Consider the following 277,716-nt stretch of genomic DNA (forward strand, 5'->3'; position numbering starts at 1 on the left):
AAAAGCTGGTCACGCACGCCGTCTCGCTCGCGCAGTTGCATGCGCTTGCACTCGCTGCTATTGGACGCTGTGCGCCTGGTTGGTTCGGCGCTGTCATTTCACAATGACCCACCTTCACGACGAAGTGTTGACGACTGACGGCAGTTTTGTGTGTTGGTTGTTTGTACAACAAACGTATTGCAGCAACAAAAAACAAGAACAGCAACATTTTCATTAGGCGGCCAGAAAACGCCGCCCAGAACAAGAATAATATGCTTATTTGTTTGTGCTTGGCATGTATTGGCATGTGTTGTTTTGTGTATCCGTAACCGAGTGAAACCTTGGGCCCTACTGCTCGGCAACAAGATATAACGATACATGTACATATATATGTATGTGTGTACACACTCACCTACATGGGTTCTCGCGGCATTTGAGACCGTCAACTGACTCGTATTTTTCACTGTATAACTTGACACTTAAATCAGTCTGAGAGTTATTCATTATTATTTTGTATAGACTCTTTAATATATTCTAATATAACAATTCGCATGCTCGCGCTATAAATATGCCGCACCTCAGTTTTGTGTACCGCATTCGCCAGAGCACAAGGCTAACGACTTGTTCTCGTTCTCGTTTGGCTTACTTGATATTGCCTTGACCGTAATCTGAGGCCGTTCTCATTGCCAAGTGAAGGACGCACCTTGAAATCCAAGGATTTTGTGCGATTCGCGAAATTTCGCAAACATTTGCCGCTGTCAGTGGGTCACAGCCATATTTCGCAAACGCTTCGCCAGGCCAGACGAGCACAGAGTTAATGACATAAGCAGCTGATATCATTTCGACGGGCTGGCATTGAAATTCACGGAACAAGTTTTGGTTGTGTGTTCGCGGGGTTAGCTCGTACGATTCACTCGATGCGTGGCAGCCAATTTAAATGAACTCTCCGCTGGTTGTTGTTGTTGATTTTTTTTTTTTGGAAGGGGGGGGGGGCAGACAACGCAGCCACTTGCTCTGCTGTTTGGGCGCCTCATAGCACAGGTTGTGATTTGAGCTTTTTTGGAAGCTAAGGTTAAGGTTACTCGCTGCTGATGGTGCCCCGCCAACGCCACGCCCAGCACGTGCCGCTGAGGTTGTTGCCGTTTCGCAGCAAAAAAAAAAAAAAGTGTCAACGCCCGCAGTTACATATACAATATGCATGCACAGCATGCGTGTCCGTCCCGTTTTAATTGTGCGGTCAGTCAGGCCCCAAAATCCAGTTTGGGGAACAGGCGCACACAACTGAGCAACAAGTAGCACCATGGCCCCCCGCCCCCAACGGCAGCAGCGTAAATCGACTGAGCGAGCAGCTCCCTTGGACACGAACGTGGACGGCACTTGGGCGTGCTGATTATCGAACATGATTACAAGTTCGAGTCGAAGGGTATGCTTGCGTATAAACAAGTACTTGTGTACAAATTCTTGAGACTTTAGCTGCATGTACCCTACTATTTTAGCTAATTTCAGATTTTTAATCAATTTATCAATTATAGAATATCTTTAAAGATTAAAGATTTTGATAAAAGATTCATATTAAACAAGAAAAACTGTGAAACTGCTAATTGTTAAGTTTGGTGAAAGTTTCATAAGTATCTTACTCGTTTTCACCTAAAGAACTGCACGACTTAGTAATTATATCTTTATAAGATTTGATTCAATATGTTGATTGTTACATGACAAAATAATAATGCCCTATCCAAGGGAATAGCTAGAACGTTTCATCTACGCATGTTAATTCATCTATATAGTATGTAAATTAAAAGATAATTGTCTCTATGCTCATATGTTTATGCTAAGCGCCTGGTAGGCGATTTCATGGTTACAGTAGGGTGTATGTTTTTTTTTCTACAAAAAATAAAAGTCAAGTCAACCATCAAGTGCTGACCACACGCTGACCACATAGAGAAGAGTGTTGGACCAGCTCCAACAGCACACGCACACAAACTGGTTCTGGCTGGTTGGCAGCTTCTTCACAATCACGCATATGCATACATGCATACGTACGTATACTAAAATAAATATGTATGCATGTACATGTACTTATGCAAGGCATACATACTCATGCATATATGTATGTATGTATGTATGTAATCGCATGTGTGTGCGTTGGCTGACTTTTATCTTTTTGTTGGGGCACGCAGCTGTGACAACGATGTCCAACTGGGCGTGCTGTTTGCCTGTTAGAATGCATGTGGGAAAACGTTGAACGCCCACAATAATAGATGTTTTTTGTTTTGTTTGTTTGTTATTAGCTGTTGTTGTGTGTTGCGGCTGCTAGTTGAACGCTATTTGGTTGGGTAGTTGTAGTTGCCGCGTGCGGCCAGCGGCATTTTAGTCGCTAGCCCCACTGCTCAGGTTTGCTGCGAGCCTAGCTAAGTTTTGTGAAATAAGCAAAATGACGGGCACAAAACAAAATGTCCGGGGCACCCGATGTGTCGCTTCCGCTGCCGGGGGCCATGATTATAAGGCGCCATTGCAATCAATTTCAATTCGACTAGTCAGAGGCCAGTCCCCCATAGACATTGTGCATAGATAGAGCAGGCACAGGCATGGGCATAGCAACAGCGTCAGCCACAGCCACAACCACAGCCGCAGCCACTGCCACAGCCATCTAACCGTTCTGTCATGCATAGTTGTAGTTGTGTAGTCGCAATCGCAATTGTTGGCGTCATTTCTGTTGGCCTGTGATGTGAACAAACAAAATGACTACTCAAATTTGCGCAAAATGTTCGTGCGACTGCTGCAACGTGTGTGTCTGTGTGCCGAGGGGGGGTGAAGAGCTCTGTTGTTTGCGTTAGAATTTCAAACAAACATGTCGCTGTTGCTTTCCTAACAAGTGTGTACACATGCATGTATGTATGAATGTATGTGCCTATATATGTATGCATGTGTGAATGTATGTATTTGTTATTGCTATTGCCTGCAGAGGTGTTTTTTTTTCTGTGACGCTTGGCGAGTCGCTGGGGGCATGTCCGGGCGCATTTGGGGGCGTATTCAGCCTGTTTGTTGAATGTAATTGCCGAGCTTGGCCAGGGAAATTTGCAATTTGCCACAGCGCCATCTGTGGTACGTTGGCGAGAACTGCAAATGATATTGCCGTGTCGCTAGTCAAGCCCCCAATTAATAACAAACATGACAACATGCAAATATGTACATACATACATGTATATACATGCAAAATACATGTGTATATACAAACACTAAGGGGCAACAACCTGTTTGAGTTGCCTTGCAACAACAGTGACAGCATAGCTGCAACTCAACAATTTGCCTAACTGCCAGTAATAATCGCTTAAGACTACTGTTACTTATCATTGCAGTCGGCAAAAGAGCAAACGGCAACCAACACTCACTCAGCAGGCAAACATTCAATCACACATACATGCACATACACATACACTGACGACCAGTCGCATGGCAATTGAACCAAACCCCTGCCACTGTAACAGCTGCCATCTCGTTCGCACACACAACTTGGCCGCACCTTCTCCACCAGTGTTAAAAGTGATGAGATATCGTTTAGCTATTTTTGCTGGTCGCTTGGTAAAAAAGAGGGAATTCACTTTTGGCGGGGTCTCGTTTTTCCTGCTTTGTCCAATCGGCCTTTTTGTGGGCGCTGTCTAAACTAGTCCAATTGAATCGCCCGTCACCACGTCGCAACCCTCGGTCGACCAGTCGACGCCAGTTGTTGATAAGGCAGCTGATGATAATAGCGCTGGGCCTGGAGAACTGTTCTTGCAAATTAATTTGACGGTAGGCGTGGTTGTTAGGCCTCCGCCCACACAGCACGTGTTGATTACAAAACTGCCATTGCGCACAAAGCTCGGCATGTAGAGCCAATTACGTACATACATATGTACATATTTGCACATACCTACACTTAAACATAAATGCTAAAGTTTTTTTAGTCGATTCATATCTGAATTGAAACTATAAATTAGCAAGCACCTTTGCTCAGCCACAACTTATGGGATATTTTGCTGCAAGACCCCGTGATCATACAAGTTAGAAGCTTTAAGACCGGCAGCACAGCGACAATTGAACAAAAAAGCAAAAGGGGAAAGAATTGCCCCACATGTGCTAGCAGGTGTATGTCCGACCCATGTGCACAGACCGTGCCAGACTTTTCAGACACGTTCGGTTTTCGGTTCGGTTTTCAGCAGGCGAACAGCAATGCCTAGCAACAACACATGACAAGCAGCTGTTAACAACTCGCTAATTTAACATTTGCTGAAATCTTATTACGAGCGCGCACTAATTTCATTCTGGTTAAAAGTCAATAAATAATTCTTCTATGCTACTATTAAGGGAAAAAATATTTTTGAAATTTGGAGTGAAACACAATATGTTTTACCATATTGCGCTTAGTTTAAGATAAAAACATAAGCAATGAAAACGACGTTTGAAATAAAATTTAACAGCTGTTAACCAATGCTGGCTCTACAGCCAAAATTGTACAATAACAGAACAGATGTTTGTTAACATTGTCTATCGATTATCAATTCGTTATTTTCAATCTGAATCGCTGGTAGCATAAGCAATACAGCAATACAAAATGCGTGTGTGTGTATGCGTGTGCGCTTATCGATAAGAAAAATATCGATAGTCGTTTGGTAAAAAATACACAAAACAACTTCTATCGAGCCGTCAGGTGAAAGTGGGGCTATCAGTTGTAGCGGACGAATATCGCGCTGTTGCGTTATAGCGATTAGTCAATTTAAAGCATATGTAATACGCTGCTGGCAGGGTGAAAGTTCACAGACAGTTGAAAATGTCCGGAAAGGTAGCAGGCAAACCGAGCAAAGCGGCTTCGAAAGAGCCGTCGTCTTTGACAAAACTTTACCTGTTTGCATACAATGCGGTGCAAGTGGGCGGCTGGAGCTACATCCTGTATCAGCTGGTCAATTACTATGTGCTGCAGGGTCCCCAGTTTCGTGCACAGATAACGCTGTGGGATTACACGCGTGTTGCCGTCATCATTTTCCAGAATGCCGCATTTGTGGAGATCCTGAATGCGGTATTTGGGTTGGTTAAATCAAATCCTGTGGTCACCACCTTCCAAGTGTTTAGCCGCATGATGGTTGTCGTTGGCGTTGTGATGGCGACACCAACGGGCAAGGTGTCGCCCGGCCTGCCCATTGCGCTCTTCGCCTGGGCCATCACAGAGATCATTCGCTATGGTTTCTATGCCCTCAACATCATTAAGGTGGTGCCGAAGTTTGTGGTCTTCTTGAGATACACCACATTTATTGGGCTCTATCCGATCGGCGTGACTGGCGAACTGCTGTGCTTCTGGTGGGCACAGCGCTATGCCAAGGAGCACAGCGTCTGGAGCTTGGAGATGCCCAATAAATTGAATGCCACTTTCTCCTACTACGCTCTGCTCTGGATCGTCATGCTGGGCTACATTCCCATCTTCCCACAGCTGTACCTGCATATGTTTGCGCTGCGTCGCAAGATCTTGGGCGGCGACACCAAAAAGAAAGCCAACTGAACTTTGACCCGCCGTTGGATATTGGAAGTAGCCGCAGTACTTTGTCCATTCGTACAGCCATGTAAATTGCTATTTAGCATTTTGCACTTTGAGTTCACCTTCACCTGACACGTAGTTGAGCTTAAGCTTATTTTAAGTGGTTTTTGTGTACAAAATAAAATTAAACACACACTTTTCAATTGCGTCGAATGTGCAATATATTCAAATTATTTGCTTAAGCTGCAACTGCGCCAATAAACATTTGTGGGTAGCTAGTGCTGTGACCATTGTATGGTCTTTATATCAATGCCCTCCTGCACCATTTCCCACAGTGGCGACATTTCGCGGAGTCGCTCCACATGCTTGATGCACTTGTTGGCCGTATAGTCGACCTCCTCAACGGTGGTGAAGCGACCTATGCCGAAGCGAATGGAGCTGTGCGCCAGATCCTCATCTGCGCCAATGGCGCGCAGCACATACGACGGCTCTAGCGATGCTGATGTGCAGGCAGAGCCGCTGCTGAGCGCAACATCCTTCAGTGCCATCAGCAGCGATTCGCCCTCGACGTACGCAAAGGACAAGTTGAGGCAACCGCTGTATGTGTGTACCGAATCGCCATTGCGTATCACATGTGGCAGAGCTGTCGTTAATGTGTCCATCAGGCGCTTGGACAGAAAATCTACCCACTTCTTATCGTAGTCCATCTCTTGCAGTGCCAGTTCGGCCGCTGCACCCAGACCCACAACTAAAGGGGCGGGTACGGTGCCGCTGCGCAAACCGCGCTCCTGACCACCTCCACTCTGTATCGGCTCGAGGCGGACGCGCGGTCGGCGTCTTACGTACAAGGCGCCTACGCCTTTGGGACCATAAATTTTGTGCCCCGATATGGACATTAGATCAATATTCATTGCATTCACATCTAAGGGTATTTTTCCCACGGCCTGCGCTGCGTCCGTATGAAAGAAAATTTTGCGTGAGCGGCACATCTTGCCAATCTCAAAAATTGGCTGCTGCACGCCAATTTCGTTATTGACTGTCATGATGGATACGAGGGATGTGTCAGGTGTCATCGCCTCCTCCAGTTGCTGCAGGTCAATGATTCCATTGGTCTTGACCGGCAAATATGTAACCCGAAAGCCCTCGTTCTCCAGTGCACGGCACGAGTCCAGCACACACTTGTGTTCGGTCTGTGTTGTGATCACATGCTTCTTGTTGGTGCTATAGAAACGAGCTACGCCTTTGACTGCAATATTGTTGGATTCTGTGGCGCCGGATGTGAAGATGATCTCCTTGGGATCGGCACCAATTAGTTTGGCGACCTGGTCGCGTGCTTTCTCCATAGCCAGCTCTGATTCCCAGCCATAGGCATGTGTGCGCGAGTGCGGATTACCAAACTGATTGGTCAAATAAGGTAGCATTGCGTCCAAGACGCGCGGATCCATTGGCGTTGTGGCCTGTGCATCCAAATATAGGGGTCGCCCATCTGTTTGATCGTTCTTGATGTTGAAACGCACCTGACGCTCACGAAATTCTGGAAAAAAAACAATCAATAAATCACCATATAAAAGCATATATTACTTTGGCTGTTACCTTTTGATGTGGTCGCCAGATTTGTTGCTGCTGCTGGCTTGGCAGCTGCTGCGGTTGTTGATGCCTGTCGTCGTATAACAAATGCCAGTGCTGTGCCATTTGGCCGTAACACGTTAGCCTGCAATCTGCCCAGCATTTTCTGCATGTTTGTACTGCACGTGTGTTAGTATTTGCGCTTATATCAATTTATTTACTTCTCGTATTATTTCACAATCTAATCAGAAGAAGCCAATGACTGTCTTTTACAACACTGGCTTATATATCGACATTATGTAGGCGCAAACAGTGTTACCGGACTTAACAAATTTTATTGGCGCGCAAAACTCAAAATTTAAAATTAAATGTTATGCACAGAAACATTTATGTGGCAAGAATTAAACTCTTTACAGTTGAATTATTAGAATTATTGGACCAGTTTAATACTTTTATGTTATTTAAAAAGTTTATAAGTTCATGTCGTATATACATAAAAGCATAAAATATATATTGCAAAAATAGACATATGTATACATATTTAAATGGTATGTTGTGGTGTATAATTCTCTCTGGGTTACTCTTCTCTTCTTTTTTTTTATGTATATATAGGTGTATATATAATATGTATATGCCTATTGCTTGTAATTAGAATAATTTTTTACATTTGAACACTTAAAAATTGTCTGTTTGTCAGCTAGCAACGATTTTTGTTTACAACTTTAACCTTATAGACTAAATAGAGTAACGAGTGTTTTGTTTTGTTTTGTTTTGCGATAAATCTGTTCAAAAGTGCGACTTTGTTCGTACGAATTGGTTAAAATACACATATACACTAACACAATATTGATAATTTAACAGCAAATAATAGGTTTAATTAAAAAATAATTGAACTGGTTAAATAAATAAACGCCAACAAATCAGATAACCATTGTGTATTGCATAACTGCCTGTCCGTTGTCAAAGCAATTGCTCCGTGACCAGCACAACGCTCTGCTCCAGCGCAATTGCGGCCAGCTCCTTTAGCCATTCGTCCAGCAGTACGGCACACAAGGCCAAATCACGTGATCGCTCTGTGCCGCTGGTGTTGGCTATAATACCCATGGAGGCCACCGAATCCAGGGACACTGGCTCCGAGTTAAAGCTGCCCGTTTGTAAGCCACTCTCCACGCCGTGCAATGTGCTCGATGAGTGTGTCGCTGATAATGTTTGTGTAGAGCCACCAATTGAGCTGTTGCTGCTGCTCACTACGGCCGTTTGTGCCTCTTGACGTGGCGCGGTGCTCAGACTCGTCTCACAGGTGTTGCCTCTCGATTGCTCTTGTGCGGCGCCGCGTGCACTCACCTCTCCGTTATTGCCACCCACCAGCGTGGATGCTGCGCCTGCAAAATTTATCTTTGGTTAATTTTATCTCGAATGAAATAGTCATTATATGGGTTAAACTGCAACAACAACAACAACAACAACAACAAAGAGAAATGGTAAAAATTGTTAAATAAGTGGGAACGTTAGAGCAATATATGTACAAAGCTACAGGAGTCGACAACATACTAGACAGCTTAAATAGCTTACAATAATGTATTTATTTTTTGGTTTTTAGTTGGGTTGTATTACGGGTAATATCATTATATATATATATTTATAGAACTTTTACGTAAGCGTGAAATATTTACCGGTGAAGAATGCGTAAATTTGTGATAAGCCAGATGAAGCTAAGATTTTCGTAGTGGAAAATTTTTCATATCGATAAAAAAAACACAATAAAGAAAAAAGAGACAAATTGATTATAAGCAACGACGTCTGCAGACATTGTACAAAATCTACGTGTGTTGTGTCGTGTACATAAGACTGAATTCCACTGGCCAGCATTTTTGTCATTTGTATCATTTATAGAATAGAAATACAACATTTGGATTTTCATATTTGGGTATAACCTAAGCATTGCACACCTATCTCTATATATATATATATATAATACTTATGTGTCGCAATATTGTAAGCAGGAATCTTACTTTTGCAGCAGAAAACAGTCACCGGAGCACGATTCATAGAAACCGGCAGGAGCACGGATAGCCATTCCGTTTATTGACTTGGCTATCGATACTCAAAATCAAGAATAAATGTTTTTGGCGAGCGTCAAAATTTCGTGAAACATGACATTAATTTACCAAACTTCTGGCCATTGGAAACAGTCTATTTAAAAAAAAAAATTCTAAAATGTGGATGAATATGTGAGTGTGTGTGAATTTGATGGTTAAGATCCCAAAACCGGCTTTAGTCCAACATCCGCTGCTGCGTTTTGTTTTCTTGTGAATATGTTTGGTTCGTTTAAAAGAGTAAATAAATGTGCAATTTTTTTTTTGTTTAATCTGAAGGATGCCTTGGCATCACATACCCGTATTCGTATTCGTTGCTGCAGTGGATGATGTGGATCTTCGGCTAAACATGCTGGATATTGACTTGCTGATGCTGCGACGCTTGTTATCGCTGCGTCGAAAGGGATCGTAGGCGCTGGTGGGCGAAGCCTGCACAGGTGTTGCCGCCGATAGCGTCGCATAGGTGGAACGCTGCTGCGCCTGTTGTTGCTGTGTGGGATTTGTTGTGTGTTGCAGCTGCTGTTGCTGATGCTGCTGATGCATTGGTGCGTTATCGGTAATCTTGCGCGCATTGACCAAACGGAACTCGCGATCAATCAGATACGAGCGCGCCACATCGATGATCTCCAGTGAGTTCTCAGCTACCGGCAGCTCTGCATCAATTTGCTGCTTGAGCATGCGCAGCACCTGATGGAACGATGGCGTGTCCGAGGTGATGGCAATGTCAGAGCGCAGCAACAGCGAATGGATGAGCGGCAGTGGATACCAGGCGAGTCGCGTGATCAGCCCGGTTAAATGCAGATTGACATACAACGAGTTGCTCGTAAAGGTTTGCAGTTTGCTCCAAATGGCATTCAGAAAAGGACCTGAAAGAATCGATATAAACATGCCAATCTTGGTACATTCCATGAAAGTGTCCGCCTAAGACTCACCTAAGCTTACGGTCCCCTGCGCAAACAAATCCTCCGAAAAATCCAAATCGGTGAGTAACAGCTCGTTGCGAGTACTGTGCGAGATGCGCCAGGAATCGCGTCGTCCACTGCCGATGCTGCTGCTGTTGTTATGCTCCAGATCCGTGTCACTTGTAGCTGTTGTTGTGGTCACGTCTATGCCCTCAGCATCCTCATCAGCAGGTCGCCATTTGAACGATTCATAGCCGCTGGATTCGCCTATTGATTGCAAGCTATCTAGCTGTTTCTCGCCCAAATCGCTGGTCCCTGCTGCTGCCATCGGAGCTGCTGAGGCAAATTCACTGAAAAACTGCTTGGCCAGCTCAAGGGCATGTGCATTAGCACGTGCCTGGCCCTGTCGGGGCCATTTTTGATAGCGATAGCTATTCGCCCACTTGGCACAGTCGCGCTGGCACTGGGCGATGCGTGAATGAGCCTCAAATAGATAGGCCTGAACATTGGCATACAGACTGTCTCCCGTGTAGTGACCGTAGTAGTTCCAGTTGGCGCCAATTGTCTTGCTCATGACCGGTGAGGGCAGACTGGGCAGCATGACGGCTAATGGGGCCGTTGCCGCTGCAGGATCCACTTGGTCCTGTACGCTCTTGGGCCGTGCCAGGTCACGGGCGCGCTTCATCACGTCTGGTGTGAGATCCAAAAAGAACTCTGTTGTGTTCAAATATGGATCGATCTTGTTGATCTTGTGGCGATGCGATATGGGCACATGCTTCCCAGGCAACAAATACTTCAGCAAGAGCTCCAACATCAGATCCTCGCAGTGTAAGCCCAGCAGCGTATCAAACAGAGCCATGGTCACCATGCACAGGTTGGCATCCGGCGAATGAAGACGCTCTACGAGAGCATCTAAAATCCGTTCACCGTCAAACTTCTCCGTATCCAGCAAAAACTTGACAAAGGCACGCATAAGACCAGGCTCAGTAATGGAGCGCAATATCAGATCCAGATAGGACATCGCCGAAATTTGTGAGTCGATATTCGTCTGAAAATGTTTGCCCTTCAGTGTCTGCAATTTGGAGCGCAAAAAGTTGTTTCGAGATTTCGAGGCGAGGTGTTTTGGTTAGCTTTGGGTGGGCCCAAAAAGAAATAAGGATATCACACATACTATATACTACGTTTATGCCGCAAAGCAATCGCGAAGTGTATTAAAATCTTAAATCAAAAGAAAATTATTAGATCAAACTGTATAATCGATTAACCCATTTGATTATAATTGGCTAAAAATTAAATTGTGGCACAATCATTAAGAAAATAGTCCACAACAGCTCTAATAGTCTTGTCAATGCGTCAAGTTTATAATATGCAGACATTTTGCATTAACGACTTGCGTATAAACGTAGTAATAGAATTTATAAGTAAAAGCAAACACACAGACACAAGAGCACCAGGGACAAGTGACAATTTTGTAACCAACACCACAGAAATGCATCGAAGACAAGTTTTTACGTGAGAGCACAACTCAAAGCGAGACTCACCTGGAGTATGGCCGGTCCCAGCACCGGCACAATAAATCCTTGGTACATAAAGTCCAGCAGCTGCTGTTTAATCATCTCGTGCGCCACTTGGACGACCGCATTGCAGAATTCGAGCGCATTCATGAACAGCGTTAGTTCCGGTATTTCGGTGACATCGTCGGGCGTGATGCGATGCCAGTCAATGGAACTGATCTCGATGCTATTCGGCAGGCGGGAGTAGAGCCCACCCAGGCCGGTGACCAGCAGTGGACAAATGGACGAGTATTGTGCAATATAGTGGCCGATGTTGGAATTCTTCTGCGAGAGCGCCATGCACAGCAGCAGCGCATCGCGCGCCTGATGTCCCAGACTGCCCTCCCGATGCACGTACGGTATAAGCAGCGAGAAGATGATGAAACTAAGCAAATCAAATAAAATAAATGTGAATAATCGTGTAATGCAATGATGCGACATTTACTAAAGCTCACTTGGTTGTGGTGCCACTTTTGGGCGCAGCTAAGCTTCCGTTTTGTATTTGCTCCTGCACCTGAGTTTGTGCCGAGAAGAAGAATAGATCGAGCAGATGGACATTCTGCATGAGCACCACGCACAGCTGATTGAGCAGGATCACCAATCGTTTCTCCAGATCGGGCGGAAAGATCTCACCTTGGCTAGAGGCGAGAATCTTGAGCAGCGGCCGCAGAAACGGCTCGTGACACAGCAGCTGATGCCGCGAGTGGCTCACGAGCAGCTCGTATAGCTTCAGCTGCTCCAGACGCACGGCGTTCGCATAGCGACCGGTTGTGCTGGCCCACTCATACAGCTTGTCCAGCAGATTCTCGCTGAGCAGATACTCCAAGCAGGGCGCTGCCGGTGGCGCTGAGTCAGCAGTGGGCAGCGACACCTTATTGCAATGGTGCAGCTCGACTAACAGTAGCGTTACCATGTAATCCAAATGCGACACCACGCCCAGCACATCATCATGAGTGGGCGGACCCGGATGCTGAATTATTTCATGGGCCTGCTGCCAGTGCTTGCAGAAGCTATCATAGCAAGCGCGCGGATCACAGTCTGTAGCTGCGTCTATGGGCCGTTGACGCAGAGTTGTTGTAGCGCTAGAGTTGCCGCTGCCAGAGCTGCCACTGTTGCGGGTAAGACTCTGACGCAATGGACTTGTACGTAACCAACTCATTTTGTGTTCGTTCTGTTCGGCTGTGAGCTTTGGCGGCGAAGTTGCGTTAGATGTATTAGTTTGGCATGTATTTCTTTAATCTTGCAGTTTGTGCTTTGTCCGAGCTTTGTGTGAGTATTTCCGTTCCCATACATAAATAAAATGGATTTTATAGCTGAAACATACAAAAGCGTCAAACAGATAAGCTTTGACCATTGCATCTACAACAACAGCAGCAACAATAACAACGAGAACCGACATACACTCTCACTATTGCATGTACAAACATTCATATTTGGGCAGGCGAGCGAGCAAGTGGCGTTTGATAGTCACTGAAGCGCAGCAAATTGTTGTTGGCCAATTGCTCACTTATTTTGCTGCTCACCTGCTGTATTTTCATAGTCGCCTTCGTCATCGTTTTGCAGATTTTATTGCTAAATGGTTCTTGAACCAGGTATTGCCTTTTATTTCGCGCGCAACACCACTTGAGGCAGCAGCAGCAGCTCTTTGCGACTTTTTTTTTTTTGGCACTGGGAAATTAAAGCGAAATGACGATGTCGACGACAGCTCGGGACTGTCCTTGTGCGCGCACTTTACATGCAGAAAATACACAAATGTGACTTTATTCGCGTTAACCAACATGCACAGAGCCTTGCTTACACTTTAATGCCTCATTATGGACTATTTTGGATTGGTTTAACGCTAGATTATTGCATTTTTTAAAATAAATATTTACAACAAATAGAAAGTAATGAGTGGATTGGTGGTAGTCGAGCAATAATTTGTGGTGGTCGACCGATGACGATAAGTAAAACAATTCTAATTGTCTTTTCCAACACTAAAAAACATGTATTCGATTGTTTTTCATACCCACCCACGATAAACATTTTACGCGCAAATTATCGATAAAAGTTTTTTTTAATAATTTAAACTAAAAATTCGCTTGTGCTGCATAATTTTATTATTTGATATTAATAGAAATACACATTTAATTAGCATACAAATTACAAAGTTATATTACAAAAAGAACAACAGCACAGAGTGGATATGCAGTATGTTTATATATAAAGTCATGAAATGTTCTCCCTGGAACATCGTTCAATTGCAAATTGTTTTCGTACGTTATTCTGACAATGCAAGACTTCTAAATTTCATAAAACCATTAACCAGGTTAGCGTTGCACATTTTAAAAATTCTTTGTATGATTTTGCTAACAAATAACATAGTTAAATAAATTGTCTCTAAGCATTTATAAGTATAGAATGCAAAAACGAAATGGGTCTAAGAGATTGTATCCAAATGTCAACTCACATCGGCAACAGCGACTGACTGGCACTGCTATTTCGTGAGCTGGGCCTCTCAATGGTCATGGACTGCTGTGGCACTTGGCTATCGGTGCTAATGCCCAAACCAGCATAAATCTCCTTCATCACAAATAGTATGGTATCCTCCGAACCCCTGTTATATGAAGTACACAATTAGAAATAAGCCTGAACAAAATGAAACAAACCACTCACCAATAGCAAACGTGGCTGCTCAGTGCGAAGATATACTCGTTGATGAACTCCAGCGGCGCCTCCTGCAGCACATAGTCCACGCGTTTTGAGTCGTTCAATTTACCTAGTGGAAAGTCGAGCTCAACGAATTCAGGATCTGATGCTGTCGTGGACTCGGAGTCGGTGCGATTACGCCCTTTCGTCGAAGTGGTTGTCGTTGACAATTCATCCTGGCCTTCACTTGGCTCTTGGAATACCTGCGAAGAGCTCTATAAAATTGGTTAGTCCGGTTTGTCACCGACGCCTTTTTGCTTTTATCTTACTGAGTGTATTTCCTTTTCCAGAGACTCTTCGGCCTCCTTTTTGACCTTGGTGACTGTGGCCAAGAAATTGACGCTGTCTAATGTGGTTTTGAAAGTGTCCATGAATCTTTGCTTTATGTCCGCACCAACGCGCGTCATAGTCTCTTTTAGTTCCAGATGCATGCGCTTGCGTCCTTTATGGTGTGGAATCAGTACCGGGCGGATGCCCTTCATGTCTGGATTGACCAGAGCTTCAATGCGATACGCCACTGGATCAAAGGGATGGAATATATTGTAAAACCCTGGACAGGTGGGTAGCCGAAAGTCGAGGCCAAGTTTATCGATGCCGCGTATGGTCACAAACATGCCGATTGGAGAGCCCAAAGCGAAAAACTTCTTCGGATGGAAAATTAACTGCGTGTAGTTAATCACTGGCTGTCCAGTTCCGGCCATTCCCATACCCATGGCATAGCTGACCTGCTTGGGCAGCATTTGATCATTGTTGGGAATTTGTACGTGCTTCAATTCGGTGCCCTGCTTTTGTGGCAGTTGATCCGGATTCTCCTGCCAAAAATTAAGCTTAAATATTACTTTATTTGTGGCTTATTGGTAGCTAAGAATAGGCCAGGCAAGAGCTGCTTTTTCACAATGATTAGAATTCTTTTCGTTTGGTCGGGGTCTTTGGATTTTTTTTGCGCACGCCTTACCTTATTTTCTTCTTCGCTCTCCTTCAGCGGCTCCTGGTGACACAGCAGATCAAAGAGTATAAGCGAGCCGAGACTATGGCCAGCCAACGAAACACCGCCATTGAATTCAGGATGCCGCATGCGATATTTCAGATAAACCTCATTTAATGCATCAGCCACCGTGTTCATGATCTTCTGACAGTACTTGGGACTGGTATAGAAGAGCACATCCAGCAGTGTGTCGTTAGTGAAATTGCGTAATCGTGGTATGGATTCCAGAGTGATGGACTTCAGTTTCTCATCGATGCCCAGCTCCTCGGAGTGCAAATGGCCATGCCATTCAATCGGGAGCACTTCAACGCGACCCACTAGGCCCATGTCCGTGGAGTTTTTGTAGTGGGACTGCACCAGCTGTTGCGCAATGTTGCGAAAATCATCCACTGCAAGGAATTTTGTAAATCAATTCAGTTTTCAATATGTTTGGACTGTTGTTAGATGCACACTTACCGACTTCTTCGACATTGCGCATTTTTAGATCACAAGCAGAGCCGATGCCATGCACCATGAACAACAAATGATCCACACGCTGAGATTCGCCCTGTTGTATTTTAAAATCATTTAAATCTCGCTTGACAACCAGCGGCCGTGTTGAGCTTTGCACGCTGCCGCCCCACGTGTCGGCGTTCGATGGTGGCATGAAGTGCACAATGACGCTCGGGCCATGCATGGTGACCTGCTCCCCATTGGCCAGGGGTATTTTTTTATGCCACTCGTTTGTTTCCGTAGCACGTTTATATTCTTCCTCCAGTGCGGCTGCTGTTTGCTCCGCATATGGAACGTACTTTCCATCCCCGGCCTTGTAGAACCAGGAACAGCGTCGCACCTCAATGGCTTTGCCCTCCCAGAAAACGGGCGTCTTGGTGCGCTCTTTAATGTTAACATCATAGCGACCACCCTCTACGGGTACGATGCTCAACGAATCGGCGTCATCTGCGGGTGGCAGAAATGCATATATAGAATTCGATTACCAGATTTTTCCACCAGTCGGTCAGTCAGTTATTCAGGACAAACAGTTTTATATATAGAGATAGACATAGGCCAAAATTTACCACCCCCATAACTCGGTCAAATTTGATCCGATTTTCACGAGACTTGTTTTTTTCTTAATGGTTTTACCTCTAGAATAATCGGGCATTATTATCTGAACACCGATTTTCTAGTCAAAATTCATGTCCAGATCTTACCCCAAGATTCGTATATAGACATGGGTCAAAATCTACCACCCCCATAACTCGGTCAAATTTCATCCGATTTTCACGAGACTTGTTTTTTTCTTAATGGTTTTACCTCTAAAACAATCGGGCATTAAAATCTGAACACCGATTTTTTAGTCGAAATTCATGTCCAAATCTTACCCGAAGATTCGTATATAGACATGGGTCAAAATTTACCACCCCCATAACTCGGTCAAATTTCATCCGATTTTCACGAGACTTGTATTTTTCTCAATGGTTTTACCTCTAGAATAATCGGGCATTAAACTCTGAACACCGATTTTTTAGTCGAAATTCATGTCCAAATCTTACCCCAAGATTCGTATATAGACATGGGTCAAAATTTACCACCCCATAACTCGGTTAAATTTCATCCGATTTTCACGAGACTTGTATTTTTCTCAATGGTTTTACCTCTAAAATAATCGGGCATTAAAATCTGAACACCGATATTTTAGTCGAAATTCATGTCCAAATCTTACCCCAAGATTCGTATATAGACATGGGTCAAAATCTACCACCCCCATAACTCGGTCAAATTTCATCCGATTTTCACGAGACTTGTTTTTTTCTTAATGGTTTTACCTCTAGAATAATCGGGCATTAAAATCTGAACACCGATTTTTTAGTCGAAATTCATGTCCAAATCTTACCCCAAGATTCGTATATAGACATGGGTCAAAATTTACCACCCCATAACTCGGTTAAATTTCATCCGATTTTCACGAGACTTGTATTTTTCTTAATGGTTTTACCTCTAGAATAATCGGGCATTAATATCTGAACACCGATTTTTTAGTCAAAATTCATGTCCAGATCTTACCCCAAGATTCGTATATAGACATGGGTCAAAATCTACCACCCCCATAACTCGGTCAAATTTCATCCGATTTTCACGAGACTTGTTTTTTTCTTAATGGTTTTACCTCTAGAATAATCGGGCATTAAAATCTGAACACCGATTTTTTAGTCGAAATTCATGTCCAAATCTTACCCCAAGATTCGTATATAGACATGGGTCAAAATTTACCACCCCATAACTCGGTTAAATTTCATCCGATTTTCACGAGACTTGTATTTTTCTCAATGGTTTTACCTCTAAAATAATCGGGCATTAAAATCTGAACACCGATATTTTAGTCGAAATTCATGTCCAAATCTTACCCCAAGATTCGTATATAGACATGGGTCAAAATCTACCACCCCCATAACTCGGTCAAATTTCATCCGATTTTCACGAGACTTGTTTTTTTCTTAATGGTTTTACCTCTAGAATAATCGGGCATTAAAATCTGAACACCGATTTTTTAGTCGAAATTCATGTCCAAATCTTACCCCAAGATTCGTATATAGACATGGGTCAAAATTTACCACCCCATAACTCGGTTAAATTTCATCCGATTTTCACGAGACTTGTATTTTTCTTAATGGTTTTACCTCTAGAATAATCGGGCATTAATATCTGAACACCGATTTTTTAGTCAAAATTCATGTCCAGATCTTACCCCAAGATTCGTATATAGACATGGGTCAAAATCTACCACCCCCATAACTCGGTCAAATTTCATCCGATTTTCACGAGACTTGTTTTTTTCTTAATGGTTTTACCTCTAGAATAATCGGGCATTAAAATCTGAACACCGATTTTTTAGTCGAAATTCATGTCCGAATCTTACCCCAAGATTCGTATATAGACATGGGTCAAAATTTACCACCCCCATAACTCGGTCAAATTTCATCCGATTTTCACGAGACTTGTATTTTTTTCAATGGTTTTACCTCTAGAATAATCGGGCATTAAAATCTGAACACCGATTTTTTAGTCGAAATTCATGTCCAAATCTTACCCCAAGATTCGTATATAGACATGGGTCAAAATTTACCACCCCCATAACTCGGTCAAATTTTATCCGATTTTCACGAGACTTGTATTTTTCTTAATGGTTTTACCTCTAGAATAATCGGGCATTATTATCTGAACACCGATTTTCTAGTCGAAATTCATGTCCAGATCTTACCCCAAGATTCGTATATAGACATGGGTCAAAATTTACCACCCCCATAACTCGGTCAAATTTTATCCGATTTTCACGAGACTTGTATTTTTCTTAATGGTTTTACCTCTAGAATAATCGGGCATTAATATCTGAACACCGATTTTTTAGTCAAAATTCATGTCCAAATCTTACCCTAAAATTCGTATATAGACATGGGTCAAAATTTACCACCCCCATAACTCGGTCAAATTTCATCCGATTTTCACGAGACTTGTTTTTTTCTTAATGGTTTTACCTCTAGAATAATCGGGCATTAAAATCTGAACACCGATTTTTTAGTCGAAATTCATGTCCAAATCTTACCCCAAGATTCGTATATTGACATGGGTCAAAATATACCACCCCCATAACTCGGTCAAATTTCATCCGATTTTCACGAGACTTGTATTTTTCTCAATGGTTTTACCTCTAGAATAATCGGGCATTAAAATCTGAACACCGATTTTGTAGTCGAAATTCATGTCCAAATCTTACCCCAAGATTCGTATATAGACATGGGTCAAAATTTACCACCCCCATAACTCGGTCAAATTTCATCCGATTTTCACGAGACTTGTATTTTTCTTAATGGTTTTTCCTCTAGAATAATCGGGCATTAAAATCTGAACACCGATTTTTTAGTCGAAATTCATTCACCCCAAGATTCGTATATAGACATGGGTCAAAATTTACCACCCCCATAACTCGGTCAAATTTCATCCGATTTTCACGAGACTTGTATTTTTCTAAATGGTTTTACCTCTAGAATAATCGGGCATTAAAATCTGAACACCGATTTTTTAGTCGAAATTCATGTCCAAATCTTACCCCAAGATTCGTATATAGACATGGGTCAAAATTTACCACCCCCATAACTCGGTCAAATTTCATCCGATTTTCACGAGACTTGTATTTTTCTTAATGGTTTTACCTCTAGAATAATCGGGCATTATTATCTGAACACCGATTTTCTAGTCGAAATTCATGTCCAAATCTTACCCCAAGATTCGTATATAGACATGCGTCAAAATTTACCACCCCCATAACTCGGTCAAATTTCATCCGATTTTCACGAGACTTGTATTATTCTTAATGGTTTTACCTCTAGAATAATCGGGCATTATTATCTGAACACCGATTTTCTAGTCAAAATTCATGTCCAGATCTTACCCCAAGATTCGTATATAGACATGGGTCAAAATTTACCACCCCCATAACTCGGTCAAATTTTATCCGATTTTCACGAGACTTGTATTTTTTTCAATGGTTTTACCTCTAGAATAATCGGGCATTATTATCTGAACACCGATTTTCTAGTCGAAATTCATGTCCAAATCTTACCCCAAGATTCGTATATAGTCAAAATTTACCACCCCCATAACTCGGTCAAATTTCATCCGATTTTCACGAGACTTGTTTTTTTCTTAATGGTTTTACCTCTAGAATAATCGGGCATTAAAATCTGAACACCGATTTTTTAGTCGAAATTCATGTCCAAATCTTACCCCAAGATTCGTATATAGACATGGGTCAAAATTTACCACCCCCATAACTCGGTCAAATTTCATCCGATTTTCACGAGACTTGTATTTTTTTTAATGGTTTTACCTCTAGAATAATCGGGCATTAAAATCTGAACACCGATTTTTTAGTCGAAATTCATGTCCAAATCTTACCCCAAGATTCGTATATAGACATGGGTCAAAATTTACCACCCCCATAACTCGGTCAAATTTTATCCGATTTTCACGAGACTTGTATTTTTCTTAATGGTTTTACCTCTAGAATAATCGGGCATTATTATCTGAACACCGATTTTCTAGTCGAAATTCATGTCCAAATCTTACCCCAAGATTCGTATATAGACATGGGTCAAAATTTACCACCCCCATAACTCGGTCAAATTTTATCCGATTTTCACGAGACTTGTATTTTTTTCAATCGTTTTACCTCTAGAATAATCGGGCATTTAAATCTGAACACCGATTTTTTAGTCGAAATTCATGTCCAAATCTTACCCCAAGATTTGTATATAGACATGGTTCAAAATTTACCACCCCCATAACTCGGTCAAATTTCATCCGATTTTCACGAGACTTGTATTTTTCTCAATGGTTTTACCTCTAAAATAATCGGGCATTAAAATCTGAACACCGATATTTTAGTCGAAATTCATGTCCAAATCTTACCCCAAGATTCGTATATAGACATGGGTCAAAATCTACCACCCCCATAACTCGGTCAAATTTCATCCGATTTTCACGAGACTTGTATTTTTCTTAATGGTTTTACCTCTAGAATAATCGGGCATTATTATCTGAACACCGATTTTCTAGTCGAAATTCATGTCCAAATCTTACCCCAAGATTCGTATATAGACATGCGTCAAAATTTACCACCCCCATAACTCGGTCAAATTTCATCCGATTTTCACGAGACTTGTATTTTTCTTAATGGTTTTACCTCTAGAATAATCGGGCATTATTATCTGAACACCGATTTTCTAGTCGAAATTCATGTCCAAATCTTACCCCAAGATTCGTATATAGACATGCGTCAAAATTTACCACCCCCATAACTCGGTCAAATTTCATCCGATTTTCACGAGACTTGTATTATTCTTAATGGTTTTACCTCTAGAATAATCGGGCATTATTATCTGAACACCGATTTTCTAGTCAAAATTCATGTCCAGATCTTACCCCAAGATTCGTATATAGACATGCGTCAAAATTTACCACCCCCATAACTCGGTCAAATTTCATCCGATTTTCACGAGACTTGTATTATTCTTAATGGTTTTACCTCTAGAATAATCGGGCATTATTATCTGAACACCGATTTTCTAGTCAAAATTCATGTCCAGATCTTACCCCAAGATTCGTATATAGACATGGGTCAAAATTTACCACCCCCATAACTCGGTCAAATTTTATCCGATTTTCACGAGACTTGTATTTTTTTCAATGGTTTTACCTCTAGAATAATCGGGCATTAAAATCTGAACACCGATTTTTTAGTCGAAATTCATTCACCCCAAGATTCGTATATAGACATGGGTCAAAATTTACCACCCCCATAACTCGGTCAAATTGCATCCGATTTTCACGAGACTTGTATTTTTCTAAATGGTTTTACCTCTAGAATAATCGGGCATTAAAATCTGAACACCGATTTTTTAGTCGAAATTCATGTCCAAATCTTACCCCAAGATTCGTATATAGACATGGGTCAAAATTTACCACCCCCATAACTCGGTCAAATTTCATCCGATTTTCACGAGACTTGTATTTTTCTTAATGGTTTTACCTCTAGAATAATCGGGCATTATTATCTGAACACCGATTTTCTAGTCGAAATTCATGTCCAAATCTTACCCCAAGATTCGTATATAGACATGCGTCAAAATTTACCACCCCCATAACTCGGTCAAATTTCATCCGATTTTCACGAGACTTGTATTATTCTTAATGGTTTTACCTCTAGAATAATCGGGCATTATTATCTGAACACCGATTTTCTAGTCAAAATTCATGTCCAGATCTTACCCCAAGATTCGTATATAGACATGGGTCAAAATTTACCACCCCCATAACTCGGTCAAATTTTATCCGATTTTCACGAGACTTGTATTTTTTTCAATGGTTTTACCTCTAGAATAATCGGGCATTATTATCTGAACACCGATTTTCTAGTCGAAATTCATGTCCAAATCTTACCCCAAGATTCGTATATAGTCAAAATTTACCACCCCCATAACTCGGTCAAATTTCATCCGATTTTCACGAGACTTGTTTTTTTCTTAATGGTTTTACCTCTAGAATAATCGGGCATTAAAATCTGAACACCGATTTTTTAGTCGAAATTCATGTCCAAATCTTACCCCAAGATTCGTATATAGACATGGGTCAAAATTTACCACCCCCATAACTCGGTCAAATTTCATCCGATTTTCACGAGACTTGTATTTTTTTTAATGGTTTTACCTCTAGAATAATCGGGCATTAAAATCTGAACACCGATTTTTTAGTCGAAATTCATGTCCAAATCTTACCCCAAGATTCGTATATAGACATGGGTCAAAATTTACCACCCCCATAACTCGGTCAAATTTTATCCGATTTTCACGAGACTTGTATTTTTTTCAATCGTTTTACCTCTAGAATAATCGGGCATTTAAATCTGAACACCGATTTTTTAGTCGAAATTCATGTCCAAATCTTACCCCAAGATTTGTATATAGACATGGTTCAAAATTTACCACCCCCATAACTCGGTCAAATTTCATCCGATTTTCACGAGACTTGTATTTTTCTCAATGGTTTTACCTCTAAAATAATCGGGCATTAAAATCTGAACACCGATATTTTAGTCGAAATTCATGTCCAAATCTTACCCCAAGATTCGTATATAGACATGGGTCAAAATCTACCACCCCCATAACTCGGTCAAATTTCATCCGATTTTCACGAGACTTGTATTTTTCTTAATGGTTTTACCTCTAGAATAATCGGGCATTAATATCTGAACACCGATTTTTTAGTCAAAATTCATGTCCAAATCTTACCCCAAAATTCGTATATAGACATGGTTCAAAATTTACCACCCCCATAACTCGGTCAAATTTCATCCGATTTTCACGAGACTTGTATTTTTCTCAATGGTTTTACCTCTAAAATAATCGGTCATTATTATCTGAACACCGATATTTTAGTCGAAATTCATGTCCAAATCTTACCCCAAGATTCGTATATTGACATGGGTCAAAATATACCACCCCCATAACTCGGTCAAATTTCATCCGATTTTCACGAGACTTGTATTTTTCTCAATGGTTTTACCTCTAGAATAATCGGGCATTAAAATCTGAACACCGATTTTGTAGTCGAAATTCATGTCCAAATCTTACCCCAAGATTCGTATATAGACATGGGTCAAAATTTACCACCCCCATAACTCGGTCAAATTTCATCAGATTTTCACGAGACTTGTATTTTTCTTAATGGTTTTTCCTCTAGAATAATCGGGCATTAAAATCTGAACACCGATTTTTTAGTCGAAATTCATGTCCAAATCTTACCCCAAGATTCGTATATAGACATGGGTCAAAATTTACCACCCCCATAACTCGGTCAAATTTCATACGATTTTCACGAGACTTGTATTTTTCTAAATGGTTTTACCTCTAGAATAATCGGGCATTAAAATCTGAACACCGATTTTTTAGTCGAAATTCATGTCCAAATCTTACCCCAAGATTCGTATATAGACATGGGTCAAAATTTACCACCCCCATAACTCGGTCAAATTTCATCCGATTTTCACGAGACTTGTATTTTTCTAAATGGTTTTACCTCTAGAATAATCGGGCATTAAAATCTGAACACCGATTTTTTAGTCGAAATTCATGTCCAAATCTTACCCCAAGATTCGTATATAGACATGGGTCAAAATTTACCACCCCCATAACTCGGTCAAATTTCATCCGATTTTCACGAGACTTGTATTTTTCTTAATGGTTTTTCCTCTAGAATAATCGGGCATTAAAATCTGAACACCGATTTTTTAGTCGAAATTCATGTCCAAATCTTACCCCAAGATTCGTATATAGACATGGGTCAAAATTTACCACCCCCATAGCTCGGTAAAATTTCAACCGAGTTTATAAGATTTGACTTTTTTACAGTTTTCTGCTCTGGTCATGGGAAAATTCCGGCAGAAACTCTTTTACATGTTTTTAATTTTTTAAATTTACACTATTTAATTAGCACATTTTTTTAGAACTTACCGCTGTTCAGGCTAGTCTCCAGTAGGGCCGAGTCGTAGTGACTAAATGGAGTCCACACAAACTTGCCATCCACGATGCGTTTGTAAAACCAATGAGGCAGAACGGGCGTATAAACCTGGTAAGACAAGTCGGAAATAATTATCAGGTAATTGCAAATAGCTATATGATAAGACTAGTCTGTTGCTGATAAGATGATTTGGAGAGAATATCGTGAAATACGAACGAATAGGTTCTATGAAGATAAGTTTGGAATACTTTTGCACAGATACAAACAGAAGCACATTATAATTAATACATATGATTGCTAGGAGTTTCATTTCATGACACAGTGATGGCAAAAAGAAAATAGTTGACTTACGATTGTATCGACTGGTGGCACTATAGCCACACTCTTATCGTTTGCCATGGTCAGCTGTTGCAGGATTTCTTCAGGTAGTTCGCCCTGTGGTAACTGACGTAGATATTCCGCCTGACGCTCGGGTTGATGAACGCTTATTGGATTTGGGTTTGCCGGCGCTGCTGTCGAGAACTCCGAACAGGCGGACGATGGCGGCTCGACTTGATTTGAGACAGATGTTTGCGAGCGTTGCTCGAACTGTTTGGTGGGCAAGCCGCTGTGAACAAGATCGTATTTGAGTTCACCTGGTGCGGCTGGCTGATCCTGCAGCGGTGGATTGTTAAAGAAGTTCTGTATGCGTTGATCCTCCTGTTGTCCCTGCCCGCCAGCGGCAAAATGATCAAAGAAATTGGCCGAGTTACAGCCAGTCAGCGGCTGTGGCTGTGCGGCTGGCACTGCTGCCTCTCCTGTGCCACCAAAATAGCCAGAAAATGAGTTTAAACTAGAATTTTGATAGTTATTGCCGATTGAATTTTGGGTATGCTGTGTGGCTTGCTGCGAATCGCTGATTAGTTGCTCAAAGCCAAGTGCCTGAGTGGTTTGGCTCGTGGCCGCGTCCCCTAGAGGCGGCTCCTCTATCAATGCTGGCGGTGCAACGCCACTCGCCGGCGGCAACTCTGGAAACTGAGCGGCCACCTGCTGGGTTGCCTCTTGCGGTGATCCGAAAAAGTTGCAATCAGCGCTGTTCGCGGCAGGCGTAAAGAAGCTGAGCAAGGGCGAAGGAGCAACTGATGAAGTTGCGGTTGCGGCTGATTCGATGGTTTTGCGGAATGGATTTGCCTGTGAGGAGGCGTCCGGCTGCTTACTGCTTGGTGGGCGTGGCGGCGGTGCTAGAGCTGTGACAGTTTCTGTCTCTGGCAGCACAGGCTCAATGGTCTGTGCCTCGAAGAGACCGTTGGCGTTCGGTTGAGTGTCCGGTGCCACAAATCCTATTGGCGGCGGCAATAGCTCCTGTGGCAGAGGCGTTGTGACTGACTGTGCGAAAGGATTAAAGAACGTTGTGGTTGTCTGAGTGTTAAGTGCGGCGCTGAGTTGCTCCGCCTGTGCTGGCGGACTAAACAAATTGCCTGGATCCGTTGTTCGGAGCGCTGCTGAATCTTTATCTTCTTGTGCTGTTTCACCTATTATCTGTGGCGCAAAAAGACTGGTGACGGTAAGGATTGGCTGTGGAGCGCTTGCTGCTACTGCTGAAGCGAGTTTCTCATTCGTTGTGTCTACGTCTACTGCATCTACTAGTCCTTGTGGGTTAAGGCCCTCACCCTGCTGCGCCTCAGCCTTAGTTGCTGCTGAAGATGCTCGTACTAATCCTTGATCAAAATCAGTGGACACACTGCTGGGCACGATTTGTGCTGGCGGATATACGGCAAGTCCTTGCGACACTTCTTGAACGAATGTAGTCTTAAGGACTTCTTGGCTTGGCTCTGGTTTGGTTGATGTGCCGCTTTGTTCTTCTGGAGTGAAGAGTGCTTGTGTTGCCGGTGTATTTTCGTGTCCTGATTCCGGTGGTGGGTTTGTGTCTAGAGCTCTAGCAGCCACTTGTGGAGTGAAGAGTGGTGCTGTGGGTCCTTGTGGATATATGGGAACTTCCTCAATGGATGCGGCTGAAAGTGACTCTTCTTGTGGTTGAGCTGAAGAGCTGTTGGACTCTGTAACCTGTGTATGCGGCGTCAAGTGGGTGCTGGTTGTATTTGCTTGTGATAAAGAGAGTTCTTGTGAAGCTGCCGATCTGGGAAAGAGATTGACTTTCTGGTCTGAATCGGATGTTCCTGACACAGGTGTAAAATATGAAGCAGCTGGTGCCGATGCTTCCTCAGCTTGCGCTGGCTGAAAGAGTTCCGTTCCTGTGTTTGTTTGTGGAGTAAAGAGCGAAGCTGGTGGCGCCGTTGGGGTTGCTGCTGCAGCCGCAAACAGAGGAGCTTCCCGGCTTACTGGTGCGAAAATTGGAGGTGGAGGTGCATATAGAGCAGCTTCTGCTGACTGTGCTCCAGCAAAAGGAGTAAATATGGCCGCGGGTGCTGCTGGGTTTGCAAATGGCCCGCCCGTAAATGCTGTCTGCTGACCAGCGAATGCTGTCGGTGCCGCAGTTTCCTGTGCTGTCAATGGACTCTTGTAGAGTCGCGTACCCTTCTGCAGGCGATACGAGGACTGTGTAGGCCCGGCAGCTGGTGGAGGTCCTGCTACCGCTGATGCTGATCCAAATGCCGGAGTGCTCTCGACTAAAGCCGGTGGCACAGCGACCGTCGGTGGATGAGCGACTGTCTGGGGCAGGGATACCGGCGTTGGTTGGGCAACGGCTGGTGGCTGGGCAGCTGTGGCTGGCGTAAAGAAACCACCAGCTGTGGGCGGTGTGGCGGACTCTGGGATTGCAGCAACTATGGAAGGATTAAAGAAACCTCCAACTTGGGGTGGGGCTTCAGTAGGTGCAAAATAACCAGTAGCAGAGGTCGGCGCTGCTGAGGCTGGCGTAAAAAAGTTTGTTGATGGCTGCGGGACAGACGCGGGGGCTGTGCTAATGTCAAAGTAGCCACCGGAATTCGCAGGATAGCTGACAGCTGGTGATGGCTCGTTGGTTCTGCCTGTGGCCGATTGCACGAGACCCGAGATATTCTGTAGTACGCCAGTAGGCACCAGACTGGTGAGCGAAAAAAGACCACCAACTGACTTGCGTTCCTCTTGAACGGGTGGTGCAGCCGGATTAAATGCGTCCGCCGGTGGCTGTGGCGAATATGGTGGTGTTTGGAGGGGCGTAGCAGCTGGCACTGGCTGCTGTTGCTGTTCGGAGAGCCCTGGTATGGGCGCGTATAGCTTCTTTCTGGCGCTAATGCGATATGTATTCTGTCCACCTGATGTGGGCGGCACGGGCAAGCTGCTAGCTCCTAAGCTGGACACCTCTGTGGGCGCATAGAATTTTGGCGGTTCTGGTGCAGCTTCACCGAAAAGAGCCGGTGGTGCGGCGTAAAATGGAGCAGGTGCAACAGCTGCCGGTGGCTGCTGATTCGCTTGTTGTATATAAGTTGGTTGTATGTCCAGTTGAGGCTGTGTAGGGGTCGCCTCGTCCGTCTCCCGAGCGCCCGCGTATATGCGTTTCGAGAACGTAGCAAATACGTTAGATGCCACCGAGGGCAGCGCTCCAAATGAAGACGCCGCCTGGCTAAGCAATGAATCTGCAGCAAGTGGCGGCTCTAGCAACGGATTTGCATTCGCGTCCGCGCTGCTCTGATAGGGATTGATGGATGCGTTCGCTGTCGCTGAGTCGTCGCTGCTGCTGGCATTCAAGTTGATCTCGTCAAGCGTTTCGTTATCGTCAATAATTGAGGGCTGTCCAACGGTCACCAGGGTTTTGGGCTCTGCAAGTTATATAAAAAGGTAATCAAATGAATTATGCTCAAACTTTAAGTTTCCGGCTACCCAATATGCTAATCAACATTAACGCGGCCTCAAACAGGTTGTTATCTAGTGCTCAGTCAGAGACTATGCTAAAGCGGAACAGCTACTCAAAGTCAACAATCAATATCATAATTACCTGTCAATAGAATTTTCTAGACTGAATTAAATATTTTTTTTTTATATTTTTATGCCATTCCCAAAACATTATCAATACTTTCTAGCCGTATTTTTATGCCAATAAAAATTAGCCAAAAAAAATTTTTACAGAAAACCAAATGCTTTGTGGAAAATTATGCTAAATAGGGAGCATAATAATATGTGTTTATATTCTTAGATATTTACATTTTTTTTAAATTTTTTATAAGTTAACAAAGTTTACTGGTTCATTGTTAATAAATTATTTAAAATTTCTGGCTCGAACCAGTTTGCAATCTGCTTTGAAACTGTTTTTGTAACTTGAACAGATTTCCGCTCTAAATATTTATTGTTTCGGTTTTATTGAATGGTTTTTTTCAATCTATCTTAGAAACTTTCTTCAAAATCAAATGATTTTTTGTGCACTCATTGCCCAATTATTTATCAATCAAATTGATTGGAATATCAGAAAGAAGATATATATGTACGTGCGCTGGTCTAAGTCTCATAAAAAAGCCAAAAATTGGCATTAGCCGAGCTCAAATGTCATGACATTTGAATGCGCCAAGAAGAAGTTGTTAGTTTTTGCAGGTTTTCGTTTTAATTTTATTTTTGTGTTGTTGCCATCATCTTTGGGTGTGTGTTAGTCGAGTTCGTTGGGCCAGAAAGAAAGTCGTCGCAATTGCAGATGAAGCTGGCTGAGGGCTTGGGGCTGCTGCCAGCCCATTGAAAACGTGCCATTTGGCTGGGCAAGCGGCGGTGTTAAGAATTCACCTCGATCTTAAAACGTGATTCGGACTGTGGACTGTGGCTGTGACGGCCTTTGCGATTTTAACACCTTGTTGAAGCCGCTTTAACCAGTGTTCAGGTATTCCAAGCATTGCAATTTGTACTCGTAAATATTTATGCTCGCATTGCGATCAGTTGCCAGCTGCACATGGCCAGCTAGCTTATCTTACAGTCAGCTTTCAGAGTTCTCTGATGATAGCTCTTAGAATTTATCAAGTCTGATTTTTACTGTTGCATAACTACGATTGTTTAATGCTGACAGCTTGCGATAGAGCAGGTGCCTGATATAACAACGATCCAGTTAATTCAAATGCTCACGAATACTTTAAGTCATCTACAATATTATAAGATACGAGTTTTAGAGTGTTATCGATAGCTTAAGGTGCTAGTAGGGAAGAGGAGGAGACGTATATGCTTCATAAGGAAACGAAGTTATAAGAAAGATATTGTAAAAGGAAAATATATTGTGAAGTGCCATCGATAACTTTAAGCTTGTTGCTACAGGGCACTGACAGTTCAATTATTTATAAGACTTGCCAGAGAAATATTAAAACGGCTTTACACAACGAAATGTAATTAAACAGAGATTTGCATATTTAACAAAAACTATTAGCAAAACTTGATAGAATTAATAGACAACCTGTAATCGAGAGAAATCTACTATTGAATTGTCAAGTGTTCATAAACCTCAAAGAATGATAAGTTCGAGCGTTTCGTTAAAGTTGATTTCAAACAAATCGAGTAGAGTCTATAATAAAATAAGAGCTTTGCTTTATGCGTTTTTCCTGGATTTTTTTTAAGTTTCTATACTATCAGCAAAAAATGACTAAAAAGATGATATGTAGATCATGAACAAAAACGTTGCACATTTTGCAGTAAAAATCGAAATTACACCTGAAAGATTATAAATAGATGTGTTAATTTGTAACTGTTTTTTACCGAGCACTTTTTGCCATATAATAACTGTGAGGTGTTCGCATTATGGCATATTTTCCATATCTACATGGTATTGCAAGGCACTTGACATTGTCGGTTTTTTGGGGTTTGTTTTCTGCGCTGGCGCTGACACTTTAAGCGGCGTCAGCAATTGTTTGACAAATGTAACTCCAAATGGCGACCAAAAACCAAACAAATGACAATAAAAAACATCAACAGCAAATAGCTTAAAACAATGTTTGGTTATGGATTGTATTGGAAAACGATTTGTGGGGGGGAGCGTACGGCTTCAAGTTATTGAATAACAGCGAAAATTTCCAGTTTGGTCTGGGGACGTTTTTATTTGTATTTTATTTATTTCTCGTTTTTTTTATTTTTTACTTTATTTTTTGTTTTGTTTAATATTTACAAAAGGCCGCAACGACAATGACGCATTTTTTGACAAATTGTTAAAGCAAATATACGCTTGTCTAACCGCAAAGTCTAGGCACATAAGAAAAGTAGAACAACGCAGTTCAAATATGGCCCGAGCCCGCACAAAAAGCATAAAAAAGAAATGAAGAAGAATTCGCTTTGGCATGACATCATAACGATCATAAACGAATCGAGGCAGCATAAGCACTTAAGGCAGAAAAAAAAAAAACAAATAACAAAAAAAAACCCGTCGCTGCCGGCTGCTCCAAGTGCCTGCACATAATGGCACTCAAATAAAAACAATTAAGGTCCACATAAGCACGTCAAGAGACGATGAAATCATTTGCAGGATACACACAGCACGCACACACAGCAGCGCACAACCAATAAAGATGCCCCCGAAAAGATTGCCAACAATTTGGTTTTAAGCGCTGGCAAAAGGCTCGTGCAGGTCGCATGCCAAAAATAAAAGGGGACCCAAAAAAAGAACAAGACAAACATAATTGAAAAACAAAAAAAAATAAAAAATAAATAAATAAATGAACACCACCAGAGCTTGGCATTTTTGGCATTGAACCCTGCGGCTACGAAATGCCCAAAAAAATGAAATCAAAATAAAACTCAACAAAAATGCGTGCTTGGAACTGTTTGGAGACGATGCTCGAGACGGTTTGTCTGCCAGATGATATAAATAAAATGCACGATTTTTCTATAGCCCACACAAAAAGTAAAACTAAAAAGCAATAACAAATAAAGAGGTAAAACAAAATAAGCAAAGCTTTATCGTCTTGCCTGAACTCTGCTGCCAAATCATGTACACACTTTGGTTACCAAATCGCATATATGGAGGTCTTATAGAACATTTATTAAGGGCAATACGGACATTTAGATTAATTTAATGCATATTAGGCAGTTTTTAGTGAATTTTGTTATTTTACGCACTTTCTAGCCGAAGCTAAAGAGCTTTATAAAACAAAGATTATAACATAGTCTAATATAGATTGATTTGAAATTTTCGAAAGACCAATGTTGCACATTATTAAAGGGTATTAGGAAGTTCTTAAAAGTCTTTTATTATTAGAGTTTTGAAAAAGTGGTGCTATGACACTGGGAATAAGCAGAGTTTAGATCACATTTCATATGCCTGCTTCTCTCAGCATAAAACAAGTCTTGATGCCCATGGTCGCAGGCGCAAAACAAAAGACTTAGACAACGAACTCAGGTAGCAGCGAATTCAATGCTTTTTGTTTTTGAAGGGCTTAGGGCATAGTTGATGCCTCTGTCATCAGGGTAATTCCAGCAAATTCCAATTATGTGAGGGCTGGCTAGCTACCCCAACCCAAAGCCAAGTACACGCCCAGGTGAAGTCTCATTTAGCGGCATTGTGACGCATTTGAGGCACTGGCTGGTAATTCCAATGTAGATTCTTGTGCCTTACCTGAATAATCTTATCAATAATATGTCAACGGGGTGCGCTGTGTTTGCGACGCGAAAACGCATTGTTTCTATGTCCGTTTGCAACCAATTGTTAAATATTTAAACAATTTATGAGCTAAACACAATTTTAAGCACAACTACAACTTAAGTTCGACTTGATGAACTGCGACTACAAAAGGGCGTGTAATTAGGAAACTTCGTTTTAGTAGCGCGCCGCTCGTTAGCCCGTTAATAAGCATCCGTGTTTCAAGTCTGATCGCCCACGTAAGGATAGCGACAGTTATTAAGTATATTATACTATATGATCGCGACTTGCGCAGACTCTCACCAGTACCAAAAGTGTAAATCGTTTATTGGGTCTCGAACGCAACAAGTTAGTAAATTTTTATCGATTAGCACTTTGATCGGTCAACAACAGCAACAGCAAAATGGGAACTTGTCTTTATAAGTGTGTTTTCAATCAAATCTATCGATCAGCGCAAATTTAGCGTTAATCAAATATATTGATCCATATGCGAGTGTTCGCTAAATTCACGAGCCGATTGCCAAATATTTAATTTCAATCAGTGCAAATTTTACTTGCCACAAAAAAGAAACAAAAAAAAAAAATATTGTGTAAATAAAAATATAACTCAATACAATAACAACAAAATTGATTGCAAAATTATAACGAAATCGCGAAATAAAGAAAATTGCGTGAGCCGCATAAATTCTCAACGCAAAAAATGTGCAATAAATAAATATACTGAAAGTGGCCGCAAAACAAAAATTGTACATTTACATAAAGTAAAAATAATAAATGAATTATAGAGCGTGAAAAAAAAACAGCTAAAAATAAATGCGTTATATAAGTTTGAATCATTTAAATGGCCTGGGTAAGCGGTTCCAGTTGTAGTGGGATTGATTCAAGATTCCATCTTTGGAAATGAACGTCCTTTAAACGATTTTATTTATTTATTTTTATATATATTCCGTTTTAAAAATCTCTTACAGTTAACTAGAAAATTTGTGTAAAAACTATCTAGACCTAATATAATTATCTTGTTCGTCTAGCAAAAAAGACTCATGTGGATTCTTTTAGTTGTCTGTTTAAAAAAAAAAAGCAGCTAATGCTGTAATTAAAAATTCGACGAACCACAAACTCCAAATCCGTGTGAGCCACTTTTTTGGAAACTCAGGCGAACGCACGTAGGTCATAACGCGTACACGAATTTATGTGGAAAACAAACTTAAGACAACAACAACAACAACGGCTAATATTTTGCCCAAAAAGCAGATGAGACGGAGACATATTTTGTTGTTGTCATAAAAGCGACAACATCATTTAAAAACCTAGCAAAAAAAGGCTAAGCAAAAACAACAATGAAATACAAGAAGAGCCGCCAGAATACACTTGCAGAAGACTGAATACCCTTTCACCCTTTCAGGCAGCTAAAATGTTTGGTGAACAGGAGTTCAGATCGCGTAACCATTTTCCACATGTATGAACCCAGGTTTCTGTAACTTTAATCAGAACAATCAAAATGTATTTCAACTAAGAAGTCAAAAATGTTGAAAATGTTACGTTAACAACAAACTAATTCTATCTTCCATCTTCCAGGGGTTAGATCTCTCAATTTTTTGCTCAATGTGTTGCTCAAGCAATTGGGATATCAGAATTGGTTGACAATTTTAATTCTTATGCTGAATTTGAACCGGCGAAACCGACTCCTAGGCTCATAGCATCACACGCAAATTCCACTTGCAAGTGTGGAAAATTGGTGGAAAACAGTTGCGTGCGTTATGTGGTTTACCGATCGATAGGCTTCTTATTCGTTTAAAAGGGTCTTTGAAAAGTTTAAGGAACGCGTGATTATTTCCAGTCTAGGGCTTCAGACACCACACTTAAATGGAAATCAACATCACTTTCAAACAACTATTTTATAAATTTAACTGGTTTCAGTTGGGTTTCATTTTCTAAGTCTGGTGAAGAAAAAACTTCCCACGGGCAAACCCTGGAAATACCAAGTAATATAACTTCTATTCTGTGATTCCCTCTAAATGTTGTGACAAAGTTATAATTTTCATTGCTAGTGCATGCAAGAATAAAAACAATGTACTGCTGCCCTCTTTGCTCGAAACAGCACGACAAAATGTCTCGTGAAATTCAAAAGAATAAAAATACTTTGCGTATAGTATTTCTCGTTGGCTGTTGCTGTTCATTTTGCAAACGCTTTAGTTTTAAGTGCAACATTGAAAGAACCTTGAGACGCCAACACAATTAACAAAGCCTCAAAGCGATTTTAAACTAAAGAAATTTAGCAACAAAGAAAGCCAAATTCCAGTATTATTTTTGTTTTTAGTTTTTTGTTTTTCGGGCGTCAGGTCTAGTAAAACTGTAAGCCATTAGTCATAGGACTTCGATTGTTCGTTGCGTACGTCGAACAGTTCCGCATGTATTTATTAAGTTTAAGTACGTTTTTATTGATAGGCAAATCGATCGCAGCCGGCTTCACAGCGGGCATGTTTATGAGTTTTACGAGGCAGACAGAGCCACGATATTAAATTCGTTACACGCTCCATTTTCGACGCTGTGCCGGGTATTCGAACTTCCTTCTACAAAATGTGACAGACCTCGGTTTGCCTTGCACATTGTAGTTACTATTTTTTTTTTGCCATGTAGTTTAATGGCTTTAGATGAGTATTATTTTTATTGTTTTGTTTAATTTGTTGTTTTCATTTTGAATGCGTTTAATGACAGCAGCCAATAAAAAGGTCAACGTGCATAGAACTCTGTCACAGAAACTATAGACACAAATATTTTAGTTGGAACTTGAGGCATTGAATATTGTTAGCATTCCTCTACAGAACTATTTTGAATAACGAATTGGTATATTACTTCTATAAATATTATACAGATTGTTATTTATTTATAAGAAAAGAAAAACAGTCTCCGGTAGAAGGGTTGAAATTGTGGCAATCCTGTTGAAAAGTCAAATTTTAATTTAAACAAATTGAGTGTCAATTTATGGATGTTTCTTGATCGGCAAAGGTTATTCTTAGTTTCAAAAACAGTTTGATGGGTAACTAGATAGTCAATCAATTTCGAATAGAGGTTTTTTCTTGACTCCAACACCATATTAGCAACATACTACACATACACAGATGGCGCCTAGTCAAGTTTGGGGGCCAGCACGTTGCCACTTTATCAGCATCACGCTCTTCAGATTCCAACTAAACAGAGCGAAAAAGACTGAACGCTGCTGCCGTCAGCATCGGCGACGTCAGCGTCGGCAGCGCTGATCGAGCGAAGTTGAGTTTTAGTTGAGTCGAGCTGAAACTGAACACTGAGCGTGGTGGTGCTGAGTTGGTTTGGTTTGTTCGCTGGTCGCCGTTTCTGTGTTGTCTGCTTTCAGTTTCATTTGAGACGTCGTCGCGGCCGCAAGTGTTGAAAACAACAGCTCGAAAATATCAACAACAACAACAATAACAAAACGAAACGTGTGTGTCTCAACTAAATAGCATAAAACAACAACAGCACAAGAAAAATAACAACAAAATATAAACGGGTTAATCAATATACGAGTACAACAAACGCAACATCACGTTGAATTTTGAGTTTTTTTTCTCCAATTTTTGTTATTTCGTCTGCCTGCACTCAAGACTCCAGACACCTAAAGTGCAAGTGGTTGCTTTTTATTATTATTATTATTATTATTATTGTTGTTGTTGCTTTGCATAAGCAAGGTAATTCATGAACAATGCAAAGAAGTGCGCAAAATGCATAAATAAAGTGCAAACGTTTTACATATTGAACAAATTCAATAATATACAGCAGCTCGCCTGTTAAACAAGTTCGTTGCCTAAGTCATTTGTTTGCCAGACGCCCGCCAGTTCCAACTATCCATACTTTCAAAAAATTTAATTATTTATAATACTCGCAATTTATTGCTAATATATGCAATTTTTACCGTCCAACTCGCCGCCACGTCAACAAGAAGTCGCATAAAAGGCAAGTGGGGTACAAACAAAAAAAAAAAAATCAAGAAACAAAAGCAAAAAAAAAAATCAAAACAGAGACTTTTCAAGAATTTTGTGCTCGAAATGCCAAATGTCACAAAATATAAACAAGTAAACGTACATTAATCACAAACGATCTAACACAGATATTAAACAACATTAAGTAAACAAAACAAAGCATTTACAAAATTACTGCGATTTCAATGTCAAGAAAAATCAACAATAAAAAACAGCAGCTGCTCGGCTCGGCGCGTGGGTTCCTCTAAAGGGTTCGAACGCCGTCTAAGCTCCAACTGACACAAATTGAGTGCATTTTTAATATGGCAATTGCAATTTTTGTTGTTTGCATTTCTAAAATAAACACAGCTTGCTAGCAAACTAACAAGCTGTAACTAGGCGTGTTAAGCTATCACAAATTGATATACCCTCCACTGATGGGAGTCGATATATGCGTTGAAGTTGTGCCATGCTAATTTTAAGATTTGATGTCAAAAGTACTTGAGTAATAAACTAAAGATATGTACAATATATTTCCAGTGAGCAGATTGTTTTTTCTGCTTAACTTGCATGTAAACAAGCATTATTGCTCCTAGGGTTAGGGTATTTAAAATACAAATAAAAAGTGTGCAAAAACTCAATTTGAATTTATAATTTTTGCAATTATTTTCATTAATTTGTCGAGCAGTAAAAAATGCCAGCCAAGTGATATAAAAATCATAGCGCATATCTCAAATCTTTACGCGCTATGTGAATTACATTGCGTCTCTGGCACCAACAACCCCGCGGGCCCCAGCCCCACCGATCCACCCGCAATCGCCCAGCCAGACACAGGGAAATCGAATAATTGCGCGTTTCTAATTTGTTTATAGAATTAAAAAAAAAAATCAGCTGCCGCTGCTGATTTATGAACTGACGCAGCCAGTTTTTTTTTTTTTTAATTTGCTGTTGTCTTTCTTTAATTAAAAAATAAATTGCCTATAAATAATAATAAACAAATTACCGCCTGAGCTCACACCTCAGTATCAAATCGGATCTGTTCAGTTTGTTACGTTCACTCGCAGAAATAAAAAGTCTCACGTCAGCTGCAATCGTAAAGTGAAATATTGGGTTCTCTCTGATTGATGTCAGAGTTAAGATCTTGATGATGTTGCCCATGTTGTTGATTAAAATAAGCACGTCTCATTTGAGCGATGGAAAGAATTGAAGGCTTTGCGCTCTCTTAGTGAAGGCACGTAAATATTTTTTGGCCTCTTAGATCCAACCGATAGTTTTTATATATATATTGATATATATATTTATATTTAACATTGACGGACAACAAATTGATTATCAATAGATAGATATAAAGCAAAAATTAAATACCCCAGAATTTAAATCAAACGAAGACGAACCAGCAAAATTATTAAAACCGGAGCTTTGTTTTAAAATTTTGTGAGCTCTTAACTATTTATAAGATACACAGATAGTTTGCAAATATACCATATGCAGTATAATAATGAAATAATAGAAAAGAGATGTATTGAAATCTGTTCATAGAGCACGATAAAGTCGGAAAGCGTCCTTTTAACAGTTGACAAGTTCTATATAGGCTGATAGTAGTTATAATAATTTGTCTTCGCGTAGTTTTGATTATAAGTGTTAAATTGAATGAGATGCGTGACAGGTGACTTTTACATTAGATATAGATATATATATATATATATATATATATATAGATATATACATATATACCTATATAAAAAGATAAAAGGTCGATTTATCAATTAAAAGCAGAACTGCATTTAATCATGGCTATAAATATCCCTTACATATATAAATAATATTACCAGGCGGTGCTCGGGTCAAATAAATAATTTTTAAAATGCAAGTTATTTGTGTAACGCCAAATTTAGAATTATACAAATATAGCTATGGAATTTATTTATATCTTTTTTATTTAAATTTAAATTCAAATAAAACAAGCAAGTTGTCTTTACGTGGGTTCAGATCCTTGACTCACTGATCCGTTGACAAAACAAACAAATGGATAGCACAATATTGCATACATAAATATTTGAAAATAACTGCGGGATTTGAACCGGCAACTTTCCGACGCTCGGACCCCTGAGTTCAGCAAGCTCGCGACGTTATGTGAACAAAGCTCACATGGCCATAGCTCATTTCTGATAGTTTTAATCATTTTTCCACTTTTCCCCACCAAGTGAAAGCTTCTATAAAAATTATAGCTTACCATTTAAACTGTGCTTTTAGATGCCTATAAACGTTTGAGCAATGCTTTATTTCTTAAACTTTGTATTAAGGTTTGAGTGCGGCATTTTACGCCAATTTAAAGCGTGCTTTAATGACTTAAAAAGCTTCAATAAAAGACTTTTGAAAATGATTTATGAATGAAAGCGCGTATTTGATAAAGTCGATATGTGACTTATTGACAATCGAACGTGTCATTGTTGCATTGTCGCAATTATTGTCATTTGAAAGCGGAACTGCATTCAATCTGAGCTTCGTTTAAAGAAATGTATGGGGGATTTTGTGTCATGGCAAAAGCAGCGCCCAAATTCTGCCACTGGCGACCTCTCTTCTATCAACGAACCGGCTTCACAAAATGCGCATTGACCTTGCAACGCCAGAAAAATTTACAAATCAATTTTCGAATTAAAAAATAAAAACGCGTCGAGAAAAAAAAGAAACAAGAAAACACTCAAAAAAAAATAAAACGAGAAAAACGAACACAGAATATTTTAACTTAATTTGTTTATTTACGGATATATAAAACAAAAAAAAAGAAAAAACGCGCAACGTTTCAGTTTTTAGGAGATTTAATATAGCTTGTATTTCTTTATAATATACACATCTATTGTTTATACTTTTTTTTTGCATATAACTAATGACAACTGTTAGGATGAGTTGTTGCACACATCACGAGACACACAAAGCCAAGAAATCAATCATTCAAATTGATTTGTTGCTAATTTATTATTCAAACAAGACGCTCTTCAACTCGAAACCAATAAACGCAAAATGCATTCATTAGCAAAAAAAAAAAAAAAACGTTAAAGTAAATAAAAAGAAATACATTATGTGGCATATATATACATATATATATATTTATATAAATGTTGTTGTTTCCATGACGCGCAATCCAAGTGCTAATTGCATTTAGTTAATTAAATGTTAAAAGTTGATCAAATTGAGCGCAACAGCATTGAATGGATATTGCGAAGACATATTCACAACATTTCGGAACTGCACGAGTGGAATATACCCCTTAACAAGAGATGAAGTTTACTCAATTATATTTGTTGTCAAGCAGGCAAAATTATATTAAATTCATCCATTGAAATCGCAACATTTGGATACATAGATTCAATGCTCAGAAATTTCTCTTGAAAGTTTGGTTGTGAAGTATTATCATTGATTAGATATAGAACTTGATATTACATTTCTGGGTTCTCGCAGCCTGTCTCATGCATTTCTGCAGCTTTATTACCCTTTCTTTAGCCACCTTAATACGCCAGGTTTCATCGGGCCTAGGCATCAGCTTTAGTTAGTTATTGTTATTAATATTTTTTAGTGAAAAACATGTCTTCATAAAGTAGTTGTCAAATGTTGTTGCTGCATTGTGCGTCTCACGCTTTAATCATTTGCTAATGTCGACTCGAATCAAGCGCCGCCTGCTCTTCGTTTTCCCCAGCTGCAGCAGGTTTCGATTAAAAGCATCAGAAAACGAAATAAAACAAAAAACCTTGACCATATCGTGGATTTGTTAGTTTGTTCGTTTTTTCTTTTCTCACAATCCATTTATACATTTTTCTAATGCGCTACTCAATTTGTTGACGGGGTTTTTGGTTACTTTAGCTGCTCTTTGGTTTTTTATTTTTTTTTTCGCAAAGCGAAACATTTCTCCAGCTTTTAAATTGCGTTTACACAGCATTTAATTTGTATTTTTAGTTGTCGTTTTTTATTTTGCGCTCATATATTTGTAGCATTGCTTATGTATTTAGGCTCGTTCGCTTTTTATGTTTTACATTGACTCATGTTCATGAACATGACTTTTGGAAAATATTTCGCTTGCTGTTTATCATGTTTCAAACTGAAAAGTGCGTGGTAAGCGGATTTTATATATTAGCCCCCACATAACAACCTTTTAATATTAGCTGCAAAGGCAAATAATAAAATGATAGACTGTTAAATACCATACATTAGCTGGCGAGTGGGTAGTGGGCGGAAAAGTATTTCGAGTCCAAAACATTCCATATTTCCATACTAATAACAAGCTTTATCATTGCATTACATTGATAGGATAATTTTATAATGCATTAGTTCATAATGTCTTGTTTAATTTGAGATCTTCATTTTAGATACACTGCTTTTTAATATGAATCCCTTTACCTCCTTTTCTTCTCTCTCTATCACACGTTCTATTGCTCTCTCTCTCTCTCTGTCCCGCTCGCTCTCTTTAATTAGAACCAGCGAAAAATACCTAAAATACCTTCCCGACGAAGTTGAAGTTAAATCAGCTTTTTTTTTGGACTATTATCGATAATTAAATTGAAAATGATTTCAATAATGGGATAATTGTAAGCACATTTCACTTTTTCGCATTGCGAAAGTGTCGAAACTATGAAAACAACGATAATTTAACACAATTATTAGTAATAATTATAATAATGGCGCATAATTGCGTCAATTTAAAGAGCGTCAATCAGTGAAGACCCGCTTTTGGTAGCTTTCAAAAAATGCTTGATTTATGACAGTTGTTGTTGTTGTTAATTGTTGTTTGCAGATATTTGGATGCTGATTGAGCAAAGCGAGGTGCTAAACAGAAGTTTAATCTAAATATTCCAAGCACATTCCGCATCAATGATACTGCGAACGAGTAGCCTGTGCCTGCTGGGGCTGCTGCTGCTAATGCTGCTGCAGGCCCAGGTGGAGGCCAAGGACGAGGACTATGCTGGAGATGGCGTGGACAGTGCTAGCGGCGGCGGCGGCAGTGATGACATTTTTGAGCCAGCGCAGCAGGAGAGCGAGGTCGCGGCGGAATTGCAGCAGCACCGCAACAGCATAGAGGCCGACGAGAGTTCTCTGTCCGACCAAACGGTCAACGTGTTGGTGTCGATGGGGCAGCAATCCACCACAGACAAGTTGCCGGTGGCTGCCACAGAGACGCCAGTGCCCACAGCTGCTGCGGCAGCATCTACGGAGTACGATGAGAATACAGCGGCTGAGGTTATAGAGGATGCGCCCACACAGAAACAGGAGACGAAAGTGGAGAAACCTGCCAAGCACTCGCAGGAATATTACTACGATGAGATGCAGGATGAGGAGCAACAGCACGACGAAATGCCTGAGCAGGAAGAGAAATCGACAGCCACAACCACCACAGTGCCCGATTATGTGCGCAAGGCCAAGGCGGAAAGATTTCCGCAGCCCGAAAACGACTATACCGAAGAGGAGCAGCAAACGCAGCCGGTTAGCGCGCCCAAGGAACAGGAAGAGGAGACCAACTATCCTGATGAGCCTGCACAGCCCCAGGCACACGTACAGCAGCTGCCCAAGCACCACAAAGCCAAGCCCTTCAAGCCCAGCTCCGATGAATACTACTATGATGAACTGTCGGACAGTGTCGAGCATCGCATCACAACCATAATGCCGAGCACGACAACAACTACAACGGACGCACCTCTGCCGGTGTTGCAGGCGCGATTCGGTGGTTTCGCCGGTTTTGGTGGTTGGCCCCTTCCAACGCCCAGCGCCGTGCCAGCCAGCACGCCTCCAGTCGTTACCCCAAGTTCAACCTCAACCTCAACCACAACCACAACAACAACAACAACAACAACGACAACGACAACAGCTGCGCCACGCAAACAATCGAAGCACATACATCTGGCCAAGCCGGAACTGTTGCCCGCCGATCAGCTGCGCAACTACATCAAGGATGTGTACATTCGCATGCCATTGGCGGTTATAGTGGATCCGTCGGCAGCATCGCTGGACCAGGCCAAGCGGCTGTACATTGATGCGCTGCAGGACAAGAATATTAATATTAAAATTGTTCTTGTCACACTGAATGCGTCTGGTGAGTAGCTAGAAAACTATCGATCGTTTCGGGTATCGATAGTCAGATTAACAATATTGAAATAAGCCAATTAGAGCTTATTGAAAATAAGTAGCGAGAAATACGCGAGGTATAAAAACAAGAGTTGGTAAAACTAGCTAGAGCTGTAACTTTCGATAATTGTAGTAAAGTTGTTCAGTTGATTGAAAACTATCGATAGTTTCGGGTATCGATAGTCACATTAACAATATTGAAATAAGCCAATTAGAGCTTATTGGAAATAAGTAGCGAGAAATACGCGAGGTATAAAAACAAGAGTTGGTAAAACTAGCTAGAGCTGTAACTTTCGATAATTATAGTAAAGTTGTTCAGTTGATTGAAAACTATCGATAATTTCGGGTATCGATAGTCACATTAACGGGATTTAAATCGGCAAATTAAAGCATATTGGAAATAAATAGCGGGAAATACGCCAAGTTTAAAAAGATGAGATAGTAAAACTTTAGCTAGAGCTGTTACTGTCGATAATTGTAATTAAGGTGTTCAATTCTTTTAAATTGTAGTTTGTTAGGGTATAGACTGGAAAGTCTAACGACATTATATAAGTACATGACTCTTAGAAAATTGTGTGGACTATAAATACTATCGAAAATGGTATTACTGACTCGGCTACTAAAAGATACAATATTGACAATATCTCCGAGCACAGCAATCATTTTTAATTAACAATGTACTCTACACAGGTGTGCCTTCCGCATTCAGTTTCAACAATACGCGTGAGTTCATTGCCGGCTTGAACAGCACGAAAGAACATGAGGGCGGCAATGCGTTTGTGGGCGTGTTACATGCCGCAGAGCTGGTGCCCTACGACAGCGCCATATTTATCTCAACGGCTGCCATACCGCCGCACACGGAAATGGTCCAGGATGCGGCCATAACACTACTCAAGAAGCGAATACGCGTGAGTAAATAACTAGAGCATAAAGGGCTTACAAAACGTTGACGAATGAGTTAAAACCCACTGGAAGCTCTCAATTCAATTCACTTTATACGAAAGTTGTGTGACCAATTCTTAAAGGCTACGAGTGAGTTAAATTGTATTGAAACCGTGCAATGAAACTCACTGGAAACTCTCAATTCAAATCACCTTACACGAAAGCCGTCAGTGTGACCAATTTGTGATTTGCATCATTTTCTCTTTGCAGCTGTTTATGCTGTGGTACGGTGAGCGGTCCGCCACCGAGAACGAAACCGAAGAGGCTGTGGGCGGCATACTGGGCGAGGTGGCCATACGCTCTGGCGGCGAAATCATTCACATTGTGAGCACAGAGCATGGGCAGCATATAGCGGGTAACACGGTAAGAGCACAACGTTGATAGTATTCGTAATTAGTGTAATTAAAAGCCTGGTGGCCGGCCGGATGCTAAGTATTGAAATTGAAAGTGGCGACAACAACAACAGCAGCAGCAGCAGCAGCAGCAGTAGAAAACAAGTGTTGCCCAAGCAACCAACTGAAACGCAAATCGCAGCTTGGATTACCTTTCAGGCAGGTGGTGCTCAAGAGCACGACGCGGCTTGTTGTGTGTGTGTGTGTGTGTGTGGCGGTTTGTTGTTGATGATGTTGCATCTTTGTGCAAAACTAGGTTATGGAAAGAAAAGTGAAGGGCAAATTTGTTTATAGAAAGGAAACAACACATTCCAAAGCAACTGCTGCTACAATATGGCTAAACCACTTCTCAAATCTCTAATTGCAGCTAACGCTCGTTTCGGACGCTTATCGGGGTTCCCAGGAGATGGAGCTGCCCGTGGATACTACGCTGTCCAGCCTGCATGTGCGCATCGATGCCAACATGCGACGTGCCACACTTGCAACGCCCAATGGTGGTTAGTTCAACCGTTAACCCACACATCCACAAAATTGCTATTTCACTCTTTTAGTACTAACCAAGTAGTTGGAGTTGAAGCAGCAGCAGAAAAGCAGGGTTGTACTTCATACTAAGTGGTAGTGTTGTATAAATTCAGCGTGTACGGGTTCAACAATAAGGGATCTTCAATTTAGTGGCACATGCTCGTAATATGTATGGCCGCGCTTAGGCTAGCTTCGATATAAGTTGTTTTGTAGCTAACTATACTATATATACTATATATGTTAATTTAACTCATTCACATTCTCTTTCTACAGCCAGTGTTGTAAAATGTCTCAAGAGTCAACTGTACTTATTTATATGTGCTTAGCTTTAAGTTCTATATTAACAAACCGCCTGACGTTTCATTTTTATGTATATAGCCAAAAAAAAAAAAAACTAAACCCCAAATATAACTCCTCCACGCTTTCTTCTAACCAAAACGCTAGCCTAATGCTAAATACTTAACATTAACTTGTAGTACAAAAATTTGTCTTTAAATATACCTACAGATGCAGATATATGTTTATGTTTTACACATTAAAGTAAATAAATGTTTAGCTTAAGGGGCCCACAATAAAAACAGCAAAACAAAAACAGCGTTTAGAAGACACACAAATAGTTACGCAAATAACTACAAAAAAAGCTTTGAAACAAATCCCAGCACAACTTTAACTATATCTTGCACTTGTTGTTCTTTGTTTATGTTTTGTCCTACGCGTAAGTATACCAAATATTCGTACCCTTAATTAATGTTGCACTTTTCTCACTTGGTTAACTCAACGTTCAGTTAGCCCGCACAAATTGTAAATGTTTTCTAACAACAAGTTATATTTATACTTATAAGTAATTGCTATCAGACTGGTCTCGACTAAAATAGCCCGACTCTGGCATTAATCACACAGCAATGTCTATGTCCACGTAGTAGGGAGCAAAGTTCACACTCTCCCGACATAGATTACACAATTGCAAGCCAGACAAAAAGCAATTATGACTCAAAAATTGTCGAACGGTCTATCTCAGCACAGATTCCATTGTGAATGACGGCTTATCGCAATAGAATTTTTTCACTTTTATTAAAAAAAAGAAGAATACACGAGTATAAACGAAAAGCTCTCTTTAGCATATTAAAGCTCATATGCCACCTTCTTCAATACACGAGTATAAACGCAAAGCTCTCTTTAGCATATTAAAGCTCATATGCCACCTTCTTCAATACACGAGTATAAACGAAAAGCTCTCTTTAGCATATTAAAGCTCATATGCCACCTACTTCAACTAATGCAATTTTATCAAGCAAACGTCTACGACTGAAATCGATATATATCGATTTGAAGAAAACTGGATTAGTAATCGATAATTTGAAACAAATAATGAGATCGACAGAAAAATTTAAAAATGATATAAAACGCATTTATAGATTATTTCCTTAACTTGAGCTCAGTTAAATTTCAATTTTACCGAAATTCAGATATCGTAACACTTAAATATCCCATTTCAAGAAAGAGCCATCATCCACATTCAACGACTTTTTAAAGATTAAAAAACGTATTCAAATATTGGGAACTAAGAAAATATATTAATTTAAATGAATAATATAGTCGGACCGTGAGCATAAAACGTGAGCAACTGGTAAAAGCATCTTCAAAACGAGCTGCTCTTTCTACACACTTTAAAATTTCTTTTTTTTTTTGTTATTGTTGTCCAATTACTAAATATGCCTCATACTTTATCAAATATTTGCACTGTTTACTTATCATAAATACGCAGTTATCAAAGAGCTTGCGGAAGTTGTTGCGTTCTCTGTTAGAGAGAGGGAGAGAGCGAGAGAGAGCGAGAGAGAGAGAAATAAGCCGATAAAAGCCCGCACTCCCACTCTTAGAGCACACACACAGACACACACACGAGCACACACACACACGCACACACACAGAAAACGCTGCCACCGCTTTTTGTTGTACAAATCAATTGAAGTTGCGCGTGTTTTTTACCAGACGCAACATTGCAAAAGTTGTAGCTCGCACTTTGTATAAATGTGAACAAATTTACGATTTCGAAAAAAAAAACACAACACAAAATGGCAAGTTTTAGTTGATAATGTTGTCAAAATGTCGCAATATTATTTATATATATACAAATACATACACATTAGTTAGTCGGCCAGCATGCATTTGGCCACTGCCATGGCCAAGTTCAAAAGTGGCCTGACCAAAATCGAATCAGGCTGTTTTTGATGATGTACACGAACAGAAATTTATATTACGCCGCCGGTCATGTCAGATGGCAAGTGGGCTTTGTGGCAACATTTAACTCGGCTAGGCCACCACTTTAGCGTTGTACAGTTATTTGACAATTTGTTTAATTTCACAATGAGAAACAATCGTTTTTGTGTTAAATGTTTTGCAGAAGTGTTTTCCTTTCACAATACGACAACAATAACAGCAACAACAACAGAGCAGCTGCTGCATAACATACACAAAACAAGCGCAGAGTTGCCAGCGCGCGAACTGTTGCTTATATGTTTATGGTTTGATAATTGAAGCTAATGATAATAGCTTGCACAATTTCTGCAGATCATACTGCAATTATGTGCAACCGTTATTGAGGTTTTGCACTTGGTTTAATGTTGATTAATCATTTTATTATGTACACAACGCTGTTGCTAACAGTCTGGCAACGCCAAACGCAAACAGCTGTGTACGCTGGCACAGTGAATGGCAAAATACACCTGTTAACTTATTTGTGCATTTTGTATCATTTTTGCATAGACATCAATTTAAAGAAATTGGTCAAATTCAAGTCAACCAACGACACCCGAAATGTCAGCACCGACGAACTGGACGCCTACATACCGCTCAACAAGCTGCGTAAAGCGGCAATCCTCAAGCTGCAGCTGACGCCGGAATCGCCCAACGCCGCATTCAATGTATTTATACGCGCCGAACGCAAAGCTGATGTTTTCCTGAGTAAGTGTTATATATATATTAATGTATGTATGTGCCTTTTGTTGTTTGTCGCAGCAAAACGAATCAATTGAAAGTTGTGAAAAGCAAACTGGCGATCGCGCTTGACGCATACAACTGAACAGAGAATAATTATAATTAAGATGCGTTGTTTGTGGCACACGAAAAACGAAAACAAGACAAGCTAACCGGTGCTCTATGCTGGCTGATAACGCGGCCCGCCTTTCTGATAACCGTGTCAACCTTGAGCGTCATCGCAGCGAAATGATTGTTGACGCCATCCAATCCGGAGCACACACAAAAGAACCGTTGTCATCGGCGGCGACAACAACAAGCACGTGTTCGTTCTGAAGCTAACAATTCCTGTTTTCGTTGTCAATTGTAGGAGATATCATAAAACGAATCGATAGCTACTATTCGCATGGACGAACTGAACGTCCGCTGGCTTCGCTGGCACGCCTGGCCAAGCTCAAGTTTCCCGAGTCGCAAGAGAAGTTAGAGAGCGAATCGCAGTCGCCCAAAAGCGAAGTGGAAACCTTCTCGGAAACAGAGCTGGTGCAGCCAGCGACTAGCCTCAATCAAACCCAATTCGCCGCCGCCACGGGTGAGCCGCAGCGAGCCAATCTGAATGCCATGCTGCTGCAGCGCTGCGGCACCAAAATAGAGCTCAGCACACAATCGAGGCTCTTGGTCAACGCGGGTCAAGTCACCACGCTGCTCTTCGAGGTGACAAATATGCGGGCGGAGCGCGTCTATCAGACCGTCCAGGTGACGGACGAGCGCCGCTATCTCGTGCAGCTCAGCCCAACGGGGTGAGTTCGCCAGCATAAATGCTGCTAGACAAATTTGGCACTGAAACTCTTCACTATTTGCAGCTTCTATTTGCGTGCACGGGAAACAAGCAGCGTGCGTCTGACCGTGCTGGTGCCGGATGGCACAGCGTCGGGCACCACCGATAGAATCACTTTCACCAGCTACGGACGCGAGACGGCCACTTTGGCTGTTAGTCTTAAGGTCGTATCCAGCATTGATGCACAGGTTCGTATTGCAGTCTAAGAATCTCCTGACTATGCGCTAAATAACATGCTGATCCGTTTAGGATACGTCGGGACCAAATCTTTCCTGGGAGTTTGGTAGTCGCTGCGACTATGTGGCCAGCGATGGACTGAGCTGTGGCGATCGTTTCTGGACACTGGACCTAACCGCACAGGACTGGCAGTCGGGCATGCTGCGCCTGCAGACGACGCCAGCGGAGGGTCTGTTCTATCGCAACTACTACACGGCGGGCACAACGGAGCCACTGAAGGCCACCTACATGGCCTCATGCTGCGAGCCAAAGGTGGCCATAACGGCCTACGATGCGGCAGGCAATCAGCGCAGCGTTAACATTGACGTTCGGGACGTGGTGTTGACCGAGGCAGCTATAGCTGCCATTTGTCTCGGCGCCATTCTGCTGCTGCTGCTGATTGTGCTCCTGATTTGGAGTATTGTCTGGTGCTGCAGGCGGCGCAAGGTGTCGCTGGAGCTGCCCACCTATCGCTCGCACTCGACGCGCAGCATGGAATAGATTAGGAATACTCTTTGCCAAATATACAACAACTATAAACACGAACTTTAAGAATTGCCCAATAAAGATACCAGAAAACTGTTAACGCTTATCAGCCCAAAAGCAAAAAAAAAAACAAGCAACAAGTGACAATTGAACTGCGGCCCACACGCCACTCTCTTTCTCTTTCTCTGTCTCTCTGTCGCTCTCTGTGGTTCAATCTGTGCTCTCTTGTGGCTGACACACTTACCGCGATTGAGAATGCCAGCGATGAGGGCGGACGTGGGCTGCGGTGGCGATGCATGCACCACGGGCGGAGCGGCTGGTAGCAGGACCGGCTTATTGGGGAAGTCATCAAAGGTGAGTCCCGTCACGGAGGCGCTGAGCAGCGGATTTTTAACAATTCGATTTGCATTGTTGTTAACGCGCGACACGTCACCTTTGGAGCGTTCGGACATGTTTACAATCGCGTTTTAGCACAGCGCAGCGTTCAGACCAGCCGTGTAGCGTTGGGCAATGCGAGTTGCTGCACAGCAAAAATGATTTTTGGTCGCACAGATGGCACAATATTTAAGAAAACAAGAGAGTCAAAAATTTACTTGCAACGCGCACAGTATCAGTACCAGGGCTGCATTAAATCAGTCTAGTCGTTAAGTAAGTGTAGCCATGGCTGCCGACTTTCGTCAAGTTCGGCGCAACGCTTACATACGAATGACAAGCTTGCTATGGCGCTTTTTTCAAATTGCGTTACTTATTGCTAACTTAAGCTCGCCAAGAATCAAGTTTTTTAAAATAAAATAACGGAGAAAAAATATTATTAAATCAAATCGAAATGAGACATAAATAGAAGTTGTGTTAGCTTTTAATACTGGTATTTCACATTGTTGATGCATATGTATATTCTCACTTCTGTTATGCTACTGTTAAGGCAAACTTTTGACTGTTGTCGATGTGTCGCTCTACAGAACACAGCGGAAAGTTTTTAGTTATAAAAATAGTGCAAACGTTGTTAGTGCTATCAATAAGCTATCAATAAGCAACTATTTTCAGGTATAGCTTTCAATGCATTTACAAATACATATAGCCGGTACAGTAAATTAAAGAATGTAAACACGTAAATATGTAAACATATCTTAATGCACCTTAGCAGAAAATAATCCGAACACGGCTGCACCTGTTGCATTTGTAAACAGAAATATGTAACCATATTGAAAGCTCGCCTGCTGCACACAATATTAAATGTTAATGTACATAGTATATACATATATAATACTAACAGAATAATAATTGTGGACATCTGCACACACACGCACATATACATACATATATAAGGTAAATTAGTAATTATTGTCAAAAGTGAACATTAGCCTATTTATATTGTTGTAAAAAGGTCAATGATATTAATTTAATAACGTTGCGAAATTCCAACATTTCAAACTGGCAGAAACAATGAGAAATAGGTATTTCATTTATTAAACTTTAAAATAGAATCTCTTTTATGTTAGAGCTACGGCCAAAAGGCATAGGTGGAGTTGTCTGTATACCCTCTGCAAAGGGCATCAATGTACTGTAGATATTGAAGTGCATACCATCGCACCTTATCGGAAAGTTTCTGCATCCCCTTCGCGCTGTATGCTTTCTCGCCTTGTCCCACAGCTGATAGCACGACCCAGATGTGTTACCGGCACCGACGTTTTCATATTTAACTAACAACACGTCCCGCCATTAACTCATTCACAGGGCATTACCGAAACGTTGAACATGTCGTCGGGCAAACTCATCCGCTGGGGCATCGCGTCCGCTGGCAAAATTAGCGAGGACTTTGTGATTGCATTAAGCACGCTGCCGGCCACAGATCACAAGGTCGTAGCTGTGGCAGCACGCGCCCAGGAGCGGGCTGCAGAGTTTGCCAAGAAGCACGAGATACCCAATGCCTATGGCAGCTACGAGGAGCTGGCGAAGAGCAAGGATGTGGGTAAGTGTCCTGCCAGTCAAATGGGCCTCATTCCTCATTGACCCCCCTCCGCCTCATTTACAGATGTGGTCTATATCGGCGTGCTGAATCCGCAGCACTATGAGGTTTCCCTGCTGATGCTCAACCATGGCAAGCATGTGCTCTGCGAGAAGCCGCTGGCAATGAACAAGAAACAGGTGGAGGGCATATTGGCTGCCGCCAAGGCAAACAAACGCTTCTTCATGGAGGCCGTCTGGTCACGCTTCTTTCCCTCTTATGAGCATGTGCGCCAGCTCATCCAGACCGGCGCCCTAGGCGAGGTCAAAGAGGTGGAGGTCAATTTTGGTTTTCCCCTGTCCAACGTCGATCGGCTGCAGTAAGTCTTAGCTGGGCAGCTAGCCACAGTATCTAATCTGTTTCCTGCAGGAAACGCGAGTTGGGCGGCGGCGTTGTTTACGATCTGGGCATTTATACTATCCAAGTGTCGCAGTGGGCATTCCAGGAGCCGCCGCTGAAAATCGAATCGACCGGGCAGACCAACGCCGAGGGCGTGGACGATGATGTCAGCGCCACGCTCACCTACAGCGGCGGACGCACTGCACGCATGCGGGTCTCTGGCAAGGTGCAGCTGGATAACAAGGCCGTCATCAAGGGCACCAAAGGACAAGTAACGGTACGTGAATAACACGCCCACCATGATTCGGCACATTCGATGGCAAAAAAAAAAAAACATTGATAAACGTTCACGTTGCCGGCATGTGCTCAAAGTCGAGTGTTTTCGTGACGACACAAAATCTATTTCAAGAACCCGAACTTATCAGCAGAGCAGAGCCTCCGGTCTGGGTATTTACCAAGGGCTGTTAGCCCAAAAGAATTGGTCGGGAATTCGAGCTAACGCTCGGTTTAACAACCTAGTTTCCAATTTGTAATTTGCCATTCTAGTGGAAACATTCCAAGCTTTAAGGTCTGCCTCAATTTTAACCTATCCTTAAATGGTTTTGGTTCAAGGTTTGCTTCCAATGTTCATTCCGGACTTGGAGCGGCTTGCTCCAAAGCTGGTTTCAATTCGCTTCTCCTTAATCCTCAATCTACGTATCATAAATTCCACTCCAATTTAATTCTCAAATATTTTTGCATTACAGTTGATTAATTTTTGGTCGCCCAACAAACTGATTGACATCGATGGCAAGGAGAAGGAGTGGCTGCCGCCCAAGGGCAAGTACGCGACCAACTATGGCAACTCGGAGGGCATGCGCTATGAGGCGGAGGCAGTGCGTCAATCCATACTCGCTGGCGAGTTGGAGAACAAGAGCGTCACCTACGCGGACAGTTTGCTATTTGCCCAGATCGAGGACACGATCAGAAAACAGATCGGTGTGCTCAATAAATATGACGAGGAATAGACCAAATTTGCCACATATAATATACAAGTCTATATAATAACTACCAAAACGATTTTAACTTTTTCATGTTCGCAATTATAATCTGTACTCTATCTAAATGTATTTAATAGTCTTATCTAATCTTCATGGGAAGTTTGCAGCTTGTACAATCAGGTTTGCACAATCGCAATTTATGACTTTGTTCAGGTCAAGCTTTCGTAAATCTATTGTCAGTTTATGTTTTAACAATCTATATTCTATGGAACTTAGAATAACTTTTTAGCAACTATTTTTTTAGTATAACCAGAAGAAAATTGGTTCATGTTAGTTTCTGTTGGGTTCGTGTAAATTGGTTCTTATTGTTAAGAAATTTATTTGTAATTAATTTATTATAATTACCTGTTCTACCGGTATATGCAAGAGTTCGTCTTGGCTGGGTCGAGCTGGGAAATTCGTTGAAGCTTCCTTTTGGAAAATTGACCCACAAATGGGAAGAAACGAAAGATCGGCGGTTCGACCCTCCAATAGCGCTTATCAATTTTTAATATTTTTTGTTTACTTTGTTATTATTCACAAGCCTGTACCCCTTGATAATGGGCAAAGATGGGTATATTTGGTTTGGAACAAATGGATGTAACAGGCAGAAGGAGGCGTGTCAATTTAGCCATGTTCGTCTATATGAACGCTATGTCTTCACCTGATAGCTCCTGCTTCACGCAACTTGGGCTGATATTCACATGACATATTATAGAAAGCTCTGAAAACTAGCTGTCCCTGTTACTTTGTTATCAGTTGGAAACGTAATGAAAAAGTGCAATGAATGCAGATGCCAGGGCCTGATAAGGTGCGTACTTGGCGCATCGAGCGCCGGATGCGTTCCGACAGTTGTGCCAACTATTGCGAGGCGACAGCACAGAGTTGCACAAAACACAAAATGCAGAGCCAGAATCTGAATTGGGGCATCGCAGCAGCTGGACGCATCACCCAAGACTTTGTCACTGCGCTGGGCACCATTGAGAACTGTCGACACGTGGTGCAGGCCGTTGCGGATGTGGAGGGCGCCCGGGCACAGGAATTTGCGCAGCGCAATCAAATACCGCGACATTACGATGGCTTCGAGGAGCTCTCCCTGGACCGGGATGTCGATGTGGTGTATGTGGGCACGCTGAATCCCTTTCACTATGCCGTGGTGCGGCTCATGTTGTCGCGGGGCAAGCATGTGCTCTGCGAGACGCCCCTGTGCCTGGGCCTGCAGCAGGCGCGGGAGCTCTACGCATTGGCCGAGCAGCGTGGCTTGTTTCTCATGGAAGGTGAGTGGGTGGCGACCGGAAATGTGGCAAATTGGTAATGCAATCGGATTGCTTGCAGGCATGTGGAGTCGCTTCTTTCCCAGCTATGATCGCCTGCGTGAGCTGCTGCTCAGCAATTGCATTGGCGAGGTCAAGCTGATCAGGCTGCAGCACGGGTTCCGCTTGGTCAACGTGGAGCGCATTAACAGCCGCTCATTGGGCGGCTCGATCACCCTGGACATTGGCATCTATGCCCTGCAGCTGGGCCAGTTTGTGTTTGGCACGGCGCCCGTAAAGATCATACCCAGCGGCACTCAGCTGAATGCCGAACGCGTGGATGTGAAAACCGAATTTATACTAGACTACGGAGAAAATCGTCGTCTCATGGCGCTCATTACGGGTCTGGAGAATCTGGGCAACGACGCGATAATCGTGGGCACGAAGGGCGAGATTAAGGTGAGCTTATCGCATTGCATTGTCAACCTATTGCACCCGAACACGTAGCTTATCAGTGCCAATTTCCATTGTTAAGCTCTCCAACTATTGGTGTTGCACTCAGCTGACGCAATCCAACAATCCGCCCGAGTCCTGGCCACTGCCTAGCGCCAAGTTTGATTTCCACTATACCAACTCCTGTGGCCTGCGCTATGAGGCCGAGGAGGTCCGCAAATGCATTGAGAAGCGCCTACTGGAGAGCCCCAAGTACACGCATGCTGCCAGCTTGGAGCTGATTGCTCTAACCGATCAGATACGCCGACAAATTGGCGTCAGCTACGACGATGTGCTCGGCCGGGAAGTGTAGAGAGATGAAGCGTGAGATTTTGTTTTATATAGTCATAGAACTTTTTTCCTGTTAACCAACAACAAATTAGACAAATACGCTTAAATATACAAATGTAACTTACTTGTTTCGTTCAACTTTGAATACAAAATAGCGTATATTACCCGGCCTTGCAAGGCCAAAGTTTCCATATGTTTTCCTGTCAAGATAAAAAATGATTATGAGAAAATATAAGTGTTTATATTTTGTATTCAATATTTATTTAAATATTTGCATTTACTTTTTACTTGCATTTAGTTCATTTTACGTTTTTTCTCTTCTTGTTTTATTTATTTATTTTCTTGTTTTTTTTTTTTGTAGCTGTTATTAAATTGCATATACATAAATATTACTAATTCATGTCTAATGTTATATTTGTTGTTGCTGTTGCTGCTTTTATTGGTTCATTAGGGCTAATCTGCTAAGGTCAAATCGCGAACTTAAGAACTAAATGAATACTTAACGCAGACGGCATAAGCCCAACAGGAAAATAATAGGAAAAATAAAAATAAAATAAAGCAAGTTACGATATTTTTAAATAGTGTAAATGCAACGCAATAAATTAGTTGAGAGCTAAATCTGTTAAAAAAAAAAAAATAATAAAATTATATTTGCAATTAATTATGCATATATAGTTAATGATTTTTTTTTCATGAATTGTTCAAGGCTCAGCTGGATTAAATTCGTTGAAACAACGCTAGACGTGAATGGGAAGTAGCAGGTGATTTTCTCAATAGGAATTGCCAAAGTAAATATATATATTAGTTGATATATTGTTGAGAAAAATAAAGGATCCAAACCTAATCAACGAAGTGACTAAATTACAATGTTTGCTTAAGACTAATTAGAATTATAACAATTAAAACTGATTTATACAAGGCGAGCATGCATTTTACATATATGCACATATATGGACGCCTGCCGCCACTGAAGTAGGGTACGTCCGAGGCTGTGCCTGGCCAGAAACAAATGATAAATCCTAGACATGGATTTTGATTCCGTCGCTGCCACTTAAACAATTATTAAGTCTTCTGCTGTGTAAAATTGCTATAAAAACTATGCCGGCGTCTGTCGCTTCAGTTGCTGCTGCTTGACAATGACTCGGCTACGCTGGCGCTGGCATCCAGCGGCTGGCGCGGCAGCGGCGTTGTGGACACGGCCAGCATTTGTTTGTGCTGCTGCTGCTGCTGCTCTACAACGGCCACAATGGGCGTCGGATTGATGAGCGGCGGCGGCAGCTCCTCGAACGTCATGCAGCTACGCTGCGTCTCCTCGACAATGGGCGGCGTGTCAATCGAATCGATGGTGCTGGTGGGGTTTGTGGAGCCGCTGCTGCTAGTATTGCCGCCGCCGCTGCTGCTGCTGCTGTTGCTGTTGCGCACGGTGGTATAGCTCTCGGAGACGGCCACCAAAGCGACGGTGGTATTACGATTGTGCTGCAATAGATCGTTGATCTGCGAGATGCGCGACGAACTGCCAATGGGCGCATTCAGGCTAATAAAATCAACCGGACCACTGCCGCTGCCAAGCCGTGCCAGGCCCGTGGCGCAGCTGCTGGCCGTTATGGATATGCTGCTGCTGCTGCTGGTATTCAGGGATGCGGCGGTTGTTTCTAACGCATTCGTGTGCTGATATTGCGTAGCATTCGAGGCGGTGGTGGTGGCATTGCCAAACGGCGGCACAGACGGCACCGCACACGAGCTGTACGCACCGGCTGACACAATGCCGCCGGATGAAGTGGTCGTCTGTTGATAGGCGGTATAGGGATTTAGCTGCAAAGACAAGCCAAGCACATAAATTTAATAAAGTCTAATCATTCTCTATAGCTGGGGAGCCGATGTCTGATGTCTCCTGAAGGGAGTTCATCGCATTCGAGTCAACAAGTTGTACTAAGGGTCTACAAGTCCACTGTATATCCATTTCGATGAATGCAAGCCAATTTTAAGAGTAAAAAGAATATGCCTTATGCAATTCGAGGCATGCATATGAATCTTGACAAGCTGCAAACGTGGCTACCTGTAGGATTTGGTTAAACTGAGCTTCATCAAAGGCAGCTTGCATATACTAAGTCCTAGGGGTACTAGGTTTGTGAAAGTCGGAAATCGCCTGTACCCAATCGTAGCCCTAAAGGTAACCTTCAGTTAGTCCAAGTCCAGTTCTTTTTCCAAGCTGAGCATTGTTTTCCATTTCTACAGCGCAAGTACAACAAAAGCGCATCAGTTAAGAGCTATTTTTAGAGAAAGTTTCTTTAGCCTAGCGTTAAATTCGAGAAAGATGCTAATAGTAAGCAAGCATTTACAAAGGAAGAGGTCATCCCTGCAGGTATTCTGTTGTGCTTTCTCAGACATTCGTCTTTGAATTAAGTCAAAGCCACATTTCTTCAAAGAGCAAAGATAAGTTTTTTTTTTTAAAGATTTTTAAATCTGTGGCACCTCGATTCCGGTCTACACTCACCTGGGAGCTACCATAGCTGAGAGTCTGATGATAGGTGGGCGTTAGTAGCTCGCCGTACGAGGGCGTGGCATTGCTACCGCTGGCAAAGAGGCCCGAATCGAGGCTGTCCAGCTGCGGATAGCTGGCGGCATAGCTGGACTGCTGCGCCGTGCCACTGTTCGAGCCGGGGGAAGCAGACGACTGTGGAGTCTGTTGCTGCTGGTAGTAGCTGACGCTCGGTTCGGGCGTGTACGCTGGCGAGGCATAGCCGGAGCTGTAATTGGATTGCGGCTGCATGAAGAAACAGTGTGAGGCGGCGGCGGCGACGGCGGCAGCGGCAACAGCAGCGACGCCTGGGCTGCTGCTGACAGAGGCACTGCTGCCATAGACCAAACTGTTGCCGCTATTCGCCGTCGGCGGTCCCTGGCTCTGGCGCTGCTCCATGTCCAGCCGCATGACGGTGTGTATGTAATGGGTGCGCACGCGCGTCGGATTGAACTCGACGCGGCCGACAGTGTTGCCGCAGGCCTCGCGCGTACAGCCGCAGGGGAACATGGCGCGATCTACTTGGCACTTGATGCCCGCCTGGCTGCAGGCGCACGTCTCCGGGTCGCAGAACTCGCGACACGAACAGCCGCACACCTCACGGGAGTTGCGTATGTCCCGGCAGTCGATCTTCTCGCTGGCATCGATCTTACGCACACCGGCGGCTTTCAGCAGGGCACGCCGCTGCTTGGGTGTTACCGGCTGCAGGAAGCCATTGGAGCCATCGTCGGCATCGGAGCCGCTGCCCTCGCTCAGGTAATCCTCTTCAGATTCCTCGCTGTCATCGCTGCTGGAGCCACGCACTTGCAGCTGTTGCTGCTCCTGATTTTGGTTGCGATGCGCTCGCCTCAGTTCCGCCGCATGCTCGGCCAGCGTCATGGTCTTGAAGGCAATATGCCTGGCGCCCATGCCCAGCGTACAGCCGCCAGCGGTAGGCACACAGCTGAAGCCCTGCTGCCTGGGAAAGTAATAGACCTTAACGCTGTCAAAGTTAATGCAACGCTTCGAGCGTTTCTGTGTGCTGGAACAGCAACTGATACCGCTGCTTATGTCGGGCCCCAGAGCCAACTCCATGGCATCATCATCCAGGCGCCGCTTCAGATTCGAGCGCAGCGGCTTCGGCACACTCGTGTTTGTTGCTGTTGTTCCTATTGTGTTGTGTCTATCGTTTTCACTGCCCAATCCTGAATCGGAGCCACCGTCACTACGCAGCTCCTCCTCTTTGGTCTTGGTGGGCGGCTTCACTGCAGCTGCCGCTGAATTTCTGCAGCTTGGAGCGGGCACAATGAGGCTTCTACTGCTGCCAGTGGCCTCCAATGCGGGCGTGTCCAGTTTGAGCCACAGCAAATCGCCGCTAGACTCGGCCGCCTCCTCCTCCTCCTCGTTGTCCTCCTCGCGTAGCAGCGGCTGCGTAAAGTCGTCTATCGCCAGTGGATCCTCGGATACGTTGTCCGAGGCCAGCGATGAATTGAGCTCATTGTCGCTAAGCACAATTATCTCATTGTTAGGAAAATTCTCTAGCTCCAAAAACTGTTCGTCCAGGTCATCGTCATCCTCATCCGCCAGCGTCACCGGCTCGTGCGCAAAGTCCGCCAGCTCATCGTCTAGCTGCAGCTGCAGCGGCAGCACAATTTTCGTCTTGGCCGCATGCACCTTGGATGCATCGATAATCGAGGTTTTTATTTGACGCTCAATGTCATCATCATCCAGCTGCTGGTCCGATGCCTGCTCCAGCGACTGCAGCTGCTGCTCCAGCACCAGCTCCTTCGGCGGGTCCGACCTTGCGCCGCCGCCGCTGGCGCTGACGCCTTCAATGTCGCCGTTTACACTACTCGTGTTGCCAAACATTGTCCCATTGCTGGCATTTTTCTGTATGTACGTGAATATCTTTTTGATCGGACGGAACATGCTTTTCATGGCCGCCCGCAGAGGCTCACCCAGCTGGAGCTCAGTTCTTCAGCCTCCTAGTCAAAAGCGGCTGCAGCGTCTGTTCCATCTGCACAGAAAAAAAAACAAAGTTATTAAATTCTTAAAAACATGCAGAGAAGAAAACCAAAGACCAGCAGCTTCTTCTGTTTCACTAAATTAATTATCGTAAGTTTTTTTTTTTACAAATATTTAGATACATTTTTAAGAGTTCTATGCACAATATTGTTTTTTAAAATAATGATTATAAGCTAAGAAATTTGTTGCAAACGCGATTATTCAATTTAGAGCTCTATTCCTGTTTCTATCTAAACTAATCTCAGGTTTTGCGTAGATGAGAGAACAAACAAATATATCACAGAATATATTAAATTAAGAATATATTGATTAAACTTTGTATAGAAAATACAACTGCAGAGATTGAAATATTCAAAAACTCAGGAGTCATATTACAAATAGGACAAATTCAATTTCAAATATGTAAATATATGTGGGAATGGAATATTCAGTGTCCCGTAAACTGCATACGAAAATAATTTTCCGGAAAATTCAAGAGTTCTGAAATTCGTTTTCTTTTTTATATAAAAAAAAAACCATCAATAGATTTAACGACTGATCAGTCAGTCCGTGGCAACAGTTCTCATCCACGTGAAATGAGAATCCCAGTCTTAATAATTGTTTTATAATCGTGGTCGGATCTCGTTGAGTTTCCTTTTGTTCGACTCTGTATGTCGTAGGTGGAATTTGGTGCGGGAAAATTCCGGTGCAGGTGCGTGTGTATGCGAAGGGCACGCCTAGGCCGCCACGTGCAAGCGTAGCCAGGATTTGTGTGCAGATTAAAAAATGCAATTTTACCTAATGTACGCAAGCCTCCGCATCTGTGTGTATGCAACAGCTTGTGGCAAATGTAATTAAATTGAAATCGAAGGCGAGGAAAAAAACCGAGCAACAGTAATAACAATTTAAGCTTAAGCAAAATCAATAAATTGCGCACCTTTTATCCGATTAATCAGCGCAGTGCGCTTTGATTACGCTTTTCCGGGACACTTAAAGCAAATTTGCAAACTCCTTTTACGAATTTGCGTTGCAGCTGTGAAAACTGCGACGGAACGGAGCGACTGCAGCGTGTGTGTGTGTGTGCGCGAGTGTTCGTGTGTTTGTGTGTACGAGCAAAGGAGGCGCAGCGCATAGATCACAAATGTTAATGGTTGTGTGTGTGTGTGTGTGTGTGTGCTGAGGGGTTCGCAACAGGATGCGGTTAATGTCTGTTAAGTGCAAAATTCACTTTTATTTAGTCTGCACGGTAATTGGCCTAAATATTAGCCGTAAAGCTTTAATTATTTAATCAAATCCTGCGTTTTAAGAATCTCGATTGACGTTTTCACTTCTCCTCGCGCAATGTTATTACCATTTACTGCCATTCACAAAATACTCAATATAATAATGTGACCAAATAAGCCAAAATACCGAAAATACCAATTTAAGCACAAAACTTGCGAGCAATGACGTAGTTGGTCAAAGATGACATAAAACCAAATAGCACTAATTGATTGGACGCCACGTAAAGTCAGAGGATGGTCGGTTAGATTAAAGAAGGCAAAGATAGAATACATATATCACATGATATCCATAGAAAACGTTATTTTATGCTAGTATGTAAGGTTAAGATCAAGGAGTATTGGTGACTACATGTAAAAAAATGATTCTTGTAGAGTTGATTTTTGAGGTATATAATCGTTGGTATATAATGCATTTATTGTGAGTACATTTTCAGCTTAATTCGTAACGCAACACTAAACGATTCTCCGCCGATAGTCGACCCTGATTCAATTAATCGCCGATTATCTAGTGATTTTAAATGTGGATGATCGGTGTACATTACACTTGTTGCAGATGTGATGCAAAACTAAAGCTCGTGAAAAACTATAAATGCAAAAAGAGCAGCAAAAGTCGCAAACACCACAAAGTTTAAATCTTCTGCATCTTGATTATTATGGCGACCCTTTCACCCGAGATCGCTTAAAGCGATTATAATATTGTAATTGTAAATCATAAAACAATAAAATTCTAAAAAATATTACATTTTTTAATAAATATATTCTCTGTGAAAAAGCTATTTCACATAGAAATATAAACCTTCAGTCGGCTTAAATACTCTAACATAAATACTCTCGTTCCACGCACTGTAAAGGTCTGAGGTAAATAAAATGATATATAAGTATACTTTAACAAAAATTGGGTGTATCATGTTCTTTTAGTTTTTAAATTAGAATATATAAATGGCATAACGGAATAGAAGAATATATGTATACATATTTATTTCAAATGTCCAGTACCTAGCTCTTCTAGTTGCTGTGATCGAAAAGTTAACGAAGAAGAACATACATATATGATTTATAATTAAGTCATGAAATTTGTAGTGGACCTATATAATAAAATAAAATTACCCTAACATGCCAGAATCGTTAGATAAACTTGCTAGTTCAATGTTATTTGTTATTTTTGCTTTCTCTTTACAGCCTTACATAAAAATAAAGCTCAAGTCTTTGGAGTTCGTTGACATTCTCTTAAAAATAATTGTTTTAGAAGTCTTCCAGTAATTGGCTTATTGCGTATAGCGCCTAGTGTACCCTGTTTCGTCGAGCGGGAGAGACGAAGGTCTCGGGCCCAACCGAAGATATTTCCGCTATAACAGTTAGCAACGGATTCTTTGTATTATATATGAAAGTACCTCTTCAGAAAACAAAAGTTTTCGCTTGACTAGAGGTAGCACTGATTCGATATCTGTATTTAGCAATAATCGATTCGTATACATCGGAATTTACGGCATTGAAACATCGAGTAAGCATCGGCCAACATCGCTGCAACAAACACCGATTATCCGATGTTTTCTTACATCACTAAAAAAATTGTAAGTGGATTCAAGTTCAGCAATTATCAAGGCAATATTTGCAAAAAAACAGAGTGGTAAAAGCAATAATATTTGTGGACTGCATTCAAAAACCAAGCAGCAACTGAAATACTGCAAGTCACATCTGAGCATTCATGCAACGCCTCAAAATTAACAAAAACAAGACCTGAAATTGCTGAGAGTCGTGGGGACAGAGTCAGTCGCTGTCTATCTCTGTCTGCGTGCGTTTGTTTCCAAGTTCCCGTGGCTGTGCTACGTTCAAAAACGCAAATAAGAAATCGTAAATCACAGACAAATACAAACAAAGAGTGAGTGGCAGCAGCAAAGTGTGCAAAAAATTACAGCTACAATTAAAGTGCGTAACAATAAGAGAGAACAGACAAGTGCATGCAAAGGGCGCTGTTGTTTTTCCATTAATTAAGAAAGTTGTGTAAAATTTTTCATGTCCACCATTACAATCGTCATCGATAGCTGGTGCTGAGCGGAGAAAAAGAGAGCGCGAGCAGCAATCAATTCGCCCCACAAAACACACACAGAAATACTGCTGCTCAGCGAGAATGAGTAAGCGAGCGCGATAGCTGGCCCTGAAATTGGGTGCGTTGCATGCGAAAGCGTGTGTCAAAGCAAGATAGCATGAGTTGTGTTGGTGCTTAACTGCAGCGCACAGTGGCACGAATAGCGCAATAAATGTGCGCACTTGTTTTGCATGATAACCGAAGGGCAATATAGCTGTGAATAATACAATTACAGGTGCGCGACAGTCAAAGGCCCAGACTGGTAATCAGTAATCGGCAAAGCCTTGTTACTCTTAGCCAGTTTACCTTATTCATTGTTCTTTCGCTTTTTGCGTCTTTAAATATGGAGCTCTTTCTGCGATTGTGTATGTGTGTGTGTGTATGTGTTTGCGGATTTATCTACAATCGTCGCTTATCGGTATGCCAGCTTCAACGCCCCTGCTTCATGACGCCTGCCTCGAAAGCCTCAACCATGCCAAGAGAAAATGTCTGAAGCCTGCTTAATGTAAACAAAATCGCTATTTTTTGTTTTCTTTGTTTATGTATCCGCCTTTTTATGCGCTCTTATTAAAGCTGATGCTGTGGAAATTCGACAAAAATCTGTCGACAGTTTGAGACAAACTAGTGCCGAGAGCATTTTGTAATTTGTTGCTCTAAACAAATAATTACGCATAGATGTTTTGTGTTACACTTGTTGACTTTTGCTTAGACTAGGCTTGTTTTTGAAATAGGTGCGTTCTAGGAGTTTGGAGTTGGCAATAATCAGAGGAATATTTGAAAATAGTTGTGGATAACAGCATAAATGCGTTTTTCTCGATACACGAACTGCCTAAAGCCGATCTCAAAATAATAATGATTGTGCTGTTTTTGTGTAAATGTCTCTGGTTTTATTGTGTGCGATAGTATGGCTCTCTCCCACCCTTTGCTATTGGTTCTCTCTTTGCATTGTGTGTGTGTGTGTGTTTGTGTTTGTGTTTGTGTGTGTGTCAGTTGTTCGGTTTTCTGTGTGAATGACGCATCGTCAGCTGTTCGAGTGTTGCCTACGGTAATTTCCTGACTAGTCGCTGTACCGTTGTTTTATATTTTATTGAATTTTCCTCGAAGGGGTCGCGCGCTGCCATTGTTTTCCGCTCATTTGCGGATGTTAATGTATTGGCTTTATTTTGTGTGTGGTACGATCGAAACTAAATCTTAAAGTGTATAATATTCCATGTTATTCAAATGTTTTTGAACAGCATTTGGACTCCAGCTGTTGGGAATTTCCGCTAGTATTTGCTAAAACATTTATCAATATTGTTTATTTAATTTACAATGTTTGCTCTTTGAAGTCATGTGATCTTTTGATTAATTTAAATCTAAAGCGATTTTGCAGCTGTGTGAGACAAAAACGACTCGAATAATGTGCCTGTAATACAATTGTGATAAAATGCAGCGAAGTTATAACAAAGTGAAATTTTTTTACTTTGTGCCAACCGACAGAGAGAGAGAGAGAGAGCAAAAAATAACGACACTCACGTTCATGCAGTTGACATAAGTTTGTGTGTGTAAGTCGTGCTTGACAACTTATTTCTTCTCTCTGTGCATGTGTGTGTGCGTGTGTGTGTGTGTGTTTGTGCACTTTGCTCCAAAGCGCCAAAACCTCAAATGGCGTACAATAGAAAACGCAAAATGTTAATGCAGCAGTTTTTTCTACAGCGATTTCTGTCGACGTCGTTGATGTCGCCTGCATAGTTGTAAAGTTGCTTTGGCACGTTAATTTAATAATGCAACAATAACGATATGCGGTGCGTTTTACTTTCTCTGCACTGCTTCCTGCCAGCTTGCTAGAGGCTCGCGCCTGTCAACTGTATAATTAATTTTGAATTGATTTTCATAGCGCTATGTTGTCGCCTAGTCCACCCGTCACAACCCGCAACCCTCTGGTACATATACGCTAACTCGTCCAGCGCGTTCTCATCACAGCTTGATCCGTTTTTCAAGCTCTCTTCCAAAGCTGTTGCTGTTGCTGTTGTCTGGCAACAGATTTCTCTGTTCAGTTTATCATCGTGCTGTTAATTAAGTGTACAGACGCTGACGCGCAAAATGTGAATGTTAACGTATACTACGTGGGAGTTTACATACATACATATGTATGTAAATGTTTGTCGAAATGTAACGAATTGATTTAACGTAAAACGCAGCATTCCTGAGCCGCAGCACTCTTGATGAGGTGCTTGGCATTTAATGAACTCTATAATCGTGTTGTGAAGGTTTCTCTGATGTTGCTCTCGTTATCACAGTGTGCGGCATATCCCTACCCTCCGTTCAGTTGGCAACGCAGAGTAACGGAATCTATGCTCTACTGAGAGTGAAAATCTGGTGCTCGGTTACTTTAGCAAAACATTTGACAATATGCTCATTACTCATTATTATATATAAATGCCATATTTTATGAGCTCATGGTCCATTAGTTTACGAGAAGCGAGCAAATTTTTTACTATATATACATATATATAATGTGAGTAAGGCAGATAAGATAGACCTTCCACTGATAAGAACTTACATTTGTTTGAGTTTGTGTTTTGTTTCACAAAAACTAAAATTTAACCAGATAAACAAAGCGGTAAAACCCTTCATTTGCTTGCTTTAAAAAAAAAACAGATATTCATACGAGAAAAACAATAATTGCGCCTAAACATTTTTAAGGTTTCCTTGCCTTTTTGTTGCGCGTGTTTGAAGTATTTTTAGTAGTTCCCCTAGTTGCTAGTGGATTGTGTTGTTGTTGTTGTTGTGATAATCACAATTTGCAAATGACTAGGTGTGAGTGTGTGTGTGTGTGTTTGACGCTGACACGCAAGCATTTCTTTACCACACATTCTTGACCTTGAACCTTGATTCGAGCAATTAGCGTAGATTTCAACTATTCATTACGTTATATCTACACATGTTCATTAATTTAGATACATAGATGTATTCCAGCATTTTATGTGCGATAAGATTCCGACCTTCTTCTGGTCTTGATGAGGGAAAACTGGTTTTAAACTTAAATAAAATATACGCACACTTGTGTATATCTATGTGCACTGGTATTAGTGAGCTTTTGCATGAAAAGCTCCCTGCCTAAAGGCTTTTTTGCCTGCACTGATTGTAGCTGAAGCAGACCTCCTCGTCTGTGTGCCGTGTACGTGAGCCTATGGAGAAAGAAACGCTTATGCTAAATTTTTAAAAATTCCATTTGCAAAAAAAAAGAGCTCGTTGGTGTCATGTTTGCATATCTGTACATTAATCAGTTAATGTGGCGTTTTTTTTTTTTTATATTTTTATTTTTGAAGCGTTGGCTTAAAATTCATGTCCTCTGATATAGTCGTATGTCGGCAAATTTTAATGGGGCGTTTCTGCTTGATACTCTCTCAGATGCTCTCACACTCTCTGTAACCGCAACGATAATACGCTATATATACGATATGAGAAGTTATGCGTGTACGACATGTTTAATTAATTTCCATTATCGCTGATGCAAATAAAGGCGCCGCGCGGCCAATGGGCCAATGACGCGTGGAAAGCCGTATTTATCAGCAAGCGCAGAATTCTTACAAATCATTGCATTATACATTCTTCTCTTCTTAGATTATACACAGACACAGGCGCTGACAGAGCTAGAGAGGCAGCGAGATTGAGAAAAGAGAATCGCTTTTGACCGTCCGCAACTCATCAACAAATCTCACATCAAACGTTTTTGTAAGGTAGAACAACAGCAGCAGCAGCAGCAGCAAAAACAACAGCAACAACAACAAAACCAATAAAAACAACAAAAACAACAACAACACAAAAAATGGCAACAACACCACGCAGCGGGGGGTCCGGCTCCGGAGCCGCACAACGTCCCAATGGAACCTCGCAGAATAAAAGCTGCCAATTCAAATTGGTGCTACTCGGCGAATCGGCAGTGGGCAAATCGTCATTGGTGCTGCGCTTTGTCAAGGGCCAGTTCCATGAATATCAAGAGAGCACGATAGGTGCGGCTTTTCTCACACAAACCATATGCATAGAGGATACTGTGGTGAAGTTTGAGATCTGGGATACAGCCGGCCAGGAGCGGTAAGTGCAAGATGAATGCATTCCATAAATTTCATGTTAATGTTAACATTCATGTTGCGACAAATGTCACCAATTATGTTAATGTTAATTGGAATGATGTTAATCCCAAGGGTAATGTGACTTCCATAATTCATGTTATTGTTACTTTTTCAGGTATCACAGCTTAGCTCCTATGTATTATAGAGGTGCGCAGGCCGCCATCGTTGTCTATGACATACAGAATCAGGACAGTTTTCAGCGTGCAAAAACCTGGGTCAAGGAACTGCATAAACAAGTGAGTAAACAATCAATTCAGTCCAGAACTGGGTAGCTTGTTCTCATAAATCTAATTGAAATTGTTTTGTTTATTAATGTTATTTATTTGATGAACTGAAGCATTGCGTCGAGCATTGAACTCATTCAGAATTTCCGGCATTTTTAACGCCTCATTACATTTGTTAAAGGCATGTCCAGTCGAAGGTTTTTCTAAGCCTAAAGTCCATAATGTTAATAATTAATTAAAATATATAATATTTACATATTTTTCTATAACTATTTATATTGTAGGCCTCACCGAACATTGTCATTGCGTTGGCTGGCAATAAGGCGGATTTGTCGAACATTCGCGTTGTGGAGTTCGATGAGGCGAAGCAATATGCAGAGGAGAATGGCTTGTTGTTCATGGAAACCTCTGCGAAGACGGGCATGAATGTCAATGATATTTTCTTGGCAATTGGTAAGTGATGAACTTTGATTATAGTCTACAATCAATATCAATGTTGATTGAATGCCATTTTGTATTGCAGCCAAGAAACTACCGAAGAACGACAACAATCAAGGATCTGTTATAAAGCCAAATGGAAACGAACCAACTCAAACGACGAACAACTGCTGCAAGTGATGTCCCTTTGTAGGTGTGTGTGTGTGTGTGCGCCCTTCAGCGAAATTGATTGGATCGTATATAATTTCCTTTTAAATTGGTTGCTTTTTGTCATTGCAGAAAATAAAATTTCCAACGAGAGATTTGAAAAGTTTATGCTGATAATTATAAATAAAAAATTATTTAAAATTTAAAAACCTAAAGCCGGCTGCTCATAGGGGCAAACAATTTAATTTTCATAATTGATGATAATGATGATGATGATGATGATGATTATGATGATGAAAGAAAAAAAAAACCATAAAGATAATATTAATTATAAATTAAATTAAATGGAAACAAAAACAACAAAACGTAAAAGCAAAAAGTTAGTTTAAATAAATACACATAGCCCCGTTAACACCAACCGCAAATGTATCAGAAACAAAAACAAAAACGGAAAACAAAAATACAAAAAAGCGCTCTTATAATATTTCTATCTCTGGTCCCATAGTTCATAACCGCCATTTTAGAGAGCTCCTTCAACTTTCATCTCAACCGAATGCGAAGACGCATTTTAAATAAATTAAAAGTAAACATTAACGAAGCGAATTAATTAATTCAAGAGTACACGTCGTATTGTAGAAACGTTTCAAATTGAATTGTATAAAACAAAAGCGAGAAACATGCTAAGAAAGTAAATAAAGTTTACACATTTCATGTAAGTTTGAGGAATCATGTATGGGTATCCGAAACCAGAGAAATTCCAGTTGCAGTCGTTTTCAGCAGCGTTCCAATAAAACTTAAATACAATAAAAAAAAAAAAAACAAAAAACAAAAAAATAAAATACAAAATGGAAAAATATGAAAACAAAACCGAAGATCAGTTCAATTTTGGTTCAGTTCGGTTCAGATCAGTAGTTGAAGATTTGCTCGTCCTCGATCTGTGGCAATGTGTGTGCCTATCCGGCTGTCTCGGCTGCGATGGGCACGTGTGATAGTTGCAATTTATATAAATTATATATATATATATATATACACATGAAAAATGAAAATCCAAAAAAAAAAAAAAAAAAAACGATTGAAAATAAGAAAAGGAAAAAGAAAGAAAAAAAAACAAAAAATGAAAGAAATTATTCATAGTTATAAATTTTTGGTTCCATATTTACGTTTAGCTGCTTTTTGTTTGTTTGTTAATTTTCACATTCTAGCAACAATCAAAGATTTAATGCTATCCCTAACTTTAAAACTAATTATCGTAAACACATAAGCTTACATCTTAAATAGTATGCAAAACAAAAGCTGTTGTTTAAGCGGATAAAGTGAAGTTGTCAACGTGAGAGAAATCATTAATTAAATCTTGCAAAATACTTTACCATAAGTTCACATTTGTTTACTTTTGTCCACAAATCGTATTTGAACTTATTTTTTTTTTTATCTACTTACCATAAAACTCAACCAGCGATCAACCAAGCAACAGCAACAAAACAACAAATAAATGAAAAAGAAAACAAAAAAAAAAAACAAAAAGAAGAATGAATGAATCAGCGTGTGTAGAAGAACCGACGCGCCTAAACAGCTGTGTGTATTTTTCCAATTTATAATTTTTATGTTGTATGTATGTATTTAAATAAAACATTTATAATAAAAATCGTATATATATACATATATATATAAAAGTCGAAACAACATTCTATGGAATCAAGTTTCTAATTTCGATAAAGCTCTTCGGTTTTATATATATTTAGAAATTTTAACCCTTTGGTTATATGTATTAAGAGTTCGTTCGAAGAGCGCATGTTTTCCACTTGAAACAATATTTCTTTTTCTAAAACAATATTTCGATTCTGAGAAACTAAAACTCTTTTCTTGCTCTATAAAAAAGAAAACTGTGCCCGCTCAAAGCAAAAGTCTAAAATTGACCTAAAATAGTTCGTTGTATTTAAACTGACTTTGTTAATCGGCATTTTAACTTAGTTTAAATAGAACAGCTTTATTTATTTTTTTTTTTAATTTTAGAAATCTTAAGAACACACTCATTTGGAGCGCGATTAGGCATTCGCACTGTGGAGAGCCGGGAAACGTACTGATTCAGGATTTGTCATCCGGCAATTTGATTGTGATATTTTTAGGAAACAAAGAGCTTTAATGAGGATGCGCTTTCCTAGCTAAGGCAGTGCGCAAGCTGCGTTCAGTTGCTATTGGTTGGTCCGCAAATGAGCTCCACGAATGCCAAGGGCAAAGTACAATGGCGCCGTAATAGGGGCGATACGGCAGCTAGGCGTAGAGAGACCATGCCCTGGCTAATAAAGCGATACAAGCTGGTCATCTTGGGCGCTGCGACGGTGGGCAAGTCATCCCTGGTCTCCCACTTTACCCACGGCAGCTATCTGAGTGTTAAGGAGAACACGCTCGTTGCCGCCTTTTCCAGCATATATCTGAACAAGTGCCTGAAATTTGACACCTGGGAAGTGGCCGGCGAGGAACGGTTGGTAGTACACATCTTTAAAGTCAACTGATTGAGATTATTTATATAATTGATTTACGGCCAGCTGGCATCGTTTGGCGCATTTGTATTATAGGGGCGCCCAGGCGGCGCTTGTGGTCTACGATGTGCAGGATCGGGCTAGTTATGTCTGCGCCAAGGACTGGATCGACGAGGTACGCATAAAGGTTTGTACATGCACAAGTCAGAGCAAAAAACCCCTTTGAATATCAATATCGATGTGTGCCTTAGCTAGCCCCGGATCTGGTTATTGCCATAGCCGCCAATAAGGTGGATTTGTGGGATGATTTGTGCGTGAATTCTGATGAAATGAAATCGTTGGCTCAAAATAATGACTATATATTCATGGAAACGTCGGCCAGAACGGGTCAAAATGTACATGAAATTTTCGCCGCAATCGGTGAGAATATTGGCAATTTTTCAAGTTACAAAATTTACAAAGTTTTCGACTTTTAGCTGAAAAACTGCAAGCAAGAAAAAATCCTGATACATTAAAAGTAAGTTCAGATGAATTTTGCGGCTGTCGAATACTATAAACCGGAATTCCAATTATTATTAATCTTAACCTTCAACTGGATTAGTTGAAAATAAACAAATTTCGATAGATACGATGAATTAATTAATTAATCAATTAATTTAGTTTTTCTATTATATATATATATACAGTTCTTTGATTCCAAGTCCTTGATCTAACATTTGGTTAACCTGCCTATTTTTTCATATCGTTCTTGAGAATTTTGGAATTTTGATTGGTTTGATGCATTGATTTGATAAAAACTTATATATTCAAGATGCAAAATATACTTGTACTTACTTAGTCGAACTCGAAGTGTTTAATCCTGACCCCTATATATGTCATTCTCCTCGTCAAACCTTACTCAATTGTGTCGATAATGAATCACGCAGAGTTTGCGTTGAACCATAACCATGGGCGTAGTCAGGATTTCGTAAATTGTTGGAGTTCTACATGGCCCCCAGAACTGAGTAAGGGCCTCTCTGAAATTCATACCTCAGCTAATTTGGTTTTACTTTTCATTGTGGGGGAAGCTGTTCGATCTGCTCCCCCTCAACCCACGCCCATGGACTTCTGTGAGATTCATACCTCAGCCATATATATATATATATATGTGTGGGGCTGCTAGAATGGTTTTTTCTGCAACGATATTTAGTTGAGTCCATAAGCGCAGCAAGTACAGACATGCAACGTATATCAACCTTCCGAGCGAAAGCCAAGTTTCAGGTCATGATGCTGGGCAATGCGGCCGTGGGAAAATCTTCCCTACTCCAGCGCTTTATAACAGATAGCCAGCCGACAATATCGGAGCCGGTGGCAACCGTTGGCGCGGAATTCAAGGTGAAGAGAGTTTGCCTAGTTAATGGCGTCGTCAGGCTGAAAATCTGGGATACTTCCGGTCAGGAACGGTAAGCTTTTCAGACTTAAATAAATATGATAACTAATTAAAAGACAGATTTAAGAACCTGCTACGCACGTATTATGATCATTGTAATGGAGCTGTCATTGTATACGATATTCAGAATCGCGAGAGCTATGACCAGGCTCAGGAATGGGTGACAGAGCTCAGAGAAAGAGTATGTCCAGAAATAGCGAATTGTGATTGGATTTTTATAGAAATCTTACTAATATATTGCGATAATTCACCGCACTTGTTAAGATATCGCGAGAGCTGGTGATTGTTTTAGCTGGCAATAAATCGGATATGGACACAAGACGCGCGGTCACAAAGTTCGAGGCCGAAGAATATGCTACGCACCATAATTTGATATTCCTGGAAACATCTTCCGTGAACGGCATGAATGTCAACAACTGTTTCACAGAAATGGGTAGGTTATCAAATGTTTATTCAACATTTATATTACGAATTTAATAATGTATATGCACAGCTAAGGCGCTATATGCACAGCATATTCAGGGTCAACAAAAAGAAAAAAGCTCAAATTTAATGGAAATCGAACATGAAGAAATCCAATCCAGTTTTTTCAATTGCTTTAAATCGCATAGCAATGCTTGAAAGTCAAGTGAAACGGAAACAGTCGCGAAATAAGTCGTTTTGCATTTCAATCGAAATTCGAATTTTGGGGTTCCCCCACAGTGTCAAATTACAACATGTTAAGTTGGCTGCGCCTGAGCCAGAAAAACTTACAAATGGAGCATATGGTTTTTATTAACTCATTCTATTTTTTATTTGGAAATTATAACGCGAAATAATTAGTACACACTAAATGTAGTTTTGGTTACATTCTTTTTTTGTTACTCTTGCTTTTAATTGTATAATAAAGTATTGTATATATGTATATATATATATATATAGTTTTTTTTTGCTACTTGATTTCTGTTTATAAGAATAATATTTGTTGTATTGTATAATTGTTCATATTCTTGTATGCAGAGTCAAAGTTTTTGAGTAGGTTTTTGAAAAAAACACCAAATTATAGCGAGAGTTATACACTAACTTACTACAAGGCAACTAAATGGCTTCAATTTGAGTGGCATTCGGCTATTATAAAATAGAGATATAGAACAGAAAAATAATAGTTAGCCTAACTAGAGACGATAAATCAAAATGGCAGAAATTGTTATAAGGGCAGTTTAGAGTTTAGAGTTTAGAGACGATTTGATACAGAACACATAAGGCTTTAGAGATACTACATAACACTTGCATAACAAAGGTTGGCTCAACAAAACAATATACATATTAGTTAGAATGTTTTTAATCAAGGAGTTTGTGTTTGTTTTTGTCATATGCATTGAATGTTTATCATTAATCCACAATAAATATCACTTATGTATGTAAGAGAAGTATGTGGTATTTTGCTAGATTTCGAACCTAAACTACAATTTTGTTCAAGAGTTAATTATTTGTTTTTGTTTCGATTTATTGATAAACCACATTGATACAATCATTTCATTGAATGATTTTCATTTTTAATCTAAACTTGTTCTTGTCTCCTTTTTTTGTTAGTTGTTTTTTTAAAAAATTTACAAAATTATGTTCCATTTCGTTTCCTCCGTGCAGCCATCCCCCATCTGTATATATTTTAAAATTGATTAAGGAGGTTTTTTTTTTCTCGCAAATATAAACTCCCTTAACACTTAGCTTAGTTCTAAATTTTTTGGGGTTGGTTTCTTGTTATCAGTTTTACTTGAAATTTCATCCACAATTATTTAATTGTAATTCACAATAATAATATACGAATATTAGGTTACACAATTTGTTCTCTTCATATTTGTTGTTTGTTATTTATTCTTTTTGTATTTTTGATTCATGTGTCGATTCATAAAATAATCGGCTCATCACCGTGCAAATCACAAGAGCCAATATTTTCGCCTTGGTACGTTGAGAAATCGTTTATTACGGCTTTTGGTTCCGCTCCGAATTGAATATCCTGCAGGCAGCCTTTAAATGGCTCAAAGAAGCGGCCTTGCGTCCGCATGCTCACCGAGTCCTGATTGGGAAAACCACCTGTAGATCACATAAAAAACAAGTTAAGTTTGTGTTCAAACAAACCGGGCGATGCGCAGCGCTGCCAACTCTGTGCGAGTATTGAGCTCAGCTGTGCGTCAACAGAGCTCTGTTAGTTATTCAATACAATTTTTAACAGCATACTGTCCATTAACATAATTATTAAAGCACAGCTTGGCAGATGAACTGAGTACAACAGCGATGTTTTTTCTTATCGATACATGTGCTTAACGATAACACATTGTTTTGAGCCATTGCACATCCCTATTAAGTCAGGCTTAGTAATTGTTTAAAGCGCTCTCTACGCGGTGGTGTATTGTGATTGTGTGTGTTTGGTAATTTACCACAACATGTTCTTGGTAGTGACATGAACTCATCATTTGTAAGCGTTTGCAGTGTCAAGTTATTGCAATGTGCACAATTCTATCGCACATAGTGTAAACCAGCACTCGCGTTCTCCCCCATGCAGTTACGAAAGTTCGCAGCTATCCTGCTCTAGCATACAGTCTTATTGTATCTGCCTTTCTATTGCACATCTGCACTGTCGTCACCGCAGGCCGGCGTTACAGTTCCATACGAGTAATCAACTAAGCTGAGGTTTCTTAAAGCGCGCGTTGCGAGTCAAGTGAGGGAATTCAAAGACAGACGAAAACGTAAAACTAGCAGCAACATGTACTAATTACTGAGACGGTAAGTCTGCACACGCTTAATTAAATTGATGACTCACACACATGCGATAAATGCATTTGTAGTTAAAGCATTGTAAAATATGTTAGCCCTGTGACGTCACAGCGTCGGTTGTCTTCGCTTGGCGCCAATCTAAAGCTGATGTACGCACAGTGTGTCCACACTTACCTAAATAGAAAATATCCTCGTAGCTAATCGTTGGCTCCTTGCTACCACGACGCTGAAACGATGTCGTTGGGGTTGTTGTCATTCGTCGGCTGAGCTCGGGCAGTCGCTCTGTGAATATCACCGCGCCATCCAGCTGCAGCTCGAGGCGTGTGCGATCCAGGAGCACACTAATGCCGTGCCAGGCGCCATCGGCTACGAAGCCGCTGGCGGGTGCCTGAACGGTGTCATTGTTGCTGCCCAGCAGATTGTTGGCCAGCTTCAGGTGCCCATTCTCCAGTCCCAGGCCCAGAAATTTCACCGGATTGTGCTCGCTCCAGAGCAGTAGGCCGTCCGGTTCGATGGTGGAGAAGTTCAGTGAGATTTGTATGGTTTCGCGCGGACGCGCATAGAGCGAAGGGCCGCGGCGCTTGTCTTTCATGGGAATGCGAGGGGGCGGCAAGATCAGGTAGCTGTTGCCGCGGAAGCTTGGTGTTGTTGGCTTGCTCAGCGCTGCAACAGAGACGGGGAGGAAGCGGGGCAAGTTAAGTAAAATGCATTAAACATATTGCATGTACAAGCTTTGCTGGTGTGCGTGTACGCTTGTGTGTGTGTGATGCAAGTGCATAATTAAATTACAGCATCGGCAACAGCGTGCGGCAATGCAATCAACTTCATTATTAAGCGTAGACTGATGATCATAAATATAAACCAGTAGAGGGTATTTTGGTTTTGGCACAAAGTTTGAAACACCATAAAGAAGTCCTTCAAAATCCACTTAAGGTAGCTAGGCTGGAAATTTTAATTAAATCTTGAGAATCTAATTTACTATAACTCCATTCATATGTGACCCATATCTAGACTTCTTGACTGCTACCAAAAAATCACTTTACCAACATTTTTGTCCAAGTAGCTAGCTCCGACGCTCGACTAGAGCATAGACGCATGACAAGAACAGTCTAAGATTAGAATTTCGATAGGTCCAAAAACAAGTAAATACTCTCCTTATATTTTTCGTTTGCGTACATTTGTAAACACTTTTAAAATTTTGTTCTCTGATTTTTGCCGTTAACTTGGTATTTTTCTTAACGAAATGCGAAAAATTAAATGTGTTGGAAATTACGAAAGGAGTGCATTTGCCAACACTGATTTCCCAAGTCTACAATAGAACAGTTCGAATAGAATATTTTTGCCAAAGCTTACTTAATGCAGCTTTTGGTCAACGATGAATACCTCATATATTTTGTGCGCTGCACAGGGTATTTCAACTGTCAGCAGTGCTCTCTTCTTGTTATTATCCCCATCAAAGATCCGCCAGCTCATTATGCCATTTGCTGTTGGAACGACTGCGAGTCCCTGATCTCGTTTGGGGCTTCTTTGGTTGCATCTCTCTAATCTGTCGACAACATCTTGTTTCTCTGTGCTCGTACCACGTTTTCGGTTTGTATTCTTATTTGAGTCTGCGTTTTGTTTTCTTTCGTTTGGCTGCCTCCACTCAACTTGATTGCACTTGTTGTTTCGTGTTTTCACCAGCTTGTTTATGGCTTATTGTTATTAGTGGCATGTTAATTCGCTTTGCTAATAAGTGAAAGGCTGCCAGCCGGCTGATCGTATGCCCCAACTGTCAATTGTATAATACTGGCCTGGTCTCAAATCTAACAAAAACATAAAACGCTTTCAGATCAAAAACTCCTGGACTGAACATAGGACTCAAAGTTGAGCTTGAAACTGATCTCGTTTTAATTTGTGAATGCTTTATTTAATATTGGGAAATGTTTGAGTAAATTCCACCCTTCTTTTTTCAAACTCTTTGGTGGAAATGTTTTTTACGTTTATAATAAACAAATTAAAGAATATAATTTAGGCACTTTGTGTATCGTAAATATTTAAAATGCTGTTATCTAGATATCTAAAATAGATCGTTGAAAATATTTGAAAAATATTCAAAATATTTTCCCCTCTTTCCAGTTTCTGTGGAAATGCAGCAAGCTGTAAAATTTCTAATATTTCTATTCTATTATTTTAGCACATTCAACTCATGCAAATTACGCATATATATATGTATATATATATTTGTATAGTAGCTTAATTTTGGCGGTTTTTTGTTTGGTTTTTGCACTTTTTTTTTTTGCCAGTTCAACTTTCAGAGCTCGATGTGCACCGAACCGTAAGATTCGTTGAGCCATTAACAAATGGCTTTGTTTCCCGCTCGTGTAGATCTCTAATTATATTAAAATATTGTTGTGTTGGATTGTTTTATTTATTTATTTTTTTTTTTTTTTGTCATTTGCTTTTGTCATTCGAGATGAAAACTTGTTTGGACGTTCAGTCGAGAACAGCAGATAAAATAAAATAAAATCAGTTTTCTGACGCTTTAAGATCTTTACTCGGCTACTGTATTTCTGCTATATATAAAAAAAAAACAAAAACAAAACAAACGCAACTTTTACTTCGCTGACACATTGAACTTCAACTTGGCTCCGGAGATTTATGGAACTCGTTTTGCAGATTTTCAAGTGAAATGATTTGTGCCTTTCATTGTTGCCCAGCTACTGTTGTTGCTTTTAATATATATTGTTTTATTTGTATGGCTGTCACGGACATTAAGCACTAACTAAACATCTGGCGCTTGACTAATTTCAATGACGAATTGCCCTCGAAGCCCCCCCCACCAGAAGCCACTAGCTGGCAATTAACAGATACCGCTTTCGCAGCGCATCCAAAACTTTCAATTTGCAGGCCATTGAACTCAAGCGCAGATTCTACTCACCAATTTCACAGTAGAAGCCGCCCCAGCCATTGGGACAGGAGCAGCGACCACTGCGCAAGCAGCGTCCATTGTTCTTGCACGGAATCAGTTTGCAGGTCTCCGAGTATTCGCAGCGATCGCCCTTTGCATAATCCGGACAGATGCAGTGCGGCTGCAGTTTCTCATCCAGCCAGCAATGGCCGCCCGATTCACACGAATCCCCACCGCAGGCGGTGCCGTCGCAGTCGCGAATGTTACGTGATTCTGGGCAAATGAATTGACAAAAAAAAAAAAAAATATTAAATTATTATATCTCAGTATTAAAGACAAACTAAAGGCTGCGGCTAGATTGGGCCACTTTATAGTATAGATCAGTCGATATTAGGGCTCTTGCAAAATCTTTTCTCAAACGATTCTCAGCGATTCCTTGAATATGCCTTCAAATCGTAGGCCACATGTCTATAAGAGTATTTCGACTTTACCCTGTCTTAAGTTAATGTCTTGCCCTAGTCATGTCCTACTTAAAATAAACTTCGTCTTTAATTCTCAACTTGCATAACTTTGTCAAGGCTACGCGTTTTTTCGTGCATAAAGTTTAATTTATTTTGAATTGATTAAAAATATTCATGGCACATCAAATATTTGCTGTCATATTTGGTGCGTTTGTTGCTTACCCACAATATTCGTTTCGTTGAGGACAATGCGAGTGCCGCTCACGACGAGGCCACGGACACAGCCACGGAATGGTATAGGGAAGCCGGAGATGGCATTGTGCGGCAGCTTGGAGACATCTTTGAGGCCGCCAATGAAGAGCAGGGAATCGGGCTCGACAAGCACCTCGGCGGAGGGCGCCAGGGCTGATGAGGCGCTGCCCTCCACCCATAATGTTAGCCAGCGTCCGCGTTGCGCCATTTTGATCTTGTGCCACTCGCCAATGGCCAGCATGCGAACACTTCGGACGACGGTCACATGATTGCTGGGTCCCGAGATGCGGAACTCGACGACACCGCCCTGCAGCGACAGCGAGACGAATCCGATCTTCTTGTCCTGATTGTTGTTTAGCGTGCCGAAGTAGAGAAGCAGTCCACGCTCGGAGAGCGGACGCAGCTGGAATTCAATGAAGAAGAACTGGACACGATGATGCTCCTCGAAGGTCTTGGAGCCCATCAGCGGCACTGGCGAGAAGCTGCGCTGTTTCTCCACCTCGTTGAGCAGCTTCATCACAAAGTGTGTGCTGGGCGTCGAGATGGGCTTGGGCGGCATCAGCTTCTTGGTAAAATTGCGATAGCTGACCATTTGGGAGCGCTTGGCGCCCAGCTTATCGCCGCCATCATAGAGGTAAGGCCAACGCACGGCCAGATACGAGCGCCGACCAGTCAGCGAGACGTCGCTCAGTGAACGTATTTCTACAGCAATAAATCAACAAGATTGGTCAAACATCCACATATACATATACGACAAGTTATGCCCACCTTCCTCACAGTTCTTGCCCGTGCGTCCCACAGGACAGTCGCATTCGTAGCCGTTGACAAGTGGCACGCAAGTCGCCTCCTCGTAGCATTTGTTGTTGAAGGAGTCGCAGGGATTTGTGGCCTGCGCACAGAGCGGACCATACCAGCCCTCCTGGCAGATGCAGCTGTGTGTGGAAGAAGTTTAATGGTCGCACGATTCAATGATTAGGCTGTCATTTGCTCAACTTTTTAAAAGGATTCTTGGACAATGGCAAATCTTAATACTTACGTAAAGGTGGCGCCATGCTGGAGACAGGCACCGTCGTGCTGGCAGGCGTGCCTGTGGCATTCGCGAGTGCCGCATTGTCCAACACCTCGACCGCGAACGCCGCGTGTCTCCTGCAGCGGCACGGTCACTTGGCCGGCCTTCAGCTGCACATCGTAGATGCAGCCTTGGAAGCCCGAGTGCAGCGGCAGATCGTGCGGCAGCGTGTTAAAGTTGGCAATCTCGTGCCCGCCCAAATAGAGAATGGGCAGCACGTCCATGCGGCTGACACTTCCGGGTGAACGGCCCGTGATGTTGAACTTGCCATCGACTGAGAGCCAGGCCTGGCGACCGATGCGACCCACCTTGATCTCGTAGGGCACACGGGGCGCATCCAATCGGAAATCGATGGGCTTCTGTGTGAAAATGCGACGTGGTCCGGCACCCAGATTCCAGGTGAGCATTATGTAGCCCTGTATAAAGCTGACGGCCAGATGATCGCTCTTCTCATCATGATATCCGGACTGGCCCAGAAATGCGAGCAGCGAAATTTGTGACATGGTCTGCGGCAGTATCTTAAAGCTCAGCTCCAGAGAGTACTCCAGCGGCACGGGCACCGTGTACGCCACAAACGAGGAGAGGCCATTAACGCTGCCCGAGAAGGAGGGCAGTGCCACCTCGAGATCTGCACAGACGATGCAAGCACTTAGTAGGAGCAACAGAAATGAAAGCGAATATAATAAATCACTTACTGTGCTCACAATAGTGGCCGTGCTTGCCCAGCGGACACAGGCAAAGGTATCCGCTGCCCGGAAATTGCACACAGGTGCCGCCATATTGACAGGGATTGTCCTCGCAGACGGATATCTCGCAGGTGGGCCCCATATAGCCGGTGGGGCATTTGCATTTCCATTTCTCAGCCTTGTCACCGTTCGCGTCCAGCTCGTTCGATTCGATCTTGATGCACGCAGCGCCATTGCGACATGGACTCGACAGGCAGGCCAGCGAGCCGCATTCCGTAATGCCAAAGCCATCCAGCGCATCGCTAGCATGTGCGAAAGGGAACAGCGAGAGGAAGTTCGGTCAAAAGGCTGCTTAACGTCATCTCTAATTTCATGAGCCTGCTAATTCGCATGCCAATTGCTCGAAGCCAATTCGACCCCGCACCAAATAGCCCGCTCCCATCAGCATTTGCACCATGTTCACCCAACCAGCTTCCGCATTGCCCACCCATCTCCATCTGCCTTCTGTCTTGTTGCCCCTACGAGCAGCTGTTTGTGACAAATGGCTTTCGCAGTTCTTTTTCCTATTTAATACTCGAAGCTTCTCTTTTCAATCGTTTCCAAAGTGCTTAAATTCTTTTAATACGCAATGTCTCTTTATTTTTGAGATTGTGCCTGCCTTCTGTTTGCCGGCTTAAGTTGTCAAAGGGTTAAGTCAGCGATTGGTTATCGATAATATAATGCAAATTAATCTCGATAATCTCGATTTATCATTGCTAATTGAAATTAAGGACCAGAACTCGAATTAGACTTTTATTCAATTTCGATTTGTTGCGAAATATTCCTGACACTTTGTCTATTATATTTATTTTATATTTTGTTTTTCATAATTCTTCTTTTTGGCTGAAGATGTCGGGATCAGGAATACTAAAGGTTTATTCAATGAGTTTTGCATGTTTTTCTTCTGACTTTGTTCAAGTCTTCAAAGGAATTTAATAATTGCACTTCTGAAGCATTTTTTGCTATGCTAGTCTTAAAAATATTTAATTATTTACGCTCATGATTGATGTTTTCTTCTTTGCCGTAAGATTTTCTGTTCATTTCAACGTCGGAATTTCATAAACTTATTTATTCGCATGTGCCATGTTTTTTTTTACCATTTTGTGCCCAGGTTGGACGGGCTTACAGCTACCATTTAAGCCTAGAGGCGTTTTTACTGCATTTTCGCAGAGCTTTTATTCTGCTCCACCTGCAACTTTGTGGCATTTCACGCTGTGCCCCGGGTCAGATGCGTATGTGGCATAAAGATTTAAGAGGCGGCTGTGTCATAACTTCTCTGGCTGTTCATTAGGGTACAGTCAGGCAGACCTGGCAATGGGCACAGTAGCTCCCGGCTATAACTGCTGGCTGTAGAAAGACTTACCCGAATATTTCGCGCGACTGTCCATTGATGCGGAGAGTGTGTAGGCAGCCGGTGAAGCCCGTGCCGCTTTGGGCAGGCGGCAGTTCGATAATGAGGCCAATTGGCGCCTGGGGTGCGCCGCCCAAATGCAGCCAAGTGTTCAGTATGACCTCGGGCGTGTGCAGGCGCGGCGGCAACAGTTTCAGCCATGTCGGCTGATCCCCGGACATGGCCAACGTGTCGTTGACGAGCAGCGAGGCATTGCAGTGCGTGTAATTGCGGCTGAAGTCCAATCTGAAAGCATACAAGCGATTGGGAGGATGAGCAACGATAAAAGTGCCCCCAGGCCTCGTCCTTTTGGCCAGAATGTCCTGTTCGGCTAGTGCACATATAAAATATTTAATATGCCGCACACTGCGGGCAACTTTTTCGTTGCCTTTTGCTGCGTGGCGTATCCAACAAAAAAAAAAAAAATAAAATAAAATAAAATAAAATAAGCGAAGAGAAGAAAAAGTTATTTCCAGCATGCCAAAGCGTGCAAATATTTATGACGCCCGCACAAAGATGCCTCATAAACCCCCGCATCAGGCAGATTTTTTCCTCTGAACTGACCTTTTTTGCCACCCCAACTTAACCCCAAGTCCCAGCACTGTGGCCTGTAGACAGTTGAAAGTGGGCAAAAAAAAAAAAAGAAACATTTTAAATAATCTAGTTATTATGGGCAGATACAAAAATTAAATAATAGTTAAAATTATGTGAAAAGCCATCTTTTAATTTATGCTTGAAAGCATATATTTGCATTTTTCATAATAATTTATCCACTGTGCAGCCCCGAACCGCCAATTGGCCGTAATGTCAATCGACTGTCAAATTTTTGTATCGCCTGTCAGGGACCCGGAATTTTTTTCGACCCTACCATAGATGGCCTTTTTTTTTGTGGTTCTGGAATTTTGTATTGTTTCGTAGCAGGAATGTCACCTGCCGTTATTTGAATGCTTTTTGTTCAACGTGTTTCTGATTTTATTTGTCTGTCAGCTTTTGTGTATTCTGTCCAATATTCGAACTGGGATTCATATCTCAGTGCGTTCATTACGTTTAAATGTTGACATTTAATGGTATAAGCGAGACACCGACAGCACACCAAATTTTATTGTTAAATATATACTTTTTTTTTGTTTTGGGCATTCAATGAATGTTTCTTGACAATAGACGAACACGGAGACAAAAGTTTGTTATGATTGGTATTCGATTTAACGTAATGCAAAATATTCAACAGAAATATTTTAAATTGCAAAATAAACTTACCCTAAGGAAAGTGTATCGCTTGTCAATATTAGATCAAAGTAAATGCTGCAAAAAGGCTCGAGGAAATTCAATTCCTCAAGGAATAGTTATCCTTTAAACATAAACCAAACTATTTGCTAGTTAAACGTTGACGTTGAATCCATAAAATATAATTCTCTTCAAACAATAATTGAGCTGCCCTTGAGGTAAATTACACAATTAGCTTCTGATTTCATAGAAATGAATGAATTCAATTCCATTTGACCTTGTTAAACCCTCACAATTGGCTTTTGGCCTCGACTGCGGCCCAGCAGCTAATTTTGCGTAAAATAAGTAAACTACTTTAAGAAATTCGCACAGCTTGCCATATTTAACAGATTGTTATATTTCGGTTCAATTAGCTGCGGTTGATTGCACATTAAAGTGCATTTGCATTGTTGAAGCAGCCAATCAAATTGCGCGGTTAAACAAACGGTTTTCTTACATCTTAAAGATGGCGGCAAAGTTGCGGCCATTATTGCACTTAATTTGATTTGCATAGCACGAACTGGAACGGAATTAAATGGATTAAGAGCAAAGGGCGCTTCAAGCAAAAGCTGCGTAATCGCGCGCGTCTAGCGGTAATTGTTATTGCTTTCTAATTACACGGAATTCTTGAAAATCCCCAAGTTAAATGTCAATTGCGTGGAGCATTAGGCTCATTAGGCACGACCCAGCCCTGGTTAAAATCTACCCAAAGGCAGCAACTCGACAAATATGGCAAAAGTTGAAGCAGGACTTTCACCGCAGGACACTCATAATTGTATGTGTGTGTGTGTGTGGAACTAGTTCATCGAAGGTCTGCGTTCATTGCCATTGTCGCGACTGGGAGACGCTAAATCGCTTCTGGGCCAATGAGCGAAGAGTGAAAATGGAACCGAAGGAGGGGGGGTATGAAGTGTCCTGGCGGCATGGCCATTAAGCACGCAAGGCAAATAAAAATAGGCAACAAACATAAATTTGTTGCTCGTAAATCCACTGGCGGACCCAGTTTTGTGCCACATGAGCATGCCCCGAGCTGGGACCAAGTGCTAAAAAGTAAATTTGTGGCCGATTCGATAGTCATAAAAACACGAAAGAGATATCAAAATGCCTATTACTATGGCCGTCTCGTTCCAACAGTTTATTATTTATATAGGCCAGTCTGCTGTTTTTTATACCCTGTTGCCATTGAAAATTGACAAAATGGGGTATATCGGTTTTGTGCAAGAGTATGTAACAGACAGAATGATACTTCTCGGATTCCATAAGTATACTCACACTATTTTTCGGACCCAGATCCTAGCATTAATGTCCCTACATTTAAAATCGATAACAACCTACTTCTACATCGTTTAAGAGTTCTAAGAGCCAGAGAAAGTAAGTTAATCTGTATAGCTATGTCAAAGAAGCGTACAGGGTATTTGCTCAGTCTGCCCGTTCCCGCTTACAGCATTTCACTTGCTTCTCTTTCACTTTCTTGGGCCGCTCGCAATTCGAAAAAATATTTACTTTAGGAGCCAGTCAACCTATTTGCCTGATATATTTATTCCTTAATGTGCTGTTTATGCCACTCGTCGTTGCCGCGCTGAGGGAATTCATTTGCTTGTTGATTTTATAAAGTGATTACTTGGTCATTTTCCATATGGCTGAGCCCATCAAATTGATGGCCGAGTCTCAAGTGATTACACTCGACCGAATTGTAAACTTGCGAATTACTTGTTAAATGTAAATGATCACATGTCTTTATGGCTGACACTCAAAATTGCAATTGCATACTTATGTGGTTCAGTTAGTCGGGCCTAAATTTAACTGACTTAAGAGGCGTCTTATGTTCAATTAATTTGAATGTCTTGCAGAATCTTGGCTTTCAAGAAAGTATCTCTTGCTGCAAATTCTCCTGTACAATTGCCCAAACTGACAAGCTTATAAGCATCAAAACTTATTACTATTACTAATAGTTTATATTTTGAGCTTAATATTATGCTGGTATACAGAGAACTTATGCAATCGAAAGCTCTCGAGTGCAAGCACATACTCTTGAAATCTTATCGCGCTTAGTTTTCGTTAACATATTTTTTGTCAGCTTATTTCCTGCTCAACCGCAGCATAAATTATCAAAGAGCTATGAAAAGTTGCCGCCTCTTTTGGCCACGTCTAAGTTCTAAGTTGTCTGCCTTTGTTATCGCAATTGTCTTTTACGCCATTACGTTTCGCATTTGAAAGTGGCGGCAATTCCAGGAACTGTTAGTTAAACGATTAATTACGCAAAGAGCCCCACATTACTTTCGCTTTGGCCTGGCCCTCCACTCTGTCTCTGGGGGCCATCGCAGCCATTCAACTTCCGCTTCCGTTGCGAGCGCAGAAAAAGCGGCAAATTAAATTTCAGCCAAAAACCAACTACGCCAACTAATTACGCATGAATGCGAAGCCAAGGATCGGCGAATGCGCGACGCAAGGAGCCGTCAGATGTGAGATGCCGAGGGGCAGCTGTGGTCGTGGAAATGTTGGAAAAAAATAAAATAAAATGAAGCGGCACTAGCGCAATTTATTCTACACTTCAAGCATTATAATTTGTGGTGGCCAAACGGCATGGAAATCGACATAAGGCAACTTTAATGGCCTATGCCCCAGGCATGCTGCGCTCCCAGCAATGACAGTGACCCGCTAGCTGCTCCGGCTCCAGCTGCACTCTCCACTCTGGACACTCGACACTCGTGTCAGGCGCAATTTAAAAAGTTAATTAACGTGCCTCGACCTCGCCGCTATCAATGTGGGCTGCACGACCCTTGATCCCCGGCTTCTGCCCGGACCCATTGCGCACCACATAATTGCATTCCGTGGCCGGGCGTTTCACTTACTCAGCTCGAATGGTAATTTCGTGGCCAGTATTCACAGGCGTTTCCAGTTCGCTCAGCAGCATCGTTTGCAGTCCGCACGAGAACTGGAACTGCATGAGACCCTTCTGCAGGAATAGCGCCATATAGTGGCCACCCTTGGTGCCCTGGGCGGCGGCCAGCATGATCAGTCCATTGGTGGCCCGGGTGCGCACCTTTAATTGTATATGCATGGGCAGCACCGCATCCAGCGCCTCATGCTGTGGTATGTCCTTGTAGATGCGATGCGACACATACGAATCGCCGGAGAACGCCGCATTCCGTATGATGATCGGCAGCTCGCAAAGCGGCCCCTGGCGGTCGAAGCGGCAAACGCACTACGAGAAGAGAGAGAAACATATTATTTTTTTATATAAGTTATTGAGGTTTTTGAGAAGCATTTTAGAGTAGTCTAAATGATTTAGTTTATGATAGATCTAAGAGATTCCTCAATGGAATTTCTGTATAGCTTTCTTTGGAATAAATAAAAGTGTTATCTACGCTCGATCGAGTATGTTTCGGATGATCGATAAGTTGGCCTATCGATTTATCTATCCTGTTTATTGAGCACATATCGTAGTTCTTAAGAGCTAGAGACAACAAATTTGGATAGCGCTTCCTTCGTGCCACAAAGCCGAATAAAATAAAAACAGAATACACAAATAATAAAATGCAACAACTTTCAGACATTGACCCTTAACCCTTGGGTATTGTATTTGTATTTGTGTTAAATATGTAGTGCAGCTTTGCCAATTTCCTTAGAAATTCATATGCTCTTATGCAGTTGGCGTAGGAGGCGTTGGCATGTAGTTAGTTGGGTTGATTTTGGTGCATAATTATGTCCATTCATGTCCTAAGATTCCACTTGAGTAAGCGAACTGTTGCTGGTTATTGTTAAAGTCGATAGTCTTAATTAACATAACATGCTTTTAGATGAAATCAAACAAAAATGTTGATGCCATCGATGCTTCTTTATTAATTATATCCTGAAACCAGGGACACTTTCAAAGAGAGAACTCGTGGTTTAAGTTTGACATATTTCTTATCAAAAAGAAAATGAATTATTAGTAAGCGTTTCCTCTACAAAAGTTAAGCATTGATGCTGTACAAAGACATTAATGAAAGCACTTTCTGGGGCACATGAAAAGAGATTTCTGGAAATGCTTTTAAGTTCAAACTTGAGACTATTAATTTAAATGTGTGCTTTAAGTGTGAGACAGGCGAAAACTTTTGAAAACTATTATGAACATGAGCTCAAGAACATGACGGACTTTTTTTCATATTTTCTGAAACATATGACCAACTTCCATTAGGCGCGTGGCTGGTGCCATGATAGAATGGAGCCTCTTCCCCGCCCTCTCTCTGGAGGTCAGCAAGCCTGTCGCCAGTTAATAGTTGTGCCCCACAGTACTCCACAGTACACCGTCCACGCAGTCTCCAGTTGCTTTGCACTTCATTTGTTCAATTTGATAGGGTCGTCTGTGGGTCGCTTTCCCGTTTTCTCTCCCTCTGGCCATTTCCCTGGACTGCGGCCTGTTAAAGTAAAAGTTACAGCGAAAGTTTTGGGTGCTGTTGCAGGCTCCTTGTTGCAGATGCGTTGCGCTTAAAGTGTCCCTGGGCGGGGCATGAATTATTAAAACCAGGACAATGACGCAGCAGGACAACGGTGCAGGCGAACCAGCGCGCCAAAAAGTTAATTCATATTGCTTTTCAATTTATTGGCATTTTTGTTGTTGGCCCAGCTCCCGCTTATTGAAAGGAGTCGCTCGCCCGCCTTGAAGGACTCTCTCTCTCTCTCTCTCTCTGCTGCAAAGTCTTTTGGGCCAAAACTTTGTTTGGCACAGGCAAAAATAAATTAAAATTGTTGCAATTTGCTTCAGCTCCAATGCACATACATTTTTCGCATATTTACGCCAGCTTGCCGTAATTGTTTCGCTCTATACTTATTAAATAATAAAAAGCCGTACTACCTTGAGTTAGTGGTAGATATTAGAAATTATTTTGTAAATAACATTTGCCAAATGCGTCTTAGCTAGTTCTATAACAATCAACTGCAACATTCGGCGCAGCACAGAGTTTAACTAGAATTCTCAAATGGTTCTATCGTCTGGGGCTTGAAACGCTTACTCTTGAAATGCTGGTTCTTTTCATTGCTTCGGGTTCTATATATTTAATATTGATACGTTGGTTTTTGACAATTTTACCAGTTTAAAGATACAATAGGGGGAAAACGTTGATGTCATTTCTTGGATTAGCTTTAAAGACATTTTTTTGTTTTATACAAAATAAATACAAGAACAATCTGCCCAATTTGTAATAATGTATCCTCTGCCTATTGAAATAATGAGCATTCAACGCGTTTGATGCGTAGCGCAAATAATCCTGGCCTGTGGGGCAAATCATGCACATGCCTGCATGGCAGGCAGTCAAAGGATTGGGTGTATAATGTATCGAGGCAGCCTTCGTCAACCCGGCAGCATCCCGTCTTGTTGTTTTCATTTTGTAGTTCGTGCTCAGGAAAGGCATTACACAAAAATCAACGCCTGATGTTGCAGCTGTTGGAGCCGTTGGGAGACGCTTGCTTGGCAGGGTCAGGTTGCATGCTGCATGCCCTTCGCCCTCTGGGGGGCAACAAACTGTGTAGCTACATACAACAAGTACTTTTTTGCGCACGCCATTTTCGTATGCGTTCCGTTATGCAAAAACTTTTCATACATCAGCTTTTCCGGGCTTTGGCAGTTGCGGAGTTGCAATGCATAAAAAAAGAGAGCCTAGCACTTGGTGTTGAAGTTGGCTCTCATAACAATTATATGATGTGTATTTTGCAGAGCTAGCTTAATGTAGCTGCATTTTTCGATGACCTTTGCAACTTTCTCAAAGTAGATGTTTGCTATTTAAAAGTGGCGTGCAGCACAGCTCTCCTAAAATACGCTCTTTTCTCGTTTATACTCTTAAATCTTCTACAAGGGCATAATTAAAGCAGGCCATCATTTTTATTATTATTCTAAATTTAAAAACATATATTGCCTTTAATTCTTGATGCAGTCAATTAAATGTGAAGCCCTGGTGTTTCCCGTTAACATTAAAGTGGCAGATTTCTGAAGTGTGCACACACTGTTCTTTGACACATTTGACAGCTGCTTTAATGGCAATGCGGGCAACAATCCAATTGTAACACGTACTTGAGTATCATCAGAAAAATGATTAAAAGCTGCGAAGAGCACACTTTTCGGCTAGGCGACACTCAGGACACATTAGGGCAGAGACGCGCGTAGTGCAGGGTGAACCATTGAGACCATTGAGAGACATGTACCGTGTATCCGTTGCAGGCAGAGACACGCAGACATGTGGTGAGCGTTTAAAAGGGCTCAACAAAGTTTTCATTAGTGGCGTCAGCTTTTGGCGTTGGCGTTGCCAGAACGCGCAATGCAAATGCGACAAATAGCAGATGGAGAGAGAATGCGTTAGAGAGAGGGAGCCAAAAAACCAAGCAAACATTTGCAAAACCCCAAACTCAGCAGCTGCCACTTGAAATGTGCTTAATGCCACTTTACGAGTGACTTTCGCTGAGTGCGAGTGCCACTTTGCGTGCAGCTCCCGCTCTCGCTCTCGCTCTCGCTCTCTTCTCTTCTTTCACACTCTCTGTCTTTTTGACTAGACACGTTAAAAATATGCTTTTTCATAAGTTCGTTCTCCCCGCAGTTCGCCATGGCCCACTGGGGTAAACGAAATGACAGCTGACATATGTAAGTGTCTGCCTAACTGTTTGTCTGTGTGTGCGTGTCTGTGTGTGCTTATGTTTCTTCCTCTCTCCCGCTCTTTCGGCAAACAGACACATGTATGTAGGTATGTTTCGCTTCTCACGTATTTGACGCGATGCTCAGAATTAACGGAAGGACTACAAACACACACGCACAGACTCGACGCTTTTGTGTGTGTGGTTAAATTACTTGGCAACAATAAAGTGGCATATGCTCTATGAAATAATTTCAAATAGCTTTTACGCACAGACCCACACATACACACACGCAAACATACACACTTACATCAACCTGTCATTTGTTTTTGTTAGCTTTTCGTCTACCTTTCTGTCTGCTTTGCTGCCCGTCTCAGTCATTCTGCAGTCTTTCCCAAGTGTTAAATTTGTTATGAAAATTAAATATGTGTGTGTATGCGTGTGTATTCTTTTGCATGTGTAGATGTGTTTAGCTTATAAGAAAATCAACACTATGTCGCTTAACGTTGTCAGTCTAGAGATCTGAATTTATTGCTGGTTAACAGAGCTTTAAATAAGCTCCTTGTCAAAATATTTAACTTTAACTTTCCGAACTATTAAAAGTAGTTGTTCTGTATGTGACCAAAGTGTTGAACGAATCGAATCTAACACAATTTAGTGTTGATAAGTATTGAAACTAAAATGTTTAGGGATATGACATCTTATGACCAACATAATATGCCAGTGTTGTATAGCAGGAATAGCCAATGTGGCTTACAATTACCATACTCAAATATTTCAGAAGACTTTCCCCTAGGAATTGGCCGAAATTTTAACACGTTCGTTTTGTAATTAGTTATTAGTAGCCTAGAATTGTTTGTGTGGGAAAGCAAATGTATGTGCCTGTGCATTGTCCCCAATGCTGCTCAATTTGTCAGACACAAATGTGAAATGCCTGCTCCTGTAGCCCCGAACCCATTGCCAAAAAATTTGTTCTTTTTTTTTGGGGGAAAATTACCGTACCGCAAGTATTTTCATAAATAGTTGATTGAGCATACTTTACAGCTAGCCTACTGCCTACATAGTCCTCCCCCGTCGAATGGGAGGGGGGGGTACGTTTTGTGGCTTTTTGTTTAAAAACAAATTTTGCTGTTGTGCAATTTTGTCTGATTTTACCTGACAAAAGGATTCTTAACTATTCTGTTGCAAGAGCAATTGGCTTTTTATAATGGCAGCAGAGCTTCTACACAAAACAGACAGTTTTAGTTTTGAAAAGTTTTGGCAGGAAATTAAGGTAAGTGTAAGCATAAGGCAATTTAGTAAATTATTCGGACTTAACTTTTGGGAAATTGTAGCTGATATTATTTACCATTAAATATATCGTCTTTCTTCTGCTAATTTAATTTTGATCCATAAGCTCCTTCTTTTCTCTAATTGTACTCTATCACCTAACTTGACTCTTCTAAAAAATTACTTAAAGCTTATAGAAGGGTTTAGGGTTTTGGTCCTGTATATCTGTTTAGGATTGGGAATAATTAACTTTTTGAATACCGTCGTTTACCTGAAAATTGAGAAAATTCTATTTAAAAGACTAGACTCTTTTGTAAATTCTGACATCCCCAATGCATACCCCTTATGGAATATTTTTCGGTTCAGGGCCTTTGTAGAGCATGGCAGGTTTCATGCACATTTGACAATTTCCATTTAATTTATTTAAATTTTCTCGCATACTTAACTGATTTGTTTCAAAGTGCAATCCGAATTTAATGAAAACCCTTGTATTAAATATGCCAATGTGTGTGCATAAATTGTTGTCGAGCATAATTTGGATTGCCTGTGTTGGAACTTGACTTGCCCTAATGTAACTGTGTGCCATCTCAGCTGTTGCCTGTGTGTTTCGGGCAGCAGCCATCTCTGTGGGTTTGAACCAACCTAAGTAAGCAGCTTACAAATGTTGCAGGCAATGTTGTTGTTGGCCCTTGCCACTGTGCCACATTTAGTTGCTCGACAAGCTACATGATTATTTATGCATTGGCCTAGGCACATGAAATCTGCATATGCTACTCTCTGGCATGGGTGTATGTATGTGTGTATGTGTGTGTTTAAGATGGGGCGTAGAGCGGGCGGCGTGTGATATCCTTTAGGTGCGTCTATATCTGTGTTTGCCATTACGACTTGTCATTTTGTGTGCGGTTTTGTCTCGTAGAACGCGTTGTTGCCTATTAAATGCTGTGATTAAAGTTTCTCCCTTCTGCACAAATGACGATTTATTTATCAAATGTAAATTTCATGAATTGTCAAAAGCCATTAAAATTGAAGCTGGACAATACGCTAGCCTCAAATTAATGCATATAATTTCAATCGGAAAGTAATTGTCGTAGATGTTGAGTAGGGATTGCTAAATGCGTAATGTCTTTCCTTTGTACAATCGAAAGTTGTCATAATATTGTGAGCATAGTATTGCATCTAACACTAAATCATTAATTATAATAGTTAAATGCTTTTGGGCGGTATTCTTTTCGGCTAGAACTGTCCAAAACTGGAATCCTTATTCCTTTCTGGTTTTTAAATTTTTACAAATGCGCGTCTACAGGGCAATACTGAGTCGAGCAAAATGTTCTATTTAAATTTGTAAATTTGTAAATTCGTGGCTGCCTATTGCCAAGGTAATTTCACGCTAATTTAATGACTCGCCAATAGGCAAACAGAGTTCTGCAGCGGGAGGTACTGCAACTGGAGTCGCCCATAGCGGCTGCCTCATGGCCAATTAGCCGCTCAATGGGGTTGAAAATTGTGAAGTTAACTTTGGTTTCTATCACTTTTCGAACAAATAACCAAGCTTGGAGTGTCCATCGACGGGCTCAATGCTCATGGAGAAGGCCTGGCTACTTACCCGGGATCCCTCGGATGTGGTCACACAGGTGCCGCCATTGTAGCAGCCGAGCTTAACGCAGTCGACATCGCCGGACTTTTCTTCTGCACCACCACCAGCACTGCCGATGGCCACCGTATTGGCACCTTCCGACTCCTCGCTGCTCTCGGTTACCGGCGGCTTCGTCTGCGCGGGCAACTCCGGCTGACCGGGCGTACTGTAGGCATGTACCGCTGGCGTGGGCGGTGGCATAGTCTGTGCCGACTGTGTAGAGGGTGGCGTTGGTGGCACAGTGGCTGCAGGCAGGCTAGGAAGTGTTGGCGGCTCCGTAGGCATGGGTATTGCTCTGGGAGTGGTTGTCTCCCGGGGTGGTTCGATGGTCATCAGCGGCGGCACCGGCGGGCCAAGCAAGTCCTCTGTTGTGATGGTTTGGGACGTTGTTACCTCCACGGGCATGGGCATGGTTACAGCTGGCGGTAACTGTGTGGTGCTTGGCTCCCACTCCAACGGTAATTCTGTGGTTGCATGGGCTGTTTGTGGCTGCAGGCGCTGGGTTGTCATTGTTGGCATATATGTTGTGGTTGGAATCGTTGTGTTACCCTCCAGAATGGTGACCACAATGTGAGGAGCTTGTGCCGTAGTTAGCTCCACGCTGGCTGGTTCGTAGTCCAGTGGAGCTGTGGTGGTTTCCTGTTGTGTGGGTGGTTGCACTGTGGTGAATCTGCCTGCGCTGGTGCGATGTGTGGTAATAAGCACCTCAGCTGGATAATCCGTGAAAAAAGGTGCCGCCGTAGTGGGCAATTCGGTCCACAAATGACGCGTTGTTTCCTCCAAGGGCGACTTCGTTGCACGTAATGTGGTTTCTGGCGGAAAATAGGGCGTCGGTGTGGGTGCGTAGTCCACAGAGATGCTTGTGCCAAAGGTGGTTACGCGATGGACAAAGATGCTGCCGGGTGTGGTTACAGTCATCGGTTGCTCCACAGATTCGGAGCTGCCAGAGGAAGGATAGTCCACGGCAATGGTTATGCTCGGCCTTTGCGGTGATGTGGGGCGCATTGTGGTGGTGGGCTCCTCACTGGAGCTGCTGCCGCCACTGCCGCTAATATCGAAACGTCGCACCGTTGTGTATTCCTCAGAGGTAACCACTTCCGAAGAACCTTCTGCAGAGGAAGAGGTGACACCGGGTACGGGCACCGGCGGTATGGTCGTGTAGATGGCGTGACTTTCCTCGGAAGAAGAGGCGGAAGAGGAGCCACCTGCTGGTGGTGTGGTGGGTCCTGCTGTTGGCTGCATCTCTGGTGTAAGCTCCACCTCCAGATGGGGCCTGCTCGTTGTCAGATCTTTGTCTATGCTATGACTATCGCTCTCCGGAGGCGCTGCCGTTACTTTTACTCCCACAAAGTGCTCCTCCGATGAAGACGATAGCTCAACAACTGGTGTGGTGGTTACAGGTGCTGCAGGCGGTGTGCTTGGCGCCATGGTCGTCTCTGGAGGCGTGACCGGTCGCACAGTGGGAGGCGCTAGCGTTGATGGGAACATGGAAGGTGTGACGGGCACCACAGGTGGTGCAGATGTCGGAGGTGATGTGTAGTTGCAATCCAGAGATTCCTCGCCCACCATCAGACATTCGCACAACATACCCGTTAAAAGTGGGGGGCAGGAGCACGAGAAGGTATCGACCCCATCAATGCAGACGCCGCCGTTCATACAACGCGGGCCCAGCTGGCATTCGTCATACTGGAACTCGCACTTCTCGCCGTGGTAGTCGGGCACACAGTAGCATGTGGGTATGTTCTCCTCCATGAGGCAGAGCGCGTTGTTCTGGCAGGGATTGTCCGCACAGATGAGTATCTCCTCTTCACAATTGACGCCCGTGTAGCCCATAGGGCAGGCACAGGCATAGGCAGCCAGCTTGTCCACACAAACGCCGCCATTCTGGCATGGCGAGGAGGCGCACTCATTGATCTCCTCCTGACAGATGCGGCCATGCCAGCCGGCTGAGCACTCACAGCTAAACTCCAGTCCGGGGCCCTCAATGCATTCGCCGCCATGCTGGCAACGGGCGCCAGTGCCTGCGTGGCCAAGAATCAGATGAGCGAAGGCGAAACGTTTTCATTATTTTGGTTAACAAGGACCCATAAGCTTGACTTACCCGTGTCACAGACGGCGACATCCACCTCGCAATGATCCCCCAGATAGCCCGGCTGGCAGGTGCAGGTGTAGCCATTGTTACGGTCGCGGCATAGTCCGCCATTCTGACATGGATTTGACATGCATTCGTCCACATTTTCCTCGCAATTTGACCCTGCTCGGCCGCAGCGTTGACATTCGCATGATGGCGCCAAAAACGAGAATGCCAAGAAAGTGGAGAGAGCAGAAAAGAAGATGAGACAATGTGAGATGAGAAAGTGACATTAATTGATATTGATTCCATACCATTCCGTTCTGTTTCGTTTCGTTTCGTTCGTTTTCAGTCATGTCAGCTTTTCAGCCATTTCTCGGCTCTGTCCTTTTAATTAAAAATTTATGTTTGCGGGTTAAAGTTGTCGCTTTCAGCGTGGCGTGCAAATGGCTCATAAATAAACCTTGTTGATTTTATTCGCATTGAAAAGGCCAGCTTTATATCTGTTGTTATGGTTATTAAAGCCGAACACGGAAACTTTGCCCTTTTGCAAATATTATTTATGGTACTGCATTGTTTACGATTCGGTTTATGCATTTCCAATGCATTTTTTATGCTCAGACAGAAAAATGTATTCAATCTAGTTACCGTTAAAAAGTTACCTCGATTTCTTTCATTTCTTTTTCGTATAACAAGTTTGAAAAGTTCTCTTTTTACGTTCATTTTGGCTGGCTTCAGCCAGCAGCTGCTCTAATTGAACTCCAGCTACATAAAAAACAGCATACAAAAAAAAAAAAAAAAACAAACAAAAAAACAAAACTTAAATCCAAATATCTTTTTTTCAATTAGTGCATCAATATATTCCATTCAAAGCGTTTCATTTCCCAGCAGCAACAACTACTTACACAAAAAAAAAAAATATGTATAGAAAACTTTGCAATGCAATATAACCTTTCTGATGTTCTGCAGCTCTTTTTTTCATCCTTCGCTTAACTACATGTAACATACAAGTGTACACAATCGAAGTGCAATTGAATGACTTTTCATTATATTAAGCAATGAAAGAGTTCTCTCTGTCTGTACATATGTGCATACTTATCTGTACATATATCTGTTTGCTTCCATCAGTCTATCTGTCTGTCGGTCTCTTTGTCGGTCTCTTGCAACCAAATACATCTCACTGCAGCTGCCTTTATCTGACATCGCACAGCCAAGTGGAAAGCGAACAAGTTTTTCGATACAAGCGCATCAATGGCAATCAAAACAAACCTTCAAGTGCTGATTTTGGTGCATGCAATATAAAAAATTCAAAAGTACACACACACACCCACAAACCTCCTCCACACACGACTGTCAAACACTAAAATAAGAACAAAGTCTAGAGTTTACGCTACTTGACCAAGTCGAAGTTTTTATGCTCTATATGTATAATTCAATATCAATTGTATTGTTTATATCTTTTCGAGTTTCTTCTCTTGCCTTCAGCTAATATTTCAGATGAATCATCCGAATTCATTCGATATACTTTGTAAAGAATCTAAATAGATGAATCATTGCTTTTTTAAAATGTTTAGTATGCATTGCATACATATATAAACCAAATGTGTTTCGCCGCTTTCGATTCGAGAAATTAAACGACCTTTACGGGACGTATAAGAACAGAAATAACTATCTGGCGGCACGGGTCATATTTAGAACTCCAGGTAAATATTTCAGTCGAAAATAGACGAGCTAGTCAAGGCTGCGAGACAGTTGTCTAAAATGATAGGTCGCGTGTGCTCATCCAATATTTATATAAGTAGGTTTGCATAAGGAATATAGTTGATAGGTTCGATGGTGCTACATAAAACAGTTGTTATACCCTTGAAGTCAGTTATTTGTTGCACCGGAGGACAACAAAAAGCGGAGCGGCAACAAGAAGAACAATGCTTAAAAATACTTTTCAATTTTCTGCTCAACAACTGCAAAGACGATGACGACAAGATGGAAGCAGGTGGTGGGGCAGTCGGGGCAGGCGAAGAGGTCGCAGTCAGTGGTTGCCAGTGGCAGCAACTGACGAGCAAACAAACAGACAGACGGACGGGCAGACGGAAAGACGGGCGTAAGGACAGACTCAACAGGAAGTCGTACGGCGCAGGCTATGGCAGTGTTGAGAAGCGCCCCATTGTGTATGCTATAGTTTTCGTGCGTTTTGTTTGTGGCAGTGGCAACAGTGCGTATGAGTGATTTTTTCTCTCAGTTTCTATGTGTTTGTGTGTGCGTGTATGTTTGTGTTGCAAATTTATTGCCAGCGAAATGTTTTGTCTGAAGTTTTTGAAATTTATTTGGCTGCCTGCCTTGGCCGGCCTGTCTTGCCCGCATATACGTGCTTTTAGTTATAGTCTTAGCTTTTCTTTTCTATTTTGGCAACAAGTTGGCTAACGAAAAGAGAAAAAAAAATAAGACACCCAAAGTTTATCGTGTGCCAAAGTTTCGCTTGCTTCGTATCTCTCAAGTGTCTGTGAATCAGTCTGTCTGTCCGCCCGCCTGTCTGTCAGGCGGCCGAAAACTTGCACAAAAGCACTTCAAAGTGTCGAAACTAAAGTGTCAAAAAGCCTGCACCGCCGCTGCAGCTAGCAAATTCTTTTGCACTTTGTCTAAATTATAACGCCCAACTTTTTAATTTAATGCACGAAAATTGCATTTAACTCGGCTGCAATCGAAAAAGTACATGCTCGCTTAGCTGCTCAGGTGGTACAGGAGCAGGGCGTGTGCGGGGCTCAGCAACAATTTATCACTTGTGCTCATAAATAACACTGAAAATACACTGATGGACACAGAAATGTGACTATGCAGAAGCGCACTCATAAATGCTCAGACCAAAAGATAAATGTCTGTCTTTGCTGTGTGGGCGTACAGATGTACGCAACGGGCATGGAGATTTGTGTGTTTTGTTTATAATGCAACTGTGATGCTAGCTCATGCATATGGGTAAAAGAGGGCCCCGAACAGACGAACGAATATTAAATTTGCATAAGCACTAAATCAACACAATGAACAAACCGAGCCACAGGCAGCTGCAGAAACCGAATGAAAAAACATCAAAGAATGCTCTAGTCGGGAGTGCCAACTAGTGGATACTCTGAATCTGAACCTTAACCTTTACCTACTAGGAATTGTAAATAAATCGAAATAGCACTCAAATAAAAAAAACATGATAATGAATGCTTATGGGCATAAGAATATATATACTGAAACAGTATTTCTATATCAATTTTTATTGACATCTTGGAAACGAGCCAAGTTCTGCCTGTTACAAACATTTGCACACATACCATTATACCGTATTTATTCATTTTCAATGGGTTCAGGGAATTAAATGAATTGCCACAGTTGTTCCAGACCGGCAGATGCTGTTTTTCTAGAACTTATAGAATGTCAAGTACTGCAACAATCGGTTTTCTAAGGACATTCATCTTACTTGTGCAATAACTCAACTTAATGCTGTAAGTTTAGTTGAAGTAGTTTGTAAAGAACATAGACCATAGGACGATCTTATCTTAATTATCTTATTCTTTTAAGCACGTAAGGGCTTTCAACGGCCTTAGGTTTAAAGCTCCAGTGACGCATTTATTCGTTTAGCCTTTAAGGAAAATACTTTAACAATTATTTAGAAGCTTTTATGGCTCATATATTGTAAGTATTTTACTAATGCTAAAGCTAAATGAACTTGATTTGTTGTTTAGGCCCTTCTGTAATTAGCTTGTAAGAAAGTTCAGTAAAACCTCATACGTTTATAATCGATATTTGATCAGAGCTTCAAAAGTAAAACGATATTTGCTTAAAGCTTACTCAAAGCTTCTACTCCTATATGCATCTTTTTTGTTAAATGCAAAGCCTATTAGGTTGAAAATAAAAGAGTATTTCTATTTTTATGACCGTATGCAATTATTCTAATTGAAAGCTCACAGCTCGTTTAACTGACTTCAAGTTTTCTACTGTTTAGTTGTTAAGCTGGCAAAGCTAGAAATACTAAACTTAAGTTGTTCTTCACTTGTCGACGAGGTAAAGCAAATAATCTAATGCAAAAGTTGTAATTAAAGTTAGACCCATAGGAACTTTGTGACTAAACAGTGTTCACCCACCCACACACACTGACACACGCACACACATACAGGCTGTCTCTTTGGTTCGTTTTCCCCCTCTCTCTTTGCCACTCAAACTCTCATCCCATAGTCAACCGCATGAGGTGAGCGCTGCTTCAACTTATCCTCAGTCAACAGCTGCTGCCATTTGTTTGCCTTATGACGTGGCTTCACGGCACATAGTCCTATGCATGTGTGAGTTATCACGAGTTGTGCTCAGCCATAAAACCGCTATTCTCATGGCTTTCGATCTGGCCACATCAAACCGACGCACACACAAGTACAGACAGAGATGCATGTTAAATTTCTATTGCATACCTTTGGGCTGAGCGTTTTCCACTTTACTTATGTACATATATTGGGGTGTTCTCGAAGTGAATTTCACCTTTAACTGTCGTGCATTTATCATCATTTGCCTAAGCTCTTAAATAAATTCGCTTTGAGCTGCGTTAGTTTGAGTTGGCTTCGAAAAGTTTGCTGCATGCAACGGTTCGGTGAAAATAGGTAAGACGATTGCGATTTGCGCAGGGAGCATATTGCAAAATGTAATCGTATTTTTTTAGCTGTCGAGTAATGAATGCTCTTGTCCACTCTCGTATTTCATTGAGGCCATGGGTTCATCTAATAAATTAGAGACGGGCGGAGGTCGGAGCTGTGTTTGCAATTCAATTTGTTTATGTGCCGCCCGTTGGTGCACAACTTGCTTGGGGCAGTACGAGAAATGGTTCAAATACTCGTACATCAATTTTATTAATTGTCGTTGTTTAATTTAGCTGTCGCTGAAATTCTGTATTCATACAGAAGCTAGCATATTTGTGGAGTGCGAATCAAAGCGAAGACAAGTGATAAACTTTGCATAAATATTTAGTTGCTTGAAATTTTAACTTTTCCATTGAATATTTTTCTAGCTTATTGCCTAAGGGTACCATACACCATATTTTTCAATCAGCTGTTAGTCTGACTACAGAGTTTTTCCACTTTTCCATATTTTGATGCACAAATCTCCTGTTAAAGAACACAAATTTTTGTAATAACAAATATTATATGCCAATCTAGCTTCGTTCATAATCACAAAATATGCATTAAACGATAAAAATGTATTTTCTATACGGATATGAACGATATCGATATTATGAAAATGGTCAAAAAAAATATATCTTTTAAATTAAATGTCATTCGCTCTTGTTGTGTTTAAGATCGACGCGTTGACTCAGACGGAGAGACGGGCAGATGCACTCGTTGTCTTGATTAAGAATATAAAGTTTCATATCTACATTTCCCCAGAAATATTATGCCCTTTTACCGATAAAGTCTAAAAAAAACTAAACCCTAATAAATACAAAATATTGATTTTCGATCCTTTGTTTACGTGTCTATTAAGCATTTCCTAGAATTCTTGCAATTACACAATAAATAATGTAGAACCCTTAGATATATTTGTCTTTCTAATAACTATAAACAACAATATTGATTTCTTTAGGAAATACTATAATGTTAAAATTCAACCAAGTTTTCCGTTTCGCCTTTGCGTATTGCTTTCGTTTCATATCATTTTGAGCAAACGTTCTGAAAATAATTCACTTTGTGTTAAGCATACGACACGTTGCACAAGGGGCCAGTCAAAGCCGCAGCGGGTAAATTTACCTTTTCTTGCCAGAGGCAGAACATGAAATGTCACATTACGCTCCAGTTCAGGCAGCAATACAGGAAGTGGTCAAGCAGAAGTGGGATTGAGAGAGAGAAGGAGAATGAGAAAGAGGGAGTGTCAGTGTGAGAGGGAAAGCAAGCCTTCCCTTACACTCCCACTACTGGCTCGCCCACAATTCTTAACCCAGTTTCTCTGCTGGAGAACGACGCGCTTGCGGTTAGCTCTGGCTGCTGGTTGGGTGGTTGTGGCAGGATCGGGTGCTATTGAGCTTGAATTGACCAACTGCAGCTACTGGCTCTGCGGTGGTCATCGCTGACCCGCCATACCCCAACTGCGACTAGGCAATAGTCACCTTTCTCTATGCAACGCCGTAATATTCAACTGTTTTTTTTTTGTGTGTTTTTCATATTGTACCTTTTTTTTTTTTCTTTTCTTTATTTGTGGTTTCAGCGACTGCCACAAGGCCTTTTCGAGCTTTTTCTTTACAGTTTTTCATTTGTTTTTTTTTTTGTTATGTGTGAAGTCGTTAAAGTGAAAATCGATTTTCATTTTATTGCTGCATGTGCGTGAACAGCAGCTAGGGCTGCGGTCGGGGTTGAGTTGGGCTTGGACTTGAGTCTAGGGGCCGCTTGTTCGTTCTGGCGAATGGTCAGCTTGTGTGTTTGGGGGTGGGTGGTGGTGGATGGGCTAGGGGTTGGTGCGGCGCTCAAATCACACTCAGCACTCGCTGCGCCGCAATCGACGGCATGTTTTATGAATGAATTTTTCGAATTGGACGCACATTTTTTTTTTTTTTTTTTGGTGGTTAATGGACGAAACTGGTTGCCATGTCCCCATCCCATTTCAACCGCTCTTTTAGCTCGACTGTTGGCGGGTTTTTCCTTTCTTTTTGGGTATTTTTTCCGACCCACGTTTTGTTTTGAATGTAAAATTCACAACACAATTCTTGGTCGGACATTGCTTTTTGGCATTCGTTTTCCCATTTTATATGCTTTCTTTTTCGTTGGTAAATGTCTAAATATTTAAAATTCTCCATTAATCAAAATAGTATTTGGCTGTAAGAGCACTTTGAATACGGTATGATGAAATGCTTCAGACATTTACAAATATTGATAAATGTGCGTTGGATTTGCAATTTGACAGGCGAGACAACAATTGAGACGAACGAAATTAAGGTATTCTATTATTAAACCGATAAGGGATGACATCGAAAATGATAGAAATAAGCTGAATATAAGAATTAAAGGATTTTATTTCATCAAAAAATATTTATAAAATGCTAAAATTTAGAACTTAGAACTATGATATTCATAGAAACCAACAACCGAATTTTCACACTTCAAGAAGATTATAATTCGGCTTAAGCACTTTTTCAGTTCTTCATTCGCACCCGCCCAAGCAATAGAACTTTATATTGTATGTGAATTGACTTGTGCTGGAACATTTCATCGACATACACTATATAATATTGTATATTATTTACCTAATTTACTATTTTCTCTCTCTCTCTCATTTTATCCCCCTTTCTCTATCTAGCTCTCTCAGTCACTCTCTCTTTCTCTTTCTCTTTCTCTCTCACTCTCACTCTCCCTTTCTGTTTGAGACATATTACCTACATATATCATTTGTATCCTATACTTACCACTTCATATCCTTATTTAACCACCAGAAATGAAGTTTCTTAGTTTACCTCTAGTATTATGAATCCTTGCCTCTCATACCCTTTTCTGACCAGCACTTTTGTTATACCCTAGTCGAGGCTATTATACTTTGTCATGTAATTTGAAACGCATAGAAAAATGTTGATCAGTAGAGGTAATATTTTCTGTTGACCATTTATCATACAGCTGCTACAGGAATGATCGGTTAAAAAATAAGTTATTAAAAATATTTATTTTATGTTTTTTTTTTTCGTCGTGCTTCTTACATATGTGCAATTCGTATGAAAAGTAGCTCAATTGTAAAAAAGGAGGACGAGCAAATGTAAGGAAAGGGACTGGTTGCAGTCAGACTTATTTTTGTTCAACAAGGTGCAAACATTTGTTTTGGCCTCGAGTCCTTGTAAGCATGAGCCTGTTGCCATGCGCCCTCCACGTTGTGCACACCCCCAACTTGCTGGGTTTTAGTCAATGCACAAATTGAAATTTGAATTTTATTTGCACACACTTTGTGTTTCTTACTTGCCAGTTACTTATGCTTTCGATTGGTAGTCCATGGGTATGGGTGGGGGGAAAGGACTTGCTAAAGAGTGCTTCACATATGTGTATAAAATATGGCATCGCATATAATAATAAAAAATAAAATAAATCAAACAAGTAAAAACGTTGCTCTCAGATGCAATCGACTGCTTAATACCCAGCTCAATTTGCAAGACCAGCTTAATTCATGATTATTGGATGTGACTCTTAGACCTTGGACCCAAGGCGGTGACTCTCAAACTGCATCTATCAATAATTGCATGGAAATTGACAAGGGGAAAAAGTAGGCGAAGTCACCGCCTTCAAGAACGGCTTGTTAATTTCGTGTTTTAAATTGTGAGCATTAATTTAATTAAGGCCTTGCTCGGAACCGATATACTTTTTTGTTTGCCGTGTGTACAGAGTATAAAATATACCAAAAGTTGAATATTTTGCACATTTCGTTTGCATTTTAAGTTTCACTCAGCTCTTTGTTCATGAGATGTGCGTGTGTGTGCGTGTGTGTGTGTGTGTGTGTGTGTGTTAAAAGAGCGAACGAATAAATGCATATAAGAGTATAAATAATTGAATGAGTGCACAGCTCTGCATAATTTGAATACGAGTGCAGCAAACAAGTATTCACATTTCGTTATAATTAAGAAATTCCATTTTACCACTGAGCAACAAATTGTTGTACAAAACGAAATTGTATACGATGAATGGCATCATGAAATAAATTAATGCCAAGGGCCATAGCTAAGCCAAAAACTTTAATATATTTATTTAAATGTTGAATATCTTATTAACTTTCTAAATGCATTAACTGTCACTGGGTTTATGAACTGCTTATTGAATTATGAATGCAATTCGAAATAAAAGCGCTTAATTTAACAATTATTATGCTTTTAAAGTGTGTGGCAAATAGACAAATAAGAATTTAAGGAAACGTTTTATGCACAACCAATAATATATTATTATTTAACTAATATGTCACATGTCCCCGGGCAATAATAATAGTTACAGCTTTGTCAGTTAACATTGAAATTGTTTTTGGACTATTTCCACCCAATTTGTATGCATACCTAATCCAAGCAAAGGCAATCTATTTTCGTGGCTTGGATTTGGCCTCAAATACTCGTTGCGACAGTGAGCAATGAATTGCACTTTAGCTCATCTGTGAGTGCTGTGCGCAACTAATCACAGAAACCAAATCCAAATCCGACTCCTGCTCCAACTCCAACTGCAACTGTACTAAAGCAATTCAAGTATGTCACTCAGTCAGCGTTCAGAGGCAAGCATTTCGAATTCGCATATCCTTTGGCTGGTGGCGGGTGGATTTGGTAGGTTGCCCCTTGAATGTCTTGTGGTGCGCATTGTTGCGCTTTCAATTGCATTTTTTTTCGCTGCGCCAACGAAAGGCATTAGCTGGAACTCCCCGAGTGACGCCAGGACAATGTCAAGCCAGGCTAAAGAATCCTGGCAAGCTCATTTTCACGGCAATTGAAGCTGCTGCTCTTGTGTGTGTCTCACGCTTTGTGTGTGAGTGTGTGTGTCTGGTTGTGTGTGCGTGTGTGTGTTCGTACCTTACAGCTTTTAATTAATTGAATTTCGTACCATATTTCTAGCTCGAAATCCGAAATCCCTTCTATTTTTTACACCCAACAAAAAACAGCATCTCATTCCTAAAGTAGAGTAATATTTAAGCTTGCGTATAGAACGGACTATAGAAAATAAAGTTAATAAAGAATACAAAGTATTAGCAGAAGAAAGAAGCAGGACAGTCGCTGACGATTAGTTAAGGGTATCTGCGTGTCGTTCTTATTTGTTGTTCTTTTTTCTTTTGCCTGCCAAGTTCTATTGAACATCTAACAGGCAGGCGCAGCTTTTCCAGCATTTTCATTGAAATGCATGTGGAAAATTTTCTATCGCCTGCCTGCAACGTTGCGTAAAATTAGAAAGCATTGTGCTGAACTTCAATGGGCAAATTTATGAGAACTGCCAGAAGCTCATCAATGAGCCGTACTCTCTCTCTCTTTCCCTCTCTCTCGCTCTCTCTCTCTAAGGGGGGTTCTCAAGTGGGTAGCTTCATTCATGTGTGGTAATTAATTAAAAGGTTTTAGTTATCTCAGCGATTCAGTCTTTTTGAATTACGTTAAAGCAGCATTATTTAATTTTGGTTTTTATTTATCTAGCTACTCATTCGATTTTATTTTGAGTTAAATTGAGTATTAGCTGGTATTGCCCGTGCCACATTTGATTTCACCCATTTTTCACTATTTCAGACAGATAGAATTTTGCATTCAAACGGTTGTAGTTCACAGTTTTCCAGCCATTTGAAATAAGTGTGCCACGACTTCCCTAGGGATTTAGGCGATTTTCCATATATATTACTACCTAGGGAAGGTGACTTTATCCAGGAAATATATGATACCTACTTGTGTGTTTGTAATAAAGTTCTCTATGACAGTTAAGTAAATCTATCTAAAATGCGGAATAAATTTGGTTGGTGTTGCCTAAAAACAATTTAATATTCAAAAGCCAACACTCATCAATCCCATTAACACAACTAAGTATTTATGGTTGTTATTCAGCAAAGCGCACAGCAATTAGCGCATTTTGTTATTATTTATATTTTACAATTAACCTAATTTGATGAAAAAATCTACAAAAATCTGACAATATACATTTATGTGGCTAATCCCAAACCAAAAATAATACCGCACACATTTAAACATGATTGTATGAAGCGTGTCAAAAGCTGCCGCATAAAAGTTCAATAAACTCGAATGTTTCCATTATAAAATCAATATGCAATATTATGAATATTTTATTTTAGGCCACACTCACACGCACTCGCACACACAAGGAACCACAGTAACAACAATGAAAAGCGAATGAAGCACAACTAAAACCCCAAAAGGCAATTGATTAGCTTCAATATGGGGACAATTGGATAGCCGCAAATGTATTTTAATATTGGGACAGAGAGGTCCTCACATTACAGACCGAGAGGTCCTCTCTCTCTCTCTCTCTGTCTCTCCCTCTCTCTCTCTTAGACTCGCTCCCTTTCTAACGCCCATGAGCAAAGGAAATAAAAAATGTATGTAAATCGTTGAGCCACGTGAAATTCAATGAATTTCGATTTGTTGTTTTTTTTAATATTTTTTTTTTTATTTTTTTTTATTACGAATCCCTCGATAAATCACCCACTGCCAACCTTTTAAAGTTGCATAGGAAGCAATACGATTTAAATGTCCCAAATAGTTTTTCCTTCATGGTTATGAATAAATTGTGTTGGCTGCGAGGAGAGGGTTCCAAAGCGAAAATGGAGCAATCGCTTGAAGCTGTCGCCGGTAAGGCAAAAATTGCACAAAGGCAACGCCGATTGGGCGAAAGAGACCGAACAGAAAAAAAATCAAGAAAAAGTGGCTATCTACGCGTTGCCGTATTTGAAATACCCTTTATGAAATATGGTTTTTTATTTGGTCAAATATATACACATAGAAACACGATTTGATACGATTTGCAGATATGTTGGGAGAAAAATAAAGCTCTTAAATGCTGAGTTTGGGCAGGATACTTTGAGAAACAGGCAAATTAAAGATGACATGGTCCTACTTTCGTTCTATACTCATATGGCAGCTATCTGATGCAAAAGACTTAGTTTCCGTACCTTCCTATGGCAGTTTTATGATATAGTGGTCCGGAATGTATATACAAAAAAAAGATGAACTCATGTTTTTAACAATATCTTATAGATTGAGTGGAAGGTTTGCTTAGAAACAGGCAGACGATTAGCCGGACAAGACTATGTCAATTCGGCTGTTGTCAATCATTAACATTATTATTAATACTGTATGAGTTTGTGTCAAAATTTTAATACCCCCCGAAAGGGTATCCAAAGGCATCATAAAAACAAAAAAAAATCTGTCGGTACGCGAAATGAAGGCATGAATGAATGAGCAGCTGAGCCAAATGCATGTTTGATTGAATGCATGTGCATTGAGTACGTGAAAATGCATACGAGAAACAGAAGTGAAGGCAGCGGGTGGCGGAGTGAGTACGCTCACATTCCCAATCATATTTGCATATTCATATTTACCTGATGATAAAGGTGCAAACTCAAAAGGTGGCAAGAAAATTTACGTTAAAAACCTCCAAATAAAACAAAGTTAAAGCAGACGCAGCGAGAAAAAAATGCTTGAATCTGCAATGGCGCAATTTGAATGCATTTTTATTTTAATACTCACTCCGTAAGGGCATGAAGGGGTATATATGGCCTGTAGCAACGCATTCATCTTGAAAACTTAAAACGAGACTAAATCAACAGCGTTGTAGCAAACAGTAAAATATCCGAACTAGAGTGAGACTAAAGCTATTCGGGATTATGCTTTCAATTTAAGAGAACCGTCGAACGAAGTTATTTTTCTATTAGTGAAGCTTTAAGAACATCTGATGTTCATTTAAGTATATATATAAATCGCAGTGGGGTAAAAAAAAATCTATAACGAAAAGCTTCTGACTATACTCATTTCTAAAAACTAAACTGAATTTAAACCTTAAACTCAAGCCATTATCTAGAACCTTAGGTAGCTTTGAAAGCACACTAAAGCGTTAAACGAATATAGAGGGTATGCCAATAAAATGACTTTAAGCTAATATCTTAGATTATCTGCAATTTCATTGAATACCTCGTTCGCTTCTGAGCATTGTCAATAATTATAAATATATAAGTTTAAAATAACATTCAACATGAATACCATAACATTTCTACTGAGCATCTCTTAGCCGAGATAGTTTTGTTGAAAAGCTTTGCTTATTGTGGACTTGCAGCACTTTTTGTTTTGCATAAATATGAAATGCGAATTTCAATGTGAATAGGCCCGGCAATGGCTTCCAACTGCAATTTGCATTGTTTTCGCGCTGAATGCCCCTAAGTTCTATGGTCTATGCAATGCCCTCAAATGCAATGCCTGACTGCAATGATTGCATAAAGCCAGCTAAGGAGATGCCTTTGCTTAGGATAAAAGGCATTGTGTGTGTTAGCTTTTCTGTGTATGTGTGTGTTTGTGTGTGTGTGTGCCAAGGGGAGCAAGGTTATTCCGCTGAGAATTGCAGCATTGTTAGATTGTGTTCCATTAGAGTTGTGCAATGGTCAGAAGATTTTATTGTTGTTTTTTTTTCTTCTGACAATTGTTGTTTATTGACTAACAAGGCGTGAATAATTTTTAAAAAGGGATAATAATTAACAAATAAAAAATAATAAAGTCTTGAGGTAGCACGGGATTTAAATTTCTTACGGATGACAAATAAATGGAATCGCATTGTCTTGTGGAAGAGACTTGGCAAGGGATAGATAATGCCAAATAGAATAAAAGGAAATTTATGTCAATTTTAAGATTTTACAAACTATTAATTTATTTATTATAAGGAATGGTTGAGATCACTTTCTGCCAGGATCCAGATTACCTTCATTATCGCCTTAGATTTAAACGTATGCTCTTAATAGTTTCTTTGTTTTTTTTTTTTGTTGTGAAATGATTCTTTATTTATTTGATTTCAGATATTCAACTACGAGTACAAATTGAAGGACACTCATAATAAAGCTGACTAAAACGAACCAATAAACAAACGAGGTCTGCAAAAGGAACCATAACGAAAAGAAAAAACCGAAACCAAACGCATTAAAGCAAAGCAAAACTAACAATTAACTTGGCTTAGACTGCTACCATTTTTTCGTTCTGATAGAAACCAGAAAACTCGGTAAGTGGGACACAAACAGAAAACAAAGTCGACTTTTCAGGTACTATGGTGCTTGCTTATCTGGTATATGATACCTACAATGACCACCTCAAAGGGCTGAAATGCAGCTAAAAGGCAAATGCACATCAAAAGGTGAACAATACGAGCCGGCCATAATATTAATTAGAATCCTGCCTTAGCTGCATTTCCAGTTTTTCCAACTTGGACCCTTTTAATTATACCCTGAACTCATTATAAGTTGCTAAGCAAAGATATTAAAGGGTTGTGCAATTGTATGCAAACGGGACAAAGATAAATCTGTGACCCCATTTTTTTAATATATATATATATATATATATATATATATATTAAGAAATCAACAATAATTCCAACCAATGCCACGGTTAATGGTTGGATTCGTGAACCGAACTTTGACGACATTATTTTGGTTAGCTAAAAGCTTTCGCAAGTAGTTCGAAAAACTATCAACTGACCAATGTACAGGGTATTCTAGGTCGAGTACTCATTGGCATTTTCGTTGCAAAATTTATTAATAGCAGCAAAAAATTGTATACATTTTTAGTTTAATTTCTTTGGCGTTTCAGAATTCCATGAGCTGCCAAAAGGGGTGCCACAGGCGCTATGCTTTCTCTAGCGACCTCTTCACCCTCCCTTCACCCTCTCTCCCACGCCTTCTGTTTGTTCACTGCTATTTACCCTTTCGTTTTTCTTGGTTTTGCAGGCCTATTCAGTCAAAGGATCTGATTTTATAATACTTGTTTATATATACAATTTTTTTGAATATATTTTTTGTGTGCATATTTTGCATAGTTTATTGCTTCATTTCCTGCTGTTTCACGCTTTTGGCAAAGCACATCTATTTTATATACTATATGTGTGCAGTTTTTATATAGCTCTTTTTTTTGTGGGCTTTGCGAACACAAAACGTATTTTCGTATATATTTTTTCAGAATTTATTTAGCATTTTCCCTTTATTCACATTTATGTTTTATTTTTTATTTATTTTTTTTTCATAGCTGTTGCTTAGTTTCTGCTTTTTTGTATCTTTTCCACTTGATCCACTTAAAATCGTTGGCAAAAGAAACGCCGCGCATAATTTTATTTATTTTGTATGCCCTTACGGCAGGTATTCCAAATTTGTCAAACAATTTGTTAGCCTAGACAAAATTCAATTTTCATATCTATGTTATGTACATTTTATTCAAATTTTAAAGAAAGTTTATTTACAACATGGAAAGCTATCAAATCCAATTGCATTATCTAAAGTAAATTAATGTTGTCAGCATTTATGCCTCATCGATCGAACAAAGATGTTCTTTGAATTAAGAAGATTATTTGACAAAATTTAATGCGATTTATTTTGCTACATTCTAAGTACTTTTTTGTAATAAGATCAAAGTATATATATTTTGTATCATCATTAACAGCAGAGTTTCTATAGCCATGCCCGTCTCCCTTCATATGTCGCTATATAAACATGTCCTTCGGTTTGAAATCAGCTGGAAGAACTATATAATATGGCTGACACCCGACCAAACAACTTTTTTGTTTATTAAGATTTTAAGTAAGCTGTTCTTATATGAGCTAAGTATTATCAAATTCGCAGTTCTATATCTAGGGAAATAATCAGGTTTGATATTTTATTTTCTAAGATATTTCCGCAAAAGACAGCATATACCACTTAGGCTGACCTGGTCTGCTATATGTAATGCCGTAAGCCAAATATCTGGCAGGGTTTTGTTTATTTTTCACAAGAACAATTGAATCTGCAACTATATAGGCATATAAATCTTATGCAGGAAAGTGTATTCACTGTTCTACGAGTGTGCTGTCTGTTGATCTGTGTTAATTTCATTTGCAGTGCTTAATGCTTTCGTGTTTTTGCCACGTTCTTTTGCTAACGTTTTATTTATGCTAATTTAATGCAATTGTTGTGTTTGGCGAAGATGAAAAAAAAAAAAGAAGGCAACCGCAAACAATGGCGGCAACCGTTCGTATGGATAATGCGCAGAAAAAATAGAATACTTTAGGGTACATAATATTAAAGATAATCACTGTAATTTTATTTAAAAGCGCTCTTTAATTGTTGCAATTAAAAAGAATTTCAAAAAGTTTGCTTATATCTTGCTTAAGAAAAAGTTATTTTACGAATGTGTCAATGTGATTCCTAACTCAGCCTTGCCACAATATCATGTTAAATATTTAGCCTAAACGGCACATATGTGCTTTAGTCAACTATTCAATTGTTAAGCTCACACTCTACACAGTTTACGTTAAGCTGCTAATCCTTACTGCGTGTCAATTACTTAATGCTGCGTCCTACGCTTCACTCCCTTTCAATAAACCCTGAGCTATTGGGTTTGCCAACTTTCGTAGACCACAAATTTGTAGCAATTTGTGTTTGGTATTAGTTGGCGTTGATGGGTAATGCATATAACACCTACACGGTGGCTATAAATTTCACTAAATTTTATAAAGTCAACTCTGAGATACTCGCCAAACATACACACACACACACACACACATCTGGCAAAAGACCCCACTAAGTGCTTCTCACACGTAGCAGAAGTAAATGTGTTTATATGTACGCAACGGGCGGAAAGCACACGGAGCCAAAGGGATGAACATGAGATACATTCATGCTGAGACTTCCGCATACACTCACACACACACACACACATACACACGCTTGGGTACCCACATTATAACTCACACGTAGCAAGTGGCAGGTTAAAAACCCAACATTGACTGCCGCAATAGACAACATTAAAGTGGGTTCCTGCAAGACATCTTCGCAGCCATTAGCACGCTGCACTTGCTCAATTTCTCATCGACGATATAGTCCCTTGTTCCAGAAACTTGAGGCTATGCATGTTTTGGTTTGATTCCCAACTTGGGACAACATTATTTCAGTGTTCTTTTGCATGTCACCTAATGACAAAGGTCAAAATCAAAAACATTTTTGTAAAATTTTAAGGACTTATTTATGTTCTTCAGTTCACACCAGTCCAGTATGGCCACAAAAGTAAATATTAAAAATTAATTAAACTTTTTAAGAGTAAACAACTTTCGGTTTAGTTGCATTCTGTGCATTTCTGTGCTTTCTTTTAAGTTTTCTGTTTTGTGTTTCCTTATTTTGCTTTCTTGCTCAGCCGTTCAAAGAATAATAGACACATGTGAGTGAATGCAGGAAATAGGAAAAAAAAAATTATCGTACGTTATTTTCATTATTTTATTTTGCTTTTCCGCAAATTTTACAAATACGTTTGGCGTACGCCGGAACAGTCGGAGTCTGACCGTGTGCTCTACGAGTAGGTGGCCGGACAAGGCTTCCTTTTTTTGTGGTTGCACTTCGTGTTAGAGTGCCTGTTGTGGGCGGCTTTTTTTGTTGTTTTTGTTTGTTTTTTCTTTTTCGTTAGCTTAATAAAAATACATTTTGCACGTGGTGTGCGACGCCCGCATCCAACACAGGCTGCTCAGTGGGCCGTGCAAGGTTCAGTACTTACTCGTATATTTGTTGTACTATCTGCGTATCTGTGTTGGCGTAGCGCAAAAATAAACCGCACACACTTACCAGAAAATCCTTCCGGACACGTACAATTGTAGTAGGCAACACCATCCACACATGTGCCACCGTTTTGACAGGGGCCCGACCAGCATTCGTCCCAATTCGTTTGGCACTGGATCCCTGTGTAGCCGTCAATGCAGTAACACGAATACGAGCTGTACTCATTGTTGTTGTTGTTGTTGTTGTTGTTGTTGTTGTTGTTGTTGTTGTTGTTGTTGTTATCATGGCACATGCGGGAGGAGGCAGTTGGTAGGTGTGGGCGCAACGGTGTGTCAATGATGCATCAAACGTTCAGCAAAAAAAGTTTTGTAGGCAAACCCATAAAACGAAAAGAGTAGAAAAAGTGAAATAACAACAAGAAAACGTTTTAGATAAAAATAGTTTTACAAATAGCACAATATGGTGTAGTATGTGGACAGAGGCAGCGAGTACACTGAGAAAAACCTAATTTTATTTTGCAAAGTCTGCGAAAAATTTAATATATTCCATTAGTGCAATATAGGTTTATTAAAACAATATGGAAATTAAAAGGTAAAACACACAAGTAGTTAATTTTATATTTAATGGTAAGCTTTAAAACTCTTTTCAATGCGCTTCATTATACTTATATATACGTAACAGTTTCAGTATTTAATCTTACTGGGAGCTTTCAAGGGCTTTCAAAGCTCCTAAATGTGTGATATAAAAGCTCATACATACACGTTTCAGCTCTTGATATTGGAGTCCGTGTTACACCCATTTAATCCTACTTAGAGCTTTCAAAGCTTTTCAATGTATAACGTAAAAGCTTATGTGTACGTTGCAGCCCATTCTATTTGGCTCTGTGCATGTGCACATGGTGCTTACACAATTTGCTAGTGATTGGACTGTGGCACACACATACATATGGACGCATATGTACATACAAATGTATCTAAATCTAGTGGGGGAATGTATCTGGATTTTGCTCAGTGTCCTGGCGAGTGCTATAAACTTGGCCAACGTACTTGAAACATTACGCTTGAGTAGTGGAAATAAATATTTGGTAGCCAATTGGGATTAGTTTTTCCTGCTAAGAGTGAATTGAAATTGAAACGGAAACGGAAACGACAGCAGCAACAGGAACGGTAACTGCTACGGCAACGGTAACAGTAGCAGCAACGTTCGGAACTGCAAAAGTGTCAGGGGAATGTCACCGACACGGCTTAACATGGCAGACGTCTCCTGGCTTGCCCTCCTCCAGATCCCTCTCTCTCTCTCTCTCTCTAGAATAAGTTTGCAGCTACACAGCTTAATTAAAGAACTTTTGTAGTCGGCTGGGTTGGGAGGCAGGGAGCTGGCGGTTGCACTCTTTTATTATGGATTACATTTGGATGCATTTGCACAGCTCTGTTCAGGAGACCATTGGATTGGCTAAACAACAACAAGTTATGCTGTTGCCTTTGACATGGACTTGCTTACCCTGGAGGCCTGCTGATTTGTTGGCATGCCAAAAACAATTGCACTGAGTAGATAAATGGCCTTGGGGCATCGCATTAGCTGTTGCAAGTCCATCTGATGGCTTAGCTACAGCAAAAATGCTAAAGAGAACCAGTGAAATGATGCATGCATTTTAATTTGAATTGTTAAACAGAGCTTTGTTGTTTGATAAAATCTCGTTAAAATCTGATATGTGCTTTTGAGATTTATCGGAAAATTCTGCAGCATTTTCTTTAACTCTTAGTTTTTTCAAAACGGGGCTGAAAACGTTTAGATGCTTGGATTCATATTCTAAATACATATTACTTCCGAGTATTACCCGGATTAAGGTTCACAGAATATATTACTCTAACGCTTAGATATAACTATAGCTCATGATAAACCTGTGAAAAATTTTCATTCTGACCAATTTCCCAAAATTCTGTCTTACATCACATGAGGGAACTACCACATTATATTGTACAAACAAATTAAGTTGTTTCAATAAAGATAATAATCTCAACGGAAGACAACATGAGGGCCTTCAAAAAAGTCTTCTAGAGAAAAAGCAAAGCTTAACACATCATCAATTATTTTAATTTCTATTTTATTTTATTTATCTTTGCCATAACATCTATTTTCAACTCGTTTGCTGAAGCTCTGTTGCAGAATGTTTGCCAACAATTTGGCAAGCATTTGACTTTACCCAGTTTAACGACTGTTATAAAACTCACTCATCTCTGATATGAGTCATAAATACTGCCATTGCCACAAACTAGTTGAACATAAACCACGATAAACCAATAAAATATCAATGTACTCGGATAACCGAATTTCCGTTTTCCTTACGCTTTGGCAAACTTTAAGATGGGCAAAACTATTCAGTTATTCCGTTTAAATCTCATGGAATCGTGTTAAATTTAATTGCAACTATAAATTTCGCTTGCCAGCGCATAAACTTCTATCCGGCCAGTTGTGCATTCTCCTTAGAAGCAGCCCTAGTGCGGCACCCCCTGATTCTTCCTCTTTCTCGCTAAATGGTGGTTATGTCAAGAAAAGCGCGCTAGAAAACATTTCAACCTTCTGCCTCGACTCGCATTTGACTTGCAGCTTTGAGTCAAGATATCGTAAAAAATATCGTAAACGCTTTTTATAGAGCAAATTCACGGACTGTAAGATTGGGTGGCCTGTGCCACATGCTTGGCTCTGTTTAGGTTTCGAGTTAGAGCAGCTTCCGGTTTTGGCCGCATTCAGAGGTCGCATATAACGCGGCAAGTAGTAAAATAAAATACCAGCTACTTAGTTGCATAAGTTCTTGGCCAGGACCAAACCAGAGAGAGGGAGAGAGAAAGAGGTGGAAACGCTGTTCGCATCATCTTTGACTTGTTTGTGCAGTAGTTATGTCTGGAATTGCCTAAAGTGCCTGTGTACTGTGTTATTTAGGGCGCCAAATTACCAAATTTACAAAAGTCAAATGCCTTTGCCCAAGCATAAGTACCAAAAAAGGAAATACACAATGTTTAACAATTACATATTTATGCTTGCTATCCCAAAGATCTCGTGTTAAGTAGAAAATCTTTCATGGAACTGCAGAATACGAAAACATAGCTAGAACTTTCTTCAGAAAAGGCCAAATTTAGGACCAGGGTATTAAGAAATTAGAATATCAGATTGATTTTCTTGAGACACATACAAACTGTTTATATATCTTATTATCTCAAAAAGCTCGAAAATAATAAGTCTCAGAAAGCTGATGTTTAGGTATATACTATATTAGCGGGCTTATCTTTCAAAATGAGTTTTGGAACCGATTGGATGGTAAGCCAATCAAAAACTGTTTGATGTGTGAAATTTTGACCTATATCTATATGGGATATTTGAGGATGGGTAGGATGAGTACCATTTCACATGAATTTTGACCAAAAATAATGTATCCAGATTTAAATGCCAAATTAATCTAGAAGCTAAACAATGAACAAAAAGCAAAACCTCGTGAAAATCGGAGGATATTTGACCGAGTTATGGGGATGGAAAATTTTGACCTATGTCTATATAGGATATTTGAGGATGGGGGGGATGAGTACCATTATCACAAAACTTTTGACCAAAAATAATGTATCCAGATTTAAATGCCAAATTGATTAAGAGGCCAAACAATGAATAAAAAGCAAAACCTCGTGAAAATAGGAGGATATTTGACCGAGTTATGGGGGTGGGAAATTCTGACCTATGTCTATATTGGATATTTGAGGATGGGTAGGATGAGTACCATTGTCACATGAATTTTGACCAAAAATAATGTACCGAGATTTAGATGCCAAATTGATCTAAAGGCCAAACAATGAACAAAAAGCAAAACCTCGTGAAAATCGGAGGATATTTGACCGAGTTATGGGGGTGGGAAATTTTGACCTATGTCTATATATGTAGGTATTTTGAGGATGGATAGGATGAGTACCATTGTCACATGAATTTTGACCAAAAATAATGTATCCAGATTTAAATGCCAAATTGATCTAGAGGCCAAACAATGAACAAAACGGCAAACCTCGTGAAAATCGAATGATTTTTGACCGAGTTATGGGGTTGGGAAATTCTGACATATGTCTATATAGATATTTTGAGGATGCGGAGGATGAGTACCATTGTCACATGAATTTTGACCAAAAATAATGTATCCAGATTTAGATGCCAAATTTATCTAGAGGCCAAACAATGGATAAAAAGCAAAACATCGTGAAAATCGGAGGATATTTGACCGAGTTATGGGGGTGGGAAATTCTGACCTATGTCTATATAGGATATTTGAGGATGGGGAGGATGAGTACCATTGTCACATGAATTTTGACCAAAAATAATGTATCCAGATTTAAATGCTAAATTAATCTAGAGGCCAAACAATGGATAAAAAGCAAAACATCGTGAAAATCGGAGGATATTTGACCGAGTTATGGGGGTGGGAAATTCTGACCTATGTCTATATAGGATATTTGAGGATGGGGAGGATGAGTACCATTGTCACATGAATTTTGACCAAAAATAATGTATCCAGATTTAAATGCTAAATTAATCTAGAGGCCAAACAATGGATAAAAAGCAAAACACCGTGAAAATCGGAGGATATTTGACCGAGTTATGGGGGTGGGAAATTCTGACCTATGTCTATATAGGTATTTTGAGGATGGGTAGGATGAGTACCATTGTCACATGAATTTTGACCAAAAATAATGTATCCAGATTTAAATGACAAATTAATCTAGAGGCCAAACAATGAATAAAAAGCCAAACCTCGTGAAAATCGGAGGATATTTGACCGAGTTATGGGGGTGGGAAATTTTGACCTATGTCTATATAGGATATTTGAGGATGGGGAGGATGAGTACCATTGTCACATGAATTTTGACCAAAAATAATGTATCCAGATTTAGATGCCAAATTTATCTAGAGGCCAAACAATGAACAAAAAGCCAAACCTCGTGAAAATCGGTGGATATTTGACCGAGTTATGGGGGTGGGAAATTCTGACCTATGTCTATATAGGATATTTGAGGATGGGGAGGATGAGTACCATTGTCACATGAATTTTGACCAAAAATAATGTGTCCAGATTTAAATGCCAAATTGATCTAGAGGCCAAACAATGAACAAAAAGCCAAACCTCGTGAAAATCGGAGGATATTTGACCGAATTAGGGGGGGGGGGGGGGGGGGGGGTGGGAAATTTTGACCTATGTCTATATAGGATATTTGAGGATGGGGAGGATGAGTACCATTGTCACATGAATTTTGACCAAAAAATAATGTACCGAGATTTAGATGCCAAATTGATCTAAAGGCCAAACAATGAACAAAAAGCAAAACCTCGTGAAAATCGGAGGATATTTGACCGAGTTAGGGGGGTGGGAAATTTTGACCTATGTCTATATATGTAGGTATTTTGAGGATGGATAGGATGAGTACCATTGTCACATGAATTTTGACCAAAAATAATGTATCCAGATTTAGATGCCAAATTGATCTAGAGGCCAAACAATGAACAAAAAGCCAAACCTCGTGAAAATCGGAGGATATTTGACCGAATTAGGGGGGGGGGAAATTTTGACCTATGTCTATATAGGATATTTGAGGATGGGTAGGATGAGTACCATTGTCACATGAATTTTGACCAAAAATAATGTATCCAGATTTAGATGCCAAATTGATCTAGAGGCCAAACAATGAACAAAAAGCCAAACCTCGTGAAAATCGGAGGATATTTGACCGAGTTAGGGGGGGGGAAATTTTGACCTATGTCTATATAGGTATTTTGAGGATGGGTGGGATGAGTACCATTGTCACATGAATTTTGACCAAAAAAAAAGTATCCAGATTTAAATGCTTAATTAATTTAGAGGCCAAACAATGAACAAAACGGCAAACCTCGTGGAAATCGAATGATTTTTGGCCGAGTTATGGGGGTAGGAAATTTCGACCTTTGTCTATATAGGATAATAACCGGGCGTGGGACGTTTGAATTAAGTTCTCTTAAAGATCTTTGAAAGTGAGCTTGGAACCGATTGGATGGTACGCCAACTTACCAGTTATTTTGCGAAAAATGTGAAACACGTCTCAATTGATTTTTCGTATAGATCTTTCGGAATGAATTCGAGCACGGAACGACGCCCACCATGACCTCATTTCCACCAAATGAGGAAACACCCCTTAAATGAATTTGATCAAAGATCTTTGAAAATAAGTTTGTGACCTTGCTTGATATGTTATTTAAATATAAGAATTACTTTAATTGGTTTCATATTGTGACTTATCAACTTATCTCCACAAATGTAAATATATGCAATCTGCAAAGACCTGATGCGGAGCATGTGTAGAGTTTAAAGAATATGCTACATTAGCTACATAATTTACTGCGGCCAAGGCTGTGCATCGGACACGCTCTATGTTAATAATGAGCGGATTATGCAATTGAAAGCGCTCCTCAACCTCCTGGGCGACCCACTGAAGTGGCACCCACTGCAGCCACAGCTTGGCCCCATTTTAAAGAGGGGCATGCATAAAAAGGCAAAGAGCGGCCAGATAAGAGAGAGTATTGCTGAATTTGTGGGTTTGAGGGGTGCGGGGCTAACTGTGTGGCAAATTCATTTGCCTGCAAAGTGGCGGCATCAACATGCTTGCCTTTTGCATGGGGTTAAAGGGGCCAAAGGGTTGGGCCATGCTGCGGTGCTGGGGGCATCGATGCCCAGTGGAGCTACTGCTGCTGGTGCTGCTAGCTCTCAAGTGGTGCAAGTTTATTGCCCACTCGAAATGTGTTGAGCGGAGTTTATTGGCTTGACGATAATAAGCAATGGTTGCAAGGATTCAACTTAGTTGCTCCTGCTGCTGCTGCTGCTGCTGCAGCATATGGAGGACTTGACTCACCTGTTCAGACCATCGATGCAGACGCCAAATACACACGGATTGCTGAGGCAGGCGAAGCCCGCTTGGCTTACGCACACCAGGCTCAGGCTGAGGCAGAGCGTCAAGAGCAGTCCAGTCTGTGGGCAGCTGTGTACCAATGTCCTTAATGTCCTAGCAATGCTTTGTGCTGTTGTTGTTGCTCCTGCTGCAGCTGCTGCTGCTGCTGCTGCTGCTGAGTTTGCACAATTTACTGTTGTTGGTAGTCCTTTTGTTTTGGTTGCTGTCGTTGTCGCTGTTGCTGTTGCTGTTGCTGTTGTTGCTGTTTTAGTTGGCATCTTTAGCAGGTGGTTTCGTTGCATGTCCGTTAATGGCTTTGTGGTTGAGCTGCTAAGCGCCACTTCCAGTATTGGCCCAGTGGTTGTTGTTCCATTTGCCGTTAGCGGCGTTGTTGTTGCTGTTGTTGTTGTAGTTGCTGCAGTTGTTATTGTTGTTGTAGATTGAGCATATTTAATGCATTTATTAGTAATAACATCACGCCTTCGGCACAATTCACGTTTCAAATTCTCACGTTCCATGGCGCTCGGCGCAAATAATGAAAATTCTTTGCCGATTATCAATGTTAATCATACGCCCAGTGGCCCGTTTGATTGTTGCTTTTGCTGTTGCTATTGCTGTCTGCTAGAAGAATCCTCTTAAGTGCTTTATTAGTTTGCATTGTTTGCTTCGCAAATGTTTACCTCCCCCTCAACTAGACTGTTACTAGTTTTTTATTGCCTCACATTATTGCGGATACAGTCTTTGGCGCTGCATTTCACTGGCCAGTGGCCAACTGGGGGAATATTCGTTCTTATTATTATTATTATTATTATGTATTATTTGGTTTTATTCTGTATTCGTTTCGGTTTTATTTTGCTGCTTTGGCTCCTTTCACCACTGGCTGTTCACATTTTTGCAGTTGCAATTTAGTTTTGCATGGTTTCAATTTGTAAGCTGCAGGAAACAAAAACAAAGAAAACATATTTTTAACAACGCCAAAATATAAAGTAGCCAAAGTACATGTAACTGTTGCTTGTTGTTATACCCTGTATTAAGATAATTTGGATGTTGGAATATATTAATATTCATGAGCTCAGAAACTTTTTATTAATTGTGCGGGATTCGAAAAGTTAAGTACAGTGTGCAGTATTCGACATGAGCACAAATTTTCTCCTAAACTTAAAACGATGTCCATTTGATTCTATACAGTTTTTGCATTACAGATGCATCATGACAGCCAATGAGCACTAAATATCGTTTTTATTAACTTTTTAAAACATTTGAAAATAACTTGTACAACTCTAAAAAAGGGCGGATCCTCCAACGCTTCTCGTACGGAATTAAAATAAAACACCATTCAAAATGTACCTTTAACCAAATAGAGGGTATCTCCAAGTAAATATTGCACTCCTATTGGTGCTATTAGTGAATTTAAAATTGTTGCTTTTGTTTGTTATGAACAATAGTTAGAGATTATAACAACTTATTATGATGCTGCAAAATGAAACAATGGAAATTATGAAAAAAGCAAATCGAACAAATGATTAAAAAGAAAATGTTTTGTGATAAAATCAATTGCTTTCGGCGTTGCACTGAACTGAACACGAGCCGCATCTGCCATTGAAGCACTAATATTCCCTGTGTGTTTTTGCGATAACTAAAGTTTATTCTCAGTTTCAACTATTTGGCAAAATATTTCAAAGCATTTCATATTGTTAGGTTAGTCGCACAGTTGGCCGAAGAGCGCTTAAAATTATAGCTAACATTTTGATGAAGAAATTAAATTTTTGACCTTTGAACGTGAACGTTTTGACAATATCTCATTCCTTAAAGATGGTATGATTGAGCCAAAAAAAAATTGACAAACAGCCACACTGTGCGTCGTATCATGTGTCAAAATAAAAGCTCCAACTTGTTCACATTTCATATATTTTCGCACATGTGTGAGAGGTGCTTAGTTTTGGCCATTAAAGCAGAATGGCTCAGACCAGACCAGACCACATCGGGGAGCAGCGGGAAATCCCAGTCACATGTGCTGAAGCAAAAAAAGTTAACAACTTTTTGTTTGCGACAGCCAGCAGAGCATACATATATATTTATATATATATATATAGCAAATACGCGAGAAATAGTGCTAGCGGAACAGGCAGGCAGAGATGGTGCATGACAAGTTCAAAATTGAAACTGGCGACGAGCTGAGCACGTCAATTAAGGCGCTGGTAGCCAAAAAAAAACAAAAAAAGATCAAAAACGTATGTGCCAGCCAATAAAGCCAGGAGAAACCCAAAAGCCAAAGCAAAATCCGCTCTAAAAGAAAGAGCCAGAGACAGTCGCAGAGAAAGAGAGACAGTATAGCATCAACATAAATTCGACTTAACGTTGCGACCGGGCAATAAAAGTTAGCAGCCAACGGGACGTATGTGTAATGTGTAGAATGTTGCATTTGTAAAGCCAACAACGCAGATGTGGGACAACGAGTGGGTAATAATGCTTCGGGATTATGGCAATGAGCACAATTGCACTGATACACACTGGGAGATTGACAGAGTTACAGACTGGAAGAGTGAGAAAGAGAGCTATGCTAACATGCAATCATAAAGCCGGCACAACGATGCGGCGTGCTGCAATAGATCATCAAAATGACAATAAGGTTGTTTTCCTGGTTAGCTGCATTGTTGCCTTGCCCTGCCCAATGGCAACGGCCCAGCTGTACGGACTGGACTTGGATGATTGTGTTTACTTCGCGTTAGCAACACGTTGCAACCAACGATACTAGGCGGTTTCAGTGGAATGGGTAGGCAATAGGGACAGGGCCAGGCTGGCTGCTGATGTCGTTATGTATAGGCTATGCCTTATACCCTGTGTACAATGCGGACAATGGCCTTGTGCAAATGTGTGGACACGGCTAAGGCCGACGACATAAAGCTAAAGATTTTTCATCAGAAACGATCTAGATCTGAAATTTCATGAGCTATGGGCTAAAGTATATATACTCCTAAATAATACGCACAAGTAGCCTTATGTAGATAATACTTTACACAGATTCGCAATATTTTCCTGTTTCTTAAAGCCCCAAGTTGCTAGAAACATTGTAAACAAAACACACTTTTTAAGATATAGCTTTGGGCCAAATAATTGCCCTCTGTGTGTGTTTTTGTGTTCGTATAGTAGAATGTTCAAATGTCTGCAACGTCAGCTTGGCGCTAGGTAGCTGGGCACTCCCTACTAGATTAATTTTACCTCCTGTATGACATTCTCGAGTGTTTTCTGGGCAGGGCTACGAGTGGTTTCGAGTGCCGCAGCTGCTGCTGTTGCAAGCAGCAACACGGCTCTTCAATTTCCAACCGAGGCAACTGGAATGGCATCAAATTGGTTACACCTGCAGCGGCAAATTTTCGGAAAATTTAACTAGCGCAAAAGTGAGACCCTGTGTGTGTGCGTGTGTTCTGTGTGTATGTGTGCGTGTGCTATTCAAATCGCAGCGTCCTTACGCCAAAAAGTCAGAGCAGCACGTCCTGGCACCGGCTCTGCTGCTGCTGCTGCTTCGGTTTCTTTTTGCTGGTCTCCATTTTTTGCTTTTTTGCCTTTTCTTCCTTATGGCATTTGCACAACTGCAATTTTTTGTTGAGTGTGGGAGAGGGTAGTTGTGCTGTGGACGGGGGTTGGGTCATTAACGTGGTCCGTTTGCCGTCCGGTGGGTGTGTCAACAAAATGTTGCAGATTTGCAGACGTTGCTGCTGTTGCTCTTTTGGATGACATTAATGAATGGGCCTTGTTAGGCAAAATGTGTAATCTACAGGGTAATTATGAGCAGGTCTCCGGCTTTATATATATGTTTATACAAATGTGTACGAGTTTGGCTCTTAAGTGAAGGGTATGAGCAGGCTTACAAGTTGGCGAAAGAAAGAAAGAAAAGATGCAGTTCCATCAGATGCTTGAATGATGAAAGGAAAGCCTTCAAAGGACCATACATTTAACATAAAGTAAATGTTATGAGCAAAGAAACATAGTTAGGAATGAAAAGCGTGCATCTTTATGTTAAATTCTTTACAGTAATGCGACTCGAGTTGTTAATGTATAGGTACACTGCTGCAGATCTACTCAGTATCAGATGTCACACAAAAGTACTACACTAAAAGAACTGCGCCTGATAAAAAGGCAACGTTTACTCAGCATATACTCAAGTCTGAAGTTGCAGATTATGCAAGCCTTCAAGTTAGCGAATATATATTATAATATTTTAATTCCATCCTAGAATTAGCTAGACATAGGGGGGCTTACTTTCAATAAATTGAATACCTTCGATGTGTATAGTCTGGCCTTTATTATAAATCGAAATATGTTTTCCAAATGCGTGTATATATAAACAACATTCAATTTAAGGGATGGGGTGAAGAAGTTGCTCAAAAACCAAAAACTTTTTAAGGATCAAAAGTCGGTTTTAGTTTTTATGTTATAAAAAACACAGAAAACTATGTCTCAAAATTGGTATTTATTAAATGCAGGGGAAGATATAGATAAAAAAAAGTTATATACTTTTTCATATTCTATATTTTCATGAAAAATATACCGATAATTGGTTTGGAGAAGCCTTCTCTTGCCTGCTAAACATATATGCAAAAACCTATTACAGGGTATATAACTATGCAATCCCCTTACTGCGAAGCTTGTGAAACACAAATATGTCTGTCTAACTGAAAAATTGAAAAATAAAATACTTTAAAATAAATAAAGTATGGGCTGGAAAAAAAGCTTTCACCCGTTTTTTGATCGATTTCATAGAAATGTTGAGTTATTGATAATTTGAGTTTATAAACTTGGCCAGCGAGCACAACTAAGTTATTCACTTTTATTTTATTTAATTTTATAAATTTTAAACTAAAATCTCTTCAAGCGCTTTGCATGAAAACTTTCATTGCATTGGCAAAGAAAAAAAAATGGCTATTGAAATGTCGTCAGCAGAGATGCTGTCCAAAAAATTGTTGGCTTACAAAAAAGCCTTCAACTAGTTTCTGAAATAGTTGTTGGCCAGTTTTAGTAGTAACTGCATTGTTGTTCATATTATTGTAGCTCTTTTTCTTTTTTTGTTGCTTTGCTTTTCCTGTTGTTGTGACTCTGCAGGCAATTTGTGCACATAAATTTAATTAAAATGTCATTGTTTATTATTCGGAACTAGTTGCTTATACCCTGGCATTGGGTATATTAGCTAACTCACAAAATGCGTACTGCAAAAGAACTAGATACGGATGCTGAACTAAATCAGTTCTAGTTTAGTATGTTTTGAAAAGTGAGTGCCGGCCATATATTAATATTAAATGAATACTGCAGACTTTATAAAAGCTGTATTATTATGTGCTATAGTTGCAAAAAAGGCGTTCTCAAGGATATTTATCTTCGGCACCCAAAAAATCTTCTTTCTAAATATGTACATGGTAAAGGTCTTTGAGTTTATACAAAGCGTTGGCCGACAAACAAGTTAACAGCAAAACGTTGCAACCAAATACTTTGCAAACAGTTTAAAGCAGGTAGTCATGTATTTCTTTTGATGAATCTATTCTCGAACTTAAGACCGTAATCCCAAGGTGTATAAATTTCATATTCACTTGGGACTAGGGTGGGCATAACCGCAATATTTGGTATAATTGGAGTATATCAGGGCTATAGGTAACTCTCTTGCCCTGACTCTAAGTATATTGATTACATTCATAATGGCAGGGAAACATACAACTGAAAGGGCTAAACCTGAGCTCTTGCCTAAAGGCTTAATTCCAATTTTGCAAACACAAATTTAATAAATAATCGAACTAAGCCCATATTTCCATAGTTTAATAAGCATTAAACTAACCTTAGCCTAAACACTACCCTTTTTTAATGCATGGCTTTAAGGTGTTTTTTTTGTATACATAAAAATATGTTGTCGCGCTAAGGTTCGAACCCAGAGGTAGGTAAAGACAGTTTCACGAACTTAACCTTTAGGCAATACCTTGAACCGTGAACTGAACCACCTGAGCTGTTAATTGGGCTTGCAGTCCTTTTTCGATTATACGAGGAGTCATCTCTAAATATGTTGAGGTCAAAGAATGCAAATCAGATAAATTTGCTTTCTCTGGTTTTCTGCTCTATGTCCTGTTTTGATCTTAACGTGCTGACTTTTCGTTGGCATTTTAAAATGTTGTTAATTAATTCAGGTAAACGTTCTGCAAATATTTGAGGAAATGGTAAAGCAAATAAAGTCCTGGCTGGTGCAGGCGAACTGTTTCATTGTTTGCAGGCGCTCAAAAGTAGGCAACACACAGCCAAACAATACGAGCTCAAGGGTAAGGTGAGGTGAGGTGAGGTGAGGTGTGCGAGTGCTGCGTGTGCGCTTGTGTTGCTTGCACATTAGAGCGCGTGAAAATCGATTTGCCAAAAATAAACACGCAGACCACAAAATAATTAACTTGTCTGTGCAAGACATATGAGTAACTACAATTCCCTCCCCATTATCATCTACTCGACTCTACTGCGACTCCTCTTGGCTCATGTTTGCTCTACACAAATACAATTACAACGGCCCTCGGCCTGAACCCCTAAGTAACCAAGGTAGCCCCCCGCCCTCCCTCCCCAAATACGTTATATACGTGTCTGGCAACCACTTCCGATTGCTTATTACGCTCAAACCCCCAAAAAGTGGACTCCATAAAATGGCAGCTCTTACAGCGTGTCGAGCTCGGCGATGGCTAAAGCGAAAACGAGGGCGTGGCCTGTTATTGTTGTGGCTCGTTTAAATTAATTGACTTAAATCAATTTCTGACTTTGACGTATTATGTGCAATTTGCCGACCGCAGCTGCCGCAAATAATTTTCATAATTTACGCATTTCCTTGGTCAGCTGCTCTCTGGCCAGACTTTGAGATGCAGGAAAATTTAATTTACTATATATGTTGATAGCAAATTTGTTTATTTTAGCACTTGGACTATAAGTAAATAAAATTGATGTTTACGCAAGAGGAGGAGAGACAGACTGAGAGACGGAAATTTTCCAAATTGTGTGCTATACTTATGTTTAAATGATATAAAGGCAGCAACTCTCTTCGGGGGAAAGATTTTGGCTTTACTCTTCGCGCTTGTTAAGGATGTCTGTGGAGAATGAAAGTATGTCCGCTCGAGAGGAGTGTCCACCTAATTAGATTCACCTTTTTCTGCATTCTCGTTTGTCGATGTTTTGTTAAAAATTTTTTTTTACTGTTTTTATGTTTTTTTTTTTATTTTCCTCCGAACGGCCTTCAATTCATTTTTTTCAGGCTGTGATACTTTGGAACGAATTGTTTTTAATGCGATTGACTTTAAAGATATTTTTAAATGCCCATTTAATATTTTCTTTGATATCTTGCAGTTCAAGTTTTTGAAATCCCCTGATCCGGGTAGAGCTGGATAATATGCTGTAATCACATAATACCCTTTTGCTCATTTATCTTCCATACATATTATATTCGGCAAGAATTCCTTGGAATTCCAACATTTTCTTCAGGGTGTATAATGGACGCAAGAAATCCAATACCCATAGGTCGGGTACATTCCGCACGGCTTTGTCTCTCGCCTGGCGCAGAGCATTTCTTTGTTTGCCATTTCAAAATTCTTTAAGGATAGCTGCACTAGTGAAGCAGTAGATATATTACTCGCATATCCTGCACTGCAGCTCGAAGATTAAGTGCCAGTTCAGGCCGTGCGACTTTGCGACCCGATACACACACACACACATACGATACGAACATTATACAAGAATATTGCGTATACGTCACGTGATACAAGCAGCTCAGCAGCAGTTTAGCTTTTTTAATGCGGCCATAACTGCGAGAAGCTTTCTGCACCCACAGCTTCTGCATCTTACTACATAACTTCTTGGCGATGGAACACGCCTTCGTAGTTGACCCAACATTTACTTTTCGGCATTTGCGTTGCTTCTTTATATATTTTTTTTGTTCTCTCTCTTCTTATACCCTGACCCACTGAACATGGGCATAAAGGGTATGATGGTCTTGTACAAATGAATGTAAAAGGCAGATGGCATTTTATAAAATTTATAAACTTTTCAACAGTTCGTCCACACGATTTCGCTGGGTTGAGGATATCCCCTAGTCTGCTATACTTTTTTCAGAGTAGAGCGCCTTTACGTGTTTTTCTTCTTTTCGTAGCTGTTTTCTAAATGTGTTTTAAAAGCGTTCCTGGAAATCGCCGTTGATTTTCGGTGTTTTTCTTTACTCTGTTTGTTGTTTCTGTGTTTTATTCCACACTTTTGTGGGAGTTGCGCTTGTCCTCCTGACTGTGTAAACACATTTATTTCCTACGCTTGTCCAATATTTATTAAAGCAATCTGTTCCACTGGATTTATATAAAAATATTTGTTTTGCAATTTATACTGTTGTTTATTTGAGTTGTTTTTTTTCTTTTTTTTTGTTCGCGTTAAGAGGAATTGCTACTTATTCCAGTTAGTTATTCTCCATTGGGATTGTGGAGTCTTTTGCAACTGATTTGCCACTTAGGTGAAGCATTGAAAGCGACAGGTAAAATATTTTTTGTAATAGCGCAGAATGGTTTTGTACAAATCTATCTTACAGGCAAAAGAAGATGCCGTAGGAATGCGTTGACTTAATATCGATTATTAAGCTTAAATAGTTCAAGAGGAAGTTAAAAATTCGCAAAATCGCTTTACATGAGAGTGATTCTTAAAAACGTGAACCTTCTCATCGATTAAGTTACCACGTTACTAAAAATGTTTTTATTGTCAGAAATCTGGAGTATCGATTTTCACAAATACTTTTTATCGTTCAACTATCGTTAATCTTGTTGAGAAAAACTGCTCAGCTACTTACGTAAAAACATTCTTTAAGCATTCTCGATTGTTTCTTGTGCCTTAGTCATATTTCACTGCTATTTCTGATTACATTTTCTGGTTTCATTTCTTTTCCCTTCTTTGTGGTTGAGTGTCGGAAAAAGAACTTTCATGAATTGTGTGGGTTTATTTATCAAAAATCAATAAGTGCGCAAAATACTTGTATGCTAAAGAGAGCCGCCCAAATGTATGCTACATAAATTGTTGTACGTAGCAGCAATTGCCTCTTACGAAGCCCGCAAAATCTCGCCGCCAAACCCAATAAAAACGCCAACACAGCCGCACGATATTTAACATAAACAGTATTAAGAATCTGCCGAAGGCTGAGAGGGGACAGGGGAGTCGGCTTGTAGTCGGCTCGTTGGTAATTTGAGATAGGCATGAGACGATATGGTAACTACATGGATACATCGATTATACATCCGCACAAGAACTGGGCTCCGATACTCAAAGACTTTGCTTAACTTCTCTACAAGAGTGTGTGTGTGCGATGCGTGCGTGTGTGTGTGTGTGTGTATGTGTTGCAGCTGCGTAAAAATGTTGCATGCCGCAGGACGCTTTCGACAACGTTTGCAGACAACATTTGCCAGTTTTTTTTTTTTTTTTGTCGTAGTTCGTGCTGGTAATAAAAGTTTTTAACACTTTAAATACGGTATTTTTCTCTCGTGTTGTTGACTCTTTGCTTATTGTCGCCCACTTTTTGTTGTTTGGTGGGCGTGGCACACACATATATATATGTATATATGGTGTTTTGTGTTGTGTGCTAACGCTTGTAATTAAAATTTGTGCAACTCCAGTTGACGCCTGTGCGCATATTTACGTGAAACACTGTGGTTTGCCTTACGTGTTGGTATAGGTAATTGACAAAGTAAATCAATTTAATTTATATGCAGCTGTATAATTTGCAATTTATTTTCCTCCATTTCGTCAGTGCCTAAAATCGGATTTTATACCCTTCTAGAGGGTATTATAATTTTGTCATAAACACAAACAACTGAAGGGGTTAACAATTTGAAAAGGATATTTCTTGTAATTCGACGAGGAGCATTTCTGTGTGTTTTCAGACTTTTCGCGTGGGCCTCTTTGTTGTTATTATATCATGTATGTAATGTAAATATAATTATAGAAATATTTTTATTTATTTTTACAAAAATATTTACATTTTTAATAAGTTTTATAAAGTCGCTGTTTGCAACTTTTGCATAATTTTACGTTTTTAAGGGTATCTCATTGTCGGCATCTTTATTATCCTTTGTTCAATAAAATAATTTTTATATTTGCATATATATTTGTATAAAATATGTTTTTATACTGTGGAGCTATTTAAATTTTTAACAAAAAACAATGTTATTTACGGCAATGATTACAAGGAGCTCATGATCTCTAATTAAGTTATTATTGTAATAATATATTTTAAGTAAACGCATTTGCAATTTGGTTTCGACACGCAGAAAAAGCTTCATAAATTTCAAAATGGAACCAATTTGACAATAATTAACAGTGAGACGTTGGCCGAGGGGTTTTCAGTTAATTTAATGACATTTTAAATAAGCCGAACACGGGCGCTCTAAACATGTTCAATTACCAGCTATTTCCAATAAGCTGCAAATTAATGTTAATTTACGTTCGCTCCCAGACTGGGGCCACGGGGGCGGCGCTGCCACGCCCTAATTGCAATATTTTCGTCTGATTAAGCGACATCACGTAGCTGCAATTAAATTAGCTTACAAAGTGTGCGGAACGTTGGTGAAAAACCATTTTGGAAAAGTCAAGCGCTTAACATTGTTGCTGTCGTTGTTGTTGCTGTCGTTGTTGTTGTTGTCGTTGTTGTTGTTGTTGGCAGTATAAAATAAAATGCGCTCAAAGGAATTCACTGGCGAAAAACGCGCGCTGAGGCAAGTTAATTAAGAGTTGGCCAAAAGCAAAGACGACAAAAGGGACGTGCATCAGCGCTTGCGACATGAAACAGCCAACTGTGTTGTTGTTGTTGTTGTTGTTGTCGTTGCTGGTTGCTGTTCTTGTTGTTGGGGTTGTTGGTGGTTGTTGGTGGTTCTGTCAGCAGCCACTGACCAACTAAAGAGCTGACCAGGCAAACGCTTATGTGTGTGCGAGTGTGTCTGTGCAGCAGGACAACATTGCCAGGAGTTGGGGGAGGAGGAGCTTTTGAGACTCACATAGGCGCCCTCGACCGCATGTCCTTTGCCGCTGTTGAATGGCGAGAATTGTGGTTTAAATGCGCGACAAATGTTTTTGTTGCTTTTGTCTGTGTTACTGTTGTTGTTGTTGTTGTTGTTGCTGCCACCACTGCCAGCGGCTGCGCTTGACTTTGATGATGTTGGCAATTGGTTCGCGGCTGCATTCCTGCAATTTTTGCTGTTGTCAATCGGCAACTGAGTTGTTCACGTATGTTGTCAATTGCATGTTTCTCCATATGTATTGCATACTTTGAGGAGCTGTCTTTAGACTAGTTTAGTTTACATCCACTTCTGTTTCCCCGAACTTGCCTACGTAACTGAGTCCATAGGGAAATTGCAAAGCCAAAAAATTGTTGCCTCGTAAAGTATTATTATATTGATCAATAATCTATTCTTTCCAATCGCTAACTCAAATGTATTTAGGGGAGCACAAAACTTAGCAATTACAGAATTCTCCTCACTTTTAAGACCGTACGCCAGAAGCCGGAGATACATGCTTTATATTGTTTAATGCAAATTAATTACGCAAGCATATATAAAAATTAAAATTCTTATTGAAAACCTCGTTGGTTTGATTGCATGAAAATTGCAAACGAAGTCCTCAACAAATTCAGTTGAATTCGGAACTTGAGAATCTTCGATGTCAAACTGCGCGCCACAAAACACAAAAAAATTCTTTTATGGTTATTTGATATAGTGTAGATCTCACGCTGCGGTCATAAATAACGATAACTTTATGCGTTTTTATTACGCACACAATTTTATGTGCAAATGCGAGATACAAATACAAAGATACAAATATCTCATGAAGGGGCAACAAAGTAAGTTGGTAACTTGATACACTTTCACTTCTGTGCCCATTTAAGGTCGCTGCAATAAATAAGCGACTTACACACTTGTGTGTAAGTGTGTGTGTGCGTGTGTTGTGTGTGTTTACGTGAGTGGGTGGTCTTTGGCGTGGCACTGCGAGACACCTTCACGTGCTCGCTCTTGTATTGGGTGGGTTTGTGTGTCCATATTTGCCAATACCAAGTATTTGGGTTAGTAATGCCATTTACGATTAGTTGTGCCGAAACGCTGCATAAAAAGAAAGGCATAAAAAACGCGAGCTTTGTTGTCATTTTATTTGTATACCCTAGGCCCATTGCAAATCGGTAAAGGGTATCATTAGTCAATGAGTCAATCGGATATGCAGATTAAGAATGTTGCACTTCCTCGCGGAATAAAACTCACCTATACAGCTATAGCCTTCCGCTTTGGTCTATATCTATAACATATTGCATTTTTTAAATCAACTGACTGTGAAAATTGTTATTAATCAATAATGCATCTTCCTTACAAAGCCAAGGGAAAGGGAAAAGAAAATTGTGCAGCTTGCAGAGGCCTTTCTATATGTAACATATATACGTATGTAACATATATGTACGTATGCTTGAGCCTGGGTTCAAGGTATCTGCTAGTCCGGCACACCCGTCTTGCCTATTTTTCTATTTGCCTTTGCCAGCAAATCCGTTTCCAATGTAAGCCGCAAAAAAAGCCAGAGAAATATGCTGCGTACTACTCGTATCTTATAAAAGAATGGCTCCCTCTGGAACGAACCAGCGAACGACAGAACGTCTATTTAACTAACTGTGCATAATTCATAATTTAATTAAGAATCCAGCGAAATGAAAAAAGTTACACGGCACAAAGACATGCGCTTTGGACTGTATAAGTATGAGTGTGTGGCTCTGTGTGTGTGTGTGTGTGTGTGTGTGTGTGTGTGTGCTGAGAAGCCCCGCACAGCTGTTGGCCACGTTGGGTTTACGCTTTACCCTTGTCACTGAGGAGAGCTTGCACAGCAGTGTGTGGCACGAGGGCAGCTCGGAATCGTGTGGCGAGCACTGAAATGGCCAATGCTGCAGGGCCGTAAGTCAAACGAGGCGTCAAACAAATCTGCTCACCCAAGTGCCAAGATTGCTGTGTGTGTGTGTGTGTGTGTGGGTGTGTGTGTGTATGTGTGGGTGGGTGGGTGTGTGGATGTGTGCTTAATAGTCGACGCAAACTCACAGATTTAATGACAGGTGCCAGAAATCTTGAGGGCATATCACATTCAGCTGAATTAATAGCAGACACACCGGACGTTTGGGGTAGCTTAAGCAATTGCTTGGAGTAAAAGTGCATTTAAAATAAAATAAATGTGAGCGAGATGTGGCCAGCAGCCTTTTACTGCAGACATGAAAAAGTGTGATTCACGGAAACCTTATTTTGCCGAAATGTTCAGTTGTTTCTTTCAAAATAATCTCCTTCCGCAATATGACTACATTTTGAGACATCAATTTATATTTCGAATATGGGTTTTTACGTCGGTAAACCGTGTTCTGAATCCCAATGCCAATGGAAGTCGTAGAAAAAGAAACATGATAGTTGGCCTCGACTCACTCAGACCAAGATTGGTCCAGTGTGACCAGAGAAATGTAGAAACAGTGCACGGATGAAGTCTTCAAGGTGTTTGGGCGTTGGAGAGATCGGACAGATCCAAAATTAAAAGTTTAAGCTTAGTTTTAATTAGAGCTGGAAAGGTACAGAAGAGATCTAACACTGGCTTGGAAATCGTTTAAATCTTTAGTTCCTTGCCAGTTGTTCGTCAGCTCAAAAGTTGCCATACATCGTCCCTGTTGCCCGGGAACCCTATGACATAAACTGTATATTGCCTGGCCATCTCCATTTATTTCTGAAGAGTTGCAGCATTGGTTAACAGATATTTAGCTTACTGAGTTATTGCGATAGCTGATTCGTAGTCTGAAATATATCCTAAAACTCGGCAGAGCCTGCTTTCCAAGCGATTTTCTAGCCTGTGTAGGCCCAATTTGGATGGACTTTGTTGGCTAGTCCTTCCTAGCGGAGTGTGAAAAGCGAAAGCAGCATCTAGGCCTGTAATTAATTTAAATGTTCTTGTTGCGTGTTCTTGGAAGATTCCAATGCTGGAATGCCTAATAAGCAACCCGTTGGTATTTACATAAGGCAATCAAATTCTTAGCATTTAATTAGCATAAGCAAAAACAAGCCTTTAACAAGAATTAAATAATATGAGACAACACTAAACTTAAATTAAATAAATGTTATAAAATTACTTTAAATTTAATTTGTTGCTCTTTTGTACACATTTCCAGTATAAAATTGTTTACGATAAACGCATTAAAATCCACTCGTAACTATAACGAAGGATCTAGCCCTGACACGCACACACAAGTGCTAACTCAATGACAACAAAAACTAAACACAATTATGAAGAGGAAGAGCAGGGTGACAGCAAATTGTGAGCTTTAAATTTTAAATTTTACATGATTTAAACAACAGCAGCGACAAAGAAGAAAATTCTCAAAGTAATCGACGCTTTGTGAGTTGTTGTGTGTGTGTGTGTGTGTGTGTGTGTGTGTGTGTGTGTGTCTGTGAGCGTGTGTGCGACCAACTTGAAATGAGTGTCTCGCAGCAGCAAAAACAAAAACAACAACAACATCGACAACAGCAACAACAAGAACAACAATGGGCTGTGCCGTGCGGAAGCGGAAACTTCAAAGCGCGCACACCTTGGCTTTGTGTGGAGGCTGCCCGGCGTGTGGGCGTATGCCGAGGGCATGGCTGCTGGTTGATATGGTGATGTAAGGTCTGTTGGGCATACATATCATACATATTTTGAGTGCACCTGAGTGCGTTTGTGTCTCTGAATTAATTCGTTTGCGAGACTTCGCTTGAGGAGCCTCTCGGTGACAACAGAGGCCACGGATAACTTTGTTGTCAATTTGGCTTATTTGATTTGAGCCTGGTCATGTTGTTGTTGTCATTTATTTGCAGCACAATGTTGTAAATAAAAGCACACCCCGATGACAATAGCATTTTTTTTTTGCTATTTTATTTGGCTGGCAGTTGTTAGTTGCTCTTGGGACATCTCCAGACATCCTTTCTGGGTCTGTGCCTTGCAAATCGCTTTTGCACTTTACTTTTCACACTTGCAACATTTCAACGAGCTGAGCCTGAATTGGCGATATAGAAATTTGTTAAATCAGTACAACAAAAAATTAAGTATTCCATTAAGCAGTGTGCTTAGTAACACCATTTAACGAACATATTGATTAAATCCTTGAGAGAGTAACTAGTATCTTGATAAATAAATAATAGTCATATGTATCCTTGTTTGGAGGACTAGATATGTCCTTATGCAATGCTTTCTTTCTAACATTTTTACTTAGTTAGAAATATCCACGCAAAAAAGTACCAAGTTTCTAATGTATTAACAATAACTAGCTTTTTCTTTTGCATAATTTTCTTTTCGATAATTTTACTTGGTAATAGGTTTATTCTAATCAGTTTTTCATTGACGGTCCATCGCCCTCTCTCTCTCTCTCTCTCTGCCTCTCTCTTTTTAGCTGATGATATTTTATGTTTTTTTTCCCAGCAAAGTGACAAAAAAGCAGCTGAAAAATGTTTGACAACTGTGAGAGTAAGAAGAATTCGTTTAACTGCGTAGATATGTATCTTAGCATGTGTCAAAAGGGGTTCTTTTTACAACCAGTTCCTCAGTTCCTGTTACTCTTTTTGTATTTTATTTACTTTTTTTTTTTTTGTATGCTTTGCATTTTTTATATGCTTCTGCTGTTTGTTAGAATGTCTCATCAGGTTCTGCTTGACATTGTGCATAAATATTTGATTTCGGAATTTTGCGCGCACTTTACGTTTTACTCGGCCAAATTGTTGTAATTCTGTGTGTGTGTGTGTGTGTGTGTGTGAATACGGAGATCTCATTAAATTCACTAAAATGCGTGAGTTTTTTCCTCTAGCTGCTGCCCTTTTCATGTTTTCACTGGGCAAACAATTCGTTTTGAGAAGTCCTTCGCCAAAGGATGCACGCTGTAATTTGATTTCTGACAACTGCTCCAAAAAGTCATGTGAATGTGTGTGTTGTGTGTGCGTATATGTTTTGGGGGGGCGTGTTTGATTCGCAGGATAAAGTTTGTTTGGATTTCTTAGCTTGCTCTTGAGATTGTTGTTTGTTATTCCTGCTGGTACCGTGTTGCAGCAACAACATTAAGTAAAAGAAATTTTCAAAAAAAAAAACTGTGTCCTTGTCATATCTGTTATTGCATTTGTTTTGTCGCTCGTGCTTTTCGCTATTTATTTCTATACCCTTTTCAAAAGTATTACAATCCTGCCACGACACATATGTATCATTTGTGGTCATATGTCAAGCTTCAAAATTCTATCAAGTTGTTAAGATTAACCGATTCATATTCTGACATATTGCCTTTAAACTAATTGACAGTTCTTGGGCATGGAAGAGAAGTTATAACTCTTGAAAATTGCATAATTAATATTTTCAAAGCTTTTAGTTATTTGCAGAATTCAGCAAAGACAAAATATGGTATAATATATTTATATATATTTAATTGCATATATATCTGACGAACCGAAAACTTCTGAGGAATACTCTATAGATTTTGGAGTCAATTTCAAAAGCTATGAGTCTAAATTTATTTTGTTTATTTCATTTAAAGCGCTTTAGTTAAAGCTTTTTTTTTAAATTGGGTTTTAACAGATTAGTTTCCTAATTTATTGCTCTTCTAGGGTATTTTATGATCGATGTGTTGCACGTTCTCGTTTTACGTGTTCGAAACTCTAAATGAAATTCCCCAATTATATTCTTCTCAGCATTACGATTATATTTTGTTGTTGACTGTTTGTTGTGCTTTTTTTACCTGCTCAATAGCTACCTCTGACATTCGGCTTTTGCCAAAAGCCAAAATAAATTGAACTTTTCACTTTGTAAATGACTTTGGAGCAGCTGCTGCTGTTGCGAATCTTCAAATTGAGCATAGAAAAGATTTAATTCAAAATAAACAAAACTTATTTTTAAAATCAATAAACAAATAAAAGATTGGTGCCGGCTTGAAAAGTTCTTTTTATTTATTTAAATTTTTGGGGTAGACATTTGAAATTTAATATTTTTTCCAAGTGATTTTCCTCTTTATTTACAGTCTATATATGAACTAGCATGTTTTTCCCGGCCCAAGTTTCTTGCTCAAATTTAAGATAATAAACTAAATGGATAATAAACAATAAGAGGCAAAACTTGTCAAAGCCCCGTCTTACCGCAATCCTCCATTAGATCAGCTTACTAGATTTTACCATTTGGATTACGCATTGATCATTAATCAATTAGTTAGTTAGTCAGTTAAGTCTATGTTCATTTTTATAAACATAGAAGTAAGTTTCATCCTATTCAATTCTTTATCTCAAATTCCGACTTAAATTTAAAGGGTTTAACAGATTCAAGTTAAGGCATTTGTTATGAGAGTAAAAAAAAAAAGAATAAGAGCATTTATTTTAGTTTAGTTTAGTTATGCTCCCATATTGGGTCTAGGTTAATTTGCATTTAAAAGACATAAGTCTCCATTGAAACGTAGCCCACTTTGAATTTGATACCCTTTTATTTTGTCAAATATATATTTTGTATCGAATGCACCCATATCAAAAACTGCTCAGCCGTGCTGTCAACTTTTAAAGGGTGAACTTTTCGAACTGAAACTTGGCCAAGTAATCAAATCAATTTACGCCCATATTGCCACGCCCAATTTTGGCCATTAATTGGGCAAAACGATAAAGTCAAAACGATAAAATTGTTGAAGCCAATTTTGTTCATCATTTTAGTTTGTTTTTTTTTTTGGCAGTTTCTAAAATTTGTGTGTTTCTTGAACGTTTTCTTGTCACATAGATGTTGTTGTTGCTGATGGTTTTTGCTGTTTTGTACTTGCGGCTGCCAACTTTGTATATCTTTTTTGGCGATAAAAACAAAAATGTCACATTCAACTTTACTGACAATGTTGACAACCGCAACAAGCAACAACAACAAGCTGAGTTAAGCAGAAGCAGCAACCGCAAATCTGCCACCGAAAGTTGGTAGAAAATCAGTTAACGCATTTGAATTTGTTTGACATGGCCTATTTTCATTGCATTTGATTTGAATTTGTGCTGTTTGTACCTACCAAATCGGTTTGGGTCATTATCCTTGTGTTATCCTTGTTTTACTGGGCGTGTGTGTGTGTGTGTGTCCTTTTTTCGGCACCTCATCGATTAGCCAAGTGTTGCCATGCAACAAAGGCGGCCGCCTTCGAGCAGCAGCGGCACACACAAAACACACAGGGGGAAGGTTGAAGGGTAAACCGCATAAACTACACACCGAACCGGACAGGGGCGCGGAGTCAGGGGTCAGAAAATGCTTGCCAGGATTGTCGTAGAGACCGCAACGTGGTGACACGGACACAAACAGAATGTTGCACGTAACTTGATGACGAGTGTACAGCAAGCGGCCTTTGTTTATGTTTTTATACGGGCAGGATAATGCCGCATATCCTGAAAGCTTGTCAATCCAATCAACGTACAATTTTGCCAATTAAAATAGTCACAGCAATTGAATCGTTTTCGCGCTGGCCGCTTGTTCGAATACACGCAAGCACTCAAATGCAGGTAAAGGCTGTTGCAATTTCAATAATAACAACTATGTTTGTTTATTGTAATGCTGATGATTATGCGGCTGATAACAGTTTAGATTTCACTATTCGTATGACACGGTACAAAGCTAAACGGAGCTCAGCTGTCAGCTGCGACAACGACACGACCGACTGCTTGCACGGCTCGCCGTCAACTGGTCCCGCCTCGAGGTTCGGGCTGACGCGTTGCGCGAGACCCGCAGCGACAAGGTCTGGGATATTTGTCGCTAGCTGCATTTAATTCACCACACCAAACGAATTGCAACTTGGGGCTGTTCTCTCTCAAGCTCGCTGCCTCTCTCGCCTTCTGGTTGCTGTTGTTTCCGCAGTGGTGAGTTTGCGCCAGGAATCAATTTATAATTCGTTTTGTGGTTTGTTTTCATTTTGCCGGTTTGTTTACGTTTTTGCCTTTTCACCTTAGCCGGCTTTTCAATCTTTTGGCATGTGACAAGGCACATGCCATTTTTAGCTGAAGATCCACAAAATAATATCACATATTGGGGATGGGTAGAAACGTTCTTAACAAAGCTTTTCCGTAGAATATAAAAAAAAAAACATTAATGCTTCGTTTTTAGCTATATATTTATGCTCTTGAGTGCAGCTATCAATTCGATCAATATATTTACCTGGAAAATAATTGTTATTAAGTCGAAGAACCAGCTGGTTGCCTGAGAGTCCGTACAAACAAATTTGTTCGTATTTCGACTGGTTCGGCGTATTTACAAAAAATGCTTGTTTTATTGCAGGACACCGCAACCACAAGAGCCAAAGACACATCGCATCAGTTGAAGGTGCAAAGGAACAGCAGCAACAGCTAGTATAGGCAAAGGGCATCAATAACAATACGGGTGCAAGCTGAACAATACAAGGAACAGCTAACTTCTCCGGGAGGCAGTCATGCTGGCGACAACAACTACAACAACACCAAGCAGAACATCTAAAGCCACAATTACCTCAGATCCGGGCATTCTGTGTTTTCATCACTGCAACGTGAAAGTCTTCTGCTTCGTCCTGCCCCACACATGTCCACATTGCAATGAGCAGCTCAATGCGGATGCCCATACGGTTCCGGACACATCCGGAGTTGGGAGCAGCAGCTCTATGATTACTGCGATGCTGCTGCCCTTTCGATTGCCCTATCCATTTGTGCGAGCCACGCAGCATCCTTGCGCGATTGTCCTGCGACCCTCCTCGGGCGACTTCCTCAAGTAAGTACCTTATAAGCATACGGCTGCCCGATCCGGCAAACTAGCGATTTCTATAAAAAAAAGTTTAAAGCTAATGTCACGTATGAAATGGGAACTTTGAAATCGCCGATGAGTGGAAACATTGTTTGCGCGAAAATTAGAGGCTTCCAAATGGGAAAATATATTTTTGTATAAGATAAACTCTCCAAATTTGTCAAGTACAGTCTACTGTCTAATAGAAATTGAAAATTCGAACTCGAAAACTTCAGCTAACATGCAGCGTGTACTTTTATAAAAATTCCCTTAAAATCGTAAATAATATAGTCTTGTGTTATATGTAGCATACTTTTGGTAGTTGATAAATTGGCAATGGATAAAAACTTAGCTAAAAGTAGTATATATTTTGGAATAGGGCAAATACCTTGTATTAGATAGATTTGCAGCTTGTGGATAAATCGTTTTTGTGTTGTTGTGACAAGCGCGAAAAAAATCAAACGAATTTGTTGGACGGCTTAGCATGGAGGAGGATGCAGGTTGCTGTGTAAGCCCAAATCCCAGAAATTGTTAACAATTTTTGGTGAATTTTTTCGTTTTTGCATCTATAATATGCAAAATGTGTCTGATGCGTTTTTGTGTGTTTCCGCAGCGATTACAGCAACGCCACAGATTTGCATATCGCGGTGACCACATCCGCCGGCGACATTGTCGAATTCGATAGGGACGGACTTCAGCGGCATCGGCGCGACGATAATCCCCGCGACTGGTGGCAATCACTGCTTGTGGGCGATGTTCCCGAGCCCTGGCACTACTACTGGGATGAGGTGCTTGAACAGGTGAGTGTGGCTTGCCTAACTGTGTGTGTGTGTGTGTGTGTGTAGCCTGTTCTGCTCAGGTCCCTCTGGTACCGATAAACAGGAATTGCATGCAAATCTCTAAGCTGCTTCTTCCCCGATAGATTTGCGCGCAGTCAGCGCGCTGGTCCATTGAACGCTACGAGGAGAGCAGCCACAACTGTTATACCTTTGTGCTGGCCTTCCTGCAGTCGCTCAACTATGCCCAGCTCAGCGAGGCGGCCCGCACCAAGACCAGCTTCTGTGAGAAGTTCATTGTGCCCAGAACGACCACGGCTGGCAAATACATCTCGTTATATCGCCGGCTGCGCCTGGCCGGCGTTCATGTGCATCGTCAGCAGCCCAAGCAGCGGTCCTTCAAAACGGACGTCTCTGATGGCAAAGATCTCAAATTGGCCAGCACAAAAGCTAACAACACCAACTTTGTGTGCGGAAATATAGGAGCACGTTCACATCTGCGTCAAACACTCGGCACCATCGAAGAGTAATCGAAACTTTACAAAAAAATTGAGATGGCACTATCGGTGGAATCGATAGCAAAATTTATCGATGACTAAATGGGTAAATGATGCACAAAGGTTTTGTGCAAATGTTATCTCCGACCCATTAATGTGTATATATTCCGAGTCCGTCTGACTGTTTGCATGAACACGACGATCTGAACATAAGTTCTCCCAGTTCCCGCGCACGATTTCCGATAAACGATAACTGTCCCTGTCAATGCTTAGTTTTTTAAAGCTAGATTCACCATTTGCCGCAACATTTGCCACATAGCATCTATAATAGTATATACAGATCAATTGTCTTTCAGCAGATCAACCCTCTAAGTCCTTTTGCTGGTGTAAAAATCTAAAATAATTCCTTGAATTATCACTATCGATACTTTTGCAGCACAAATCGATATGCTGCTCGTGTACTTGGTTTTATTAATTGTTAAGTAGTTGAAAGCAGCGAAACGTTAAATAGTTACGAGGGGACATTTAAAAGTTAATTCTTTTATAGCATACATTTTAATTAGACTTTAATTAACAAACGTAATTGCTGCTGACTTCTGGTGGGTTGCATTATCGATAGCACGAACAGACACATAAAGTTTGTCGATTGTTTAGCAGATACCGTTAATACTATTCATTATTTGCACTATTTGCAGCACTATTAAATATGCTTCATTCATATTTCAATTTAGTTACTTTGTTCCTACAGTATTTACAGAACTTTGTATAATTCACAATACCAGATGCTTGGACAGAAATTTTAATATTTTATTTGATTAATACGCAAATGATATTTATACATCAAATTTTTACGGGGTCTTACTATGACCTTTTCTTTGTTTTTGGTTTTACTTGTCGTTCATTGAGCAAAAGCAAAATAAAAAAAATTGTATTTAATGTGATTTTAAATAGTGATTTCGAAATAAATTATATACTATATTTTATTAAGCTTTAAATGCTCTTAGTTAATCTGAAGATCTCTCTCCTTGTAAAATTTTGATCATCCCACAAAAAAAAACCAGTGTAGAAAAATCGTGAAAAAAGTGCGCAAATGTTCTCTTATATGTCATTCATATGAATCATATTTTTGTATAAGTAACATAAAATTGCCTAGATAAACAATAGTGCATTCATTAGACAATTAAATTAGACAAATTATTGTGAAATCTCACTATGGCGAATATCGTAAATGTAGATAACACCATCTATGAGTCACGATCGGCGCTGCACGAGCGTAACCAATTTCTATTCCCAACAAAGTCTTGGTAGAATTTCCCTGTGCAATTACAGAACAAACACTTTGAAGCAGACTTTAATTGGAACAGTTAAGACAGCTAACTAAGTGACATAAAGATTTCGAGCGAAAACTACGATCAACTTGATGTGCAAAGCCCATTAAGTTAAGCCTATTTTTCAATTCGCCCAAATACAAACCAGCTGGCTAAGCACATGTTTCCTCGGGAGTTAATTAAATTGCGAACCCACCATGAAATCGAAATCGTATAAGAGAGAATAGTCTCGCTGCAGTTTCGCGGTTTCATTTCGCACCTCAGCTCCAAGTTACGCGCAAGTTTTTTCTTGTTCTTTTTTTCTGTGCGATAAAAATAGTTATATTGCGCGACAAGTTGTAGAAGTTATAATAAATAATATATATTATAATAGAAAACAGCTGCGTCGCGCATAATTCTTGTTAATTTAAATGTGTCACATTCTTTTAATCTATTTTTTTGTTTGTCAGCTTAATGAAAGCGCATAGAAGTTTTCGATACGTAATTCTTTTTGCAATTTTGTTATGTGATTTTGTTCATTTTTCTTAATCCGTTGCAGCGATCGCCATTTTGATAATGAGAGCCAATTTTAAGTGTGTGTAAGGAAAAGAACAAAAAAGTGAGAGAGTAATTAGATTGAGACGAAAGATAAGCAAAGATGACAATTGTATTGTGTCTTTTTTTCTTCTTTTTTATTCTAAACAACAATTCAACGCCTATGAAAGCCGCACGGATGAGGAAGATGGATATCATGTAAGTAAATAGCATAATTACTTTATATAATTTTTTTTTTATTAAGAGAAGCTTCAACAAACGTTGTCAAAAAGGTTTTCGATGTTAATCTTCTTCTAATTTGATGGGGGACTGACATTCTCACGGTACATGTTATTATAGTTGCCAGGTGGATCATAGTTGCATACGACGTAAATTGTGTTGCCACTGCAAGATAAAGTAGGAAGTGAATGTTGGTTAGCTGGGAATGACAGAAGATCTTAATTGAGGTTCCATTTGTTATGCTCACCGTCGAGCAAATCCTACACCTAGCCGCTTGGAGGATTTCCAAACCACCTGGGTAAAGTGGCCAGTGTTCATTTGAAAGGAAGGGGCACGCCAATTGTAGTCATTGATCTCATGATACCAGGAGTCAACTGCATCGGCACCACCCAAATTACCACCCGAAGCCATGTAGATGTTCTCTCCATATCCGCTGTTCTGGCGATGTTCCATGCGATTGTTGGCCAGCAGATGCTGCATTGGTTATGGGAAATTGTTAGATAGAGCTCGAGACTTTGGTGGATCATAACGTTAGTTGACTCTGTACCTTAGCCCAGTTGGTGGCCAATTTGGATAGATTGTCGTCTAGCTGCAATGGAGGCGCATTGTGCTGAGCTCTGTAGGCATTGTGGGCCTCAAGCACCTCTTGTTCGAACTGTAATGGATCGGTTTTCATATATCTTAAAATACACCACAAATATTGGCAAATGCGTGGAGAAGTATGGGATGAAGTATTTTTGTTTTATATTGGATCATATTAGAGTTGTATTCGATTGACTTATTTTTAAGGTTATATTTTAAGGTATTTTAAGCAGATAAAATATAATTTTCACAGAATTTTTGCTCGGAGGGTGTGGAAAATAGGAAAAATAAGCTTATCCCAGGCAGAGAGCATGTATATTCTTATGTATAAGCAGAGATTAGCACAGCCAACCGGAAGTAATTCGATTTAGGAAGCGATTATCAATATGAACATTGCCCCAATACCACATCCTTACACTCTCTTGGGAATCGTACGCGTATCCTGCTTGGGCAATTGCTTGAATGACTGGGCCACTCAGACAGCTGATTATTATTAGTAGTATGCTTACAGCCTGAACACTCATTTTGCTTCGAATACTTTGCAATATTGTTTCGGCAGCACTTGCAAAGTTTTTATTCAATTAATGCTCCTAATGCACTTGCTATTTCGAGACTTGTCACAGACTCGTGCCGTTATTCAAACGAGACTGAGTGGCTTGAGCCACCAACTCCGGCGTTTTATTTATGTTCTCATTTGCTGATAAGGCCCACAGAACCGACCCATAACTCGAGCAAATTCCCTTGCCCGCTGACTAATCGCTTTATCAGCGGGTGTGTTGCACATCCGCGCACAATGCCCCACATCTGTACTGTAGTACTTACGTGACGTAGACTTAGCTGGAATAGATTTCCTTAAACTTGGTATCTGGCGAGTGCTCTATAAAATGGGAGGTAGACGTGCAATGATTACTTTTTTGATGAATAATATACGACTTTTTATTTTCGAAATTTATATTTACATGCTATTTACAGTTACAGTCATTATTTACATGAATATAGAGTATATAATTGGGTTAGCCGATATATAAATTTATGATGATATTAAAATTTTATGGCACAATATTAACTTCAAAGGCGGCCTGCACCTCCAAGTCGTCTTGTAGCCATATTCTCTTCGTAGAGCAGACGACTTTCAAGTTCGTATTAACGTATACTCTGGCCTCATTGAAAACGGGCTGAAACGGGTGTATTGGTTTTGTTACTAAGTAGCATCAAATCCATATCCATCCATTCATCCATCCGTCTGTATTAGCGTGCTGTCTGTAAAACGTGTCTTTGCCGAGACCTTTCTGGGACTTTTTTCTTAACTTTAAGGCTATATTCCTTTAGCTTATGTTGTTAACATGAATGAATCTAATGGAACAGTGACTAGGCTTTATGAACATATCATACATAATGGTGCCCTTGGGAGAGTCAATGTCGGCATGAGCATTACTTCGGGAATGACGGACCAAAACGGGAAGCACATAATTAGGGAAACCTTAGTTTTCTGAATGCGCCTCTAGTGAACGTGGAGACATAATATATCTATGCTAAGTGTACTAAAGACAACCCACTAGAGTATCTGAACACTGTCTGCCCATTTTTATATATGGCAAAAATTGGAGAAGATGTATTCGTTGGCCCACAGCTTCGAAAGCTTTTGGGAAGTGAGAAATTGTACACCATATTGAGATCAGATGAAAAAACAGCTTGGAACTCATTCCCACACGTATCTAAATATTTTTTAAAAAATTATGAAACAATTATCTGGAATATATCACTAAAAGTCCGTTTTCTACATTCCCCTTTCGACATTTTTCCGCAAAAACTTAGATGAACTCCGCGATGAGCACATTAAAAATGGGGTGACTTGATATTTGAATGAATAATGGATTTATTTACTAGCTTTCAGGACCAAAAAGCTTTTTAAAATTGGGGATGAGATTCTCGCGCACTTTCACAAATTCATCTGAAAAAGAAAACAAAATTCAATGTGACCTAGTTTTATCCATGTTAATAACTAATAAGATAAATTATAAATCAAATCCATGTTTTTATTTTGTTTTTAATTATAATAATGCCTAATTTTATTTTTCATCATTATTCATTGTTAAATCAATTTTTTTATTTTAATGTTTTTAATGATAATTAAATATTTATTATTTCATCAAAATGCTAATGTCGATTATGTGCATATGTAAATATTCATATGTCATTCATATGTAAATAACCATATTATTTGGTTTTACATATTTTCGAAGTCCTACTTATAGCAAGGGTATTAGAACTTCGGCTAAGTCAGCTTTGCCAATTTGCATAATTAAATCAGTTGTTATCTTTGGCAGAGGGCTAGCTTATCAATGTGAATTTCACCTTATGAGGCGTACATTTTGTAAATATTGACAATAACACTTGCGAACAAGTGGCGCTATTATTCCGAGAATATAACACCCGGGGGCTTCCTTATTGTGGTGGCACAGTGGCGCACAGTGATTGTGGTTTGGTCGTATGGCAGTGGAATAAGGGCGGATTGTAAAGTTATAGAATTCAATCTGGCTGATGGAATGTGAAAAATCAGAAGCTATTTACTTCTGCTGCAATCTATCAAAATGTACAATGCATTTATCCTTTTCAAAAGGACTGTGCTCTACTTTTAAGGCTGAAAAACCACGCCCACTTGTTACCATGCATTGGGCGGTAGGCGACAAGCAAATTAAAAATGACAAGTCAACCCCCGCCACTTTCCCCCGTCCCTTTCGCCAAAAAAAAAGGCAGACGACGGTGACGACAAAGCATTTGACATTAGTTGAGATTTTTCAATGGTCGCTTGACAGCGCTGGAAACGTGTCGAAAAGTGGGTGCTTCTGGCGGGGATTGGGTGCATTACGCAGCCATAGAAAGGCTTGGACCGGACGCTGGTATTGAGGTCTTTCGGTGTGTCTGCCACCAGGTACAAAGTTCGCTGCAAATACCCAACTGATAATAAGTATATAGAACAATGGGCCAACGAATAGATACAAACGAATTCCCTCAACCGCACTAAGTGTTGCTCAAGGTCTGTGCTGAATGGCGGATTCTCTGATTTCTGTTCCACTGCGAGACTCTCATAAAAATGCACATTTTTATTTTCACTGTGGCTTTTCTGTTGTTACGCCCTTTATTGTATAAAGGTTGCCATTTTAATTAAATAATAACATTTAGAAAGAACTATGACTCTCGATAAACTCATTTCCTCCACATTTGACTCATATGGCCCCAGCAAGTGCTGCGACATTGAAAATCACTTGTTTACGTGCCCCATTTCGGGCACACCCATTTCTCGCGTAATATACGATACATATGGGTGTGTGTTCAACCTTGTGCCATGCACACAAAAGGGCTATACAATATGTAATTGTGGCATGACATTGCACCACTTTCACATTTGCCATTTGTAGTCAGCCGATTGTATCACAATTGTGGTCATATGGAATTATCAAATCAGAAATCTGAGAAATGGCGATAAATATTATATGACTTATTAGATAGATACTGAACTGAGCAGCTTTGAAAATGAAATCCATTGTGCATGGCCAAAGATTTGGCAAGCAACAGCACAAACGAGAATAAAAGATACAAATATTTTCAATATAATATTTGCATCATTTGACTTGAGAGAGTGTCGCTCTCAATGCATTTTAGTGAAGCTTGCAGCTATCGTTTTACAACTTATTATACTTGAGCGATCGTACTAAGCATCCTTAATGGTTGAATTCAATAACAACATCATTATTATACCCCAATGGGCAGAATGGCGACAACAACAAGCTGAAAACTTTGTTGACTCAAGACTCATAAGTAAAACTTTGCGCGAGACAAGGCAGAAAACTTATTTACTTCTAGATTACGTGTCCTCAAACTTGGCAACGACATTATAAAATTTATATGCACGTTATGCGTGCCATCCAAGATGAAATGTCCCGACCTGGCACAAGGAAGATGATGAGCTCGCTGCTCATCAAGCAGAATGTAATTACATTTTCGCCTGATTCATGACAGTTTTGCATAACGAAACCGCCTCGTGCCGTGGATATTACGATTATTAATGAGACTGGCGGGAACAACAGCCACAAACGGCTGAGCGCGCCAGCAAAGACAGCCAACAAGGCTCTCGCTAGACATATGCATTGGAGCTTCATCCTGTTCTATCAACCAAATTGTTTTTCTGTTCAATTATAATAATTCTGGCATTTCCCGTAACGACTTTTGACCCCGTGCGTTTTGGTTAGCCAGCTAAAATTTACGCATGTTGAAATAAATATGGAAATATAGAAGAAATAACCCGTCGTCGCCGAGTCAAATCAATGCTAAGTATTTAAAGTGCAAATGTTACCGATCAACTCTATGAGTATAGACAATTCATATTGTAGTTCCGGGTCAACTGATTAATCTTGATTTCGACTGAAATGATGGAAACAATTTCATTTGGCCCGATTTTGCAGAGCTTATTAAATATATACTTAATTCACGAACTTGTTACTTAAACTTAATCAATATGCTAGACTGTCAAACTGTTGATGTACTCCTCTTTAAGATTTTCTATATTAATTTCTATAATTCACAGATTTGTCTGAATGTTGGTTGCCTTCTTATTTAAGACTTACTTAACTATTTTCATTTTGTGACTTAAGATTTGAATAGTGAAAGCGACCTGTTAAATTGTTTAAGGTTAGACTTTACGCACAATTTAATGATATTTTAATTATCAGCTCAGCTGCTTTAAACTGCCGCCATGTCAGCCCCTCAAAATGTATTGCAAAATTGAATTGGAACAGAACATGCAGCATATGTATATTAAGTACATGCGTCATTTTGATTATTATAATTAAGGCTGGCAGCAATTTAAATGTTAAAACATGCACTCAATTCAAGGACTGTTGCGATTACCCAGTGCATTCGCCAGTATTGTGCTAATATTTATGCCAATGAGTTTATGTTCACAATATTTATTATATTGTTGTCTGATGTTGTTTGTGCTTAAAGCCAAATGCATTTTACTTTACAAAATAAGATTAAACTTAGTTATAGGCGCACATTTAAAAAGTTAACTTTATTGAAGAGGTAATTTTATTTTTGACAAGCTCTTTTATAGTGACAAAGCAACGATGTTTAGAGGCGGGTCATATCTGGATGGTTAAAAGAGCTGAAGAAAGCAAGTTTAGGATTAAGTTTCTCATTAGATCCAAAATGTTTTACTTTTGGGATAATTTGTACCATAGATTGTACCTAAATTGAAGTGCAGGCCATTTTTATGCATTGACAATTTCATTAATGCTATGGAATTTATATTCGGACTATGTCATATGGTTTTGTTATGGCCTTACCGCAAGGTATTATTGTGTAGCCCAGTGTATTCAGGACTATGACAATGCTTTAATTTAGCAAAAATTCTCAAATATCTGGAATATTGAACTCCATTTGCATTTTTCCCTCGAACCGTTTGTTGTCTTTTGTCGCACATCGTTTGGCTCAACTCATTGTCAAACAATACAATATTGCTTTTTGCTGCTCCTTCAGTTCAATCGAACTAAATGTAACTCAACTCATCTTAACTCTGGCTAACCGCAGCTGTCTCTCAGCTGCAACAATGTTGCTGTTTGCTAGGGGGAGCATCATCATTTGCATTTTCATGGTGCTTTATTTCACAATTTATATGGTCTGCAAATGGATATCGAATACATTTTGCATATATGCTGGAGCACACTCGAACAATCTGTACACACAATGCAATAACATGGCCAAACACGTGTCCGAGCTGCAGAGCAGCATATCCTGAATTGGCCACGACTTGTTATTTCTTTTAAGCTAAAGTTGCTGCTGGCAGAGTCTATTAGATATGTGTTCTGAGCGAAATTCAGCAATAAAACTAAATCGAATTCAAACAGAAAGTTCATTTACAGTTCATCAAGTCGTTTCCCACTCACTGGCCCTGGCCTAAAGCGATATCAAGCCGCCCCCTTCCCAATTTTCCTCTTATGCACTAGCCTAGCCAGGTCGGGCAAGTTTTCGAAAGCTGGCTCACATAATTTCCGAACTTGGCTTTTATGCTAAATTAAATAAGCCAGGAAAGCCAACAGGCCGTATAGTACATACATAAATTAATACGCTGTGCCAGTTAAATGCCTAAAGGTGGTATCACAAAATGAATGTCAGGCATGGAGATTTTAAATACTAAACGAAATGTTCTCTTGTTTAACATCTGTAAATGGAGTTCGGTACGTTAAGACATAAGCCATCTGCTTTTCCGCGCGTGAGTTCGATTGGTAAGCCGAAAATTAATTTGCCAACTTGAGTGCGGACCTGGTCCGAAACGATAATTTGTCACAAACGTAACGCCCTTATGTACAAGGTACATGGGAATTACTAATCATTCGTCAGCATCATAAATTACCAGAATGATAAAAATGCACTATATTAAGCCGAAGCTAATAACATGTGAAGGAAGCATTGACAGCCTCAATGAGGTTTAGTTATTTTATTAACCGAATAAACAAGAAGAGAAAGTTTTCTAGAAGACATGCTCTGTTCTTTTCATGTTTCTGTTCTTGTCGAATATGAAGCTAGATGTCTCGTTGTAAACTTTCAAGTGAGCTCTCAATGATATATTATATCAAAGTGAAAATTAAGAGCTTGACTTCTTTTTAGTTTGTCAAAATATATTGTCTCTAAATATCGTGTCCAGAATAAAGCAGAAAAAGTTGTTGTCTAATAAAGATATCCTGACTAAACTTAGCATTTATTTACATCGAACCAACATCAATTTAATGTAGCCGCTTTTACTTGTTTTCATGCTGCATTTTGTGCTTTTTTTTAAAGGATTGTCAGTTGAAGCAGAATGTGCAATTTTCTCTATCTCACAAATGGTCCTTGGATGTTTCTTAGAATCGCATTTGCTGCTCACTTAAAGGTCACAATCGTTGACTATTTTGCGCTTCAACTCGTTGCAAAAGGCACTTTCCCATGAACATGAATGAAATGTTTTAGCAGAAACTGGACGGTCGACTGCTTTGAAGCGTTAAAACCCTCGAAGTTTTATCCTATATGTACATATACATATCCGCGCACAAGTGTAATCGACTACGTCCGTGTACACTCTTTGAAAGCTAAAACCAAAACTAATAACATCTGAAGAAAGCTGCTAGTATTGATGGTATTACTTACCTAGTCCGGTTAAATAAACAGAAACTTTTTCAAAATCATTTTACATCAAATGGAAAGTTGAAGGTAGGGCTCTTAGTGATATACTTTGATCAGACATTGTCTGGAGCAGTATTTAATAAAAATCTGTTAGATATCATATTTCGCCTGCACAACATATTTAATAGCGCATATTACCCGGCTTTGCCCAGATAAACAACCACTTGAGGACAGAGCATCTGCTAGTCGGGCAATCTCGACTGTGTCACTTTTAGCTGCTTAAAGTTTTATTTATTCAATACTGAGGCTTGCTGAAATGCAGTCTTAATATTTGCAATACTCGTATACTGCAAGCTGTACTTAAAGATTCTGTATTCGTAGACGGGCAAAGATATGTTTAAAGTGCTGCATTTTTATGCCGTAGCAATGCCATAAATTGGTTAAATGTAATTTTCACACATTTCTAGCCAATTAGTTTGCGGGTTGGAGAAGGACTTGGCAGTGCTTGTGGTAATTTGCGTGCTAATTTCCTGATGCACAAAACTTGACGCAAACTGTGCCAACATTTCGATTCATTTCGTCAACATACAGAATGAGAGAGTAAGAGTTAGGCGGGGACGGGGCAGGAGGCAGTTAGCCTGACAGACAAGGATTTGCATATCTTCGGATGCAGCCAAAGGGAAGTGAAATTTAGCTCGGCAACTTTGATGTCTCTGACGAGTCTTTGCCGGCTCAGGGACAGGCACAGTCTCATCCCTACCACACAGCCCGGTCCCTGTATTCGTATCTAGCTCTTCAGGCAGTCTGTTTGCCGCTGCTGAGGTTTCAACTCTTATGCCTCGCCAAAGATGTTGCCAAAAGCCAAAAAGGCTGTTGGCAACCAAACGTGGCTGCGTCAAATTGGCAATAAATACATTGGCGTGCTCTCGCAATTTTCAGCAAGATTTTCCAGCACATAGTCAGAGATATGTGAGCATTAGCTCAGCTGGGCTAATCAGTTGCCAAACATGTACGCGTATATCCACAAAATGAGACATCGAATTATGGTATAAATAAATTCTGTAGCATTTCAGAAATTTGCTGTGATTGCAATTTTCGACTTTTGCAGTACGAGCTGCAAATGGAAAAAGTTGGCAAAAGGCAAAATTTGATTGTGTTTATGTGAAAGTTAAGACTGAGAAGCGCATTCAGAACATGGAACAAGCATCAGCAGACCCAAAAGATAGACAACGGGAGTGTGTGGCGGTGAGAGAGAAAGAAGAGGGTAGCTCTAACCGCATATGCAAATAACATATAACAAGTAAAGGCACAATAGACTCGACTACGAGATACTCTGTGTTTCATACTCTTTAGATATTACTGCGGCTACTTCATGCACGAGAGCATTTATACCTCAGATGTTGCTATAAAAGCGTATATTCAACAGCATTAAACAATACTGAATAGGCTGTAGGAGCAGCAGCATAGGACACATGAGCAACATTAATGACTGACATCGCACAAAGGAACCTCGTCCAGAACCAGACGAGCAGAGACTCAATTGGACTGAATGTTTGTTCTGAGTCTGATATTTGCCTCTCGACTTAGTAGCCAAGTCCAAAATTGTAAATTGCAGTTGACCAGCCGAGCAGCCAAGCGGCAAAAGTTGGCCCACCATCAAAAGTTACACTGAAAAAAAAAGGTTCAGCAAAAATGAGGCACACACATAAAACTAACTGAACTTAAAGACCAATAGGGTTCATTAGTATAACGCCATAAGGTTAAATGTCAGAAAATGTTCAATGAATGCTCATTATCAATATCCCCCAAGCATTTCAGTATTTTTCTAAAAGTACGCAATTTCAGTTGAATCATTTCTGAGTGGTTAATATAAAGCATCAGAATGTTCATATTTAATTAACTTAAAGAAGTTCGGAGATATGTTTGACTTATATATCTATTTCATGGCAATTAATCGAGATTTTTGTTGCAAACTGTGAAATAATGTCATCTATCGTTTTGTCTTTGTATGGCAGATTAAATAAAATTTGAGTAAATTACTTTGAATTTGTAGGCAACTGGAAACATTTCGTTGATGGAACTCGATAGAATTCATCTAAGAAAAATGTAACTAAAATACAAAATGTAACAATAAAAAATGGCGTTTTTTTTTTATCTCAGTGTTGTCTACAATTGAGCATGGTATGACCACAACTGCATTCACCTGGTGACCACAATGCGTAAAAGTGGCAGATGAGAACAACTGCATATAAAATGCCTTCTGATTATATAGCTGCTGAATTTTCAGCTTCTGTTACCGCACCTGCTTCTGCTCCTGATCCTACGACTGCTCCCGCTCCTGGATGATGGCAATTGTGCCATTGTCCTTGCTGTATGCAGCTGCCAATTAGAAGCTGGCAGTTCGGTACGAGACATGAGGCGGCAGTTAGAAAAACGAGTGAAACTCGATTTCCACTGACAGCAACATGTCGGAGCAGCTCGTTGTCAAGGTAGCCAGAGCCAAGCAGTGGCTCCTGATTATGTTTCTTCTATATGCTGGATACCTGGGTACCTGCTGCGGCTGGAGTTGATAGGGCTTAGAAGTGCGTTATAAGCGGGTTACGGCATTTTCATTTCGGGCGAGCATTGAAAATGTCAGAATGCTAGTCAAAGGAGTAGCCAAGCCACACGAGCGCAGTGCCACTTGAAGATTTATGACTGTGTTGCGAGCATGCATACCTCCCGTTAGCTCTACTCAGAAAACCCAAAACTGAATAGATATCATTCTGATTTATTGTAATAATGGGCCACATCTAGGCTTTGGGTCGTGTTTATTTGGCAGCCATTTAACAACATTTTCAAAAAGTCAATTAACTGGTTGCATTGTCCTTAAATATTCAAAGATGTATCAATTGTTCGTTCAGTACTTTATTCGCAGTGAAATAATAAAAGATGATAAATCTTAAAATTAACCTATATTTAATAGGTTGTTGTTACTTTTATTTAAAATGAACAGGTTAACTTGTACAACAGATGGAGATGGACTTAAGATTCTTATCAGCCTTCCCCTTTAAGATAGAAAAAATTATAAATAGTTTGTTAAAGGGGTCCCAAGTCAGATGAAATAGCTTTGCGCTTAACACACCTACTACAAGATACTAATTCAATTTCATTTAATTCTAGATTCAAATATTTATTTATTTACTTATTATTGGTTTGAATGGAACTCACTCGCCATTCAAATTGAAATTCCACAGATAATTTGAATGTATTCACCTTTGCTTTGTTGATTTAGAACCGTGCATTGCCTCAAGTCAATTTCTATTCCCACATGACACACTCGAAAGTCAGCCCAAGCTGTGCTTCTTGGTCCTTTTTTGACATTCAATTAATATGCAAATTAAGCCCGACAACATACCACATGCGATAAGCCAAATTTAACCCAGCTTCTTATTCGTTTAACCCCCTCACACTTTGGCATCGCAGCGAAGAATAAACAAAGTGCACAGAATGCTGCATAAAATTGTGGATGATGGAGAAAGGGGAGTATATGGCATGGATGGAAATGATGGGAAAGGATAGAATAGGATAGGATAGGAATTAGAAAAGCAGCTTAGTGATTCCGCCAACGTTTGCAGATTTGGTGCATAGTTTCAATTGCTTGCCACAGGCGGTGTTTATTGTTGTACTGGCTGGTATGCTGGCATCTGCTCTGGTGTGGTCTGAGTGGCCCACAGGAATGCCCCACGGAATTTACGAGGCCCTCGAGATTAGTTTGCGCTGTTGTTTGCTTTAATTGCAAGTAGGGGGCGTGGCCGTGTCGCCAAGTCAGCGGATTGCGGAGCATGTTCACTGAACGTATCAGACACACAAACGAAATAAGACCAAAAGAAAAGCAACTTTCCACATTCCACATACGCCGCGTGAGCCGCATGCCGGCATAGACAATTTACACTCTCGGCCAAAAGGATTCGTATTGGCAATTCGTGTCGCTGTTTTCTGAATGCTCGCATTGCAGCGCCAAGCTCAAATAAATACTCTTATCGAGTCGCAAGGCTTTCGCAAATGTTTCACTTGCATAAATTCAGCTCGAGAAGCTGAGGCTTGTGTGAGAAGAGCGGCAAAGAGAAGGTAGGCGGTGCGATTCTTTTGGGTCATTTGGTGTATTTGTTTCCATTTTATATCTTATTCATTTCAATTTTTCCCATTCGCTTGCGACGTGTGTCGATGTAGCACATTTTATTGCAACGTTTTTTCTTGTTCTTGTTTTTATCCTCTGGGATGCAATTTTAAAATATTGCACACACTACTCGTATCATCTCTCCAACAGAGCTGAGCAAGGCTGAGATCCATTTATATTTTATGTGCTACGTTTTTGTCCTCATCGACATCGCTATTGACTTGAGTGATTGTAATAAATTATTGCCAAGTTTATTTGGGCCAATGGATCAACGGCTGTGGATTTTTCTTAAAGACGCCTTAAATCGAAATATCGATAAATTCTGCGAGTGCTCCAAATGCAAATATTTGAGTATACGCATTCGTAAGCCGATACGATTTATAAATAATATAGTTAAAAGAATGATTAATTACATTGGTGCAGAAGGTATTATATGTTTGTTACGGAATGCGTAATGCATGGAAGGAGACATTTCCAACCCCTTTAAGCATTTATTTACCTGGTCAATATCAACAAGCGAGTTGGCATAGGAATGCTCGATAGTCCGTCAGTTGGATTCATTGCAAATGAAAAAATGCATCTAAAGGAATTTAATTCCAGTTTTTGTTGCAGGCACCAATATATTAAATATCTTTGGTGTTTTTTTTGCTTTCGATATCTTAACCTAACAATGCATTCATGAGCTTCAATGTGTTATGCATTTAATTGATTAATTGTAAACCAATATTGTTGTCTATAAATGCATTTAATTAAAAATGAATGGAATGTTATTTAATTCTAAAACATTGTGCAAGTACATAAGTTTTGTATGCAATACATATTTCGCAGTAAATTAAAACGTAAAAGTTATTCAGTTCATATTGAACATATTCAAATTTGAGGTAAATACAAATTACTTAGCAAATGACTTAGTCTTTGAGAACTTGAGAACCGGTTCATTATATTACAATTAAATGGTTTATTATATCAATTCCACAAATCAAAAATATAATACCAGTTAATAACAAAGATTGGATAATTAATATAATCGTACTTTTTACATGTAGGCTGGGATTTAAACGCGATTTAATAAACATATTACATATAAGTGCGCAAATACTTTTTATTGCCCGAAATAAAATACTTATTTTTGTATGATTGAGCAGGCGAATTATCAATAAGCGCGCTTTTCAGTGTTTTTTTTTTTTTTTTTGTATTATGTAGCGAGTTCAATGCTTACAGAATTCGGAATTATCAAGTGTGCGTAGCATTTAGGGACTGCTGGCAGTTGTGCTCAGTAAGCAAAACTCGAGCGACATCAAACCTAATTTTGTCTTCAAACTGATGAGAACGATAAAAAAAAAAGTAAAAATTGAAAAAGAACATTAATATTGTGGAAAGAATTCAACGTAATGCTGCACCGGGCCAATTTTTATGAAGGAAGCAACATGCGCGGACGGCCACAGCACTTTGGACAGGTAAGCAGCTTTAAAAGAGGGAATATAGTTTTCGATTCCTTGAACAACAGAGAGAGCTATTTGGCAATCCGCACAATGGTTTCGGTGTTCAATCTGGCAATGTAGTCAACGTGCAGCTCAACGAGAGACGCGACTGGCTATTCCATTTGGGCTTGAGCCCCAGCTGTGCCCACGAGCTAGCAATACATACACTCGAGCAGCCAGACTTCAATCTGAGCCACTTTCAGCAGCATTGGAAACGTCTTAGCCTGCAGCTGGGCGCCAGACGACAGGCCGAGGTGGATGCCATAGTTTTACGTAAAATCCGAGAGCTACTGCATCGTCAAGCGGCCCCATCGAGCTATCCCAGAACCCCGTCACCACCACGCGGCATCAACTGGATCTCAAGTCGTGAAAATTCGCCAGATTGTGATCCTATTCCTTTGGCATATCTTGCTGATAACAGGAATGACCACTACCCAGAACGCAGATTGACTTCGACGCCTGTGGAAGAAATGGACTTTCAACCACCTGACTTGCATCGAAGAGAACTAGATGTAGATTCACGAAATTCGGACCATAACTTTAATGGAGAGCTGGCAAAACGTTTTACCCCATACAACTCCAACGATAACTACAACAACAATAACAATAATTATCGAAACTTGGACTATAATATAGATTTAGATCTTCGAAACATTGAAGGAGATTTTGCCCCACAACAGCTTAACAATATTGTAGGTTGCCCCGTTCAACATAAAAACAGTTCTGAAAACAATGCGTTCGTGAACCACAATTACCGTCGTCAGTTGCCTGCTTTATTCAACGATAAATTTCATTTTAATAACAGGGAACAGCTTCAATTCAGAAATGTAAATAATGTACACTTTCAAAATGCATTGGAGCCCATGTTCAGGCGATTTAATGGCAGAAATGAAGCTGGGAACAATAAAAATTTTAATTCAAATCAGTTTCCAAACATTTACCAAGACGGGGAAGCCCATACAATCGATAACAGAAATTTGCGCATCCCCAGCCTCAGGGTATTAAAGCGCGCTGCTGAACCAAGCAATGGGGAACTTGACCAAAATAAACACAAGAAGCGCATTATGACGCAAGTGGATCAAATATTTCAAATAGGCGACTTTGAAATGCCCTACCTTCACAGCAACTGGAAGCCGTTACCGCAGCCAGAGAGCACGTAATATGCGATTAAGTTCTTTCGACGTAAGCACTGCAGTATTATTGGTGGAAAGGAGGCAGTGCCTCCAGAGTCACCAGTTCGGAAAAGCCCGATACTATCTTTAAACTATAGTCGCGGTGCAGCCAAGCGATTTCGTCAGGGCCTCCGCGATGAGTGGACGGATATATACCGCAACATGAACTACAGAAGCTGGGATATTTGGTGGAAAGACTTCAAGTGGTGTGAGGCGGGCATCGATAAAGAGCTCGATTACTTTAAAGGCATTAATTTAAGATATTCATTTCTGCACATTAAAATGAGTTATGACAAACCGGAGTCGATAAGGCAACTAATGCACTCAGCTCATTTGGCATTGGAGTTGAACAAGACGAATTTTCAATCGATAATGGGCACCATTTTTGAATTGACGAACGTGTGCTTCTTGGAGAAATTGGATTCGGAACATATGTGCCAATTGCAGGATATCATACGATACATACCGAATCACTTGTGGGTCTACAAGATGCGCAGCATGGTCTATTTGTGGTCTCGTTACAGCCGTATTCGAACAACGGCCAATCCTTCAAACAGGGAACTCTGGTCCACGCAGACACAATGGAACAGTCCCTTATTTCACTGGCTAGCCAAGCAGGCCTACCTCGAGCTCAAGACTGTCAGTGAAGTCGAGTGGACTGAGCATAATAAACTGTATCCATTGATATAGTTAAATTGATTTGTATTTAGGAACATGTATTTATCGACTCCAGTGGTAACAATAATTTTATGCTAACCACGACATAAAATAATTATAATAATTATACAAATAAATTGTTATACAAAATATTTGTTCTTGCGGAGCTATGTTATGCACACGATCATTTTATACATTTAAAATCATGGATTAAGACCCGTTGGAACTATGACTTACGGATTATGAGGAGAACAATGAATTTTCTTCAAGCCAAGTTTTGTTAAGATTTTTAACTTGGTAACGATATGCGTATTTAGGTAAACTTTTGTCTTGAAAGCTTGGTGCTTTGTCTTTGTAATCAAACTGGCCTTTGGTAATATAAAGCGTATTCAAATCTGGAATCAATGAAACTTGTGGACTCTGGTGGAGAGCCTCGGCATTTTAACTAATTTTGCTTGCATCCCCACTCGTTCATTGCTGCTATTATGCTGCCATCTATTTGTAAGGCAAATAAAAACTCAAAGCATTTATTTATTTTTGCTTTTTTTCGACGGTTGCATGAAGTTGTTTAATTTGTTATCGCAAAGTGCACCTGAGCCCGAGACTGAGAGCTGAACCAGAGGATGTAGGAAGCCAGGAGCGAAAGCCCAAAGGCAAATGAATAAGCCAAAAGAAAAGAAAATAAAATAAAATGGAGACAAAAAATTGCAAAACGTTGTTGCATATTAATCCGACAGAGTATTTCACTCAGCGGGAGTCTCAGCCGCAGAACAGGCTGCCAGGCAGCCAGGCAGCCGAGCGAGTCCTGGGCCAGAACACGCCATGCGCACAGACCACGAAAGACATTTATTGTATCCTTAGCGCGCCTGACAGACGCGTGCTTAGACGATGATGAATTTGTCAACAGCGTCGCGCGAACCAAGTAAAAACTCTGGCAAAATATTCGCCAATGTCGTGGCGTTGAGAGGGCGACTCTGCAAGCTGCTGGGAATTGGGCAACCAGCCAGGCAAACATCAAGTGACGAAAAAAATGCAAATAAAATGCCAGCTTATTGAGTATGCTATGAGGTCGAGTGGAGGGCAGTTGATGAAGGACACGGCTGCTCTTTAGTTGATTGAAAAAGGTGATGTCAAGGTTTCATATGCCCAACATATAAAATGTTTATGGTACATGCGTTTCATGTATCAGGCTAAGGCCGATCCACACTTCACATATTTATATTTCTTAGCGGTGTTGCAACGGGCTAATATAAAGTTCTTTATATAAAGCAGCTTTCATGTCCCAATATGTGAGTTAAAATAGCCACACGATTAAGTCACACTGCAGCAGTAACTCCACAAATTGCGGTTATGTTTATGAAACTGCTGTTATATGTTTAATATTTGTTTTCAAGGTTCGCAGTTGTCATCTGAATTTTTTGGAGAAATGATATATTAAGGCTCTCTGTTGGAATAAAACAAGTATAAGTGCTGAGAGTGCTGGGAGTTCCGGACTAGTAGGTACCCCGGACCCACCTCCAAGCTGCCCTCACAATCCAATGTTTGCTTAGTTATAGCTCCTATATTTTAAGAAGCCATGAAATGTTATTGTCGATTAACTTCCAAGTCTATAGCTTTTATTACTTCCTGCGTTCTACAGAGGAACAGGCCTTGGTTGATGGACGGGGTCGGAGATGCTTCCTTCTGGCTGATACATACATCAATTTGCAAAAAATCGTTATACTTTTCTCACACAAAGATGCGGCAATATGAAGGTTTCGTGTGCAGATACAAAAAAGACATTATTTCGCAATCCCACACACATGGCAAATACTTGTGTTGTGTGTTGACAAGCATTTATCAGACCTTTTGGGGTGTCTTTGCATAAAGCCAGTGCTATAAAATTTAATTTAAAATGTTATCCCCGGGCACACACGCTCAGATCAAATTCAACTTAGGGCTGCAACAATCGAAGAAGTGTACTGAATATGCCTGCAAGGAGTACTTATAGCTAAGTATCTGTAGCTATAACCAATTAAATTTCGATGATGTGGCATTTGATCAGATTTTTGTATTAAATTTGGTCTAATGAACACTAACCTGACTGGGAATATAAATTCGCCTGTCTGGGCCCCAAACCTAACGCATGTTCAAATTAATTAAAATTCAATTCATATCGTACACGTAAACGTGCTACTCCCACGCGTTCAATCATAATTTCAATTTACACCAAATTAAATTACAAGTATTCTCCTTGTCACCTCAATCCTCCTTCCACAGCACACAGCACACACACACACGCGCACACACGCACACATACAACAAATGAAAACAAAGGTACTCGTAATTGGTAATGCGCTCGCACTCGAATATTTTACTAATAATTGCAAATTGCAAATCTGATTAACATTAACATTTCATGACCCACAGCTCGTTCAGATTTGCATTTGCCAGCTTTCGGACAGTTTTGGTTACTAATTTGAAATGCAGCTGCAACTGATTTTCATCAAGTATTTTATTTGGTACCAGTTTTGTGGGCTTTGGTCCTGGTATCCTGGCATTTAATTAACACCTTGCCTCGAGCTTAACATGCATAATATATTTGCAGTCGTATACAATTATTTACTGCATTTTATTATCGCCAATAACTGAATTAAATGTTGAATATTTGGAAATGAAAAGCTGACTAATAATAGTATGTTCCACATCGTAAATCCAAACTTATAATGTATATATATATTATTTGTCAGGACGACGAACTGAGTCGATTTCAAAGCTAATCTATAAAAATCGTTATTGAAATCCTGTTTTTGCGCAAATTTCTTAGGTGCATCTGACTATGTTAGAAGAAGGTTTAGGGTATCTCCTAGTCTGGCACTCCCGGCTAGAGTACTATTACTTGTTACCCAGTACACACATTTGCATACTCTCATTTAATTCCCGTTTCGGATTTATATGTGCATAAAGTATGTATGTATGTAGGAGCAAAGAAAATTCAATTATAATGCAATTAATCACAGAATCAAAACTTCAAAATAATAATGAATCCATAATTAATTTAATAACAGCACTAGATGCTGAGTAATTTGAGACAAAAATGCGCTTCAATTATGAAAATAAAGCAAATATTAAATTATCAGAGCTCATTCGGCTTTCAAAATATCGCGTTGAAAACGTTTTTTACCAATATGGAAATTGAAGACGGTTTTTATTGCCAGCTAATTTATCTTATTAATTCATTTGAATTTAATGAATAGGAATAGGCATATTGTGAGTGGGGTGCTCAGATAGAGGGTCCCTGATTCCCTAATAATACAGCATAGATCTAGAGCTGAATTACCCTAACAACTATTTGTATTCTGTTGTTTTCAATAAAAAAAAGATAATAAACTTCGTATGTAGGTATTGGTGTATGTTTGTATAGCAGCCATAATGCTTGAAAAGGTAACTAGGTTCACAATATTTCCCAGTCTGATACTCTCAACTTGTTAAGAGACAGCCAGTATAATATATATCGCAGAGGGTCTGTTTCAAATATAGTGTATTAAAATAATGGTTATATTTGTGATAAAACCAACAAGTTCAAGGAATAAATATTATTCTACAATGTGTCAGCCAGATTACCAATATTTGTAAAAAGTTGACGCATCGTGGTATGCACAACCAGTTGCACAGTTTTACAAATTCGTAGCCAAAGGTCCTGGCCAGCGATTGCCCAGCCACAAATCCCTTTGCACTCTTAATTAAATCTCTTGCGTGTACATCAATGGACAAAATGCAATATTTATTCAACATATTTGTAAAACAAATTAAGCCAAAGTCAGGGCAAGAGGAAAGCAATTTTGGCATTAGTTGACAGTTTTTCGATTTTTCGACAATTTTCCATATGGCTTACTTGAATGCCAAGACAAATTGCCTTTGAGAGTTTTAAACTGAACGTTGATTTAATTTTTAAACGAGTTTTACAATTTTACAATTTTTCGACAGCTCTTCACCTTGTTGACCCGTGTCCAAAGTTTTCCTTGCGCCCGCTGCCCCTGCTCCAAAGCGTTGCGGCAACGCGCTAGCTTCTGCATGGGGCATGTGCTGCATGTGAGACAGCAGGACTCTACTTGAATGTCTTTGTCTCGCCTCTGGCTGTCGGTCTGTCTGTCTGTCTGTCAGTCTTTTAGCTTGTCTGAGTAATTTCATTATGAGTTTTATGACTTTTAATTAATTTTCAAAAGTGCACAATTTTACATCAGACTGCAATGAGTTGGCTCTCTGTTTGTGGGCCGGCTGGCTGCTTGGCCGGAAGAGTGTCATAATTTCCGCACAAAACTTGATGTTGGCGAATTCGTCTGCATTTCGAATGGAAAATATCAAGCCGTGTCCTTCCCACTCGGGTTGGCTGTGTAATTAACGAGTGTCAACAATATTCAATTAATTTTTCGTACTTTTGGGCCACACACAAAAGGCAACTTATCATTCAAGCAACCAAATCACTTCTGGCCTTTCAAACAATCAAACAATACGATAGGACTCATATGGACTAAACAGCGACAAAAATGATAAGAATTACTAAAAAATTATTATTTTATACCCTCTGCAAGTATATAAAATAAGAAGTAGGTGATAAAAATTTAGAGGGGAACTTGGAGGGTGACAGGCAAAGGCTGCTTTCGTTTAGGCCAACATTTAGGATCACAATCAAATCTGTAGTTTCGTTGATCGGGGAAGGTTTCAGATATGGTCAGTCCAGAGGATATAAGGAAACACTGATCCTGATGGAGTTATAGAAGGTAGCGACATATCGAATAATGTAGAAAGATCAGAAGATTTCGTTTTTACTCATCTTCAACCTCACAATTTTTAATAGAAGTAAAAGTGTCTTATTCGGCTACACTTCTGAAGAATATGATAGGAAAACACTTTTTTAGGTCACATTAACTTGGAGTTTCCCGAAACGAGTAAGCCGTTGAAAATCAGGATTTCTCAACTGTCAGTATTTAAGGCATTATAAATTTTCCAGTCGTAAGCCAAACACACTAGAAATACGAGTGACAATTCCTGTTGTTCTGTAGCACAAATCAAATAGCTGCTTGAAGATGTCTGCGGAAGTCGAGGAGATGCTAAAACGCTACCAAGGTATAAAGAATATTGTGGGAATCATTGTTGTCGATAACGATGGCATAGCCATCAAGTCAACGCTGGATAACCAAATGTCGGTTCATTATGCCGGACATATGCAAACGGTAACAGAGAAAGCCCGTCAGGTGATTTTAGATCTGGATGCTGCAAACGAGTTTACATCTATGCGCATGCGCACTAGCTATTTTGAGATAATGCTCATGCCCCATGATAACTTTTTTATTGTCGTTATTCAGAACCCTTGCGATTAAACGTGCTGGGTACTGATAAATTTGAAATCTTCATTATGTTCTCCAAATTATGTTATTAAAAGTCATCAATAATCAGTTTTTTTTTTTATTTTTTACTACTCTTACACCTCATGAGATACGGATATATTTAAAAATTTTGTTTCCGGCTAAGAAGGAAGCACAGCTCTCACATTTTACTGTGCACCCTTAGCACACATTTCTTTCTTCAATGTTTTTGAAAGCAAAAACAAGCTGAATGCGATCTTTCTTCAATCCGGCAGACTGAATTCAGATGGCAATGTAATCAATCCGTACGAAATGTCAACTGCGATTTTCCCACTTTTATTTTCTGTCCTGAATGATTGACTGATTGACTAATTGAATGACTGCCTTCACTGAAGTTGTCTTATTTAATCCTGGTGAACGTCAAGAGGTGATTTTTTTTGTTCAACAACTTTTTTAAAGCATCGATTTTAAATTTGTTCTTAGTAGGGATTCGTACGAGTTCAAAAATGTATAACATTTCAAAATCAGATATATACCTAAGATATTCAAAAAAAAAAAAACTCAAAAAACAAAACAAAATCGACGAGTAACGCTTATATATAGGGAATAGGTTGACAAGGTAAACAATAAAACGATACGTTCTCTATATTTTGAATTTTTGAAAGTGAATGTCAATGACAAAGAAGAGGAATAATATCGTATGATTTCGAAGGTATCCGTTCCTCAACATATGTAGATATTTTATATTTCAATCTAGAGCTTTTGTAGTTTTTGAAATAGAGTTCAAGTCAGCTCTTCACCGTGATCAAAAACTAAAGCAGCCAAATGTTGTGTAAGATGCTTGTTTTTTCCTGATAAATTAATTTCATTTCATTGGGCACACGTTATAAAGCCTATTCTAAATAGAAATAGGCTAGATAAATCTGTTTATTTTTTTCAAGCAACCTTTGTAGCATCAGCAGCAAGTAATGTTTTTGAATTTGTACTGTCATTCGGTTCTTTCACTTGTCAACATGTCAAAATTATTTGTATATTTGTTTTTCCCAATCACATAATTGGATTACAGTTTATCTGTGCAGTTGCTAGCAACTGGGCAGAAAATGAGTGTCCATATAAACGCACACTTAAATAACCACAATCCCTGTGCCGTCATCAGTCATCAATCGGTCAATCAATCAACCAAACAGTTCTCAATCAATCAACCATCATTAAGTCAGCAACAAAATGGCCAATAAGGACTTACCAGCTCAGCGCAAAAAAATGCGACGAACATTTCAGCAGTTCGACCAACATGGAGATGGCAAAATTGGACTTTTGCAATTGGGGGACTGCCTACGCATTCTGGGTGCCAATCCCAGTGAGAAGAGCATACGTCAGCACACCCAACAATTGCGTGATAACCAAATCGAACGCATTTCCTTTGACGAGGTCATGTCGATCTATGAGAGCATCATGTCACTGGCTGCAGTTTATCAGGCTGGACCAGGCTCAGTGGCCGATCAGCTAATATTTGGTCTACGATTATTCGATGAGAAGAATACTGGCTATATAAAAGCGGCCTGGCTTGGACGTATCTTGACCAGTTGTGGCGAGCATCTAACACAGGATGAGATGAACGAACTCTTGGCTGATCGGGTGAACGATCAGGGATTGGTGAACTATGTCGAGTTTGTGCATGCAATTACCACACCCAATGTCGACCATATTAACTCATCTTACACAAAGCAATAGACAGGATATATATATATATAAAAAAAAAAAACGTATTGTATAATGAATGACATGAAAACTAAACAGCATGAGTTTTATGTGTAATGGATGTTGGTGTTTGTTCAAAGAGCCAATTTGATTCTTTGTTCTAAACTTTAGTGGCAACATACGCCTTAGATATAGTACATAATACATATTGAATTAAGAGAAGCCTAGTAATTCAATCGCCGAGATTGTTGATACCATTGACAAGCTGATTCGTATCTTCATGTTCCAATTCTGATTTAGTTTTGAAGAGGATGAATGTATGCTGCACATTTCCATGGAAACAAGTCATGTCTAATCGTAATGAAATTCAGTTTAACCATCGGATGAAATGATCTGCAAATAAATTGATGTCTCGATGTGTAGAAATATTCGACATCGTTGTTTTTATTAGTTTAAACTCCGGCAATATACGCCTTCCATGGCAACATTGTAAATGCGACAGAATTTGTCGGTGTGTACTTTCTATAGGTTTATGTAGCGAATTCTAATTTCATGGAAGTCGAATATTGCATAGACAAAAGCGAATATAGTCTTGCTGAACATTAATAGTTCCTCCTTATTTTCATTAAGCAGGCGTCGTCTTCAAATACCAGCTTGTGTTAACGAGTCCAAGCCAAAATTTATAACCAAGATTTGAGTAGCTGTTACTCAATTTTATATGATGTTAAGACACCTCACTGATTCACTCAGCGGCATCTTCTTTATTTACACTGAAAAGATAGCTATAGAAAGAGTACATAAAAGAATCTTCAAAATGCTTCAGAAGGTTCTTGAAGGTAAGCCTGGATGATGGACTCCGGTAAAGACAGATTCCGCCTCATGAGCTAGATATTAGAATGACGCTCTGCTGCCATATCGACAGGAACAGCATCAACCAGGTTCAAGCCTACCTGCAAAGCATTAAGATCATGCAGGCTGCTCCTGGTTCTCACAGATTATGTTCCAAATGTCGTCAATTTCAACAATCTTAGTGGTTATTTTCTCGGGCAATAGAAGATCGTATTCATCCAAATGATCCAAAAGCCAAAGTCAACTCTTAACGATCAATCAGCCACAAAGTATTGCAACGAATAAAGGCCAGGCAATACTGATATGCATATAGAGGCTTAATCATCATTCATTATAATCTGCATGTAATGCATTGGCTATGCTTCTTTCCTTTGCCCCACAATGTCCAATCTCTCAGGTCATAAATTGAGAATATATGCATTTGAGCCCAATAATTGAATGTGCTGTCTACGTTTCTGAGTTGACGGTCTTGCACCAAATCATTAAAATTTGTAAAATGTACTATCCGCAATTTAATTAATCTACTCGATGAGTTTAATTTAATGGTTATCTGAACTCTTCTTTAGTACAGTGCTATAATATCTGCAAGAGGTAATTGTAAAGATCAATTGGACGACTGAAAAGAAAAAAAAAATATACGTATAATAAAGAGTTTGGAGTAAAATGTGTATCTTACTTACCTGCTAAGTAAATAAAGTATATGAACCAGTATGGAAAAAAAGAGCTTATAATAATGCCAGTAAGAAAACACTTTGCCCAGTGCTAGATAAAAAGAAACTAGTAAGAACGTTGCAATTTGGTATAGCCGACTGTGCAATACTCTATTCACAGTATAATATATTTTTAAAGGGCTGATGATTCGTAGAAAGTATTCTTTTTTACTTTGTCGAGAGTATATAAAGGTGACAACGCCATCAACTATATCACTTACCCTTAGAACGCCGAGCAGCAGCAGAATACCGCCCAAAACATGCAAAGCTGTCACGGCATAAGAGATGTACATATACCAAGCGCCTCTCAGATGGAAGTGGGTTTGTTAGTTTTTTCTTTTTAGATACTTAACTACTTTCAAGATAACTTACTTCCATCAGCATAGCTCAAAAAAGCAATGGCAATTGCGCTATTAACAATAGTCCAAAGTGAGAAAAAAACGGCTTTTCCTCTGGGCGTACAGCAGACGTAGTCCATACATTCACAACTGTCGCAAGAACACATCTTCAATTTATGTTTTGTGATTTCAATTTAACATTCGAATATTAGTTATAAATTGTATATTGTATTGATTATCGTAATACATATATATATGCATATATTACAAATTTACAAATGCTTACTTCAAATTTGTAAGAAGTTGTATGTTTTGTACAAATCTAAGTAACAGATAGAATAAAGCAACTCCGACTCCATAAAGTGTATATATTTGATCAGAACGACAAACATGCGGCGTCAATCTTGAAAATATAGAGATACATTCTAAGTTGATTTGTGATCAATGTGGAAAAAAACGATGATAATCCTTCATCGACTTTCGGCTTTTATCGTCCATTCATTGTTGCTCTGAACAAGTAGTACGCTTCTCCAACCAATTGGGCGAAATTACAGATTTCCTCCAATTTCAATAGTCTGTAACTTTTTCTAACCATAAGCCTGCCAAGCTCAGAAGCAAGTTTTTGTATAATGGGTTAAGAATTATGGGCATTTGCATTATTAAAAGAGTAACAATTAGTTGCCATCGCTTTACAGTACAATCGCAATTGGAATTGTATTTGTGGAGTTGTACAGCCATGTGGCTTACAATTTTTTTAAAATAATTTCTGTGTTTTTAAAGTAATTTTGGTGAAATTCTGAAATTCCATTCAGCTTTGGTTCATTGAATTTTGATACGGGCTACTGCAAAAATTGCAATGAAATGGGGCAGCATATAGAAATGCTGTCAAAATTATTTTGAAAGCTTAAATATACAATTCGAGCAGCTGGCTTTGTAAGATACATTTGTACAAACAACAGGCCAAATATATTTTGTGCCAATTGGAAGATAAACCGAATACGAGATAACATGTCGCGTAAGATTAACTCGGAACTCGTTAGTGTTAGCCCCAAAAAGATGATCTTCTACGCGCCCTACGATCGCACCCAGAGACGTTTAATATCCATAATGAATCCCACCGCTAATAGTTTGCTATACAAGATACGTTCGAATGCCCCGTGGAAATACAGTGCCAGTCCAAACTGCGGCTTTATTGAGCCGTATGGCATCAGCGAAATAAATGTCAGCCTAAATTATTTAGATTTCCATGCAGATCAAGAATACTGTCATCGCTTCTGTGTCCAATGCATTCCAGCACCGCCAATACAACAGCTTCAAAACCAATCGATTCTGTGCATCTTTAAGCAAACCGGTCGCTCAATGATACACAATGTGCGTGTGCCCGTCGAGCTTCAGCCAGAACCCATACGTATACCTCAGCAGGAACTGGACACCCTATTGCCATACGATGTTCAAAAGTTGCTGTGGAACCTGCGTCCCCTTGGCAGCGATTATATTGATCACTTGAAACAGGTGACTATGCTGAAGAGTCAAAAGAAACGCCGTGGTTGGGCACGCCTCCTGATGACATCGCTCATAATAATATCCACACTGACGGGGGGTAAGGTCAAGCCCAAATGACACAAGCTACAAAATGACACCTTAAGAATTACATTATGCTAGTTATGAAGCTCAAAAAACGCTGACTCATTTAAGGCACTTCCTAATCTTATTAAAAGATAAGGTAAATGACGTGGCCAATTGAAAACTGAGCAGCGAGATTCCTGTCAAAAATTCGTACATTTTAATGTATTGTCTTAGCCGAAAGTCATTCAAGCAAGTCATTCAAACAAGTGAGGCTTTCAGATTGTTATGATATCCAATACGTTTTTACTAAAAACCTCAATTTGATCACAGCAAGCTGCCCTTAAATATTTTCTTTAAAATTTTAACTTAATAATCTGATTCTTAAGCTATTCTTATAAGCTTATGCCAATCGCATTGACCTCTCAAATATATAGTAATTTACTCTTTTTAGCATATTTACACCGCCAACAATTTAAGGAAACCTTGAATTTACATCTAAAAATGGATAATCTGCAGTGTTAGTTTATATTTGGAAATTGACCAAAAGGATTGCCCACCTGGCAGACAGCTATCCGGAGAGACGGTACGTCGGCAGCTACTTTCACTCTGATTCACCTTTAAATGTTCACAAAATCTCCACTAATCAATCAGTAAACAACTATTTCTGCATATTCTGTATATTTTTTTATAAAGCAGCTTTCTCGAAAAACTAGACTTAAAAATTTGAAATATATATTTCGGAGTAGCGCTAAATGCGATATAGGTTCTCTCATAGACTATACGCAGATCCTGAATAATTCTTTTTTAGTTTTGTAAAAAGGCATTTATTAAATTATTCACTTAGGCCTTGGTAATCACAATCAGCTTTCTGTGCGGCAGCTATGTTGCCGCGTAGGTTTGGCTAAAATTATTTTAATTGATTGTCGACTGTTTTAACTAACGGGCGAATTAGGCTTTGACTGCGGTTCAAATTAAGTGTCGGCCACAAAACAACTAACAGCACAATCCATAACATAATTGCGACCACAGCCACAACCACGACAATAACAAGAATCACATTAACAATCGGAAACATTGAATTTGCAATCAACCTGGTTAATCTGGATGTCAGCCCCTAATGTTTTTGTTATCATTTTGGCAATCAGTGCAACTACAACGAAACTATCAGCCAGTAGCCAACTTATTTGCCGTCTTAAATTGCCATAAACTCCAGATGGCCATAAATTTCTTATGAATAAGTTATATCAAAAGCGGGCACAAAACAGAAGGCGCCCAATTCAATTAACGATTAATATCTGTCACATGGCAAATGGTTATATATGCATCACGCTGTCACAGGAACATGGCCTTAAAAAATAGTTCTTATTTAAATCAATCATAGGAGGACGCAAAGGAGGAGCACAGTACTGGCAATAAGTCGCATATGGAGTATGCGTAATGCAGCTTTCATGTGTGTGGGGCAAGTTCGCGTTTGTGTTTATGAAACAAACAACTCCTTCCCAGCTGATCCATTTGCATGCCGTGCTCTTTATCCATAAATCGCTTTTTATGTGCTTCCATTTGCAATTTGCCGGACAGGATTGGGTTGCAGTTTCGTATCCTTTCGCTGGTAACCCATTTGTAAATACAATTTTTAACACTAGGCCGCATTTCAGGCTGTCACCAATTCCCATGACTTATTACCGAGAGAGTCTCTCTCTCTCTCTCTGTCTCTCTGCCTGCAATACAAATAAGTTAAAGTGCCCGACTAGAAGATACCAATTGGTAACCTTTTATCATTCCTACATGCAGCTTGCGGTACGCGCTCGTTTGCCTTAGCAATCAAAATAATGATTTAAAATATATAAGTGCTGACTTTATGGGATCGCAGATGCTTCCTTCTAAAGACATACATTTTATCCATTTTAAATGGGTTCAGGGTATAGAAATAAATACATTTATGACTTGGTCCATGCTTAATGGAACTGTGGGTTCTCATCTGCCGTTCTATATACTCCTGATTTTTGTCGTCGAGGAAGTCGTCTGGGCTTCACAAAAAGGACCGTTGACATTGGATGCTTCCCCATTTCGAGTTTCGTGTGGATTTGACCTTTCCTTTTTAGTTTTGATATTGCAAATTTTCGTATAAAAATATTTTGTTTTATAGAGAAATTGTTCTGTATGAAGGCATTTTATTCGAATTTAAGTCTTATTGAAGACTGCGAATAATTCATTTTTGCAGATATTTTAATCAAACTTTAAATTTGTCCTAAGAATGCTTAAAAGCAAGCAAAAGAAACAGTTTAGTTACAAGCAATTAACTCCTGTAGAAAAAAAAAGAACACAAGACGTCATATACATGCTGGAAATGTATTAAATTTGCCTTGAAGAAATATATTTCATCTTGATTTTCTTTGGTTTGAGTGCTTTGTTGCCAGTTCCTGCTTCACTCGCAGTAGAACTCGTCAAAAATGTTAACAGCAAAAGCAAACGGAATAACATACCACGCAGCGAAAGTCCTTTGAGCATGTCAAGGTAAGTGAATCTGTGAGCAAATGGGTATGAAGTGAGCTATAAATGGTAACTGCAACTGCCACTTGTGCTTGAAGCACCCAAAGATCCCTTTTGCCACGCAAATGAAGCCTGTATTGGCTGCTGCAGTGCAGGCCAGAGATGGTAGGAGATTTAAAAAAAGGTTGAATTAATTTGTCTACCACTGCAGAATTTATTATAGCCATGCCCGTGTGCTCGTCTATCCAAATTGGCTGGATCGGAACAGAAACCTGTTCATCCCCCTACTATATTAAATAGCGCTATTGTAAAAAAAATGCTCGAAAAATAAGTTTTTCTTTGAAGGGTTTCAGGGTTTTCTGTATAAGGCTAGTAATTCCAAAGTTCATTATTCTACTTTAATATCAGCAAAATCATATTTATTTAAAATATACATAATTCGTTTAAAAATCATTACTTTGATTATATTATATTATGGCAGTTGCGCATTCGACACTTAATTATTTAATGAGCTATGGTTGGACTGAATCCAATCCAATCAAAACCCCAATAATTCGGAAAACTTTTTACATATGAGATTTTTATTGACACAAATAGAGTTCTGCACAGTCGATTGGAGCCGACGGCAACTTTTCTACTTGCACGGCTTGTAATTTAAATGTCTTTACAAAAAATGTTGCTTCAATGGAAAACTTGTAGTTACTGTTTATGTTGTTGGTTTTGTTATTATGGTTAATGGGTTTGTTTTCCAGCGCAGAGTTTTGCATTAATTATAAAAAGGAGCTGTTCAACTACTATGTTCATCGCAACTTGCGGCTGTAAGCAAGGCTGGCTAGAGGGAAATGGAACCATAAATTAACAACAAATTGTGGAAAGCATAAAGTAAATGATATTTTAATTTATGCAACACTGTGACATATGTATTTAAATATTTGAATACAAACGCCAAGTCAACTTTTACAAACACGCGGAAAAAATGTACCAATCAAAACAATAATCGATAATAACGAAGCGATCAATTATTCAATTATTTTGAAAATTAAGTCTGATGCATATTGGGCTCAACGTCCAAACACAACTCGCCCAACGTGCTGACTAAAAAGAACTCGTCGGTATTAACTACAGCTTTATTCGGAGGCACGACTTTAAGTTAATCATACGTTTAGGCAAGGCAAGAAGCCATTTGATTTAATTATAACTTTAGTCAAGGCAAGGAGCCAAATTATATACTTGAAGTGTGCTTTTGAATTTGCAACCGTGCGCCACAATTGGGCTGCTGATGATGAAGAAGGAAAACTCTGAGATGAAGTTGCGAATGCTCGTGATGATGTGTGCGACTGATCCATGTTTTTGAACTTACTCCATTATAAATATTATTACTATACCTATATCTCATCTATAAATATACAGTATAGTATAGAATGCAAAACATAAATAAAAACATGTAGCATTCACTAACTTAATTAAAATGTAAACAGAATGATTTAAGTGCCAACGCCATGTAGAAGAGTTGATGGCATTTGAAGGTGGGAATTGTAGCAGCGCGTACAGCAAAGAGCAACTGTATAATGACACTTTACACCGCAAACAAACGAACCAATGTCCTGAACAAGATACAAGTGTCAATTGGCTTTCAGTTGTTCCTGTACACCTGAGCATGCGGTTGCCAATTGACAACCAGCCCCTTCCCCCAAGTGGTAAAGGGTCACACAGCACAGAGTGATACACTCTGTTGACTTTATAACTCATGTTAAATAGGTCGGGAATCGCCAAGCCCAAAACCCACAAGCTGCTTTTACCGCAGACCAATTGCTTATTGCCCTGTCGTTCTAATAATTGGGGATAGTCGGAATAATGTTTATAAAAATAATGTTTTATAAAAAGAATTATGTTTACAGCAATTTTTATTCGAGTTTCCGATATAAAAACACTTCCTTTAAAATAGGTGGTATTATATCTGGATTTAAGAAAAACTATAAAAATTTACTTTTACTTTGTCTGAAATTTCGTTTGCCCCGCAGCAGGCAACATGCAACGCCCGGCTTGAGCACCGCCTCGCCGACGCACCTTTGGTATTGCTTCCTTTGCACAATTGTTGACGCTTGCATTAATTATAATTATTAAGTGGAGCAGCAGCCTCACCAGCGCACAACTCTCAAATTTAATTTAGTTTTATTTCTCGGTTACCCAAATGTTCCATGTTGCCTTGGCCTCTGCAGCCTTTCAGCACGCCTAGAGCCAAACGACAAAGAAAATGTATGGTAAAAAGCATAACATATGTGAAATACTGAAAATAATAATAAAAGTCAAAACAAAAATATTCGAATTTTCCAACTGTATCACGTAGCAATTAGATGCTTCTGAGCTGTAAGGAACAATACTGAGCAATAATATTAAATTATTTATTCATTATAAGCTTACGATATGTTCTAAGTAAGAGTATTATCACAACGAATTTCAATGAAATATACATAGAATTATTCCAAACATCGGCAGAGCTCCTCGTTCTGAACTCGATAATTATTCCATGCTACCACATCAACTAGCGCATGGTGGCGAAAATGCACATATGGAAAACACTTTTCTAAACAAACTTTCTTCAAGAGAAAAGAAAAACAAGTGACAAGCAACCGACTGCGCAATACGCTGTTCAATGTGCAAACATATTCTAAAACTGGTTGCTTATTGGACATAAATCAAAAGGAATTAAATTTTATTAGTTAAATTGTAGTTTCACATGTTCTGGTTATTGAGAAGTATAGACTCGGTCGTTTTGAAATGATAATGCTAATTAATATTCGACGTTAGTTCGGTTATTTCTAGAAATGTTCGTTGTATCTGTTTCTGGAACTGGAGGTTGTTTAAGGAATACGATATCGAGACAAAACAGATAATATTCGAAAAATCTATTTTTTGTTTAGCTCCTGTATCTGCCTTGGTTTTTTGGTTTTTCGAGCGCTAAGCCAATATACTCGTTTTTTAATATTCAAACCAAGTATAATAACAACCAGAAACAATGTGAAACGATGCGTGTGCTAAAAATACAAATGTAAAACTCGCACACACACAAGCTTCTGTGCGTATGTGTTCCCCTTTCTTGTTCTGTATAATCGATGTTTCCAAGCGCACTTTTAGCCTTTAGTTTTCATTTTTAGATTTCATTTTTAGTTTTCATTGCTTTAAGTTTTCATAAATTTTCCAATGCACTTTAAAGCTGCAGCTCGACAAGGAAAAAAGATTTGAAAACTAAATATGTATTTAAACAATTTATAAATTTTAGTAGTTACATTAAATCTTGAATTTACACTTCTATTTGAAATTATTTTTAAAGTCCATCGAACAAAAAACCAAAAGTTGGAATCAACATTTTTCGTCATTGTCTTACCGTGAGAATGTTGAGGCCGAAAAGAACCTTTTTTTTAAGCCATCCAAGAGCGGGAGATTTTTGATACTCTTTGACAAAGATCCTCGAAAATAATCGGCCGAATATATATCATAACTGCCAAACTCTACATATCCTAGGATGACTTTATAAACAGAAAACAGTGGAGTCATTAAATTCATACAACATCCTTTAAGGGAAAGTGTTAACAAAATTTCCCTTTTGGCGCCCATTGCCAATGTTATGTTAGGGAAATTTTGGTGAGTTTGCGTTGAGCTCAGCATTCACAGATGTGTATGTGTTTGTGTTACATTTTGCCGGTTTGTTTATCTTATGCTTTAAGTATTTCGACTTATTTTTACAGGCTTTTCGCCGTCATTCACTGTCTACAGTGAAACTGTCCACAAACAGAAACAAAAGTACGTTGCACAATAACTATAAGTGCATGTGTGAGCGAGCATAAGTGTGTGAGTGTGTGTGAGTTGAGCCTCAAATTGATTGGGCGGCTTAGCGTATATGGAAAAGTAGCGTCAAACCTGGACCAATGGGGTTGGGGGTTCTTTAACAACGGACTATAAATGTTTGCAAAAGCATTTCTTTAGCTAAACGACTTTAAGTAGTATTTATGCCATTTGACTGTTCAAACAAGAATAAGTTGTCCTTCCACAAGTTTTCTTTAATAAATGTTCTGAAGTAGATCTTATTGACTCCAGCTGAAAAACCCTAGAGATTTCTCGATTATTGGAAACAAGCTCCTACTGTGCGGACAACAGAAAGGTCTACGTTAAGGTTCACGTCTCCAGGTTCTGAGATCGGGCAGATCGACTCAACTATTGCTGATCAAGAATGTATATACTTTATGGGGTTGGGGATACTCCTTTCTGCTTGCTACGTTTGCAAAAAATAAGCATTATAAAAATCAAATTGATTTTACTTTTATAAGGACAACAGGTCAATTCATGTTGCCGACTATTGGGATTAAAGAATAGAAAGTTTTGGGTAAATGCTCTTTTGATTAACTGCAATGAGAATAAAACAATATGTTGGCAACTTTAAACACCAGTTGAAGGTCATGTTATGATTTAGCGAGAATTATATTTGTGACTTTACGTAAGCTCTGAGCTTTATTCAACTGGTCGCACTAATGTGCAGACGGCGTTGATGTCTAGAAACTACAAAAAAAAAAAAGGAAAAACTTAAAGCTTGCCCAGAGCTCAAAGTCGAAATGTGTGTCATGTGATTAGAAGGCAGCCATAGAAATTGCCAGGCGGTGTCTAGAAACCCCAACAAATGCGACCGGCAAGTTATTTAGTTATTTAGAAAACCAAAGAATGCAAATGCAGCAAATGTGCCATTTTCCACATTTTCACAATTTACACACGCGTGTGTGTACAACAAGCCAAACAAGTCAGCTCTAACAATTAAAAATCGGTGTCAAAATGCTAACGTCAAGAATTTTAAGTGCATTTCAAGGTTAGCATAGATGGTGCACATATTTGTATGCCTTTATTAAAGTTAAGAATAATAAACCAACCAATACTTTAGTTTATAGTTTCTAACACTTTGTTATGCTTAGCTAGAAAGAGGTTCTCTTGGTTTGGGGTTGACTGCCAATTGCAACATATTATTTTAATGTGATTTTCTACTTCTCCGGGGCAGAAAATGGTAGTCAATATAATATAACGCCCGATCAGACATATTTTCAAGTATCTTTGTCAATATTTTTGTATAAATCGATCGATAAATGATGCAAGGTTTCCCCAGCCAAAAGCTTGAAGTTAACAGAAATAATTGCTTATAAATACATTTCAAGTCGTTTGTTGGTGCATGCTGTGGTGTGAGTTATCTAAAGCTGCAATAAAAACAATTTACTAGCTTGAAACAGCTGTGACGAGATTGATAAATGTGCAGCTTGAATTCGAAATATTCGTGGGCAGGAGCAAAATGCACTTGAGACTCATGGTTGTCTGTCGACAGCTCGTCTGTCAATCAAATCGTTGTCAAGTGTGCTCGGGTGTCTACCATTTACGGAACGGCATGTGCGCAACGTGTCAATAAACCTGTAAATCAAATGGCCACAGTATTGATACGTTGTTAGGACCGGATATTGCCCAACTGCAGAACATGGAAATATTTCCAAATTTAACTTAGACAATTTAATTTAAAATTAAAATTAAAATAGTTGGGCTCTCCAATGGGTCACATTGAGAGAGAACTAAGTCTAAATGTAATAAAGGCGGATATCCGTGCCGGAGGCGCATTTCCTACATTTTTACATTTTTAACGTTCTGAAAAAATTTCAATTCTTGGACATTCCAAATAAAACGGAAAAAAACGAAAGTTTCTTCGTGGAAAATGCGATTAAACGATTGTCCGTTTTGCATCAAACTTATTTCCAATGCTCTATATAAGATCTTAATGAATACGTCTCTCAGCTTGCGATTTGGGAAATTTCACCCGCAACAGTTTGAAAGTTTGTAGTTTACCGTCCGATCGGTTTCAAAATCATTATCAATAATCTTTAGTTAGATTTATGAGAATATACATTCTGCATAATTAAAAGTAAAACATTTATGAAACATTTATTATTTTGGATCAAAGTATGTATACAAATTTAAAGATTTTTGTATTTGCATATTGTATTATATTGCATATATTATCCATTTGGGCTCCAATGACTATATAGTACGTCGTCCCCAGAGAGCGTTATTATCGCCAATTACCACATTTTCTTGATTCATAATGGGATGGACTTCGAAATTAGTATCAAACGGAACCTAATCGAGAGATTTGTAGGACCCACTTTAATAAGTAAGCATTTAAATAAGGGGTGTTCACTGCAGCTGTGCTATTGAGTTAATTGATGATAAATTTCAATTAAACCCAATGGCTGTAAACACCCATTTAAAAGTTTGCTAGTTTGTTTCGATCACTTGAAAAATCAGTATTTCATTTTTTAAATTTTAATGTTATTAAAAATAAAATATTAAAATTAGTACAATTCTTTTGTGAGGCCGTAATCCAGTTGCAGTGAACATCACAGTTGAACAAAATTTTGGTATAAACTGACTAAAGCTTATATGAAATGTCAGTGTTTTTTTTTTTACTTTAAAATCCAGAATCTAAATCTGATATAATACAAAATTTTATTTGAAAACTAAGTCCTTGACCAAAATCTTATTTACATCAGACACCTTCCTATCACAAAGCTATAAAGCAAGAATATATTCGCTCGTATTCGTAAAGTTCCTGAATTTAGACAGCAAGACCTTAGAAATATTCCCGTTACGACCAGTTTGCATAAATCGATCTTTGTCAAGTCAGTATGAGTCCAATAAGGCTATTGACTATCACGATTTATAAGATGGATTATATCTGCCACAACATACCGCATATATTGTAAAACTAATGCATATGGAAAGTGTAACTAATTTAATATTCGCATTTTTTTATAGCATCCATAATTCTTTGTTATTTATAATAGATTTTCTAAATATTCTGAATCAATAACATTTGAGGATTTGTTAGAGTAGTCTGTAGAACCCCGTAAATACCTGATTATTTGCCCCAGATTCAGTATTATCTGCGATTTTTGTATCTATAAGATGTAAAATGTATGGTTAGAAAATGGTTCTGATTGAAAAACGTATTGTAAAATACCTCCAAAGACCACAAATGGTGAGCTGTCGAAGCTCAAATTTCTTGAACCAAACTCGCAACCACCGACGAATCCACTTGGCTGCTCCGGCATATACAAAGACCTATCCTGTTGGCGACGTCTTACTGGCCCCTCGTGACGCATCAAAAGGTTCTGCATTCCGTTCTGACGACGTAACAAAGCGTCGTCTTCGAGCAGACTCATTTCCAACGACTGCTTCTGGCGCATTTCCCATTCCAATCTCAGGCGCTCATTATCAGCTTCGCGCTTTCTTAGTTCTAGAATAAACATTTGCATATTAACGAAACCAACTGAACTATCGTATCGTATCTGCCGAATCGGACTGCTATATCAGATAACTGCCATAGTTTCGATCAGTTAAAAATGTAATACTTCAATGAACAACTGTTTTTTTTTTAAGATATCTTGACCAAACTCAGCATTTATTAGTTTCACTATGCTCCCCGCATATATGTAAAATTCTATCAACATCGGACCACTATGTCATGAAATTGCATTTGGAAAGATCGGTCGAAGATTAGATTCTTTTATGGAAAACTTATTGTTTTAAGATATCTCCTCCAAATTCGGGATTTATTAGTTTCACAATGCTCTTCATAAGTATATAAGCAAAACCTTATCAACATCTGACTACTACGTTATATAACTGTCATAGGAACTATAGGCAAATATTTATGTGAAGATATAAAAGATATCTGTCGTGCAAAAGATATCCTAACCTTTCTCTTGGGAATATAGTGGACAACAAACACTAGATTTGTATAAGTATAAAAATAGTAACCTTGGCGCAAAAGCTGAGTCTCCCGCTCATAGCGAATAAACTCCAGCTGAGCTTCAAGCTTTTCTTCTTCCAACTTCATTTCACGCTTGAGCGAAGAGCACTTGGCGCTATATAGAGCATACAGCTCCTTCCATCTCGTGCCGTATTCGTGATCAAATGAATCGGGATCGGCGAAGCGTGGTCCAATGCTGCGAGCGTTGTTGAACTGGCTATTCTTGTTGAGAGCCTTTTCGGGCAGCCCTTCTTCTGTCATTTCTTTGGGCTCTACCACGCATGGACGCAACGAAGCAGTTAGGAAGAAGCATCTATCATGGCACATACGCAAGCAGATGTGGGCAGATGATCGTTTGACAAACTCAACGACGCCCTCACCCGTGTGATTGCCACGATCGTCAACAATAATGACTGCCCGCTCGATGGGTCCGAATACCTCGAATGCCATATGGAGCAATTCGTTGGACACGTAGGGCGACAGGTTGGTAACACGCAAAGCTGTAGCGCTGGGAGCGAAACGGACGCGCAGATGTCGGCCATTGACCTGGGCGCCATCCAAGGCACGTTTGGCTTTTTCGGCATTGACATGATAATCGACCTTAACGAATGCAAATTTTTTATCTGGACCCATGAAAATATCATCCAGTTCACCAAACGGCTTAAACAGTTCGCGCAAGCCCTCATCCCTTTGTAGATCATTAGTTAAATTGCCAACATACAGTCGATTGCGTCCCGAAAATTTAAGCTCCTCCTCTTTGACATCAATTGGAGCAAGGTCAATAGTCGGCCCATTAAGGCTACGCAGCCGTTGTGCTATGAAATACTCGTCGCTCCGTTGAGAGTGATTGTTACCGCCGATTGAATAACGACCACCGCAGCCGCCCCCGCCACCACTAGGACCATTACCATTGAAGCCTCCACCATTACCAGTTGGCCCATTGCCACCACCTCCGCGCGATCCACGGTATTTAAAACGTGGCTCGCCTTGACTGCCGACGTTCCCGGCCACGCGAGCTCGGTACGATTTTGGCGGAGCTTCAAATTCAGTCTCCGCTCGAGGCTGGTTGTTATCAGTATAATTAACTCCATCCATTATTTGTTCCTTTGATCGCTTCATAGCAACATCCTGTAGATGTAAAATAAGAAAATTCAACTTTTTATCTTGTCATGTCAGCTTAATATATTTAACCCTTAACCCATTTAAAATGTGTAAAGAGAATATATTGTTTTTGTGCAAATGTATGTAACAGGCAGAACGAAGGATTTCCAACGCCATAATGTATATATCTGATCAGCAACAAAAGCAGAGTCGATCTAACCATGTTCGTTTGTCTGTCCGTCCGCTTGTCCTTCTGTGTATTCGCGTCGATCTCGTCTACTACAAAAACGAGATTTGATATATAATTCCATTTCCAAAATAGAGATGAAAATAAAATACTTGGGCTTTTATGCATAACCTTGTGCAGTATAGACTACAGCGTCCCTACTTGTTCCTTTTTTCTTAATATAGATTGAGATCTTTATGCTGCTCAAAGCAATGCAAAGTCGTTTAGGGATTATCCTTATAGGGGTGGGAAAGGGCTAAGCATTTGCCGACTCTAATTTGCGGAAGCTATCCCATTGAATGGACAGACGAAAAGTCAAAACAGATCTGCCCTATCAGAAGTGCAGGCCATTCCTTGGCATTTGTGCAGCTGCACATGATATGGTAGTTGCATATGTTCTCAATGAATGGACACCAAATATCAAAGAACGGTTTAAAATGAGCCCAAATTTTTACTATGCTTTCTCAAAATACTATGCACTTTAGTTTAAAGTTAAAAATTGAATATTCTCCTACCTGAATGTAGGTATATTTAAGGCTGAGAAACTATATACTTACATTATCCTTCTCCCAACGCTGTGAATTACCTTCACGACTGCGAATTCGTGGCTTTTTTGATGCAGGTGCAGGGCTGCCGGCTTCAATATTGGCTGGCTCTGCATTACGCTTGCCACTTTCATTAGTTTTAGTCTTAGTTGAGGGCACGATTTCCAAATCATCCAAAATTATTGTAGACTCCATATTTTAAGAGAAAATACACAAAATTAAACAAATTTGCTAAAATTGAAGCTCCTCAACTGCTTTGTAGAACTCGACTGATGACTTCAGATGTCACAAGCTATCAGCTAACAATGGCACGCCTACTATTAATAAAAATTTACTTTATTAAACTTCAATATATTATGGTTTCGATAACCGATAATATAATTTTGATTGATTGGAATTTGTGCTTGATAGTTCCTGATCAACTCTGAAATACTTATCGACATCGACAGTGAGTTCTAACTTTAAAAACCGACTTTTCAAAAGGTTTCTCTAATAAACTAATTTCTGAATAAAGTGCTTTTAAGGATTACGGCTGAAGAAGAACGTTGCGGCCAAAACTAGTATTTCTATCAAAATAAATTTATTTCACTTTGTTACTAGACTTTCGTCCATATACAGTCGCTAAAGATTTGTATATATTCGGTATTCAACTTCCTTTTATAGGCGTGGCGATAACATATCGATCTAGCATATGATGTATGTCTGATTCGGGACATCTTATAGCAAGTGGCTAAAAGCAGTTCGCAAAGATTGCTTTTTAAATTTTAGAAAGTTGGCACTGCGCTGCATTAGGCTTAGAAGAAATAAATTTTAAATGTGTAACAAGGTTAAAAATATATCAAGTTTTGGGAATATTTGTCATAACTGATGTATAATAAACATTTAGATATTTATTTATGTATATATTTTTTACATTTGACATTTTAAATATCTAAATGGTTTCTGCCAAATCGAAAATTCGGTATTATATCGGTAGTCAGGAGATCTTGTTCGCTCATCTGGAAATTCTGACGTTACACTATCGTCAATCTAAAATTTATCATCAGTAATAGCTCCATCACAACTTTTAATTACTTAGTTTTAAGAAATAAAATACTAATAAAATAAACAACGTAGCACACATTACTTTTTAGCGGAGGAACTAAATCTAAGTATTTTCAGTTTGATATTGGTAATAGATTCAAGTCAATTTTAAGTACTTGTTACTTTTAACGGGCTGTCTAAATATCGCTCATCTCTATTTCAAATTCCTGTCAAGAATTTCGGCAGGTAAAAGAAAATCGCAACGAAAAGTTTTTAACGCCATAAAATCAACCATGCCTGTTATAAAATTTCTAACTTCCGATGATATAATTATTGAGACAGATGATCAAATAGCCCAATGTTCAGACATAATTAGGGTAAGCAGTTTGAAAAAGATTCCAAATGGAAAAGAATGTGTATTTGCAATGTCATGAAAATGTAAACAAGAGAATATTTGCTTTTTAAGCCTTTACTGGTGTGCTGCACGGAGGAGGGTGATCCGCCAAAGCTGAAAGTGAGTGCAGCTATTTTGCGCAAAGTTTTAGAATGGGCCGAACATCACAAATATGATCCTGCAGGGGGCACACAGTGCACCAATGATGCCTGGGACACACAGTTTGTCAGTGTTGAACAGTCCACACTCTTCGAACTGATCCAAGCTGCCAATTATTTAAATATCAAGGGCTTGCTCACGCTCACCTGCAAGGCTGTGGCCAATATGATCACAGGCAAGACCCCGGATGAAATACGAAAGCTATTCGAAATAAAAACAAATTCCGCTCCCGCCGGAGAATACTATGATTAATTTGTATTTTGCAAACTTGTGGTAGACATCTATGAAATGTTTGTCAGTGGCAGTGTATAGAATTCGATTCACTTATAAATAAAACAACTCGCCAGGAAGTTTTTATTATTTGAAAGCATCATGTCTGGGCTAAATCCATATAAGCATTTTCTAAATTTTATCTGTAAGATGTCGCCGCAGGGAAGGATTTGTGAGGCCTATTTGAGGGCAGAACATCCCGAGTGCTTCCGGCAAAAATCCAGAATATATGTACTATTGGAACTACCACAGAAGGCATGGCGGCATTTGTTCTCTGGAAATCGTTGTCATGATGTACACTATTCACATCATTACGATTACTGTTCGCTTCATGATCACGATTCCTCTATTTTAAGCTGTGCGCTTAAAATTCTAATAATACTTGCCGTCAGCATTGGAATTTTGTATGCCGTATTTAAGGTGACTGCACAAAGACGTGCTTCGCTTCAATAATCAGATGCAATGGAACCTGCTTATAACTTCAAATTTCTAGAATCTAAGGTATTGGAAAGAATATCAAAACATGAAGGGCAACCTCATATACAAGACATCAGTAATATACTCGCAAATTACCAGCTCGTATTACTCTGTAATTATATCTAACAGTACAATATAGTAGTTTTCAAGTACCTCATTTATGTTATTTTTCCTTTTAACTAGCGGTAATCATAACTGGCGGCAGCTACCTTCCAATAATTAATTTGGTCAAGATATTTGCAGACACAATAGTTTTCATACTATTTATGCATATGGCATACATATCACATACATATGGCTATGGAATCTTGTCCAACAAAATGATATTACCATCTTCTTAATGCACGTGGGTCAATGTTGGCGGCTTGCTTTGCGGCTTTTGCAGAGGAATTGTGAAATCAATAAATTATACAATAATTAAGTGCAGGGGGATTAAATAAATTATAAAATACAAACAATTGCTGTGGATGTTTGGAGGAAAATTCGAAAGTTTTGCTTGCAACTTTGGTTACATTCATTAGACGTAGAAATATAGATTTCTATTATGTCGTCTAAAATTAGTTGTTTCAAAAAAGGTAACTATAGTGAAAAGGTGAATTTTGTACGTCTTCGTGGTGGTCGTCCCTACATACATAGATAAGTACCTTGAATGCGTAGCATTATTCGTGGCAAAAGAAAAACACTCGTTGCAATGGTATGAGTTCAATTTGAGTCATTATATTGCTGGAAAAAGCAGGAGGAAGCTGCATTTAGGCCAGGCCGACACTATTTTAATTTGGTTAAAGCTCGGCACAGCGCAGCCAGCGGCATTTCTGTCCACGGCAAGAGATTCAGTTCCTGCAACGGCTGCTGCTACTGCTCCCACTGCTGCTACCGCAATGTCCTCTGCTGTGTTGTCTGTTAACCGCAATAATTTATGCCTTTGAGCCGTGTTTGAGTCAAAGCCTTTGTACGATAGTGTGCCAGTGTCTGAATGCGTGTCGATGTGTCTGTGTCTGTGTCTGTGGCAGTGTCTGTGCCCGTGTGCACATAATTTTGCCTATTAAAGTAAAACACTAACAACGCTTATCATTACCAACATCGCCCTGGCAGGCAGCAACCACAGCAACAACAGCAACAACAACAATTACGAACGCTGCGCTGCGTTGCGCATCCTTTCGTCGACGCCATTTTGTTTAGTTAATGCTACGCGCATGTGTGTGTGTGCATGTTTGTGTCTTCGCCTCGCACTTCCTAATACAAAAAAGCGACTTTTCAGCACAAATTTTTAGCAAAATTAAAATATTTATGTTGCCGACGTGCCTAATGCTGCGCGTTGCTGCCACCGACATCGCTGTCGCCGTTCTTGATACTCTTCCGCCTAAAGCCCACCACCTACTCCAGCGGATGCTGTTTAGTTTCTCTTGTGTGTGTGTGTGTGTGTGGGGGGGGAGGTGGTATGCGTGCGTGTTCTTGATTGCGGGCAGTATTGTCTATGCGGGCTTCAGCATACCCTTCTTTTGAGAGTGGTTGGCCATGATTTTGTATAAACAGCTTTGCTAATTTTTATTTAGGATTGGTAACCCATAGCTAAGTTTCAAAGCCCAAAAAATAGTATGTGAAGTGAAAGTAGGGCATCGGCAAGTCGGTCCCACATTTAGAAAGAGTTACTTTTATTTTTATGCATCCGTTAAACAAAAGGCAATGTTTTGCTGAGAGTCCGCGCTCCTCGTGCCGCATTCGTCTCCCTAAAGGCAACATCATGATGCCGCCACTTACCATTTGCACTTTAACAACATCATTTTGCTGTACGTCCATGGCGCAACTATGCAACTAGCTCACACAACCGGATCCGCAACTTCCACTTCCCAGCAATTCTTTTGATGCTGCATATTATTATTAAATAAAATTTATTTGTTCCATAAACCGAACCTTTAACATTCATACAAGTCCAACCATATGTGGTTAGATAGGCCATTGTTGGGCCCAATCGAAAGTAAGCATATCTTCAGATGTGTGAAAATAGTGAAGCTGAGCCTGGAAGAAATTATGCCTTCTCGGCCTCTCAGTCAATCTCTTCAGCTGGATTTCAGAGAGATTTCAGAACCCAAAAAGGAATTTATGAAAATTCGTTTTGCAAATGTATTGTGCCTTTCATTGATGCCTTTTAGTCTTTGGTCAAGTTAACCTGTAAAAACAAAATTATTTCAAATGCAAGGTAGACGCCCTCCCCAAATGGTTTCTTACATGCCCGACAGCTAACAGCTGTCAGCAGTACCAGTAATGAAGTTAATGATTAGGGTTCACTCTTGATCATAAACTTAAATCGACTCTCATGTTACGACCATGGCTAATATGGCCAGAACTGTTTGGGCTTTTATCAAGAGAAGGCCGGGCACTACTGACTAAAGCTTTATTACTTGTTTAAATGCAAATGAAATGCATTTATTAAAGTGTCATTAGGGTCGCTGGAAGAAACCAAAAACAGGAAGAGAAAAGGAAGCGTCCTACGCAGCAAAAGTAAATTAAGCATATTTCCTCAGGCCTTAGTTGGCCAAGTTTTTTGAGGCCTCCTTTTTATGACCTTTTTTTTTTCCTCTATGCCACGCTTTCTGGTGCGCCGTGTGCGGTCTCTTTTTTATTTTTATCCATCCGACCGTCTGTTTCTTTTTAAAAACGTTAAAATTTATGGCTATTTTGGGACTTACCACAACTTCTGGCTCAAGCGGCCTTAGATTTTAGTCCTTTCTTGGGACCTCGTACTTTGTGATACCCTCTGCCCACCCGTCTAAGCATTAAGCAAATGCTTTTAATTTTTATTTGACTCATTAACAATTTGAAAATAAGTAAAAACACTGCCTAGATAGTATCTAGTAGAAACTGATTTATCAGCCAAAATAGTCGTCTTGATTATTGGACTTGCGACTTTAAGACTGTAAGCTCAAGCGCGCAATATAAAGATCCTAGCTATGGATTTGACAATTTGTGTGTAGATTAATAGAGGATGACAACCAGCTTTATTTTGCGGCTCTCGACAAAACTGTGAAGGTTGATGATTTTGCACACTTGCGATCACCAATCAATCGGTGAGTTGTTCAGTCATTCAGTCAGAATAAATTGTTTGACTTGAAGGTTTACACAATCAAATCTTCTCTAGCGTCATCAGCTCTTAATTGATGCTGTTTGTAACTATTTCGAACTGCTTGCCATATAAGGCTAGACTCTTTTTGAAAATAACAGTCATAAATCATCATCAAGTGTTCATTTCTTTTTACTTATCAGTATCGTTATTCTTATCGTTTAGCAACTCTCTTATAGCTCTTGGCAATTTAACGCTCGGGTGCGTTTAATTTAATTCTTTCGTATCTATGACACATGGCAAATGCATTGCGCATACGCCATGTAGTGCCGTCAGACATGTAAAAGAAAACTGACAAGTAAAATTCAATACGATAACAAATGAACTGTAAAACAGATGTTCATCTGTGAGTCCAGAGTATCAGAAATATAAACTGAATTCCAAAAATATTTGTGCACAAAGGGCAGAGCAATTGAAATAATACAGAAAAGCAATAGAAAAAAAACGGAAATTAAGCAAATGGAAGGATGACTCTTACCAAGCGGAAATAACTGAAATATGCAATAGGAAATTTAGCAAAATCGAAGAAAAAAGTAAAATCAAAGCAAAAAATATTGTCGAACTGAATGCTCTGTATGAATGCAGCTTCTTTTCGCTTTGTTTTATTTGTATGGGCCACACGCTGCAGCTCAAATTTAAACAACTAAAAGCTTGTCTTGGTCAACACACATACATACACGTGCACATACATACAAACAGAACACACACACATACACGCTCGATCAGTCAGACAGACAGGCATTCAGTGCAAGTGCTGCACAAATTCCCAAAGCTAAAACGTTAGGAGCAACAACAAAATCCAAATGAAACCCAAAACCAAAACCGAGCCAAGCCCCGTTTGCCATGCCGCGAATGATGGAGAGTGTTTTGTGTCGGTGTGGCTGCAGCCGCATTTCGCACAAATATTGACCAATGTTTGGCTAAGGGACGTGCGGTAGGGCAGCTGCGGAGACAGGCGCAAAAACTAAACCGAACGCTGCGGCCATTAGATGATTTATAGGTCAGTTCGCAGCCCCAGTCCCTGTCGCGATTCCACCTCAAAACCAAAAAAAAAAAAAAAAAACCAAAAAACAAAAGCTAAAAGGAAAATGAAAACGAATTCGAACAACTGCTGCATCGATTGACAGATAGAGCATTGCAAGCAATCGTAGAGTTAATTTTTGCCCTGCACCGAAATTGTTGAAACCTCGGAGTTGGCTAGAAACGAGTTTTAATTTCGAGAGTCGTGTTCTGCAATTGAACACAACACTTTACAGACAACCAGTGACCTTTGAATAAACTCAAATTGTGCTAATGAAAAATGCTCAGCATTGTTACGGTGAAAGCTCGATATGAAAGCCCATGCAACATTGCAACAACTAAGCCAAAAAGGCAAGGATTGAGTAAAATCGTAAAATTACGATGAACTTCCAATTCACATTTTAATAAGTTAAACATGCATATTTGCCGGACATTTCAAAATAACTTTCATACAGATCTTTGAAAATTATTTTGAAGCCGATAAGTTCAAAAAAATTTAATTTAATTTAAATTCTTTAAAAAATCACTGTTTGTTGTATATTTCTAATTTTTCTTAATGGAAGCCGTTTAAAAAAAATAGCCAACTTGTGGGGGTCCTAGGACACAAACTATTTCAAATGTCGTATTTGGGCCTGGTGCTAGCATAGCTAACTTAATTCGATCGGCGCTTGGGGACAAGGAATGGCAGCAGGTGTTGGCAGGATATGAATTCTAATTTGTTACAAGCTGGATATATAAAAAAAAAAAAACAGAATTGAAATTAAAAATGTGTGTTGATTGTGAAATTTGTGACACTTGCTGCGCAGTGGCGCAGTCCACCCCTTTAACTTCCTATCCCTCTCCCTGCATCAATTTGCCAAATATTGTTGTTGTTGCTGTATGTCCTTGTATCACAAGCTGAGCTCCCTGTACCCATTGTTGGGCAGTGTCGTGTATGAATATTCGTGTTTCACTTGCTCGTTTATTTGCTTGCATTACAATTACCAAAGGAGCAAAGGACCCAAGCAGGGCCCATATACACGTACGCAATTTGTTTGAACAGCACCTGGCCAAGAACTCGCCGAGTGTTGAGCTAGGTGGCATTGGATGGTGGAAAGGGTTGGACAGCAACTGCTGTTAGTTTGTTCTGTTACACAAACAAATTAATTTCGGACCGGACACTCGAAATATTTAGCACAATTCAGCAAATGCTCCTAATTGAAATTTGTGTGCAGGTGTTGCAGCTGGGAATAGCATGGGGGAGTTATTGTTGTTGTTAAATCATTTACCATCAGCACGAGTAGGTCAAATTATGCAAATTCTAATTATCGAATTGTTGCAATGTATCACATTACCAGGATATTTGTAAATTATTATGCACATCAGACAACAACATTTGAAAACGAATACACCAAATATTCGCATATGAACAATAATAATTATACCCTGAACTAACTGAAATGTCTAAACGGGCTATGAATGTTTTGTGCAAATCTACGTAAAAGGCAGAAGGAAACATATCCGATACCATAAAGATCGGCACCAACAGGCGCATCAAAAAGGCTATGTCTGTCTGAACGTCTCACTGTATGTCCATTCGCATGGGAAAAAACTTTAATCTAAAAAGCTAGAACAAGAGACTTGGGATGCAGGAATTTCTATGACCTGCACAGTTTCGAGTTTTTCTTTTTCAATTATATATAACTTGTCCCGCAAGCGATCAATATCGACATTAATATCCTGTTTTTTTGCGCATATCTCTTTGGTTTTAAGAGCGACAGTTGCCAAATTTGACAAGTGGTCAAAAGTGGCCAAAAGTTTAGTATATACAGAGCAGATATCAAAATCAAATAAATAAGAATTCCAATTGAAAATACACAACAATTTTAGAATAAAATATTATTTGTCTATTTGTTACAATACGAATATTCTATAACACAAACATTCAATAGCGTGTTATTTTTGAATTCAATAAATAGAATTCCAATCGAAATTCTATTGTATGCTGTGCTCTGTGTATATGTTTCTAGTTTAATTCAGTTTGTTTCATACAAATCAATGTTTATAATAGCTGCGGGACATGGGACGATGGCAATTAGTTCGCCCGAATGAAAATACTTTACCCATCAATAGTATATTAGGTTATTTACCTATGTTTCTTTCTCGTACAGTTGGAGCAACTCAGTAGTCAGGCACTCGCGTAATTGTAAGGTAATTGCAATTTAATTAAATCAATTTTAATATCGTTAGTAGCATCTCTTTACCATTTAATAGGTCAGATATTACAAAAACTCAATATTTTTTTTGCTAAAGCCCTAATTACTGGTTAGCATGGATGAATGCATGTGCCTGTGTATGGGTATGCGTGCATTAATGAGCATAAGTCGCATTCATTTTCAAATTGCATTATGTAATAATTAACTATTCGGAATGGAGCTAACTTGTTTTATTTTACAATTATCGATGCTATGCGTGATAAGCGCTAGCTAACGTCTTTTAATTAATTAAAATAATAATTTAAACACTCAATAATTAAGGGCCTACGCGATGTAATTCAATTTCAAAACCACGACGTAGTAGAATACGACACTGTTGTAAAGATATCAAATTAAACTGAGAACTAACATAAAATGAAGAATTCTTATAAACTCTTCCTTAATTGACCACGGCAAAAAAAATGAAGCATTGATGTAAATGGCATATAGTCTTTGTAGTTTCAGGGCTTTTCAGCGTTCAGTTATTTGTATGCAAGCAATTCTGTATTCATATTTCATTTTATTTATATGCTAGCGGAAGTTTTGAAGCGTCGCGCACACAGGATATTAAAAGGACACGTTGTCATGCGTGTGAAGTGCCAACGGCAACGTCACCCGACGGCCACATATGGTACTTATCGTCATGGACATGAGCCACTATATTTTTGCTTTCTTATTTCTTTTTTTTGGTTAAAGGTGAATTATGAATAAGAGTTCATTGCCCTGCCAAAAAGTTGGCACAAAGGAGATGCAGACAATTTCAGTTTTTTAGTACTTGCCAACTTTCAAAAAGTCGTTTCAACAGAATTTTAATTAAAGCTCTTAATGCATTTTTAAATGCCTGTCATCCGGAAGTTGTCCACGAGAGCTCCGCTTCCACTCCTGGCTCAAATTTAAATTTAAGGACCACAAACAAAACCAGTTTAATGTAAATATGCGCGAGCAGCCGCCAGGCCTCCATTCTGGTCACCTAAAACCCAACCACACACATCATTAGTTTTTTGTTATTTTTTTTTTAAAGGTTGGTAAGTTAAGCAAAGAAAAGGACAGCTGAAATTATGAGCTAAGCGTGAAAGAAACGCGACGCACACAGGAGCAACAGCAGCTAAAACATCATCACGTAACCGCACAATTGTGGTCAGACGCAGCCCGAGGCCCTTGATGATTCCCCTGATGTTGGCGCCTGCTGTTTTCCTTAGCACGGCTCACAGCATATTTTGCTAATGGCATTTCAACTATTTTGATCTTTTGCCTTTGGTCTTGTGCGCCTTTCGTTTAACACAATTGTTGCCTTTTGATTTATCGTTTATTTGTTCATGCATTAACTTGTTGGCAATTAACACAATAGGAATTTCCATACAAATAGCCGTCAGTTGAAAAATTATCCTTCGATAATTTGTATATAATAACCACGTTAGTTTATATTTAACTCAGGAACATTCCGCAACTTGTGAAAAAATGTACTAATTATTATCCATTCATTAGGACTCGTTCTTTCTCGAGTTAACTCCAGCTATTAATTTATTCTTGCAGCGTAGTTATCAAATCATTTATGCATTTGTATGCCATATATATGACAATTTCAATCTTCCTGTGCTTCTTAAGCTCCATGTCTAAAGTTTTATTTATATAGATATATGTGGAAATAAGTTTAAATCAAACCGATTTGATATATCGTTTGTTTCACTTAAGAACCTTAGCTGCAGACTGCATTTGAGATTTATAAATAAAATGAGCGATTCGCAAAATTGTTTATTCAGCTATCGGCCAGTGCAATCAATGTAAATAAATATACAGAAATTGCACACATGGCGTATACGCAATATTGATAGGCCGAAACACAAAGATCAACAGCAGGTGACAAGCCAATTCTCGTAGCAGTTTATCAAGGGAGCAACTAGCTGGAGCCATGCCTATGCCAAGGCTGTGGATTTACGTGAAAATTATGCCCATGGACAGTCGCCATGGGCGGTCTGAAATGGTTTCTTCCAGGCATGTTTCAGTCGTAGTCAACGTCTTGACTGGGTTGGGTGCTTCTAACATATATTTTGTGCAAATTGTAATTTAAACATTTTGGAGCAGAGTCAAGCAATAATTTGTTTTCCGACTATTGCCCGTCCTGCCGGGGCTGCTTTTATATTTTTCTGTATTTGTTGACTTTCTGTACTTTGAAATTGATGCGCTTCGCTGCACGAAAAACAAGGGAAGCCAAGGAAAAGCCATTCTTATCACATCCTCTGGCTGCGGCTGCGACTGCTGCTTGAGCACAGCATTTTATAGCCCTCGAACAACAACATGAAAGTCAAGTGTTGCAGTTGCGCGCAATTATTCGAATCCCCTGCCAGAGGTCTGACTCGGCGCGGATATTGTTGTGGGAATTTCTTTTCGAATCGTTTGGCGCAATAAATTCTATTAAAATGCAATTTGAAGGGTTTGTGATTTTAAATAATGCCAAAACAGTGCTGGGTTAATGCAGCAGGCAGTTTTTCTTGCAGTTCCTATCCTTTCTATTGTTGGTTATCCTTGCCCTAGAGATTTCAACTGTGCCACAAATTCGTTTTCGGATTTTCGTTTTACTTTCCATGCCACAGCAGATGGAAATTTATGCAGGGATGCTTCTCCAGATGCCTCCCCGTAATCCTATGAGTGTGTAGGCTATTCTTGATATTTATAGCTTACCTCAGGCTAATTGAACTGCCATTGCAATAGAAAGTTGACAAAGAAGTTGCAGTTAAGCTAATACACTACATCATAGGTCCAATAAATTTTCAGCGCTTTTAGGTATTTAGATTTATAATCTATAATACAACATTCAACTGTTTCTGCTGGCCGAAAAACTGACAATTGGTGATTTAGGAAATACGGTGATAGAAATAGGCTATAAATATAAATTTTGAAAATCAACCTGTTGCGCCTTGCTTCCCTTAATTTGGACAAATATACTAAAAATTTCTCCGCCTTCTACCACGTTGTCTGCGTTCCAAAAGGAACTGATATTTCGAAGCTCTTTCCCCAATTGATGATATATTATTATAAGATAATCAGATCTTTTCATTTGACTAATACATCTACTTGAACTCAATTATTCAGTAGTTCAAGGCTGATAAGATTTATTCGTTGAGGCCAAAAATTATTAATGCAGTAGCTTCATTTTTGATTGTTCCCATGGAGTCTTGTAAATGTCTGGCTTGGTCATATATTGATAATATATTTCATTCAATAATAGCTGCTATCAAACATTTTACATAAAATATGTTATTATCTATAAAACATTTTTTATCAGCTTACAAAACGATGTTTTAATATTTTCAAACATATTTCACAGCTAAAGTAAAAATAATAATAATAAATTTACCAGTGACAATGACAAAAACTACCGATAAACACAAATGTCCAATATTAACGCTTATCTGAATAGCCAAAGAACAGTAAAATAAATAGATAAATTTATGACAATGTCGCATGGAAATGTCTCAAAAATTGGTTCTTTGTTTGCTGAATATACATAATCGGGATATAAACACAAATCTGGCATTCGTTGTCTTTTTTTTAACAATTTTAACAATTAAAAGTGTTGTAATTGTGCTCCATTCTTGAAAAAATCTCCTATTCATCCAATCTCATTAGAGCACTTTCCCTGTTAAACGCCTTTATGTATGTAATATTAATATCAAAGCCGAAAAAATGTTGTTTTTAAAATGTTTGGCATTCCAGGCTTAAGCCTGTGTAAGCCCAGCTCGCAACCTTGGTATAAAGCAGGTTGCTCAAATTGAAATGTAATTCGATTGCATTGGGCAACTTAATTCAAAGTTGTGTTAAAGGTGGCCTCTGAATATTGTTAATAAGCCCCATAAGCCCAATAAATGGCCAACAATATATAGTTTTTGTTGTGCACGGTTGTCCGTGTCGCTGCGTATTTTTTATGGTTATTGTCTTATTGTAATGACCATTAAAATTGGCATTGTTATGGCCAGGACTATTGTTGTTCCCGTTGATGTTGTTATTGTTGTTGTTGCTGGGTCCCACAGACATTGAATGAAAAGTGCAACAGCAGGTGGCAGGCAGCTGCGATGTCAGCTTAATAATTACAACGCACGCACACACACACACGCTTACACACTTACACACACACACCGAGTGCAGTTGCATCTGCAAGCAATTTTAAAATGAAAACCCAGAAGAAAGCGGGGAAAAGCTGAAAAGCGCAGGGCAAACTGGCAGCCATTTGCACGTCGTCAGTGTCGACACATTAAAATAAATGAGACTTTGCCGTAAGCAGATCTGCTGTTGTTGTTATTGTTGCTTTAAAAATGGCAGAGCATTTTCACGTTTACCATGCAAAATTACGCGAAAATTACAATGCACAAAAGCATCGAGCGACATTCAGCTGAGTTCAGTTGAGCTCAGATAGTTCTCTTAACGGATCCGCTCCGTCCGTCCGTTGACTCTTTTTACGCATTTGCATTGCATGAATGAAAATTGCAGGTTGCAGGTGGGTAAAGGTGGTGGCTAAAGGAGTGCCAATTGGCAGACTGACCTGGTTGTCAGGTTCGTCAGCCTTAATTACATTGAACAACTTCATTGGAGATCCAACGAGCCAAGCTATGTTTGCCATTGCTGGAACCGCTCGTCAATGCTGACCAAATTGTTAATTGAATACTTTGAACAGGGATGATTACACGATGGATTTGAGCTGCCAAAGATTTCATATTCTCGCAAAAACTTGACTTTCGTGCAATGTTTTCCAGATTGTGTCTACTAGAATTTACTTTTCTATAGATATTCTTTGCTTTTCCTTTCAAATTAACTCTATTTTGTATACGCATATATAATGGCAAATGGCCTTTATTTAATAATCATGTTATTAAAATATATTAACTTTCCTTATTAAAAACATGCATACAAGATTAACCTCATAGTTTCACAGAAAATCTTGTTTAAGCCAACTATAGGCTGGCCCCTACAATATTTGCACAATGTTAAATAACTCTCGTTCTGTATTAAACTGCATTAAAGCGTCTTAAAATCGTATTCCGCTGGGTATCAATGGCAGCAACAGCTTTAAAACTCCCACATAAACCATAAACCATAACCCTAACCCAATAAACCACTTTCAGAGGGTGTTCGTTACGTTGACTGTTGCTGCTGCTGCTGCTGCTGCTGCTGGCTTCAATTTCACACCGCCAACAAGTGACAAGCAAACGAACAAATACACACACACACACATACGCGTACAACTATATACACAAACACACACTGGCAACGCATCAAAGTTGGTTGGCAGCATGCCACAAAAATGCTGCTGGCTACAACAAAAGCAAACGGAAGTCAACAAAGGCGCAATATGGCAAAACGCGAAGGGATAAAACAACAACAGGAGCAGCAGAGAAATGTGATCATAACGTGGGCGTCACACGATTTAACCCCCCGAGAGTAGACTATGAATTTTTATGGTGAAATTTGCCGTTTTTAATTTGAACGCGCCTCAAAAAATAAACAAAACGCCAAAAAAATAAAAAAAAATAAACACCCACAAAATACGCAAAAAACTGTCAACAGGAGGCAAAATGGCTGAGGGTATGGTCATATTTTCTGCCCTGGGCTGCCGTGACACCTTCATGGAGTCCATGTCCATGTCAGTCGTGCAATCCGTGCCCCTCGTCCCCTCCCCGTGATAAAGCTCCCGACTTTCCCCCAGGCCGTCGCACCGGATATTTATGGCAAAAATGCAAAATTAATGATGTGTGACTTGAAAATTGTCGCCAAAAAAATGTGCCAAATTAAATTTCGTCTGAGCTCAGGAGCCAAAAGCCAGCGAACCGTTAAATTTCACCACCGCAGCATAAAATTCAATAAAACATTTCAGGCCCAAGCATCGTATTCCATTTACTTGGAACAGTTCCCACCCGATTCAGTTACAAATTCACAGAAATGTTTTAGACAACCATCCTAGAATCCTTGGCTTAAAATCCAAACTACGAAAGTATCTGATTTTTCACCCATGTTCCGAATATTTGGCTCTTTACAGTCTCGGAATAGGCATCTCGGCTGCTTATTGAACTTGTCTCTACTCTCCCTCTGTTGTTGGCTGCAATATCACCTGAAAAGCGAATTCAATTCCGATAACAGATTGCAAATGGTTTGCGTTTCGATTAGGGTTCAATTAAAGAAAACTATCAGAAATTAGTTTGAAATATTTTCGCTTGAGTAGATTATTTATTTTATTTTCTTTCGTTTCTTATATTAAATATTTAGTATTAAGAAAACTATTTTTATTGAAGAGTCAATTCAGATTAGGTAAACTCTCAAATTGTGATCTTTTGTTATAGTTTTTATGAACTCTTCGGATTTATGCACTATAAATATAAAATCTAGAGACTTTAAATTTGGAATGTTGGTTCTGCTACCGATACCTATTTTGTTTAATCAAAATCAATGAGATTCGGAAGCCAGAAACACCAAATCTATTAAGCTTGTATTTATCTTAGCTTGGTATTTTTGGTACTTGGTACACTCTCCAGATAGTCTAAAATATCAAAATCGCCACTAATGCAGTACTGTGGGGATGCAGAACTGGCTTCTATAATTTTAAATTTCCCATTTTCAACAGAAGAGAAAAATAATTAAAAAATTTCTGGACCTGTATTACAACTATTGCAGATGTTATAGTACATTAACTAGAGCTTTCTTGGCACATTCTCCTTGAACTGCCCCATAACATTACCGGGTGGACTATAGTTGCAAACCACCCAGGTACGATCAGCCCTGCAAAAGAAACAATTATAAAATATATTAGCAATCAATGTCGCTGCAGCTTGTCAAATCCACCTGCGTGCCACACCCGAGCCCATCTCCGTACACGCTTTCCAGATCAGCTGTGTAAAATGACCAGAGGTGGGCGTAAAATCGGGCTTATCAAAGTTAAAGGCATTGATCTCGCGGTACCACATGTCCACGGGCAAATCGCCAGTTACATCCATTCCACCAGATAGAAATATATTTTCGCCATATTTGGGCTGTGGACGATGCTCCATTGCGTTCCTATCGCGCAGGTGCTGTGGATCAGTAGGAATCGGTTACGACTATCGATTAGATGAGAGGCGAACCCTTCCGTACATTGGCCCACTCCTGAGCATACTTGTTGAGGTCGTTGTTAATCTTTAGCTCGGGGCAGCCGTGCATCTTTCGATACTTGTTGGTGGTGATAAACACATCTTTTAGGAATTTCTCATTGTTGGCTTTTGTATCTTGGCCAACAGGTCCGGGCGTACGCTCATGCGTTTTAGGTATCGGCGGCGGTCTCCTGGCCATGTATAATTTCGGGTGCACCCAGGTCCAGAAATGAAATTAACAACTTTTGAATGTTAAACTAATTTCATATTTTATTTTTATTTTTGACAATGCGAAACACAAGCAAGTTTTGTCAAGTTCAGACAGGAGTCTCGGATAATAAATATAATAATGAAATAAGATGAATCAGTTGTGAAATGCAAAGAGTTTAGGAACCGCCACATACATTTAAAATTACTCAGTTTTCATATTATTTCAAGAAACTCAGTAGAAAAAAATCTTGCGGAGCTTACAAAAGTACTAGAAATTTTATGGAATTTTTTCAATTTTTTCTGGATTTTCATTGACAATTTCTTAATTAGCCTTTGATAGGATGAATTATCTTTATAAGCCTTTTGTTTGTGACTGAAGCTAATAATGTATCCCATATTTAGGCAAGGGTATTATCGTTTTGATTGATATCCAGATTAGATATTTCACAGACTCCAAATGACGAGAGGCTGTCAGTTGCTCATCCAACTCGGATATCAGTCACTGGCAGCCACATAATGATTGGATTAACCCACATGACGTATGAGTGATGTATGAACATTTGCATTAGCATTGCCTCGCTACGGTTATTAATGAGTTGCCGTTTCTTTCCACGACTCCGATGTGGCAGCCACAGCTGGGCGACACTAATTGCCAATTGAGTGAAGTAAAGTGACGTAAAGTCAGTTTCAGATGTTGGAGGCCACTTGCGAACATAAATTATTTGTCAGCAGAAGGGAAACTAGCGACAGTCCAAGTTGCAAACAGTTCTGTGATTGCAAATCAACAAACATTTATTTTCGTGTTCTTGTCAAGGATTAAATAACCATGAAAAACGCTGTTATCCTGTCTAAAATGTTCAAATGCTTTTCAGTTTTCTAAATATATAGTATTACGTTCCTCTGTCTAATGAGCAATGTGCATTCCGTTTTAGGAGCTGGGAAGCCGAAGTTCTCACTGATGGGGAAAAACGGTTGTATAAAACGACATTCAATATATTTTCTAAGCTTCTCTCAAATTCATTTAATACGTGTTGAACACTTCTGAGAATATCCATCCCTGCTTGGTGCAAAAGACAGTCAAAGATTCGTGTGTGGGTCGTTTCTTAATGGAAATTCAAGCTTCATCAATGGATCTTGTGGTTTTATGGAATACGTTTTGCACACTTACCGCAAAATCTAGCCTTTTTTTGAATGATAGATAAGGGTTATTTGTTGAATGAGTGAAGCTTCGGGTATTGCTAATTCAAAAATATCCGAAAATTCATTTCAAAACTTTTTTTACAATTTTTCGAACAGAAATCATAATTTATCCTCAAGTATTAATTTTGTGATTGTATTGTTCACTATGTTAATCATTTGACTATTGATTGATTATTATTGATTATTTGGACATTTACTTTGACAGTTCGGCAATCGTTTCAGCTTAAAGTCAGTCATTTGATTTAACTCGCCCATTACGAAGACTCAATTGCGATTCGCATCGGTGGACACACGTTTCAATTCGCACTCACAATATATTTGCGGCACAGAATGCCACATTCAAAGCGTTAAACCAAAACCGTCGTTACTTTATGTCGATTTAATTAATTTTGCAAATTTGGTTTTCGCTTATTTATGTATTGTACGGGTAAACGTATAAATATAAATAGAAATGCATATATATATGTATATATACTTTCGGAAAACATTTCGTTTTTGTGCTGCGTTTTAATGACAACCGCAGCATCTGTTGCCGGATGCACTCGATTGCATATGTACGGCAATTGTACGGGAGTTCTACGGTCTGTTCAGGCATTGAAAATGCCAAACAATTAAAGCTAACTGCACAGAATTTCCATTGTATTTATTTTTTAATACATGACTGAAATTGGGTGACATGAGAAGAACACGTATTTTGCAAATATAAATAGCAAATTGAACAGAAATTCAAAGCTATGTTATATGATAATTCTATAAAAGTAATTTTGTTCAACGAATATACCTGCATTTCAGGATTAACAGGATTTGCATTGCTTCCACAACGTTAAGAGTGTCGAGGTAAGCTGCATCTAGTAAATATTTTCCATCACATTAGTTTTAAATGCGGCTCGCTTTAGATATGCATTATAAAATATTACCCTTAAATCCCTTAATCGATTAGGAGGAAGGATATAGCAAGCATATAAGGTTGAAAGTAAAATGCTGACGACAGCAGTAAAAGGTGATATCATTAATAACAAACCATTAAGATCATATTTTCTAATATTAGTATATTCAACATATAACAGAAAAAATGTAAGGTCCACACCAGGTTCAAAAGCACTTTTCCACAACCATTCCGCCGTATAACGAAAGCAAAAACAGAAACGTACACCGATTGACGGAACGCGCACTTTTACGCAAGTTTATTGCATCAGAACTCAAAGCCAATAAAACGGGGCCAGTCACTTAGCTGCAGACGGGTATTCGAGCCGGATATCGAGCTGATAGCTGGCCCGGTCTCCCGGTCTCCCGTAGCCCGTAGCTGCACTTGTTAACCAGCTCAATTGAATAGACAAAGAGGGCCATTCGGTTCAGGTCATGCAACGCCCACGCCCACGTCCACGCCCAGGCTCAGGCACCTTTCAAAGGCTCAGGCAAACAGCAAATGGGAGCCAGAGCTGCAACACCTTTTTCCAGTGGCTACACTGGCCAAGGGGGCAGGTGTAGATAGTGTGGTAGCTGCAGCTACAGTAGCAGCCGCCGCCGAAGTTGGTAATCCACTTTTGCCGCATTCGCTTCTTGCTGCGTTCATTTGAGCTGCCAAACATTTTAGCTTTTATGGCCCAAAGGGGCAAAAATATGGCAACACACAGCCAGCCCACTCACTCACAAGCTTCCCTCTCTCCATGTCTACCCAGTTCTTCAGCTCACATGCCGTAAATGCAATTTCCAAAAATACTCCGCGTCACTCCAAAAAGTAAGCTATGAAAAACACAGTACATGGCACATGAAAATTGTAGTTTTTTTTTATCGGCAGCTTTTTTTCTTTAAAAAGTCGATGGAAAACGGCTCGAATGATTTTTCTGGTCATGTGCGAATGGAGAACATAGCTCTAAGCACATAAACAATCTTTTTTGTTGTTGGTCGAAAAGTTTTAAATGTCCTTAACGTTTTCGAACTGAACTATTCGGTTTTTAGACTGCTATCACTGGACGATCAAATGTTTTTACAATTCAAGTTGCCAAAGTACTTTAGATTTATATGGAGGTTAGATCAATCACTAAAAGCCAATGCCAGCAGGATTCGTTTGGTTATAAAACCAAATCTGTAAATCGAAATTTATTGACATTATACGTATAATAGAGGGGGCAAACTCACTCTGGGGTTGTTATACTAAAATATATTTGGACAGACAAACATGACTAGATCCGCTTGCATAGCTAACCAAGAATATGGTATCAAGAAACAACCTATTGTACGTTACATAAATTGCAATAAATCATAGTACCTTTCCTTTTACCGATTTTGAATGGGTTTGGGGTATAGCAACCGAATAAATTAATTAACTCAACGAGCATCTAAATTTATGAATTATTTTGCTGAATTATCTAGATTCATAGTTTTTGCAAATGTGTATTTAAATACATCAGTATGCTGTGCATAAACTTTATCATTTAAATAAATTTCAAATACTTCACAAGCTAAGAGTGTCAAAAATGTATTCATTTCTTGCTGCCAGCTTAGGAAATTGTAAAATAAATTGAAATACGAGATGGGCATTTATCATTCCCACATTTCATCCAGCTTGTACGAGAAAGCTGAGTTGCATGACAGCAGCTGAGGCAAATTTCCAGTTGCGCCCCGAGGAAGTGGGCAGAGCCCGAAAAGCGACGCAACATAAAACTATCAACAAAATGCAGCTGAATTAAAATATTTATGTATTGTACGTGAGCCTCATGTTTATGTTCTATCATGTTGCCAGTCCTGAGACGGGGTGATGTGACTCTCTGGCTGTTGCTTCTGGCAATTTTGGCTGCATGAGAAATGGCGCTGCATATGAAATGCTAAAATTTTTGGATAGCCGAAAATGTGTGTGCAAATTTGTTTATTGTTTTAATAAATGTCAACATTCCGAAATTGCCAACAATTAAAGACAAGCTCCGTGGTCCTGCAGTTGCAACAGCTGCAGCAGCTGCCACAGCATGTGGCAATCACACATTGCGTATGATAAATGCCGACTGCCAAATATCGAAACGCTGCCATCGACTGCATAAAACTTGCCAAAACTCCTTTTGTGGCCAGGCTAACCAAACCCAGGACCAGAACCTAGCCCAAGAACTTGCTACCCGCACAATGCAATGACATGATTTATGACCGAGTACGGAACGCAATGGATATTTTCCCTATGCCAGCGATGGGCGCATTTCGTGTACTATTTAGTGTCACGAAAACGCACAATATCTACTGTAATGTGATTACATACTGTCAAGGCTGCAAGCCAGTTATAAACAGAACAGTTTCGTAGTCGGAATTCCAATTTATAATACTCTGAACCCATTCAAAATGGGTAAAAGGGGCAGAAGATGCTCCCATTGCGCGATAATCATCGATCATTTTCCCTGTTACGAAGCAATCAATACTAATGACAATTTTTCTTTTTTTTTTAACATATCTTTCAGTAAGGTTCGTGTCGTGTTGAATCAGAAAAGTGCTGCTCATCGCTAGCTGTACTCTATAGAAGAGCTGATTTTGATAGGGCGTGGGCTACGAGGTAATACGCGAGCTTGGGCAGAGGGCGCTTATGGCCATCCATTTATTTAACGTATGCGCAATATTCATTTCAATTTTTTTTATCGGTTTTTTGGTTCATTTTTACTCACATCGTGCAGCGATTTGTTCGATTGGAAAAATTGAATTATATACTTTTGATGAGCATAATAAAAAGTGGCAGCTGCATTGGTGCGGTGCAAAAAAAATGAATTACCAATTTGGCAGGCGGTTTTCCTTGTTTGGTGTAACCGGAAAGGAGGCCAATTGCAAGCAGAATGTTGAACATGCGCTGACTATAAATACATAAACTGTTTACAACCGTTGATATATATGAAAAATATTTGAATACTTAGAATACACAATGCTATATTAATACAAAAACGCATTTTCGACCTATTATATATATAAAATACCAGCGAGTATTATTCGGCCTTGCCCGTGGTAGACATCGTGCCAGGGACTTTTATGTCATATATATTTGACAGCTTACCAATACAGCTTGAATTCAAATTTTGTATGCTTTCTGGGTTCTTTTTTATTATGGACTTTTCTAGTTCCTTAATTTTGGCTAAATTTGCTTTGTCTTGATCTTTAAGTTCCAAAGTTTCTGAATTTGCGTTCCTCAGCTGCGTGTTTAAATGAGCTTCGTTATTTTTGTTTCCAGATATCATATCTTGGATTTTATCCGCTAGGGCCTTATTGGAGGCTTTCAACACATTATTGGTTAAGCAATTTTTTGTGTGTTCATTACTTAACTCGCGTTGGCTCTTTACAATTTTAATAGAAGCCTTGAGGCGTCGAATCTTATCAATTAGTTCGCTGAACTTATTTTCTTGCGACTGAACAGAGTCAGCATATTGCAAAAGCGGCTTGACTATGACTTTCAGACAGCACAATGATGAAATATATTAATTCACAAGTTAACAAGCATAGATCCAGTTAACGGTTTAAATTAATTTGAAAACTTACGGAATCCTTTAGTATCTCGCTTTGACGTTACAAATAATATGAACAATAGTTTTGGGTAAATGTACATTTTGTGTAAACAATCCGAAACTCGCCAACTGCGTGCCATACAGCCAATTTGCAACTGCAATTTATTCAAGCACGTACTGCAAAATGAAAACTTATACATTAAATGATGTAGTTTCTTATCAGACGCTTGGGTTAAAGTTGAGCTAAAATTGTTTCTGTTATCAATTAAATAATATATATTCCATAGCGCGTTTATAGACCAATAAGAAGGAAGAGTAATCTAATCGCGAATGTCCGGGTTAATGTTTGTCTGAGTAACTTGCCAAGATAACTTAACGAATAATAATATCACATGGATGCTAATTTAATAATATTATAAAATACCTCGCAATAAAATGTGACTTCTAAACTTGAAATTTTCGACGGATGAAAAATGGGTAATGTTCCTAATCTATAAGATCACATAATTCGTGCGCAATGCAGTAAGCTCTTTATGCGGAGCATGTTTTCCTTAACTTTGCTTACAAAAATATTTTTTATTTAAACACAAAAATTTCAAGGCAGAACCAAGCATCGCAAAATATTACCTTATTACCAAACTTGTTTTCTTCAGCAAAAAAGCGCCTGCTCTTCTGCCCACAGACAGCTGGTCAACTCTTTGGCTTGTTGTTGTTACTATCATGGAAAGAAAAATACTGAAGGGAAACTCATTTCCATCATATTTTTCTACACCTGCTTGTTGTATAGCAGTTCTCCAAATGTGCTCCATTGGGACGCAATTAAGTATAGCACAAATGGCAACATTCCCTTTCCTTTCGCGGGAACCTGGTATATAGTTTGATGAACGTGGGTGTAAACAAATTTCTGTGTTGATTCGTGAGCACAATAATTTTCTTCGTCCGCTTTTTAAGTTGCTAACGGTAACGAAAAACTGAGCAACCCGAACCCTTTCGCAATAGTCTCAAAGTTCTCTGCAATTTGCATATAATTAAAAACAAAAGTTTGACCCAAACTTATTTCCTCATTACCGTGCAAGCAATCATGGGTGGCTCCTACTTTGCAAAAAGAAAACATTTATTGAAACACAATTAATTTGTAAAAGTACAACGCACATCTAAGAGATACCCTGTACACCAATTCAAATAGGCAACAAAACAAATATCTCTTTTAGAACGTGTTTTCAGCGTTTCATAAAATAAAGTCATATAGGAAATAGTTGGGTCAGGGGTTGTCTCGGGATGTTCTCAAATTTTGTCCAATCAGTTTCAAACTTATTTTATAAGATTTACATAAAATAGTGTTTGCTTTTGCATCCCTTAAAACTTTAAATTTATAAATACTTATTCATAGATAACATTTAAAATCCGCTCTCCGCTACAATGGTGTATCCCTTATATATCAAACATGATAGTCATTCAACTCACAATTTTTTTACATTTCATGTTATTCTTGTGTTTTTCATTGTCATCTGTCATTTTCTTGGTAGTGGGCGTAAGTATATAGAGCTTTATTCGATCGCTGGTTGCTGACTTTGCGACTGGTCAAAAAAAAATGCAAGCTGCATTAATCATACGCCTCGTGGGTGCACTTGAAATGTGAATTTTTGCTGAAACGCATAAAAAACATCGAGCGTCCATCAAATTAATGGAATATCATATTTGCCAAGCCCTGAGCTCCAACAAATTTGTTTATAAAGCTAAAAATGTTATCGACTCCACGTCGCATTTGTTATTATTATTACTTATTGTTGTGTTGTTGGTGATGTCGTGGCTGTTGTTGTTGTTGCTGTGAGTTTTTAATAGAATTACTTTCCAGACTTGTGAACAACAGACTGAAAAATGGCCCGTGGCTGATGTTGCCGCCATGCCCCCTACTATCGACTGTGAGGCGCACAAAAGCAATTTCAAATGCTAGTGAAAAATGCCGCTGACTCATAACTGGCTGGGCTCCTGCCCTCTCCAACAAACCCGCTCGCGCCATTCACATGCGGATAAGCAACTTTGTTGAAGATTTTATTGAATTAAGCCAATTCGGTATGCATGTGAACGCCAAGCCCCAAAACCTCTTCACGTTCAGTCCCTGGGGCTGCAGATGATGTGACTCAAATTTCAAGGAGTATCGCAAAATTCCCGGCACGTGGCCCCCAAACCTGGTCCAGGGACTAAAATTAAAACGTTTTTCAATCCACACATTGCAATCAGCCATGTATCTAATGGCCGTAGGGTCAACTGCTCTTCTAGGTGGCAATGTGCATTTGACCCCGGCCGTAGTCCGGTGTCAAGTTTGGCAGGAGGCCAGCTGCCGATTGAGCTAATTCTGCAGGTGCTTTCGTCAAGTTGACGCCTATGCAGGTCCGAGCTGGCGGGGTGAATCCCATCGCTTTGCGTGCGCCCAATTAAACCAGACCAAGAGCCAGCGAAGCATCATCCAATGCACTTGGCATTCAAAATGCTTAAGTGGGCATGGCAAAAATTGAATGAAGGCGGCGTCAGCAGCTGCTACAGATGTGCATTCGCATCTAAAGCCACTAAATTGGCTAAAATGCCCGAATTCCTCCTCATAGCCAGGCGGGCCAATCTGTCCACAAATCTTTTGCCTTCTGCCATCGCTCTATCGCCCAAAGGCCTTTGCTGGCAAATTGAAATGAAAAGCGCGCCGCGGATTGTTGGCTTTGTTCGATGGCTGATGGCGAAGTTGGCTGCTTGTTGATAAAGATATGACCGCAACATACAGACCACCTCATAAGACGACGTTCTGAAAAACGTTTTCATCAGCTTTTCTCTTCGATAAAAAGAAACGATAACAAAATATACTCTAAATAAATCTTAAGCCGTTAAATCGTTAAATCTGCAATGATACTGAGAAGTCTTACCTGTGCAAATAATAATATGCTCATAAGGAAATACAAAATAAATTTATTTTCGCGGCTTATTCTGAAACATTTTTAAGTAAGCAACCAAATGAGTGGTTTCCATATCTAAAAACCATAAAGTTGATAGCCCTAAACGAGAAATATGTAAAATATGAACAGTCTAAGATAAGTCTGACTACTTTTAGAGCTTTCGATAACTAAATTCTATTAAAATGCCAGTAGAGTGCAATGATATATTACCAGTGCGTCAATGGTTTTTTGCCTATAAAAGCGAATGGTCTTGTCAGTATGTCAGAAAAAAATCTTTAAACACAGTGTGAAAAATGTGTCTCAAGTGTTTTCTGCTGCTTTTGACAATCGCTCTAGTGGCTGCCCACCAGGAGCCTGCTTTCAATGGAACCTTTACGAGCAATCGCATTGTTGGTGGGTCGAATGAAGTCATCGAGAACGCACCCTGGCAGATCTCCCTGCAATATCTTGGAAAGCACGTCTGCGGGGGCTCTATCTACAGCAAAGAAATCATTGTTACTGCTGCACACTGTGTTGCAAATAGGCTCCCTAAGGATCTAAGAGTCCGAGTTGGCTCTACGTACCATAACTCGGGTGGTACCTTGGTCGGGGTAACCAGAACTCTCAGCCATGAATACTTTAACAGACCATCGTATGCAAATGATATAGCCGTAATACGCCTGAGTCAGCCCCTCACATTTGGAAAAAGCGTAAAGCCTATAGCCCTGGCCCAGACAACACCTAGCAGAAAAACTTTCGCAACAGTAACCGGTTGGGGATTCAGTAAAAAACTGGCTGCGCCACCAACGCAATTGCAAAGCGTACGACTTCGAATTATGAGCCACAAACTATGCTGGAAAATCAACTTTGGGTTAATAACTAACGATATGGTCTGCGCCTTTGATTGGAAGAAAGGCGCTTGCAATGGCGACTCTGGTGGTCCGCTCGTTGTCAATAGAGAACTTGTGGGCGTTGTTTCTTTTGGAAAGTTTATGTGCTTTGGTCCCACTGTTTTTGCCAATGTGGCTGTGCAACGCGACTGGATTTTAGAGGCGATCAGATTGATTTCGAAACAAGATTCAACCGTGAGACCATCAACAAGACCAACCACAACAGAGTCTTCTACAACAACTACTACAAAAGTGTCTTCAACTACTTCGAAGTCAAAGCCTTCAGCTTTAACTACTACTATGAAAAAACCATTAACTACAATAATACCTGTTACTACTGCTGCAGAAGATATTACAGAATTAACGACTATTCTGACAACATTAACAGACTCAACAACAGTTACTTCTCCAACCACTCTCTCCGACTCTTCAGATAATAAAGATTAGCACTATTGGGAATCAAAATCTAATGCACATGTATCTTCACCAAATTGAGTAATAATTTGATTTATAAATATGTACAAAATGATAAAACTAAAATAAACTAACGACATATATTTCTATTTTTTTAATATTAATTTTCGTGCAGTTCGTTTCATTGTATTACCTTAAAGTTTTTGATTCTCTCTAGCGTTACAAAAAATTACAAACATCAAACCAATACCTAATTGTACAGATGTGGACAAACATTTTCACCAAACAGTTTTCACGCCGAATGCAGTCAAAAGCGTTTGCTGGAACTCGTTTAGCTATATTGGAGGTAAATGTGATTTCAGGAACTCATAGAAATCCATTCATTCCGTGAATCGCAAATGCGACGCATTCAAAGCACCGCAAACTATTGGGTTGCCCCTGGATATGCGCAGCCATTTCCGTCGCAGTTGCATGCAACATCCGCCCATGAGACGGCCACAGCTGTTGGGTTTATGGACGGCTCCATACATTTATCTGCACGAGCTGCTCCCCCCGCAGCTTTGTCTGCTTGTTGAAAATTCAAATGAAGCTGACTTTAAATTGATGCTGGAAAATTTGAATGCGCCATTGCGCAATTTATGACTATTTCATGCCAATTTTAATTTGCGCAGTCGGCGTCCGCTTTAAAATGGACCCTTAATACAACTTGTAGTGCCATAGTTTTGGGCCTGGGCCTAGCATTACGATTGGTATTGGGATCTGTATTGTGGCGGCTCATTAATGCCACGCACGTTGCCATGGCAAGGGATGAAAGATACGGAACGCTAATAAAACAAAAATGCAAAACATATAAATCAGTGTCCTTGGCACGTGTTGCGAGCGCCGTCGATGACATTACCCAAGGCACTGTGCGGCACCAGTTGCCAGTTGCCAGTTGCCAGTTGCCAGGTGGCAGGTGGCAGTTGCGCCTGGGTCAACCTGCAGGGACAACTGCCTCGCCTTGTGCGCTGTCACGTTGTAAATCTCGTGAGAACAAACACAGAAGACAACAGCACGGCAGACGGCGACACAACACGCGTGCTTAGCCATATTCCCCATATCCATTTACATACACACATGCATTGGGTGTCACACAGGCCCAAAAGGCGACAATCCGCACGATTGCATTATAAATTAAAAGCGATGTCAACGCAGCAAATCAACAGCTGCGTCCAAGCAGAAGAGTTTGACAAAACTAGAAAACTGCAGCAAAACTGCGAAAAATATAATTTCGTACAAAATAGCACAAAAATTGACGTCAAATCCAAGTTAAAGATAGTCAATATTTTTGTTATTTCTTTTCAAGGGCTTTCTTCATTTTCGTTTATTATTTTTATAAGACTATCGACTTTGAGATCGATATCGAAATTCAGTTTTGTAAGCAAATCACTTAAATTCTAAGTCACCAAATTTATTTATAGCTATTTGGTATTTATTTATAACTATCTCATCAAGATCTGTGAAGAAACACAAAAGCTATTAAAGCTATTGCAGCTAGGGCAAATTACAAGAACTTCTGCATATATGTGCACACATACACACAAATGCATACACATAAATTGAATTCCAATTGTATATATATTATATATATTAATATTTATACTTATACATTTTTAACAACAGAAAGCTTACTAGCTGCCTTCTATAAATACATAAACAAAAACGCATACAAACACACGAGTCGCTTCCTGCCACAGTTCTTTCAATAGTAGTTCGTGAAAAGAAATCAATTAGATATAAACTAAGCAATTAAATACTTTCAGCGAGTAACCGAAAGCTAGCTCAATTTAAATTTTCTCTGGCGCCCCTCGAAATTGCAGCTAAATTATCCTTTTTCTTAAGTTGCACAGACAGTTGCGCTCTCTGCAAAACTAAGTTTGGCAACGTCTGGCAACTATTTGCATACTTGTTGTGTGCAAGTGTGGGGAAGTTTGTAATATCTGCGGAGCTTAATGTCTGTTTGGGCAGAAAGCTTTCCAAGCCATTGCATATTGCAAACTATGCAATATAATCATAATCGTATGATATATGTCCAATCTCTGCAGCAAACTTTTCAAAATTGCTCATTCGACAGACCCAGTTAAGGAGTCAGCTGAAGCATACAAAAAGACAGAGCCCCGGGAGCTGTGCTAAGCCTTGCCAAGCTTCGCACTCTGGAGAGTCAATTTCCAGCGATTAAATTAAGAATGCATAACTTGCAGGGTTAACAGCGTCAGACAGAAGGCGGCCAATTGCCATGACTTGCCCAGCCCAGCTCGCTTCCCTTACCTAAACCTCCCCCCTCCCCCCTGTCTGAGACTTGGCCACGGACGAATCTGATTTTTATTTGCCATTCTCTTTGCGCGTGGGTAAAACTTGAGACTGAAGTAGAAGAGTGCCTCCGCCAGTTACTCTTTCTTATTTAACTGGTTTTTATATGGTGTATAGGACAGAAAGCTGCACAAGTTAAAAAATTAATGTAACAGGTGTGAAATACATTTGATTAATAATAAAACATAGCAGAAACATATATCCTATAAAATGTTAAAGCTCAGTTAACCTAAGGTTTTTCTTAATTTTCTTATATTGACAATCATTGACACAGCTTAAGTATTATCATTTTTAAATCTTAATTTAAAATTAAATTTAATATGCCCGGTAGAGTATTTTAAATTCGATAGCTACTACATTTAGCTGTTTCAATTTACGATTTCTTTGCTATTTCTGCGTCCTGACCTGCCCCACAGTTGGCGACTGGGTAGAAACTGCCTTTCCGGGTACTGTTGTTATTTGGGTAAGATACATATGGATAGCATATATATGTACTTGTATACTTAACATGAAACGTGCTCCGATTCGCGCATCTTGGACCCAGTTACGGAAGTCAGTGGCAACTTGTGCTTCAGGCACTCGTTTTCTGTAAGCCAATGTGCCCAGCGTTGCATTTGTTTGCGATACAGTTTGCATTTGCAAATAGTTTCCATAAATGTTGTTCTCGTTGCTGTGGATCGTGCCGGCAACATTTTGTGGTTGCGTAAACGACGATGGCAACACTGACAATGATAATGGGCGAAACACTGAAAAACCTGGTTGGACAGTGTAATGCCTGCCGGGCCGGGAGTTCAAGTTGACCTCGCTTTTAATTTGTAAAAATGCGCGCGCCATATAAAAAATAACAATAACAAAGTTGAGCCTGGGCAATAGTTGGACAGAGGTCTGCATTGTTTCACTTGCTCGCATATTTGCACGTCTGGCCACACACACACACACACACACATAATTGAATTAAGGCGAAGCTTCTGGTCTCCCACTCTCCTATACGCTCTTGAGCTTTGTGCTCTTGTTGTTTGCTTGTTGCGCTGCGTTGCCTTTTGTTACGAGCTTAACGCCATTTTGAGTGCAATGCAATGTAGCACACTCTCACACATAACTGTTTGTACACGTGGGCATAAAGAAAAAGTTGTAAAGGCAATAACAAAAATAACTTCAAGCGCTAGAGCAACCATTTGCAGCAGACGCCATCGCTTTATTGCTGACTTTATGTTTAATGTTAACAAAGTGCGTACTTTGTTATAAGCTCCAAGAGGCTTACGATTAAGAGCGCTAGCGAAAAAATCTCCCAGTTAGTCCATTTTACATGCATTTAAAAAAAATATATATATATATACTCGTAACACCGCAAATAAAAGAGGGCACACTTACGCATACACGGTGTATTGATGAAAACATATGGGCTCGCAGATCATGCTTTCTTCCAAGCTCTCCGAGTGATCCTTAGAACATTACACCAAAATGTGTAAATATTTATAAAATAAGATAGACATAAGCTAGGGACACAAGTGTAAACATGTGTGCATGACATGTTAGAGAGATAAGGATAAGGCTCTGCCAATGACTGGAAGTGTTGCCCCTGTACAATTTAAAGACTACGCTATTAACACCCAAACACGACCCAAAATTAGATAGATTCAATAAGACTCAAATACGTCCATATTGATAGATATATGCATAGTATTGCTGATAGATATATGCATAATGAAACTCTACATTCTAAGCGGTTAATCGATATACAAAATTTTAAGTGGTATACATAATTACGAAGGTATTACGTATACGCAGTGTGTGGCTTGTTCCATAATTTAACAAGTACAGTATATAAGAATTTAATGAATGCCTGTTTCGACTCAGCTATTGGGGAGGATAAATGTATATACTTAATGGACTCTACCTGAAGTTATTAACTGATCCTCTGCCGAAACTCATTGGGAAAATTATATTTTAGTAAACTTTGGGCAAAGTACTTAATATTGATTGCTTTAAGAAACCTTTTTAAAATACCATTTGGATAATTAAATGCTGTATTTGCTGTTGTTTTGTTGAATATCATTTTAGTTCACATTGGCAAAAGTACGGAACAAATTGAATTTTCGAATCCAATAAAGAATAAAAAAAAACATAGCATAAAACAATTTTCTATTTCAAAAGAATGAGTCCAAAGTATTTTCCACCAACAAAATGTTCATTATTTAGTAAATCCAAGCAAAATCAACCAATTTTAGAGGAAAACCAAAACTCTTGGTTTCAGTGACAGCAGCAGCAGGCCAAAAAGTATTCTTCCCAGGAAAAACCACATGACACACTCAACCTGTCAGCACATAAAAGCTCTTGTATCCCTTATAATGCGTATGTGGAAGTGTGTGAGTGTGGCCAGATTCGAAGGAAAAGAATCCTGGCTACATAACGTACTTACATATGTATATTATGCATGCAGCCCAAGCAATGGCCAAAAGAATATTCAAAGCATTTAGCAACTCATTGTCCCTTTCAACACCACCCAGAACAACAACAAACCTGAGGCATAAAAATGTTTTCCTGGCTTCCAAATTGTATAATTTAAGTTTGCACATAAAATCACACCGCAAAAATGGACATGACCCACAGCAGGGCGTAGAAGTGAACCTACAAGAAGCCAAATTCAAATACATGTACACACACACCCACACACATATTTGTTTGCAAGTTATACTTACGGGAACTTATGCTTTGCCACCAGGGATTCCGTCCACAACCAGGGCTGCAGAGTCAAACAAAGTACATGGGAATTAAAAAGAGTAGGTTATAAGAAAGTGCTCCTTGCAAAAATTTGTCGCGTTAGATTTCGAGCAGGGCCAAACCAAATAATTTTAGTCATGCTTTTAAATTGAATACAACATGACATTGTATCTGATCAAACTTAATTTTTATATGACAAATCAAGTCCAAATATATCTGCGGCATGAATGGCCCTTAGAATCGGGCTCTAGTCTGAGCAACTTTTCTGTTTTCCAAGATATCTAGCTCCAACTCGGCATTTATCAGTTTTACTATGCTATGCATCTATATGAACTTATAAGGGTTGCATAAGTATATTAAATAAATATTTAGTTCTCCAAGATATTATCACCAAAAGCTGCATTTACGAGCTTCAATATTTCCACAAGGACATTAAATCTTCGGTGTTCCCAAGATAGCTGAACTCTTCTGTCTTCTATATGGTTCGATTCGGATGCTTTAGTTTGACTTAAAGTTCGATTCGTAGTATCATTAAAATAATTTCAATTCTGGATTGCTGCTTTGTTATTGGCTATTATTAGTAATCTTAGTAAAAGGTTGCTTTTCCCTAATCCTTAAACTTTAAACACTTTAACAGCATAGACCTGAATCCTACATAGACAACAAGTTATAAAAAGATGCTAAAACTGATGACCGGCAGACCTTTCAAATTTAAATACATTAAAGCTTTGGAACAGGACGCGTTTGCAAAAAGGAACAGGAAATACAAAATACAAAACTTGTCCACCATAAAAATACCATAAAATTGTGAAAAAGGAATAGATACAATATACAAGTTACAGATACATAAGAGATACATAAGTATCTGCTGACCTAAGTGCGTGTTCACATAAACTTTTATGAGTGTGTGGGCGCATTGTCAATCCGAAAACTTTAAGTATTCTCCAACCCTTGCCGTTGAGTACTGATGTCGAGTCATTGTCGTTGTTTTACCCAGGGTCTCATTTGTGAGGTTATGCACGCACCTTTCAACCAGTAGTTTTACAGATTTTATTTTAATTTTTTCTTCTTCTTTTCTTTAACCCCTTTTAAGTGGGATACGTTGGGCGGCAAAACAGTCTCAAAGCAACACACACACACAAAGAGTGAGTTATATTGCTTCCTCACGAAGCATTTCTAGACGACAAATTGGTCTTCAAGTTGAACAAAAAGGTTTCCAAACTGTGCACAGTGCTGAGAGTGTAAATTGCATTGGGGGAAGTCAACCGAACTGGGGAAGCATGTGGAGGCTTGGCTACACATGTACAAATATGTGTGAGCAGCTGGTCTTGTAATAATAGCTATTGGTTTGCTTGTGGCGAGTGCTAGCTTGGGAGACATTTGCAGAATTATGTTCATGTCTTAATTAGAATGCCAGCTCAGGTCCAGCAGACGACGCACGCCTCATAAATTATTTATACGCAATTGGCATCAAATTTAAATAATCAAATATCCTGGAACCTGGACACACAATTAGCACAGCTCTTACGACTGTCGTTTACATAATCCAAAATTCGCAACTAGTCGTCAACACATCCTATGATTTACACAAGTCATGAGGTCCATATAAAATGGAAAGCAATTTTACATAAATTACTGCCACACTCGCAACTTGGAATGGATGCACATCTGTGGCTTGCTATGCCAATCATTCGTTCGTTTTAAACACCTTTCAAGCTGTCACTTAGCCGATCAAGCAACAGTGAACATTAGGAAATTGGTAATTCTATGCTGAAAATGAAATTCATTTAACATTTCAAAATTGGACAAAAGCTAAAACCACGGCAGTCTGCGAAATGCCGAAGACTAGCTCACCTTTAGCACAGTAGCGCTTTTAAACTAATGCTTATTTCGGATCGAATGAGAAAACACCATTTCTGATCCAATATTCGTTTATCAGATGTATAATAAAGTGGTTTGATCATATATCATATATTGGGCAACTGCGTGCATCTTTTTAGTTTTTGCATGTTTGCAGCTCGAGTTGTTTTTGGCACCGGGTCTCTCGGCTTGTAGCGCAACCGCCATATGGCAAAGTTTCCAACCTCAACACGAATACGATTTAACTTAAATTATGTAAGTGAAAATTATGATGGGGTGGAAAAGTGGGCTGTCGGTGTGCTCTTGCTTGGGCGGTCACACGTGGCGTATGAATAATTAAAATGTCAGCTAATTAAGCTGAGTAAAATGCATTAACTTGCAGCACTGCAACGATTTTGGCCAACATACATTTTGTTGGTTTTAATTAAAATGTTCACAAAATTCTAAGTGCAAAAATGTTTGCAACAGCAAAGTGTGGCATTAATTTTGAATGTAAACGTAGGGAAAATGATATTTCTTGGCACGCTTCAACATCATCTCATAGTCTCCTTCATTAAGTATATCCGGAAAATCCATTTCATCATCCAGATAACTTGGATCCCACGATGGTATTTTAAATCCCCTCAACAAAAGCAGCATATTGAGCAACAATAGACTCAACAATATATACAACATTGCTTATATTTTGTTCCAAATATTTTGTAAATATTTTGTAAACTTTTGAGATTTGAATAGAAGATGTTTTGATTGTTTTGTGATTTGTTCCAGAAACAATAGTAAAAATAATAGTAAGAATTTAAGAATTATTATCCATTTATTATTAAGGCAACTTTCTTAACAATATTTCACAGCTAGGCTACTCTTGTCGCTTATTCACATAATCAGATTAATATTAATGATACACCTCAGTTGTTCTCTCTTCCTGCCGAGAAGCATCCGCCAGCGCTTGCTTGGTGCCCATAGCATAGGGCTTTTTATCATAGGTTTTTACATAGAACGTTCCATTCTTGGGATCTGACGGCTCACCACCCATACGAAATTCCCCATCATTGTCTAAGAGTACCCAAGTCTTTTTGGATATGCGCTCGCAGCGAATGCCCCAGAAACCCTTAGTGCTATTGATGGACTCGGCAAAATAGTCGTGGGCACGCTTGTGGGAACAGCCGTACATATAGCACTTCTTTTGATCCTTGCCATAGTTAGGATAGAAGGTCGCATGGCCCACGGGCTCCTCGAAGCCCAATCCGATGCTCGTCTGTATTGACTCTACATAGTGGGCATCACTAGCATCGATGCGATACTCATCGCTCTGCTCACGAAACTTGGGACCCGCCGGATCCAAGGCATAGATCGTATTGAAGCGAAAAGGTCTGATTTGCTTGCCCGCACTGCCCGCAATCTGTGCACCCAGAGAGTGCCCAATAAGATAGACATCGTCAAACTGCAGACCGGCACGCATATGGAGAAAACGCACAAACTCGGCTAGCAAAAAGCCCAGATCCTCGACCATATCGGCAACACCAAAGTAGTTTACATTCGAGGATATCTTGCTCCAATCGCACACAATTATATTGAAATCCTCATAACGTGGCGCTTCCGTATGGGGCTCATTCCTTGCGTCATCATCATTATTTTGTGTGTTGGGCTTGGGCTTAGTCAAACTCAGATACGCGCTCTTCACATCCCGATTCAATGAACCCTTGCCTTGACTCATCCAGCCGTGTATGATAATTCTGTAATATACAAATTTGATCAGTTAACCTTATATTTATCACCAAACTGTTGCAACAATAACTAAGCCTGCGACCTTAAAAAAGATATCATTAAACAGTATGAATAAATACTTGTTTATAGCTCATATCAGGCTTATCAACTATTAAATTCAGTTTAGATTTCCAAAAAATTCTAAGAAACTAAAGCTGAACTTAAAAAGTAAAAAAATTGTTATATAAGGATTTTATCTCTATTCTGTCAATATTTATTTTTGGGTTTTTCAATTGCCAGCAAATTTGCATGCAACATTTTTAGACAACAATAAACACATTTGTATTTTATTCAAGGCATTTCAACTTCAGGCCAACTGTGAATGACTCACTGATAAGCGGCCAAAACCAAAATGAAAGCACGCCAAAAACACGTAGCACTCCGCTGCTAAGTAAGTATTCGACGTTAGAATACCCTGTAGCAATTTATAGGTATAAGCCAGAAATATTTAATGTTTAAAAAATAAACCTTTATATAAGAAATATGTATAAAATTAAAAGTACAATCCGATATTCACGCGTTCGTCGTTTAACGATCGATTCGGTTTAACGGTTGCCACAGATTAACTGAACTGACCTTATTAATTATTGAAAAATTACTACATCGAATTGACTTCGAATAAGGCGAGCGTATTGAACTTTCAATTCTTCGTCAGATCTGTAGCTATTTATATGTTTTACATGCTTTTCAAAAATGCAATCTACCCCTTTACCATGATCTAAATAGAGAGCATTAAATACTGATAAAAACACAAAACCAGTTTTCACATGTGAATAACAAAATTAAACAAGTAAAAGTGGTCCCGACTATGAGATACCCTGAATCCAACGTTAGGCAGCTATTAGAACCTTTGATTTCAAAGCATCAGCGGACAGTCGATATATAGATATACCTTATGGAATAGAAGATGCTTTATTCTGCCTATTACATACCCCTACACAAATACAATATAGCCATTTTCAACTGGCTAGGGTATAAAAACAATTAATTAGAAACTTACTCAAATTTTTGCACCAGGCGAAACTGCAGCTGATCAAAATGATGCAGAAAATGTATATTTAGAGTGAGAAAGTAAATGTGGGCTAACAATAGATACACACATGCAAGTTACGGACCAATACATACGTTAAATTTGCATGTAGTGTATACTATTTGCATTGAAAATTTCCATTACTGTGTCCGATATGCACATTTGTGTGTTTCCCAATCTCTTATCAGCCAATGCAATGGCTTTGGGATTAAACCCGATTAAGGAACTTACCTAGTGGGATGACGTGCATCGAAACCGGAACGCTCCAAGGTCTCATCATCATTGGGAAACAGTTCTTTACCGCAATCGGGAAAGTCCCTTTTGAATAGAAAGAATTGCATTTTGACACGAGCGCTGCTCGTAAAGGGTACCAAATGCTTGAAGAACTTCTTCCAAAATGGATAATCCAAATACTTATTCGACTTTGTTAACTTGTGATCGCAATGGTTTAGCTCGGGCAGATTTGCTGAGGCAGCTTCCGTTGAAGGTGCCGCTAATATTTATGGCATATAAAGAAATATGTTATCTATATATATATATTAAATACATTTTATTTGACAACTGACCTACCTATCACAAGACTAATAGCGCCCATAGCTATAAATATTATCGGTACCAAGTGCATGACTGTATCTTTTAGAATTTATGCGTAAGCTCTCGTTCGTACGTTGCCCCAAAGATCGCGTACGCCTCAAACACACACTTAGTCAGACGCCAATTTAACAGTTCCGTACCGCTCAATGGTGCGTGCTCAACTAACGACTGACTGGCTGATCGGTTCCGAGCGCTCGAAACTCAAATTTACTAGAGATGGGTGCGGGTACCTCAGCTTTGAGCCAGGGTTCAGCACGAAGCAGTGTCCAAAATATAAACAGCACTGAATGCTATTATTCAAACTCTGAATCTTAGTGTAAAGATTTTATTGATACTTTTCAAGGTGCGATCAAATAGATGTCGTGCCGTGCACGAACATAATTCGATCAAAAAATCTTCCGTTTAATAAGTCACGAAAAAAAAAACACGGCCCGCTACCATCTCTATTCCAAGCAGATATTCATCGAGTGGCGACTTCGTGTCTACACTCTCTCCCTCATCTCTAGAGATAACAAACGACGCGTGAGAAGAGCGAGCGAGCGTCGGTTATTAAAAAAACGGCGTTGATTATTTAATTGGTATCAAAATAAACAACTGTTTAATGGAACTCATTTACTCTCCCGCCTATTGTCGCCGAGTGTGGGTGGGGGGGTTGAGAGCCCATTTCTGAATACTAATTAAATACATTTACTTATCTTGTAGTTGAACTTGAATTACGTTTATAAATCAGCGATAGATTGCCCCGGCGTGAGCGCTTGTCTTTTCCATAGAAGCAAATTAAGGGTCTATCTACCTATTAGAGTACTATTACTTGTTAGATATTCGTCTTGTCTATATGAGCTGGGCTTAGCGATTCGAAAGATATGTTTCCCTAAAATCGATTCCTTTATTAGACATATTTACCCAGGTGAATATGTATTTTAAGGTGTTAATTCGCTGCATCTATTTAGAGAAATAGATTGAATCGGTGAAGGATTAGTTTTGGGTATTTTTAGGCTCAAATCTCTTCAACCCTTAATGATTTAGAGTTTAACTCGCTTACCCATAAATATATTCTAAACTGAATTAGGGCTGTACGAACATAAATTCAAAAGTTTGACAACTTTTTCCATTTGTACGCTCGAGGGTAGCAAGTAAGTCCAAAACTCATCGCAGCGCTCTGTTATCGGCTAATTGCTTAGCTCAAATTAAATTTGTAGCACACCTTATTATGAAGACTAAGGCGAATAATTCATTTATGAGAGACCAAATGAAGCGACAAATTTCAGGCACTTAGCAAGTCAATCGCTCTGGCAGAAGGAGAAATGCGGCCAGGCCACGAGTTGCCAACTGGCGGGCGTGGCAAGTTTTCAGCACTTTGGTCACGGACACATAAATGGCACACACCTGGCGAACGTGAGGTGGCATTTCAATTATGCAAATTTCGTGAGGCGCGTTGATTAGAAAATCCGCAAAAACCCTTAAGCGTCGGCACGGGACCTGGGACCATAAGGACCTCTAGCTCCGACACTTTCTCAACCTTCGGGCGTCAATCAATATGCCAAAAACGGGCTAGTTTGAGCTTGGTTGTGGGCGCCAACCACGCCCACGCTAATTAATTGGCAAAACCACCAATTAGACTATACAAATTAATTGGCAGGCCCACGGCAGCCTATACGTTGCGCTCTTCTGCTTCAGCTTGCTCAAAGGACACTTATTGAGCATTACGAATCTCGGCACCCAACTGAAAGTCCCTCTTGAAACCTCTTTCTGCGAATTAAAATATTTGGTTCGTACCCAAAAATTTACTGCACTTTTGCGCATTTTACTCTTAACTTTGTTCGCTTGAGTGTCACCAAACTTTTTGCGCAGTTCCTTTGTGACACTGACAAGGACGCAAGGGTACGCCGGCGGCGGGGCGGGAATTAACTGGGAAAACTGCCACTCCAGGCAGCGAACAGCTTTGGGGCTTACTTACCCCCAAAAGTCGTTTGTCATTAAAGTCGTTTGTCATTAAAGCATTCTCTGTTTACCACGTGACCTGTTTGGGGTCGCACAAAGTGTAGAGATTGAAGCTACAGACCCATTTACACAGGCAACCATGTTTTGCATATCTCTTTTATTTTAACTTACATCGTTAATTGCCTTAGAGCTTCGGTGATGATGATATTTCCCTGATACACAACCCGCATATTTTAAAGTGCCAAACTAAACCAATTTACAAAATAAATGCACAATATTAAAATTATTAAATAAAGAATTCCCTAGTCGGCAATGCCCGACAAGTATTCCAAAGGAAACAAGTAAAATTGTCGGATGTGTCCAACTAGGGGATACCCTAAAGCTTCCTAAATCATTAATGAAAAATATATGAAATTAGTAATAGTAAAAAATATATTAAAAGATACTTGATGTGTATATACTATTCTAGATGCTAAATGCCAAATAAGCACCGAACCCGCCAGCCGCGCATTTATTGTATACTTTTCCTTAACCGCATCCAGTGGGAAATGCATTGTTGAATATCTTTAGCGATTGTAGTGTGTTCTTATGAGAGTTTCAGGGAAAGGTAAGTGTTTCTTTTAGTTAAAGTCAAAGTTGTTTTCTAGCAGCTGCAAATTCTAATACACTTTATGGCGTGGTACATGTATTTATCATGCATTACATACCACCTATAACCTAGGATCCACAATAATAGGAATATTAAAGATACATGCACCAGTTATATAGATACATGCTTAGTTATCGCTAAAATGAGCGCAGCCTTCTTTGAAAATAAAATAACTCATTGTATTATTGCAGAAATGCTTTTACAATTGAAACAATTCTTAACCATTCTGCTGGCCGCCTTTTTGTCCTTTTGCAGTTTTAGTCCATGCTTAAACTTTTTTCGAGCCGCCCAATGGGCTGCGGGCCTCTACGCCAAAGTTGCGCATTGAACCGAAAACTGTAAATCCGTAACTAACATTTTTAAGCATAACAAAGTGCGACGGGATTGTGCGAATAAATCTTAAGGGCGCTTTTTGGTTTAGTCAGCCGCTGCACTGGGCGCTTATTATAAACTTCGTTGGGGAAGGGCTAGGCCAGACGTTGGGTCCTTCTGTTTTCCGGTTACGGTGGGTCAACGTTCAGGACTTCAACTTTTCTTATTGACTTAATGCAGTTGGCAAGTGCACAGTCTAAGTGTTGGCTGTAGATTTCAGACCAAAACCGTGTACTAACTTGGTTCAAAGAAAAAGACACGAAAACTTTTTACATTGTCAAGGGAATAGCCTGCTCACAAATAAGTTGCTCAATTAATGTTGCGATTAGCAAAACAAAAAAACAAGTACTCTTACTTCTATGTTCTATTCTGGCCCGACCAAGAATATTCCCCCGAAGAGTTGACGCAGCTCTTTTGTTACAATAGCACGCATATACTTACACACACAGGAACAGTTCTTGCATCTGATCAGATCTGATCTAGCCTAGGTTTGTCATATACCTTATAAAAAATCCAATAATTAAATTCTTGATTATCCCATCCCAAATTGACATATACCACATATTTTTGGGTAAATGTAAAGGTCGCAGCCCGCTTGATTCTTTTCTGAAGTATTTCAGTTTGAGCCAAACAATTTTTTAACAATTGTAGCCTTGGCCTAAATGCAATACAGCGTACAAAATAATCTACCAAGCTCAGCATTGAAGTCAATCGAAGACATCAGCCTTACTTTAATTGCATTGACTGGACTTGACAGAAGTCATCGCGCTCAAACCAGTTGTAGTTTCATAAGGCTACTGCTTTGCTGGCTTCTGTCAAGTTTTTGGGCAAATGCCAGAAGCATTTGAGTCGATCAGTTTAATACTCATTAATTCATTATACGCATACACAACTTTGATTTACAACTCTCTATTTGAATTCTAATAAAAACTAACTTAACACGACTTAAATTTATATCGAAAATTTTAGTTTTATTTTTTTTTTTTTAAATTTCATAATTTATTTCGCTGGTGGAGATGTGGACATGGACATAGACATGCCATTGAGTGGTAAACTGGCAATCGTTGCAGCCACAGCCGGTACCTTCTTTGCTTTGGGTGCATACTATCAGCACCAGCATGTGATCCGCAATATTAAGAAACTGGAACAGCGAAATCCACATGCCTACTTCATTCGACGAAAGCTCTATGCACTGGTAAGATGCCCTCTTGCCTGTTTGTACGATAGCACCCTGCTGAACACAGGTGTACACCCATTTCAGTTGGATATCTTCAACGTGAGAGCGATCAGTGAATGCTATGAAGAGATCGCGGACAATAATACGCACAAGATGGGCGCCGTTATGAAGTACGGATTCCCGAGCATGAACGAGATAAACCTAAATGAGACCTTCAACTTTGTTACCTCGTTCGATCGCCGTAACTCGGCCATTCAATGGATGTGCGAACGCGTCGACCAATCCAGCTATACAAATGCCACGGCACACGAGTATCATAGCCTTTCAGTGCGCCGTAGGCCATTCGGAACGCCCCCAAGCATCTATCAGCAGTCGGAGGCAGCGCGTGTTTTCTTCATGTCGAACATAAAACCATTTTTGAGTCGGGGCTTCAATTCCGGCGTCTGGGATCGACTGCTGCACTATGTGCATGATATGGCCCAAAATCATGGCGTTGTATTTGTGTACACTGGATCCATTTATCTGCCACGCGAAATGAAGAGCAACAACTGGTACCTGGAATTTCAGCCGGAGGACAATACGATTGTCGCCATACCGACGCATTTCTTTAAGATCATCATCATCGATCCGAAGCACATCAATAGCACACCCTATGCGGAAGCTTATGTGGTGCCCAACGTGGCCATCCATGATAACACCGAGCTACGCAGTCTGCTCTGTGATGTACGCGACATTGAGAATGCGACCGGATTGAAATTCTTTGAGGGCCTCGATCGCAACTTTGTCAATACCCAAGTGCCTTCTCCTCAGGGACTGGAAAATTCTCTATCTCAAATAAGTAATTAGCTGTAATAATTGTTAAAGCTCCTTAGTTAAATAGCTGTTAGCATTGCCTGAACGCAATATCAAATATGTTCCCAATCCAAGTAATTTGCGCAAGCCATCAAAATTTAACAACTTATGTTTCATACAGTTATCATCATATTCGTTAGTCTATATTATTTATTACTTAAACTAAGGCTTTTCAAAAATGATGCCATTTTTTGGATAAATAAATATTTCAAATTAAAATGTTAGAAAATAAAATAAAAAGAAAATAGTTTATGCCGAGTTTGGTCAAGATATCTTGATAAACAAAAAAGGTTTTTAATCAAAGACCTAGTTTTCGACCGATCGTTCCTATGGCAGATATATTATATCGCAGACCGATCTTAATAGGATTTTAAAATGCCGAGTTTGGTCAAGATATCTTAAAAACAAAATATTTTTCAAAGAGGCAATACGTAATGTTTTTATTTACACTTAAAAAAATGTAACACCAACACCTGGTAATTGCCAACAGCCAATAAAAATATGGATTAAATAAAAAATAATTTTGAAATGTCTTTATTTACTCTGGTTAAATTAAACAGTTGCATAAGAATTGAGAACAAGTTGAGAGGGCTCAACTACGCGATTTGGAATCACCAGATCATCAGTTTAAAATGAAAACATAATAACTGCGAGCGTAATACTAATGCATAGATGCATGTGACCATACACATATATAAACGTACTCCTGCGGAAGTATGGCGTTTGAGGACCAGCGAAATTATATCGTTTTAAAGCGACATTATGTCGAGGTGTCGACAATGGCGGAATTATATCATATTGAAAACGATATAACTCCTTGTCGACAAAGCTCAGCCGTACGTTATGTCGTTTTCAAACGTACGGCTGAGCTGTGTCGACAAGGAGTTATGTCGTTTTCAAACGTCATATCTCCCGCCGAATTATGGTGAGAGTAATTCCGCGGGAGATATGACGTTTGAAACGACATAACGTACGGCTGAGCTGTGTCGACAAGGAGTTATGTCGTTTTCAAACGTCATATCTCCCGCGGAATTATGTCGAGAGTATTTCCGCGGGAGATATGACGTTTGAAAACGACATAACGTACGGCTGAGCTTTGTCGACAAGGAGTTATGTCGTTTTCAAACGTCATATCTCCCGCGGAATTATGTGGAGAGTTTCTTTCTAACGACATAACTCCTTCTCAACTCTTTCGAATTACTCACCTTAACTGCCCAAAAAATTCCTGACAAAAATAAAATCAGAATTTATTTGTTTTTCAATATATTTATTTTCTTTCATAACATCGTATTTTCATTGCTTAATTATTATTTATATAGTTATTTAAAGTAATATATGTCTTACAGCATTTGAATGTCTAGTTTTTATTTTATGTATCCACACTTAGCGGGTATTCTCCGGCGTTGCCCTAGTAAGCTTTCCCTTTGGTCGTTAGAAAGAAACTCTCGACATAATTCCGCGGGAGATATGACGTTTGAAAACGACATAATCTCTCCACGACCAACGCCGCGGGGAGCTATGTCGTTTTGAAACGACATAATCTCTCCACGACCAACGCCGCGCGGAGATATGTCGTTTTGAAACGACATAATTTCTCCACCACCAACGCCGCGCGGAGATATGTCGTTTTGAAACGACATAATTTCTCCACGACCAACGCCGCGCGGAGATATGTCGTTTTGAAACGACATAACTCCGCGGGGAGCTATGTCGTTTTGAAACGACATAATCTCTCCACGACCAACGCCGGGCGGAGATATGTCGTTTTGAAACGACATAATCTCTCCACGACCAACGCCTCGCGGAGATATGTCGTTTTGAAACGACATAACTCCGCGGGGAGCTATGTCGTTTTGAAACGACATAACTCCGCGGGGAGCTATGTCGTTTTGAAACGACATAATCTCTCCACGACCAACGCCGGGCGGAGATATGTCGTTTTGAAACGACATAATCTCTCCACGACCAACGCCTCGCGGAGATATGTCGTTTTGAAACGACATAATTTCTCCACGACCAACGCCGCGCGGAGATATGTCGTTTTGAAACGACATAACTCCGCGGGGAGCTATGTCGTTTTGAAACGACATAATCTCTCCACGACCAACGCCGGGCGGAGATATGTCGTTTTGAAACGACATAATCTCTCCACGACCAACGCCTCGCGGAGATATGTCGTTTTGAAACGACATATTTTCTCCACGACATAACGCCGCGGAGTTATGTCGTTAGAAAGAAACTCTCCACATAATTCCGCGGGAGATATGACGTTTGAAAACGACATAACTCCTTGTCGACAAAGCTCAGCCGTACGTTATGTCGTTTTCAAACGTACGGCTGAGCTTTGTCGACAAGGAGTTATGTCGTTTTCAAACGTCATATCTCCCGCGGAATTATGTGGAGAGTTTCTTTCTAACGACATAACTCCTTCTCAACTCTTTCGAATTACTCACCTTAACTGCCCAAAAAATTCCTGACAAAAATAAAATCAGAATTTATTTGTTTTTCAATATATTTATTTTCTTTCATAACATCGTATTTTCATTGCTTAATTATTATTTATATAGTTATTTAAAGTAATATATGTCTTACAGCATTTGAATGTCTAGTTTTTATTTTATGTATCCACACTTAGCGGGTATTCTCCGGCGTTGCCCTAGTAAGCTTTCCCTTTGGTCGTTAGAAAGAAACTCTCGACATAATTACGCGGGAGATATGACGTTTGAAAACGACATAATCTCTCCACGACCAACGCCGCGGGGAGCTATGTCGTTTTGAAACGACATAATCTCTCCACGACCAACGCCGCGCGGAGATATGTCGTTTTGAAACGACATAATTTCTCCACCACCAACGCCGCGCGGAGATATGTCGTTTTGAAACGACATAATTTCTCCACGACCAACGCCGCGCGGAGATATGTCGTTTTGAAACGACATAACTCCGCGGCGAGCTATGTCGTTTTGAAACGACATAATCTCTCCACGACCAACGCCGGGCGGAGATATGTCGTTTTGAAACGACATAATCTCTCCACGACCAACGCCTCGCGGAGATATGTCGTTTTGAAACGACATATTTTCTCCACGACATAACGCCGCGGAGTTATGTCGTTAGAAAGAAACTCTCCACATAATTCCGCGGGAGATATGACGTTTGAAAACGACATAACTCCTTGTCGACAAAGCTCAGCCGTACGTTATGTCGTTTTCAAACGTACGGCTGAGCTTTGTCGACAAGGAGTTATGTCGTTTTCAAACGTCATATCTCCCGCGGAATTATGTGGAGAGTTTCTTTCTAACGACATAACTCCTTCTCAACTCTTTCGAATTACTCACCTTAACTGCCCAAAAAATTCCTGACAAAAATAAAATCAGAATTTATTTGTTTTTCAATATATTTATTTTCTTTCATAACATCGTATTTTCATTGCTTAATTATTATTTATATAGTTATTTAAAGTAATATATGTCTTACAGCATTTGAATGTCTAGTTTTTATTTTATGTATCCACACTTAGCGGGTATTCTCCGGCGTTGCCCTAGTAAGCTTTCCCTTTGGTCGTTAGAAAGAAACTCTCGACATAATTCCGCGGGAGATATGACGTTTGAAAACGACATAATCTCTCCACGACCAACGCCGCGGGGAGCTATGTCGTTTTGAAACGACATAATCTCTCCACGACCAACGCCGCGCGGAGATATGTCGTTTTGAAACGACATAATTTCTCCACCACCAACGCCGCGCGGAGATATGTCGTTTTGAAACGACATAATTTCTCCACGACCAACGCCGCGCGGAGATATGTCGTTTTGAAACGACATAACTCCGCGGGGAGCTATGTCGTTTTGAAACGACATAATCTCTCCACGACCAACGCCGGGCGGAGATATGTCGTTTTGAAACGACATAATCTCTCCACGACCAACGCCTCGCGGAGATATGTCGTTTTGAAACGACATATTTTCTCCACGACATAACGCCGCGGAGTTATGTCGTTAGAAAGAAACTCTCCACATAATTCCGCGGGAGATATGACGTTTGAAAACGACATAACTCCTTGTCGACAAAGCTCAGCCGTACGTTATGTCGTTTTCAAACGTACGGCTGAGCTTTGTCGACAAGGAGTTATGTCGTTTTCAAACGTCATATCTCCCGCGGAATTATGTGGAGAGTTTCTTTCTAACGACATAACTCCTTCTCAACTCTTTCGAATTACTCACCTTAACTGCCCAAAAAATTCCTGACAAAAATAAAATCAGAATTTATTTGTTTTTCAATATATTTATTTTCTTTCATAACATCGTATTTTCATTGCTTAATTATTATTTATATAGTTATTTAAAGTAATATATGTCTTACAGCATTTGAATGTCTAGTTTTTATTTTATGTATCCACACTTAGCGGGTATTCTCCGGCGTTGCCCTAGTAAGCTTTCCCTTTGGTCGTTAGAAAGAAACTCTCGACATAATTACGCGGGAGATATGACGTTTGAAAACGACATAATCTCTCCACGACCAACGCCGCGGGGAGCTATGTCGTTTTGAAACGACATAATCTCTCCACGACCAACGCCGCGCGGAGATATGTCGTTTTGAAACGACATAATTTCTCCACCACCAACGCCGCGCGGAGATATGTCGTTTTGAAACGACATAATTTCTCCACGACCAACGCCGCGCGGAGATATGTCGTTTTGAAACGACATAACTCCGCGGGGAGCTATGTCGTTTTGAAACGACATAATCTCTCCACGACCAACGCCGGGCGGAGATATGTCGTTTTGAAACGACATAATCTCTCCACGACCAACGCCTCGCGGAGATATGTCGTTTTGAAACGACATATTTTCTCCACGACATAACGCCGCGGAGTTATGTCGTTAGAAAGAAACTCTCCACATAATTCCGCGGGAGATATGACGTTTGAAAACGACATAACTCCTTGTCGACAAAGCTCAGCCGTACGTTATGTCGTTTTCAAACGTACGGCTGAGCTTTGTCGACAAGGAGTTATGTCGTTTTCAAACGTCATATCTCCCGCGGAATTATGTGGAGAGTTTCTTTCTAACGACATAACTCCTTCTCAACTCTTTCGAATTACTCACCTTAACTGCCCAAAAAATTCCTGACAAAAATAAAATCAGAATTTATTTGTTTTTCAATATATTTATTTTCTTTCATAACATCGTATTTTCATTGCTTAATTATTATTTATATAGTTATTTAAAGTAATATATGTCTTACAGCATTTGAATATCTAGTTTTTATTTTATGTATCCACACTTAGCGGGTATTCTCCGGCGTTGCCCTAGTAAGCTTTCCCTTTGGTCGTTAGAAAGAAACTCTCGACATAATTCCGCGGGAGATATGACGTTTGAAAACGACATAATCTCTCCACGACCAACGCCGCGGGGAGCTATGTCGTTTTGAAACGACATAATCTCTCCACGACCAACGCCGCGCGGAGATATGTCGTTTTGAAACGACATAATTTCTCCACCACCAACGCCGCGCGGAGATATGTCGTTTTGAAACGACATAATTTCTCCACGACCAACGCCGCGCGGAGATATGTCGTTTTGAAACGACATAACTCCGCGGGGAGCTATGTCGTTTTGAAACGACATAATCTCTCCACGACCAACGCCGGGCGGAGATATGTCGTTTTGAAACGACATAATCTCTCCACGACCAACGCCTCGCGGAGATATGTCGTTTTGAAACGACATATTTTCTCCACGACATAACGCCGCGGAGTTATGTCGTTAGAAAGAAACTCTCCACATAATTCCGCGGGAGATATGACGTTTGAAAACGACATAACTCCTTGTCGACAAAGCTCAGCCGTACGTTATGTCGTTTTCAAACGTCATATCTCCCGTGGAATTATTTCGTTCCCATGGCAGCTATATGATATAGTGGTCTGATCCAGCTGGTTTTGACATATGCGCTGCGTGCAACAGAAAGAGATACTTCTGAAAAGTTTCATAAAGGTAGCTGTGAAACTGAGGGACTAGTTCGTATAGAAACAGACAGACGGGCAGACGGCTATAACGACTCGGCTGTTGATACTGATCAAAAATATATATATACTTTATGGGGTCGGCGATGTTTCCTTCTATGCGTTACACATTTCACGACAAAATTATAATACCCTCTGCATGGGTATAATAAATAACTGAGCAAAAAGTTTTGTAAAATCATATATGTATATCAAAAACCACTGGAAATCGCATAGAAAAGCACTTGGTTAAAAACATTTAAAATGACTGCCAAGTTTGAAACTTACATGAAAACCACAGCTGACTCTGTAATAATATTCTAATATATATTCTTATCATACAAATTTGGAGCTAGTTTTTCCTACAGTTTCTTTTTTATGAGCCGGCCCTGGCACTTGCTGCTGGTTGTGGCAATTGGATTTGCCTCTGCGATTGGATGCTTTGTGGCTGGCGTTTACTTTCAACATAACCATGCTACCCGACTGCTCCAACAGCTCGTGCAGCAGGATCCCTATGCCTACTATATCAGCCCAAAGGTCTTCGGTGTGGTAAGCCAGCAGCAGCCTGCACCTTGCCAGCATCTTGGATCAGCTGAAGGCAATTAAAATTCTGTTTCTCAGTTTTGCTTCTTCAGCTCTGCGACAGAGCCCACACACCGCGTACAGCGTATCATGAAGTACGGGTTTCCCGGCTTGGATGATGTCCGGCTATATAGCGACTTTGTGCTTTCCTACGATCGTCGCAATCGCGTGGCGCATTGGGTATGCGAGCACTTGCAGAAGTCAGATCTACAGGGTACGCGGCACGTTATCCGCGCTCGCGCCGCCTATCGGCCAGATCTGAGTGTGCCCTCGACTTTTCGATCGACGCTCGCCGACTATAGACACTCTGGCTTTGATCGTGGTCATCTGGCAGCCGCTGGAAATCATCGTGGCCAACAAATAGATTGCAACGAAACCTTCTTCCTGACCAACATAGCGCCGCAGATAGGCCAGGGCTTCAATAGCGGTGCCTGGAACAAGCTGGAGATCTATGTAAGGGAACTAGCCCAACATTTTGGGTCAGTATATGTGTGCACGGGCCCTCTGTTCAAGCCCCGACCACAGGGCAATGACAAATGGAGTGTGCAATACCAGATGATCGGCTCCAGTATGGTGGCGGTACCTACTCACTTTTTCAAGGTGATCATGGTGGAGTCCAAACTGCCGTTGGGCAAGCCCTATATGGAGGCTTATGTGCTTCCAAATACACCCATACCAGAGGAACTAACGATCCGCGAGTTTCTTTGCGATATACGGGAGATCGAGCACCTTGCAGGACTTAATTTCTTTCAGGGCATACGTAGAAGCGCAATATTCGGCAGCAACTATCCAAGCCAGTCGCAAGTGTTTCGAGACTTTGCTTAATTAGCTGGCTCAATCTCGAGGTTTGAAAATATAAATTAAGTTCCTGTAACAGAAGTTTGCTATCATTTGTTAATAAAGCTAATTTACTTTATCACAATAAACTGTTGAACTTTGGTAAATTTCGGTCTTGGTGTCAAGCTAACCTGTTAGATCTAAACTGTGTCAAGTTGAAGGCAATGACTTTCTTCCTAGACAGCTTACTGCTCGAGCGTGTCAACAATACCTAAATAATTTATGTTCATTCTTGATCATAAACTTAAATTCGAAATAAGATCAGAATGGGATTGGGCTTCATCAAGCGATGGTCATTGATGCAGATTGACGATTCTTACACGACAAGGATCCTTTTTATATCTCTGCTTAAACCTATTCTTGAGCTTGCCTCATGCGTCCATTCACAAGCAATTCCTGTTGTGTGCCATTCTTGGTTTAAATTGAGTTCCTAGTATATAATTATTTGCAACCAGGAGATGCCCAGAGATGGACATAGTCATAGTTACAAATAAAAGAACTTTACTACCCCGTAGACATCTGATCTACAAATATAATTTTTTTTTTTTGGCAACTAGCAATATTTTCAGACAGTAGCTCATTTTTAAAAACTTGTTCTTTCGTTTGTAGAGAAAATCTGAAAAAGGATTAACACAAAATTAAAAGTAACTAGGCGGCATTAATATATATATATATATATATATAGATAGTTTTTTTAAAAATTGCGACGCATCACAATGTCGGCCACAGAGGCCGGCGCCCAACAATGTGCGCTCTACGCGCTGGCGGGCTTGACGGGATTTGTATTCGGTGCCTACTTCCAACAAGAAAGTGCAATTCGTCACCTGTTTGGCATGATAAGGAGAGACCCATATGTGTTTCAATATCGCCGTAAGCTGTACCCACTCGTAAGTATATGGTGAAAGTTGGAACATTTACCAACTGCCTCACTCGGCGTTCAGCTGTCTACATTTAGGACGGATCATGAGGCGAGGCTGTGGAATCTGTCGCCGACCCTGGCGGACAGAATACGCCACCGTTTGTTCTTTTCACTATTCGATATAATTGGCAATATATTTTTTGACAAGAGGCCCATGTCGTGTACGCCAGATTTGTTGGATCTGGTCAAGTTTGGTCTACCTAGCATAGAGAATCTGTATGTGCACAAGGACTACGTTGTATCGCAGGACTTGAGCACCAATTCCCCAAAATGGATGTGCGAGCATCTGAAAGGCAACTATAAGAAGCTTACCACCGATGCGGACGGCGATGCACTGCATCTTCGCTACAATGATGTATTTGTTCTGAGCTGTGGCGGCACGCGAGTTTGTAAGGCCTTCAAGCGTGAAATTTGGCGTAAGCTGGAACAGCATGTGTCCCAAATGACGGAAAAATTCGGCTCGGTGTATGTGTACACAGGTCCCATGTATTTGCCATCTTGCCGCCCTACCGAGGATTGGACTTTAGAATATCAAATTGTTGATTGGATTCCGCTCCCAATGCCATCTCACTATTTCAAGGTGCTCATCATTGATCCACAGCTGCCGGAATATACTCCCTATATGGAAGGCTACATAATAGACAATAAACAAAATGCTTCAAGCAGCAGCACCGAATTGACGGATTATCTGTGCGACATTGCCGAGATTGAGCGGCATACTGGGCTTCGCTTTTTCGAGGGCGTTCAGTCAACTGTGCGTTTCGAGAAAAAGAAATACAGAATCGATTCTCAGAGTTATCAACATCCTCGTCAGCCTTTTCGCCCAATACGTGAACCTTCCATTCCTATTGTCCAACCTTAAATAAAAATAACGATGCAATTTACGTTGTAATTTTAACTATTAGTTTCTGACCTTCATACCTTTTGGATTACAGTATTTTGCAATTTGTGTCCATTTACGATCACTTCTCCGCCACATTCATTCCCTATTCAATTTATTACGGAGCATATGAGACATGAAGAGTTTAAATGTAACGGCCACAATAAATATGTTGCAATAACAGTGCACTGTTAACACATGATATGTTGCCGGGATACGATATTTTTAGAGATTGGCTATCGATACTAGTTTAATTTTTAGCTGACTTCGTTTTATGTGACGGATGAGTGTTTTTTATCTATGACAGTTCTGTGATCTGACTTTAAGGTAACATATATAAGAGCGTTAGGTTCATAATGAGTATATATATAAAATACGTAGCATCTAATTGTTTAATCAACACACTCTTCAATACGATTGTATTTCTATCAGTTGCAGCATTTGATTTTCGAAAAAAACTATCGCCAAACATATCGAAATCAACAACACTGCTCATTGCTTGACTGTTATCGATATAAGTCGCACAGGCGACAACTTTACGTGGCAAACTGTCAAATGCAGCCAATAGGCAGCAGAAAAAAATCGAATTAGCGAACTGACGTGGAAGTTCGTTTTGCTTGGAATTTGTGTTAAAAACTGCGTTACCTGTGCATCCATTCCCAGCGAAAGCTGCAAATAATTGCACAACAGCCGCTAGCCAACGCATCTAAGCCGAATTTCGACTCAGCAAGGTCTGAAATCGTTTGAATTCGTGGGAACGGTAACGCGAACTTTGAGCTGCAATTTGTGTTTTGTGTGTGAAAGTTGCTGCTTGATTTTTATGTGCTTATTTTGAGACGCTGCTCGCAGGCCACTTTAAGCTATGAATCCGAATATGTATGGCCCACCGCCTACACAATTCCAACCACAATATGCAGCTCCGCCGCCGATTAGTGGCACACGGCCACCGACGGGTTGGCCACAACAACAACAGCAGCAGCAGCAGCCGCCGCCGCCAGCGCAACAGCAGCACCCACAGCAACAGCAGCAACAGCAGCAACAACAGCAGCCTCAGCAACAACAACAACAACAGCAGCCTCAGCAACAACAACAATATGGCGCTGCGGTGACGTCCGCTCAGCAGCCCTATGTGAATGGCAACTACCAGCAGGTGAGCTTCTGAGTCTGATTTTTAAGCACAACGGAGAACATGTTATAGCATCCCAATTTCGAATCGCTTCGTTGCTGCCACAAAGAGTAATCAACTTTGTGTGTCGATGATAGTATTACTTTTAAGTCGTGCTTGAGCCTCATGCTGTAAAGAGGTCAGCAAACGTTTCATAATGGAAGCTGCCTGATAAGAGTCCACACATAATTGAATCGATTTGAACTGTATTGCATGTACTTATGAATAACTCTATCTCCCTCTTTTTTTTTTTTTTGTCTCTGTCGCTGCCTACACACAGTTGGCCACGTCGATGAGCGGCTTGAGTGTGAGTGGTAATCCTCTGAAGCCTGCACAGCCGTCGCTTCCTATGCCCTCGGTTGGAGTTGGAGCTGCTGCACCGCCGGGCTCATACAATCAGTTTAACTCGAACGCGCCGCCAACGTCGCAGCCATTGCCTCCGGCCGGATCAGGCTTAAGCTTCAACAATAACAACAATGCATACGCGGCAGCCTATGCAAATGGCTCAACAGTTCCATCTCCGGCACCTCCCGTGTCTGCAGCTGGAGGAGCAGCAGCGCCACCGCCGTCGCTGTATCCACCCACATCAGCGGCGCCTACTTCTGTTCCGCCTGCATTGGCACCTGCACCTATGCCGCAAAGTGTGCCCAGCGGCATCAACCAGATGACACTCAACAGCGCCAATTTGGCGGGTTTGCCACACATGCCACCACCAAAACCAGCTGGACAACAGCTGCCACCAACATCCATCGCCGCTGCGCAGCCGCCACCACCAACAGCTCAGCCAGCTTATCCACGACCTGGTCAACCGCTGCAGCCACCCGGCAGCGCTGCTCCAGGCACGTTCGCGCAATCTGGCATGCCACCTCAGCCGGCCGCGGCTGGTGGCCCATATGGAGTACCACCGCCTGGAAACTATCCAGGCGGCTATGCCGGGCAACCAAATGCTGCATTCCAAGGCGCACCACCGCTACCAGGTCAGCAGCCAGCGCCGCCACAGCCTCAACAATTTGGCGCAGCTCCGCCTCCAGCAGTCGGCTTTCCGCCACAACCAGGGCAACAGTTGCAACAGCCGTCCATGCCTGGCTATCCGCCACAGCCAATGCCCGGATATCCACCCCAGCCTGGACAACAGCCACAACAGCCAATGCCCGGCTATCCGCCCCAGCCTGGCACCTATCCGGGACAACCAGGACCCGGTCGTCCTGGCTACAATGTAAGTACCTGTAAACAGTAGAAGGAAATGATAACTTGATCATATGCTATTGCCGCAATAACATTTTCTGCTCTTACTAGCAGCCACCCATGCCGGGCGCTGGCAATATGTACCAACAGGCACCGCCGCGTCGCCTAGATCCCGATCAAATGCCAAATCCCATACAGGTGATGATTGAAAATCAGCAAGCCGCTGGAGGTCCATTTGTGACCAATCAGGCTGGCCTATTGCCGCCGCTGGTGACCACGAAGTTTGTCGTCCACGATCAGGGCAATTCCTCGCCGCGCTTTATACGCTCCTCTCTCTACTGTATACCCAATACGGGCGATCTGCTCAAGACGACGGCACTGCCACTAACGCTCAACATTTCACCGCTGGCGCGCATTGGCCAGGGTGAAATGGAGCCGCCAATAGTGAATTTTGGTGACATGGGTCCCATACGGTGCAATCGTTGCAAGGCCTACATGTCGCCCAATATGCAATTCGTGGATGCAGGTCGACGTTTCCAGTGCCTCATGTGCAAGGTCACAACGGAAGGTAAAGATTGGAAACACCAGTTATAAAATTTCATTTTTAATTATTTTTCCCATAGTGCATCCGGACTACTATCAGCACTTGGACCACACCGGGCAGCGAGTGGATAAGCATGAGCGACCGGAGCTGCTTCTGGGTACTTACGAGTTTCTAGCTACCAAGGATTACTGTCGCGTAAGTTTAACGAACTCGTTTATTCCCAGCTGTTATCTTAATTGCTTTTTATTCTATAGAACAATACGGCTCCTGAGGTGCCGGCGTTTATTTTCATCATAGACGTCTCGTACAATACGATCAAATCTGGCTTAGTGCATTTGCTTTGCTCGCAAATAAAGCACATACTCAAACATTTGCCTGTGGACCAGGGTCAGGACAAGTCGAAGGTGCGCGTCGGCTTCATAACCTACAACAGCACTGTGCACTTCTACAATATCAAGAGTAGCTTGGCGCAGCCTCAGATGATGGTTGTGGGCGATGTGCAGGAAATGTTTATGCCGCTACTTGATGGTTTCCTTTGCCATCCAGAGGAATCGGCGGCCGTGATCGATGCACTAATGGAGGAAATACCGCGCATGTTTGTAGACACCAAGGAAACAGAAACTATACTATATCCAGCTATACAGGCTGGTCTAGAAGCCCTGAAGGCATCCAATGCCTCTGGCAAGCTTTTGGTATTCAACTCAACGCTGCCCATCGCCGAAGCGCCTGGCAAGCTCAAGAACCGTGATGATCGCAAACTGCTTGGCACAGACAAGGAGAAGACGGTTCTGACGCCGCAAACGACTGCGTACAATCAGCTTGGACAGGAATGTGTGCAGCAAGGCTGCTCCGTTGATCTGTTTGTGTTCAATAACGCCTACATTGATATTGCCACCATTGGCCAAGTGTCGCGTCTGACGGGTGGTGAGGTTTATAAGTACACATACTTTCAAGCGGAACTCGATGGCAAACGTCTTATTGAGGACATCATTAAAAACGTATCGCGTCCGATTGCTTTTGATGCAGTGATGCGCGTTCGAACCTCTGCGGGCGTTAGACCCACCGAGTTCTTTGGCCACTTCTACATGACTAACACCACCGACGTGGAGCTGGCAAGCATTGGTAAGTTGTGAGCTTGCGAGACTGTCATTGTTAATTGCATATTCTATTTTATTTTTTTACAGATGCAACCAAGTCGGTGAGCATTGAGATCAAGCATGATGATAAGCTGCCGCCGGAAGAGAACGTCTATATTCAGGTAGCGTTGTTGTATACATCGTGCAGTGGCCAGAGACGTCTGCGCATATTGAATTTGGCGCTGCGCGTAACCGTAACCATAGCAGATGTGTTCAAGAGCTGCGACTTGGACGCCATGATGCTTTTCTTTGCGAAGCAAGCGTGCTTTAAGCTGATGGAGCACTCGCCAAAACAGGTCAAGGACAATCTCATACAGCGATCGGCGCAGATTCTGGCCTGCTATCGCAAGCACTGCACATCTCCGACATCAGCTGGCCAGCTGATACTGCCCGAGTGCCTCAAGCTATTGCCATTGTACTCATCGTGTTTGCTGAAGAACGATGCCGTCTCTGGTGGATCTGATATGACCCTGGATGATCGCTCCTATGTCATACAATTTGTGCTGGCCATGGATTTGAATATGTCCGTCAACTATTTATATCCACGCTTCATTCCCATACACAATGTGGACCCTGACGAGACGTCGCTACCAACGCCAGTGCGCTGCACACATGAAAAGATCACCGAGGACGGTGCTTACATACTGGAGAACGGTGTCCATCTCTTCATCTGGCTGGGCCAGTCCCTGTCGTCCACATTTGTGCAATCTGTTTTCGGAGTCCAATGCACGCAGCAGGTAAATGCCGAACGTTTCGCTATCACCGCCGATACGCCGCTGGCACGACGCATTACAGATATCATCGATCAGATTATGGACGAACGTACTCGATACATGCGGGTAAGTTTAAAGAACATCTAATTTAATGCTTCACAAACATATTGACCAACCTATAATAATTGCAGGTCACATGTGTGCGGCAGAACGATAAACTGGAGAGCGTATTTCGGCATTTTCTTATCGAGGATCGCGGCACAGATGGCTCTGCTAGCTATGTGGATTTCCTTTGCCACATGCACAAGGAGATCAAGGACCTGTTAAGTTAGCACGTAGGCAACACGTACAAATCGCCGGCTGTCAGCAGCATTGCAACTGACGAGCGCTGGTCCAGAAGCTATTCGCAGAATCGGGCGCGCATGCGTCGCCTCTCACTGAACAGTCGTCGGTTTAAATGAGCGTGTTGACATATTTATAGCATAGAGCAGATTAAACTTCAATTATACATACATATATACATATATATAAACATATATCTGCGACATCATTTCGCGAGTTACAAATCTTCCATTAACTTTTATTATACTTTCCACATTTTGCATGTTCTCTTTTCTATCAATCTAAAGTATTCAATATATGTGTGTATTTCTGCGCTATGAACATTTGTTAAATGAGCAACTGCAATTAGACAAATTAGTTTTGTTTTTTTTTTTCTTTTGATTTTCCTTTCAAGTTTCGCTCATATTTTTAATTAAATTAAAAATATCAGCTACATTAAAAATTCTCCCAAATTAAAAACAATACCATGAAGCAAGCCTGATTCGATAAATATGTAGATTGTAAACACTGCATAGAAAGCAAATATATTAACTTGTAACAGCAAATTCATTTACAATCAATATACAAATGTTTCTAGAAGGGAAACAAATGATTTCAAAAACTGTTTCATGTGTTTAAAACCTGTATGCAATATTTTGTTTACTGTCTTTAATGTAATATGTGTATCGTAATTCAGATTATTATTATTATCTATAAATACCTTTCGTCTGAGAATTATTATAAATTTACTTGGTATTTGCGACCCCTTTTCCCAGAATCCCGAAAAAATCCAACTGTGCAAAAAATATATTGAAAATGAAATAAAAATCCTTATCAAAACAAATTTTTATCGTTTTTGCCTTTTTTCTTTTCTTTAGTTGCAAAATTGCAATACTTGAACCCGGAAATCTAAATATGGTAATGAAATTATTTGAAAAATTGAAATCAAGAAGATTGGGCTTGACCAATTCATATTCCACGCTTTGAATTTTAATCAATTTTCGAGCGAATTTTTCTTGCTTTTAAAAGGAATATTTGTAATTTGAAATATACTTATAATTTAGCAAAATGTATTCAGCTGGCCGAAAATTATTATCCTGCTTAATCAACTTTCTGATAAATATATTATTCAACCTAACCAATTAAGAACTTCAATGTTCTAATATTTTAGTGAACTTGCTGAAACAACTTATTATATTACTTAGTTTCGTGAAAGATAGTCCGAGTAATTTTATCGAAAATTGTCTACCTGTTTGTCTAATATCTGATATCACTTAAAAAACACTTACATTTACTTTTACTGTCTTAAAACTATGCAGAGCCCATTTTATCATATGTGTGTGGATCGGTTACAGCAAATAATTCATTAAAAAAGTTGTGGGATTATAGATAGGCTCACGAACAGAATCTTGAGGCAGGGAATCAAGTCACCATCTCAGGCTAAAATTTGCTTGAGAGTCTTAAGTTCTAGACAATTAAGATAAGATTAACTTGGTCCTTCATAGTTAATGAAAGATACCTCTAATAGAAGGGTAAATATATATAGGTATTTATTTTATTTTAGGCCTTTAAATATCTAGAATTATTATTATTTGACGTGCACATTTTACATTTACATAAATTTGTAGATTGTTTTTGTTTTTCATTCGTTTTGTAAGTTTAGAAAAGTTTTCGATTTAAATGTTCCCGAAACTCATAACAATTAATTAAACATTGCCTATGATGTTCACTCTCTCCCTTTCTCAAATCACTGTCTCTGCGTATGTGTGTGTGTGTGTGTGTAGATAAATTGTTTATACATAATACAAATGAATATTTTTTAAATTTAATAGAATTGGAACATAGGTAAACACACATTTTGCAGGTTTATAAACAAATGTTTGTTGTTGCATCAGAATTTGCTCTTACAATTAGTGTTAATATTATATAATTACAAAAAACCTGTCGCAGCTCAAATTATTTAGTTTTTTAATTTATCTTTTTCTTTTTGCAGCTTACAACTTAGTTACTATTATAATTTTTAAGCAACGACGACTCTGATGAAATTTTGATATAATGTTTATTCGCATGCCGAAATAGTTTCAAATTACACAGAACACAATTTATGGAATAATACGGCATACGATTGTTTATAAAATTCAACTATTAGCTAGCATTTCGTTTACATAAATTAATTGCGAAATGAAATAAAAACGAAATAAACGAATGATTTTTCATCAGTTATTACAGCGATATGTATATATATATACATATACATATACATATATATAGATGCTTCTATAGACTGCTCTTGCTTCGCACTGTCATTTTAAAGTTAGCTGAAGAAAACTCGAATAGCGGGCGTGTTGCAATCACCCGTTTCGCCAAGAAATCAAGTAGCCAACGTTTTAATGGGTATGTATAGGTAGGTATGCATGTGTGTGTGTGTGTGTGTGTGTGTGTGCAGCTAACTGAATGTGTCGCCGGATTTGGGGAGGAGTGTGTAGTTAGGCAACCGCCCTATTTCGTAAACGCCATAAACACAGCCCAAAGTATTTCATTCGCATTCGGCTTGGCCGCCTCCGTTTCAAAGTCGAGATCGAGTAGCTCGCGCACTCGTTTCATGGCCACCTCGTAGTCATCGTCGTTGAGTGGGGCAAACGCGTTCTCGATGACATCACTGGCATGCGCCAGAAAGATAAGTGCTAGCATTCGCTTGTCCATTCGCTGCGGATCGTTAACCCACTTCGAGAGTACCGAATCCTGAATCTGTAATACAAGTAGTACAAGTATGAATGCATGGACTTGTGTTTGGCATGTAGCCCGAGTTACCTTCTTGACCAGACGACACTTGACCACATTGTCGCTGAGCGGATGTGTCGTCATGTCAAAGAGCAGAAAGTTTTGCTTTTCCGTTGTAAGCACACCTTTCTCCACGAGGTTCTTGGCCAGACGCTCGCGTACATTTTTCAGTTGATATCGCAACTTCAATGGATTCCAAGTTTCGCCTGCAAGAATCGAAGTTTAGCAAAAAGTGTTATATATAGGCCTTGCCAAGCAAAGCACTCACCGCTCAGATATTCGATCCAGCTTTGGACCGTCTCGGGCGGATCTGTTTCCTTGATGTGTTTCAGCGCCTCATCCAACAAAACATCGCCCGTCTGCTGATCCGATTTCAATATCAGTTTTCTGCAACAATGACAGATTAGTTGTGCTTATGATGGAATACCCTTAGTTAGGCACCTTGTACATAGACCACGTCGTCGCATGCCCGATTTCTCGATCATCACACGTCCGCGCAGGCCCAGCTCTATGAGAATGCAACCGCGCAAGCCGCTTGATATGCAATCATTCCAAAAGGATGTGTAACCCTGATTAAAGTATATAAATAAAACGTTAAAGACATGTGAATTACAAGTTTTCCTAGTTCCTATTTCCGGAGAAGTTCTTCATAAGGACTTTTCCAAAATATCAATTGAATGTAAGATAAAACATATTTGTGTCAAATGCATATCCAGAGTAGAAAGTAGGCTACGTTGTCATGTGGCCAAAATACTCTCGACTTTTGCAGCTGCTGCGATGATGGCAACTGTTTCATGTTTAAACAGTTGAGTCTGTAACAAATAAATTGTTTAAGCTGAAATGAAATGTATTACGCAGCTTTTAAGTGGCGGCTACAGAACTGGAAAAAGTAATTCGATTTGATATGATGCATATATATATATATATACTCGCACGTGAATGAGTCACGGAGTGAGCGAGTGCCACAACTTTGTCTTCGTTCTTCATATCATTTGTTCGTTTTTGGGAGAAGCTGAAACAATTTAGTTGTTGACATAATGTGCGATAAGTTCAGAAACATGAACAGGAAAGGGGGCATACGGAAGGCAGCTACAACTTCCTCGAACAATTAGCTAAGTGAAAAAATAGTGCTGATAACAGGGCCGTGGAACCAGCAGAAGAACGAATCCATTCCAGAATTGAAGAAAACGATCAGAGGAAAAAAATAAAAACTGGAAGCGACACGTTTGACTACCAAGGCGGCAACTGCTTGATGACGATGAGGGGGTGGGGGGTTGGGGTGTGTCGTGGGTCTGGAAGCAAAACACACTCACTCACACGCACAGAGTTAGATAAAGGCACAAAGGCAAATAAAATACAATATGCGATTGCACGAGCAAACGCAAAATGAGAATTATTCGCATGCCCTAAACGGGCACGTATGGAATATAGAGCCATAGGCATCACCAAACATGTGTGAAATTTATGAGTATTACGTTATTATGCAAATTACGAATGAGTGAAAGACCTGCTAAAGCTCGCTTAAAATTTTGAATATACGCACAGCATCCAAGGGCTTCGAATATGAGTCTTAAACCTATAAGAGTGAGAGCTTTACCTGCTCGAGAGATCTTGTTTACTTGAAGCATTTGGGCAATTGAATAGCTAATCAAAAGCTGTGATGTACACGGGAATTTAATTTCAATTATGCCACTTGGCAATCACAACTTTCACACTTGACACAAACACAAATACGTTTTGCCACACTGTAAGGCGCAAGAAGATCAACGGCGAAGAAGACCAAAGCACATTTATGATAGCAGCACGGCTGCCAAACTCGTTCTCCAACGTTTGTGCACACTGAAAACAGCCGTAGCATTTGAGCTTTAAAGTTTATTGCACAATACCAACGAAAACAAAAGGTAATAGGTAATATGGTTAATGCGTCAATGCCCCCCTTGAAGTAACCCAACATCAAGCAATAGGCAGGCAACAAGGGTTAAGCTTTACTGAGCAGCCAACTGATGGCTGCTGAATGCGAATAAGGGAAAGAGCGAAAAGTAGCCAAAACAGACAACAATAACGGAAGCTACATATTAAAATGTTGCGCTTCGGTTTGAAACTTTGCTGTGCCAGAGAGATAAGACTGAGAGCAGTGTGGCATATGTACACACAAGTTATACTAATTAAAGACAAACGATAATTGGTAACAGGTATATGTATGCAACTGATAAGCCCCCGCCCGCTTATCAGTTGGCAGGCACGCACGAACCTCTTTATCCTTGAGGCCAAGCAGCAGCACCTCCTCCATGAGCGTAAGTCGTGTCTCCTTTGAGTCGCCATCATCAATGTTATCCTCCTGATCCTTGTTGTTGTCGAGCGCGTCCTGATTGTCATCCGGCGTGTTCGCATTCAGGCCACCAGCGCCACCGCCCTCGGCTCCGTTCTCGCGTGGCTTGACAGCGCGCCTAACCAAGCCGTCGCTGCGATTCATTGTGTTTATAATTCTTAGTGATTTTTTCTTTTTTTTTTTTTTGTATGTGTGGCACAATTGTTGACTGAGCTGCCACCTGCCTCCGCTTTGCTGATGTGTTTTGTGTCTGCGTGTGTGTGTGTGTGTGTTTACGTGTGTGCGTCTGCGTTGTTACTTTGTATTATTATTGTTCTGCAAATGCTGCCGACTTTTTTTTGTACTTTTGTCACACTTATTCCACTTGTTTTTTTTTTTTTGCACTAAGAGATGCACCACAATCTACGTCGCCTTCGTTGTTGTTTATCTACTTTGTTAAAACTCTACAATTTACGTTGACAATTTTTTCGAATTAATTAAAAGCAGATACTAAATATACAATTGCATATTTTTATATTATTTTGTATCTATTTAAATACTTGCGCATAATGAGCTTTATAATATATTTTTTGTGTCTTTTCTGTTTCTCCGACGTGACATTTTTCGTCTAGTGTTGATCAACGTCGCGCACGCTGAACTGAATCATAAGCCACGGTTGGAGTATTTCTTACACCACAATTGACACTGCATTTGTAAGTTAATAACATCAATACTAATTATGAACGTTTTTTTTAGGTCAACGTATACACTTTTGCTGCTGAAGATGCATTTAACTCGAACTGTGAACAGAGTAACAGCTGTTGACTGACTTTTGGTATTTAGCAGCACTGCTGTTGCGCCGAATTGTGAATGACCACTTTTAGGTGAATGTCAAAGAGCAAGGCGACTGTGGGCGTATGGTTGCTAGAAAAATTGTGTTTGCACAGTTGATTTTGAATAACAACAAAAGAATAACACGTTAGACATGTCTTACCTGGCCAGTTTTAACAATGAGAGTGCAAAACAAATACTCATGGACATAATACGTACAGTGAATCAGCCAGAGAACTCGAAAAAACTATCGGAAGCAAAAGCGTCGGCTGGCAAAGAAATGATTCTTATGATGCAGCACGTTTTCCCTCTGGTTATGCAGCTGCAGCTGGAGGTGATCAAGGTGCACGGCTTTCCAGGCAACCGTGAGGGTCTAGTTCAGTTCTCGCAGCTTATACGGGAAATGGAGCGTGACGACATGGAAATTGCACGCCTGCGCAGCCAGATACGAGCCATATACCTGCCACCAATCGCTATAAACACTACCAATGATATTCTTATCTAATATAAACATATATATATATATATTATATATAGCTTATACTAAACACACACTTAAGACTGCAATAGATTTAAGCAACAATCTTTTGTAAATTGTATTTTGGGTTTGATGTACATCATTTTTACATAGCTTGAACTAACAAAGCTGCCATAGATTATGATTGGCATGATATTTAATCCAGTGTACATTGTATGAAATAGCCGAGTACAAACTTATTTATCTGAGAGTATGGCTTCGGCCTAAGTAACATGGCGTATCTACTAAATAAACAAGAAATAAAGTATTTTGCTGTTTTGCATTGGCTTAGAAAATATTGTGTTTTGTTCATACGCATGATATGTCCATAATTGAACAGCCAATTGGCGGGCGATAAATTAAAGAAATTTCTTCAATAACTAAATGTAAATAACTTACAGACTACGCTTTTTAATAGTATATACACGTCAAGAAGGAAGTACGGAGCTGCCTTTTCACAGTTTGTGTCCAATGAACTAAGAAAACATACATATATATATATATACATATATATATATATATATATATATAAGGCGAGACCTTAGCTTAGACTAACTTTTTAGAATTAGGAGGCCAGAATGCATTCTAGCGGTTCACATCACCGTGTGAGCTATTGTTGGCCTGCACATTTCTATTTTGCAAGTCATCTGCAGTTAGTTTGACTGGGTTGATATGGGTTGTTAAATCATTGCCATTGAGCTTGTGCCCCAAATGGTGCAACTGGTCGGCAAAGTGCGCGTCCTCCACGCTTTCAACGTCATTCGTAATTGACATGGACATAGGGGAGTGTGGCGTAAGCGGCGTACGTGGTGTATTTGCGGCACCCAGCTCCTCAATGGTTGAATCGCTTTGAGTCGACGGCGAGCTTGAACGCGAACGCACTGGATACGCATCATCCAACGGCAGCGCAAAGCCCTGTGTTATCAGCAGATCGCCAATGTTCACCTCTCCGCCTTCAGTGGGATCGAATAGCTCCACGCCGGGCAGAGGTGTGCCCTCTCTTGTGGCGGCGTTGACAGCACTTGTGACCTTCGGACGCTCCTTGTACGTTACAACACGAGCGATGAGCTTGCGCCAATGGGCAACTGTTTATGAAAAAAGAGACTAAAATTAATAGGGCTTTTAAATTCGGTATTCAACTACAACATACCCTCAGTGAATTCCTCGAATTTGGATATTGATGCTTTTTGCCAGGTATTCGGCTCATCTGTAATAGTTGACTTTACGTTTGCCAAGAAACATTCAACTGCTTGAAATCTGGATGTTTTTAAAGGTGCAGATATTTTAAAATACATACTTAATATCATATATGGCATTTGGTATATGGTATATATGCTGACCTGAGTGTTAGGAAATCGGTGCGCAGCTCGCAAATATCCGCTGGCGAGATATATTCACTGTCACCATAGTCCACAAAGTACAAATCAATGACCATCTCATTCGGATTGTACTGATTAGGCATAATGTCCACGATCTCGGCGCGATACCATTTCTCATCGAACTTAAATACGGCGGCCACAATCTGACCCACATATGGTGTCGTAAGCTGATGCTTAGCACGATTCTCGGCACTGCTGTAGTAGCTGGTCATTTCCTTGACCATGTCGTCCAGCTTCTTGGACTGCGGTCCCACCAACTGCACCCAGAACTTGGTGGGAGAGGCAACGGCCGAGACGTACACCTCCATGGGCTTGTCATCGCCGCGGGCGGCCAGCAGTTTGTCTCGCGGCGGCTGGGAGCTGAGCGATGTCTGCGATGAGTACATACTAGAGGTAAGACTGTAGCTGGGGGAACGTCGCGGTTCGCGATGCTGCTCCACCTCGTCGACAGCAATACGCAATTGTTCGTCCTCCTCGATCTGATCGTCCAGCAGCTTGCGGGCAATGTTCACCTGTTTCTGGTTGCCAACGATGCTGATCTTGGCCTTGCCATTGCGTCCATTTGGATCTACGCTGAGCTTGGCCAACGAAGCACGACTAATGTCCTGTATTATCTCGCCGCCACGGCCATTGATCTTGTTGGCCAGACGCTGCGGCACTTGCAGCTCCATTTTGACTATGGGCGCACGCTCAATCTCCTTGATAAGCATCACACGCGCCGCCTTGACCGCATCTGGCAGGCCATTAATGTCGCAGAATTTGTGCGAGTTGTCCTTGTCGCTGTGGTTAAATATTTTATATTACTAACGATTTAGAGTTCAGTCTGCACATAGAAAGTGTCATTCCTTTCATTATGTGTTCCTTTCAAACCGGAGATTAAATATTTACCGTAATCTTATCTTTGCCCCAGTCTTTTCTTCAATTAGTTTAATGTTGGCGCCGCCGCGTCCAATTATCAACGGCACATGGTCATTGTCCACAACAATCTTCAGGCAGATTTCCTTCTGCTGTTGCTTCTGTCGCTGTTGTTGCCTTTCTTCATTCGTCCTACGCTTGTTGCCCGCCGCCTCCTCCTCCTCCTCCTTGTCGTCATTGCGCGTCTTGAAGTAGGCATAGAGCATGGCGCTGCCCAGTGAACAGAGACCGAAGCCCAGTAGCAGTTTGTAGGTGGGCGTGCCGGCAAAAGGCGTATTGCGCAACATTCTGTATTTGTTTGTGTTTTTGTTTGATGGTTTGTGTGTTTGTTATTGATTTACTCTTCCTTTGCGGGTTCGCTTGATGGCAGCTTACGTGTCAAACTACAAGCAGAGATCAGTGTAAGGCAAAGCTTTTTTCAAGGTTTATCATAAATGTTAACGAAATATTGCATGCACACGGGCCGGGTCGCCCCTCTGGTGGTTATTTATTGGGACGATGTTTACGGCTCAGTGAATCAATACAAAAAAAAAAAAAATAAATAAAATAAATAAGACGCGACAACGAGCTGCTCCCCCTTCAACGGCAAAGTGCTCAAGCACAGGCGCTGGTTTATTCGATGAAGCGTGCCATTTTAGACCCTCTGCTGTCTGTTATATAATTTTCTTATCACTAACAATTCGACAGGATGTTAATGAAAATTTGCAAAACAAATGAAATTTTTAATAATTTTTGGCAGACAAATACACAAATGACAGCAGCAAAACAAATAGAATTGTGACGTTTACACGTTTCACGTTTACACTACGCTACACAATTGAATCCCACACTCACAGAAATAAGTCATTGTATTTACAGGGGTACGATTTGTCTTGCAAGAATTACCAAAACGTATACAGCGTCTATCAAAGAATTTGATTGACATTGCTCGCATTTCTCACAGTGTAGCGTATTCAAACACAATAAATCGCAACTTTACATCTTGAATCATGTTCCGCTTGGAGTTTTTGAACTTGTCCTTCGACAAGTTGAACCAGTTCATGCGCTTTATCTGAGACGGGTTAAAAGTTTAAACTGTGTCGACCGGAAAAATATGCTGAGAGCATTTTATTTCATTTTCGTCATGTGTCAATGACAAAACAGAAAAACTTTAAATGCAATATAAATGCTTTTGCAAGCTGCTGACCTTGATATTGAATTTAAGTATTTGAGTTTGGTTTTGTATCGTGCAGTTTTCCTAAGTTTAACCGTGCGTTTTATTCGTTTGCTTGGAAATCGTTTCGTTTCGTTTTAATTTAAGTAATGAGCAAACAATACAAATCGGCAAATTGGCAAAGCAGTTGCTTGTCCGGCTCGCGTCGCTCAATATAGATAACTGTTGCAATAATTTAAATTTCGCCTCAGTGGACGCCTTGTTTTATATGGCGTCAGCTGTTTGTCAATTCTCTCGCTCTCACTCTCTCTCTCTCTGTGGGTCTTCCTCTTTCAATCGCGCGCTCTGTTTCAGGCGAGCACACATGCAGAAGCTGTCGGTTCTTTTCATTGTTTACTTTGCCGGCTCATTTATGAGCAACAACTGGTCAACATAAATATGATTTGGCTTAAGCAAGTAAGGATTGGGGCATGACAGAAGCAATTAAAAGCGTGCGACAAAAAATATAGAGAGTGAGAGCGCATTTTGTCAGAGAGCTCTGAGCGTAACGTATGGGCACGTATGTGTGCTGTGTGCGTTTAAAAGCTAAATTTAGTTAAATGACATAATAAGCCTTTCGTTGAGTGTTTGCATTTTAAGTTAAGTTTAGTGCTCAATAAAAGGATGCTAACGGAAAGGTTAAACATGCGCTGTTGTTGCCTCAATTAAGCTAACGTGCACATAGCGAAATATGCATAATAAGATAAGTTATAAAAATATTCATTTTAGATAAGCATTCATTTAAAATTCATATACATATTTCAAGGGTCACGCGGTGATAGTGAAATTGTTGGCAATGTTTCAATTTTCGCAGTTCGCATTGTTGTTGAACGCTGCGAGTTGCTAAAATAAAACGAATTTAAACAACAACAAAAATTATCGACGTCATTTTCAGACATTTAAGTTTGCAAAGGTATTTTATATTTTTTATATGGAGAACATCAAGCGGTCTTTCTGGTCTATTATTAATATTCGTATTAGCTTATAAGTGTTTCCGACTAGGCGAACATTTTCAATTTGCATGCTGCACTCACGATTTCAAATTCTCAAGCTAAAACCAGCAAAACGTGAATTTGATAAACTCCCGCACATACACAAACATATCAATGAAGCCGAAACCAAACAAGAACCAACAGTTAAAGTTCTGGAAGGGTATGCGTATAAAGCATGCGTTGTTTGTAATATTTCTGATTTGTCGCCAAGCTGCACGCCTGCACTTCTTACTTGGACTTGTTTAATCACTTTGTGAAAAAACGACAGTACAATTAATTTGGATAATGTGTAGATTGTATCACAATAGTATTTAACTGGAAGCACAACGTATATAGTTTAACAATAAATGTCTAATTAACACCAACTGTGATCTGCTTAAAAAAACGTGTGAAATAGAATTGTATCAGAATTCGGCATTAGTTCAATCGAACTAGTTGCTGAACTGAATGAGCCGAGTGAGAATTGTTCATAGATCTAGTTCATTTATCACAAAAACAAAAACCATATGTTTTTAAGAAACATTTACCTATAAATTAACTTGTTAAGCTGCAAGTGCATATCTCTGTTGATTTATATTAATATTAAAATAATATTATACAATTCGATATTTAAAAGTAAAGTAAGCGAATACGTCAATTCATCGAGCAGCATAAAGTATAGTTATCGATAAACAGACCGATAGGTAAATAGTTTTTCATGCCAGTGTTGCAAACGCATGGAATTATTTAAATTTAAAAATTGGCGCCAATTGCTTTGGCTGTTTCGCTTCGTTATGTATTTGTGTGTTTGCTTTTCTCGATCTAGATTAGTAAAAAATGCAATTGAACAGCTAAATGCTGTAGGTCATAAGAAACTAAAGCTACAGGCTCATCAGCCGTCGTCTAAGTACAATGAACACTTATCAGTTTAAGGCGAACCATATGGCGTGGGCGTTTGTATGTGTTGCAGTTGAAAGTCTGGCACAGCAGCTAGGATATATCACGCAAAGCATTCGGCTTGATGCCGTCCATGTCAAAGCAGCGACAATTGCAGGAGGACACAGGACACTCCGAATTTTGCCTGCAAGCGCAAGGGGGCAAAAGATTAACAACTGTTTGGGGACAAGTATTACGATCAACTTACTTGAACCATTGGACAATGTGCTCAGTGTGGCCACCGTGGCGACACGTCTGACACCAGGAGAACCATTTGGAAAAGGGTTTCATTTGCCAGCTGCCCTGTAGCTCTGTGGAGCTACTCTCACTGGCGCTCGTATTCATGATGGTGCCCATGTGCATCAGGCAGAGCGAGCAGCGCGGCAAGGGCTTGCGGCAGCTGGGGCAGGAAGATAAGCGATTTGTGCTGGTGCTTGTGCTTCTTTGACGCGGTTCATCGAGCAGCGCGTTGGACACAGATTTGCCACAGAAATTGCACGATAGGTAAACGGTACGCGAGCTTCTTGCTGAGGCGCGCATGCTCTCTATTTTTATATCCAGCTCGGCCCGCTTTTCCCACAGACCCCAGCTGTTCAGATAGTCCAAATAGCTGGATATCCAGTACTGGATGCGATTGTCTGCCTGATGCTCGTTGCGGAAGTAATTGATGGCCACCAGTGCCACAGTTTGCACATCGAAACTGGCATCCATGTAGGCCTGCAGTATATTGATGCCATCTAAGGACTCGCCAGTGAGCAGCAGCCCGTTGAGATCGCCGCATTCGATGGCGCGCTGTATGCGCTGCTTGATATACTCGGTCAGCTTTGTTTCGGACAGATATTTGCACGCGAAGGCCACGCGATCCGCTAGAGAGACACCCTCCTCTCTGAGCACCGCATCAAAATTGTCCGCTTCCATTGTTAGGAACGAGAAAATGGCCCGCAAGTGCGGATCCTGTATTTGCATGTTGGCACTCGAGCGCTGATTGCGCCAGGTCGAGCTGCAGCGATCCGCATTGAAGCTGGACAACGCGATTGCCGTTATCCGATACATGCTCGGATCTCGCATCTTGTCCGCCGCCCGAGACAGTATATTGCAGGCGGTCAGCACCTTCAGATGGAACACGCAGATCATTGCCGCCCGACTGAACTCCTTGTTCGCATAAAGCTCATCTATGAAACGGTCCAGCTCGTGCTCAAATGACCAGCCGCACAGCTGCAGTGCCAGATCCCGCTGTTCGCTGCTGCAGTAAAGAGGCGAAAGATCACATCAGACTTCAGTTGCTGTTGTAGCCAGTTTTCTCACTTATCACTTACCGATAGGAAACAAGTTTGTTGGAGTTGTTGATGCCATCGGGCCACTGCAGCAGCTGCGACTCAATGCGCGAGCTGGCCATCAACGCCTCCGACGTGTGGCCCAGATTGATGCCCAGCGTGGCCTTTAAGCCCGCCAAGCGCTCCTCGCTGTAGACATTGTTCAGAGTGGCCCACACATTGCGCAAATACGGGCTCAGATGTAGTTCAGCAAATCGTTTGTCCTCCGGCTTTATGCCGTAGTCCTGAAGTGCTCGCTGTCGCGTCTCCTCCAACAGATCCTCCTCGAAGAGCTCGCGTTGCAGATAGTCCACGCTCAGCGAGGAGCCGACGCTGTACTCATTCAGCGAACTGGCGGCACTATTCGAACTGCAACTGCTCGTCGTCGGCTGTTGGCTGTCCGTGGGCGAGTTAACAGCGGCAGCCGCATAAAGTGGGCGTTGCATGAGCAGCGGCAACTTGCTCCGATTGCTGTACGCCGTATGCAAGCTGGCAGGCAGCCGAAAATCTAGTATATTCAGCGCATCCGCCAGCAGCAGCGCCCGCTCGAAGTCACGCGGATGCCACGACAGCCAATTAACGGCGGCAAATTTACCACTGTGCTGATACTTGGCCGGAAACGGACTGATTTGCCGCTTAACGTGGTACACCTCCCGGCTGGACTCGTTGTCCACGCTGCGTATGTCGTAGAGCGTAATGTAGGGTGAGTCGCGCTGCAGCGAGGACAGCAGAGACGTGCGCGTCGGGCACCAGGCGATCTGCATGTGATTCCTCGACGACTGGATCTGGCGCAGCGGTCGCTCAATGGCACGCAGATCCCACAGCATAATCACCGAGTCCACATAGCTGCACAGATAGTTACCATTGGGCGCCACGGACAAGCCCTGCACTGTCTTTGTCTGTATAGACTGGCAGGTGGCGTTGCTCTCTGAAAGATGCGAAAAGCAAATAGGGTAAAGCGTTGCCAGCTTGGATAATTCAATTCAATTACGTCGCAGATCGAATAGCTTAATCAGTTTCTGGCTCATGCCCGCTATGAGCACGCGGTGATTGTGATCCCAGCACAGGGAGTTGGCTGCCTCAGCCAGGCCAAAGAAATTGGCCGTTTCCTTAGGCACGCCGCGTTCAATGTCCCAGATGGTGATGCAGGAGTCAGAGCGATGTCGGTCGTGGCCAATGGCCAATATGTTGGCGTCCAACTCATTCCAGGCCAGGCAGGTGCACATGCGCTGTTGCCGCGGCGCTTTAAAGCATAATTAATAACAAATGCCACAAAGGACTTTCAAATTTTGCCTTACTGTACTCCCAACTGCTGTCGTAAGTGTCCCGAAAGTTGCAAATGCCAATTTTGCCATCGGCCAGGCCAACGGCGATAATTGGCTGGTCACTGTGATAGGAGCTGGCCACGCATCGGGCGTATTGATAGCGCGTTTCGTTCGATAGAAAGTTGACCGGAATGTAGGGCAGGCGGCTCTTCTGGGCGGACAGGTCGTCCTTGCTGCGCACTTCGTACAAATTGATTTCCTGGCCCCATGAGACAAACTTGTCGGGGAAGTTGGGAAACCAACTGATGCCGTGTATGTTGCCGCTCATGTTGAGCTCTTTTTCGCATTTATTTGCACAACCTAATTGCGTCGCTTCTTATCAGTCCAAAAAAAAATCCAAACAACAAAACAGCTGATACCGACATTAGGGATGGGCTACTTTAACATTCTGTTAACAGCAGAGCAATCGATATACGTGTGGAGCAATTCTGTTAATTGTTAACACTATGCAACCTTATTTTTTTAACAGGACAACTTTGCCATTCATTGAATTAAATGCGTATAATATGCATTTGTTTACAAACAGGCAGCTATTATGAGCTTACCATTGCAATGAAAAGTAGATGTATGTATATATATGTTTAGTTAGCTTTAATTATTAATTCTTATTAAATACTCTTGCCAGCCAATTTTAAAAAGGGTGGTGTCATACCACCTGCATAGCAGCCAGCTTGTAAAGGCCAAACGCGGCTGATGTCATACCATCATCAAAGGATACGTCATAATTATGATGCGTTGCATAGCAGTTAGCTTCAATTTATCACCGATTAACTAACGGCTCTGACCACAGATGGCGCTAGCGTGCAGGTTTGAATCGAAACCCGCGAACATTTTGGTTAGTTTTACCATCTGGCCAGCGAATAGCCCATTAAACAACATATTCCTACAACATTCTATTGTTTCACTCGAGTGCCCACATATGTAACAGACAGTGCTAGACGTTGCTTTATAAGGTGCGCCTTTGGGTAGCTACTCAAGTGTAACAACATTACGAATACATAATTGTCTGGGATATGTGTTGAAAATACATATGCATATGCGGGCAAATATTCTCTACAGAGTTCTCATTGCCAGTTTCAGACTTCGGTCTTTTTGTTGTCGCGGCTTAGTGCGAAATACGCGTATTTCATGCGAAAAGTCGCATATTTATTGTGGGATTTACGCGTGCTGTCATAAATTAATAACAATATGTAATTTTGTGCTGTGTATTGATTGAAATTGTCATAAAAGCATCACGTCAATTCAATTGCAAAAATGATTAAACAACAACAACAAATATGGATCGCTTTGTGCAAAAACAAACGAATGCAGCTGTGTCATGCGGTGCACAGCGGAAACGGAAACGGAAACGGAAACAAAGCAGCGTCAAAAATGGCGGCCAATAATGCGCAGCGGCCCAGCTTTCGGGTCATATCCAGCTGGTCAGTAATGTCATATATCCATCAAATATCCAATCATACTCAACTTCAACGCATTGTGCGTTCGCTTAATTGATTTCGTTTGAAAATGGATTCCAAATAATGGCAAAAAAACAAGAACCAGAAAAATATCCATAAATATTCGTATATGTATGTATAAAGACAATTATAATTATGCCCCAGGGCTCGTCAACTAATTAACATTGAAATATTTTCGACTAATTTCAATTGTGCATTTTGCAAAATATTAATAATTGCATACGAAACACCCGTTGCCCGCTGCCCGTTTCCCGCTGCCCGATTCACGGTTTTCCGTTCCCAGGCGGCTTCTCTTGCAGCTTTTCGATTTATGATTTATGTTACTTTTTGCATGGGTCACATAAATTGTTGTGCCTGCTATTAAAATGGACGGATGCTGGCTGCAAATCAGCGTAAATCATATTTGACTAATTTATAGAAATCCTCGTGCTGCGGCTATGAGTTTTTATGCATACGCAACATTTATTCAAATTTTGTGCTTATTTCAAATCTGTTTTCAATTATTCGCAAATTTTCTGATGTCAACAATTTCAACAACTTTATTTGTACTTAAATTTTACTTTACATGCTGATACGAACTTTTTGTGGGCCTTAAAGTGATTTTTAGGCGGTGTGTAGTTGCAAGCTTTTTTGCAACCAATTAATTCTAACTGCTTGTGCAGCGAAATTCAAACACTTAGATTAGTTTTCAAATGGATTTATTTGCCGCGCAGGGCACTTATTAGAATTTATAAGTTTTAAATTGTTGCTTGGCAGCCAACTCGAATTAGTTGTGCCTAGGTTGCGATCAAAACGAAAGACTGACTGGTTATAACAATATGTAAAGCGAATCGAAACGAAACTCCAATAAGACGCTCGCCGGTTAGAGCGAAGGGCAGCAATGCAAGCAAAGCAATTCAGAAGGAGAGTGGACAGCAGCTTACAAAGAGCGCGCAAAAAAAACTATTTGCTCTTAGGCTGTAATTATGATTGTTATTTTCTGCTGTTGGATGATGTCCGCAGCCGTCGGTGTTATCTCTGCTGTTACTTGACCAAACATTCTCCCCCCGTTGGAAGGCAAGGGCTTTCAACATCATCCTGTTTGGGCAGCAAACACAGCTTTCGTACAGCTCTACGTATGACTCCAGTCGCAGTTTGAAGCACAGCAACTCTGGATACCCCATCAGATCCAGAGATCAGCTCTTGCACTCTGGCGAGTGGCCACTTCAGCGGCGGTAGATTCTCATCCTTTACAAGGACAACATCGTTAATGGAGAGTCCAGGCTGAGGAGTGCGCCATTTGGAGCGCTGTTGAAGAAGCGTCAAATACTCTTCGCGCCAACGGGCCCAGAATACTTGTTGGAGATATGTGACGCGCTGAAAATAATTAAGCCGATTGAAGTTAAGCTGCCTTAGATCGGGCTCAATGTATGATGAAGATGGCGCTGTACCCAGGAAGTGTGCGGGTGTCAAGACGTCAAGATCACCTGGATGCTCTGAAAGTGGAAGTAATGGTCGAGAATTAATAATTGCCGTGATGTGGCAGACGAGCGTACGCAGCGAATCGAAATCCAAAATGGAAGAGCAAACAGATCGATAAAAGTGGTGCTTAGCAGTCTTCACAGCGGCTTCCCATAGTCCACCAAAGTGCGGAGAGCGAGGAGGGATGAACAACCATTCAATTGATTCGGTTAGGCAAAACTCGTTAACGGCCTTGACATGCTCGTCTCTCAGGAACAGGCGGTTCAGATCTGCTAGTTCGTTCTTGGCACCTACGAAGTTTGTCGCATTGTCAGACCAGATCCTTGAAGGTCGAGAGCGAGTCAGGATGAAACGTTTTAGGGCGTTTAGAAACGATGTTGTGGACAAGTCCTTTACAAGCTCTAAGTGCACCGCCTTTGTAGCGAAGCATATGAACAGACTGATATAGCATTTCACTGGTGGCCTGTTGCGCACCTCGTTCTTGTAGTAAAATGGTCCACAGTAATCAACGCCAGTGACCATAAAGGGATACGATGTATTAAGACGATCAGCTGGTAGGTCTGCCATTATATGCTCGGCCAATCGTGGCTTGGCACGAAAACAGATTATGCATTTGGCAACAATACTGGAGACTGTTTTTCGACCGCCAATGGGCCAGTACTGGAGCCGAATCGAAGACAATAAAGCGCGAGGTCCAGCGTGTAAGTTTCGTTTATGAAAGTAAACTATGATTGCTCGCGTCACAGGATGCTGACGGGGCAATATAATCGGATGTCGCGCTGAGAAGTCCAACGACGAGTTTTTCAGCCGTCCACCGATGCGAAGTAGGCCGAAGTCGTCAAGGAATGGTGCAAGAGAGGCCATTGAGCTAGACGGTTTGACATGCCTTCCTTCCTTCAATGCCTTGTAGTCATCGCTGAGAGTAGCCATTTGCACTGACCGCAGCAACCAATGTGTGCCATGATGCAAGTGGTCAACGGTTAGTTCAGCTCCTCGGATTCGATTTACAAATTTGTAAACATAAGCAAAGACCCGCTGCAGCTTGGAAAACGAATTGATGAACTTGCAACCAATCGAGAGATCCGGTTGCGCTGCAGTTCCGAGGAGTACCTTGTGTCGAAGTTCTGGTAAGGATTCGACAGGTACACAGGAGGCAGGCCACTCTTCCTTTCCCTTACTGAGAAAACTCGGACCATGGGCCCATAATGGAGACCGGAAGAGCTCACTAGGCAGCGCTCCTCGTGAAATTATATCCGCCGGGTTTAATTCGGTGGGAATATGATGCCATTCCATTCCAGTGGTGAGCTCTTGGATGGCTGCGACTCGGTTGGCAACGAAAACATTGAATTTCGAAGCATCATTGCGAATCCAAGCCAAAGTCACGGCAGAGTCTGACCAACAGTAATACCGACAGTCGAACACTTTCATTTGGCATATTTCGCTGAGAAGTTGAGCCAGTAATGCAGCTCCGCAGAGTTCCAGCTTTGGTACCGTGATGGTTTTCACAGGCGCGACACGCGATTTGGAGCATAAGAGACGCACGCTGGTGTTGCCATTGCACTTTGAGACTGTATAGACGCATGCTCCATAAGCGCTTAGGCTGGCATCACAAAATCCGTGAATCTCCACTGTACTGTCTGATGAGAGTGCTCGACGGGGATACTGGAATTGCTGAGTATACTCAAAATCAGCGCAGAAGTTGACCCAGGCTGTGCTTAAGTGTACGGGCAGGCTCTCATCCCAGTCCAGCCTTTCTCTCCAGAGATCCTGCATAAAAATTTTCGATTTTGTTATTACGGGACCAACAAGACCAAGGGGGTCGTAAAAGCGAGCAATTGCGGAGAGTATTGACCGTTTTGTCAGTCTGGAGGGCAACCTCAGTGGAGAGAAGGAGAAAAGGAAACAGTCTGAAGCGGGATCCCAAACGAGGCCTAACGTTTTCGTGATGTCACTGCCATCGTCAAACTTAAGCAGCGTTTCTCTATCCTCTTCCGGTATGTTTTGGAGTACAGATGTGTCGCTAGAACACCATTTGCGCAGCCTAAAGTTCCCCTTGGCGAGTAGTCCAGATGTTTGTTTCAATATCTCAATTGCTTCTTGAACACAGCTACCACCAGAAATGAGGTCATCCACGTAGAAATCTCTTTTAACAATGTCAGAGCCAATAGGGAAAGTTTTCTGCTCATCCATGGCCAGTTGGTGCATAGCTCGCACTGAGAGAAACGATGCTGGTTTTGTGCCGTAGGTGACGGTGTCTAATTTGTAAATCTGTATCTTCTGATGCTGAGACTCACGCCACAAGATACATTGAAAATAACTGTCTGCGGGTTCGACTCGTACGCATCGATACATTTTGCATATATCGCCTGTCAGGGCGACTGCAAATGTACGAAACCGCATCAGTATCGAAAACAGCTTCGGTTGGATGGTAGGACCTGCCATCAGTGCATCATTCAGCGAGTGTCCAGAGGTAGTAACTGCTGAGCCATCAAACACGACCCTTAGCTTGGTTGTAGTGCTATCCTCCTTCAGCACGCAGTGATGTGGCAGGTAGTACTTGCATTGGCCCAGTGCAGCTGAGGTAACAAGTGACATGTGACCCAAGTCAAGATACTCCTTGATAAATGCTGCATACTGGGGTTTCAATAGTGGATTACGGTCTAGTTTTCTTTCTAAGTTCAGGAATCGACGAACCGCCTGTTGATAGGAGTCACCCAGCGGATACATGCCTAGACGTAGCGGTAAACGAACTGAATAGTCGCCAGTCGACAGACGTTTAAAATTGGCCTGAAAGTGTGCCTCACAGTCGCGTTCCTCCTTGTTTGGTAAGGACTCAGGGTCGGTGCAGCATTCCAATTCCCAAAAACGACGGATTAATTCATCAATCTGTGTATTAGGCTGCAGATGCGAGTCAACCAGCAGATCTGGATTCTCCATTGATCTCATGGCCATGAATGATGATTTTCCAGCATGTGAGGCACCTCCCGTAGCCACCCAACCAAGGCGAGTCTTTTGCAATATCGGCAGTCCAGCAGCTAGTTTAATCTGGCCGACGCATAGCAGATCGAAGAACAGACTGGCTCCAATCAACATGTCGATTTGCTGAGATTTAAAGAATTCAGGATCAGCTAGTTGTATATTTGATGGAATGTTCCATGATGCAGGGTCAAGAGTGAAGCCAGGCTGATTATCGGTGATGGATGGTGCAATCAAGGCCGGGATGCATGTGGAGTACTCCGACACTCGAGATTTGACATTGATGTTGACCGAAAACCCATCGGACGCAAATGCTGCATCACCAATGCCAGAGACGATTGCTGTTGACTTGAATTTGCGCAGCTGGAGCTGATGAGCAAGACGAGAGGTGATGATGTGCAACTGCGACCCAGAGTCGAGCAACGCACGGCAAGGCACCAAGGAGCCAGCGCGATTTTTCACGTTGATGACGGCAGTGGCAAGCAGGACCACATCGTGCTTGAGATGCTGGGCGGTAGTGAGAGGCGAAGATAAAAGTGCCGCCAAGGTGTTTTGGGATGACGAATAAGTTTCGGTATCTTGAGCATTGTTTGGGCTAGAAGCAGCGATGTGACTGCTTGTGTTGCCAAGATGCAACAAGCTATGATGTTTGCTTCCACAAACTCTGCAAGCGCTGGAGCCGCAGACTCTCAGCTGATGTCCCCTTTGCAGGCAGTTTAGGCACAGCGCAAGCCGCTTGGCTTCGTGAAGGCGCAGCAAGGGCGATAAATTTGCGAATTGCAAACATTTATAAATAGAGTGGCCTGCGACTTCACAAAACACACAAGCACTCGTTCCATTCCTAGTCACTACAAACGTTCTTCTACTACTGTTCTGTTGTTCTGGCCCACCTGGGAGCTAGGCGTGTACATTGCCGTAGCGTGATCCGCATTTTCCAGCCTTTGGCAACGCCTCTCTATGAAGGTTGTAAACCGCTCGCATGATGGTATGACGTCCAACGGCGCATCATCCTCCCAGCTAGCCTGCGTAACGCTATCTAGTTTTTGCAGCAACGTATGTACTATGACGCAACCGGCGATCTGTTCCACACTGCCCATCGATTTTAAAGCACGTAGATGAGAGTTGAGCTTATCTGAAAATTCGCGCAGCTGTGCAGTCGCGCCCTTGTCCACCTTTCTCAAACCCAAAATTTCAGAGATGTGTGCCTGAAAAATAAGACGCTTGTTATTAAAACGCTTATCAAGCAGTTCTAAAGCGGCAGCATAATTTGCGTTTGAAATTTCCAATGAGCGAATTGTATCCAGCGCTGTTCCTTTAAGGCATGACCGTAGATGCTGGAGTTTTTCAATGTTGGTCAAATACGGATCCTTGTCAATGACCGTGGTGAACAGGTTCGAGAAATCGGCCCATTCTGTGTAGCCTCCACTAAACTCCGGCAATTTAAGTTGAGGCAATCGAGAGTGGTTTGGAACAACAAAGGTAGAACGCGAGTCATCGGCTGCGGCTGAATTGAAGGTGGAACAATGCGGAATCTGCTGAACCTTGCTTCGATTTCCGCGCTCGCGTTGAAGGGACAGCCGTAGCTGCCTAATAGTTGACTCAAAACTTGTCTGAAGATCCTCATCAACGCTGGCATGATCCACCTCCAACAAACCATCACAGACTATCTCAAATTTCGCCTGCAAGTCAGATGCCATGCTTATGTAATCTTGCAGCTCGTAGTCATCAACATCGCGAAGTCGAGCGGGATCAAGTTCCGAGGACAATCTATTGAGTCGATCAGTTAAATTCTTGATCTTTATTTTAAAAACAGCAGCCTGGGTTCCAACCGCCACTTGACTAGCTGATGTCGCCTCATCATTTCCATTTGCACTTGCACCTTCATCAAACATTATGAATGTAGCGCAATTATGAATGTAGCGCACAACAAGGTTCACACAGCCGAACTACAATACAAGTCTGATCGCGCAAGTGTTCGTTCGAGCGAGATAGCGTATAGCGGGTTATAGCGCGCAACGATTAGCGGGGATTTGCTACGGCGTTTATGTATAACAACCAACTGTATGCAGATGCGCAAGCAAACGGCTCACCACACAGCTTTGCCCGAACTGATAACTGTCCGTTGACACGACAAGAACGAAGTACAAGAAAAAATAGAAAAAATGAAAGAAAGAAAAATCACGTCGGGGTCACCAAAATGTGTAGTTGCAAGCTTTTTTGCAACCAATTAATTCTAACTGCTTGTGCAGCGAAATTCAAACACTTAGATTAGTTTTCAAATGGATTTATTTGCCGCGCAGGGCACTTATTAGAATTTATAAGTTTTAAATTGTTGCTTGGCAGCCAACTCGAATTAGTTGTGCCTAGGTTGCGATCAAAACGAAAGACTGACTGGTTATAACAATATGTAAAGCGAATCGAAACGAAACTCCAATAAGACGCTCGCCGGTTAGAGCGAAGGGCAGCAATGCAAGCAAAGCAATTCAGAAGGAGAGTGGACAGCAGCTTACAAAGAGCGCGCAAAAAAAACTATTTGCTCTTAGGCTGTAATTATGATTGTTATTTTCTGCTGTTGGATGATGTCCGCAGCCGTCGGTGTTATCTCTGCTGTTACTTGACCAAACAGGCGGATTTACAATTTGTTCTCTTGTAGAATCAAACCAATTGCCAAAATAAAAACCAATTTTTTATTAAATTATGAATATAATTAAATGCCTTAAGATATCTGAAAAGATCTTAGCCAATACCCGAACCGATGCCAAAAGACAAGCAGTAAACATTAGCCGTGAATCGAACCCAGGAACAGTTTGAGCTCTGGAACCAAAAGTTGGGAACAGTTGTCACTTTTTAGGAATCGAATTGACAAATTGTAATATATTTGTTTAATAACTTTGTTCAGCTTTCTCACAGTTAACGAATTGTATGTAACAAAGGCTCCACTCGCACAAAGAGCATATGCAGCATACATATTATATGTCATTTGTTGCATATTTATGGGCCTCCGGTGGGGGCGTGTCGTATATCAATTTTGCGCCGTTTAGCGCCGCGTTGCTTATAAAAAGTATGAATAAAAAACGATAATAACAACATAACAACAACAAGCGCCAATGAAATTGCAAAATTAATGCCTGTTGTGTAAATATCTGGCATGCATATTTCATGACAACGCGACAAAGCTTGAAAACCAACAACAACAACAACAAAAGCAAGCTAATATGTTCTGCTCGATTAGCAGCTACCCTGTACTGAGCTCAGTTGCAAAGGCTGAGCTTGATTGAAATTCCAAGCACAACTCACACAATTTGCTTTCAAATAATAATATATTTTATGGCTTAACTGGACCCACTATTCTTGTTTTCGCGTTTAGTCGCAGGATCGGAGGATTGCCCATTTATGGTTACAGGGTATAACAAAGTGCAGCAGCAGCAACAACAACAAGAACACCAAAAAAACTGTTCCCGAGTGAGCATTTAACTTAAATGGGTCGTGTCTTATGTCTCGCTTCGCTTCGTTCGTCATTTTATTTGTGCATTATTTATATTTGTTTTAAAAATTGTCATGTTGTTGTTTTTTTTTCTGCTGTGCGTGTGCGTGTTTGTGTGTGTGCGTATTTTTGTTTTTCTTTGGTATTTACCTTTTATTTTATTTGATCATTTGTGAGCATATTAAAAAATGTTTATTTATATTTATGCAGCAGTACGCAGAAAAATTGCACTCGAATGTGAAAAAATGAAAGGAATTTTTGCGCAGCGCCTGTGCATATGCAACGTTTTTTGTCGCTCACATTTTTGTTGTCTACGTGCGTGTGTGTGTGTGTGAGTTTGCATTTGTATAGTTTGTCGCAATGTTTATACAGAGTGCATATCAGTGACATTTCTTATAACGAAATTTATCAGTTCGTATGAAATTATTTTCCATATTATTTAGCTACGGAAAATCTACCTACCTTAAGAGTTCCCGCAGAGTTCCCGTCTCTTGTCACACTTTTGTCCCGTTCTGCTGTTTATTTAAAGTTTACTTGCTATAGATATTTCATTTGCATCATCTTTTGTTTGCTCTTTGCTAGCGCATAATTTATCTATATTATTTATTTCATGTACGAATAATTTTTCGCATTGCTTTTAGGTTCAGCGCCAATTCAAAATTTATGTGCCTATGTGGCAGACACAAATGCGACAATGCGACTCGTTTTCCCTTTATTTATAGTTCGAGGCGAGGGCCGTTTTACAAGTATGCAATTCTTTTATTTAGCATTAGTCCATTGAAATTTTCCTATAAGAGACACATTTTTCACCTTTTTCTATGGTTTTGGATGCTATTCTGTTCCAATTCTATTCCCAACTCGTTTTCATCGGCTTATTTCTTTTGTCTCATATTTTTTCTTTTAGTTGAAGCATTTTTTGTTATTTATATATAATAGAAGAAGTGTTCCCACTTTTTCGTTTTAGTTCCGGACATTTTCTACAATTCCCAGTCTTGGTTTCTATTCCAAATTCTTTGTTTCACTTTGATTATTCTCCTTCCGAATTCTCTTTTCTATTAAGTTTTGTATTTGTGCCACTTTCTGCCTATCCCAGTTTTTCATGCACCATGCCAACTGTTCCTATTATTTTCTGATTATCAATTGTTACAGCACTGTTCTCTTTCCATTGTTCCTCACTATGTCAAGTTCGACAAGCGCGTTTCGAACTACCCACGTGATGATATTTTTGCCTCCTCGTTGTTGCTCGGTTGTTCGCATGTTTTTATTTTGTTGTTGCTGTTGTTGTTGCCGATTCAACCCAACGTTGTCGTTGACACTTCCTGTTTTTGTTTTGTCCTTTGCTGCGCTCGAGTCGCGACTGGCGAATCGCGTTTTAAAGTGCAATTTTATGAGCCGTTAACAGCACATTATGTATATGTATTGCATGCAGTCAGGGAGCTTATACACACACACACACGCGCGCACACACACACACAACTAAGGCTACACCTTCAAGCGCTCAATGCAATAGAGGTCCCGTAGATTAAGTTATTGTTGATTTGCAGATTTGACAATTTATTGAAGTAGAAAATTCGCAATTTTCAAAATTTATTGCACACAATATGGGAATCGGGCGAATGGGCGTGTCGTTTGTATTATCTGGGTAATATTTATTTATTTTCGTAATAGTGTTCCTTCCTGTTGTTTAAGACACTTGACAGCTGCATATAAGCACGTTATTCAACACTGGACGACAGCCAAATTAATTGGAAAACATGTCGAGCACACAGCTGACCCAATGTTACGCCCCAATCTGATAATTTGTGCATTTGGTAACAAACGAAATATTCGTTTTAATTGCTTTTTTCTCGGATTATTTGCATAATTTGAGTGTGATAAAATGTGCGGCCACGATAAAGCCAACAGAACAGTGTTGAACAGATGGCGAGGGCGGTCGATTAGGGTTGGAGAATGTTTTGAGTTGTGTGTCCGTAGAACTCTAATCGTAGCTAGAGATGCGAGTATATTTTCTCATATTTGTATCTTTTTATTTATAATTCACGAATAGTTCCTTCTTCAAAAGCCAACATTGAATACATATTCATATAATACAAACAACTTTTTCAAATGTTCAAGTGCACGCACTGGGATATAACATCGGCTTCAATTAAAAATCAGGGCTGCAATTTTCACTAGAAAATTGTGTAGATTTCGAATCTTGTCAAAAGTATCTTTTACATTGTCTATTTTTATTGGGGATTCATTCCGGCTTGCCTTGCATTCGTGACACGAGTGGAGCTCTTCTCTAGCGGCAGCTCCGCACTTGTCCACTAATGCCACGCCCTTTCCATTACTGCAGCCCCAATGCAAGAGCGCATTGCCGTATGCGTGCTTTGCAAATTCGATTTTAATAATGGGAATTTATCTAGCTACAAAATGTTGCCGCACTGCAAGCAGCTCTCAAAACGTGTAGCATACTTTACAGCTCATATGCGTGTGTGTGTGGCTGCGTGGCTGTGTGTGTGTGTATGTGTGTGTGTGTGGTCGTCTAAATTTGAGTAAATTAAATTGCTTTTTAATGGCAAACGAACGATGCGTTTTTGCTGCATTAGTTTGGCTCGATTGATTTGGCAGTTAACACGCATCAAAAGTGGGCGACAAACAATTTTGAGCGAAATTATTTCAGCAATTGCAAATTGTTGCCTGTCAACGCCTTCAACATCTTCAAAGCAGCGCGGGTATATGTATATGTATAGAAAGAGACAACTGTGCGAGTGTGCAAGTGTTGGCGGGGAGGTGTTGCCGAGGCGTGCCACTTCAGCATGTCCTTACGCCTGTCGTTCACTGTCGCTGATCGCATGTTAAGCTGACGTTCGACATGACGACAGCCCAGGGAGATGGCAAGCGCCAGGACGAGCCAGCATATCCTTGGTTAACTTGGTCTCAGCATCCGTCTCACACACAGTGTCGTGCGTGTTGCCAATTTCTTTTTGCAATGTATTGACATTGCATTGGGACTGTAGCTTCTGTCGTCTGGTCTCGCTGCCTTGCCCCATTTTGCTGAGGCGACAAATTGACAAACGCTACGAAATGGATACGACGAACTTATTATTAATTTGAATTTATGTACAAAGTCGATATGTCAAGTGTCAGCTTATTAAATGTCTTAAATTTAATTTGATTGCATACATTAATCCAAGCATCTCTAGACATGGCTTAAAATTGAAGAAATATGCTTGGAAAATACAAAATATATTGCAAATTGTTAATTTAATTTATTAATCAAATAGATAATTACATATTGATGCTGATTAAAAGAGCGACTGAAGCGTTTAATGCTGGCATACCCGACTATATAATATATATGTCTTATATTCTAGACATATGTATTTCTGTGCCACATGGAGAATGTGTTTTTATTTCTTTTGGGTAGGGCACTTTGTATTGAATATTTTTGCATACATAGATTGGGAATATTTCACCTTTCGCGATCTACCTTTTTACCTCAAATAACAATAATATTTATTGCTTGTGCAGGATTTGATCTGTTTTTTATTCGAAAGATCTACTTTGCTTCTTGATGTGCGCTTTCTTTGCAGAACTTCTATGCGAAATATTTGATAAAATCGTTTCTGCTACGTAAAAGAATTGAAACCGAAATATGAGTATATTCGAGTATTTTTTAATTAAATACGCATTACAAACATTTTTTCATCAAATATTTTCTTTTGTTTTCCATGTATTATTTGATTGGGGCTCTCGTAAAAGTAAATGAATTGCAAAAAATATTGATATTCAACTTTTGTTGCGGTCTTTGAAAAATAATATACAAAATATTTGACATCCATGATGGTAAACAAGTCGGCATGCAACCATTCGGTTGGGTTTGCCTGACTGCCAGCTACCCTGTACTTTAGTTGACATTTATACAAATTCGCAATCTGACATTCAATTAAACAGAGCTTCTGGCTTAACAATCCGACTGATATGCATTTGCCATATTGTCATGTCAACTGTAAATACATACAGCTTAACCACAAGAGTTTTCATCTGTAAAAGGCTATATTATATTTATCACGTTTCAAACATTTGAAGGGCTACAAAAAATTAATCCAAGGGTATAGAATACAACGTTTGCACAATAACGCCAATAAGGCCACAGCCCCAATCCCCCAATCGCGCCAACCGTGCGGTTGTATATGACATCTTTATTGTTTACTTGCGCCACATTTCCTCCATACTGCGGGGTACAAGTTGAGAGGGTGGGGGGAGAGAGCTGGCGGCATGTAAATTATAATTCAATTATTGGATTTGCGCTGCGCACTAATTTGCGTATGCCAAGGAGAAAGGGATTGGGGAGGAGAAACGGAGCATAATTTGATGCGCTGAAAATCCACGAGAGCTGTAAAAAAGCTCGACAAAAATCTCGCATGGTTGTTCAAAATTTTGTCGAGCATTGCATAAAACGAAATAGGCATCACGAAGGGCAGGGATGGTGGATGGAGGGGCTGGGCGAGGGATGTGTGGATGGCTTGACTTTTATTTTTTATGTTTATTGTCGCTTATCGCCACCTGGCTGCCAACCTGCCTACAACAGGGGTCCTGTCATTAGAGTCCTGCCGCCAAGATGAAAAAGAGTAAACACAGCGATGAAAAAACGTTAACAACTCTCTTGGGCATACATGTGGGTGTGCGGGCTGCTGGTGTGTGTGCTCTACTGGCTCATAACAAAACGCGTTACACACAATTTGTGTGCGGCCCACCCTCAGTCTGTGTGTGTATGAGTGTGTGGGAGTACGTGCAACTTTATTAGCCGTCTCTTGGCCCTGTGTGTTACCTTGTCAAAGTTATGAAAACGACTAGGGAATGCCCCCCGTCTGCCTTCCTTCCTGCAGCCACCTAGCAACTGTCATGCTCTAGCCGTCTGTAAAATTAGTTTAGACTACACGAACAAAAGCACAGCCGAAACTTTACTTTAACTTTAACAAAATGTTTCTATAAATGGATTTAAGTTAAATTCGTATAAAATATACTAAATAATCTGATAAGCGAATGGTGTCTGACTTGAAATTGAAATTTGCTGCTTGGAGTTTAAATCATATATTTGTGGCAAATCGAAAGAATATTGATCCTGTTTCTGATGGAGGTAAGTACTCCATAATAAACTCTGCTCATTAATAGGAAAGATGTGCACAAAAAAAAGGTAACTTCATTGAAATGTGCGGGATGAGGAAAAACTTCTGTTTAGTTGCATGCCAGTTGCAGGCATTTTTCTTGGCTCTTCAATCAACAAAGAGTCTCGTGCAGCCTGCATTCACCTGCATTAGCAGGGAAATATTCGAAAAGGCAATCAATCAAAAGAGCTAAAAATCATTAGTTGACTGGTCACGGTTGGCCGGTCAAAGCCAGAAGGAATCACAGCATTAAAAGGAATTTCAATTACGAGACCAAAAACTCATTTCGGAGCGCCAGGCACGCACCATACTGAGGCGGCACCTGAGGTGTTTTATGCATAATTCCAGGTGCTGACTATATATTTTCTTTAATATTTTTGCAAATGATGCGACAAGACGATGCTCGATAAAATCTCAGCGCGCGCGCGTTTCACCTCGCCTGGGTCATTTAAATGCAGATTGCAATGAGCTGTGCACTGTGGCTGAGAGGGGGGCGGAGAATGGGCAATAGCATTTGCATAATGGCGGCGACACATTGCAGCGGAAACGGAAACCCAAAGTCCGTTCACTTGCAGGTGTCCATGAGTCGTGCTTATGACTGCTTGAGCTGCCGGTGCGTCCAGCCGTAGGTCACCTGCTCCTCCCTCTCCTCCCACACTACCTTCAGCTGTTCGCACCTGCTTATTGTCGTGTTAGTACACGGAAAGCTCGTTGCTTTGCTCTGCAATGGTTATGTCATCATGTGGCGCTCCTGAAATGAACATGAACTGAGCCCAGCCTCGACCAGCACAAACGTTTTTCATTTTAATTCAACAGCAATAAATAAGCTGGCTTCTGAGCAAATGCAGCGCCAGGTGATAGCGCTGCATTACAATGCGCCCCACACACGGCACGACACAAAGCTACAACAAAAGGAATCGTGGCCAATACTTGAATGCATACTATTCGCATATGGCCAGTGGTCAATTTACAGTCCGTGCCAAGATTCTAGAAGCACGCAGCATATTCTATAGTTTTGGAATATATTTTAGTGCATTTCATATGTCATAATCTTAAGACCTGTGTCAATATTGTAGGAAAGTTACTTTGGATAATAATGAAGAGCTTTGCTGAGAAAACTAATTAATGCGCTTTTGTCTTAAGACTCTCTGGAAAGAATAATTAAAGCTAAAAGCTTCGACCAAATTACTTAATTCAATTTTTATGACTTGACTTCGCTCTCGAATACCCGTTGGGCTTTGCTAAAAAAAAGCTCACAGCTTGCCGCTGAAGCTGGCTTTGAGTCTCGCTCACGCATCAAATTGTCCATGGGGCATGCATTTGAGCCTGATGGGTTGGCGCTTGTTGCAGTTGTTATTTCAGTTGTTGCTGTTGTTGCATTAATGTTTATGTTGCCACAACGTAGCCGGGCACGCATGAAGCCGCGACGTCGAAAACGAAAACGACGACGGCGACTGTGACTGCGACTGCGACTGCGATGTCGACTCTTCGACTTCGGCTCATATGCGATGCTGGTGCAAGGTGCACCAGCTGCGGCTGCGGGCGGACGGTTGACGGTGTCAACTATTGTCAGTGGCATGTGGATGCGGTTGTGGGTGGTTGGGTGGGTGGTCCCGGGTAGCAGTAGCAGCTGCTGTTGCTGTTGCTGTTGCTGTAGCTGAAGCTGCAGCTGTAGTTACTGGTGTGGCATAAATTTCGTTGTGGTTGCACGTGAAAATTGCATTTGGCTAGCATTTGGTGTGCGTGTGTGTGTGTGTGTGGGCAGGGCATGTGTAACTGCTGGGTGTGTGTGTGTGTGTGTGTGCGGTGCCTCTTTACGTGCTGTGCAAATTGTGGACTTAAATGTTTATGCGCTGGTTTGTGCCCAGAGTCACCGCCAATTGCCAACCCACTAACATTCGCATCCGCATCCGCATTCGCATCCGCATCCGCACCCCATTTGGTCGTTTGTTTATTAAGCTTTTTGGCCAAAATAGAAAAAGGTGTTGAATGCTACTCGCTGGCTGCTTTTTATTGCCCGAAACACTTTCACACACACCCACACACCCACCCACACATATCTCTAAGTGCTGAAGCAGCTGTAAAATAAATATATATTTTTATTTCTTCTCTTTTTTTTCCATTCTTTATTTTGTTGTGTTGCCAGGGCGAGCGTATAAATTAAACGCGTTACAGCTGGCAACCGCAGCGATTTCCCATCCCCCCCTCCCCCCGCCCATTTTTTGTTCATTTTTTTTTTCCTGGCTCGCATTAATTCGCGTTTGCACCCGCAAAGCACTTAATGCAGCCCTGCTCAGCAACCGTCCGCCCTGGTACAGTGTCGCCTGAAGCGTATACAAAATTTAAATAAGAAACAAATCGAAGTAACGGCACACACACACACACACACACCAGCCCGCCTCGACCAAACCCACCTACGCACTCCCAAGCACGCAGATGGCAAATACCAAGTGTTCAATGTACTAAAAGGCAATCGAAGAGAAGAGACAGCGGATGAGAACCAAAAGCAGAAGGGCGAAAAAAAAAAAAACAAAATTTAAGGTTGTAGAAGCCGAAGCCATTGAAATAATGAAATAAGTTAGCGGACTCTTGCTGGGATTGTTCGACTATAAGATACCCAGCAATGCAAATCTGCCGTTACACAAAATTACAGCTTCCTTCTCTGTACATAAGACCAAATAGGTGAACATAATTACCAAACTTCAAGAAGAATACATGAATGCACCTGTTACATACATTTGTAAAGCAACAATTACACCCCTATTTACCATATTCAGGGTATACAAAGAAAGGAGCCGAAAATGGAATAGAATGAAACGCATTGATGCGCTGTGCACACCATTTTAAGGGGCCCTAATGAAATTATGCGAATGAGACTAGATCTGCATTAGTCTGAAAGGTCTTCACATCTTCTCAATTTCTAATACTAATAATTGCTCATATTGTTGAAGAATTTAAGATAAATTTAAAAGGCATGTAAAGTAAATTAATTTAAGAAATGTTTCTTGTAATATCGAATATTCAATTGTAATATAGACAAAAATAATACCTAGGCGAGGCGGCAACTTAGTTTTTGTTTTTAAATTTTAGCGTTTCTTTTTAAAATAGTTAATTTTTTTATATTTTTGTTAAGTGCCAAATTTTGAATAATTTATTTGGCAAGTTTACGGCCAGTTCTATTTCAAACTCAAGCGATTATCGATAAATTGCATCTAAAGCCGTGCACAAAGCAGCCGCTGTCAGCCGCATCTGTGGTAATGATATGCTCGAGGATCCAATCCGCATTGCTGGCCGCACCACCGCACCACCGCACCGCCGCATCGAGGACGCCAGCCAATAGCCGTTCAATAGGGCATAAAGAGTAACAAAGAGCTTTGGGCCAACACTTAAATACAACGAAACGTTCTTAATCACACGATAGATACGTAGATACATAGATACGGCGGGCACTTGAAGCGGGTGGACCATGAACCCAAAAACTGCCAAATGCTTCGCCCAAGCGATTTCAAGTTACTTTCGACATTTCAGTCAGCTGTCAGCGTTGCTCCTGCTCCGGCTCCTGCGCTGGATATAAACGCTTACAATCTGCGAAATAAAGTGCACCAGAAATAGCTAGGAGCAGCCGCTCCGGCGTAAAAAATAATCAAACACAAGCTTCTGAACGCTTTGCGGCCTGAACGCCACCGGCCCCGCCACCCCTCCCATTCTTTAGCCAGCTTCCCCAACCTCGCACACGGCGCTTGGGCTAGTTGATTCGACTATTCGGCGCTTCACTTCCGTTTTTTGCACTTTGCATACAAAGTATCGTTAACTACTAGCATCAGTTCTGCCTCACACAACAATCAGAGGAGGCGGGCGGGAGCAGAGGCAGGGGCTTGATGGGCGCAACTCCACTGACATTGCGGTTTTTCACAGATTTCCTTCGTTCCGCATTTCGGCTGCTCTTAAATGGTTTCCTTATGGAAATTTCATTGAAATGTAACGCCACGAAAGTAGTAGTGGCAGCGGCCAGAGGTAAGCATCTGGCGTAGGGTTGGGTGGCTACGAGAAATTCATCGGGCCCTGAAAGCTATTATGCACAGATTTGAGCTCAACAGTTTTCTCGATTGGCCCCAAACACTTGCGCCCTGTCATAACTTTGGCGCATCGTTAACATTAAGTAGTCAGTCGTAAAGGTTGCCCGCCTTTAGGCCAAATTAAGAGCATTGAAATCGAGGCACCTGAGCCTGAACAATGGGTTTTTATGAAAAGCCAATAGTTGGCAAATTTATCCACTAACATTAACCATTTAAAAGGCGAGCCGGGTTCAATTGAAACAATTTTACGGAGCTTCATGACTGGTGCCTAATAGCGTGGTCAGGTCTTGTTCTCGATTGACAATATTGTGTTAATTATGATTAGATATAGTATCTTTGACTATTTCAAGGCTCACTCATCCGACATTTCGCCTGATAAATAAACTCGTTGCAACAGATTTCTTCACAGCACACTTTAATGACCTTTATTTATAGGTGTGCATAACCCAATAATTACACGATTTAAATAATTTGATTAATCCTAGAATATTACACAATTTTCAATTTAATTAAGTATATTTTGAATCACTTTATTCGTCAGGGCGTTTCATAACCATATACTTTGCCGCTCCAATCAATCTCCAGATAATCGATCCAGTATATTATTATTTCTCTCACTTGTCGCTCTCCGATTTTCCTCTCTCGATTATTACAGTTTCAATAGCATGGAGAAACATATTATCAATAATCACAAGAGTCATCATGGCAATCATTAGTAGCTTTGTGTTTTTTAAGGCCATTGTTAAATTTAAGTTGCTTGTGATTTTCAATTTTCTCTTAGTTAAGAATTAGGGACTTGGATTTTTTTTTTTTTGTATATTATTAATGTCATGGGTGACTTGATAGAAGCCAAACAGGTTAAGGATTGAAAGATCAAAACTGTTTATACCTGATATCTCAGAGATTCTTGAACGAAACATAAGTTCCAGTTGAGCTTTAGAACATCATCAGCCCATGCCCATGCAAGACTTAAGCCTTTGGTCTAAATATATAATATTTGATATCAGGCATACAAAGGCTACTATCGATTCTGTACTCCAGCTTCTATCTCTTCATCGTTCGTGTCCTTAATCGGAATAGGCTGGATTTTTTTCTGTGGCTTGCCACATTTTTATGTACTTTCTTTTCGGCTGAATCTTGTGGTTGCGCCGCCCAGAGGTCATAATTTCTTGTTAAGCCCACAACGCAAATGGCACTTTTACCTAAATGGACCATAAGGCGTTAAAATGTTGTTATCGCCCCAAGGCCCCCATCTACAATTGCCTCTCTGCCCGTAAACACACACACACACACACACACACACCGACCCACACCCTCGACACTGAGCCTTTACCTTGACTTGGCTGGCGCAATAAAAAGCCGAAATACATTTCGATTATGCGACGCGAGTTTTTCCTTTTCTTTTATATTTTTATTTTATTTGTATTTTTTAAATTTCATTTGTGCAGTTGGCTTTACAGGTCCTTAACAACAATTGAATGCTCTGTTGGCTTAAGTTAATCGAATTTATGAATTTACAGGCGCAATACAAATTTCTCGCTACAAAAAAAAAATAAATAAAATGAAATGGACTTTTTTATACAAAAGTATCCGATGTTTTGGCCTAAATGGGAGTTTGAGACTTTTCTATCATCATATTTAACACAGTTGTTTACAAATACACAACAATCGAATTTTAAATTATTAGGAATTAGAGCATGTGTGGAATATGCAAATGGTAAGTTTAGGTCCGTCCGCCCCATTTGAATGATAACGCTAATGAATACCTGTTACATTTGCAGCTGTTTAAAATTGGGCTGCAAGCTGCTTTGCATGTTGTTTTGTTCGATTTTCGGTTTACTTTTAATTGTAGCACTGGTTATCTATTTCGTATACTTCTATAACAAGGGCGATAGCTCCAAGTCCGGGAACAAGTCGCTGATTGACTTTTCATTCTAAAATTGAGACATCAGCATTCTGAATTTGTTCTGTATTTTAAAATAAAATTGTTGTGTCACAGATAATGAACAATATATTAAAAAGGTTTGGATAAATACGGAAGTGTTCTGCATAAATGAAAGATTTTGGCTGGCATAAAAATTGTATCATAAAGTGTGGAGGGACGTCAATTGCAGAACGATAGAAGGAGATCGATTCCAAGAGAAATGTGTAAAGAGAACTTTAGTTTAGTTTGCCAGAATAAAGCTTAGTCTTAGTATTGGGGCAAGGCACGAATGTATCCACAGTTTATTGCTAGATGAATCCTTTTCAATTTATTCAGAACTCATAGTTGACAGAAGAAAAATATCGACTGTGGGCAGTAGATTTTCGGCAAAAGCTACATGTGATCGCTAGCTTAGTTTAATATTCTGATTCATCAGTATATATATTTAGTTCGTTATAAGATAAATTATGAGAATATATACATATATCTATTTTATATTGTATCTTAATTGTATGCGGATTCATAATGCTGGCGGTACTTCATTAATTCATTATCTAAAGTCAGCTTTGTTGTGCATAGCTATAGTTACCTAAATGCACGGGTCTGACTCAGTGGGAGCTACAATCAGATTCAGATTCAACTCAACTTAACCTACAAGTCGGCGGACACGGCTGTGCTATATTAATTATGTGTGCGACGTTATTTTTGTTGCTGCTGCTGCTGCTGTTGGTTCCACTTGTGTTTCTGCAGCTGGCAACTAGGCGTATGTGCAATTTATTTGCATATGATGACCGGCATTGCGTAAAAATTAATGAAAGGCAATTAAAAGCATTCGGAAATGTAATAAAATGGGTAATGCGCACGGCTAAAGCCAACGACAATTAAATGTGGTAGCTGTTGTTTGCTTAATGCAAATATAATATTATACGCAACAAAACTGTCAACTATAAATAAATAAACAATTTTAAATTGGTATGGTAAATAAGTATGCTTTAACATGCATACGAACAAAGGCCACTCGTTCAATTCAATGCAATTTGTTATAAATGTTTGGCAACATGTTTATGCCTATGAAAATTGAATTCAATTGTTCGACTTGTTTTTAGTGTTGAGAGCCAAATTGAATTTGTTATTTCGGGCTTTTTAGTTCATGTTGTTGTTGTTGTTGTCTGTAATCAATTGGCATGACAAATGCAGTTTGTCGTTGCAAAATTCCTTTGCTCATACCCTGTAGCTATATGCTATGATGTGTATATCAGCACAGTAAGACCTTGCATCGGTCTATTGGTATAAAATGTGTGATGTTACTTCTCGTGGTAAATGCACAAGCAGGCTTGTCTTAAATCCTACTCTGTGCAACGTCGAAAAATGATATCACACATAATTCACAAGAAAAAGAGCAACTTTCTTTCAAATGAAAGAAAGTATCAGAGTATTTTATTGTTGACCAATTAATTGCGCATACATTATTAGTTTCTAAGAAATTGTGTTAATGTTATTGTCAAAGGTTGACTCAAATCGTCGTCTGTCACATATGTTTTTGTTAAATTATAAAAAATTAATATAACATGAAATTAAGAGTATTTTATTGTTTACCAACACTGGTTAGCGTTCATTTGACACTATCGAAGGTTGACTCAAATAGTGGTCTGTCGCATAATTCTTTGATTAGTTATTTCAATTTATTTTATGCCTGTACGAACTTTTTGTTTTGTAAAATATATGGTATATAAAAGAAATCGAATATAGTATGCCAACATAAGGACTATAATAGATTATCTTTTATGTAGGGTAACTTATAGTTCAGCTTCTTCACAGCATGGAAAATCTTAGTTTTTGTTGTTGCCGCTGCAGCTGTTTGTCAAGTTTTTCGGTCATGCCACAAATCGGTAACAAACACTGTGCAGCGTTTGGAAACTGGCGCATTATTGCGATTTTACACGCTGCTGCACTTGAAAATGAAACGGACAATAAGCTCCACTTGGCTACAATAAGTTAGTCAGTTTGCAGCTTTTTAGGGGTGCGCTCGGGGGGCTGAGTTGTGGGACTTGGGGCGTGGCAGCCGCATCGTTGTCGTGGCCATCATTGCCACTGTCCGCCGCTAAAAGCTTTTTGATTATGAAAAATGTTCGAAACATATGCTCCAAATGACTGTGGAGCGTGCAAAGAACAAGAAGAAGCACAACATTGCAGAGAAGAAGCATCAGCAGCAGTAGCCACATCACCAGCAGCAGCAGCAGCAGCAGCAGCAGTAGCAGCAGCAGCAGTAGCAGTAGCCTGTACTCACTACCTTTCTGCTGGTAGTGTGCTTTTTGCACTGCACTACAAAACTGTGTGTATACGATGCCATTCGAAGTACTTAAATCAGTATATGTAGAACACGTTCGCAACCATTGTGTAAGTGAACATATTTTTTCTCCGGCTTTAGTTTACTCGCCTTTCAGAAGTTATTGTTGTTGCTGCGTTTCTCTGTTTATTGTGGTTTCTATACCCTGTGCGCATTGAAACAGGGTATACAACTACAGTGCAAAGGCATGTAACAGTAGACCCCATAAAATGTGTTAACATATTCTTGATGAGGATGACGAGCTGTGGCAATCTGTCCATGTCTGTCGCCTCTGTTGTCCATTTCACAAACTTTTGAAGCCTAAGTTAGATACCTTTTGCTTTGTATGCATGTGTAAAAGAAAAACCTAGAGCTAGTCATGTCAGCTTAGAGGGTATCTGCTAGTCGAACACTAGCAACTAGAGCACTCTAACTTGTCTTGCGTTTTACGTGCGAGTGTGTGTATTTGTTTTGTTGCTTGTGCATTGTTAATGGTTGCGCTATTTTATTTTGAAATTAATAAAGTGGCAAAAAGCATACAACAAAAACGAACTATGTACTTCAAGAGTTTCCAACGTCCGAGTGGCGGTTGCAAAGTTTAATTTGTTTTATTGTGCTTTACGCAAAATGGCAAACAAATTGTGAATAAAGTTTGTCCAGATCTTGTTTTAATGAAGCAGCAGCTGTAAAACTCGCCAATAATATAATTTCACTTTAACTACCCAAAGTTATACACAATTTTCGAGCTTTTGGTTAAATGGTTAAGATAATGTTGTTTTAAACCATTCTTGTGCTCTTAAAGCTTAAAATTGGAATCGATAGATAATATGAGAAATATAGCATATAGTAAATTTATATATATATAAAATATAATATATATCTATTCGAACTGTTATATAGCTTAAATGTTTAAAGAGTTTATTTCGAGTATTGGGTTAAAAGGCTTAAGGAGCTTATGTACTTTTAAATTTTGATACGATCCAAACGATTCTATCCCGAAATAAAGTTTATATATGCAGCAATTTCTGTCTTTGTCTTTTGTATATCAAATTGGAATCCTTCTCTTCGATTTCTTAGGTACTTCAGGAGATTTATACTATCTTTAACACCATTAACTCTTCTAAATTTTTGTCAAAGTTTTGCTCAACTCTTTTCATTACTTATTAAACATCTTTAAGATATTAACATATTTCTATTGTTTTTTTTTCCATCTCTGATATTAATTTATTTAAATGAAGAAGTTAAAGAATTTATTTTTACAAACTAAAGGGAAACATTTTGTCAGAGCTTGGCTCTAATATTTGACGACAATCTCTGCTTTAGGTTAAACGTGCCTTTAAATGCTCCCAATTTGGCAATTTTTAGTAACGTCAAGTGTCGGCAGGCAGCTGAGAACTTTGGAACAACTTCAAAATAAGATCAGACGTACTTAAAATGCTTCACAAGAGACACACAAAATAACAATTAAACATCAGCGAAACTGACAAACTTTGTTGAAGAGCAAACAAACCCAAAATACATAACAACTGGCAGCTCGCAGCTGGAGGCAAGAGTATAATCCTATATGGATAGAGGCATGTATGTGCGGATGCAGTTGGTATGTATGTACTTGCCTAGATGGCCGCAAAAGACGCGACGTTTGAAAAGTTCGCGCCTTGGCACGGGTAAAGGTTACGGGCTAGAAAACTTTGTCAGCGAACGTGACATGAAAATCGCAGCGCTGATGAAAAATGCTAAATCGTGACTGGAATATGCGATGTTACAAAACGGGACCCAGCCACGCCCCCATCCAAAGAAAAAAACAAAAATTAAAAGAAGAAGAAGGTGAAGAAGAAAGTTACAGCTTTAGCGACACATGGCCCGAGCCTATGGCTTGCCAATTGAATTTCCCCAAATAAATTTTAAGACATTCGAATCCCAAACTCTCGCCCATGTAACACGAGAGCGCAATGCGCTGCCGCCGCTATTGGCCAGCCCAAATATAGGAACTCCATTTCGAGTGTTGGACAAGTTGGACTATATTTAGGCCAAGACCTGGCTATATGGCTGGCGGCGGCGGCTAATGGCTCCATTTGCTCTGTTGACTCAGTCCAATGCCCAAACCCGCAACGGTTACTTGATGCCAATGCAATGTGCTCGGGAGTGTGTGCACTTGACTTCGCCTGCTGTGATTTTATCGTTTAAAAATATCATAAAAATTATCTGCCCGTTTCTGTGCTCTCTCTCTCTCCCCCTCATCTCTCTCTCTATATCTCTCTCTTCTAGATGCGCTCTCATAGTCTACAGTTTGTATCTCTTTCTAGTTGTATTTGCATCTCGGTTTCAACGCGTTGGTTTCTATAAATACAGAGTTGCCAGTTCGCTCGCTGCATTTTTCCGGCATCATTTGTGTGCGCATGTGTGTGTGTGCGTATGCGTGTGTGTGCTTGGTTTTCTTATAGCTATAGTTACGTGGCGATCACTCCCCCTCCTGTTCGCTCCTCTTCTAGCCTCCTCTATTTTAGCTGTAATTAGATGTCGCCTTGGGGTTGGTCTTTCTTCTACTTTGACAAAGGCTATTGCACTCGGCTCTCGGCTCTCGGCACTCGGCACTCGGCCTGCCTGGGGCATTCAATTACCAACGCGTTGACAAATATTTTCTAGTTGCCAGGCGGCGATTTTAAATTTATAACTTGCGAGTTCAAAGGCCCAACATGTGCACGTGCATCCCGATGAGCATTTAGATCATTTAATTGCTCAATAAGTGCCAATTGCTATACAAACTGTTGGAGCTGCTATGCTGCTTGTCAAGTGTCCAAAGTACAGTGGTCGGCATAATTATTGTGACGAACAATATGGTCATTGGCTTAGCTCAACTGCGTAAAAAAAGAGTACATTTATCATGCATGAAACAAATAAAAAACAAAGAAATCAGGAAGTCAATATCGCAAAAACTTATATAAAAAAAAAACGAAACTCTCGTCCGCATATTTATGTCCACCACTGTAAATTGACGCTCAGCACTTGGCCAGGCCATGTGCGCCTGTCAATGTGGGAGGCGGCAGTTCAGAGATTATTTGATGAAATTGCTGCCTTGGAGGCTGTTAGATAACAGGGCGAACGAAATCTTGAAATGTGTTAGAAATAAATAACACCGTTCTTCTGAGAAACCAGAAGAACGAAATCCCAACAATGTATCGGGGTCTGCCCTTTTGTGCGTGCATCAGAAACATTCTGAATCATTTGTATTACATACAGGTTAACCGGTTAAAATGCATTCATGCATTGACAAAACTTAATATAGTCTTAGGCAGTTTGTTATCGAGTATATTAGAATTCTTCTTATCGCATACAAGAAAAAATCAAGTAAATAAATGAATTTATTTGTATCCATATTTTGGAAATGGGATGAAATATTGACAACAGCTGTCTATCTCAGACTCAGCTCGTTGCCTTGATCAGGCATATACTTAAGCTTTTTTGCCTTTTACAAAAAGAGGGAAGGACGGCTCAATGTCAGAACAGGTGCTGCTACTTTTTACTGTCCGTGAGATCGAAATAATTCGGATAATAAGTTCGAAAATAAGCAAATAATGAAACTTATCTATTAAATTCAAACATTCTGCAAAGAAAATAAGCTATATCCCAAAATGTTTAGTATGCATTGTAAAAGGTTGCCTTCTTTTTTCTGGTGACTGTGAGTCGTCTTGTTAGCGTGTTTCCATTCTTATATAATAGATAACATGAGTCCACATGAATTTATTTATAGCATACGGTTCTTTCAGAAGCAAATTGTGCAAGACAATTTCTTAATATATCGAGTATGTTTAACAATTTTTTTGAAATCTCTTTGTTTTTTATATATATTTTCATACACATATATTAAAACTATTGTATGTACTTGTTTCGTTCATATATATTTAACTATTTCAACAATATTTGCTTAAGTTTTGACTTGCTGTTCTTTTTTTTCTACTACAAAAGCCCAGCAGATATTTCAATCCTTTGCGTTGGCGAAAATAAATTTTGTCTCATATCTCTGCAACTTTTTAACCTTCGAAGATACATCGAGCATAGAAAAAACACCCTCCCCGTATGCCCCTGCAGTATTGCCCCCCCGCTTGGGCAATGTGTGGAATAAAAATAAATATTAGTTGCTAACGCAGCCACATACAATCCATGTGAGTATAAGGGAGAGCATTTGTATCTAAGTATTTGTATCTTTGTGCCTGTATCTGTGTCAGCTGCCCACGTTGTTGATGCTGACTGCTGACGCCGTGTGTTGCCGTCGAGAGCATTTTATATTTTAATTCCTATTTATGTATGTGTGTGTGTCTGTGTGTGTGCATGTAAGTGCTTAACTAGCAGAGCAGAGCAGAGCAGAGCCCTGGCCAGAAGCTGAACAGCAGCAACACCAGAAGCAGATGCAGCGCCCGAACCCACCCACACACACTCAAAATGTAGCCTGTATCCACTTGCGTGCGATTTCAAAGCGTTATTTATTTGTGGCACAAGCGACCATATTTCAAATGCACACCGCCAGCCCCCTTTAACTCGCCAACCTGCTGAAACCGCCAACCTCCACAATCCGCGCCCAAGTTGAAAAGTCGACAAAAATACACGCAGTGCGAAAGAATGAGAGCAAAAGCGAACGCCAAAGAAAGATAGAAAGAGTTGGGCGAAAACTATACCAAATGGGGAATACGTCGTGAACGCGTCGCCAACTAACCAACTTTTGAATGCCCTCAGCCATATATACGAATAAAGGTATCGGAACGAGTACCCTTTTTCAAAACCTCTGATACAACTTTTTTTATAAAGATGTCTGCGGCTCCAATTCTGATGCAATTTGTTACCGTGCAACGCAGGGTAACACGCGTTTGAATAATATACAAAAAAAAAAAAAACGCATACGGAATGAAATATCTTACGATGTAGCTCAAGCCAGCTAATCTGTTTCTTGTAACTAGGATAGTCAAGTATTTGGGATATTTTGAACTTTGGCTTCTTCAACTTTTGGTAGGGTCTACCGGTGGCAACTCTGTTGGATTACGGTTGCCCTTGTTGTTATTATTGCTGCTGTCCAAAACGGTTGCAACACTTTTTTGTTATCCCCAAAAAGTTGTTCGCAGTCGTTGGCTTATGTTGCTGCAACGGCTGTTCCAGTTTTAAATTTTGTTGTTTTTGTTTTATTTATTTTTTTAATTTTACAACTTAACATGTCGCACAAAGGTGCACATGAAGCGCTTGAGTGTGTGTGCGTGAGTGTGTGGGGCTGTGTGCTCATATCAGACGCATGCATTGCTGCCGCTTGGTATTTGGCTCTAGCCAGCTCTATAGCTATCTAACCCTCCCGTTAGCCATGCCCCACGCCTACCCGGCTCGCCGCGAACAGCCACTTTTTGTACTAAATTTATGCGCTTTCATTTTATGAAAAACTTTCGCAATAATTTCTCAAAACGTTTTTGTGGTGAATTGAAATGCGAGAAAAACATTTTGCGGATGGCGACTAAAAACTTGAGAAAAACCTTTGCCCACACACACACACACACACACTGAGCCCTTACCATGAGGAAAAACAAATACTTCCATTTTTTTTTTGTTGCACTCGACCATGCCCACAAATGACGTTTAGCAGCGCCTGCCAGCGGCAAAGTTATTCGCGCTTTTCCTAGCTCCTCGATGTCTTTTGGCTCTGTTGCGCCGTCGTCTTCCTCTTGGCCAAAACTTTAATGAAAAGTTTTGTTAAGAACTTTTGCGTTGGAAATTTCAACGCTTGAATGAAGGCGCTGCTGGCGCATCGGCAAACGGCAAGGGCAGGAGACAGAGAATCGGTGTGTGGCATCGTGCCTGACATAAGATTGTTTTTGCAGCGGCGTTTGCCAAAAGTCAGCGAGACTTACTAACCTGGCCATAAACAAGAAAAGCAGCAACAGCAACAACAACAACAACAATGAGAAGAGCGCACTGGTAAATGGTATCAATTTTGTTATTGCAGTTGCCGACGCTTTTCCACCTGCACTTTGAAATTATTTACCTGAATAAACATTTGGTATTTTAATTACACAGCTGGGCACGTGTGTGTGTGTGAGACCGGGCCACCACTGTGGGGAGGCGATAACTTGGGCATAATTGAATTAACACACAATTTACGGTACATTGCGTAAACTTTTTGCCCTGCTAGCACATCGGGGAGGCTGTACGGGTAGCTGTACGGGCAGCTTGTTTGGCAAACGGGGGCTAATGTTGCAGTATTTGGTGGAACGCTCCATGCTAGGAATATCAATTTTTGGAACAAGAAAAAAAATGGTAGAAAAGTTTTGCAAAACTCAAAAATCTGGCACGAAATATGCTCAAAGTTTTCTGTGTGTGTGTGTGTGTTTTTTTTTTTGTAAACCATCTTCTTATTAGTTTGTCACGAAATGCGGGATTAGTGTTTTTAACAATTTAAGTTTCTTTAGCCTATATGCACCTTAAGCTTTTTATTCTAGCTTTTTTCCTATTGTGCGTTGAAAATGATATTGATCATATATTGGTAACATAGTGAATCCTGAGGTTGGTTAAAATATCTTGCAAAGAAAGTTTTTGATGCAACAAAATAATTTTTGTTCGATCATACGATCTATGGCAGCATTTTAGAAAGAGTTCCATTATTATTAAGATTTTGTTCATATATAGCTTATAAGACAAAGTAGATTTTCATAAAAGATATTTTCGTGCGAACTATGACATAATAGGTCTGTCTACAAAAGAGAGACTGAACTATGCGCTTAAATAGAGAAAGGCAGACGCTTAGACAGGCAGATATTGATACTAATCAAGAATATGTATATATATTATTGGTTCGAAACGTCTTTGTGGTAAAACCATTTGCAAGAATATGAAATGTGAAATACTTGGCAGTGGCAGCTAACTTA

At 40.1% G+C, this 277,716-nt stretch overlaps 33 protein-coding genes across 59 annotated transcripts; 19 read left to right on the top strand and 14 right to left on the bottom strand.

Moving 5' to 3' along the window:
• Positions 1-4,653: 4,653 nt before the first annotated feature.
• Positions 4,654-5,691, top strand: Hacd1 (3-hydroxyacyl-CoA dehydratase 1). Its single transcript, XM_002052314.4, has one exon. The coding sequence runs from the start codon at positions 4,790-4,792 to the stop codon at positions 5,510-5,512; it is 723 nt and encodes a 240-aa protein (XP_002052350.1). The 5' UTR covers positions 4,654-4,789; the 3' UTR covers positions 5,513-5,691.
• Nfs1 (Nfs1 cysteine desulfurase) lies at positions 5,685-7,319 on the bottom strand. The gene is made up of 2 exons (XM_002052313.4): positions 7,082-7,319; positions 5,685-7,022 (listed from the first exon to the last, which is right to left on the bottom strand). The coding sequence occupies exons 1-2, from the start codon at positions 7,224-7,226 to the stop codon at positions 5,764-5,766; spliced, it is 1,404 nt and encodes a 467-aa protein (XP_002052349.1). The 5' UTR covers positions 7,227-7,319; the 3' UTR covers positions 5,685-5,763.
• Positions 7,320-7,907: 588 nt separating this feature from the next.
• Positions 7,908-13,529, bottom strand: LOC6628925 (FHIP family protein GJ17503). 6 transcript variants are annotated; one of them, XM_032438556.2, is made up of 8 exons: positions 13,404-13,527; positions 13,129-13,334; positions 12,061-12,918; positions 11,594-11,990; positions 10,083-11,124; positions 9,450-10,016; positions 8,728-8,766; positions 7,908-8,436 (listed from the first exon to the last, which is right to left on the bottom strand). In XM_032438556.2, the coding sequence occupies exons 3-8, from the start codon at positions 12,762-12,764 to the stop codon at positions 8,015-8,017; spliced, it is 3,171 nt and encodes a 1,056-aa protein (XP_032294447.1). In that variant the 5' UTR covers positions 12,765-12,918; positions 13,129-13,334; positions 13,404-13,527; the 3' UTR covers positions 7,908-8,014. The 6 variants fall into 6 exon arrangements, with proteins under 6 accessions (XP_032294447.1, XP_015028423.1, XP_002052348.1 ...); XM_015172937.3 differs by lacking the exon at positions 13,129-13,334 and having other exon boundaries at positions 13,404-13,529; XM_002052312.4 differs by having other exon boundaries at positions 10,083-11,100; positions 13,129-13,527.
• Positions 13,530-13,681: 152 nt separating this feature from the next.
• Positions 13,682-48,925, bottom strand: PAPLA1 (Phosphatidic Acid Phospholipase A1). 4 transcript variants are annotated; one of them, XM_015172933.3, is made up of 9 exons: positions 48,538-48,925; positions 24,684-28,069; positions 24,326-24,440; positions 15,735-16,217; positions 15,249-15,667; positions 14,563-15,120; positions 14,261-14,508; positions 14,055-14,201; positions 13,682-13,953 (listed from the first exon to the last, which is right to left on the bottom strand). In XM_015172933.3, the coding sequence occupies exons 1-9, from the start codon at positions 48,743-48,745 to the stop codon at positions 13,866-13,868; spliced, it is 5,652 nt and encodes a 1,883-aa protein (XP_015028419.1). In that variant the 5' UTR covers positions 48,746-48,925; the 3' UTR covers positions 13,682-13,865. The 4 variants fall into 4 exon arrangements, with proteins under 4 accessions (XP_015028419.1, XP_015028418.1, XP_002052346.1 ...); XM_015172932.3 differs by having other exon boundaries at positions 14,563-15,105; positions 48,538-48,924; XM_002052310.4 differs by having other exon boundaries at positions 13,682-14,201; positions 14,563-15,105; positions 48,538-48,924.
• LOC6628924 (putative epidermal cell surface receptor) lies at positions 32,065-48,402 on the top strand. Of its 4 annotated transcripts, none has more exons than XM_015173228.3 (9): positions 32,065-32,193; positions 40,603-41,895; positions 42,618-42,835; positions 43,080-43,232; positions 43,629-43,758; positions 46,547-46,744; positions 47,127-47,553; positions 47,617-47,779; positions 47,841-48,402. In XM_015173228.3, the coding sequence occupies exons 2-9, from the start codon at positions 40,680-40,682 to the stop codon at positions 48,306-48,308; spliced, it is 2,973 nt and encodes a 990-aa protein (XP_015028714.1). In that variant the 5' UTR covers positions 32,065-32,193; positions 40,603-40,679; the 3' UTR covers positions 48,309-48,402. The 4 variants fall into 4 exon arrangements, with proteins under 4 accessions (XP_015028714.1, XP_070064863.1, XP_070064865.1 ...); XM_070208762.1 differs by lacking the exon at positions 32,065-32,193 and adding an exon at positions 35,199-35,811; XM_070208763.1 differs by lacking the exon at positions 32,065-32,193 and adding an exon at positions 36,861-37,047.
• A 289-nt stretch (positions 48,926-49,214) lies between the features above and the next one.
• LOC6628922 (trans-1,2-dihydrobenzene-1,2-diol dehydrogenase) lies at positions 49,215-51,746 on the top strand. Of its 2 annotated transcripts, none has more exons than XM_015173229.3 (5): positions 49,215-49,337; positions 50,028-50,262; positions 50,326-50,617; positions 50,668-50,914; positions 51,384-51,746. In XM_015173229.3, the coding sequence occupies exons 2-5, from the start codon at positions 50,049-50,051 to the stop codon at positions 51,642-51,644; spliced, it is 1,014 nt and encodes a 337-aa protein (XP_015028715.1). In that variant the 5' UTR covers positions 49,215-49,337; positions 50,028-50,048; the 3' UTR covers positions 51,645-51,746. The 2 variants fall into 2 exon arrangements, with proteins under 2 accessions (XP_015028715.1, XP_002052345.1); XM_002052309.4 differs by lacking the exon at positions 49,215-49,337 and adding an exon at positions 49,443-49,619.
• A 741-nt stretch (positions 51,747-52,487) lies between these two features.
• LOC6628921 (trans-1,2-dihydrobenzene-1,2-diol dehydrogenase) lies at positions 52,488-53,960 on the top strand. The gene is made up of 3 exons (XM_002052308.4): positions 52,488-52,933; positions 52,992-53,368; positions 53,445-53,960. The coding sequence occupies exons 1-3, from the start codon at positions 52,495-52,497 to the stop codon at positions 53,712-53,714; spliced, it is 1,086 nt and encodes a 361-aa protein (XP_002052344.3). The 5' UTR covers positions 52,488-52,494; the 3' UTR covers positions 53,715-53,960.
• Positions 53,961-54,006: 46 nt separating this feature from the next.
• On the bottom strand, positions 54,007-59,566 carry Axud1 (AXIN1 up-regulated 1). Its single transcript, XM_002052307.4, has 3 exons — positions 59,131-59,566; positions 56,187-58,206; positions 54,007-55,504 (listed from the first exon to the last, which is right to left on the bottom strand). The coding sequence occupies exons 2-3, from the start codon at positions 58,125-58,127 to the stop codon at positions 54,809-54,811; spliced, it is 2,637 nt and encodes an 878-aa protein (XP_002052343.2). The 5' UTR covers positions 58,128-58,206; positions 59,131-59,566; the 3' UTR covers positions 54,007-54,808.
• Positions 59,567-61,062: 1,496 nt separating this feature from the next.
• On the top strand, positions 61,063-66,532 carry LOC6628876 (ras-related protein Rab5). Of its 3 annotated transcripts, none has more exons than XM_015173230.3 (5): positions 61,063-61,355; positions 65,169-65,639; positions 65,793-65,913; positions 66,186-66,354; positions 66,425-66,532. In XM_015173230.3, the coding sequence occupies exons 2-5, from the start codon at positions 65,374-65,376 to the stop codon at positions 66,517-66,519; spliced, it is 651 nt and encodes a 216-aa protein (XP_015028716.1). In that variant the 5' UTR covers positions 61,063-61,355; positions 65,169-65,373; the 3' UTR covers positions 66,520-66,532. The 3 variants fall into 3 exon arrangements, with proteins under 3 accessions (XP_015028716.1, XP_015028717.1, XP_002052342.1); XM_015173231.3 differs by having other exon boundaries at positions 61,064-61,402; XM_002052306.2 differs by lacking the exon at positions 61,063-61,355 and adding an exon at positions 62,616-62,734.
• A 1,711-nt stretch (positions 66,533-68,243) lies between these two features.
• On the top strand, positions 68,244-69,614 carry LOC6628875 (ras-related protein Rab-5A). Of its 2 annotated transcripts, none has more exons than XM_070208765.1 (4): positions 68,244-68,965; positions 69,030-69,138; positions 69,215-69,383; positions 69,440-69,614. In XM_070208765.1, exons 1-4 carry the CDS (start codon positions 68,694-68,696, stop codon positions 69,517-69,519), a joined length of 630 nt encoding a protein of 209 aa, XP_070064866.1. In that variant the 5' UTR covers positions 68,244-68,693; the 3' UTR covers positions 69,520-69,614. The 2 variants fall into 2 exon arrangements, with proteins under 2 accessions (XP_070064866.1, XP_002052341.2); XM_002052305.4 differs by having other exon boundaries at positions 68,267-68,965; positions 69,030-69,150.
• Positions 69,615-69,737: 123 nt separating this feature from the next.
• Positions 69,738-71,274, top strand: LOC6628874 (ras-related protein Rab-5A). Its single transcript, XM_002052304.4, has 4 exons — positions 69,738-70,405; positions 70,453-70,573; positions 70,657-70,825; positions 70,886-71,274. Exons 1-4 carry the CDS (start codon positions 70,182-70,184, stop codon positions 71,011-71,013), a joined length of 642 nt encoding a protein of 213 aa, XP_002052340.1. The 5' UTR covers positions 69,738-70,181; the 3' UTR covers positions 71,014-71,274.
• Positions 71,275-71,857: 583 nt separating this feature from the next.
• Positions 71,858-136,259, bottom strand: eys (eyes shut). Of its 2 annotated transcripts, XM_015172931.3 has the most exons (15): positions 136,134-136,259; positions 135,004-136,035; positions 116,904-117,872; positions 110,059-110,207; positions 92,803-92,955; positions 90,672-92,722; positions 84,049-84,401; positions 79,907-80,179; positions 78,514-78,806; positions 77,786-78,446; positions 77,518-77,681; positions 76,720-77,451; positions 76,067-76,309; positions 73,321-73,809; positions 71,858-72,465 (listed from the first exon to the last, which is right to left on the bottom strand). In XM_015172931.3, the coding sequence occupies exons 3-15, from the start codon at positions 117,455-117,457 to the stop codon at positions 72,278-72,280; spliced, it is 6,303 nt and encodes a 2,100-aa protein (XP_015028417.1). In that variant the 5' UTR covers positions 117,458-117,872; positions 135,004-136,035; positions 136,134-136,259; the 3' UTR covers positions 71,858-72,277. The 2 variants fall into 2 exon arrangements, with proteins under 2 accessions (XP_015028417.1, XP_002052339.1); XM_002052303.4 differs by lacking the exons at positions 110,059-110,207; positions 116,904-117,872; positions 135,004-136,035; positions 136,134-136,259 and adding an exon at positions 93,087-93,171.
• A 55-nt stretch (positions 136,260-136,314) lies between these two features.
• LOC6628871 (MKRN2 opposite strand protein) lies at positions 136,315-141,287 on the top strand. The gene is made up of 3 exons (XM_032438054.2): positions 136,315-136,715; positions 137,341-137,527; positions 137,650-141,287. Exons 1-3 carry the CDS (start codon positions 136,405-136,407, stop codon positions 138,031-138,033), a joined length of 882 nt encoding a protein of 293 aa, XP_032293945.1. The 5' UTR covers positions 136,315-136,404; the 3' UTR covers positions 138,034-141,287.
• LOC6628870 (Golgi-associated plant pathogenesis-related protein 1) lies at positions 140,078-141,330 on the bottom strand. 2 transcript variants are annotated; one of them, XM_002052300.4, is made up of 4 exons: positions 141,173-141,330; positions 140,629-140,736; positions 140,329-140,555; positions 140,078-140,246 (listed from the first exon to the last, which is right to left on the bottom strand). In XM_002052300.4, the coding sequence occupies exons 1-4, from the start codon at positions 141,185-141,187 to the stop codon at positions 140,156-140,158; spliced, it is 441 nt and encodes a 146-aa protein (XP_002052336.1). In that variant the 5' UTR covers positions 141,188-141,330; the 3' UTR covers positions 140,078-140,155. The 2 variants fall into 2 exon arrangements, with proteins under 2 accessions (XP_002052336.1, XP_070064867.1); XM_070208766.1 differs by having other exon boundaries at positions 141,080-141,313.
• Positions 141,331-153,283: 11,953 nt separating this feature from the next.
• Positions 153,284-155,442, top strand: LOC6628869 (signal transducer and activator of transcription B). Its single transcript, XM_002052299.4, has 2 exons — positions 153,284-153,437; positions 153,488-155,442. Exons 1-2 carry the CDS (start codon positions 153,372-153,374, stop codon positions 154,619-154,621), a joined length of 1,200 nt encoding a protein of 399 aa, XP_002052335.2. The 5' UTR covers positions 153,284-153,371; the 3' UTR covers positions 154,622-155,442.
• Positions 155,443-160,230: 4,788 nt separating this feature from the next.
• robl22E lies at positions 160,231-162,429 on the top strand. Its single transcript, XM_070208992.1, has 2 exons — positions 160,231-161,254; positions 161,792-162,429. Exon 1 carries the CDS (start codon positions 160,357-160,359, stop codon positions 160,648-160,650), a length of 294 nt encoding a protein of 97 aa, XP_070065093.1. The 5' UTR covers positions 160,231-160,356; the 3' UTR covers positions 160,651-161,254; positions 161,792-162,429.
• Positions 161,860-162,366, top strand: LOC6628420 (myosin-2 essential light chain). The gene has a single exon (XM_002052297.4). It carries the CDS (start codon positions 161,860-161,862, stop codon positions 162,364-162,366), a length of 507 nt encoding a protein of 168 aa, XP_002052333.1.
• Positions 162,430-163,045: 616 nt separating the features above from the next.
• LOC26531879 (uncharacterized) lies at positions 163,046-164,541 on the bottom strand. Of its 4 annotated transcripts, none has more exons than XM_015173514.3 (4): positions 164,265-164,537; positions 164,114-164,196; positions 163,863-163,944; positions 163,046-163,764 (listed from the first exon to the last, which is right to left on the bottom strand). In XM_015173514.3, exons 1-4 carry the CDS (start codon positions 164,395-164,397, stop codon positions 163,745-163,747), a joined length of 318 nt encoding a protein of 105 aa, XP_015029000.1. In that variant the 5' UTR covers positions 164,398-164,537; the 3' UTR covers positions 163,046-163,744. The 4 variants fall into 4 exon arrangements, 2 of the variants coding, with proteins under 2 accessions (XP_015029000.1, XP_015028997.1); XM_015173511.3 differs by having other exon boundaries at positions 163,046-163,798; positions 164,265-164,534; XR_011416609.1 differs by lacking the exon at positions 163,863-163,944 and having other exon boundaries at positions 164,265-164,540.
• A 595-nt stretch (positions 164,542-165,136) lies between these two features.
• On the top strand, positions 165,137-166,503 carry LOC6628419 (vesicle-associated membrane protein-associated protein A). 2 transcript variants are annotated; one of them, XM_032438163.2, is made up of 2 exons: positions 165,137-165,830; positions 166,231-166,503. In XM_032438163.2, the coding sequence occupies exons 1-2, from the start codon at positions 165,239-165,241 to the stop codon at positions 166,245-166,247; spliced, it is 609 nt and encodes a 202-aa protein (XP_032294054.1). In that variant the 5' UTR covers positions 165,137-165,238; the 3' UTR covers positions 166,248-166,503. The 2 variants fall into 2 exon arrangements, with proteins under 2 accessions (XP_032294054.1, XP_002052332.2); XM_002052296.4 differs by having other exon boundaries at positions 165,139-165,830; positions 166,248-166,494.
• A 7,721-nt stretch (positions 166,504-174,224) lies between these two features.
• On the bottom strand, positions 174,225-178,265 carry LOC6628418 (protein no-on-transient A-like). Its single transcript, XM_002052295.4, has 5 exons — positions 178,005-178,265; positions 176,129-177,248; positions 175,329-175,604; positions 175,223-175,266; positions 174,225-174,445 (listed from the first exon to the last, which is right to left on the bottom strand). Exons 1-5 carry the CDS (start codon positions 178,185-178,187, stop codon positions 174,347-174,349), a joined length of 1,722 nt encoding a protein of 573 aa, XP_002052331.2. The 5' UTR covers positions 178,188-178,265; the 3' UTR covers positions 174,225-174,346.
• Positions 178,266-179,138: 873 nt separating this feature from the next.
• On the top strand, positions 179,139-180,773 carry LOC6628417 (S-phase kinase-associated protein 1). Of its 3 annotated transcripts, XM_070209068.1 has the most exons (4): positions 179,202-179,392; positions 179,482-180,258; positions 180,332-180,427; positions 180,499-180,773. In XM_070209068.1, the coding sequence occupies exons 1-2, from the start codon at positions 179,309-179,311 to the stop codon at positions 179,818-179,820; spliced, it is 423 nt and encodes a 140-aa protein (XP_070065169.1). In that variant the 5' UTR covers positions 179,202-179,308; the 3' UTR covers positions 179,821-180,258; positions 180,332-180,427; positions 180,499-180,773. The 3 variants fall into 3 exon arrangements, with proteins under 3 accessions (XP_070065170.1, XP_070065169.1, XP_015028718.1); XM_070209069.1 differs by lacking the exons at positions 180,332-180,427; positions 180,499-180,773 and having other exon boundaries at positions 179,139-179,392; positions 179,482-179,529; positions 179,594-179,735; XM_015173232.3 differs by having other exon boundaries at positions 179,482-180,427.
• Positions 180,774-193,226: 12,453 nt separating this feature from the next.
• On the bottom strand, positions 193,227-194,105 carry LOC6628416 (Golgi-associated plant pathogenesis-related protein 1). Its single transcript, XM_002052293.4, has 3 exons — positions 193,804-194,105; positions 193,516-193,742; positions 193,227-193,452 (listed from the first exon to the last, which is right to left on the bottom strand). Exons 1-3 carry the CDS (start codon positions 193,996-193,998, stop codon positions 193,365-193,367), a joined length of 510 nt encoding a protein of 169 aa, XP_002052329.2. The 5' UTR covers positions 193,999-194,105; the 3' UTR covers positions 193,227-193,364.
• An 8,784-nt stretch (positions 194,106-202,889) lies between these two features.
• Positions 202,890-204,028, top strand: Send1 (Spermathecal endopeptidase 1). Its single transcript, XM_002052292.4, has one exon. It carries the CDS (start codon positions 202,911-202,913, stop codon positions 203,931-203,933), a length of 1,023 nt encoding a protein of 340 aa, XP_002052328.1. The 5' UTR covers positions 202,890-202,910; the 3' UTR covers positions 203,934-204,028.
• Positions 204,029-211,625: 7,597 nt separating this feature from the next.
• On the bottom strand, positions 211,626-216,438 carry LOC6628414 (phospholipase A1). 2 transcript variants are annotated; one of them, XM_070208991.1, is made up of 3 exons: positions 216,331-216,438; positions 213,856-214,117; positions 211,626-212,563 (listed from the first exon to the last, which is right to left on the bottom strand). In XM_070208991.1, exons 2-3 carry the CDS (start codon positions 213,963-213,965, stop codon positions 211,723-211,725), a joined length of 951 nt encoding a protein of 316 aa, XP_070065092.1. In that variant the 5' UTR covers positions 213,966-214,117; positions 216,331-216,438; the 3' UTR covers positions 211,626-211,722. The 2 variants fall into 2 exon arrangements, with proteins under 2 accessions (XP_070065092.1, XP_002052327.2); XM_002052291.4 differs by lacking the exon at positions 216,331-216,438 and adding an exon at positions 214,195-214,385.
• A 1,671-nt stretch (positions 216,439-218,109) lies between these two features.
• Tengl1 (Testis EndoG-Like 1) lies at positions 218,110-219,283 on the top strand. Its single transcript, XM_002052290.4, has 2 exons — positions 218,110-218,375; positions 218,442-219,283. The coding sequence occupies exons 1-2, from the start codon at positions 218,205-218,207 to the stop codon at positions 219,201-219,203; spliced, it is 933 nt and encodes a 310-aa protein (XP_002052326.1). The 5' UTR covers positions 218,110-218,204; the 3' UTR covers positions 219,204-219,283.
• Positions 219,284-225,542: 6,259 nt separating this feature from the next.
• Positions 225,543-226,721, top strand: Tengl2 (Testis EndoG-Like 2). Its single transcript, XM_002052289.4, has 2 exons — positions 225,543-225,762; positions 225,835-226,721. The coding sequence occupies exons 1-2, from the start codon at positions 225,592-225,594 to the stop codon at positions 226,618-226,620; spliced, it is 957 nt and encodes a 318-aa protein (XP_002052325.1). The 5' UTR covers positions 225,543-225,591; the 3' UTR covers positions 226,621-226,721.
• Positions 226,722-227,236: 515 nt separating this feature from the next.
• Tengl3 (Testis EndoG-Like 3) lies at positions 227,237-228,449 on the top strand. The gene is made up of 2 exons (XM_032438429.2): positions 227,237-227,519; positions 227,574-228,449. The coding sequence occupies exons 1-2, from the start codon at positions 227,349-227,351 to the stop codon at positions 228,411-228,413; spliced, it is 1,011 nt and encodes a 336-aa protein (XP_032294320.1). The 5' UTR covers positions 227,237-227,348; the 3' UTR covers positions 228,414-228,449.
• Positions 228,450-228,972: 523 nt separating this feature from the next.
• On the top strand, positions 228,973-234,339 carry Sec24CD (Secretory 24CD). Of its 2 annotated transcripts, none has more exons than XM_032438512.2 (7): positions 228,973-229,581; positions 229,877-230,812; positions 230,893-231,349; positions 231,405-231,520; positions 231,580-232,447; positions 232,510-233,300; positions 233,366-234,339. In XM_032438512.2, exons 1-7 carry the CDS (start codon positions 229,294-229,296, stop codon positions 233,504-233,506), a joined length of 3,597 nt encoding a protein of 1,198 aa, XP_032294403.1. In that variant the 5' UTR covers positions 228,973-229,293; the 3' UTR covers positions 233,507-234,339. The 2 variants fall into 2 exon arrangements, with proteins under 2 accessions (XP_032294403.1, XP_032294404.1); XM_032438513.2 differs by having other exon boundaries at positions 230,896-231,349.
• Positions 234,340-235,020: 681 nt separating this feature from the next.
• Positions 235,021-238,749, bottom strand: sau (Golgi phosphoprotein 3 homolog sauron). Of its 2 annotated transcripts, none has more exons than XM_002052286.4 (5): positions 238,528-238,749; positions 236,718-236,845; positions 236,545-236,663; positions 236,307-236,482; positions 235,021-236,243 (listed from the first exon to the last, which is right to left on the bottom strand). In XM_002052286.4, exons 1-5 carry the CDS (start codon positions 238,747-238,749, stop codon positions 235,995-235,997), a joined length of 894 nt encoding a protein of 297 aa, XP_002052322.1. In that variant the 3' UTR covers positions 235,021-235,994. The 2 variants fall into 2 exon arrangements, with proteins under 2 accessions (XP_002052322.1, XP_015028415.1); XM_015172929.3 differs by lacking the exon at positions 238,528-238,749 and adding an exon at positions 237,874-238,002.
• A 752-nt stretch (positions 238,750-239,501) lies between these two features.
• LOC116651676 (protein C10) lies at positions 239,502-240,228 on the top strand. The gene has a single exon (XM_032438516.2). It carries the CDS (start codon positions 239,570-239,572, stop codon positions 239,918-239,920), a length of 351 nt encoding a protein of 116 aa, XP_032294407.1. The 5' UTR covers positions 239,502-239,569; the 3' UTR covers positions 239,921-240,228.
• Positions 239,987-242,884, bottom strand: papi (tudor and KH domain containing protein papi). The gene is made up of 4 exons (XM_002052284.4): positions 242,200-242,884; positions 241,273-242,091; positions 241,083-241,189; positions 239,987-241,017 (listed from the first exon to the last, which is right to left on the bottom strand). Exons 1-4 carry the CDS (start codon positions 242,511-242,513, stop codon positions 240,518-240,520), a joined length of 1,740 nt encoding a protein of 579 aa, XP_002052320.1. The 5' UTR covers positions 242,514-242,884; the 3' UTR covers positions 239,987-240,517.
• A 2,275-nt stretch (positions 242,885-245,159) lies between these two features.
• On the bottom strand, positions 245,160-248,308 carry mio (GATOR complex protein mio). Its single transcript, XM_032438514.2, has 5 exons — positions 247,937-248,308; positions 247,630-247,881; positions 246,642-247,566; positions 245,534-246,568; positions 245,160-245,470 (listed from the first exon to the last, which is right to left on the bottom strand). The coding sequence occupies exons 1-5, from the start codon at positions 248,229-248,231 to the stop codon at positions 245,380-245,382; spliced, it is 2,598 nt and encodes an 865-aa protein (XP_032294405.1). The 5' UTR covers positions 248,232-248,308; the 3' UTR covers positions 245,160-245,379.
• Positions 248,309-250,101: 1,793 nt separating this feature from the next.
• Positions 250,102-255,749, bottom strand: LOC116651620 (uncharacterized). Its single transcript, XM_032438360.2, has 4 exons — positions 255,237-255,749; positions 254,850-255,062; positions 250,956-254,754; positions 250,102-250,895 (listed from the first exon to the last, which is right to left on the bottom strand). Exons 1-4 carry the CDS (start codon positions 255,747-255,749, stop codon positions 250,444-250,446), a joined length of 4,977 nt encoding a protein of 1,658 aa, XP_032294251.2. The 3' UTR covers positions 250,102-250,443.
• Positions 255,750-277,716: the final 21,967 nt, after the last annotated feature.

Source organism: Drosophila virilis, chromosome 4 (assembly GCF_030788295.1).
Source record: "Drosophila virilis strain 15010-1051.87 chromosome 4, Dvir_AGI_RSII-ME, whole genome shotgun sequence".
In the NCBI taxonomy this organism is placed as follows: Eukaryota; Metazoa; Arthropoda; class Insecta; order Diptera; family Drosophilidae; genus Drosophila; species Drosophila virilis.

What these genes read in the sequence shown, in the direction of transcription:
- Hacd1 (XM_002052314.4), top strand. Translation starts at nt 4,790, where the DNA reads ATGTCCGGAAAGGTAGCAGGCAAACCGAGCAAAGCGGCTTCGAAAGAG.
- Nfs1 (XM_002052313.4), bottom strand. Translation starts at nt 7,226, where the DNA reads ATGCAGAAAATGCTGGGCAGATTGCAGGCTAACGTGTTACGGCCAAAT. An exon ending in TCTGGCGACCACATCAAAAG is followed by an intron (nt 7,023 to 7,081) that starts GTAACAGCCAAA and finishes TTTTTTTTCCAG; the next exon opens with AATTTCGTGAGCGTCAGGTG.
- LOC6628925 (XM_015172937.3), bottom strand. Translation starts at nt 12,764, where the DNA reads ATGAGTTGGTTACGTACAAGTCCATTGCGTCAGAGTCTTACCCGCAAC. An exon ending in AAAAGTGGCACCACAACCAA is followed by an intron (nt 11,991 to 12,060) that starts GTGAGCTTTAGT and finishes TGATTTGCTTAG; the next exon opens with TTTCATCATCTTCTCGCTGC. An exon ending in AGCAACGAATACGAATACGG is followed by an intron (nt 8,767 to 9,449) that starts GTATGTGATGCC and finishes CGAAAATCTTAG; the next exon opens with CTTCATCTGGCTTATCACAA.
- LOC6628924 (XM_015173228.3), top strand. Translation starts at nt 40,680, where the DNA reads ATGATACTGCGAACGAGTAGCCTGTGCCTGCTGGGGCTGCTGCTGCTA. An exon ending in GTGCAGCTCAGCCCAACGGG is followed by an intron (nt 47,554 to 47,616) that starts GTGAGTTCGCCA and finishes CACTATTTGCAG; the next exon opens with CTTCTATTTGCGTGCACGGG. An exon ending in TATCCAGCATTGATGCACAG is followed by an intron (nt 47,780 to 47,840) that starts GTTCGTATTGCA and finishes TGATCCGTTTAG; the next exon opens with GATACGTCGGGACCAAATCT.
- PAPLA1 (XM_015172933.3), bottom strand. Translation starts at nt 48,745, where the DNA reads ATGTCCGAACGCTCCAAAGGTGACGTGTCGCGCGTTAACAACAATGCA. An exon ending in AGCAGCCACGTTTGCTATTG is followed by an intron (nt 14,202 to 14,260) that starts GTGAGTGGTTTG and finishes TTCATATAACAG; the next exon opens with GGGTTCGGAGGATACCATAC. An exon ending in AGTCAGTCGCTGTTGCCGAT is followed by an intron (nt 13,954 to 14,054) that starts GTGAGTTGACAT and finishes GTTATTTGTTAG; the next exon opens with CAAAATCATACAAAGAATTT.
- LOC6628922 (XM_015173229.3), top strand. Translation starts at nt 50,049, where the DNA reads ATGTCGTCGGGCAAACTCATCCGCTGGGGCATCGCGTCCGCTGGCAAA. An exon ending in GGCGAAGAGCAAGGATGTGG is followed by an intron (nt 50,263 to 50,325) that starts GTAAGTGTCCTG and finishes CCTCATTTACAG; the next exon opens with ATGTGGTCTATATCGGCGTG. An exon ending in TCCAACGTCGATCGGCTGCA is followed by an intron (nt 50,618 to 50,667) that starts GTAAGTCTTAGC and finishes TGTTTCCTGCAG; the next exon opens with GAAACGCGAGTTGGGCGGCG.
- LOC6628921 (XM_002052308.4), top strand. Translation starts at nt 52,495, where the DNA reads ATGCGTTCCGACAGTTGTGCCAACTATTGCGAGGCGACAGCACAGAGT. An exon ending in TGGCTTGTTTCTCATGGAAG is followed by an intron (nt 52,934 to 52,991) that starts GTGAGTGGGTGG and finishes GATTGCTTGCAG; the next exon opens with GCATGTGGAGTCGCTTCTTT. An exon ending in GCACGAAGGGCGAGATTAAG is followed by an intron (nt 53,369 to 53,444) that starts GTGAGCTTATCG and finishes TCCATTGTTAAG; the next exon opens with CTCTCCAACTATTGGTGTTG.
- Axud1 (XM_002052307.4), bottom strand. Translation starts at nt 58,127, where the DNA reads ATGAAAAGCATGTTCCGTCCGATCAAAAAGATATTCACGTACATACAG. An exon ending in TCAGCTATGGTAGCTCCCAG is followed by an intron (nt 55,505 to 56,186) that starts GTGAGTGTAGAC and finishes TTGTCTTTGCAG; the next exon opens with CTAAATCCCTATACCGCCTA.
- LOC6628876 (XM_015173230.3), top strand. Translation starts at nt 65,374, where the DNA reads ATGGCAACAACACCACGCAGCGGGGGGTCCGGCTCCGGAGCCGCACAA. An exon ending in GATACAGCCGGCCAGGAGCG is followed by an intron (nt 65,640 to 65,792) that starts GTAAGTGCAAGA and finishes TTACTTTTTCAG; the next exon opens with GTATCACAGCTTAGCTCCTA. An exon ending in TCAAGGAACTGCATAAACAA is followed by an intron (nt 65,914 to 66,185) that starts GTGAGTAAACAA and finishes TTTATATTGTAG; the next exon opens with GCCTCACCGAACATTGTCAT.
- LOC6628875 (XM_002052305.4), top strand. Translation starts at nt 68,694, where the DNA reads ATGAGCTCCACGAATGCCAAGGGCAAAGTACAATGGCGCCGTAATAGG. An exon ending in GAAGTGGCCGGCGAGGAACG is followed by an intron (nt 68,966 to 69,029) that starts GTTGGTAGTACA and finishes ATTTACGGCCAG; the next exon opens with CTGGCATCGTTTGGCGCATT. An exon ending in TGAAATTTTCGCCGCAATCG is followed by an intron (nt 69,384 to 69,439) that starts GTGAGAATATTG and finishes TTCGACTTTTAG; the next exon opens with CTGAAAAACTGCAAGCAAGA.
- LOC6628874 (XM_002052304.4), top strand. Translation starts at nt 70,182, where the DNA reads ATGCAACGTATATCAACCTTCCGAGCGAAAGCCAAGTTTCAGGTCATG. An exon ending in GATACTTCCGGTCAGGAACG is followed by an intron (nt 70,406 to 70,452) that starts GTAAGCTTTTCA and finishes ATTAAAAGACAG; the next exon opens with ATTTAAGAACCTGCTACGCA. An exon ending in TGACAGAGCTCAGAGAAAGA is followed by an intron (nt 70,574 to 70,656) that starts GTATGTCCAGAA and finishes GCACTTGTTAAG; the next exon opens with ATATCGCGAGAGCTGGTGAT.
- eys (XM_015172931.3), bottom strand. Translation starts at nt 117,457, where the DNA reads ATGGAACGTGAGAATTTGAAACGTGAATTGTGCCGAAGGCGTGATGTT. An exon ending in GTGTCCGGAAGGATTTTCTG is followed by an intron (nt 92,956 to 110,058) that starts GTAAGTGTGTGC and finishes GCGGCCGAGCAG; the next exon opens with GGTCAAATTGCGAGGAAAAT. An exon ending in CGGCTTCTACTGTGAAATTG is followed by an intron (nt 73,810 to 76,066) that starts GTGAGTAGAATC and finishes TCTCTGTTGCAG; the next exon opens with CGCTGAGCAAGCCAACAACA.
- LOC6628871 (XM_032438054.2), top strand. Translation starts at nt 136,405, where the DNA reads ATGCTGGCGACAACAACTACAACAACACCAAGCAGAACATCTAAAGCC. An exon ending in TCCTCGGGCGACTTCCTCAA is followed by an intron (nt 136,716 to 137,340) that starts GTAAGTACCTTA and finishes GTGTTTCCGCAG; the next exon opens with CGATTACAGCAACGCCACAG. An exon ending in GGGATGAGGTGCTTGAACAG is followed by an intron (nt 137,528 to 137,649) that starts GTGAGTGTGGCT and finishes CTTCCCCGATAG; the next exon opens with ATTTGCGCGCAGTCAGCGCG.
- LOC6628870 (XM_070208766.1), bottom strand. Translation starts at nt 141,187, where the DNA reads ATGAGTGTTCAGGCTGTAAGCATACTACTAATAATAATCAGCTGTCTG. An exon ending in CGTACGATTCCCAAGAGAGT is followed by an intron (nt 140,737 to 141,079) that starts GTAAGGATGTGG and finishes GATCCATTACAG; the next exon opens with TTCGAACAAGAGGTGCTTGA. An exon ending in TGGCCACCAACTGGGCTAAG is followed by an intron (nt 140,556 to 140,628) that starts GTACAGAGTCAA and finishes TAACCAATGCAG; the next exon opens with CATCTGCTGGCCAACAATCG.
- LOC6628869 (XM_002052299.4), top strand. Translation starts at nt 153,372, where the DNA reads ATGCTGCACCGGGCCAATTTTTATGAAGGAAGCAACATGCGCGGACGG. An exon ending in GGCCACAGCACTTTGGACAG is followed by an intron (nt 153,438 to 153,487) that starts GTAAGCAGCTTT and finishes CTTGAACAACAG; the next exon opens with AGAGAGCTATTTGGCAATCC.
- robl22E (XM_070208992.1), top strand. Translation starts at nt 160,357, where the DNA reads ATGTCTGCGGAAGTCGAGGAGATGCTAAAACGCTACCAAGGTATAAAG.
- LOC6628420 (XM_002052297.4), top strand. Translation starts at nt 161,860, where the DNA reads ATGGCCAATAAGGACTTACCAGCTCAGCGCAAAAAAATGCGACGAACA.
- LOC26531879 (XM_015173511.3), bottom strand. Translation starts at nt 164,397, where the DNA reads ATGTGTTCTTGCGACAGTTGTGAATGTATGGACTACGTCTGCTGTACG. An exon ending in TTTGAGCTATGCTGATGGAA is followed by an intron (nt 164,197 to 164,264) that starts GTAAGTTATCTT and finishes TCCATCTGAGAG; the next exon opens with GCGCTTGGTATATGTACATC. An exon ending in ATACTTTATTTACTTAGCAG is followed by an intron (nt 163,799 to 163,862) that starts GTAAGTAAGATA and finishes TTTTCTTTTCAG; the next exon opens with TCGTCCAATTGATCTTTACA.
- LOC6628419 (XM_002052296.4), top strand. Translation starts at nt 165,239, where the DNA reads ATGTCGCGTAAGATTAACTCGGAACTCGTTAGTGTTAGCCCCAAAAAG. An exon ending in AATATCCACACTGACGGGGG is followed by an intron (nt 165,831 to 166,247) that starts GTAAGGTCAAGC and finishes TACTCTTTTTAG; the next exon opens with CATATTTACACCGCCAACAA.
- LOC6628418 (XM_002052295.4), bottom strand. Translation starts at nt 178,187, where the DNA reads ATGGAGTCTACAATAATTTTGGATGATTTGGAAATCGTGCCCTCAACT. An exon ending in GACTCAGCTTTTGCGCCAAG is followed by an intron (nt 175,605 to 176,128) that starts GTTACTATTTTT and finishes TGTTTATTCTAG; the next exon opens with AACTAAGAAAGCGCGAAGCT. An exon ending in AATCTGGGGCAAATAATCAG is followed by an intron (nt 174,446 to 175,222) that starts GTATTTACGGGG and finishes TCTCTCGATTAG; the next exon opens with GTTCCGTTTGATACTAATTT.
- LOC6628417 (XM_015173232.3), top strand. Translation starts at nt 179,309, where the DNA reads ATGCCTGTTATAAAATTTCTAACTTCCGATGATATAATTATTGAGACA. An exon ending in AATGTTCAGACATAATTAGG is followed by an intron (nt 179,393 to 179,481) that starts GTAAGCAGTTTG and finishes TTGCTTTTTAAG; the next exon opens with CCTTTACTGGTGTGCTGCAC.
- LOC6628416 (XM_002052293.4), bottom strand. Translation starts at nt 193,998, where the DNA reads ATGGCCAGGAGACCGCCGCCGATACCTAAAACGCATGAGCGTACGCCC. An exon ending in ATGCTCAGGAGTGGGCCAAT is followed by an intron (nt 193,743 to 193,803) that starts GTACGGAAGGGT and finishes ACTGATCCACAG; the next exon opens with CACCTGCGCGATAGGAACGC. An exon ending in GGCTCGGGTGTGGCACGCAG is followed by an intron (nt 193,453 to 193,515) that starts GTGGATTTGACA and finishes TTTCTTTTGCAG; the next exon opens with GGCTGATCGTACCTGGGTGG.
- Send1 (XM_002052292.4), top strand. Translation starts at nt 202,911, where the DNA reads ATGTGTCTCAAGTGTTTTCTGCTGCTTTTGACAATCGCTCTAGTGGCT.
- LOC6628414 (XM_002052291.4), bottom strand. Translation starts at nt 214,249, where the DNA reads ATGCACTTGGTACCGATAATATTTATAGCTATGGGCGCTATTAGTCTT. An exon ending in CGCTATTAGTCTTGTGATAG is followed by an intron (nt 214,118 to 214,194) that starts GTAGGTCAGTTG and finishes CATAAATATTAG; the next exon opens with CGGCACCTTCAACGGAAGCT. An exon ending in GATGCACGTCATCCCACTAG is followed by an intron (nt 212,564 to 213,855) that starts GTAAGTTCCTTA and finishes TGTATATTACAG; the next exon opens with AATTATCATACACGGCTGGA.
- Tengl1 (XM_002052290.4), top strand. Translation starts at nt 218,205, where the DNA reads ATGGACATAGACATGCCATTGAGTGGTAAACTGGCAATCGTTGCAGCC. An exon ending in GACGAAAGCTCTATGCACTG is followed by an intron (nt 218,376 to 218,441) that starts GTAAGATGCCCT and finishes CACCCATTTCAG; the next exon opens with TTGGATATCTTCAACGTGAG.
- Tengl2 (XM_002052289.4), top strand. Translation starts at nt 225,592, where the DNA reads ATGAGCCGGCCCTGGCACTTGCTGCTGGTTGTGGCAATTGGATTTGCC. An exon ending in GCCCAAAGGTCTTCGGTGTG is followed by an intron (nt 225,763 to 225,834) that starts GTAAGCCAGCAG and finishes TCTGTTTCTCAG; the next exon opens with TTTTGCTTCTTCAGCTCTGC.
- Tengl3 (XM_032438429.2), top strand. Translation starts at nt 227,349, where the DNA reads ATGTCGGCCACAGAGGCCGGCGCCCAACAATGTGCGCTCTACGCGCTG. An exon ending in GCCGTAAGCTGTACCCACTC is followed by an intron (nt 227,520 to 227,573) that starts GTAAGTATATGG and finishes CTCGGCGTTCAG; the next exon opens with CTGTCTACATTTAGGACGGA.
- Sec24CD (XM_032438512.2), top strand. Translation starts at nt 229,294, where the DNA reads ATGAATCCGAATATGTATGGCCCACCGCCTACACAATTCCAACCACAA. An exon ending in TGAATGGCAACTACCAGCAG is followed by an intron (nt 229,582 to 229,876) that starts GTGAGCTTCTGA and finishes GCCTACACACAG; the next exon opens with TTGGCCACGTCGATGAGCGG. An exon ending in CCGGTCGTCCTGGCTACAAT is followed by an intron (nt 230,813 to 230,892) that starts GTAAGTACCTGT and finishes TGCTCTTACTAG; the next exon opens with CAGCCACCCATGCCGGGCGC.
- sau (XM_002052286.4), bottom strand. Translation starts at nt 238,749, where the DNA reads ATGAATCGCAGCGACGGCTTGGTTAGGCGCGCTGTCAAGCCACGCGAG. An exon ending in CGACGTGGTCTATGTACAAG is followed by an intron (nt 236,664 to 236,717) that starts GTGCCTAACTAA and finishes TCATTGTTGCAG; the next exon opens with AAAACTGATATTGAAATCGG. An exon ending in CTGGATCGAATATCTGAGCG is followed by an intron (nt 236,483 to 236,544) that starts GTGAGTGCTTTG and finishes CGATTCTTGCAG; the next exon opens with GCGAAACTTGGAATCCATTG.
- LOC116651676 (XM_032438516.2), top strand. Translation starts at nt 239,570, where the DNA reads ATGTCTTACCTGGCCAGTTTTAACAATGAGAGTGCAAAACAAATACTC.
- papi (XM_002052284.4), bottom strand. Translation starts at nt 242,513, where the DNA reads ATGTTGCGCAATACGCCTTTTGCCGGCACGCCCACCTACAAACTGCTA. An exon ending in ACCGATTTCCTAACACTCAG is followed by an intron (nt 241,190 to 241,272) that starts GTCAGCATATAT and finishes AAAAACATCCAG; the next exon opens with ATTTCAAGCAGTTGAATGTT. An exon ending in ATTCGAGGAATTCACTGAGG is followed by an intron (nt 241,018 to 241,082) that starts GTATGTTGTAGT and finishes TTTCATAAACAG; the next exon opens with TTGCCCATTGGCGCAAGCTC.
- mio (XM_032438514.2), bottom strand. Translation starts at nt 248,231, where the DNA reads ATGAGCGGCAACATACACGGCATCAGTTGGTTTCCCAACTTCCCCGAC. An exon ending in CGACAGCAGTTGGGAGTACA is followed by an intron (nt 247,882 to 247,936) that starts GTAAGGCAAAAT and finishes TATGCTTTAAAG; the next exon opens with CGCCGCGGCAACAGCGCATG. An exon ending in AACAAACTTGTTTCCTATCG is followed by an intron (nt 246,569 to 246,641) that starts GTAAGTGATAAG and finishes TCTTTACTGCAG; the next exon opens with CAGCGAACAGCGGGATCTGG.
- LOC116651620 (XM_032438360.2), bottom strand. Translation starts at nt 255,749, where the DNA reads ATGTTTGATGAAGGTGCAAGTGCAAATGGAAATGATGAGGCGACATCA. An exon ending in TCTCGAACCTGTTCACCACG is followed by an intron (nt 255,063 to 255,236) that starts GTCATTGACAAG and finishes CTTATTTTTCAG; the next exon opens with GCACACATCTCTGAAATTTT. An exon ending in TTTGGATTTCGATTCGCTGC is followed by an intron (nt 250,896 to 250,955) that starts GTACGCTCGTCT and finishes TTCCACTTTCAG; the next exon opens with AGCATCCAGGTGATCTTGAC.